The sequence below is a fragment of the Pollicipes pollicipes genome, unplaced genomic scaffold, assembly GCF_011947565.3.
Source record: "Pollicipes pollicipes isolate AB1234 unplaced genomic scaffold, Ppol_2.1 Scaffold_2555;HRSCAF=2994_pilon_pilon_pilon, whole genome shotgun sequence".
Classification (NCBI taxonomy): domain Eukaryota; kingdom Metazoa; phylum Arthropoda; class Thecostraca; order Pollicipedomorpha; family Pollicipedidae; genus Pollicipes; species Pollicipes pollicipes.
The window spans coordinates 17,680,547-17,918,727 of record NW_023596136.1 but is presented as its reverse complement, the minus strand read 5'-3'; the positions used below and the strand labels follow the sequence as shown (position 1 = coordinate 17,918,727).

The following is a 238,181-nucleotide window of genomic DNA, read 5'->3' as shown; positions in this document are numbered from 1 at the left end:
ACTGCGTTGGTTTGGGTCCCATGGGGGCCCCAATCGTCTTCACAAACACCTGAGCGCTAAGCGCTGTCGACAACCGCATCGATCTCAGGCTGCTGGGGCCCTGGCGTGGCATATCGAGCGGTCAGTGGGACGGACCAATCCGTTGGCTGATATGCGAGAACTAGAACTATCGGCCAGGCTCGAGGCGCTACTTGTATACGCCAGACAGACGGTAGTCAGGCAGCCCAGGCCCCAGACATACACACCATGCCAGGCTGTGGCGCTGCCTGTATATGCCAGATAGATGGTGGCCAGGCGGCCTAGACGCTGGACGTACACATCAGGCCGGCGACAAGTCCCTGACACGGCCGGTGTCTGTGTCCTACTGATTTGTCGGCTTTGCGCTCACGCCCGACTAGGCAAGACAGCAATGAGGGAGTGTCACGAAAAACGCCGTTCTGGCGCAGTAAGTCCGAACGTTTAAATAAACTGATATAAATGACACAGTATTGCCAAACACTCGTTTGCAGCAATGATCACATAGGCTATGAGCAAATGCGGTGTTTATCGTTCAGACAAAACAATTTTGACTAAGGCATGCCAGTTTGGTTTCAAATCGGATAGAAAGAAAACGAGCAGATCTTCACACTGAAGTCGCCATCGCTTCCCACAATGTCGGTGAAAAAATATAAGCCACGAAACACTCGTAATTAAACCGAACACTGGTGGTTGGCTTTCTTTTTCTAACCCATAACATCAAAAGAGTGCTCCACATTTGCATGCGGTTTTGGATTGAAAAAGCCATCTTGAACATCATTTGGCGCAGTTCACAGCTCTACCCTTCTCAATACACCCGTCAGTTTTTGAACTACATGCCCGCGAACACGTGCAGACATTTTGAGGAGGACCTTTCAAGGCCACCCACTCATCCATGACACCATAAAAACGTCATTCAAATCCCGCTATTGCAAAGGCCGTGCGGCGATCAAGGCCAAAAAATGTCGTTGTCGTGTCGTCCATATCTGGCCTTCGTGAGCACAAATTACCATGCACGGCCGTCAATTGGCTCTCAATCAATATTGCGCAAGGTATGGAGACGTAATCAAACAAGTAGGTATTCAGGAGCATTTTAACTTTTGTTTCTCTCAGAAGACGTTGTGAGCAGTCTTTTCCACTTAAAAAAAAAAAAATACCACTAGTACAAGTGAGCTTATTTCATCACGCCTGATGCTTGCTTCAATATCCTCAAATGTGGAACATGCCCTTTGAAGGCAATTTCCCTTTAACAAAAAACAAACATTGAAAACATTCCCTTTGGTGGAACGTTTCACAATTGAAGATGTTGAAGCAGGCATCAGATATGGAAAATGAGTTCACTTGTAACCATTGGTACGCTTTTTAGTGGAAAGGCTATACAACCCCCATTCTCGTTTTAGTTAAATGTGCTCCACAATGCGCCGTGGTCCGATTTGCGCCATCATATCTCGCACAACATTGATTGGAAGCCATTGGCGGCCGTTACATCTGGAAACCGCGCTCACGAACGCCCAGATGTAAACGCCTCGACAATTATATATTTTATTTTTGGCCTTGATCGCCGCATGGTTTGTGGAATGGTAGGATTTGAATGACGTTATTGTAACATCATGGGATGCCAAGGTGACCTTGAAATATTTTCTCGATGTACCCTTCCCATTTTCGTGGGCATGTAGCTGAGAAACTAGAGGGGCTCCGGTATTAAGAAGGAAGGGATCGTGAACAGCACCGAAGGGTCTTCAAGTTGGGCCGTTTCTTTTAGATATGGAATGGAATGGAAATTTTAGATATGGAATAAATGCGTAGGAGGGGCGTAGGTTTTCTCTTTAACTTGAGCTCAAGCCCCCCCCCCCCTTAACTTCCTCAAGAGAGTAAGCCAAAGTCTGTGAGAAAGCCGTTCTATTGGGAGATTTTTGTAGATGGGTTGTCTCCTTTTTCATTGCTCAGCCGCCTCCCCCCCCCCCAACTCATTTCGCGAAACTACGCCCCTGTTGCGTTGTGCTTAGTTTGTGTAACATTTGCGTGGAAAAACAATGGTCCATAACATTCCATTGTTTCCGTAGAAAGTTGGATAGGATCGTGCCGAGCCGGCAGGTGGAGTAGCAGTAGAGGACATGTTGAAATTTTGCCACAGATATTACCGTTTAACTGGAATTTGACGATCGCATGGTGTGATTAGGCTTTCCAAAACAAGCATTGCATAACCCGAACTCTGATCCCGGAAATTCATGCGATCAAAATATTGGGATTTATTTTCTGAACAAAGTTAGTTAAGATATTGCAAACATTTCCGTAAACCTATGACTTCATTAAGCACAAATAAGTCCCTGTGCCGAATACAACCAAGTAAAAAGTTACACTGTGTTTAGCATAATGACTATGTTTCTTATCCTTCCAGGGGATGTTAATGCCGGCTAAGGATCGTGTGCTAATGAAACGTGTTGGCCCAGTTATTGCTCACTAGATTAGGTCGGAAAGGCGACGTCATCTCACTCTGCATTGTAGAATATCAATCCGTGGATCGTCACCATTCGGCCTTCATTTTGTCGTTCAGCGCCTGGCGTTGCCGCTCCCGTCCGCACATACCAAAGCGACGCCTGCCCCCCGCTGCCCCAGTGGTCGGCTGTGCCCTGGCCCGCACCCATCGCCGTGGCCAGACTCGGGGTGGGTGGACTTCCCTGGGTAAACACGCCAGCCGTTTGCGAGTCTATGTGTCCAGCGGCTGACCACTGTCCCGTTCTGTTTGCCCGAGGGCTCGTTCGCGCACGACGCTGTGTGCGACGTCAATAACTGAGGAGTGTCGGACGCCAGTCTGTGTCGAACAGGCGCGTCTCGCTCGCTTACTGCCTCTGAGGGGTGTCTCCCCATGAGTGGTGTTGCAAATCAGACCTTTGAAGAGGTGCTGCCCCTCCCCCTCGCGTACACACCCGAAGTGCCTTCTCGCCACTTTACAGCATGGACATCAAAGTTAAAACGGATATTTCACATCCGAATAGACTGAGGCAAACGTTATATTTTGTGAATAAATCTCGCTTTTAACTATTGATCGGGTCTAGGCAACACAGTTTCACCCTGTTGGTAAATAAGCCCTTCATTACGTCATCGTTTGATTACGTCGCGGAACGTTTGTATGACGTCAGAGTCGCTGCCAGATAACCTTGTCGGAGTGACTACTGTAGTGGACGGGCTGACTCCCATGAAGTACTTTATCTGCCGAGGAGTGGTGCGCGTACTGGTGCGTGTTTGCTTAACTCATATCGTTTGGTGCCCGTGTTTCGGCCCTTCCTTGTGGTGTTCCTATATATTTGTTCGTGTTTTTTTCATTTTGTACCTGCATTCACAAGCTCGGTTATGACGCTATTTTTAAGGTATCCACTCTTACTTCGCCCATAACTGCTACTGCTGCCCGAATTCCTCCATTATATAGCACAAAACGTAATCCGTGCTTAAACTTGCGCTCAAGTCATCAAAATGACCGAAGGTCAACTGATGACCGCTGGATGACACGAACTGTGCTGACGTACACCGTGCACGAATAATTCGATGAACATATTTGTTCTTGGCCCAGAGCACTGCATAATCAATGAGGTGGCGATATCTGTGTAGTGTTTGTATCTCGTCATGAATGTCTGGCTGACTTTAAAATGGTCTGCACGAAAAGGCTTGCACAAGTTCGCGGGCGTCAAGCTAAGAATCAAGGGGGCTTTAAGCCGTTAAAAAGGCATGATTGTGAGCTGCACTGAATGATCTTCAAACCTTTTATCTCAGTTCAAAGCCCCATATAAGTGAAGAACACTCCCCTTCGGGGAAATGATCCATATTTCGATACATTGAAACAATGTTCAGAACGCCAACAAACGCGAGGTATGAATGACTCGACACATGTATTTTTTCTTGGCCTTCATCGCCGGATGGCCTACGGAATGGCAGCATTTCAATGACGTTATCAGGGGGATCGTGAATGCCTGGGTGCCCTTGAAATAGTCTTCCTGAAAATTTGCGCGTCTTCATGAGCCTGTAGCTCCGAAACCAGAGAGATTTGAGTCTCAAGAAGGGGAGGGCTGTGCACCGCTTTGAATGACCTTCAAGATGGCTATTTCAGCTCAAAATCCTATACAATTGTGGAACATCCTCTTTAGTAGGAATGCTAAACATGTGAGGATATTCAAGTAAACATCATATATGATGAAATCAGCTTACTTTTGTCTATTGGGATATATTTGAGTGGAAAGGGCTCCTCTAGGCAACACAATTCCTCTGTTTAGCAAATATGCCCTTCAAAACGTCATTGTCTGATTTCCTCATCGTACCATGCACAACATTTGATGAGGGCCAATTGGCGGCCGATATGTCCTGAAATTGTGTTCGCGAACGCCAGATATGACCGACTCGACAATTATCTTTGTCTTAACCTTGATAGACGTTTACGTGCGGCGTGCGTGCGGCGTCACTACGCATGTAGCGACACTCAGTTGAGTTGTCGGGACGCATTAAGTTAGTGTTCACATCGCCGAGACAAAAGACACGCCTCCCAGTGCCAGCAGCCGCTCTTAGGTGGTCATGTATCTCAGCAAGGCCTCCTGATGTCGGCCGAAACGGAGGTGGACATCGCCCACGGTGGCCGAGAGCTGCCCCACTGCCACTTAGCGACGCCCACGACGACTCACATGCCGCACTGGCGTTGGAGACGGGTAACACGCTGCAGTTCAAGTGTTCGCGGCGCAAGATTGCAGCACCACCACCACGGCTGGCGACGGCAGGGCGATCCCGGCAGCGCCGGGTGGGCCAAAACATCTGCACTTCATGGGTGTGGCCTCTTAGTGTCTTGGTAACGGTCTGCGCACCAGCCCGTCTCTGCTCCGTGCAGCGCGGGGTTGTGCAGTTTCTGCCGTGGCTCCATATGGAAGCGCTTTGACAAATTAAGCAGTGCTGACCCGGATATCGGGGAGGGAGATGCAGCAAACATAGGCAGCTAATCTCCAGTTCAAGGAAGCTGGCATCTCTGTTTGACTGGGCTTAACCTTTATCCAAGGCCTTTTGACAAGACAGCGATAATAGCCTTGCTCCTCAGAGAGAAAAAAAAACAGGAGAGTGGAGATATAGATACTTATTTTATATTTCTCCAAGGAATAAGGCTATTACTGCTGCCTTATCTGCGTGGGTAATATTCCTCGCAAATGCACTTAACGACTTCGTTAAGTGCGTTTCGACGCCTATTGGCTTGAAAATGACTGACTACAAAAAAGACTAATTTTGAGATCGCAATAATCATAATAAGTTCATACAGGGGTGCTGAGCTAAGTTTAGTGAGCGATCGACGGGGTGGTAATTGTTGTCCAAGTCCCAAGAATCAGTTTCAGAACCACCAGAGAAGAACCACCTGGCCAAGGACTATGCAAGAGGTAGTTGAGTGCCACTAATACGACATCTTGCCCGCGAAAACTTTGGAGACCAAGACTCGAATGGCTAGTAACGGCATCTGCGCTCGTCGCGTGCCCGTGCGCGATCTGTCAACAGTGCTGGGAGCTGCCGCCAGCCCGAGGGTCTGGAGTCTGCCCACCAGTCCGGGGGAGGGTGCAGCACCGCCTGGCCGTCCGGCAGCTGTGCACGGCTCGCTGTGCACGGCCCTGTCGCGCACCGTTTGCCGCTGTTGCCGGCTCATTGTCGTTGCGGTATGCGGCGGAGTCGCTTGCCTAGTGTCGTGGCGTCCGAATGGTCGATAGTATATATGTACATTGTTTGTTATTGCTGCCTCCTTTAGCACACGAATGGTGAGTGCTGTATGCTACGCTGAATGCTGCGTAACAGGAATTTCCAGCGCTTCTGTTTGGAAATTTCCAGTGCTGCAAAGGAATTTCCAGCGCATCCTGATTTATGCCTGGACATTTCATTTCCACCACCTCTGTACGGTTCCCACGCCATGACTTTCCGACAGTTTTCTGACATACACCTATTTCTCCGGCTTGACGTGCGTCACATTTCGTGACGAGACGTTGTAACATGCCTCTCTGAAATCGGCGTCGGCCGCGTCAACCCTGACTTCTCGGGAGCGCCGCACCGTTGCCGCATCGTCTGCGCATGCGCCGCGTGCTGTGTCGTGTCGAGCGCCAGCTCGGCTGACGACAGCGGTGGAACCGGAGCGCCGCTCATGGGTGCAGCGCGGTGGGCGTTGACTGAGCACCATGGCCGCTCGGATGGTTGCGGCATGGTGGGCGATGGCTGACCACCGTGCCTGCTCTGATGGGTGTAGCCTGCTGGGTGGCGGCAGACCACCGTGCACGCTCTGCCACACCACAAGTCGTGGGTGGCTCCGTGGTAATGCGAGCCTGCGAGATGGGTTCGTTCTGGTCCATTACGACATGTACGAACAGCCACCATGCGTTTGGCGGCCGCGCCTGCCGGCGCGCAGCCCCCCTCCCCACCCCCCGCACGGCGTCCGGCCGTTTTTATTTGCCGTGTTCTCCATAAACAAAGTGCAGACACTTGGGCGCTGACGCCGCTCGGCGCAGCGCTGCGGCCATGTTCACTGGGGATCTGGCGGTGACGGGCCGGCGCTAGTGCTAACTGCGCACGGCGCCCGACATTGGGGCCCGGGGGCGCGGAGCTCATGCCTGCACGGCACGGGCCCACACAGCGACAGCGGCAGCCCGGCCGGAAACGGACGGCGGCGGAATAAACACGCCCGTCTGCGGAGTCCACCGACGGCACTGGAAGCCCTAGCCAATCAGCGCTCGCCGCGCGGTCGCGTACGTTCGTCCGTAGTCGTTAGACACTCGCTGAAACCTTGCCGTGGACTTTTAGCATCAATAACCTTTGAGAAATTCGCACGCACGCATTTCAGGGACACTCCTCCAGCCTCGGCGGGACATTATGGTCCTCTGCACCCCCTTCTGTCCCAACTGCTCACGCCTTTGCTACTGTATGTATCGATTGGTTGTGTAAATGTTGGCGGTAAGAGGAGAGCATTTCATTTCAATGGCGACAACTATTCCTTCTATACCCACATTGACGGGCCGCGATGCTCTTCGCGCTGCGTGAGTACTCCCCGTGTTAAGCCCTGGAGCTGCCTCCGTCATGCCACTTGTAGAAAATTGCAATGACAACACTCTTCGTACAACTTCTTCACCGCAAAGGTGGTAGCCCCTGTAAATGCAAGCCAGCGCGCACAACCCCGTGGCGGTGAACATCTGACCATCAGCGCCAACTGTTACTGCACGACCCTCTCCAAACAGGACACTGAGACTGCCACTGCACACGCCATGTATCACAGAATTCGACGCAATGCGTTCAAAGGATAATACTGCAAAATGACAAAATTTCAACGACCTGCTTCACTCTTTTTTGGAAACCCAGCGACAAATGGGAGGTGGGAGGGAATAGGGCGGTAAAAGCTTTTCTCCACGTTATGTCTTGTTATTAAGCAGTTAAGACATAACCCCTCTCTTTGCCCAGCGTTTTGTGTTATTTCATTGTTTCGAAGATTCAGCAAAAAGGCTCAGTTGCATGTAGGAGGGGGGGGGGGGAGGGAGGGAGCAGTTCATAGGGTTAAGAACTTAAAACAATGTTTTTTTGCTTTAAGAACAAGCAAACTATTTTGTAATCCCAGTGATCTATGGACCGCACACACATGCTTATCATTGCTGGATATGAGAGGCTTATATCATACGCATTTAAAACAACCTCGTGGAAGGGGAAAAACAACTAAATTTCATGGTGTGTGATATGTTCTGCTCGCGCGTGGTGTATTGGAAATGGTTGAGCGTACTGAGCCGCTCATTAGAGAACTGTGGCCCATAATCTAGCTAGACGATCAGGAGGGAAACATCCATTGCCTGGGCTGGATCCCAATTAAAGTGTCAAACAACCGCGGCACGATGGGGAATACGAAAGCAGCCGTCAAGCCTGTTGCGACACGGAGTGGTCCGCGGAAAGGTTGCGTACTGCACACGGTCGTCACTCCCATCTACACTACGGCGTATATGTACATGCCTGTCAGGCATTGCACAACAATGAGGTGGCTCGCGTCTCCTTGTGCTGTGCTGCAGGCGTCTTGTCCTGGTTAAATGTCCTTGCAGTTTCCCGTATATTCCGGCAAGTCAAGACTAGTCAAGACTTCAGCGCACCAATCACTTCCAGGATATCACTATTCCGAGGCAGAATTAAGTGCATTGTTGCAAAACCCATATATCACCTGTGATCTATCTCGGAGTACTTCTGCTTCCTCTTCAGTTTGCTTATCTGTATGCAGTTTTCTGCTTGTTTTTTAGAGTTTCATAATCAATGAAGAGATTCGACTTTTGATGGTATGATCATCTGAATGTGCGCCGTTTACGGCCGGGAACAAGTGCCCGTTTCTCACCTTAAGCTGACCTTGAGCGTAAACTCTTCCATGACGGAATCAACAAATGGTGTATGGACGTGATGCCTGCTTTAATATCTTCAAGTGCGGAACATTCCCTTTAAACACAGGCACGGCTGCTTGATGACGCAGTTCTGCTGGACCATTCTCATACGGTACCTGATTAGCTTTATTGAAACCTACCTTGAAAAACCGGAATTTCGATCATCGTCAAACGCGCTACTTTTTAAACTTATGCTGATAGAAGTGGATCCACAAGATTACATAGTCACTGGATAAAAGACATCAATGAAGCGTTCGCGATATTGACAGAGTCGACGTGTTGAAGTGTGCCTATGGTCGCGGGCGAATTAGGCTAAGCAAAAAAGTATATGCTGAAACACCAAGGCACGTGAATAAAGGGAATGGTTTGAAGCGGCGTTTACATTGCCACGAGAATACATGGACGTATTAACTCATTCGACTTCCCACATCCTACTGCCCAATAGGCCGTCTTATGCTAGGGCGGCTAAGCCTGAAGGTTACGATCACCCATGCCGAGCATCATGTTGGGTAACTACTTATCATGAACATGAGATACCACGAATATTGCACTTACCCCACGAACATCGCCAGAGCACGTCCCAAGGTGGCATTTTTGCGCTCAACCTCCGACAAATACTACGAATGTACAGAGATGTCATGTTCAGGTTTACGTTGTCTTAAAGCTGTTAAAATGCGTTCAAAATGTCATTTCCGCGCTATGCTTCATTCGTGCCAGTTGCCTGTCGGTCTGCCCTGTGCTCTCCTAGCCGCGTGTATTCGCTGCGTGAGTGCGCGCCTCCTTTCGGCTTGACTAGCTGTGTGCCGGACAGCCGTTGGCAGTACCATGCATTGAATGCGAGGACCCGAGAACCTGAATACCTAACATGTCCTAAAGTTCGCACAACGTTCGTGGTGTGTGGTGTTCGTGAGAGGCAATTTTATCACTTAATGTTCGATATAGATCGTCGTAGCTTTCCGACTTAGCCGCCTGCGTCTCGCGTAGCCCTTAGCGCAGGACTGTGTATCGGACGCTAAGATGTGAGTGCTCTGGAGGTTTAATATTGGAGATTCTGAAAGATGTGCTGTCTCCACAGATTTGGACCATTCGTAAAACTCACGTGTCGTCGTTTTTAAATGTAGTTATGCTTAGCCTTGTTCAATGGTGCTCACGAACACAGGTTCCAAATGTTAAATGTTGTCAACATAGCTATTATTCGATTGATAACGTCGGCTAACCTCTCGTTTATTGAAGGTCGAAGTCGAATATTTTCAGATTTATATGTGTCGACTCCCACTGCTGACAAAACCAGATCAAGGTCTTTCTTGCTGATATAAAATAGTTTGTAGCTGTTAACGACGTTGTGTACGTGAACAGAAGTTCAAGATGATCCCGACGGAGTTTCCTTGTTGGTTTTTTTCTCTGTACGAGCAACAATCAATTAACCGTAAAGCGATTGGTATTCATGGACAGCGTACAGTCGCAAATTCATGTTTTTTCTTTGCAAATTTGCGTTTCTCATCCGTTGAAGTGCACCCGGTGAGGAAGAAAAAAAGCTTAAGTGCAACTGGACTGCGAGCGTTATTCACAAGAGCAACTCAGCGCGCTTTCCGATGGACCTTCAATGTCTGCTTCGCATGCTATCCCAAGACTATCAGAAGACGTCCTCAACAGTTTCTGGCTGAGAGCAACGTTAAGACCTCAGCCAGGGACGAAGTGGGCGGAAACGCGCAAAACTCGACAAAAGACGTAAGTGGTAGGTGGTAGGTAAGGTAAGGTGGTAGGTATGTGGTAGGTGGCTCCGAACCCTCATCAGGTCATTATTGAAAATTGCAACCCAAGTTGTCACCAGCTTCAACACCGTGAGGAGAGTTTTTAAAAAAAACGAGATCTTGGACCAACACCATACACAGTATCGGTCGACCAAACACCATCTGAGGTAACAAACTGAAAGTGCTACTTTCGCAAGCTGGTTTTGTCGCGATTGCACATTTGACGCCAACCTCACGCCTGGTTTAGTGACGCCTGGTTTAGTGACGAGGCCCTTTTTCTACCACATGGGAGTGCGAACACCCAACATGTAAGGATGTGAGACAATATCATTCCACAAATGGGTATGAATGTCCTCAGCGCTCCAACAAAAGCACTACCTGGTGCAACCTCTGCTAGAAGGGGATCATCGATCCATTTTCATTCAGGAGCTGGAGTGACTCCATTGTCACCATTAACAAGGAGCTTTACGTGAAGGTGCTCAACCGTTTCAGGACCAGCGTGTGCATGCTATACCTGAACTTCCCAGAACATGATGTGATTCCAGTACGATGGAGCCACATCATAGGCATCCAACATGAGTCTTGAGCGGCGTGGACGACGCTTGGGGGAACGCTTGATCTGCCACAAGGCGCACCGCTCCTGACCGGGTCACTCTTCAGACTCTGCCTCTGGACTTTTTACTGGAGGCTGCCTCAAGAAGCAAGTGTCCCAGGGGTGCCCCAAGAGCTTCCATGAGCATGAGCAGGCGGTGCGCGAGGTCATGAGAATGTTGGCCGACACGAGCGTCGGGGCGGTGGAAGGGACGAAGAAGTGTGCCTATTTGCGGCAAGCAAATGTGGAACACTGCCTTTAAAAGCATCCCAATAGTTATAAATGACAGTATTGATCCTGCGCCCGGCTGGGGAGGGGATATTGACCTCCCCACGGTTTTTCGATCATTACTCAAAAACGCTTGCAGCCACACGAAATTTTCGGTACTTGCTCATCTATCAGTTTGACATGGTTTACGTAGCTGAAATTTTGATCTACCATGATCAGTGACTTAGTTTAGATCAAAGAGGTCAACCAAAGTGTTTAACCGTAAACAAGTTTGACCACACATAACTTTTTGTAGGTTATTTACCGTTGTTCAATCTGGTTGTAGTAGTAGAACATGATGGTACCTACAGTTTGCGATAGTACCTACAGTTCTTAAATTTTATTCCGTTCGGAAAATGCGTGATCATCGACCTGAAGCTAGGCAAATTTTTGCTCTTTTTCGTACATATTGCAAATTCGTACGTCTTTTTGTGTAGATTTGCTGTCGATATGAGGAAAAGGGCACTAACATTCATGCCCAACTATCATATGACCACAGAGCACATGACCTTGGCCCAGACCATTACTAATCTCTGTGGGTACCTTCTAAAGAACACATGCTGTGCTCAAAATACGCAGTTTTATTAGACAATTTTTGATCAGGCGCGAGTGACGTCATGTTTGCCGATGTTTGACAAAAGTGCATAGCCGTGGGCAAATTGACACCGCGACCGAACACAACAACATATTTGACATCTGTGGACGGGAAATGTGAGCCGGTTAGTCCATCACTCATTTACCTTCTCGTTGTGCTGCTTCGATTTTGCACCTTGAAATATTCACATGTCAAATCAGAATATTGAGGGGACGTACACCCGACATTTTTTAAAGGTCTCAAACTCAAAATTATAAAAAAATATCAAACATCGGTGTCCTAGATACGGCTGTGAAGAATGCCTGCAGCAGCCTTAGGCAACTTTCTGTAACAAAGATTGAGTCATGACACGAAATGGATCACAGCGCACATTGCCCGTACCCAGGCGGGCCCGGGCCCGTGGGGGCGGGCGGCGAGGCTCAGATGCTCCACAGCAGCGTATGCTGCCCGTGCCCAGGTGGGCCCGGGCCCGCAGCAGCGGGCGACGAGGCTCAAGTGCTCCACAGCAGCGCATGCTGCCCGTACCCAGGTGGGCCCGGGCCCGCAGCAGCGGGCGACGAGGCTCAGGTGCCCCGCAGCAGCGTATACTGCCCGTGCCCAGGTGGGCCCGGGCCCGTGGCGGCGGGCGGCCAGGCTCAGGTGCCCCGCAGCAGCGCATGCTGCCCGTGCCCAGGCGGGCCCGGGCCCGCGGCGGCGGGCGGCCAGGCTCAGGTGCCCCGCAGCAGCGCATGCTGCCCGTGCCCAGGTGGGCCCGGGCCCGTGGCGGCGGGCGGCGAGGCTCAGGTGCTCCACAGCAGCGCGGTGGCGGGGCGGCGGAAGCCCTTTATCAGTTTCACACGCAAACCGATGACCACGTGACTGGAGGCGGGGTTGAAGAGTATCAGGCTGCGCTGTTGGAATCAATGAACCGTCGAAAACAGCGCGAAAATCGATCCAACCGCTTTATTGCCCACCGAGGTTATCCATCTGACTTTGACATTAGACAATTTATTATCAAGTAACACCTCTTGCTCACTTGTCCGATCCCCGTCTTCACGGCTAAGCTCTTCCTTTTTACGGTAATATGTCCCAAATCTGACGGAAGTAAATAGACCAAAATACTCATAAAGCCCGAGTGTTCAGCTCTTATTTGCCCGGCACGTGCAAATGAGAGCTGATTTGCACGTGATCGTGCATTTGCACGTGACCATAGCTCGAGGCCTGGTGCAACGCCCGCAACGTTTCGTACCTTCGTGTGTAGTGTTTGAGAGTAATGGTTTCACACCATGAGATACACTTCCAAACAAAATGCATTGTGGGAGAGGTCAAAACCCAACCGTACCTAGCCTAGCCTAGCCTAGCCTAGCCTAGCCTAGCCTAGCCTAGCCTAGCCTAGCCTAGCTTAGCCTAGCCTAGCCTAGCCTAGCCTAGCCTAGCCTAGCCTAGCCTAGCTTAGCCTAGCCTAGCCTAGCCTAGCCTAGCCAAGCTTAGCCTAACCAAACCTAACCTAAGCTAACCTAACCTAACCTAACCAAACCTAACCTAACCTAACCTAACCAAACCTAACCTAAGCTAACCTAACCTAACCTAATCTATATTAAAATTTGACCTTGGCTTGTCACCTTAATAAATAATTAAACTCAAGTTTATTGTGTGGTCTGAGGTTGCACACCACGGTGCGGTAGATTGCGACTTGAATTTTTGAATGCGGCCTGGCTGTTTTTGAAATGAGCAGAGGAGGGGGGGGGGGGGGAATTTTCCCTCTCCGGTCAATGGTGTGCTGGTGAATTGCCCGGTCTATGTTGGGTTAAGGATCTGAGCATTTATTGGTTAATGACAGCTTATTCCACAATTTTTCAATGGAAGTGAATACATAACTGAAGGTGAAGGTACTCAAATGAACCTAAGTTGCTGTTGTCTATTTTTTGTAATCCTTCCTGTGGTGGCGATTAATACGGATTCATGTGATTGTTGTTTTCTGGCAATTCGGATCGTACCGGATTGGATTGAGAACTAATGAAAAAATGGATTAGTGGGTGGATTGGTTGGACTAGTCGGATTGAACCGAACTCGATCCTTGAAATTCACTCCGTGAAGTGATCTAGAAGTATGCGTAGTCTAATATAAGTTCACCGCTAAATGTCAGAATGCGCCAGCCGCACTCAGCGCATCACAGCCAAATACGTAACCTGCCTTTTTTGGATTTTTTTGTTTGTGTTTGGATGAGGCTCGCAATCGTTGGTGCGGACTTAAATAGTGATGGACCAAGGCCCTCAGGAGCATATAGCTGATATCTCTCATTGCGTTGTGGGAACAGGCCCGCGTGACTGGCTGAATGGAGAAACATGTGGAGATGGGTGAGGTGAAAGGTATATTGAGTGTTCCTTTTCCATTTAACACTACAAAGTATGTGTTTTAATCGAATACGCAGCAAGACGAGCACGCATATCTATTGCTCTTGTCCTATGCTTTGGAATGCAGAATACTTCCTCTCTTTTTTGGCGCGTACTCTACTTTTCTAGTCGTTTTTTTACGAAACTTTACCTGAGAGCATCCGTAAGGCAACTCTTCTGCCCGCTCAGAGTTGGGCGCGACTGAATGCGCTCCACACAAAAATGCAGGTCATGGTAACCGTGCGAGAATGGGGTCAGTAGGAAAATGTGTTAAAAGTAAACTGTAATTCAACAGCAACCATATTTGCCAGACGTTTTAATGCTCTCAGTGTGCAATGGCCGGACAAGACCTACGCTTCATATTCTCAGCCACGCTCAATGCGGCGCCAGCCGTCCCGCACGTCCCGGTTCGCTCACCCCGACCGCCTCGCGCTGTAATCACACACACGCATACACACGGCGGGGAACCGCCGGCGTTTCCGCTCCGTCCGGCGGGTGCCGGGAGAGTCGTCGGCGACGACGCGCGGCGCCGGTCCGGGGCCGGCGGCCGGCGCCACTCAGCGTCTCGTAAATTCGGCCCGTCCGGGGGAGCCGTCCGGGGACGGCCCGTCCAGCGTCGACCGGGCGACACTGCCCCCGCTGCTCTGCAGTCGTCCTTCTCGTAATGAAACCGTTTGTCAGCCGCCGCCGGCCGCCAACAAACATTGCGGCAATTATCAGCCGGCCACTGCAGAACCCCAGTTGCATGACTAAGCTACGGGCGCGATATTTGGCTTCTGTGTATTGGGTAGTAACATCATCATGATGCGGTCGTTGCGGACAACGGCTCATGTTCGAAATGCATGTCATTTTGTGTGCCAGTTCGCATCCATTTTTATGTTGCATTTTGTGTTGTATGTTGTGAATCATGCTTTCTCTACACCATCGTTACTTTGGATGCTGGAGCGCCCGAAGCTACCAAAATATGATATTTTACGTGCCTGCCATAGGTCACGTGAAAGAGCTCACCTTGAGATTTCCTTGGCGAAGTTGGCAAATAATTTAGGGCTTGTAATTCTGTGCTTCTGTCGTGCTTCCGTTTCAATGAAGGCATGATGCCGAAATAACAACGCACCGATATCTCCATTCTCTTATTTTTTCCGAGCGAGAAGGCTTTTACTACTGTTTTGGTTAGCGAATCTTTTGATTCGTATTCAACTGTCCTTTACAAAAATCAAACCGTGAGACAGCAGAGGTAAAATTAGCACGGAGGCGGTCATCGTTTATGAAACGAAGTAGATATGGGATACCGAGTCAATAACACAGAATACGCAATCGACAAATTTTGGTTAAAGTGTACCTGTTGTCTGGCTGTGCGTGGACCGTTGATGTCGCATAAGGCACCCATTCATGTGGATTACAAAATATACCATTGCAAATTTGGTGGACCACGCATAGCAACGAACACAAACAGTTCATTTTGCAATGCGCAATATGCGATTTTCTTTCCTTGAAATACCATTTAGTAAGCATTCTTTTAGCTTTTAGAGCCGTCCCGACGGATATGAGCGCGTGTTCCCCTGCTGTGACTAATCGATGTGAGGTCCATTCTGTAGTCTTCAGCCGGATGTGCAATGCCGTGTCTATAATGTCTGTAACCTCGGAACTACTGAGGTGGTCCAGAGATATTCCAAGACTTCCAGGTTCCGGTTCGGATGACCCCGCAGACAGCCCCCCCCCCCCCCCCAGCGGGCTTTGTCGGCCCATTACCCGCACTGGCACTAAGGCCCTGCTGGTTAACGTGCCGACTAACTAGAGCCGAGGCAAGTGAGTGCCGCAGAGATGAGACAATGCAGCGCCGGGTAACATTGAGGGACCGACATGGGACGGCTCCGAGATTGCGCCAAATGACAGGCTCAGCGGCAGGACCCACAGACTGCGGCGCAGGCTCAGCGGCAGGACCCACAGACTGCAGCGCAGGCTCAACGGCGGGACCCACAGACTGCAGCGCAGGCTCAACGGCAGGACCCGCAGACTGCAGCGCAGGCTCAGCGGCAGGACCCGCAGACTGCAGCGCAGGCTCAGCAGCAGGACCCGCAGACTGCAGCGCAGGCTCAGCGGCAGGACCCACAGACTGCAGCGCAGGCTCAGCGGCAGGACCCACAGACTGCAGCGCAGGCTCAACGGCGGAACCCACAGACTGCAGCGCAGGCTCAGCGGCAGGACCCACAGACTGCAGCGCAAGAGCTAGCAGCGGCGTTTATTAAGGCAGCACGCGGTACACGCCGTGTTAAATCGCGGCGGTGGGTGAACGTGAACTTCTGACGAGCGCCATAAAAGCATCGCATGGCAGGGAACGCTTATCTGCAGTTAGAAAGGACGTGGTGAGAAGAGTGCGAGCTAGCAACTGCGAATACAAAATGATTGTTTTGTTGCCCCGCAATTTTACTCAAACTGCCATAAGGCTCAATGTAGCTGAAAGGGATTGTACGGCCTTCCCTCCTTCTGCACTTCTTTCAGTCTTTCAGCTGTAGAGAGACGAGAACACAACTGAAGCCACGTTTTTGCTCAGGAAAACGAATCACTGCGGGGAGGATTGCAACCAATGGAAAACTCAACCTTGCAGATGACGTGAAAACAGAACCTGCGTATTTCGCCAACCTTGCTGTTATGCCGACAGTTGTACACGACTTTAATTTCCCATTTGTTATAGTTTAGTTAGAGCCAATTGATCTTCGTTAGAACCACGTCTAGATCCCGGACTCCAACATGAGGCCGATTACCACGTGGAGTAGAACAGCATTTGCCCACTGGCTGCATGTTTAAACAAGACAACCGAGCGGGTCGGTCCGCCTCGGCCATGTCTGACTGCCGCCGTGACTTTATTTAGGAGAGATCATTCCCAAACTTGCTACAAGCGCTTTGCCAGTCGACGCCTTCGTTAACGGTTTACGGTCGGGCCAAACGGGCGAGCTGTCGGCACGTCTCGGCTCCGAACAGCCACTGTCTGATCAAGGCCTTGCACGAGCCCACACTTCCATCGGCCATCTTCCCAGTCGGGCTAGTTTTTTCCCAAAGTCATACTAGTTTTCGTGGCAAATGGCTTACAGGTGCTAGTGCTCACATTTTATCGCGTTCTTATGGAAGGTTAAGCTTCAAATAAATGTAAAAGGCGGTGCTTGTCAGAATAAGTGAAAAGGTGCTTAGGGGATAGGTAGAAGTCAACGATTGCTGGAGGCCAATCAACCGAATGATCTTGTGTGACGTTCAAATTTCTAAAAATAAGTGCAGCGTGCACAAATTGGTAGTGATTTGTTGTAAAATGTCGTTAATCAAATGTTGAATATATACTCAAGACGTTTATAGAGTGCAGTTTGTCGCCGTAATTACACCGAGTCAAGACACCCATAAAAAACCTTTCAGAAACTGGCGATTCGAACGCTGTCGTTGAAAGGCAGCTTGTGGTGACGCCACTGGGTGCGGTCGTGGGTTAAAAGTCACTCAGGCTTTATTTTATGTGATTCCGAATACACTGTAAATAACAAAATGGACGAGATTCTTTAGATGGGAACAGCCTGCATGTAGTTTTCTATCAAGTTATTAGGATACCGATTGAGTACGTTGCAGCCACGTGTAAGCATTACGTGAAAAACAACATTGTAACTGCCAAGGATCGATGGATTCTTACCAAAGTTTTAACATGTCACTCGTCACCATTCCGGAAAATATCTGTGAACAGTCATCTAGAATAAGGACCATGATGATCGCTCAACTTTCGTGCAGTATGCGAAACCTTTATTGATCACTTAGTGGTCCAAAGTTACCAAATTAGCACTCACTGAATCCTCCTAATGTGACCGCGACGATCACAAGCAGGCAGTTAGCTTACGTTTACCCTAAAAGCGTTTAAGCCAAAAATCCCTCCCCCACCCTCTGTTGTCGGTTTTTGTCACACTGGCCGCAGCCGTCCGTCTTCCGCTCCCCCTCCCTTCGCCGCTATGTCTATCGCTGCACGACAGCCGAATCCGCATTGTGCACGGCGCGGTCAGCGGCAGCGGCAGCTGCAGCTGCAAAAACAGGGCTGACATTTGGAGTGAGGCGGAGCCAGCCGCCGGCGGAGGGGGAGGCGGCTGAGCGACAGGCGGCCGCTGACTGGCGTGCCCTGTTTCAGCCGACATGAGGCCAACGCCAGACCGGCTACCGCTCGCCAGCCTGCTGCTCCTGCTCGTGACGTCACTTCCCGGTGAGCGCTGACGTCGCGGGCTGCTCGCCCCGTTCGCCGGTGGTGGACGCCGTCGTGATGTGGGCTGGACTGTAGCTGCGGCGGCGGCGATTGACGCTGGGCGGTGCTGGCGGTCGCTTTGTCGCGACCCGTAAGAGCGAGTTGCGGGAAGGGAAGGAGAACAAATCAGGGGCCGCGGGGGAAGCCAACCGCCCACAAGAACGTTGTCAATTTTCTGCTATCCTCCAAATGATCACACTGCCCCGGTGAGCGGCACTGAACACCGTGCAGATTGCCTTCCCCGACATTTAATTCTGCAGCCTGGTGCGCCGGCTCATGCACCGCGAACGCCGTCGCTGTCCGTTGTTCTCCACTCAGGAGATCGATGTGCCGCTCCATTAAAACAGACGTAGAAGTTACGGCGGGCTCCGGCGAGTCCCAATGGCCTGTGTCCCCGAGCGCGTCGGCACGACGTCCGCCTGGTCTAGCAAAGTGCCGTGTGCGGGCGGCGGATCGGCAGGGTGCTAAGCCGCGTGCCAGAACGTGCTCGCTGGCGGCCGGGGCCACCCGCCGGGTGGCCTCGGCTGATCGCTGGCCAACCCTCCCGCTCAGATGCGCTCTCATTACCGCCGGCGTATTGCGGTGAGCTGGTCGTCGTCGTCGGCGGCGGCAGCGACTGCAGTGCGCCACAAGTCGGCTGCCCACCGACTGAGCCGATGACATATCGACGCAGCCGGTGCCGTGTCACCCTCGGGGTGCGGTCGCCGCGGGGCGGCGCCGTGTACTAATCACGTGCCATTACGCGCCGGCTGGCACAGCCTGCCCAGCACTGGATGGGCGGCCGCGGCCTCGGTCCCGTCGTAGACACGGCCGAGTTTCGGCGGCGTTTTTCATTAAGCAGCCGTCTGAAAACATATCGCAAGTCAAACAGCACGGCGGCTGCGGGCTGGGCGGGCCGGCGCACCGCCGGCCGGCATCCGACGGCTGCGGTTCTTCCGCCTCCGGTCGACCGCGTCCGTCATCGTGTCAAAACATCGGGGCGGCGAGACGGCGAGGCGGCCCGGGTGAAAATCGCCGGTCCGTTTTTCTGAGCGCACCACTCGTCATTTCGCCATCATTATGCAGCGGCCTGCCAGACGAACGAGGCCCGCATGCATGACGCGTGATTTATTCTGCGCAGAAATGGTCGCTGGGGGTGGTTAACGTGCAGCGCTCGTCCCCTGACGGATTCATTTTCCGTCTGATACGAGAGGACTTGCGGAGGATTAATTCGGGCTCATTGGACTCAGGTGGAGTGCGTGTTGGGTGGCAAAAATCGCCATCTTAGAGAGGACTGGCTTGAGGGGTGTCGTGGCCATTTTGTCACGCAGCGGGGCTCTGAGTCATTACTGCGTTGTGAAAAGCACATGACGCGTTTTGCCAACCAGTGGCTGCAGGAACAGTGCGTCTGGGCGTTGGCGCCTTCAGCAGCTGTGTGACTATTCTGTTTTCTTTTTACTTTTCCATTTACCCTACTGAAATATCGCCTAGATACGAGGTAAGCAAATGTGTAAGACGTGTTTCATTTCCTCAGGTATACAGGTCTGTAGTGACTGGGTAGGCCAAAGAGGCTGTCAGCACCGGCATAACGTGTCGAAGCAGATAGACGTTGCGGTTGTATACTACATGTCAAAGTGCCGGAACACTCAAGACGCAAGGCCAGTTGTGCGCTACAATATTGACAAAACGCACTTTGAGAGTTGGACAGTTTTCCACAGATGCGTTTGGACCTGACCTCTTGTGCAACACGAATTGTTCCATGTATACTCTTAGAGTAAGTAAACAAGGATGGCAACGGCTGCAAATAACCAACCGTTGAGAATAAGGTGCATGAATAAAAGGAAACAGTTCATTTCAGCCATAGGCATTGCCCGTACCGTACACCGTGCAAAAGGCCGTACAAAATACCATAGATTGCAATGCCTCGCTATGCTTTGTTTGTCATGCTCCATTAAAAGGAGTGTTCCACATTTGTATGTTTTTTAACTGAAATAGCTAGCTTGAAGATCATTCGGTGCAGTTTACAGCCTGGTCCTTCTTAAACACTCGGTTGGGGGGGGGGGGGTAAATTGATCTCCCAAATTTTCTAGACAGATTTCCTAAGGATACGGCCTAGCCACGTAAAACTTGGCATAGCTGTAGAGAGTTGAATAGCAGATCTTTTTATGTTAGAAATAGGTGTACCTTGTAAGTTCACTGATCTTTGGCAGCTCAAAGTCAGGCCATAGCAGTCAGCAAGGAAATCGTTCGATATAATGCAACAACAGAGCTTTAGAGGAAGCCATACATGTCTGAAATTGTTGGGATTGCCCCCGACCGACAACCGTGACTAGCATCGCATCCCGTTGATGGTCAAACTAAACTAATGCGGCATACACCGGACGGCGCCGATGTGCAGCGGGGGCCGGCAGTCGCCCTCAAATTAATGGTTGCGACCCTTTCACGCCGTTTTTCGTGTAAACAGAGCGAAGGTCCCCGTATCGCACGGTGCGCTCCTAAAAACCTCTGCAGGTCACGTGCGAGGCGTTTTTGTGGGGCGTGTCCTCGACGTCGCTGCGGTTGGGCGGGCGGGCGGCCGACTCCATTGTCCCACATGTCATGTGGCTTCGGACGTTTGCTGCGTCGGGAGCCAGACGGTGACACGTGACATCGGGTGACAGCACACCTGTGATCGCCAGCTAATAATTATACGGCTCCGCCGTTGAAGGCTCTCGTTGATCTCGCCAATGCCACCCCTCCCCCAGCCCACTTCGCCTCCACTTCTGCCCCTCCCCTTCCCCAGCCGTTTGAACGCCAGGGTCACAGGGAGAACCAGTGCCGCGTGGGTGTTGACGGACTAAGATTCATCGTTTGAAAACAGTCGGTTGTAGCGCCAGGCGATAGCCTCTCGAGACCGAGAACACGTGCCGGGTATGTGAAGGCTCGCCGTATTTTTCCGTTTGACAACAGGATGGTGCCATGCTTATAAATTGGAGCATTTTTAGTTTGCTATAGGCATGATATAATTGCAGCGTCTCAATCCACGCCGGTTTTTGCATCCACTGAGATTCTGCCTCGCTTGTTGATTGCCAGGTGGCAAATGGCCTGCAGAACATCGGTCAGCAATGACTCCTCTATACCTTTGTTACATTTCGCAATAATGCTCGTGAGTCTGGTTAAGGTTGGGACACTGTAATGGCAAAGCCGAAACTCGCTGAACTGGGGAAAAGCATGTCTTTTTGATGAACGTATTCCACATTTGAAGATATTGAGGCAAGCATCAGATATGATGGAATGAGCTCACTTCCACTTTTGGTATTCTGTCAGGCGCAAAAAGTGCTTTAAATGGAATGTCCCACATTTGTAGATATTAAAGCAAGCATGATATCTGATGAAATAATCTCACTTATAGCTATTGGCATACTTCTAAGCGGAAAAGGTTGCTGTAGACAACACAATTTCTCTACTAAAATTGGTAATCAATACGTCATCGTTTGATGGCGTCATGGAACGTTAGCATGGTGTTGAGGTGCTGCCAAACTATCCGTGCGAACGTGCCACGTTTGCGCTCACTTATAGTACTTCAAACTTATCGTGAGATTGCAGCACGGTGCTGAAGGTGTTCACTCAGCCAGATATTGTGGTGTGCTCATGTTTTAGCACTCTCACATGGTTTTCTTGCATGTTTTTTCATAAGTTTAAGAAGTGGTTTGTATTAAAATGTTCGATTATGGCGCTTTTCTCAAGTCTTTCGATTACAGGTCTTATTTCCGTAACAAACTGCAATCATCTCCAGCTTTTTTTGTTTTGTAGCGCAAAACGCGATTTGTGGCTAAACTTGCACAGCTTGTTTAGTATTGATGGAGAGCCAATTGACGCCCAGAGTATTTGGGAATCGTACTCGCGAGTGCTAGATCTGAACGGCTCAATGATAATATACTTCCTGGCCTTGGACGGCGCATGGGCGATGGTGTGACATGATTTGAATGACGTCGCCATGGCGTCATGCATGCCTGCATGACCTGGAAATGGTATGCACATCTTTGCGGGCGTGCAGTTCAGAAACTTGCTTGCTTTGGGTCTTAGGAAGGTCAGGACAGTGCACTGGACCAAATTATCTTGCAAATGGCTATTTCAGCTTAAAACCCCACGCAAATGTTCAACTCTGTCTCAAAATAGGGCTGTTACAAATAGGGAGTGATATATGTCGTCGAATTATTCGTGCCGGACATACCTCAGCACGATTTATGACACCATTGAACTTCGTTTGGTCCTCTATCAATGGTATGCGCCCAGTGCAAGTTCCGAACACCAATCGCCTTTTTTCTACATAATACAGGAGGAAGTCGGACAGCGGTGCGAGTTAAGACAGAAATAAGACTGATAATTGAATAACTTAACAAAGGCACCACAGCTGAGCCTGAGAATGCACGTAACCGATATGAAATCACTAGCTGATATGCAAGAAAACCGCCGGAAAGGGCCAAAACACGCGCATATAACGGTGTATGAGTTGTGGAAACACCGCACCGAATTGGCATACCTCTCAATAAGCTGGAGAATTACAAGGAACTCAGCCCGTTCACCACATTGGCAACTTTGCACAGTCAGTTTAAGTGACACAAACGTGATACAGATGTTCCATAACACAATCAAGCTATGACGAATGAAGGAGCTTAATACTAAATAGCCAACTGTGCTGTCTAGAACAGTCTTTTGCACAATAGTTGCAAGTAAGCTTAGCTCGTCACATCTGACGCTTGCCCCAATATCTACAAGTATGTAATATTTCCTGTAATGCAGTCAGCTGACGCCAAAGCTGGTTGGTTGCGCGGTCGCACCTACGGGTTTTGCGGTACTTCGTCAGACTGGTCGTAGATGGTATCTATCTTCCAGGTGCGGGAATTGAAGGCAACTGGACGGGCTACTGGCCACCGCCTGATTCCAATCTGATGCTGTACCGTTAGGCCCCGGAGCTTGGCGGTGCAGCCGCCACTGGAGCCTTTCCCCGGCTGCTACTGCGCATAGCTCGCGGTGCCCAGTATTTGTTTATACGGCCCTTCCAGACGGCACGCATATTGCGGGCCTCCTCGCCGCGGAGAGCGGACCGAGGAGCGCTGATTCAGCCCAGACGAGGCTGTTAAGTGTAAGACAGCGGGCGTCCGTCAGCCGGCCTCTGCACTCGCTCATCTCACAGCTCGGCCGCGCGGGCTGCGGGAGGTCCGAGAGCGAGCTGGGCGTCCAAGTTTGGAAGACACTGGCTGCTCAAGTAAAGGGGCAGACGCCCTGAGAAATGTGACTTTAGGTTTATGCGATATTCGATGGACGTGATAAGTCCACTTTGCTGCTCCGGGCGTCCCCGCACGGTGCAGCCGTATGTCCTATGGATCGCAAACGCAGTTTAAGCTCCTAGTTGTCAGTACCACCTAATTAGATATACAGCGTGCGATGCCTCTGACACGAATTTCGCAAACAGATCGTTGATGTAGAAGGACACCATTTCGACCAGCCTGTTTTTATTGAACCTTAGCTTGCAGGATGTTATCTATCCGTTCCACAGCATTGGTTACAGATGGTGGAGGCTGGCCGGCTGACGTGAATCTAGCAAGGCTGGCGAAGGAGTAACTATTGTCCCGAAAGCTAGGGTTCAATTCAAGCATGTTTGTCATCTGTGCTTAAAACAAAACATCATTGCGCGCAATCTTACACCCAGTTCAATCGTGTTTTCAAACACAATCAGATCAGTAGTTGTTTTGTTTTGTTCAATTGTTTTGCAGTTACCGATGCATCCGGTTGCTTATTACTCTGATTTTTTTACTTCGCTGTTGGGCCTTAATGCTAAGTCTTCCTCAAAACGTGGTGGCTTGCTTGACGTATGGCCTTAGCGCGGCGAGTGCATGGGTTATTTGCATTTTGTTGGGTACAAATTTACCGTGCACAAAATACACCAACTGCATTTTCTTTTTGTCATTGCTTTCCCTGACATGTCGTTTAGCTCGAGGTCCATGAGATCGGCCGCTTGGAAAATCTACGAAACGCCTCGTGATTGTAGCTCTCCGCATGTATGCGACGACATTTCCCGTGCGTAGCGTCACAAATGTCACGCCGCGCCCTGTGACGTCAGAGGTCAGCTGACACGCCATTGTTCCGTCGTGGGCGGTGCCGAGGGTCTGCCATTGCTGACAGGTGCCAGATGGTCGGCACCGGCCGGCGAAACGGCCGTAAATCAAAGAGCCACTAGCTGTCCATAATACGCAGGGTCGCATGCCGGCCGGCAAGCTCCCGTCAGCGTAATTTTACGTTCAGCATTTTAGCACCAGCGTATGAACTATCTGGATTTGGTCTACTCTGACCATCCTGGGAGGAGATTCACGCCAAAGCACACCGACGGCAGCACATATTCGAGTTTGCAGCGTTGACAGTCAAAGTCCGGCGGAGTGTGTCTGATGTCGGCCCTCTGGAGCGCCGATCTGTTGACCTTCGTCATCTGTTTATTTCTGCGGCGTCGATGTTCTGCGCCGGACCGGCGGACCAGCACGGCACAGTAAACACGCGGCCCTACTGGACAGACCCAAGGGCTGGCTGCAGGACTAGACCGTACAGACCCAAGAGCTGGCTGCAGGGCCAGACTGGACAGACCCAAGAGCTGGCTGCCTGGCCAGACTGGACAGACCCATGAGTTGGCTGCAGGGCCAGACTGAACAGACCCAAGAGCTGGCTGCATAGCCAGACTGGACAGACCCAAGAGCTGGCTGCATGGCCAGACTGGACAGACCCAAGATCTGGCTGCAGGACCGGATCTGACAGACCCAAGAGCTTGCTGCAGGGCCGGGCAGTGGCAGCTGTCCAAGGCCGGGCCTGACAGACCCAAGAGCTGGCTGCAGGACCGGACAGTGGCAGCTCTGCCCAGTGAACAGTAATCAGTAGCAGCCGGGTCCTGCCGCTCTACGGGACACCTGCTCACGCCACGTGATGCGCGATCGCCGCGCCGTCTTGAGGGGCCGCTCAAACTGTGCCAGGTCTGTTTATAGGAGCCGACAGGGCCGCAGATCGAGACGTGTGAGCTCACCCTGCAGCATGGCGCACCCAGCGACTTTGGACGCCACGGATGGGTATGGCCGTGCTGTCACGAGTGCTTTTGGTACAGCAAACATATCAGTAGTGAACAACGAACACGTTATCCTCGCCACGCCCCCGGAGAGCGGGGAGGGGAGGGGAGGGGGAAACAGTAAAGGCCATTTCTGCGACTCCATGGCAGCGGTGGCCTGCAGTGATTGAACCAATGACCACCAGTACAACTATATACCTGAACTGAGTCTTCCTAAGTATTTTTACTTTTTATCTAGAGTTCCAAAATTTTGACTGCCTGGACTTCTGGGATCATAGCCGACGTAAGTAGGGTTTGTTCGGCGAGCTCTGGCCCCACCATCCAGTCGTGAAATTGCTGGTCAGCGGTATAAGTTTGTGGAAAAGTTTGACGCGTCGCAATGTTAGATACGGTCTTCCCCGCCCCTGACCCGGTCTAATATTGAGCGGCCGGTGCCGCCGGCCGCAGGCCAACACCAGCCGGGGAAAATAGCGAGCACCCAAACGACTCGATTCGACCATCCTTCACCATCCCGGCACGATGGGGTGGGAAGGAGGCTCTCTAACAGACTGAACTACGATGGCGACGTTATTGTAAAAAAACCATGTATCACAATGCATAGCTCATTCAGTTAGCTGCTACGCTCTGGTCGAGCTCATGAGTCTTAACTCGCTGCCCGCGAGCCAGAATAACGCCCATATATCCTAGCCTGCATATATAAACGGGCCCAGAATGTCTTGTGTCCTTCTCAAATCACAAAATCAGCCGAGCTGTACACAGTGAGGACACTGCAGACAAGGTGAAAAATGCTAAATAAATTGTCTCCAGTTTTGTTTAGTGGACTACCGTAGTATGGCCAGGCTGGTGTCGGACAAATCGCATCATCACTGTGTTTCGTGGCATTCGCCTATCCAATTCTGCTGAAATTATGGCCCTCCAGTCCAGCAGCATAACTCAGCTAACAACCCAGGCGTGTGCTTACCTCTCATTTTAGGTGAAATGATATCGGAGGCTGATACGTCCGAGGAGTGACACAATGAAGCAGCCATCGCGTCCAGGTAAATAGATGAGCTCACCGATTTTAACTTTCGGTACCTCACTCTTGACTGAACACACAATGCCAGTGGAAGTACTTTGCCTGTTTTTGGGCTTCAAGGCATATCTTTTCGGCTCCTTGCATGTGGCAAGGAGCCGACAAGCATATTCCGATCAGGGCCTACTTGTTGACGCTACCTGGATGGGCATCCTTCTTGTCTTACACATAATTTAGTTATATCGCGATTTCTCGTAAAAAAACAGTTGGGTGATTCGTCCGGTTGAAAACGCACACTGTACCTCATGCGCCTCTATTAAAGGGCCGCTGTGATTCGTCGGGCCCAAAAACACACGTCTATCGTTAAAGGTCCGATGCTGTACAAGCTTTTTCGCACCCATTGGAAGCAACTATCTTGGCCATTGGCATTCCAAGAGGATTAAATGAATAATAACGAACACGTACAAATCTGAAAATTTGACCATGGTAATGCTTGGATAGCACCAAACTTTGTAACGCCTTACCGTACGAGTATTATTTGTGAGTGTTAAACAGAATAATGGTGTGAGTATCCACAGATTGCAAAGAATATATATATATATATATATATATATATATATATATATATAGATAGATAGATATATCCTTCAGCAGTTGGCAGTTTCATCAGCCGTATTATCGTATTAATCCAAGACAAGCCATTTATTGTGGCATTTCTTGTTCCTGCTGGGAGCTTTCGAGGATCACTAGTTATTCACGGCCTAATTATATGACCGCGCTCGAGCCATGACGGCCAATCCCTCGGCGTCCGGAAACTTAGGCCTGCGTTTAACGATTCTGGACAGCCGCCAGTTAAAGGCCAATTAGATATGGACACTGTGGCTTTGTGTTGCAAATTCTGTCAGCAGTTGAACAGTTTGCTTAATAAGCCGTGCGTCGTCGTGCCACGTGCCAGTCTTGGCTGTGATGGGGCAGTCGTACTGCCATCAGTCCCTGTCGACAGCGCTGTCCGACCGCCGTCAACCGGCGACGACCAGCCGCCAGGGCAGCGCGCCTCCCCTCCCCGTGACGAAGCGGTCGACTTACCCAGTGACGAAACCCCAACAGTACCGACGTGATTTAAGGGATGCCCTTCTAAGATGCGTAGCTGTGAAGTAGTGTGACCCAGGACCGAGCTCAGCGATCCGAGTTCTTGTTGGAATGATGAACCAAGACGTTAAAACAAGATGGCGTTAAGACATGACTTCATGCAGTTATGAAGCCAGGTCAAGTTGAATGGTTTCTCGGATGCAGCTGAGTTAGTTACCAGTTTGGTCCCTCGGCCTCAGTCTAGCCGCCGTTGTACCGTGGCCAGCCCGAGAGCCGCACCAGTCGGACAGTGCTGGCCTCTGTCGGATGTGGAGGCAGAGACCGCGGCCGAAGGCGGCGGACGACTGCTGACAGCACGGCGGACGGTACCAGCGGGCCGTTCGTGCCCCTCGGCCGCCGGCGTGGGTGCCGACCGACCGGCTCTCCAGCGCCGCGCCGGCGGCTGAGCGCGCTCGAGACCGGCGACGTGTCGTCGAGCCACTGTAATGAGGGCCCGCGGGGCAGAGCCGCGGGCGTGTCCCGCGGCCTGATACGCTGTGACCTATGTCACCCGACGGCACCGCCTGAGAGCGACACGAGCGTGCTTGGCTCGGGCGCAACAGCACTGTGTTGTGGAGTGAGAACCCCGACGGGAGCAGTGCTGACAGAGCGACTCAGGCGCCAGCATTTGAAACAAGTCAAAACAAAGAGGTGGCATGGTCTTTTTCGGTTGTTCATCGCTTTGAAAAGAAATAACGATTGAATTATCGACCGGCGTTTGCCGCGACAAATCGCCGTGGCGACGGCCGGTGGCCGGCCTAGTGCGGTCGGATCCATACCAGAGCCCGGGGCTGGGCCTGTGTGATGATGTGGCGTTCGATGAGTCGGCATGGGATGGAGCTGGGATGACGTCACCGCTGAGGACTGAAGCGGGGGCACGTAGCGTCAACAATTACATCGCTTGTTTTATATCGGTTCGTAAAGCTACCTTTTAAGTATTGGCGTTTCAGATGCTATAAAACGAAAAGCAAGACACAAGGTTAGGTTGAATAGGATGGGTGCTTTCAGTACAGAATCATCCTTTCAACTGCGCTGGGGCTGCAATCTCATAGTACCGAGAACACAGCTTAGTGTGAAGCATGGTGGCCCATGTTAGTTGTATCAACAGATTGCTCTCAGCTCGTCAACATTTACAACACGCAAAAATGCAACCGATGCAAAATGCAACACAGCGGACAATGACTGGTTTCCGGCATCGACAGTTATATTTGTCTTTTGCATCTCTGTATGAGCTGTAACTTGTGTTGTAAGCTACTTTGGTGATGGCCGATTCCTCGTAGTGTGGTTGCAAGGACACATTTTTCTCGTGAAGGGACCACGCACACTTCGTCTTTCTCGGCTCTCGGCCTCGTCGGACAAAAAACGCTTTTGGGATGTTGATGCGAGCAAGTGAAATATATGCTCATGGACATGTGTGTATGTGCCATTATGGTAACGAGGGCAAATCGCATTAGCTGCAGCCTCTTTTTGTTGAACAGTGAAATGCATTGTCCTCACCCACCCAAACACGTTAGGATGTGCCGGGTGAACAATGCCACTGCGCGCCTTCGTTTTTGAACGGTGCACTCAAATATCCCCACCGTGAAATACTCTGTAAACAAAAAAATATGCACGGCACACAGGACTATTGGAAATGTGCTGGCGTTGAGTAGTGCCACCCTAGCAGGTGTTTTAGGAGCACTGACAAAGTGCACTTTGAAAAAGGACCCAAAGCCACAGTATGGCGTCATTCTTTGAGCTCTTGTGACAATGCCCTCGTATTTGTATGTCTGGTTCTCAAAATAAGCTCGCCATATTTTCGGAGAATTTATTAGGCAAGGATTTTGACCAAACAATGCACTGCAAACATAGCATAATGCACGGGCTGGACAAATCATGACAAATGAAACGTCCTATTTTCATAGCGGTGAGCAGGAAGTCCAATATTTGTTCCGTCGGAGTGACTACTTGAGCTAGAAATCGGAACCATTCGGAAGGATTTTGAGACAACTGGTTTTACCAATCACGTCGGACGCATCTGTTATAGCAATATGTGGAAAGTATAACAAAGTAGCGTACTCCCTTTAAAGCACAATGGTGGCTCATTGTCTATCTGCAGCTTTTGCACGCATAACCTCGTCCAACAGTGGGCCTGGCAGACCCTCCCTCTCCTGAGGTTTGCCGTGAACTTTTCAACCGTCAGGCATGCCATGCATACGTTTTCAGTAGCTGACCTCACGACATTTGTACTCGTTCTGTCTAATGTTCAGCGCCGTTGTCGCAGTAAGTCGTAACCGATGACCCACTTATGTAGACCATGGCAGTCAGGCTTCTCGGAAAGTGGACAATACAGTTTACTTGCTGCCAGCTGAGATAACACATTTGTATTCTTTACAAATTCAACCGATTTCGATGTCAGTGATGCCAAGCCTGATTGTATCTGAGGGCATGCGGCCAGGCCATTAAAGGTCAAAAGGGTCAAGCATGTTCGATCGTTCTTATGTACGGGATATTTCGCACCTGCTCTGGCAAAAATGTTGTGTTATAATCGACCATATTAATGCATTTCGGGAAAAAACATCGTGAAGAACCAATGGGAGCATGAAGAAGAACGTGAAGAACCAATGGAAGCCGTAGCCTAGTGTTTGTTTTTGTTTTTGTTAAGGAACTAATGAGAACCAGGAACCCGTATGTTGTGTTTGCGAAAGAATCCGCGACGATCAAGAGCCAGCCGTCGTCATTGAGGCTTTACGACGAACTCAGCTGCCGAGGCTATATGGCGCCGTATGCTTCACCCTGGCAGGAATGGCGGGCACCACCAGGAATCGAGCCCCGTAACTCTGGTTTCCCAGACATGCACTGGTTAGCGCAGAGGCGTTAACAACCAATAGTCACAGCCCGGTGTTTGCAAAACAGTCAAAAAGATCCAGGAACCCCAGGCTCGTGTTTATGAAAGCAACAACCGATACCAGCATCCAGAGCCTTGCTTTCATCAGGGGAAGTAGGCACCAGGATCGCCCCGTTGCCCCCTCCCCTCACCCACTTAATACAAGTGACGCCTCTGCATGACACCACCTAATGAGGGTTTCCAGAACAACAAGCTACAAGGTAGTCAAACGACAACTATTCGTATGACGAAAGTCAAAAGCAATAAAACGGTAGTGTAAAATTGAAAATGTCAAGAGATCCAGAAGGACAAAACGCTACATGGCAAAATTAAACAGAATAGACCTCAACTACAGAAAGTGATGCCGGCAAAAGACAAAAGTGATAGAAGTCACACGGATACGTGAAAAAGGGAAAAGTAAAAAGGATGCAAGTCAAAGCCAGAAAAAATATCTTGGCATGAAGTGAACAGAAATGGGAGTCAAATGGGAAAATGGAATAGGCCATCAGTCAAAACAAACAAGTCCTGGCCAGAGGCCATGGATTTCAATACAGCTTACAAATGTACTAAGAGTTCTTCATCAGCTACATGTCCACGAAGGCGGGGGAAGGGGCTGGGGATAAGCCCCCCGTCTCGCTCAGCCAGTGGGATCCAGCCAATTGGCGCCCTTGTGACTGCGCGCAGGGCGTACAGGTGTGCTCGATATAAGTCGGGTGGGCCCTCTGCGCGATGTTAGATGTCCTGACGCAGGACCCATTGTCATCGCATGATGCCTATCCAGCTATATGCTTTGATAACTACTTAGCGTGGTTCTCGAGTTTGCGAGAAGTTTGAGCTCGCCTCTTTAATGGCGCTATAGGGTCTGGGCAGGCAAACCGAACCCCATTTTGCGGAATCATGGTGGGCAGTGAAAACGTTTTGATGAGATCGCAATGAGGTTTTAATTTTTTAAGATTAGTTTTGTTAAACGTGGTTTGACGTGTTTGAAAATATTACCGAGCTGGGACATCATAAACGTAAAAAAGATAATATTCCAATCAGCTCGCTTGGTTCGCACGGATTGCGTGCCAGTCCCCTTACCTCTGAGCCCAGGTGCCATTGTGTTCGCCCAGTCCACTGGAGCCAAGCAAGCTGCTTGAGATACAGTTGCACTACTTTTTAGATTATCAGCCAGGTTGGACAAAATTAAGGTCATTTTTGATTCTAGGACGATCAGTGACAAAGTTCTAAATGCAAAACCGGGGATATCGGTAACTAGCGGATATCGAATTTTGAAATGATGGGACTGGGGCAGGAAAAAGAAAAGTGCACTTGGGGCAGTATGTCATACTGGGTGCGATGCTGGATTCGGGTCAGGTGATTTGTACACTTGAGCTTTATTTTGTTTTAGTGCTGCGATATGCCGCACGCGTTGCTGTTAAACCGATTCAAGAATATGAACAAACTATGTACGTGCTTAAGAGACGCGCGCGGCGAGAGTTAGTTGTCATATGACATAGTAACATTCAGCAGACATGTATTAAAATCGTATCGAAGTTGTGAGTGTATTACATGTGCCCTTTGTGATCGGTTTGTATTATTTATATGTGACTGAAATGTAAAACCGGTCATCTGTTCTTCTTTCGGTTCCTCGGAGGTATGCATACGTCAGATTGCATGTGGAGTTTTAGGTTTTCCTCAAAGCGTATCTGGATCTGTCGTCATAAATACAATTGTCTGACCAAGACTGATGAAAGGATATAGATGATCCTGAGAGTCCCCGTTGAATACAAACAGGCTGGTTGAAATATTTCTTTCTTACATAAACGTAGAGTTTGTTTATTATTTGTTGCTGAACAGACAGACGCCCAGAACAAACAGAAGTCCAAGCTTGCAAGCAAATGGGACAACGAGGCTTCTTGGCCGGGCGAAGGACGTGGGATCCCGGAACCTGATTTATTTTGAACCATCTTAACGGTTTGTTTAGCTGACTCCGCAGTTTCCTTGCATTTTCTGGGCTTGTATGTCATTGGCTCTTTTAAACTTTGACTTCCCTGTCCTTTGTCCTTTTGACTTACGGCTTATTTGACTTGTTATGTTTGAACTCGGTTATTTTGATTATTTATTCCTCTTGTTTTGATGGTTTTGACTTAATATTTTTATCCATGTACATCTCATGCACACTCATACGCATTCTTAATATTTTCAGTCACGCACACATTCATGCACATTCATGCACTTGGCATCTTCCCCTTTGACTTTCGTCCAATTTGATCATTTGCTTATTTAGCTCTCTTCCCGCTTGACTGTTAATTTTTTGACATCTTGCCAGTTGACTTTCATCTCTTTTGAATTTTTGCCATATGGCTCTTTCACATGTTGACCTAAATCCTTTGAATTCTTGGCTTTTGCGTCTTTGCCCGGTCACCTAACGGCAGCCGGCTGCCTTTGAAAATAGGGATGACCTTCGCAACGGCAGACGCTCGCACCCACTGCCTATCGGGGCACGTCTGTACTCGACTATAGCTTCCGTGTTCTACGCCTGTCGGCCACCGTTCGGCCACCGTGGCCGCTGATGACGTCCGACAGCGGTCGGGCGCTCAGCGGGCGACTGGGACGAGACATGCACGTGGTCCGCATTCCGCGACGGCACGGCGCACGGGCGTCACTGTCTCCGGTGGTCTCTGTATGCGATGACTGCAAGCCGACTGGGCGGCGCTGGTCACTGCCAGGCACGTTCTGCGAGGCCATTTTTGTCCGCTCTTCCCTGAAAATGGTGACAACATGCACGTTTTGGGGCGCCGCCGTCTGCCTGCACGCTCTGCTTGGTGCCACTGTTGCGACTCTAGGTGCGGCGGTGCACGATCTGCCGGCAGGAACACGTTGACCGATACCTTTCAGACACCCCTCCAGACTGGTTTCGGGCTGAGTTGGGCTCCCGCGGCCCTGCGCGTCTGGGGGCTGGCTCTGCTGACGGGTTTGGCAGCCGCCTGTCGGAACGTTTACGGGGCGAGGAAAGGTTACAGCCGTTGGGTGTGATGAGATGTGCTTCTGTGATGAGCTCCTTTCCGTCGGTGGCGGTGCAAGTCAGCAGATAAGACGCACTATTGTAGTGTGATGGATCAACGCCTGTCTGCGACAGCGCGAGAGAGATCGCGGAGCAAGAGTGAGTAGGGGATTTCCGAGCCTCGGAGGTGGGTGCTGCAGATGGGGGCGCGACTACGGGCACTGCGACAAGTTTTGACTTTTATTTGGCCTGCAGTGTGTATGTCAGATGTTCACAAAAGTTACAACCTGGCATGGAACTATAAGAAGGTGCAGACGGGCTGAATACTATTTTAATCCTATCGAAAGAATTAAAGAAAGGAGGGCGGTGAAGAGTAAGTAAAATTGTATAACGGGAGAAAAGCATGAAGGACGGGGACGGGACGATGCGGAGACGGGGTGACTGGTTATGAGATAGCGAAGATAATAAGTACACGGTGAACTGCCAGTCATGACAGACACCTGTCATATGCGGACAGACGGTAACAGGGCCGGATTGTGCTAGCGCTCGGTGCGGGTGCCGGTGAAACATGCGGTACCAACACAGGCCAGTCTGTCGGGCTCTGCGCCAGCGCCAGCGCCAGCGGTGCCGGGTGACGACCACCGACGGCCCGGCCTCCTTGCCCCCCATACAGTTTGGCTCGCTGGCACCGCGGCGTGCCGGCTGCGGCGCTAATCGAGGACCACCGGGTTATCGAGAACATTCGGCTGCCGGAGTGGCGTGCCTCAACACCCGGCCGCCGGAGTGGCTAGCGTGCCTCAACACCTGGCCGTCGGACTGGCTAGCGTGCCTTAACACCCGGCCGCCGGAGTGGCTAGCGTGCCTTAACACGCGGCCGCCGGGGTGGCTAGCGTGCCTTAACACCCGGCCGCCGGAGTGGCTAGCGTGCCTTAACACCCGGCCGCCGGAGTGGCTAGCGTGCCTTAACACCCGGCCGCCGGAGTGGCTAGCGTGCCTCAACACCCGGCCGCCGGAGTGGCTAGCGTGCCTTAACACGCGGCCGCCGGAGTGGCTAGCGTGCCTTAACACGCGGCCGCCGGAGTGGCGTATCTCGCTCTGTTTGTAACATAACGAAATGCTCGAGGTCCGGTGTGGAAACCCGCCCTGACAGAATGTATCATTTTGTGCAGCCTGCACGTACGGTGCAGATGCTTTGCCTCCAATGTTGCAGCGAAACCGACGAAAACATTGTGTGATGGCGTTTATCCTGCTTCCAGCCGGCGTGACATTGGTGCTGAATGACGTCACGGCGCCGTCGTACATCGTGCGGGGCCACTCGGGCCACCTGCGCTGCGACTATGACGCTGCCGGCCGGCCTATCTACGCAGTCAAGTGGTACAAGGACCAGGTGGAGTTCTATCGATACAAGCCGGACGCCCCCGAGCCGATCGCCACGTTCGCCTCCAAAGGATTCGTCGTCAATGTGAGGCGGTGTTGATGCAGACGTACTGTTCAGAGGGCGATTGCATCACTGCGGCGGCTGTCAAAAGTGATATATGATGCCATAAATAGGGACAACATTCATCTGGTAACTGCAGAAAATCAAATTAAGGCCAGCGCATTGGCGGCACGTAGACGGAGGCATATGCTCCGCGCAGACCTGAACCGACTGTAGCTTATTTACCAATCAACCCCTGGCAAACGCGACGTAAAGCATGCGGGGTTTTGAGAAGGGGAGGAGGATGAGGGGGGGGGGGGCACGTAAGAATTGGTGTTAGCTCCGAATACAATTTAATCAAGCTGCTCAAATAGAATGATCATATGCCAAACATTCCTAGGCCCTCATCAAAACCATCGAGCGCCTGATGACGGCCCGACAAAGCGAGCGTTGGAAACGCTGTTTGTAGTTGAACACCATTGACGAGGATAGTATGAGTAATTTTTCCCTACGAATGAACAGCACGTCTCAAACATTCCGTAAAGGCGTGGTAAGTACCGGATGAGAGAAGAAACCCATTGCAGGCGCGTAGCTCATGAATCCGTTACCTTATAAGTCATAATGAGTTCAGAGCTCTTGCTATGAGATGCTATGAGATGTTGTGAGAGGTGTTATGCAGTGAGAGTTATGGTATGAGTGATAGCTACGAATATCAACATTCATTACACTGGGAGCCAAGGCAGGGCTTCTGATTCAACCATGCTGCAGTGTTAACTTAGGTTCAATGAGTATCGACAGCAATCTTAAAAATTAAGACACGTGAATATAGAAAATGTTCCAAATGCATGCAGACACTGCTTCTTAACATCAACATCAAGCAGTTATCCGAGATCCCACATCCAAACACGGATGAAAGCGTGAATGATTTACTATAGGAGAAATGCCGGAGCTCAGCATCCCTCCCTATCTCACCCTCATCCCACTCCACACTCAGAAGTCGTACTAAACTGCCGTTAAGACTTCAAAGCATCTTATCTGAGCGAATATAACATTTCCTTTTCGAGGTTGCCGGGCGCGTGCTCTAACACGCGCTTGGGTAGTGGTCAATTTGACCCCTCCCCGAAGGTTTTTCCGGAGTGATTTCCGAACAACGCGGCTTAGCTGCGCCAAATTGTGTACAGCTGTAGACAACTGAATAATGGATCGTTTGGTACCAAACATTTTGATCTACATTGTGAGATTGCTGACCTACTGTAAGTCAAAGTCAGGACGTGGGTTCAGGAAGACATTTTCTAGGGAATCGTCCAATCTGATGCAACAGCGAAGTGTTAGGCTAAGCCATACATCTCTGAGATAGCTTCTTAGGCAACATAACAACTGAATTAAAAAATGACTTGACCTAGGGTCAAGTATGAAAGTCAAACCAAAACAATAACCAGTCTTTTTCATTGATCTCGAACTTGCTGCATGAGGTAGTTTATGGTGCTCATTTTTAGTTTGTTGATGACAGGAACCGCATCTGAACTATTCTGACCTACATTGACCGAGGTCGGCATCTCATTTTTTGACCATACTTCCTGGAGCAATCGTTGACGCTTATTCAGATGCAAAGTAGTCTTGCATAATTTTGGAAATCATGACTTTGATGACTTAGTTTGATTCAAAGATAAAAAAGTCATTGACCTTAGATGAGCGGCAGTCATCTTTTGCATAGAACAGGCATCAAGGCTTACGGTGATTGCATAAAAAGGTCTAGAGACACTTCAGGCAACAACGTAGATTTCAACTTTTTCACTTTTTTGACCCAAAGACCATAACCCAGGAAACTTGAATATTGACAGAAGTGAATTCATTTACGGGTTAACACACCCTGTGGATGTGGCGCCTCCAGCTCTATTATTTGTTTTACCTCCAAACCAACTTGACCCCAACCGTTCGAACAAACGGTATTCTACCGGCTCCCGGGAGCGTGTTTAGATATTCTATCAACTATGTCGATTAAACGATTTTCCGGCTAGAAAGGCTTAGGCAATTTTACACACGTGAGCTTTGAAAGTAGGTAACGTAATATTATTAACGAGATCATGACCCATGGCCTGCCGCGGGCCATTAAATACGACATACGGTTTCAATCCCTAAGGTCCTACCTTTACGTAAAAATCAATGTCAACCTAACTATGGTATTGCGAATAAGTCGGTATGTAAACGTCACGCTTTACAATGCCATCCAACTTTCACAATGAACAATGGATCACCGGATCCAACTTTGTCCGCGGTTAAGCAGGGTACTGAAGACCTTACAGTTCGGTGATGGCCAGCTCCCCTGACGCAGCAGAGACCCCACTCGCCAGAGTGTTTGCAGCACGATCTGATGTCAATGGAGAGGTGCCATGCGGTCGCTTCACGCGGACCAGGCGCTACACTCCTCGGTCCCGTGACCCTTGGAGGCATTTAAACATGGCAGCATCGATTTCGTTTACAGCTGCCATTGTAGTTGCTGGGTCTTCTTAATGGCGACTGAAAAATGACAAATCAACAGCCTGTGGTAGGGATATCTACTCGGTACATGGCTGTCTTTCTGCGCTAACCGTCAAGCCTTGAAGAAAAAAACAATTTACTGTCACCTGGTCCTGCACAATAAACTGGTGGGGTAAAGTTTACCCAACTCAACAGTTATATCTGTCGACTAGCCTAATGAGAAAGTACAGGTTATCAGCTCCACCAAAAACCGACAGGATTGCATTCATAGAACCATAACAAAGGAGGGAAATAGTCCGATCATTTCTCAGGTTGGATCGCAGCCACACAAAACAATGAACAAAGAAAACCCCGGTCAGCATAATTTATTGAGTGTTAAATGGTAGCAAGCAAAGCAATATGCAAATATGCAGATGAGTTATAATTCATAATATAATTTTATCCCCTCTGGTCCTTTTGAGGGGCATGCCTGTCATCAGTCGGCCGTAGACGAAACAGATAATGATGGCTGCATTGGCAGACACAACTGCTTCATGAACAGTTTAAATGCCTTGGAGCAGGCGCCGTCTTCGGAATCAGGGATGTTTCATTGATTGTACCTGATAAGATTCTGCATAGCCGAAGGCAACTGAAAATCATCGCGCCTTAAAATAAGTGCACAAAGTAGTCACCGAAAGTGAACGATGGAGCTAAACGGGCACCTTCGAACTTAAAGTGAAGCGTCCATAGTACATGGAATACGCCATGAGACGCACAACGCCCGCCCTCATAGCTTGACTACCGGCCCCGCTGGAGGACACCGGTGCTCAGCCCGATTTGGTGCCACCACAGGGACAGTCTCCGACCGGCGACACACGACTGATGGGACTCCGGACTGGCGCCTCGTCACCAGACACGTCACCCCAGGGACAGCCCCGGCCGTGCGAGGGGCCGGACATTACCTGGTTTTGCTCGCGGACCGCTCATGGATAGCATCCAGTAATGTAGCGTTGCAACGGGGCGCTCACTGTTGGTAACATCGAATCTAACTTGTGCACCGTTTCAGAATAACGTTTTCATTATATTTTTATAAACCTGACGGCAAACGATACATTTTGCTCTTGTTCATCCCGGTTTTCGTGCGTTTTATATTTGGTACCAAATTATGTCCCTGTCTAATGAGGCTAGTGTGGAAAGATCTTATCTTTCTTTGCCATGTCAATTCGGTCATATGCTATGCCAGTTTGCAAGTGTTGGGAAATCTTCAAAGTATAACACTTGAATCTGGGCGATAAATTGACTGCAACACCCGGCAGCCATTTAAGGTGGCAAACAAAATCGTTAAGTTGAAATTTTCTTCCATCCAGCAGCAGAGAGTGCGGGTCCATGACTCGAAGTCTGACTGGACCGCCATCGCCAGCAGTACTCCTCAAAGAAAGATTCTGGGACCAATCAGGTTCATTATTTTGTCAACGGCTTACCGGCAGTGCGAGGCGCGGTCCAGATGTTCACGGATGATACTCTTGGTGACCTGTGGTGCTCCAAGGCCCTGACCGCACGGATGATACTTGGTGAACTGTGGTGCTCCAAGGCCCTGGCCGCACGGATGATACTTGGTGAACTGTGGTGCTCCAAGGCCCTGACCGCACGGATAATACTTGGTGAACTGTGGTGCTCCAAGGCCCTGGCCGCCTTTCTTCTCACGGTTGCTCTCATTAAGGGCACCCATGCGTAAAGTAGTGCACATCATCACTTACAATCCGCGACTGACGTACTTTCGTTAAAGGCGTCGATGTCGCAGTCGTGCCCTCTGAAAAATACGCTGGAATTTTCGTGGATGCTCATGCAGGCTCATGCTCCACGTGAAGACAGCGGAGGGGTTTCTAAGGCCAATCAGATGCTGGCAGCCGTGGGACCGTCATTCGCCGACATTGACGTTTTCACACCGCCACTGTTGTATTCCCGCCCTGACGCAACTTTTCGAGGGCATGCCATCATCACCTGGTGTCCGTTGGGCAGACTGGATCAGGAGCGGCTGGAACGGGTTCAATGACGAGCTGCGCGTCTTAGAGAAGTAAGGCACGGGCACATCCTGGGAGGCTCAGACTCCTCCAACTGCCTTCGATGTACTACCGATGTCGCAAGGGAAACATGATTGCAGTGTTCCAGATGTTTCACAGAAGCCTATCTTTGCCGGTGGGCGAGTTCTTGACAAGACACGACCCGAAGGTGACATGACGACACCAATGTAAGCTGAGAAGTCCCCAAGCCAGGACCTTCGTCCTTCGAAACTCACTAAGCTTCTGGGTCGTAAATGATTGGAACGCTCTTCCACCGGCAATGCTGCCGTCATCCGCAGTTGAACAGTTTAAAACTAGGCTCGACTCACGCTGGGCCAACATCATGCACACCAGCTCACACTGACCACACGTTAAGATGACGTTGATTGGATAACTGGACGGGATAACAAAAAAGGGTGGTATTCGCAGCCTTAGTGCCCTTTTAATTCCCGTTTCTCACCGTTCGACAATTTAGGTAAGCTGATAAGTGATAGTTAAGAGCTTGTAGGGAAACTGAAAAGTAAACCCGATAGTTTTGGATCTGCAGTTTACATATGATTTCTGAACTCACCTCATCTTGCCGCATGTTGCCAACGAGTGTCCTGGCAAGCGTGCAGTCAGTATTTGTACTCGTCAACGCATGTTGATTTGGTTTCTCAGCTGCGCACAACGCACACGCACGACGGTACCCACAATGTTTACACCACCGGCCGTGTGAATGCAACGGTGGTGCGGCCCCGACAAACACTTTGCCAGAATTTGAGTACTTCTGGGAGACCGGCCCGAGCCCAGCAAGATCTCACTCACAATCTGCAGAGGCATTCGCGGAAAAATCGCACTACATACCCACCTGTGCACAAGTTTGGTTCTACCTGGGCAATACCATGCTTCATTCAAGATACTGAGATACTGAGAACAAGAGACTGATACTGAGACAAGAGACAAGAGACTGGGTCCTGGCAGGGCACGGGCCGAGCTGCGCTGCTGCAAGATCTACCCAGCTGAGACTCTGATAAATTGCTGGTTGGGGGGGGGGGGGGAGGGGGATGGCACAGCCAGAGTATTGATAAGGTGGGGGTTGAGACACAGGGTTCACAAAGGGTCCCGTTCTGGTGAAGGCCCCCCCCAAAAAAAAAAATCGCCGGATCCTGATTCCACCTGTCCACCTGATTCTGAGGAGCACGATCTTCTTCGTTTTATTTTACTCTATATCTTCCTTTACTGAAACAGAAGCCAGAAGGCACCAAAAATGCAATTCTGTTCGCGTTTTGAAGTCAATAAATTGCAAGTACCTGGTGCTAAATGGTTGCATGGAGTGCGTTACTGCGGCTTTTCATTTCTCAATGACTCAGTTAACTTTTTCTAAGCCGATAGCACTCAGGGGCTGCCCCGTTTTTTCCTGAGCTGTACAGAGCTTCTTGAACAGAGATGACGGTGAACGTCATTTGCTAGTCAAAATGGGGCCATAAAGTTGCATTAAAATGGCCAACCCGTGTTCATCTTGGAATGATCAGCCTTTGTTCAGAGCTTAGTGGTAGAATAATTTTGTAGCAATTTTGAACGTAGATGACCGTAAACGTAGATTGGAAATCAAAATCGGCCCATCACGTTGTATTGGAATGACCAACACATCTTCGTCCGGCAATGTTCAACCTTTGTTCAGAGTTTACTACCATAAAACAGCGTAGCGAGTAACGCCCCACTTTTCGAAAACATCATATCCTTATCCCGAACCGCGGCCATCCCATGCATTAAAGGGGTGTCGTGTTTCAGAAATGGGGCCTCCAGAGTATAGACGGTGCCTCCTAAACCAAAGCAGAGACTTGCTCGTTTGTAACCTGCCAGAACTAGAAGGGGGCCTACCGGAACCAGCATTGGCCACCTTGTTCCTAAAAGTGGCCTCAGGAGCTAGAAAACGACTCTCTTGATGCAGCAGATGGTCTTCTGAGCTCGATTTATTACTCCCTAGCTGAGCTATGAGCGTCCTTAGCTGAGTTATAGGGGCCCCTTGATCTGAACTTTGGTGCTCTATGTATAGCCACAATGCCTCTAGTTTAGAAAAAGAGCCTTCCAAAAAAATTAGCGGCAGGCAAAAACATAACCTTGATGAGTTGCCCCCTGCCTACCGGCAGGGGGCAACTGCCCCATTTACCCTCCCCCTTACTGCGCTGCCTCTGGACAGCATTCGCTTCTTCACGCATGCCACCTCCGTATTTAATACGTTTACAATATGTGTGCCAATTTTGCGTTTACAGCAGAAGTTGCCTAGGAGCACAGCGAGCAAGCTCGTCTAGTTGATAACTTCGTGGCACATTTTTGCCGGTGATGACGTTTTGAGATCTACAGGATCTAGAACGACTGCGGGTTGTATGGACAAGTGAGCGAAGCTGTGATACTTAAAAACACACAGTTGCCCTTTCATTTAATAAATAATTAATGTTGAATATAAGGCATAGTTTTGTATCGAACACAAGTGCAGTATGCAGCTGTGGTTATATTCATGACCTCCTTATCTACTCATAAATAAGTCATGTCAAGCTTCGAAGATTTTGGATGGTTATCATTGTTTTTTTGTGAGATGTTTGCTTAAAGATGTGTATTTTGTGCACCCTGGTTTAATATTGTGTCATCTCTGCCATGGTATTCTCCTGTCACTGGGGCCCTTGCTATAAAAATATACTGTGATGTTTTCGTGATTTTATTGTACTAAGCAGTACACTCGGATTTTTGGAAGGTTTTAAAGGTTAGGAACTAGCAAACAGTGCATTATGTAACATTCTAAGGTGTTGCAGCGCTTTTGCAGTGAAATGCATGGCAATTATGACACGGAACTTAAGATGACCTCGTTGCAATAATTAGGTACGTGATTTTCGTTAAGTAAGTTTAATTTTTGATGAATTTTCGGTCACAGACCTTGCTTACAAAACCAGAGGTTAAAATATGAATGGTTTGAAATATTTAAATTTTTTACTCTGTGAGCAAGGTCGGTGACAGAAAATTCATCAAAAATTCAACTTGATTAACGAATATCACGCGTGTAATGATTTAAGGAGGTCATCTTAATTCCCCTATAATACATTATTTTGGATATTGAAATTGATGAACTGCAAAAGCCCCCAACTGGCGCTGGTGGGTTCAAAAGTTATGTCTCTTTTCCTGGACAAACCGTTCTGTCCAAATTCTACTATGCAAATAATTATTGAAGCATGCGCATCGGGTGTGGGACTTCCCCCACCTAGTGCACTTATGTGGAGGATGGCCTGCTGCATGTAAACACATTTTGTGCGCTGGATGCTGATGATAATACTGAACCCCGTTAAGGTGCTATGTTTCCAGCGTTTCAACCAACCGTTACTCTCTGGGCTTACCGCATCTTTCTCCACAATCTTTCCAAGCCAACAAATCTCATATCGTTCATCAATAAGCCCAATAATTTAAAGAGAATGGTTATAGGAAAGTCTTCTGATGCTTTTTGTGTCATGATGGTCGGTGTGTGGTTGGCTGAACGAGTATGAGTCTACGAGCTGAACAAGCTGAATGAGTCTACCGTCTCTCCTGTCTTCCGGACATAACATACACATTCGTATACATTACGATGAACACCATATATCACGCTGCTTGCTTAACACCCAGCCCTTCTATCATACGTACACCACATGCATAGACAAATTCTTCAGAATAAGTAACACTTGTTTGACTACTTACAGGACGTGTTTGACAGCCAGACCCTGATGTCTTATCAAAGGGACAGGGCAACTGGGTCAATGGGTGCAAGGATCAGCCGGCAAACTCAAAATGAAAAATCTAATGAACGGTCGGGTTATGAACCGACGGATTTATGGCAAGACCGCGTCGTCTGTGGGTGGATTAATCAGGGACATGCTTTGGTTAGGGGACCTTCAAATACCGTAGATGTTTAATTGGACGGTTGGATGTAAAACAAGAAACGTGACATATGGTGCACATTGCATTGCATTGCGTGGTCGGGGAGACGGGAAAATACTTTATGTACTTGTTCGCCAAACCACTTATCGGCACCGAGACAGACAAAGCACCGGTTGAATTATTCTGTGTCAATCCACTTTAACTCACAAAGGCGCTCGCTGAACGATTGGCTTGGACAGAGCATGGAGCAAAGATGTAGTGTGTAGGAGGTTCAGAGTGCAAAGGGGGGTTGATGTGCTGGGAACATCGTATCTGCAAGGGGAACTCAACGTAAAAACCAAAACATGTTGCATGCAATGTGTCTAGGAAGTGCTGTGGGTAAAGCTGTCTCACACCCAATGCATATGTGTCGATTATGATTTTAAGGTAAGAAATGGAAAGCATTGGATCTCCCGACCGTCGCAGACTCGAAAAGAGCTGAAACGTCTCGTTGCAGGAGGTCCACACACACACACGTACGCATGCACACACACACACACACACACACACACACACACACACACACACACACACACACACACACACACACACACACACACACACACACACACACACACACACACACACACACACACACACACACACACACACACACACACACACACACACACACACACACACACACACACACACCACACACACACACACACGCACGCACGCACGCACGCACGCACGCACGCACGCACGCACGCACGCACGCACGCACGCACGCACGCACGCACGCACGCACGCACGCACGCACGCACGCACGCACGCACGCACGCACGCACGTTACATTGCCGGAAAAATGATCATACGTTGGTATCAGTATGCTGTCTCTACAAGCCTCCGGAACGTAACTCACATTTAGAGACCTTTGAGCACTGGCTATTCTTTCTTTAGCCACAGAAGCAGCATGGGGCTAGACTGGGATGAGAACCGTACTCGTCATCGTAGATGTCACATCAGACTGACGAATTAGCTAACGACATTTGCCAATGATATGCCTGCAGATACTTCGAAGTAGATTGTGCAGCTTTGTGGCTGTGCAAGTGTACACAGGTTTCCCTATGGCCCGCTGCATATCGGCCACCATAGCTCTGATTAAAAGGCTGGATGGAAAGATAGAAACTATGCTCTTCGCCATTGCCATCGACAAGTGATGTTAGAAACAGTGGGTTTCAATGGCTGCTTTGGGGGTATGCCGACGTGTTAAGCCCTCAGGTCTGGCTATCCGGGCCAGCCGACGAGCACTCCCACCGAGCCGATGACGAGCCCTGATCTCCGCTGGTCGTCGCAGCGTATTGACCTGGCGGCCGACTGGTGTACGGTGGCCGACCACGGTGGCCACCAGGGCCGACTGGTGTACGGTGGCCGACCACGGTGGCCACGAGGGCCGACTGCTGACGGATTAGGCACAGTAATGAGCCTGACTACCGCTGCTTCTCCGGGGTCGTTAGACGTAAACCGGCTCTTAAGCTCGGATGTCCACCCGAGCAGCCAGTTTTCGCGTGGCGGCAAAACAACGGCGCAGTTCGGACCCGATACCATGGAAACAGACAGATGCTGATCCGAGAACGGTCGTCGTCAGCGTTTGACATAAGTACGGGGTCGCTGATCAGGGATGTCGCTAACGTACATGAGTCTCAGGTAGTCATTGGAAGCAATATGCTACATCTAAACATCACTTTGTTTGTCGTGTCTTTTATTAATCCGTTCGAGAATTTATAATTAGTTCCGTTTTGCAGCATAACTGAACTTATTTCCGTTAAGCCGAATCACAAAGAAAGCGTGAAAACATAATGCAATATCCCTACCTTGGACGTGTCATTCAGATGCTTACTAGATAAAAATGGAGCTCGGTTTGGTCGAGTTCAAACTTGTTTGGATCTGATCGGCAGGTCTGAGATTCCTAGAATGTGATGTTACCCGAACATACTGCCCTCCTTGTTATAAAAGCTAACTTCACGGCCCCAAAATTTTGAGTGATGGGTCTCTGGCCACTAGCTATCTATAGCCACTCGGGGGCCGGGCGGTGTCACTGGCACGTCAGTCAGATCCCAGGCGTGAGAGTGACATGTGAGGCAGCGGGCAATATCTCGAAATTTTACTGTGAAGCGAGGGGTATTTTGCAAATTTTGCGCACTACCCAGCGGCATCGGTTGAATGCTCCCCGCATGTACTAAGAACCCACTCGCTCAAAATCAAATGTCAACAGAGTTCAGAACTTTTCCATCATAACAACGACAATTTGGAATTCCGACTTTTTAGGACTGACCAAAGTGTCAGTGTGTCAGTACGACTGACCAAAATGGAGGGTGGGGAGCAGAGGCAAGAGGTCGGAGTCAAGTGCCTGGCAGTTCACTCCGCAGGTGGCGTTCCAATACTTGTCTAAAAGATGGCACAGGAGGTCGCTGTAAGTCAGACGGCGTTTCACTATATCAAGAAGCCGACCGCAAACAAAGACTCGCTTCCCCATCTCGGTTCTGGACCAGGGTACTAGCAAGTCACCATCCCCTGTCTGGTGGTTTTCCATCGAGCCGTTTCAGTGCGCAACTCACTGGTGACATTCTGAGGTTCCCCGTCCGGCACACTTACGACAGCGGTACGTCTGGCACATCAGTCAACGTCCCACCTTCGGGCACCCCATTTTTCTAAGTAAGTTTAATTGGAGGTCAAATTTGTAAATTTTGTCTGAAAATAACCTCGGTTGTTAAGTTAATTTTGCTTTGTATCCTGGACATGTCTTTACGTGCACAGTTACCGTACGCATGGATACAGTAACGGACCTGCGATGGAGTCAAGACGTCCACTCATGTGGTAGTAGCGCGGGGGAAGGGAGTGCTTCAGATGAGATCGAGCGTTTGAAAGTAAGCCGCAAAACGAATAAGTGTCAATGTTGTGAGAGCTGAGTTTGATTAGTATTTTGCAGTGTCTATCACATCTAAGCGCTTTCTGAGTTTAAGGGGACACGACAATGATGTTTCTCCATGGTCATTGCAGACAGGCTATGGTCGGAAATGGAGGTAAGTGCGGTATCCGTCAGGTGACGAGGATGTAAGCCAAGTAGGGATGCGGAAAAGTAGGTGGTGATGGGAAAGGTGGCCGTCAAGCTGCCCGTGCAAAACACGCTGGACAATTTTGGTTATTGCAGTGACCCTGGAGATGGCACGGTAGTTACAAGGTACGGAGTGATCTCTGGATTTAAAGATAAAAAACTAGGAGCCGTTTCCGGGACATGGGCACAGGGAGAGATAGGCTGGATTGACTAGGTGGATAAGTACCGTTCACAGAGTGCGGTTATATGTGCCGTGAGCTGCCATCAATCGGTGATAGTGAGTGCTAGCATAATTTATGTACCTTGTTGTCTATGTGAATCAAATTTCGCTTGGGGAGGGGGCAAGTCAAAGGCTCCCGATGTTGTTCATCACTGACATGAGAACACTGCATTGCATTTCAGGACTTTAGGTCACATGTAAAAGCCACACATGGCTAGAGCATTCCGATCGGTCGTGATACCGTTCCTGCTGGACGATCTCCAATGATACACAACTTGTATGTGCCGCAAGTTAAAAATGCAAAAGACACCCACGCCTTCTGAGCAAACAAAACGACTCTTACATCTAAACAAAATATGATTGATTACGTGTGCTGCCGTTCGCGGACAAGCCAACTGATTAGATAGCTTCAACTGAGACAATAAACCCCTGTGAGATATTGCGTGAATCAACATTGTAATCCACCCACACACTGGTCACCGCCGCGGTGCAGGAGCGGGGAGACAGAAGTTATATTTTTGAATACCACTGGCAAAATACCGTGAGCTGTCACATGTCTCGTTATGCTATTGCCCGCAACGGAAGGGAATTAAAAATGATGTTCTAGACGAGCGTGCCATCAATGCATGCATCGACACGGAGGCAGTTAAAAACTATTTTTTTACCATGCATGTTGACTGCAGTGCATAGAAAGACTTTGACATTGCTTTGGTTAGCAGGCTGAGAGACGATATGTAAAAAGTATCAGATGTTACAGCATTTAAGTGTGTAAGCGCCTCGTGCGCCGTGAGCTCCTCTGGTGTCTGATGTGATGACAGGTTTCTCCTATATCAATTTTCTCAAAATGCAAGGGTTGGGTTAACGGCGCTCGTTCATGGGTGGGTACAAGGGGCCTACGGGGACTGTACCGCCCTCCCCCGCCTCTGGTGGTCTGGGGACCCCTCGGCCGGGCCGAAGAGTCGGCCGAGGGGTCCCCAAAATTCCGGTCAGGATAAGGCGGTATTTGGGCCTCTGAAGCATTGACAGCAGTATTGACGAGCATTGACAGGGCCATCTAAAGCCCTGTCAACGGGGGCCCCAAAACTGAATAAGGTCCCCGTGCCCGGCAAGGGTCCACCAGCCAAACAGGGCTGGAGCAGCACTCAGAATGTCAGATAGAGACTCCTCAGACGTCGTTCTTGGGGGCCCCTGAAGCATTAAGGACCCCTTTGTTCTTTAGGGAGCCTCAGTACTGAACAGAAGATCCCCTGTACCGAACAGGGGGTCTCTACACTGAACAGGGGCTTCTTGCAAGCCAGGAGGAACCCATTAGCCGATCGGGAGAACAGCCATAGTCAGCGAATTTGTCATGGCAACCTCTGTTGCATCACAAAGAGACCCTCAGACAATAGCATACAGTGTCGGTTAAGGGCCTCGGGTTCGGACAGGGGCTCTTGCCAGTCAGAACCCAATTCGTGGAACAAGGGCAGGGCAAGGCCTAGATTGATAGTCAAGCAGCCTTCCCGTCGTTGGTCATCTTCCTTGAGACATCAAGGTCCCACTGTAGGCCAAAGGGGTCCGGTACTGGTAAGGGGAGCTCCAATGCTGGTCAAGCATCCCGCATTAGCCCGAGGCCCACCTAGCTCAGTGAGGACAGGGCCGTGGCCGTCGTATACCAGTCATACGATCTGCTCGGCATCACTCAGGGCCGGGGCCCCTGAAACAATGAGAAGGTCACTCTCCCGGTCCGGGGTCTTTTGATGCCGAACAAATGGGCCTCTGGCACTGAGCAAGGGCTCGTGCAAGCAAGGAGGCCCATTAACCAAACTAGGGTAGCCCAGGGTTCCAGAATGAAAGTCGGCCAGCTTTATCACCCTGGGCCTCCTGAGACGGTGATGGGTGCGACTACCAGCAATCAAGGGCCCATGGAAGTGATCCTAAACAAGGACCACCGGGTCGGAACGAGAGGTTCGTGGCCTGCGGATGCGGTCAGGTAGTGCTATTGGTGAGGAAGTTCAAGGCTCGGATTTCGGGATGCAGGCACCATGCCGGCTATGGGAGCCTGACTGAAGACGTGCACTGTCATGTGATGGATCCCTTTAATATGATAGCTTTGTTATAAGGGACACGGTACTGCCAGATTCGCTCCATTGCCTTGACCAGAACGTATCGCCACTTTCATCCCCTCTCGTCGACGCTGTTTTGCACGAGGATGTGGTCGATGTGGGTGGGACCTGCGCTCGGCAGGTTTATATAATATATTTATTGCATGTCAGTTGGTGAGTGAAATCCGTCGCTCAGTGAAAATGCCCACCAGGCGCGGCGCACACTGTGCATACTCAAGCACCTAACCTGCCAGAGGCACAGGCGGGTGGCACATGCCTCCCAAGGTTCCGAGGGGCCCTTCATGCCCCTCGGACCCACTCGAAGATATTGGAGCAAGCATCAGATGTAATTGAACGGACTCAATTATAAATATTGGTGAGTTTAAAGTGTGAAAAGACTGCACTGGACAACATTCTACCCTCATTTTGGTAAATATGTCCCTCAGCACCCCATGGCTGGATTACGTCATTGTATCGTGCACAACATTGATTGAGAGCCGATTGACAGTCGTTACATCGGGACATCGGAGTTACATTACAACTATGCTCCTGAACGCCGGATATGAACGACTCAAAAATTATATTATTCTTTGCATTGATCGTCGCCTAGCCAATGAATTGACAGCATTTAATGACGTCATGATGACGTCATTGGTGCCCTAGTGACCTTGAAATAGTCTCCCGAAATATTCTGCACATTTGACGGGTGTGTAGTTCAGAGGTAAGAGGGGTTTAAGTCTTAAGGTAGATGGGGCTTTGAACTAGGCCGAATGGTCTTCGAGACTGCCATTTTAGTTCAACACCCCACAAAGATACGAAACTCTCACTTTAAGGGGCCCATTTGGAAATGACTGTCCGGAAGTCGTATTACGGTTCCCAGCAGAGCCGGTGAAGGGCCAACTGCCGTGGCGTAGGCCCGCGTGATCAGTCGGAGCGTCAGGGAGAGGAGAGACATGTGATTCATCCCTCCGAGAGCGTGATCAGTCGGAGCGTCAGGGAGAGGAGAGACATGTGATTCATCCCTCCGAAAGCGTGATCAGTCGGAGCGTCAGGGAGAGGAGAGACATATGACTCATCCCTCCGAGAACCTCGTATTCGACGAGGTGGCCTCGACTTCTGCTCTGCCAGAATGACAGCCACTAGGGACCCAAGCTGGGACCGAAAGAGCTGTAGCTCCTGGCCGAGAAAGGTGATGGCATCCACAGGAACCACATTTTATCTTTGTAATCTTGAGGTTTTCTCTGAATGGATTAGCCCTTACAGCAGCACGAACAACAGAGTTCGGCACCGTTCGGCACCGCGAACCCTTGGTGCCAAGAGTTCGCGGTGCCGAACGGTCTGATCCGTTCTGAGCATTGCGTTCCAGTGGTACAGCGGGTAAGCTGCACGTCTGAGAAATCATAGATACGGGGTGGGGTTCGTTGTGCCCTCCCTTCTCGCCAGAATAAGAGGTGGGCGACACCAAAAAGCCTCAGCAGTTGAGTGCGTCGTAAAGCCTCAATAACACATGTTCTGAGTGTGTCAGTTAATGTAAAAGTTAAAGAGGCGAAACGTACGGCCCAGACTATCTTCCGCGCGGATGAATAGATGTCATCAACCGCAAAGCGTGCTTCTTTCCGATGAATGGCTAAACAACGTTTTAGGGTACCTGGTAAATTTAATCTACCAGAAATTGTTGTCCGTGCACTTGAAATGTCTGGTAAACGGAAACATATTGATGAAAAAAACGGCTGATACCGTTTGATAGAAATCTTTTTTTTCAATCCTGCGTATACAGTTGAAATTCACTATATGACTAGACACACTCTCCTGAAGCAACAAGCCTCAAGACCGTTCCACGCATACGGCTGTTAAGACAATTCTCACCTGGTTGCTGTGATTCAGACAATGCAGCAGAATGGTTCCACTTAATGGGGCATGCCACCTTTTTGTACTTTCTATTTATTGTTGGATCAGACACGTTCGATTTGATCAAAAATGCCGATTTTTCGAAATCCTTCCGAACAACTCAGGGCTTTGATTTGAAGCAGCCGACCCTGCAGGACGAATCCCATTTGACTCCCTGCCCACCACTATGGAAGGAGCACATTTCATTTATCTTGTTTTTCAAAGCTGTGTCCTTTTTGCCACGGTTACAGTTACTAATTCGTATAAGTGTATATGTAGTAGACACTATAAAAGTTTAGACACTGTTTAAACAACAAAGATATGCGAACGTGAAGATCTTATCCCGCAAATTCAACGAAACGTTATACTATGGTTTTGGTTTCTCCCCAATGGCGTTTACCCCAGCCGCCCTTTTCGAAACGCATTTTGACTTTGGGAACAGGAGTTTCACATAGCCTAGAGTGATGCACTGGTACACACTCCAACTAATGTGGTTCTCGGTAACAGACCCTTACCACTCGCTGGGCCAATCGCAAACATTGTTTTAATCGCACCAATAGACGTGTGCACGTTATCGTTGTGGCGACTCGGGTCGCGACAACTGCAGGGAAGAAGCGCTGTGCCGTTACAAAGCATTAACAGCGTAATTTGGACTCGAAAATTAACAAAATCGATGTCCTTACCATATCTTGACGGTGCTGCAGTGACACTACCCAGTGTTATTATTAAACGTAATTGGTTCCGAAGTTTCAATGGGGAATGCTTTTGAAATGTGCCTCAAAGGTGTGACACCCCTTTAAAGTGCAATGTTCTGATCTGCTGGCCGCCTGTATTTCAGGTGGCCCGGTCCAACGAGCACGACCTTTACCTGTCGCAAGTGGACCTGGACGCCGCCGGCTGGTACAAGTGTGAGGTGACATCGGGCGCTCCCCTGTTCTGGACCGTGGAGAAGCGCAAGAAGGTCCAGGTCGTCGGTGAGAGAGCCGGTGGCATTGCGGACGGGGCCATGAGGTCCGTCATACGTGGGAACCAAACTGGAGTGTGTGGAACGACACTATGCCCCAGCGTTGCCCGTTGAATGGCCAGTTCACACGCCGTTGATGGTCCACCTTCCCCGTCGCATGTTTCTGACACATCATCGACCGCCTTTACAATCCCCACCACAGTCTGACAGCCACCGTCGTCGGCCGGCCCCGGGCAGGGCCTCCACGCGGCAGTCGTGACCTCTCCCGGCGGCAGCAGCGTCTTCCGCGAACAGATATGGCATGGGGCGGAGCTCGTGCTGCGCGGTCTGGCACGGCAGCATTGCACCGGGAAACATTATCACGGCCGTAGCTGTTCTGCACAGTAGGGCCAAGCGGCACGCTATGCGCATTGATGAGCGGATTTCTCCTTTTCAGCGGAATGTTTTTCGGGGTGGCGGGGGGGGGGGGGGGGGGCTGCGGGACTATGCCATGGTTTCTTTCAGACGTAGACCACACCAGTTGTTCCTTTGACACACAGCCTCTGTTAAGCCGAATTTACGAGACTTTAGAGAACCGTGGTCTGTTGGTAGATATTTGAATCAAGCATGTGCTAAGATCCGAAAATGATCCGAGGATCGGACCCCTAGGTTCGGGTTCGAAATCTTTTGACGCCCTGGATATTATATGAAGGTTCGTCGAAAGACCTAAGACTTAGATCTTTTTAAAATTTTGCAGCAGGATTTCGTGTGATCTTGTATTTTTGAACATTTTGTTCTGGAAGATCTATTGAGATCTCAGAACTAACTCAATCATATCAATCATATACATCATAACATCGCACGCTTGTGCGTGTTGAAGAAAGAGTGCAATCGCCTTTGCGTCCGTCCACGGCACGGTGATCTGGCGATTCAAATAACTGCTGTCGCTGAATGCGGCGGGACTGTTCAAAGTGCGCGGTGCGTAAGGTGTCGCTTTCCGGTCCAAAATACGCATTATGAGACCGGGACCTCCGCAAGATTGCTCCATGTCAAAAAACTGACCTCCCTTCAATATTCAAGACTGCCAAAATCAGCAGAAACGTGAAACGCGTAGATGCATATAAAATATGGATACATGTGCCAAACACTTCATCGCTTTGGTCATAAAAATGTCATGTTACACACTGGGTTCGGTTTGAATATTTTTGTGAGGGACGCAGCCTCGTTGTTGAGTTGCCGCCCCCCCCCCCCCCTCCAATATTGGCTTGGGGCCGCCCAATGTTTTTGGCCAGACTGACACAAAAGTTAACCATCACACAAGACTGTCTTCTTTGAGCATCGTTTGCTGGCCATGAATACAAGGACGAATCCAGAAATTTCGCCGGAAGTTTGGTACAGCTCTGTTAATAAAACCTGCATTGGTACATATGGGCAAGTCACATTGTAACAGGTTATTGCAGCTAGTCTACAGGGAGGTACGTTACTGGACAAGTGATGATTCTCAACCGGGCTACCGCCTTGTCGCTCATACATCTCGGGGTATGAAAAGTTTGTAATGCAGTCCCGAAAGCCAAGGAAAGGCCATCACTTGCCAACTTTTTTACATGCTTGTATACCCGTCCCACTTCACGAGTGCAAGTGGTTTTGCATGTAATGCACAAGTTGTTGCACGTGGGACAATAACGGGATGGACGACCGCCAGCCACCCAGACCACTTGTACAATGGTGTATTCATATTTGCTATATTTGGAGCAGTTTCGGTGGTCTTGCACCGGTCTTGCCGGGAGGTCCGTCGTTGCGCTTGGGGCAACCATCGCTTGGCAGCCGCCAGCCGCCCAGACCGCTCGCACCATGCCTCGGTGGTTGTTTTTCAGACCCGCGTTTACAAGTGGAGTATAGACTGGAAGGCGGCAGGTTTTCTATCACCTGAGCACTTATTCTACGCTGTTTGCTATTTAGCTTTTTACATTGATGGCGTGCCTTTCCTACTCAGTGTTCTTCATTAACGGCATTCCCGCCCTACTCTAGGGCACCTTGTTGTCCCTTCGCTGGCCGGGGGGCCGGCCGGCGAAGTTATGTTATGAGCTGCGACATATTAGGTACAATAAAGTATTAGGTATTTCAATATCTTAGGGGTCTGTTATGAAACATGAGGCGTTTCGATACCTTAGGTGCTATGAAGCATTATAGGTTTTGATTCATTAGAGGTGACTATACATTTGTGTTGCAAACATGAGAGCAACCGATACTGACCCACTTTCAAATTGACAGCGCAAATTGCGTTACACAGTTTTGCGTACGTTTAGCTCAGAAATAACAGGGTTATAATTCTTCAAGACGGTACGGCTATGAACTGCAGTGCATTGTCACGAATATGGATATCTCAGTCCAAAAATCTCATACGAAATTGGAATAGTCCAATGAGCGATTTCGTAACACGCGTAAGGTGCTTTAAGCATGAACTTTTATGTCGATAACAAAACGGCCGATTAGTGCTCACTTTCAACTGTGTTCGTGGTACATGCCACTGCAGCAGTAACGACCCTATATACAGTACATCATGCACTCAATCCAATATTCCATACCTATGATCGATATAGCCGCAACACGTGCCTTTACAAATTAACCAGGTATGTATGACGTCATTACAATATCACGCGAATTCCCCCGCCCCTCCCCTCCCCCCCATCTCTTTGGCTGTATCGTGTTCATGGCTAAGAAAATATGGTCGCTGGGATATTTGTGATTGCAGTGATTCAGCACCAAGTGCACCAGCGACAGAAGGCTGATAAAAGCTGATCGGATTGACTGATGGTCAGATGGCGTTGGTGCGAGCATGTCTCGATCACAAATCGCGTTTTTGTGATACATAGCTCAGACATTGAACAACTATTAGTTATTACAGAGATGAGGCTGAAAATCGAATACACGAATTAGTCACACCGTCCGTACCATGGCATCTGGACAAAGCCAGTCTGGCAACAGCTGTGACGTAATAAAAACGTTCCATGACATGAGTTGACGATGACGTGTTGAAGAAAATATTTAATGAATATTGTAATCATGGCATTAAGAGCAGTCTTTTGGACTTCTAAACTTACCAATAGCTTAAAGTAAGATGAAGTTTGATACAGGTGAGCTTATCCATTACATCTGACGCTTGCCTCGCTATCTCAAATGTGGAACAGTCCCTTTAAACCATGAGGGTCAATGGCAATGTCAGTAATTGATAATGTATGCTTAATGCTTTGGTCTTGTAGCATGTACTATCCAACAGTATACGGCAAGCCATCATTTCATGACAGAAGAGAGGCGTCACGTGCCAATGCACAGTCCAGCTTCGCACACAAGCGAAGCGAAATCAATAAGAAGTGATTTTCGAAGTTGTTTGGCCAAGTCTAATCGATTTGTCAGTAGACAGGCCACGGAGGCAGAAAGTTTTGCAGCATGGCATGAATTGAGCTATCCGTCACATCTACAGCAGTAGTTGAGTAATGGTTCATGAATCCCCGAGATGTCTGCGCTGCCACGTGATTTGATCAGGCCGGCTCCGGCTGAGCGTCATCGAGGCACTTGGGCCTTACAGCCAGCACGCGGCGCGTGGCGTCGGCCGGTCCGCTCCATCTGGCGATACCATCTGCAGCGCGGCCGGCCGGAGGGCGGGCCCGCACATTACCGGCTGGGAGACAAAGCCCGCCGGGTTTACAGGCTTCTGACCCGAGGGAGGGGAGCTGCGGCGGTGGCCGTGGCGCAGCCCCCCCCCCCCCCCCTCCCCCGCTCGCCGCACCGCCCCCCCCCCCTCCCCCTCCCCCCTCCGCCCGCTCGCCCGCCTCCCGCCTCGCCGGTCGCCGGGCGGGCGTTATTGCGGATTAGCGATTTGTGACGGGGTTGTCGACGATCGGGCGGAGGCAGGGAGGAGTAATCGCACCCCCACCGGCGTGGATTGGAGAAACGATGACTCGAGACGTTCAGATGTGGCCGACTTCGGCTTCGGCTCAGGGCGAACGCCTCGGATCCGAGCTGGAGGCGTTTGAAGCCCAGCTGCTGACCGTTGCGAAATGGAGCGGAGCCAGGGAACGAGCGAGACGTTCACTGTCTGAGGTGGCGCAGACGCATGAGCGTGAGACTACAGGAAGAAGTAGGAGAACGGTAGAAACACGAGTGATGTAGGAACCTTCGAAGAGTGGGACTGAGGTAACGGACCGATTATGATCTGCTCGATTAGGATTGTGTTTTATATATAATCACTCTAACCAATTACGACTATCGATCGCGCCCCGCCACGCATCACTGCAGGCAACATTCTATGTACATCCGGGGTTAGAAGTCAGCTGCTCTCAGCTGAACACCTCCCCGCCGTTGATCTTTAGCTTGGCGAAATTATATTTAATTTACACATTGGTATTTATACGACAATCATTACATTTATATTACTGCAAAATGATAGTTACCGCGATGTTTACACGCCCGTCGTCTTTGGCAGGATTCTGCGCATTTCAAAATGAGTTGTGTTCATCAGTTATGTGCAGGGTAGTCTCCTCAATCCTTAAAGTCCCTAAAAATGGGATGTCTGCTTTTCCAAAAAGAGGGGTAACCTGACGCTGGATGGTGCGTTTGTCCCTTTCCTGTTGATGGGAACGCCCCCCCCCCCCCCCCCACCGACTACGCCCGAAATCGATTGCCCTCTTGACGTGGGCGGCCTGCGGGTAGTTTGAATTTAGACCGGAAGGGGTAATCTGACTGTGACCCCTCGTCTTGGTGTGTTTACATGGCTGAAGCGGGCTTACACTGCTAATAGCCGGTAGTCCGCACTTGGTAAGCTCGAATCAAGGAACAGATTATGGGCATATAATGCGCCCTTACGACAAATCGATGCGTTGGTGCAGCGTTGGTACTTCGCAGATGATAGCTGGAGAGGGTCAGGATTTGTGTGGAGATCGTGGTATGAAGACGGAAGATTGATTATATTATGTTGCATAACTGCAAGTTTATATATATATATATATATATATATATATATATATATATATATATGTGTGTGTGTGTGTGTGTGTATAATAGTGCATTACATTGGTAAGAGCCCGCTGCATTTCAGCCGTGAGAGCCCCTCCTCCTTATTAGTCTAAACAGACGTCATACATTGGGCGCCCCACAACATTCGCTCGAAGGACACACATCCACTGGCGCCCACATCACTCCACTCATTATTGGTTCACAAACGGGTAGCCTCCCCCCCCCCCCTTGCCATCACCCGCCCTGTCGAGCCCTTGGCATTATAATTGTCACGTTTGCGCTAGCCCTCGTCGAGCCAAATTAAATTCCAGTTAACCCATTTGAATTATCAGTGAAGCCACGTCGTCAGCGCATCATCGGGTCAATTTGTTGTCGGCCTTGCAACCGACGCGGCTACTGGGCTAGCCACAGGGGTGCAAAACTTGGGCGATGACTCGTTCATTCCCCAGCCTACCTCCTCCAGGGCGACGACCCTCCATGCAAACCGAATTCGCTCGCGCTTCGTCTACGGCGTGGGGCCCACCACTCCTTCGGCCGCGCTCGCCGCTTGCAGCTTCCCACTGCTTTGCACACGCCTTCGGCTGCGTCCCGCCCAGTAGGGGAATGTCGCCTCGGACGCTTATGCGCCCTCGCCTTCGGCTGCGTCCCGCCCAGTAGGGGAATGTCGCCTCGGACGCTTATGCGCCCCCGCCTTCGGCTGCGTCCCGCCCAGTAGGGGAATGGCGCCTCGGACGCTTATGCGCCCTCGCCTTCGGCTGCGTCCCGCCCAGTAGGGGAATGGCGCCCCGGACGCTTATGCGCCCCCGCCTTCGGCCTGCCGGAATGAGCTTTGCAAGGGACCGCCCCCACGGTGCGTCCCTCAGAGGCCTGGAGGTAGATAGCGCACCTGGTGTCACGTGGTTAAGCGCCTCGGCAGACAGCGAGCGCCCGGCATGACCTTCGCTTGCACCTTATGATCTCCATGACCAGCGTACTCTCGAACCTCGGTCTAAATGACCTGTCCCACGGTTTAGTCCGACGTCGCCCTTGCTACGAGTGTCGATGGCGTGATCTCCATCTGTGCCGAGCATTCCGCCGCCAGGGGCTTATAATGCCTGACGTACACCACGTCCGAAGGGAACGGGCTATGTCCTGATCTTCCTGAGGCGTGCTACACCAACGGATAGACCCGGCTACCGCAGTGAATAACCCTGCATGTCGTGCGGTCCGAATTAGCATACAACCTACGCCTCTTCATGCCGCCATGTCTGAGGTCGAGTGAATGACAACCGAACGAGTTGACCGTCTCCTGGCCCCAAAATTAAAGCATTGTGCCATCAAGTCGCGATACTTATCAAACATTCATTTGTAAAGAGTACGACTTGAGATGGTCTGGTTCCTCCTTGAGCCGTATTGCTCGAGCTTATCACCCCTCACGGCCACTATCGTTCCTGTGTGACTCGGCCCTTGCAAAAAAGAGCATGACGTGAATCTTTAAAAGTCCGTCAGTTCTGTTGAAGTTTTGCGGGCTGGATCGAGCAACGAATTAATAAAAGGTAGAGGAAGCATGCTCGTAAGGAAACTACGCACCCGCACGCTGGACTGGGGCCAGTTGAGAGTTCAGAGAGTTTTGCCTTTCTTTGTGAAAGAAACGGATCAGAAAACGAAAAAACTAACGGACGAACAAACAGACAGACCATCTACCCAAAGAAACCCGAGTGTCTGCGCAAACAGCCCTGACGTCACGCCCGACCGCCATGCAGGGCCGGCTAGGGCCATAGTGGTCCAAAGTAGACCCCTATGACTGTCTGAAACGGCTAATTCGAGATAGCCTCGGCATAGGCGAATGAACGAGCCATCGCGGCGTCACCCGCGTGACCAGCCTCGGCCACCAGATCCACCCTCACAGCGCTTGGCTACTCGCATTCTGCTAGCACCATTCACGCCCTGTATTCTCGTAAGTGGACCGTGGGGACCTCGCCAGCTAGCCCATGACTGTCGACTCGTCGACCCCTCGGGCGCCGTTGCGTTTCCGTCCGAGACTGGCCGAAACAGGAGGTACTGGGACGCCGTTGTGGGCGCGATTGCCCTGCCGCAGTCTCGAACAAATCACTTCTCTCCTCACTTTAATGCTTAACGATTAAAACGCAGCTCATCACCTATGTTAACAAAGTCATTCACATACAGTCACCACTTCAGCCAGCGCGCCTGACCTCCGTGCCCTGCCCTCACAAGGCCGCAACCCCACGCGGGCCCAACGCCGCCCGAAGCCCCGTGACGCGTCACTCAACCCCTCGCCCATCCTGAATTATGGAATCGCAGGACCGCCGAGTCGCAGCACCGGGTCGGGAGGGTCGCATGGCCCGTGCCCCAGGTTATGCCAGGTTATGCCCCGTGCCATTTCCCCAGGTGACACCAGGGGGAAGAGGTTGCTGTGGCCCGTGCCCGCCCGTTATGGAGGGGTCAAGGGACAGTCTCGAGCCGCGCAGCCAGAGTTACACAAACTCCCCGAACTGTTCCCTAAAAGACATTGGCAAATGGCCATCTGTGTCATCATTATTTGTGTCATTCAAAACAATACTCAAATGATAAGCGCTTGTCATGTATGAAAGCAATTGTTTTCGTGCGTCTCGCGCCTCTTTTCTCATCTCTTTTTTAAAGAGGAACCGTTTACAACGTGGGCGTGTATTTTAGCGGTCTAATTATCTAAACGCCAAATGCAACTGCAACAAAGAAGCTCAGAACGACTCGATATAACGGGTGCGCTCTCTTCGAAGTGTTAACACCAATGCTACACCATAACCACAGTTATATGTGTGCGTATCCATCATTATAGCTTTTCCCAATTCAATCCGTGATCTTAAATAACCAAATGGCGTTGACACAGCGGAATAAAACAATGCGTTCTAAGTCTATGGTATCATCGAACGCATTGTGCATTCTAAATCGTATATTTTATCGCCATTGCTAACTGGCTCTGTTAACGGAACATAGCGAACACAGCGAACATGACGGAACATAGCGAACATATTCGGGACATGACGAATTTTATTAGAACCATACGCCACGTTCATTGCCGATGGCACAAGTTATTCGGCGGCAAAACATCTGTTCATGTGCTCATAACAAACAAGGCAACACGAAGTGCCCAACCAAGCCGCTCAGCAGCGACAGATGGCGCCGCCCGGCGCCTATGTCTGAAATAATGTCAGTGTGTGAGTAGTAATGCTTAATAAACAAACAAAGCAATTATATATTACTGAAATATGACAAATATATAAGAAAATAATTGGTAATTCATGACTCACCAGCAGTTGATCACATTCCAGAGCGTCACCTGCCACCAACTCCAAAACCAGTGTTCAGTAGGACCACGGTTCCACCACTATGTTCAGACCTCTGTTGCCGTTTACAGTTGCGAAGTTTACCTTGAAACTTGCAACCTTTACAGCCACATCGTGCGTGCCTCCGTGATGGAGCGAACATCCTCCATCGCACCCGGTGATAGAATTTCAATTTGTTTTACTATCGATAAAGGTGAAGCGACGCACTACACAACACAGCACAACACTGACATCCCGCGGCAAGCTTGTGGTATGGCGAGCCCCAAAACATTTTGCTATGCTGGCTGGTAAGGTTTTCAAACGTTTTGTGCGCTGCGTTTGAAACACGTCCGCCAAATTTGTTACATCGCTTCCTCCACGCTGTCTACGGTCAGTCTGTCACGCTTCGTTCACCCTCAACTGCTTTAAAGCATTGAACATATAGAAGTATGTGTCTCGAACATCTCATGGAGCGGACAGAAGAACGCTGTTACTGCTATACCACTCACTTATACGTTCGAAACTTGACCATGGCTGTTTTATTTATGACCGCGCGCCGAGTTCCTCCAAACGTTTATTAGACACCGTGCACCATACCGCATTACGCATTGCGACGGGAGCATTCAGAACGTCGCCAGTTGCTAGCCTTACCGTGGAAGTTAATGAACCGGCGTTGGCACTGAGAAGGGAAATGCTTGGCATGCGGTATTTTCCAAGCTGGCTCAATTTCCCAACGATCCGACTCAGCGAGCAATCTTTTCACGTGATGTGGAAAGCAAGTTCCAAAGTAGCGGAAGGCCGTCCATTTGGTGTCCATATGAATAAGCGGTTCCGGGAAAGCGACATAAGTTGGCGTGGTGTGCTAAGGTCGCGTCCCGTATTAGTGCCTCCATAAGAACTAATTCACCAGAAGTGGATGCATCCCTTTCATTCACCAGCAAACAGGGAGCGATCCCATGCGACCTGAGATCGAAGGCTCTGGAGCACATCGGGTCGTACATAGGTTTTCAAACCACATATAATGATGGGAAGTAGGCGTTGGTGCTGCATTTGTGAATAATCAAGCCACCCGGTCCTTTTCTTTACCGAAACACGCCTCAGTTTACACATCCGAGCTCGTTGCAATCAGCAAAGCCCTATGCTTCATCGAAGTTGGTGAGAGCAACTCACACGTGATCTTATCCGATTCTTTGAGCAGCCTGTTGGCACTAACAGCATTTAACCCACCTTGTCCCATTATACAGGATATTTTAGTTCGCCTGACAGCGCTTGATCTTGCTGGTAAAACTGTCGTCTTATGCTGGATACCGAGTTATGTGGGTATCGCAGGTTACGAGCATGCTGACGCGGCCGCAAAACGGGCAGCGCGTGCACCTTGCACCCGTTCTTTACCCTTGCCGGCAAGGGACTTGTACCCTGCAGTCGCAACCTTTGTGAAGGGGAAATGGCAACGCTGCTGGGACGCCATTGTAAACAATAAGTTAAAGGTGATCAAGCCACAACTGGGTCCATGGTCTTCAAGCTCACGCAAGTTGAGACGCGAAGAAGTAACCCTCAGCAGATTACGAATTGGCCACACGCACGCAACACATAGCTACCTTTTGTGCGGTGGGGAACGCCCTAAATGTCCTCGCTGTGATGCGCCACTTACGGTTCGCCACGTTATTCACTCTTGCCCCACAGTTAAGAGAAGACCGGGCACTTTACTTCGGACGAGATGCGTCAGGTCTTACCTTTTCAGACCTTATTGGTGACGATTCCCGCATGCTTGGCACCGGACAGCTGTTTTCATTTTTGAGAAACGTAGGATTCACAGCCATTTATACACCACGGTAAGCACTTAGCTGTTATGGGCGCAAAATGACCCTAGAAGTCGACGCGCCCTAAAACCCCAATCATCATCATCATCGTTCACCCTGTCTTGAAAGCCGATGTAAATGTAATGGGGCTGTCTCGTGCAAGTGGCTTGGAGGAAACCCGAGGACGGCTACATCCATGACACAACCAATCAGTTGACAGCTGATACTCAACAGTGCAATAGGTTGCCGCTACTAGATTAAATTGCAGGCTTTTTTACTCGCTGTGAGCGATTTTTATTCTAAATTTATTAAATATCTCTTTTGTGGTGATAAGTTAAACTTAAACGTTGTCTGAACAGGAGACCATTCAACGAGCTCTTCTGTCGCCTACATTGTTGGGAAGTAGGCGGGTTTGTGCACCCCTGTGTACAGCCGGCCGTGGCTCGGTCTGGATGGCGATGATAGCCTGTGTGCTCACAGTATGCGTGATGCGAGCCGTCGTGCCCGGACTGATGACCTTGTATCATGTTTTATTGTCTTGCAATCTCTGAAAACTGGGTTGGCTAGCCCTCGTTTTCTGCATGATCAAATCATGTGACCGAGATGTCCGCTGCACTCACTACGTTGCCTGGCCTGCCTGCCCTAATTCCAAGGGATCGGATCCCACCGTGCCCTTGGACCAGGACTCGAGCGTCGCGTCGCCCGCCATGGCGCAAGGCCGGTCCGCTCTCTTCCTGCCGCGCCCCGGTCGGGCCCTGCGCGTTCCCCCTGGCCCAGTTCTCTCGTGGCGCGGCGTTCCTGACACCAGCTGGGGTGACGCCGACACCGGCGGGGCACAGTTCTCGCGCATGAGTGTTGTGGCTGCGTGGCTGTTTTCCGCCGGTGGTCTGGCGTCACGCGTCCATGACTGACGTCCGTCCGGCCGACGGCAGGTGTTTCTGTGGACACGTGGGTCCGATTCGGGAAAAGGGGTCGCCGTCATGGCGAATGTAAGAAGGCGCCGTTGATTTGTTGTGCCTGGGCAGAGATCGCGCGCCGCTTCATCCCGCCGATTTGGTCTTCAGCAGGCGCTTTCTCTTGTTGGGGGCCGATCGACTGAAGCGTCTGGCGGATCTACATTTGATTCCAGACTCCGCTCGGTCTGTTAGGTTTATATGGTTCCGCGCCGGGGTTTCTAGAGCCGGTAGCCGGCTTTTTGCCGTCCCATCCCCCGCCTTGAAACTCCACCGCAGTTCAGGTAGTGTGGAAAATGAAAAGCGTCGAAATGTGTGCCTACACCACAGGCTCATGTGTGCGCACCATTTATGATCTTTAACAAGCTAGTATGTTGCCAAAGTTTGCCGAAATATGCACACATTGATTGTCGACTTATATTTGGGAAGTTGTTATAGCTCGTTATGATTCCACATGCCTGTAATGGTACCTTGATCTTACCAGCGTCGGCAGATGCAATGATTGCTGGCATTGCCACGAGACTGCTGTCCTGTTTTACCTTTGCTTGCGTTGCATTTGCGGTGCGGGTTTGAGTTATAATCAGTCCTCCCCTACACAAGTAGATGTGCCGATCTCTTGACCTCTGTGATCACCCTGCTGGCTTTTCCGACTCCATGAGGTCCTCTAACCTCTCTTCTTTGTCCCCAGCCGGCGGGCTTTTCCGTTTCCTCTGTAGCAAATCCTTAAACCCCTTCATGTTTGCCACCAGACCTGCCGACTTCCTCATCTGTAGAAATATGTGCTGACTGCTGCTGCAGTGCATCTGGTGTTATTCTCCTTCAGCCAACAAACTCGGCATTTTCCCGCCTTTATAAAAGACACGTCTGCGTCGGCTTCGCAGCAGACCTGCCAGTAGTTCAACCTCTGTGGTAAAACTGACGATGGTTCATCACTTTGCAGACCTGTCGTAAGTTTTGTCACTGTAAAAGACCCACCAGGTGTCCGCCTGCATACCAGACCTACCAGTTATACCGCAAATACATATATTAAACCTGTCAATCGTTCTGCCTCTGCTTGCAGATATGCCGGATGACTTGCCCTCCATCAAAGGCCACGAGTCCAGCTACAGGGTTGGTGACGTGATGAAACTCAATTGTTCGTCATACCGCTCGTACCCGCCTGTCAAGCTGCACTGGTACGTCAACGAGGAGCCGGTAAGCAGAGTACGTATTCCTCTCGACCGGATCAGTTGGTTCTGGTTTGGTTCACGTTGTGAGACGTCGGCGTGGAAAAAGTCGGAGATAAATTCGGAAGATTGTGGGACTAACCCAGATAGGTTCGGAAAACTTCGTTCGTCTCCTGGTATGTCATTGTAAAGCCGTCACTAAAACACATCGGGCCTCACTCGTTTCGCTTCTAGCCTAGTCTTACAATTTGCAGCCTTCGTTTGGGCGGAACAATATCATTCCACCACTTTGAAAAGTATCGGTATTGTGATACCATAGTGAAAATTTGCTTTTGCAGGGCTTAAAACGGTCACTTAGTCCGTGCTCAGTGCAATAGCAGCCCTCTCCAGTTAGTTGTTGCTACGTTCTGCGTAGCTCAGGCCAAAAAAACGGGCTACGGTAATTGGTTACGGTAAGCGCGCTCAGCTGCAGCGAATTTCGCGCGCAAGTGATGAACATTCGTCCGGGCTCTTCGTTTGGAAGTCGAGAGTAAGCGCGCTGCGCTCTCGCTCGGATGTCTGGGTTTGTGCCGAGCGCCGTTGCCTCGTGTCACGCCGGTGTGCTGCTGTTTCCGCGACTCGGGCGGCCAGACAGACAGCCACCAGCAGCGTCCGTCGGAAGGCGAAGGAGCGCGTCTCACAACGTCCTTTTCGTCGTGGGAATGAAGTGGTGTTTACGGCCTACGTTCTCTTCCTCTGAGTTTCTTGTCTTTTAATTATTTTAGGTCGTGTTTTGCATGTCGGTGTTATTCATCAAATCGGTCGTCATGTTATTAGCATGATGATTCCATTATTGGTGTCGGCTCATTGTCGCGGTGTACGCATGATGTTCATCCGGTTTTAAAACCTGTGTGCGTGTGTGTGTGTGTGATCCACTGCCAAGCCAGTTGGGGCGGATCCACGTTTGATATGCAGTTATAGGGAAGGCTCCTTCGTGGGACTCAACAATGTTTACATCTGTACGCTGACAGCATGCATGCCACCAAGTGAAATGTATCATGCAGCTACAGCTCATGATCGCAAGCATCAGAAGAACATCCTGTTTACATCAGCCACTCAAGCACGGCAGGCATCCTGGCTCACCAGATAGAGCAGCCTGTTCACATTTTCAATCCAGTGCATGTTATCTTGGTCGTTTTTTGCTGTCCGTTCTCAAAAATGAGGAGCGGTATGACGTTGGAGAACGCCCGCGCAAGCCCACTTTAAGGTTTTGTCATGTTCAAATCATGGCTTGTGCTTTGCATCACTGCTTTCGTAAGGTTAATGCCTTGCTCTCATATTTCGAGTATTGTGTTCGTTTGTAGAACCGTGAAGTGGCTCAAAACCATGAATTCTGCAAAATCAATAGCGTTGTTTCACTCAGGCCTGCTCCAAATTAGCTCAGTTTCTTCTGTCGCGAATTTCCCTCGTTCAGGGCCGACGTAGGTATACAAATGATTTATCTCGTGTTGTAGAAATACCTTAGTGGCAAGTTACAGCCAACATCTTTTTTCAGACGTATCTTGCGAATGCACCCAGAAGTATCCAACTGATGCCGCTATCCTCTTCGAAGTTTAGAATGCCTATACTGATAGATATTGTCTAGAAATTGAATTAGAAGCTGCGAAATGCCTGCCCAAAGTTCCCAATCCAAATATCTCGTTCCGTTGAAGGAAGACCTATTTATTTGTTTTTATAGTGAGCACTGTTTGATTTCAGCATTTCCATCTTGAAACCCAATCCGCCGATGCCGAAAAATTGCTTCGTCACAATATGCATCAGCTCTTACCACAATGACTGTGGTTGGTCACGAGGGGGTGTAGGTGTGGAATGGGGAGTGGAGATGCAAGTTCATCACTACGTTTGTGCCTTCATTCTGCCTCTTCATTTGTCCGATGTGGGGCAGCTGGGCAAATATAGGGCAAATGTAATCTATTTTACTATGTCTGCACATACTTAAGGCACCAAGGTTAATTTAAAAACATCATATCACGCAATTTTGATGTCAGAATTGCCAACTCACTCTTTCTCAACTCAACAAACTCTTGATGATGCAATGTCAAATGATTTCAGGGTGATCTTAACCTCAAAGTGGTATATAGAACAGCGCCCATAATGACCTCCTCCCTTCTTAGAAGTCACGCCCACGCGCATTTTCACCAATGAGCTAAACCCAGGGGTATCACTTCTCTCGAATGCTGAATCAATAGGCATGGCTTTGGGCTTTGGTTGACCAAACATAAACTGCTTATGGATTGTAAGGGGTGCAATATTTGCATTCCGTTTCTTGTTCGGATCTAGGGAGGTTGGTGGGGGTGGCACCGACAGTCAGTTCAAGCGAAAGGCGTTCACCTCAAGGCTCTCTGAAGAATTGATATCTATGCTTGTTGGAAAAGTCGGTTATCACGCGACATCTTGCGGACATTTTTGAGATTGAGTACGCAAACCCTCGCCATCAGAGAGAGGGTCGATGAGACCCCCTCACGTTTCCTGAGGGTACCTCTCCGACACGTGCAGTCGCGCTCAAAATTGTGATACGTCCTGGGACGTCAATTGCGTGTATTTTGATACAAAAAGCATCCCTAGCGTTTCTGGATTCTGCGAAGCGACGGTTTCTGGGAACAATGCGCGGTAACCCACGGCCCACGCGGGCGGCGGGTGTGCGGTAACCCACGGCCCACGCGGGCGGCGGGTGTGCGGTAATCCACGGCCCACGCGGGCGGCGGGTGTGTGGTAACCCACGGCCCACGCGGGCGGCGGGTGGCAGCCGACCATTGGAATCGATCTGGTGCGCGCACGGTCCGCGGTCCGAACTTGGTCCGACCGCGGACCGGGCGCGGCGGACCGACGTCATTAAAGCGAGGAACCCTTCATCATAAACCCATGCTCAGAGCACAAAATGCACACCATTACACCGAAAATCAAACGAGGAACATGCCAGTTAGGTGTTGTGTCACTGCGAGGCATGGTCCTTTACATATGGGTACGTGAAGCCAAGAAAAGTCCAAGTTCAGGAAATTTGACCTCTGAATTGGTCTTTTGACACCGAATCAAACCATAGATTAATAGAATGCTGGCCTCCGAAAATAACCTGCCTGAAAATGATGATATTGTATGAAAATATCTCTGCATCACTGCACTATCGTCCACATGGACTGACCTATCGCAAATAATTAGTAGGTCATTTGTGCGAACGATCGTGACACGCTTCCGATTCCTTTGGTATCCCTCTTTTTGCTGAGTTTGCTAGATGCAGTAACATGGCAGCTTTGGTCTCAATAAGGACAAAGTGGGAGGTAAATGCCACGTTGGAGTCTCTCTCTTCGTTTTCCTGTTCTGGAAATGCCCAGGCTGCAGGTCGGGGTGGACTTAATGACCCCCGAGGTCACGGGAAGACAGCACAGCTAATGTGCTTATTGGAGTACATGAACCATAGCCCCCCGCCGGTAGCAGCCACACCAAACGAAGTGGGTAACGGGGAAAGTACCAATACAATGCTCATCGGCACAGCTGTCCGGCTGCACACGATGTCTTTGTGTTATTTATTTGCGACGTCTGAGGTCAGACTAGGTCGGTGATGTCATGCATGCTTTTTTAGTTATATTTTGCGCATATTTTTGTTAAGTTCATCGGAAAAAGGTGATTCTACTTTTTTTATTTTCGGTCGGGAAAATTCGGCTTATATGCATTCCACCTTTGAGAGAACAGGGTCAAAGCTTTTTTAGGCCAAATATTTTCTCTTCTTGGCATATGTTGACCGCACGTTGTGACGATGCGATAAGCGAAATTTGGCGCAATGTGACAAACCACTTCAGATAATTGGTATATGAATGCTCTGTGGAAGACCTACCCCAGGTGAAATCAGGTCACGTAGTCTTACAGTGTATTGTTTTATTAATCATAACGAATATGCTATGCAATGAAGAGCAGGAGCCATCAGTGCACTCAAACCGTACTAGACATGTCTTGAAATTGCAATCACAGGCATGGCGGGGCAGCTTAGATGCTGCATGCAGAGACAAATCATTCAAGGTCATGAACTGGCTTGCATACATATGCTTCAGTTTACTCCAGCGCGCATTTTGTGTGCATGCATGACGCTGTCCCCTCAGTCTCACACAGCAGACATCAGACATGGTTCTGCGCCATGCCGTCTAATGAGCGGCCGTACCAACCCGGGGGCCGGCGCGTCGGCCGGCGCGCCTCTCAGCTGGGCGAGTGAGCGCGGCGAGGTCGGCAGACGCGCCGTGTCTGTCGTCGCGCCACTACTACCCGTGCACGGGAATGCATCGGCGGACGAACCGTGCACGACTGGCTGCACAGGTTGACTGATGAGGGGGCGCTGTAAACCGTTTAGTGAAAGCGTCAGTCACTCACCGGTGCCTATTAGGGTTTGGGCGCTTCTTCAGGTTCCCAGTACTGCTGCTCGATCGCCACAAATGAAATGGTAGCAGTTGAGAGATGCTGGTACCTTGGCGCGTGCGACACGCGCCGTCACAGGTCGGGTTCAAAGACGGATGGCGGATGTGAATAGACGGATGCCAGGATGAGCGACAAAGAGGCTTGGTTGTACCGAATACGGCACACATGCGCATAATAAATTCCATTATCTTTGAATACAGATGGAGGCTCACCGTTGCTCACTGTAGGAACTCTGATCCATTTCAGTGCATATGGCAAGCTCGCCTTTGCTGATGTTGAAGTTATGATGGATAGGAAATATTACATTCAGAGGCAGGTGGTGCGTGTGGACACGTCAATTCTGCGACTCGAACCATACCTCTGTGAGTGAGGCAAGTTCGCGACTACATCCATACCTTAAGGAGATAAAAGTGACAACAACTTTAAGATGGCGGACTGATTGGGCACGGGAAGACGCCTGCCGTCTTGCATCCAACAAAACGAAAATCATCTCACTCCTGCCATCTCTGCGGGGTGCTTATGTTCAGATTTGTTCAACAGGACATATACGATCGGGGAATACCCATGCAACTTAAAGCGCCCCCGTGCAAACTAAATTAAACGCATGCCCAATTAAACGCATTCGCGTAGAAATAAAATGGCAAACAAAACATCGTGGCCACGAGAAGCACAGCTCCGAACTAGGGCCAGTCGCGGGTATTTCAGCGGCTTCGGCTTTCCTTCGCCACAGCCGACACACCGCTCCTAAGTTCAGGACGATACATGCTTAACTTATCATGGATACATTAGGAAGACTGGAGACACTATGACTTACGGGCCCAGGAAGGTCAACTTACCTTGTTAAATGGAAATTGTGTGAGGCACCAAAAAAAAGCGAACATCTTAAACTTTGTTGCATAGGCTCTTTGTTGTCCATTCCCTCCAAGACGCAGCTCCTGACTCGGCTTCCCTGCTCTCCCTCACCTAGCGTTTTTGAGGTACAAGGGAATTTTTGGAGGAGCTTTACGACTAGTCCGCTGGATTGTACATAAACTGAGGTAGTCTGCATGCATTTAGGAGATTTCGTGATTTGCAAACTAAATTCACTTATCAGCCTGTGAGCGTGATAGAATAGTGGGCCAAGTCGTGAGGCAGTCCTGCCGCGAGCGCTTATTCTGCGACAATCAATGCAGTGAATTTGCGTAGCCTAACCTGGTTTACCTCGTTATTGTCCGAATATAAATGTGTTTCAATATTTGCTAACGTTGCCTGAAGCGTGTCTGGCGATAACATGCGGCGAAGACCAATGGCATCTTAATGCTGAGTTGTGCGTCAATAAGCAAAGGAAGGAAGACAAATTCGGCATGAGGGACTAGATGAAGTTTTCGTGTGTCTGTGCCATAACGCATAATAGGTACAACTCGTTTTCCGTGTTGGATTAATTGTGACTAAGGTGCATCATGTTATGTACATGATGTACATGTACATGTTAAGGTGACATCATGCATCTTTTTCGTGGGGTGACATAAAATCCACCGCATCGGTCTCACAGCTTGGTGTAACGGGGCTTCACTGAACAGAGCTGACCTTATCCATTGCTTTGACGAGTGCTGAATGTGCATGTAACAAGGTATCCGTTCCGGCTTCATTATCTGAAGCTGGATGCCTGTGATCTGGTGAAGCGGTGTGGCTGGACATCAGACAGGCAGCAGGTCTCGCCTGGCAGCGGACAGGCAGCGGGTCTCCCATGGCAGCAGACAGGCAGCAGGTCTCGCCTGGCAGCAGACAGGCAGCAGGTCTCCCCTGGCGGTAGGGCTCCCCTGGCAGCAGACAGGCAGTAGGGCTCCCCTGGCAGCAGACAAGCAGTAGGGCTCCCCTGGCAGCAGCCAGACAGCAGGTCTCGCCTGGCAGCAGACAGGCAGCAGGTCTCCCCTGGCAGCAGACAGGCGGCAGGTCCCGCCTGGCAGCAGGCAGGCAGCAGGTCTCCCCTGGCAGCAGACAGGCAGCAGGTCTCCCCTGTCAGCAGACAGGCAGCAGGTCTCCCCTGGCAGTAGGGCTCCCCTGGCAGCAGACAGGCAGTAGGGCTCCCCTGGCAGCAGACAGGCAGCAGGTCCCGCCTGGCAGCAGACAGGCAGCAGGTCTCCCCTGGTAGCAGACAGGCAGCAGGTCTCCCCTGGCAGCAGACAGGCAGCAGGTCTCCCCTGGCAGTAGGGCTCCCCTGTCAGCAGACAGGCAGCAGGTCCCGCCTGGCAGAAGGGCTCCCCTGGCAGCAGACAGGCAGTAGGGCTCCCCTGTCAGCAGACAGGCAGCAGGTCCCGCCTGGCAGAAGGGCTCCCCTGGCAGCAGACAGGCAGTAGGGCTCCCCTGGCAGCAGACAGGCAGCAGGTCTCCCCTGGCAGCAGACAGGCAGCAGGTCTCCCCTGGCAGTAGGGCTCCCCTGTCAGCAGACAGGCAGCAGGTCCCGCCTGGCAGAAGGGCTCCCCCGGCAGCAGACAGGCAGTAGGGCTCCCCTGGCAGCAGACAGGCAGCAGGTCTCCCCTGGCAGCAGGTCTCCCCTGGCAGCAGACAGGCAGCGGGTCTCCCCTGGCAGCAGTCTGCTCCGCCTGGCCTGGCGTTCCCCCACCAGTGCCAGAGCCTCACGAACCGTGCTTGTGACGAGGGCAGTTGTGGGCTGTTCATTTCCTCTACTGTAGAGCCGCGCAGACCGCACATAACATGGCGTTTTCCTCCGAGCCATGGTGTGAATTCCTGAACACCTTGTGCAATCCCTGCACCATCTGCGCCTATGACTGCTGCTATGTGACTCATAGAACAAGTACTCGTGCAGTAGACAACTGTGTGAAACAGTACATGCTAGAAACTATTGGCTTGGCGTGTGAGAAATATGTACTGCACCGTTTCAACGACAATTTCAATAACATAATCCGTTTTTGCATGTTTCCATGATAGGTCACGCGAATTACTTGTTTGTATGTGGAGCGTATGTGGTGTGTGTGGTGCTTGGTTTCTGGTTGAACACAGCTTCTGCCTGCAGAGCAAACAGTTGTGGGATAAAGCTAATGATGTGCCGGAAGACATGATGGTTTCTCGACGATTAATCAGGCACTGAGGATGTAGGGAAGCAGTGTGAGCAGCCTGGGAATATCACTTACAACGCAGGTAGAACTTGGTCTCAACGCAGGGTTTTACAGAAAAGAGAAGGCAGCAGAAAAACTTAAAATAGGTGGATGCGAGCGGAAGAAATTGCTGGCCTCAACCGAGAGGATCGCTTACACCGCTTCTCAGGGCTGGTAAAAGTGCACCTTTTATCGCCGATCAAATTCCCTACAGGCATAGTAGGGACTTTGTAGCAGCCGGTAGCGTAACACAATGTCATGCTGCATAAGATGACAAAGGAGCCCATGTCCAGTAACGCAATCACACTTCGGAATGATTTGACGTAATACAAAATCCTCTCTCATCGCCGCAATCTTCAAAATCATGCTCACACAGCCGAAACACTCATTTATGGGATTTTATTGAAGTAACGTCAGGGTAACTGCTGTCTGTAAGAATGGAGGCACCGGCCGTACATTACGGGGCAGCTATTCATCAGGACTTTGCACTTCCCTGCAGCACTGCCACATCGCCACGACCGGGTGCGGTCACCTAACACCCTGCCTTTTCCTGACAAAAGTAGTCCACCTGAATCCTTTTGGGATCTTTGTAGTGGACTTCGATAGGATGTCATAGGAAGCCGACCCTGCACATCAGATGTAAGCATGTAAAAGCTTCTGACCAATGTGTGGGAGACACGTGTGTTCGCCTCCCAATGCAACCATGCGTTGTGACCTTAACATGGCAGTTAGTTGACAACTGGCCAGGGAGACTAGCATGCAACCAGGGTCTGTGTGAGGAAATTGCATTTTAGGTTGTCATTTCGTACATAATTGTCCGTTGAACTATGATTTGTTATTGTTTGAAACTGACGTAAGTAAATAATAACTGCAGAATTAACTTTTTAACTTACCTCGATGTTAAACGTGACGTAACGAAGCCTTAACGTCACTTGTCTTAACAGTAGCTCGTTTTGCAGATTGCAATAACTATGAATTTGACTGTGGCAAGCAACGACATATGCTCCCTTCACGTTTCTTGCTTGACCATACACTGGACTCAGCATCCCCCCCTCCCTCACAAAATACCAACTACCACACAAGTCGCGACCTGTCCGCGGTGCGGTGTTACCGAACGACTCAAGTGTTTGAGAACCTTCCAGCCGACCGATCAAGAAGAACCTGCATTTCCCACGCACAGGACGGCAAGCAGGCTGACGTGAATGAAATCGGCACGAACAGCCGAACAGCCGATCGATTAACACGCGCCCGGATGGCCGGCTAGATATCCTTCGCTCGGGTGGGGGTCAATTTAACCCCCTGAGATCTCAAGAACTAAGAAAGCTAGAGGCACCAAATTTGCAGGATGTTTTGACCTGTACGTGAACTCACTGAGGTCAAAGTTTGAGCTTCCTAAGGTGTGACCTTCAGGTCAAATAAGGTCAAACAATGTCAAATTCTAGGTTGGTCACGAAAGTGCCCCCAGAACCTAGGAAACTGTTTGTAAGCAAAAAATAAAAGCCCATTTGAGGGCAGTGACCTTGTTTTACCTTTTCAAGGTCATGGTGACCAAAATTATACAAGACTGCTCTGAGTTTTGCATTTGAATAGGCGACAAAGATTACGCTAGGCAGCATGCTCATAAAACAAAAAGTCGACTCAGGTCAGCTTAAGTCAATGACCTTTTCTGACCTCTAAAAAGTCAATGGAGGTCATAATGTGGTTTCTGCTGTCAATAAATTCAAAATGAGCACTACGAACTATCCCATACAGCAAACCCTGGTTGCCACCTCGGTCTGACCTTCATACCTGACCTTAGGTCAACGTAATTTGCTCATTCAAGGCTGTTAGTGCCTAAGAAAGCATATCGAGATGTATGGCTTCGTCAGACATTCCGTTATTGTATCAGATTGGACGATTCCCTAGAAATTGCCTTCGCTGAAAGCATGGCCTGACTTTGAACTGCTATAGGTCAGCGACCTTACAAGATACGTCTAAATTTTTGATGTCAAACGATTTGCTATTCAATTGTCAACAGCTATGCAAAATCTGGCGGGGCTACGCCGCGACGCTCGGAAACTATTTTGGAAAATTAAACCTTTGGGGGGTCAATCTGACCCCCACCCGAGCGCGTGTTAACGCAGCCGATCGCAGAAATCAAGTTAGCCCCAATGGGGGAACCCAGCTGCGCATAAGAGCGAATGCTGTGCTGCTATGCTTTGTTTTTATCCCGATATACGCGGTACAATTTGAAGATTTTGTGTACATATGGACACTCTTCTTCATGTATTGTTGTTCTTTTGACCCCATTATAATCCTGATGTCCCAGGAGACTTGCTCATTTCGCAAGTCTGTCGCATAACCACACCAATATACTTGTGACTATAATCGTATAGGGTCTCCTCGCATCTGTGCATATTAACGAGCGTACATAAATAAATGGAAGAAAACCAACGGGTAACATGCGTCACTGATATAAACCAGCCCTACTCAGAAAGACGAAACATCATGTCCCTGGCACTGATTCACACTACATCGGTTGTGACAGCCCCTTGCATCGGCCTCAAATTCCCAGCATGCGGGTATAACAATGATCTGTTAGTTTTTTTCGTCCACTGGCTTTGGAGCTCTGCCGTCTTATCCAGGGTCCATTGTCGACACTATTTTCGGCTGCTAGAGACCACCATTCGAGGCGCCCATTCCAGTCGGCTCCTTTGCATCGCAGAGTAAGAAAAGCAGCCCCTTACAGTTGGCGAATGCTGCTATACCATCTATTATTGCAATAATGGCGTTCCACTGTATACCGTAGGGTAAGAGATGGCGTCATAACCATAGGCGCCACCCTCAAATATAAGGGCGAAGCACCATACCCTGGCGGACACAGGTGAAACTACTGTGTGGACATTGTGAACTGGGACCATTACGAATTGCGGACATAATGGACTTGGGACATTATGAACTGTTGGAATTATGAAACGACCCGTACCGCAGTGACACAAAGCCAGCGTAAACTCTGTGGTGGCTGGGTGGGCATCACCGACAGCTTTCCTGCAATCACTGGAAGTTATTCTAGAATTACAGATACGCTTTCGCCAGCCTCTATGCTTTATGCACTGCGTGGAGGTTCGCTGTGTCGCCACTTACCGTTTTGGAGTTAGTATAAGCGTGGTACGAAGCCGCCCTCCATTTTGGAGGGTGTATGTCCGGCGGTAATCGCCCTCTATTTTGAAGGGTTATACGCGTGGCCTTTTCATAATGTGTTTTTCGCCCAAAGCATCAAAGGTTCATCTTAGGTCTTAAAAACGCGAGTGGGTTTACAAAAGCGGACCCTAAAGCCGCTGAAACTGATAAAACCGTTTCTAGACCATACCCTGGATTGGCTTTTCGTCCGCTGAAACCATGCTTTACGTAGCCGATTGCCAGAAAAACTCGCATGACAGTACCAAGTCAGATGCGTGACGTGGAACGCGCTCGCGCGCCAGTTTGCCCTCGCTGGACGAAGTCATCTGTGGCGCGCACTCCTCAGTTGAATAGCACACCGCGCAGTACATTAATTCCGCCTGAACTAACATCGTGAAAGGCGCTGACGTCGGCCTATGACGTGAGGCGATCTGTTTATATGGGCGCGAGCTTGCCCCGGACCCCCGCCAGCGGCCATTGCTCCAACCCAACCGCTGTTGAGCTCGGCTGGTCGGTTGGTGGTCGGTTGGTTGGTGGTTGAGCGTTGCGTGGATGGGGTGTTGGTGTACGCTGGCGCGGGCTGGCGGTGTGCGGCAGAGCGTGACGACGCTCGCCGCTGGTGACACCAGGTCATGGACTGTCAGGCAGGACGTGACAGGATAGGGCGGGATACGGCCGCAGCCCCACGCCGGCTATGATCCACTGGTTGTGTATTTTCCTCAAACGTGGAACACGCCCCGCGATACGCGCGGACATACATGCGAAGGTTTGAACTGCAAACCCCTTGGTCTCAGAAATTTTAGACCTATCGTACATCATGTCTCTCGAGGTCTCGCCGAACACATGTGGGACTCATCGACGTGGAGTATCGAATATCTGATCCCTCGCCTTCTTATTCTGTGGTATCGAAATATTTCGCGACACAGGTCAGCGTGGATCATTTTCGCCCGGTTGGCCCTCACCCAGGCGTGATTTTCAGCACATCGAAGTCATGAGTCACCACTGGTATTGACAATGCCAGAGGTGTAATAATGTCTAAGAAAACGCGACGTGGTGGGGGACAGAACTGTAGCCATCAAACTGGAATTTGAAGAACAATCTCACTTAAGAATGGGATTTTGAATGGATGACGTAGAAATGTGCATTGCACGGATAAAAGTAAAGGGACTAAGATCCGATTTGGAAAAAAAAGAGTAAACCGTCTCCGGAAGCGCAGCCAGGATTTTCAGAACGTGGCGCCCGGGGCTCGGTGAAAGCGCATCACGCGGATTTGTAAAGTTCTGTCAGGAGCCATCTATGATGAAAACGAAAAACAGACCGAAATTGGGGGAAGGAGCAAGGCCTGAATCAGGTGCCCCTCCCCTCTCGGCTTGGTCCTCGCTTGGCCATCTCTGCTTCCAAATGAATACGCTCAAACCAATGTCAAAAGATGAAGACGCTCATACCAATGTGAAAGAAGTGGTTCACAAATAAAAGATGTCTGCGAAACCCAAACTCAATTCAAACTAACAGTCTTATTGTTGGGGGAACCAGAGTTATTTGTCCCTTTGAAAGATTAGTCGGCCTAGATATATGTATAGCTGTGCATAGCACCTCAAGTTTCCGAATCATACTGGAACCTGCGCATAAGACATGGGGAGCTTGGGAAAAATAATTCCGTAAACTCTTAACAATCCCTTCTTTGTTTGCCAGGGCCACTCGGCATTTCTTCTAGCCAAATCGGTAGAGATTTTTCTCAACTACAGCAGACTTGCAGATGTGTCATAATTTCGGTATCATGAGCTCTTACGCTGCAGTCAACGAAACTTCATTATATTAGGAGGTACTGATTGAAAAATAATGTCAAGCAATTACTTGGACACAAAATGGCTTCTTGGCGCCTCAACACACTGGTCATGACCAGCAATGGTTTGAATAAAGTACTTCGCTGCATAAATAAATACACGAATAGTGGATCGATTAGCCGGACCGGAAAATTGAAACAACACATGAATCTGATGGGATCGAATTCCAAAATTAGTGGAGCCAAATGCATTGGATGGATTAAGAACCATTCCAATTGCACAAAATATGCCGACTGGATTGACACGGTCTCAATGCGGCAACCGAGAAAGCGCTTGAATCCTATAAAAAGTTGGTTTTTAGTATGTGTTTTAGAAATGCATGATACCGGATGATGTAAATATGCCTGAGTAGAATCTTACTCACTTCGCTCAAACGAAAAAGAAAACTTACAGACACTCAGATTGGCTGCTAACTGGCAGATACAGCAGTTTGTTGACTGCCATGGCGCCATAACCTTTAACACAGGTACTGGGGAAAAGAGTTACTGATTGTCAGCACTGTATCCGAAACACATGGCGAAGATGCTGTTACCAAGTGGATCGGAACTGTCCGGTGGCCGCCGGCAAACCAGCCGACGGATGGGCGGGCGAGACGCGTGTGACGTTCATGTCGCGGGCATTCCGTGCCGGCCGTAGCTGTCGCGGCGGCCGGACTCGGCGCGTAGGCTTATGACACGGGCCCTCGGCGCTGACCTCGGCGGTACGTCGTGTGACCCGGACAGAGGCCGACTAATGAGCATGTGCCAACCAGCTGGGCGAGCGTACGACTGGTCTGTGCGGCCGATGGCCGATAAAAGTGTCCAGCTGTGGACCGGGTGGGGTTATCTCGTCCCTGCCCACCCCGTAACCGGGCCAATGATAACGGCTGGTGACTTATGAATCCTCTCCTTCCGTTCCGGTGGCCATGCGGTGGTTGGGGGGGGGGGGGGACTTCCCATACGCTGTTTTGAGCACAGGTCAAAAACGAAAAGGACAGGAAGACCAAATTTTCAGTATCTGTTCATCTGTCAATCATAGGTTTTTACGTTTCAGGTTTTTCAAAATATGCGTGGTCAGTGACCTGAAGGCAGGCCATTTTTTTCCTATTTTTCGAAAATACTCCAAATTTGTACCCATTGTTGTATGCATTTGGTGTTTGTATCAAAGGGAAAGAGGACTAACTCACATGCACAACCATCGTATGACCTCAGAGGGATGATCTTGGTGCAGGTTATGAGCTATTTCTTTGGGTGTCTTCTGCAAGATGCACACTGAGCTCAAGATAGGCAGTTTTGTTATATATTTTGAATGCAAAATGTGAATACTTCACTAAAAACATGTTGCGATACCATTCTAACACATAATAAGATCATAATAGGCCACGTGCGAACGTGAAAGGCCATATGATGTCATCCAAGGTCAGTGGTATATGTCGTCAGTAGCCGAAAGGCTAGATGAACGAGTGCGACGCGTGTAACCACCTATTTATGGTGTTTGTGAAACTGATGACGCACAATTTCAGGTGCCAACGTACCTGTTGTCAGTTTGTTACAAATACGTGCTACCAGATCCTCTTATGTAACCATTGTGAAGCTAGACACCTGTTCTTAGCAAAACATCACTGGTACTTATTTAAAGTCGGTGACATTTTGGGATCTCTAGGAGGTCATGGTGATCAAAATCATACGAGACTGCTCAGATTTTTTGCACTTTAATGAACGCCAATGATAACACTAGGCAGTATGTTCCTAGAAACGAAATATTGGCCTGGGTCATTTTAGGTCAGTTACCCATCCTGCCGTTTATAAAGACCATAGAAGATAAAATACGACTCATTTCATCAGTAAATTGCAAATAAGTAGCAGAAATTACTCAATACAGCACGCTCTAGAAAATAGAACTGAGCTGCCCTTCACCTTGGTTGACCTTTAGACGCGACCTTAACTCAATATGATTTGTTAATTCAATTGTTGTACTGTCTGAGAAACTGTCTCAAAGATGCATTGCTCCGTCTAATGCTCCATTATTGCTTCAGATTGAAAGATTTCCTTCAAATTTTTTTCGCTGCATCCATGACCCGGCTTTGATCTGCCGTAGCTCAGCAACCTTACGAGGCGCATCTAAACTTGTTGATACCAAAAGATTTGCTATTGAATAATCTACAGCTATGCAAATTTAGCGCACTTACCCCGCGCCATTCGGAATCAATCCGGAAAAACCTTCAGGACGGGGGAAAATTTCCCCCCCCCCCCCACTCCCACCCGAGTGCGTGATAGCGCTTATTTCTGTGCGCTGATTACCCGTCTTGACGTGTTTAAGGGACTGTCCTGCGTTTTAGTATAATGCAGGAAGCATCAAATATGATAAACTAAGTTCACGTATAGTTATTGGTACACGTTGAAGTGTGGAAGACTTTTCTTGATGGCACGATTCCTCTGTTTAGTAATGATGCTCCTCAATGCGTCATTGTTTGACAATGTTATCATGTTTTGCACAAAATCGATCGAGAGCCAATTGAGGGTTGTTATATCTAGAAATGGTGCTCGCGGATGCCAGATTTGAACGGCCCGACCGCCATACTTTTCTGGGCATTGACCGCCGCATGACAAATGAAATGACAGGATTTGAATGACAATATTATGGCGTCTTGGATACCTCGGTAACTGAAAAGTCTCCCTCAAAATAATCCGCACATCTTTGCGAGTGTTTAGCCAAGAAATTACAGAGGTTTAGGTATTGAGGGCAGGGCTGTGAAATGCACCGAATGACCTTCAAGATAGCAATTTCGGTTGAAAACCCCACACATATCTGGAACACTCCCTTTGGCATGAGTTTTAACTGCATCTACCCGAACGACCATTTTTGGGTATATCATGAGCTCTGGTGACGGCACATTTGACTTAAAATAAAAATCTGATACGCATTCTTCATGGTTTTACGACATCTTCACAGCGGTATCGTTGCTATTCCTGTACGGCATGTGCAAGCCTTTTATCTACACATTTATACAGCAACTGCATATGCGGAACAGTCTTAACCCGGGATTTGTTGACCCCTGCTTAATGTTAGTGATGACGTCATCAGTCAACTCTTCCCGGCTTGGCCAAACTGGGCTGAGCACTGTCAAGATTATAGAAGCGACTTTAGCTTTATATAAGGGACTGAAAGATTATCATTATGTGTGCGACACGTATAAAACGATTTACCAATTGAAATGCGCCACTCGTGCTGATAACATGATACCGTATTCAACATTTACATTGAAGACTGATGATGACTACAGGTTTTACTGGAAAAATGTTGCAACGTGCTGTCAGTGTTCGCAGCGGTGGCAACGTTTTCTGCGTGTTGTCGGTGTCCGTAGCGGCGCCACCGTTTTTGGGGTCATTGTTTGTAATACGTTACACAAGAACATTTCCCCTGCCTTCTCCCTACTCCTTCCATGCCCTCCCCCACCAAGCGTCACTCCGGACCGGCGTCACACGGAGACAGGTCTGCCGCTTCGGCAAAGTTTTGTTCACATATTGCTACCTTGCCAGCTGCTCTAATCCCAAATTTAAGAGGCGTGGTTGCACACGAGAGGACTTTTATGTTCTTTCCGTCCAAGATTTAGTTTCACAGAAAAGGTTGGGGTAGAGAGGGGTGGGCTGAGCCGTGAAAGATAGCTAAACCTACCCGAAAACAACAACCAAACTCCCGGAATAATCCTAAAGTACGCCAGAAGGCGAATTTCTCCCGCGATTTGGCTCATTTTCTTTTTAGAGCTGGGGCTTCAGGCTGGACCCCCAGTTTTCCAAGTGAATAGGAAACGGCACCCTACTTACAACTTAAGTGTGGCGGCTGGGCACGGGAAAATGAACAGCCCACTTTCACAGCTTGGTGGCGATGGAGGCAAAGTAAAGAATTTACCGAGTTGTGCGAAAATGAATGTAAAAGTTGTCCAGTGGTTGTGTGGTGAGCTGCTGCTGGCGGTCCGGGTGGTGACAACCCCTAAACCGCGACGTTACTCTCACTCGTTCGGTCTGCTGCAACAGCTGACGGCTCAAGAATGCGCTGCAGGAGTCTGACTGAAATGCATATATTGACAGGGCCATGATGTTCGCTGAGGTCAGTAAAAAGGCTTTGCTGTGTTCCAGAACAATCTGGTTCTGGCGCACCACGGATCAAAATGGTCTAACACAGCGGGCTGGCTATATTGGTGTATGTACCTATTGGTCTATGTATCCCTGGCGCAATAGACGAGGTAAACGCGCTAATTAATATGCAAGCGAATGGTGTGTTGATGTACTGACCAGAACATCAGTTAGGACCAGAACATGCGGGACACGTTTGCTAACGCACTCGCCCCGTGGTTGCAGGTCGCCTGGACGTCTGTGGAGAGCTGGACGAACCCAGAGCCGTTCAGCATGAGCACAACCTTTTCCCGACTAACGCACACCGTGTCACCAGATGACTTTAACGACGGTCTGATGCGCGTCCGGTGAGTAGAGGCTCTAAAAAAGGCACCCCTGCGCCGTCGGGAGCCTCCTCTCCTACCAGGCGGCGCCTGGTGGCGCAGGCTTAAACAAGGCACCCCTGCGCTGTCGGGAGCCTCCTCTCCTACCAGGCGGTGCCTGGTGGTGTAGGCCTTAACAAGGCACCCCTGCGCCGTCGGGAGCCTCCTCTCCTACCAGGCGGTGCCTGGTGATGTAGGCTTAAACAAGGCACCCTTGCGCCGTCATTATTGTGAACTTCTCCCCTTTATATATATTGCATATGTTAATATTTTTGTCGTGCCATACATGTTTGGTGTGGAGCTTTGTATTGGACTGGTTTTTAGTCAGAGTCCGTAATTTAATGACAAAAAATCGTGTGTTTGTCGAAGTTCTGGAATGATCGTGAGAACTAGTCCACATTTTACGAGCACCAGTCTTTTGTGTGTTTTTTTTACCATGTGTGACGTTACTTCCGGATGATCTCCAAATGCACTTAAACGCCTGTTGGGCGCAATGCGGGCGCAATTGAGCCACGCTGTGCGTACGCACGGACCTCAGATGTGTTTATGGAATGGTCGGTATTGATGTGCAGATGATCCGGCAGACCCGCAGGTCCAAGTGGACCATTAGGCCGGCACTGGCGCGGTATGCCGCAGCTGCCATCCGCCTCATTAGCGGGCCACTCGTGGTATATAGCGCTCGTTTTCTGTCGCATTACCGGAAACCGCCGGCAGACGGAATGGCCTACGCCTATTGATTCCCATTGTGCGCACTGTGGGTGGCAAAGGGGCCGGTGTGAATGAGGCGTGAATGGTGCACTGATGAAGCCAATGAAGATGACGCTGTCGCACCATATGATTTTGCAGTATGTTGGGTTGAGCAGTGCGTCAAATGCGTCACTAGTGGTGATATCAGGTGCGACCGATTTATAAGGAATGGCCAAAAACCGACACTAATGTGCATGTGAGACTGTGTCTCAAAAATGGCAGGTTTGTCTCTGATGCCAAAAATTTGTTCTGTCCACCTACTTCCTTCATTGTTTTTGTTTTTGATATCCTCAAACATGGTTTGAATGTCAAATATAAAAAGCTTCATGGAATTTGTATTGAACAAAGCTAGCAAAAGGTTCTGGTTTCCAACCTCATCACCAAGGAAAGGCAGAACCATGGGTTACTTATTGAACACGCATTGTAAGTTTTTTGTCAACATTTTACGTATATTCGAGCAATATGATGTTTTTCCCCGAGTTAAAGAAGTGCACCGAACGCTCTTACCACACAAAAGAGAAATAGAATAGAGCTTGTTGGATGGAGTACTGGCAGTGTTCACTGGATAACATTTAGATTAAATAGATAGAGTATGGAACTGCTTTTGTGAACGATATAATTCAAGATCCAAGACTAGCGAGATGCACAGCACATGCATTTCGATGAACAGAAGTTACCACCTACTTCTGTGCAGCCAATAAACGAAGAGCATGACATGCGCGCTTCCTCTGCGGCACCCTGGGGATTCCTCTGACGTCATCCGACCTTTACTGCATCTGCTGCCACCGACCGTAGTTTATGCCAGTCAGGGCCAAAAAATCAGCGCGTAAAGCGATTCGGACGCTCCCCGCCACCAGTGGGCGTATCGGAATGTAAGTGCCCTAAACAACTGGCTGTTAGGGCATATTACGGAAGAGAAGGGAGTGGAAATGTCAGTTTTCATCTTTGTCGCAAACTTCCGCATTTAAAAAAAGAATTGGTATCTCCGGAATATCGAAACAGCATATCTACGATGAAAAGCAACCACGCCCGCATGAACGCAAGAGCTATTTCATGTTGCATGTTGCATGTTGCATCTGACCTGTATTTGGGTAGGACGAGCATACAACTTCAGCGATTAAAAATGGTAAAATAATCGACTAACTTTGCAATGCTTGGGAAAAAACTATGCGCGCCCAATTTCAGCACAGAAAATCATAACTGACTTACTGAGTAGAGTGGAATGTGACATGCATCTAAATATTTGGTTCCGGTCAACTATATTACATGACCGTCCGTGCGGGTGTGAAATTGCTATGCTACCGAGTATTGTGTTAAATAAAAGAATGCAGTGAAGGATGTCAGTGTGGTTGTCTACTCACCCTTTCCACTTAGGAGTCAGGCAAAATCTAAACATGAAAATGGCGCATCCGATTTTGTCACGCTTCTGTCGGTTTGTTATTCTGGAGGTGTCAATGTTTGCTCTCAAATGGAAAGCTTGCCCAGAAAAATAGCAATTTATATTTTCTTTCCCTCCTTAGCTCGTGGCAAAAACTCGTTGGTTAGAACTCGTCTGTATTGATATTCATTTTCTGGTTGCGGGGAGGGTTCGTGTCGCTTAACGTGCCTATCACTTGGCCCTGACTGGCATGAACTGCGGCCAGTAGCAACGTGAACGGTAAACCTCAGGTGGCGTCGAATGATTTTACACTCAGGGTAGGACGGGCAGTGCCGAACGTTGTGGCACGTTAAATGGCCACCGTAAAACTCTATCCCTGATCCGAAGTATTTTGATTTTTTGACTAGCAATGTTACTTTACACGCGCTCGGGTGGCGGGGTCAAATTGACCTCTCTGAAGACTTTCCAGAATAATTCCCGAACAGCGCGGCGAAGCCGCGCCAAACCTTGCATAGCTGTAGACAATTAAAACGCGGATCTTTTATGTAAAATATTAGACGTACCTTGTAATGTCGCTTATTTATAGCAGGTCAGGCTATGGCTGTCAACAAAGGGCATTTGTGGGGAATCGTTCTATGTGATGCAGTAACGGAGTGCTAGACGAAGCCAGATGTATCTGAGATAGTTTATCAGGTAACAAGCAAAAAATTCGTGTTCTTGAAAAGGTTCTGGTGCTCATTTGGAATTAGGTAATGACAAGGAACGAGAATGATATGTTCCGTGGACGTTTTTAAGGCAGATCAATGACCTAAAATGACCCAGATCAACGTTTTGTTTTTAGGAAAATACCGCATGGCGTAATCACTAACACGTATTGCAATGACAAAATAGGGGTAATCTCCTAGGCATTTGGTCACCTCAACCTCATGAAGATAAGATATGGTCAATGACCTCACTGACCATTTGTTTAGAATATGTATTTAGCTTCACGGCGGTTGCATGGGGAAGTGCGGGGAACTTGAGACAACAATTTTGAGTTCGACCTTGTTTGACCTTATTTGACAACAAACTTATCGCCTTGAAACCTCACATTTTGACCCAAGTGAATTCACACACAGGCCAATCTACCCTGTGAATTTGGCATCTCTAGCTATCTTGATTTTTGACTTCACAGGGTGTTCAACCTGCCCCCCCCCCCCCCCCCACAAACCTGAGCGAAGCGTATTCAGCCGGCCATCCGGGTGCGTATTAGATCAGATTGTATAAGCCTTATGCACATTTATACTATAAGGTGTCTCTTAGCCATTGCATAGACCGGTAGCAAGGCATGTTTTACAAAGTGTATGGACCCATGCCGTCATGGCCTGTCAGCTCTGTTAGGTTGTGTAGTTAAAAAGCTTCATAATACCCTGCAGATGTAATTTTATCAAATTTATTAGAAATATGATTATCCGTCCAATTGTCACCAACATCTTTGAATGGTTAGCTGTAGAATATTATGAAATCTAAAAGGCAGAACATTGCGGCCCATTTTAGTCCTATTCTGCCGCATCCGAACATTGATCTTACCTTTCGCTAAGCCTGTATTTTCTTTGAAAATTTAGGATCTTTGCCAGGAATACGGATTTCAGACTGTGAGGTTAGTATTCAAGAGAGGATTGCTAGCAGGTAGTTCTTTCAAACAGTCAGGCTGCTTCGAACAGAACTGCTGACTGCTGTTTTTTTGCAGCAGTTCAGAATATTAAGATAAAAGTTTTCAAAGACGAATAGTACGATGTGCAGGGGTGTGACATATTTGTTTTTGGTGAGAAAATAAAGAAACTTGAAGGAGGATTGACGCTGGTTTTCATGAGCATACTTCTGCTTAGCCGGGCCGGATTGCATTGAGAAATTTCGAGAGTCGTGGCTTCTAGAGAATCGCGCCGGACTGAACCGCCCTCAAAAGGCTCAGTCCGTGGAGTGCTTTAACTGACAGCCCCAAGCCTTGATCAAGTGGTCGGGGTGCTCAGTAATGACCAAATGTTTGGAACATGATGTTTACTTGACCTTTGTACTTTCTTTGGACTCATTCATTTATTATGCGGTACCATGTCCGTTAACTGTGCTGCTTACAAAGTTGATACTTGTTTATTTACATGCCATCTGTTCAGCACTGTTTTCAAGTCGTTGGGGTTGTACGGCGCCATGCTGCTTGTAGTCGGATATGTGGCAGGTTGACGTTTTAGTGGTACTACAAATGTGTATCGATCAAGGCATGTATGTAAAAGCCCTATCACCTGCTCAACTGTAAATAAGAAGTTTGTTTCCCATCATTACGATAAGATCGATTAAAAACATATCATTCTCAAACTGCAAACCTTTGATACATTTTCTGCCAGTTATTACTATCTATTGCCATCTTTTAAGGACGTGTCTTTAATCCATGTAATAACATTGTTTTTCCCGCTGGCAAACACTCGTAACACCATTTTCGATGCCTAAAGCTAAACGGAGACCGCTGGCAATCGAAGAGGTCGATATAGTTTTCGAGGCCCTAGGTAAGTGGCATGTGGTTTGAACGAGCCGTCAAGTGCCGTCCGGTGCCGTTGGGCGGACCAAGACGTCTGTTTTACCCAAAAAAGGCATGTTCACGCTCCTTAAGCCCCCCCCCCCCCCCAATGAGCCTGCTACATCAACACTTACTGAAAGTGTATGATCCCAAGCGCGCTTCAGCTGATGCCGCATAATTTCTCACAGCATACGACTTTTTGGCGACGTCACAACAATCTAGAGCAGCCGTGTCCAGTGACACACCGTCTTCCGGAGTTGCTGTGTAAAGTGTCCTGTTGCCTTGGCCTGACCCAGTTGATGTGCCCCCAGGTGCACGGCCAGTATGAACGGCACCGACTACTGGGAGTCGGCCGAGATCGCTGTGTCCCGCGTCGGCCGCCGCCAGCTCTACAGCCCGCAGACGGCGTCCTCGGCCCGGCCCAGTAAGGCTCTCCCCGGGCCGCGCGGGTGCGGGCGAGCCCCCCCCCCCCCCCCCTCCCCCCGGATACATTCTCTACACGCGTTCATAGTGAAAGAGAGAAATTCTAGTGATCGCGATCACGGGATGCGGATATGCTCTTATCGCAAACCAATTGGATGCCCATGCTCATTTTGCCTACTGCGTACGTTATCGAACATATACCCATTGATAATTTGGATGCATCGTTAATTGTCACTGCACGCCAACTCACTAGTCGAGCCCATGCCACCATCTGAGATCAGAACTAAAATTCGTGTACAGGGTTATCTCGTGCTCCAATCGCGTCTCTGAAGCGTTGAGACCTCTGCACCCCGCCGTTTACCGTTATTGATGTCAGAAAAGACGTAGTGATGAAAATGGATTAAATGAAACGATAATAACCACAATCATGACATATTTTATTCCATCAGAAAACAAAAATCATGTAGGCAATAAAATACTCTGACTGCCAATATCAAGACAAGTTGAATGATTGCATCGTTATGGGATAACTGTGCTTTCATAGTACAAAAAGCACATTTCCTAAGTTGTTGACACCTGCGATTTGTTAAAAAGCTCAAATCTTCGTTCAATTATGCATTGAAAGAATGTTGGAATCATTGTTGGAACGCTGATAGCGTTCCGGTTGTCAGCCTTCTCTCCCCCATGCCCAACGACATCGGTCTTCTCAGCTGTGACGTACTGGGCGACATGAGCTTGGCACGGATGGACGGTCCGATGTGCGCACTAGTTATAAAGAGTTCATGCTTTGCAAAAGGTAGTTTGTGCTAACCCATTGGGCCTGAAGGGTAAAATGATCAATAAAGGGCTGAAAACTGTCATCAAAAGGCTTATTGTTGGCCACTGTTTGCTTCTGGAGCTTCTACTTCGCCGGCAAGCTAGGCACATGGTGCAGGAAGCAGTTTCAAGAGGAGGATTCTGAGGCCATACATCTGTCGAATGCTAACACTGACCGAACCGGTCCGTCTCGGTCAGGTCCAGCGAGCCCGCTCCCACAGTAGGGCATGTTAAACGTGCAGGATCCGCCACAGCCGGGGCCCAGGCACAGCTTCCTTCGGCCGTTTTTCAAATACACAGGAGCCTCCTCAGCAGCCATATGCAAAACTGTATCTTCACCATCGTCCACGCAATTGCGAACAACAACAGTTGTGTTTACAGTTGTGCATACCACGAGACTGCCTGTTGTTCATCTGTAGCCATCTGTGCCCTGTCAGTCGGCCGAATTTTTCGCGCTCTTTTCATCATGTGTTTCGTGGCGCTAAACATGGCGCAGCCAGTCTTGAGTGTGTGTGGGGGGGGGGGGAGGCAGGGTTGACAAAGGGTCTCTGATTATGAAATCCCTCCCCCCCCCAAATTGCCGGATACGGCCCACATAACTTTTAGGGGGACGCGAGTTATCTGTATTGCTTTCATTATTACTTTCTTTAACTACAGCAGAAGCCAGAAACTATTGAAAGTTGCAATTGTTAATATTTTAAATCAATACCCCGAAGGAATCCCTTGTTAAATGGCTGCACGAAAAAGAACCATCGGCACCATTTGTTTTGCAGTGGTTCTTTGTACTTTTGCTGGACCGATAGCACCCACAGAATTTGCCAAAATGTTTTTGGGTTCCACAAAGATATTGCGGACTGCGTGATAGCATTTTGTAGATGGAAATGGGCTAACACATTCTCATTAACATGGTCAACCCTTAGTCGTCTGAAAATGTTCAACACTCACTCAGAATTGATGAATGAAAACAAATAATGTAAAGTAGGTTTCAACCTGCGCGCTCACGAGTCTTTCAAACAAAAACCCCGACGCCCGACATTACGGTCTCCATGGGCAGTGCGGCATCGACCCTGGGACCAACACGAGGCGCCGGCCAACGGGTGGACGAAAATTGTGACGCATCTGAAATAAGTGCCTTTTAACGCTTGGGCATGTTCATTGGTATGTTTAGCAGGTGGCCTGAGCGTATTATTCACTTGTGGTATTTTTGGACTGATAAAAAGAGCGGATTAGCATTGACATTACCACGAACTGTTGCTGGAATCTGTCTTTGAAACTGGAAGAACATATAAATATTCTGTATTTTCGTGTTACTGTTGCTGTTAATCTGTTCAAAAGACAATCTGAAAATGTCTCAGGTGATAAACACATCCAAGTCCTACCGTTGAACGGTACGGCTTGCTTTTGAATGATTTACGGAAGTTTTATTTCACGGCGGTCACTCTTGCGTGCCGGGGCCCGAGAGCAGAACGCTAGGGGGCGCATCGTTCCAGGCGAAGCGCGGAAGGCCCATTCCGTCCCAATGCGGGGTGTCTACTGGCTGCTATTCTGGCGACATGGGGACGCTGTTCTCTGGTGGATCCGAAAGCCCATAGGGGGATACGTCATACTCGAGTTCCATCCATGACGCGGGAGACGCTCTGACCCGTGCAGTGGCCCGGGATCGACGCAGAGGTCTACATTACCTCAAACCAGATTATTTATCGCTGGAGGGAGTCCGGTATTTAGCATGGAAACTCCAGTTCGGTTCAGCGGACCTTTGGCTGAAAAGGAATGGACCCCCCCCCCCTCCCCGTTAGGTACCGGTGACCTTTACTGACACATTCGCCTTTTCATTGCTCGATGGTGGACTCCCCTCATAAGTTTTGATATGCCCTGTCGCCGTTTGGGCACCCCGGCCAACGCAAGAGGCCCACTGGCATTCGGAGTCCTGTCCATGTTCAGCAAATGTTCCCTTGCCGAAATCAGGGGGCTCCTTGCCGACTTCTTGCCGACGTTGGGCACCGTGGGCTCCTGATCGACATAGGGACCCCACATTATTTCAGGGGCCTGACCAATGCACATTACAGGCCCCGATCTTGTCCCACCTCGGGAAATGTGCCCCAGGTCTCAGACCGACACGGGGCTGACTGTTTGTGTAGTTTGTGTTCGTGTGCAAGAAGCCCTTTAACTGAAAATTGAAGTTGTAGCCCTTCCGGTCAAAGTCCGTGTTGTGGTCCACAACCAGCATTTCGGGCCCTTCGGCCTTTCAATCGGACCCTTGACGGTTACCCTCGAACACTTTCCCGACCGCCTCAGGGCCACTTGGCAGCACAGGGGCCTCCTGCAAAGCACCATGGGCCCCTGACCGAACACGGAGCCCCTCATTGACTCAGGAGCTCCGACCAATGTAAATCGCGGGCCCCAGTCTTGTCCCTGCTTGGGCAATGGGTCCTCAGACCCAGACGGACATGGAGCCGACTGCTCGGTGCTGGTAGTGCCTGACCGACTTAGAGGCCCTCATTGATTAGAGGGGCTCCCAATCGGCGCAAAGGGACCTTTGACCGGGATTCGAGTACCCAGGAATATCTGCCAGGGTCTTTAACACAGACCCGGGCCGGCCGTTCCGGCCCTTAATCGTCGCTTCCGGGGGACATCAAGGGGAGGAGGAGGTGCAAGCTCCCTCTGCCTCCGCCACTGGCGCCAAAGCTGGATACAGTTGTATGGATTTGTATGGGAACAGTGTAAGAATCTGCACTTTGAATATGCATTATGTTGGGGGCGATTAAACTTACCTACAAGTTCCGTCATCAGTTTTTTACTATAATTAAATGTCCCCGTGTGTTTCCTCGTTGTTTCCCCGAGGTCTTTTTGTTTTTGCCGACTCTCTCTTTCGCAAAACAGTTTGATATTACGTAGAGAGCAACACATTCAGCAAGACACTCTTTCACCATGCGTATGCTTCATACAAATTATGCAATATGTGTGCGGCCTGTAGTTGTACATGTATTAGATTCTATCAGCAGCATTTCTGAACATGTTTATGCTTAGATTTGGTGAGAAACCGATGACGTTCTCATTACTTGCGTCGCGCAAATTAACTAGAACTTCAACGAAGAAACAGAACAAAAATACGTGATGACGTAGTACAATCTTCAGCAAATCTCGGGTTTAGTGAACAGTTCTTCATAAAAATCACTTATGGCAGGCGAATGCAAACCAGCTGCCAGCTCACCTGTGTGGACTGACACATGACAGCCACGATGACAGCGATGACAGGCATGATGACATTCATGTTTTTATTGATGACCAGATTGTTTGGATGTCTTCGGGTGAACTAAGCTGTTGTGTGGACGATGGTGAAGGTCCGTCTTCATGAATGGCCGCTGAAGAGGCTCCTAGTTGTTGAGAAGTCCACCGAACGGAGTTGAGCCTGGGCCCCGGCTGTAACGGATCTTGTCTGTTTGACCTGCCCGGTTGTGGGAGCAAGCTCGATGGAGCTGACCGAGACAGGTCCGGTTTGGTCAGAGTCCGAATGAGGCAGATCTATTGCCTCGAAATCCCTCTTCGGAACTCACTTTCTGCATCCTCTGCATAGCTTCCCACTGACTGGTATTAGTCCTAGAAGCAGGCAGTAGCCAACAATGAACATGTTGGTGACAGGTCGCGGCATCGGCGCTGTAGCTGCCGGGAGCACCGGCGCTGCCTGGGTCAGCCGGCAGCGAGCAGGGGGGCGCAAGGGGCCGACTAGTTACAATTACAGTCGCAGTTACAGTTACGATCGGCCGGGGATGCCGCGCCGCACCGACCGCTTTCTGAGCGCAAAATATGCTATGGTGGCGGAGTTATCGTCGTTTACTTAGCACATTTCCTTTGTTACGCCATGTCCAGATGCCATCATGGCGGAAAACGGCTGGGTACTGAGGTTAAAAAACGCCAGAATTATGACCGGAGCTCAACATAGTCCTGCAGACCAAATTTTGTCCAGGGTTGAGATAGTGGTATGTAAAGTTGCAGTTTTATTAGTTGGGTTGGCGTGGAATGATCGTAAAACGAAGTTAACATCCGGTGAATTGTACATTACCCGATCCAAAGTGACGATGTTATGTCATAAAACCTCACCACTTAGCGGGAAATCGTTAGTGTTTATGAGCTATGTCTTCGTTCGGGGTCCCTAGATCCGGTGATAGATTATTGGAAAGGGCATGCAGCCGCTACTAGGCGGCGAAATTCCGTTAAAAAATCATCCCATTCTTAATATGTGCAATTTCATTACGTTGATGCCGGACTGCTCAGTGGCGACAAGTGATCTTTTCAAGTACATTAAATAACTTCCGAACCTTTACAGACATACTCGCCGAATGTCCAAAGCGTGATAGATAATTACTGTGCCATATTCTGAAAGGTAAAGTTTAAAGCATTTGGTCAGATTACTTAGTTGTGAGCCCATTAACAAAGGCGCTCACGGCAAGTTTTGTACTTGCCTGCAGAAAAAGCCCCCTGTCTGGTTTTAGATTGTTCGGCGCGATCGACGCTGACTGTATGTGTGAGCCAGTGTCAGTCGCACTGTACTGGTCAAACTAGGTCACCAGCAGAGGTGGCATGAGGTTAAGTCAGGTATGGAATAAAACGGACGTTTTTCTTAGCAAACCAGTATGTAAAACACGCGCTCCCGTGGTTGTCAATTTGAACCCTCACCCCCCCCCCCCCCGACGTTTTTTTCGAAATGGTTTCCGAACGGCGCGGCGTAGCAACGTCAAGTTTTGCATAGCTTTAGACCAATGAATAGTAGATCGCTCGGTATCAAGCATTTAGTTGCACGTCGTCAGGTTGCCGACCTACGGCAGGTCGCAGCCAGGTTATGGGTTCGGCGAAGACAATTTCTAGGGAATCGTTTCATATGAGGCAACAACGGAACGTTACACAACGCCAGACATCCCTGAGATAGTTTCTTAGATTTAACACGTTGCATTAACAAAGGGCCAAGTATGAAGCTAAGACCAAGGTCATAACCGACTCGTCTTATTGCACCAGTTTGTTGTACGGGGAGTTTCTGGTGCTCATTTTTAGTTTGTTTACAGAAACTGCATGCTACGTCTTCAATGAATTGCTTCAGGGTCGTAATGGGTTACTGACTCAGGTCAGCCTTTTGTTTTTAGGGACATGCCGTCTAGCGTAATCTTTGACGCTTGTTCAACCACAAAACTCAAAGCAATTGATCGTGGTCACTATGACCTCAATAGGTCAAAAAAGGTCACCGACCTTACATGAACACAAGTGGGCTTTTGAAGAACAAGTATGTAGGTTCTGGGACGGCTTATGATGCCAATCTGCATTTTGACCTTGTTCGGCCTTATTTTTCCCAACGGTCATGACCAAAGAACGTCCGATTTTGACACAAGTGAGCTCACCTACAGGCCAGTACACCCTGTGAGTTTGATATTTCTATGTCGATAAAGTGGCCCTACACATATGAAAATATATAGTACCTCAGCAAACACTAAAACTGAGATTGAACAAGCGAAACGACTTCAAGTGTTGAATTGGATGCGCATGTTCCCTCTCCACGCCAGTATAAACGCAAAACACTCCCACGCATCACGGATGTTCAAAAGTTTCATAACGCGGTGAAGCGAACCACTTCCATATCCCGAACATGAGGCTGGTGTGACGAAATCGGTATGGAAGTAACACAGATTTGGGGAATAGGACTCAGTGTTGCACCTGACCGTTCCTCCTGTAAAACATTTGCTTCCACCCACGCTATTGGCCAGCGCAAAGCAAAATCGCGCTATTTTGGACTAGAAAAGCTGATCCTGCTGTATAAAATGGCTGCGTCGCATGGACATCCTGCGCTGCTTCAGGTGTACACATAGAAGCTCATGTCGCTCCGCTTTGGCGATCAGGAGACCTGACGTATCTGTCATCACTGGAACCGGCCTTTGCCCGTCCTGAGTGTGGACAGGGGGTCGTTACATGTTAAGCGGGGTGGTTTGATGCCCTCATGCGGGGTGGTTTGTGGCTCTGAGATCCGGTCCACTCAGATGTTCTGTCAGTGGAGATTTCTGTCACCAGTATGCCTCACAGTCGAATAACTGCTGATACCCGTTGGCATCGAAAGTGAAAGCTGGTGGAGTTAACTCTCTTATTTAAATTCCTCATCTTCCTCAATCACTTACTGATCCCTTACTCAACACCGACAGCTACAGCCGGCCAGTTCTGAGGTCAGCAGCTGCAGCTGCCGTCATCTCGGTAACGTCGCTACAGGTGGACTGCAGTGGACGACAGGCAGCTCACGCCATGCTCCCGCTGCCGATTCGCGTAGTGACCCCGTGAACGACCTCAATACAGTTGTCACATCATCGAGCTCCCGGAACCCCTGAGCAGCTGCCAACTGATGCTGACAACAGCTGCAAATTAAACTCGCTTGCATGCGGCTGGTGAATGAACCAATAAACAGGTTTCTTGTCGACCTGCTGAAACAGGCGGCAGATGCTGCCAATGCGTTCAGGGTTAAGCGCAGTGTCATCACACCATAGAGTGGGGCCTGGGAGTGGCTCTGCCTACCAGTAAACAAACGGAATGGGTATGCATGAGTGACTGCTAGCAGCTCACACTGCTAGTAACTGGCTCTGTTAGCAATTAACACGTAACTGATCTCTGTCGCCCTCCGTTTAGTGTGATCATACATCGACTGGTTCGACCCAGTCAGCCACGACAGCAACCTTTGTCTTTCTCCGTTTGCTGCACTCTCCATCCGTTTACATCGGACGGAAGCGGGATGGTGCGGTCCTCGTCTAGTCCTAAACCGTAGTTTTTGAACAGCCAAGACGTTTTTATGTTCACGATAAAACATTGAGGAGATTTCGAGACGAGTAGGACGATACGTTGTCACACAACAGTCATATTTGGTGTGCTCTACCACTGCATGAGTGCATAAGGTATAATGCTGTCATTTTGCAAACTTCGGGTGTCTTCTGCGGTCGGTGATCAAAACGACACCGTAGCGTGATGTTTCCCATGGCCATGTTATATGAGCCTGCTGCATTATGGAGCGGATGAAATGAGCTGGCTATAGGTTATTCTTGCTGATCTCATACTGCAGTCTAGCGCAATGTTCAAAACTACCCTTATCACGTCTTTAAGCTGAATTCACTTCTTTCCGCCAGGTGGCGGGATGTTGCGTATGCGTAACGCGTAAGGACAACCCTAGAAGGGATGTTCCACATTTGAAGATATTAAGGGCAAAAGGGCAAGAACCTAGTTGAGAACATGGAGGATTGATGAATTCAGACAAAGCCTGGAGTTGACATACTTAGGACACGACGAAGGTTACACAAGCTGTCATTTTGTCACACACTGATTAGTACAAAACACCAACAACCTTACGATTTGACAGACACGTCTCCATACACGCACCACTCACACTGACAGTACACTCAGAAACTCTACAACCCTCAAGGCCAGAACATCTTTTCAACGATAATTCATGCTAAATACCACGTGCATATTGACCAAACTACCCGTAGCACTTCGCGCATTACGCACAGAATTGAAAAATTCCGTAGCAGATCTGTTGGGTACCAGAAAACCTCCTCCATATTTCCCATGAGAATCAAAATTCGGAAATGTCTACCACACCCGAATAAGGACCAGCTGCATCCCTCTTAACGCGCTCCTCGTCCAGGTTCAAAAGCCTCCCGTTGCTTAGTGTCTGTTGTCACATGTCTGAGACAGTTCATCATTTTGTCCCATTTTGACCACTTTCTCGACACCCGGGACGCCAGCTCATGCGGAAGGTTGTGCAAATATTAAACCTCTGTTTCAATCCATTTGCAAGCACCGACAGCACACACGCGTCATTTACCGGATGATATAAACGGGGATGACCAGGTGGTCGCGGCGTGCTTCCAGGGTTGCATCATTTAAGTGTTAAAACTATGGCATGAGGCGTAGACAGTAGCGGTGGCGGCGTCTTGTGCTATCGCGGTGGATCGTTATTAGAATGCCATGACCGGCAGCTGTTTTCCGTTCTTTTTTCTGTTCTCAGCTTGCTGTCCTCGCTTCTTTCTGCTTCTTTTGGGAGATGTGCCCAGATTTAAGTATCATGATTTGTACACCAATTCTTTGTTTACATTTATGTTACCGTACCATTTATAATATTTTGAAAGTTAGATAAAACACAGCAAACAAACGTATAGAAAATCATTCATGCCCAATGCTGGGAGAATAAGGTTGATATGCCTAGTGTTCTTCAGGTTTAAGTGCGAAGAATATTAAGTTCGTAACAACACAAGTTGCGCATGGAAAGGTAACTACAGACAGTGATGACATGGCGGAATGTTCGTCGGGGAAAAGTTCGTAGCAAAAATGTTCGTACCCATCAAGGTCCGCGTGGAAAAGATCCTTAACGACTGCTCGGACGGAAATGTTAGTTCATGCGACAAGGGCACATAAGTAATGGTTCGTACTTCGATATGAGATGTGAGTACACAAAGTTTGTGCGCAAATGCTCGTCAGGAATATAGTTCGTATGAACAATCTCGTTTGGCAAAGCACCTAATCAAAAGGTGGGATGCAGAGGTATCCTGCAAGTTGGAATGCAGGCCTGCATGCTTGATGGCTGGCGTCGGATGAATAACCGCTGTGCGGGCCAATACATACCATAAATCAGAGAGAGGGGGATGACGGTAAACGTTGAAAGTATCACTTTCAAACTTTTCGCCGGCAAGAGCTAAACATAGCTGACATGACGTCATGCCTTAGGTCATCCCCGGAAACCAGGTTTCAGCAAAATTTGAGAGCTGAGGGTGAATCCGGTGTTCTGGTGGTCAATATGTCCTGGAACGCTCTCCATAGAAGCATCATCCACCATCCAGAAGTTAATTCTGGTCATGCATCGACTTATGCTTATGCTTAGACTTATGCTTATGCTTATGCTTAAATCCCTAGGCTGCCAAGAGCTTTTGTGCATGCACTTTTGTTAAACCAACCTCATATGTGATGAACGTTTGCGTACGCTGCTATTACTTTCCAAGACCATATAAGTTACAGGAGAATAAAGCGAAAAGTAGTAAGAAACGTCTATAGAATCAAACTACACTAATGCGGAGGGGGGCAAAACGTGGGTGGTTGTTGATAATCGAACGTATAGTTTAACTGTTAAATGTGGCGTAATGTAGGCGCATTAGGGGCGTGCCAAAATTATGGTCTTAACTCGCAACAGCTGTGAGAAACATTTGCAATGTTTAGTAGTGCCTGACAAAAGTCCCTTACAATTTGCAAGCTCGTTCAGATCTGTTTGGTGCAAGAAATAACCATGCTCTCTGACCGTCGTACTTCACATACGTTTATTACACGTGTGTGCCAAAGGCTTTCAGGAGACGTTGTGGCCCGGTAATATGTAAATATGCAGATTCCTACTGAAGTCCGACTTGCCTCTAGTCCTTTGCTTTATGATATATAAAATGTATTGATCAACAGCCAGAAGCACTACGAGGCACCTACATTGTTTTTTGTAAGTCCTTAGAACGGGTATGTACGGGATTCCTTACTGGAGCATCGATGCTGTGAGTTTTTTAGGTAAAATATACCTAAAACATTATTTGTGCTTCCTTCGTTCGGCACTCTAAACGTATCAACTAAGCATTTGTCCATTGGCGAGATGTGCAGAGAATAGCGGGTCATGCACGGTGACCGCGATGTACTAGTCATGCCAGTAACAGACGTTGTTGGGAATGTCTCTCCGCATCCCACGTATCGGGACACGCGCACGCTCGTAATGTGATAGCCGTGCCCAATATCATTGGAAGACCTGCTTTCCAGGCATCGAAATGCGCACACGCCCAAACACCCCCACACAGGGCTGGCAAAGTTAAGTCTGAAGAGGTTGTGGCGGCGACTGTACCGAGCTGTAGTACTCGAGCACCCGCAGCCGAGCAGTCCAGCCCACAATATGACATCGATTCGGGTTTAATTTCGCTGATTGGATGGTAAGGTTGAAGTCGGTGCCATTCCGTTGCAATGGTCATAATTGATTGGAACGCGGTCATCCAGCCATCTGTTGTAACAGTGCGGCAGACATGTGCAGCCTTGCTAAAACGTGGACACATCGTATATCATGGCATCGGGCCGTCTGCCCGGCTGTCGGTTTAAAACGATGCTCTAATATGGACCCACTTAGCGCCGATTCTCTTGCCCGGGTAACGTACGATCGCCAGGGCCTCGAAATATCTACATTCTCGATGAGCCCGTGTGCTACCGGGTCCCTTTCGTTATGCAAAACGCGACACTTTGAATTTATGAGATGGGCCGAGGCGGTATTAAGCCGCCCATAGGCTGGAAAATGCCTTGCCCGTTATCATAACATTAAATGGGTGATGTGAAAGTTGCAGACCGAATGCCGGATGTCTAATCCGCGGTAAGGGCTGATTAATATTGACGTAATTCTGAAGGCGTACCGTTTGGCCTTGGGTGACTCGGCGAAATGGCGTGGCAGGCCAGCCGAGGCTATCTTTAAGTTGGAAGATGGATGCCGTCAGTGCTCCAGTGTTTCTGGGCATCCCAATTGCGCGAAGGAACGCAGGATTTATCTGTATAGCTGATCCTTGTCGTTCGGCCATTTGGTGGTGGAGACGGTCTTTCTGTGGTCTTGTAGTTGTGACTAGCGGACGAGTACGCGGCCCATGCTAGGCGGCCCTGCTGCCATCTCTCTGTGGTCTTGTAGTTATGACTAGCGGACGACTATGCGGGCCATGCTAGGCAGCCTTGCTGCCATCTCTCTGTGGTCTTGTAGTTGTGACTAGCGGACGAGTCCGCGGCCCATGCTAGGCGGCCCTGCTGCCATCTCTCTGTGGTCTTGTAGTTGTGACTAGCGGACGAGTCCGCAGGCCTTGCTAGGTGGCCCTGCTGCCATCTCTCTGCGGTCTTGTAGTTATGACTAGCGGACGAGTCCGCGGGCCTTGCTAGGCAGTCCTGCTGCCATCATGCACTCTTGACGCGAAGGAGTGGTTGCATTTCACCTTCGCCATGCTATTTTGCATTACGTCTGGTACGGGAAAACTCAACTAGATTGAGGTCGTCTGGAAGCAACTGCCTTTGGTTGAGGTTTGCTGGGAGCTTACGAGGCGTGCGGAACTTGGCATTTGTACTGCTGGTGCAGCTGCTGCGCTCCGCTACGGCGACTGACTTGCGTCCCCACTTATCACCAAAGCGGAGTCTGCAGCGCCAGGCGCCCAATCCGCTTCTCCCAGGCCCTCGTTACGCGGCCTGTGAAAGCAAATGGTACGTGCGCTGGACAGATATGGTCCTGCACCGAGCACGCGTGGATCACGGCTCGTGGGTCCCGGCCTGCCTCTGTGCAGCCGACTGTGGGGTGAGACTAGAGCAATGTTACGATGGTCCGCGCCTGGCCACAAGCACGCCGGCCAGAAGGCGGTCTGGTACCGGAACGGACTGCCATCACGTCACGTGCTGTCTTGCCATACATAATTACGCTTGGCGTAATGTCCCAGGAGTGCGGCCACTTTCGCCGATGATGTCTCTTATGAATCGATAATTGCTGTCATTTGACCGAAGACAGCTCCTGTCTGCACTGCGTGGAAGAGACCGTTGCCCAGCTATGTGTCGAAATTCTGTGCCAGGAAATGCAATGTGTTCGATTCTGTTCGCTTTTTGCGGCATTCAGATGTGACCGCTGATGCTGCCGCCGCACCACGCGTCCGAGTGTGCGAGCTCCGCGTCTGTGTGCACCTGACGTCGCTTCGGCCACAAAAAGTTCGATGCACGCATCTGAGCCCGTGTGGGGTGTGTCTCGGTTACAGGACGGCGGCTGAGCCTAGCGCAGACGTTGCACATCCTGCTGGCCGTGTTCGTGATGCTCCTGGCGTGACGCTGAGACGCCGGCGGCCGCGCCCTGCAGCGCTGCCCGGGGCACGCGCCGGCCTCCGCCTTCACGTAGTCCGGAGGGCGACCGCGGCCGTCCGCTCACGGCCCCCTACCCTGATGGACGGTGGCCTGGCGCAGCTTGTGACGGTGCCTGGGCCAGAAAATTGGAGCTGTCACGCATCGGCGGCACCGGCGACCCACACCCGGCAAAAACCGTCCGGCGGCGGCGGCGACGGTGGCGGCGGCAATGGTAGTGGCCCAGGCGTGTACTCCTTCCTGCAGGAGGCGTCTGCGTGACCGGCCCGACGGCCTCCGGTGGCTTTCGACGGCTTCCGGTGTCTGCCAGCGGCGGTCTGCGTTGCCAGTCCGCCGGCTGGGTGTGCCGGGGGCCGGCTGGTCGCCACCTGCACGCCGACTGGCTGCCACAACCCCGGCTGACAACGAGGCCAACGTTCGTATTGAGTCCACAGACTGCTCTCAGTGCCACACGTAACTGGACGTCGTTTTCGATGGTAGCTCTGGGTTTGCCGACTTGGCACGCCGTTGTCGGTTTTGCGCTCACTTGTTCGCTGTGCAGTGACGGGATAGCTCGCAGGCTAGCGGCGAGGCGGAGTCGAGTGCTCGGAGGGCTGGTCGAATGTGAGGCCAGCTCTGGTTTCTGTTATTGTGTTGCGCTATGGGTGCGAATCGCGAGATGTTCGGCCCGGGCTCCGAAAGATGTTCGGCCCGGGGTCCGAGAGATGTCCGGTCACATGGTCGGAGAGATGTCCGGCCCGGGTCCGAGAGATGTCCGGCTACAGGGCCTTTTATCCAGTGGTGTGGTCCGTCTCGTCTGGTGAACTGCCACACGAGATCTTCATGAGAGCATGGTGACGTTATAATACATTGTTTCCATATCATTGTTTCCATATTACAAACTGACGGAGTTTGGGCAGACGTTTGATTATGAGATGTCCTGTACATGATAAGATATGCATGACGGTACATTTACTCGACGCACATCACCGGGCGAGAGAGAGCAGCCCGCATCAAGTCCGCCAACGTAAGTCATGCCCGGCACGGGCAGTCCCTCGCGCAGAGGACATTGCTGAACATTCTCAGATCACCCGACAATGATCATGAATGATCACTCCACATACGGAAGTTGTCCCACGGGGGTCATGCTACATGCTATGGTCCTCGCTGATATTTTTCTGACGCTGAAGAATTTCGTGAAGAAGTTCTGCACGCTGATCTTATTACTGAGACGAAAGTACTGCGACGAATGTGCATGAACCAGCTCGCAATCTGCTTGGCGTTATGTGCAGTGCATGGTGAGGAGCACGGTCTGGTTGTTTTAGTCATCCCAGATTCGAAACAGCTGCCGTGATGCGTGTTTCCGATTCCAAATTTAGGCTCAATCCTGAACGCTACACTATCCTGCTATTTATAGTCTGAGCGGCCGAAATTCCGTTTTACAAACTTTTCATGCGAACGACGGATACGTCCATTTTGCTCGTAGAGCCAAACAGGGCGTAATAAACGGTGATCGGAGCGGCAGTCATCGCCTTGAGAGAACATTGTGTTAGAGACGCTCAAGCATGGCAGACTTCAAGCGCGCGCGACCTCGGATGCATGCCATCACTTACTGTGGAAGGTTACAGCACATTTAGGAGTACACCTTTTCTGCAAACAGATTTTCCATATTCTTTGAAAGCTTATATTCACTTCTCACATGATGGCTAAAAAGCCACGCAATTCTGCTCGTAGGATTGTGGGGCATTTCGGTATTCTTCGTGTTGTATCCATTGATTCTTTCAATTCGCTTCCATCGACCAAATATTTAAAGTGCCCCAGTTTAACAAATATGGGTAATTATTGCTGATAATCTTCCAGGCCGAGGGCCAATCTCTGATAATTTACAAATCTTGGTGAACACGGGATAATTTTCAGACCTTGATCATGACAGGGTAGCATTTCTTCACTATGCCTAGCCATGACCACTTGCTAGGTGGGGACTTTACACTAGTTAGAAATATGGCAGCAATGGCACAGATTTTACGACTAGCCCACAGTCCCATGTTAAAATACCCCTTCTCAGGCCCACGGCTTTTTAGATATTGAATATGTGTGTGCATACAAAGTACACAGAAATGAACCTCGAACAATTTTTGTCCCATCTCTGGGGTCAAAACTTTGCGGCGTGCCACTCTTTTTCGAGCTATTAGGCAAAGCATAGACCAAATGCACACGCTGCGATGTCCTGTCGTGGGGTCAAATCCCGTTGCAGCCAACACTTTTTAGCAGAACTGAGATAGAAAACGGAGCGAATACGGTCACTGACTGACCATGGAAATAATGAGTATGAACGAACATGTGATGACCACTAAATACATATGCATATATATATATATATATATATATATATATATGTATTGTTATATGTAGGAGGTTAATTGTCTTCTATGTAAGTCTTGTTAAAGACCTTCGTGTAAGTGCTTTTAGTAAGCTTTTTCTGCACTTGCTCTAGTCTTGTATTACACTTGTTTCCTCATCATCGAGATAAAAAGCGACTCGCCTATGTTTGGTATCGATTGGTTGGTCTGACGTTTCGGAATCATTACTGCATTTTCCATTTCGAAAGGTGTACACATACAGCATACAAGCGACGAATATATAATTACGTGTTACAGTTAAGTGTAGCAAGAAGGTATAATCGCGTTGAGTTCGGTTGTCAAAGTGCACAGAGCCCAGATTAGTTGACTGACATTTTGAAAGCATAGTAATTCAAGTGGTGGAAAACGCGCTGAAAAGGAATATCTACCATATATACTGATGGTAACAATCGTCCCTAAAGGGATAAAGGGTGATTGAAGCTTTGGTTGGCTTGTTCAGTTCCGGTGACAATGTTTCGATCGGGACGGCCTCTGCAACATAAAGCTTCCTCCTGTTTGGTGATGTCATGGTGCTGGTGCCTCTGGTCAGAACGTTTCGGGTGATGTCCCGGCCATGCTCTTTTCTCGTTTGCTCTGTTGAAGTAACGTCAACCAAGTTCATCGTCAACCGCCTTGAAACTGTGGTGGTAGCGACACCAACGCAGTTTGATTGCTTTAGGAGTCTGCAATCTCCGATGCCACAACGAAACTGGTAAACTACATTGGCTCGTTTCAAGGGGTCAGATTTGGCCGTGAGGTTATTTCCCATGATGTATTTGAGTGTCCTTTCTGTTTTTGTAGTAGATGGTGAGCGTTATTTCGTCGTCCTGGCTGACTGGCTTGACGTTGGATATTGTTTTCTCGAGGATACGCTCGCATGTGTTATAGCTATAAGACATTTCATGTGGATGGAGCAGATATGATTTGGTTCATGTTTGATGGCGTCAGTTGTTGTCTGTTATCGTGCCATAAAGCTGCTGATCTGATGGTCGATGGCACTGCTGGAGTAGCCATTATTTACAACAACTTGTTTGATGCGCTGCAGTTCTCTGCGTAGCTGCGTAGCTGCGTCCAATCAGCGCAGAGTTTGAAGACTCTTTAGAGGCCGGCGCGCACTACAGGGATCTTGTCCCGGTCGGGGCACTGGCTTGTGGCCCTGAGCCATCGTCCAGCATCTGTTGGCTTTTGTGCATCTCTCTCACAAATCGTTGTTGGTCAGCAGTGAAGTATATGTCTAAAAATGGAATCCGGTTAGTGACGCTTAGTGACGCTAGATGCTGGACGATGCTTCTGTGACACAAGCGGTTGCCGCGACCGGCGCCAGATCAGTGCAATGCGCTCCTACCTGTGAAGAGCCTTCAAACTACATATACTTGGACTAACTATATTTGGACGCAAGTAAGCAGTAAGCTGTAGCGCATCAAACAAGGCCTCGTAAATAATGGCTACACCAACATAGCCATCGATCATGAGATTAGTGGCTTTCCGTCACGATACCAGACAAAAACTGACGCCATCAAACATCAACCAAATCAAATCACACTGTTCTATCAGAATGAATTAGCCGATAGTTACAAGAGAGACGACTGTTTCCACAAGAAAATAATATATGACGTCTCGCCCTTCATGCAGGACGACAAGAAAGCGCTCACCATCCACTTCAACAGAGGAAGGTCATCATCATAATGAGAACTAACCTCACGGCCAAACCTCACGACTCGAAACAAGCCAACAGAGTGTACCAGGTTCGGTGTGACATAGGATATTGCAGAACTAAACTGCGCTGGTGTCACTTTCGCTACACTCTAAAGGCAGTTGACGATGCACTTGGCTGACGGTACTCCAAAAGAGCACATGAGAAAAGAACACGACTTGAACATCATCCAGGACAACCCCACCAGAAACAGCAGCACCATAACATCATCATCAAACAGGAAGAAACTTCATGTTCTGGAGGCTGTCACGATCAAAACATCGTGACCGGAACTGAACAAGCAAGCCAACCCCTCAGTCACACTTCACTTTGTTTAGGGACAACCGTTGCCATCAGTACAGATGGTCTATATCTTGCCTTTCAGTGCGTGTTTTAACACTTGAATTCTTGCTCTCTCAAAAGTGCTAACCACCTTATTTAGACTCTGTACAAGTTGACGATGGATCTGAACATGGTTTTACCTAATTGTTGTACCTAGCTCTAACGCACCATCATATATTCGTCGCTTGTGTGTTATCTGTTTTCACCTTAAAAATGAAACATGTAATACAAATTCCGCAACGTCTTGCCTACCAATAGATGCCGAACATTGGCGAGTTACTTTTTAGTCTCAATGATGAAGAACCAGCCATAACAAGAAAACTAGAGGAAGTGCATAAAGGCTCATTAAATGCACCTACGCCAAGGTCTTCAGCAGCACATATATATATATATATATATATATATATATATATATATATGTATCTATCTATCTATCTATCTATCTATCTATATATATATATATATATATATATATATATATATATATATATATATATATATATATATATGGAAAGCCTTAAGATGCAGCCGTTGTACTGTAAAACGTGCTGCATGTCATGTCAAAAATATACATTATATATCTCTACATCCATAAAATATTCCTGGCAGGTGCAATGCAGCCACCGGGCTACAGACAGGAACCTGTGGTAGAGGGTGCATAGCTTATTGTGTCTGACGTATGGAGCCATCACGACGGTGGCCGTCCAAGCCGGCCGCGTCCAGCACGTCCGGAGGTAGGACCCGCACAGTGCTATGTTAAGCTGGGATGCTGGTGGACACTGCTGTGCGGGGCTGGCAGTGCCGCCTCGGGACCAGCACAGCAGCGAGGGCGCGGTGACATTGAGATCGCCTGCCGTCCATTACCCCTCCGGCCGTCCCCTTGGTGCCGTCTTAGACAACATTGGGCAGTCCGCATTCAGGAACCGGCGGTCACTCCAGCAGAGGCGACCGTACGGCTCTTCAAGGGAGTGGGACCGGCGTAAACGGATCGCCACCGCGACGCCGGTGCGATCTCTTTTTGCAAAGTTGAAGTCCTGGTCGTCAGCCGATGTGCCGGCCTAAAGTTGGGACAGCGAACATGCTGGCCTGCCATGGCGCTGTCGAACTGCATGACGCATCGACTCGATTCGTGCGTCGCACAAGTTTGCAGCAAGCTGTCACTGCGGCACGAATGCAGGGCGCTGTGTCCGTCAGGGTGTCCGAGCAGCAAAGGCGGCGACTATCTGTCGTCGATCCGCGGTCAGATAGCGTGTCGCGACCACAGCCGATCATCTTGAATTCTGAAGAATATATAATTCCAACCACTGCCCCTGCCGATAGTCTCAGGGGACAGGTGGCAGCTTCCCTCCCCAAGTTAAGACCCGCATCACCACAGGTGAACTAAGACTACACCCCTGCTTGGAAAGCAACCGTGCTTGGAAGTAGGACGGCATTCACTCTAACGACCAGCGCCGTGACGGCGAGATGGTACTCCACAGTTGTCCTGAGATGTACAGATCTGAACATATCTCTCATTATGAGCGCCGTGACGGCGAGCTGGTACTCCACAGTTGTCCTGAGATGTACAGATCTGAACATATCTCTCATTATGAGCGCCGTGACGGCGAGCTGGTACTCCACAGTTGTCCTGAGATGTACAGATCTGAACATATCTCTCATTATGAGCGCCGTGACGGCGAGCTGGTACTCCACAGTTGTCCTGAGATGTAAAGATCTGAACATATCTCTCATTTATCTGAAAGACTTCCCTGAGTGCTCTGAAAGTCCTAAAAGACATAAAACACCTGGCAAACATGTGGCGCATGTGACCATGCTCACTAACAGCATTTGTAGAAGTGTTTTTGGCATGAGAAACAATTACCATGAGCTACACTGAAAGCATGAGCCCCAAAAGCAAGCTTTGACATCAGAAACGCTGCACAACAAATAATTGGCAGCTGAGTATACAACTCACATTTTCCTATTTCTTACTAAGCCCCGTAATTTATTACTTATACTTCCATCCATTGATCCCTGAGTGGGACAGGAACACCTAAACAGCTGGAGTGGAATGGGCAGTTAAGAAAAAGCACACACCATTGTCAGAAACATACTCAGCATTGGCTCTTCAAGAGAATGCTAGCGCCGAATAAACCTTAGACTACCCTGGACCATACCCCATACCCCAGCTATGTACATTCTTGTAAAAAATGTAGCATGAGTTGTTGATACAATATTTCTGTACCACTGTCTTCCACTCAACATTTACTGCATTTGTTGCCAAGCAATTGTTTTGTTTTAACTTATGTTATGATGTGTAACAAATGGATTGTTTTAGATTGGTGTACAGCTGAACATTAAGAAAATTGCTACGTTTCATCAAAACTTTAGTTTTTTACAACTGCTACAGTGCTGGAATCATCCCCAGGAAAGGCGACCATTCTATTCTGTCATAATGATATTGTTAGTTCTGCATCCTGAACCATATTATCGTTTGAGCATAAGGTTTGACATACATCTCGAAGATTGCGTAAGTGTTGAGTGTATTTGCAAGGAGTGCTATGCATATAGATTGACAATACTATTAGTGTTTTCCTCGTATAATAACCAGGAGATACGAGAGATAAATGTATTAATATTTCGGTTGCGTGCCTTGATTAAAACGAACATCAACGGTAAATTGGAATTGCCTGCCGATCCCGCGATATTTTTCAGGTTTTTTAACAGCGAGCCACAGTTCTAACAAGTCACCTACGCTCAGGAGATTAAAAAGAAGTGCTTTATTTCGCTGTCCAACTACAAATTTCAGGTACGATACAAACTATTGCACCCATTAACTACACCGTCTTCTGCTGACATTGGGAGCATTTACCAAGCACAGGTCGTTGTGCAATACAATATTTGGACTGCATGCTAATGCATAGGGCAATTACATTTTGAAATGTGGTTCTGCCCCGCCCCCAATGTTGGCATGCGCCAGTAATTAATGGTTCGTCCTTCTCATATTGTTGCTGGAATATTACAAAATCTAAAGTAAAAGGCAAGTGTAACCAACGATCACCCACTGTGAGCATCTTTGATGTGCAATGGGTGGACTATTGGTAAATTAAACAAACGTACAAAATAAAAATACTGTTTGGTCAAAATTAAGTGTTCGAAAATTCGGTTAGATACACATGCTGGGTGGAGGTTGAGTACTAGGTGGGCGGGCCCTAAGCGCAGCTCATCAATAATTTATACACCTTGATACTTGTGATCTGAAAAGCACAGCATCTTGCAATTTAAAGCACGCCAAGTACGTTGTTCAGCGCATTTTCGACGAACATTGTACAGATATGTAAGAGATATAGGAGGGTAGTAATGCCTTATTCCTTGTAAAAACTAGGATAATGGAGAAATAGATGCGTTGATATTTCGGCAACATGCTTTTATCGAAACGAATAGCAGAGGCCTTCCGTCTGCTATTCGTTTTGACAAAAGCATATTGCCAAACTATCAAAGCATCTTTATCTCTATTCTCCCGGTTTTGTTACCAGGCATGAGGATGTTATCTCTGTGTTGCTATGTTATATTTGTGTCTACCGTGTTATCTATAGGTCAAGTATCCAAAAATACCTATGCCAGAAAACTCAGTCAACTTTTGATATCAGATGGCCCGCCCTAAACAATGCACGATGATACATTCCTTCAGTTAATTACCCTAAAAGCCGTGTGCCTAATGCAACATCGCAAGAAACATTTCCGTTATTCTTTATTGCTGATTGGTTCACAATTAAGGGATCTGGTGTGATAAGGAAACTGCGCTGAATTGATTTAAATGCTGCGTGGCCTGTTTTGCAAGCGGTAACACCCCTAGACAATGTTGTGATGTTATCCCGAGATAGGTTCTTAGCTGCAACATTAAAGGAAGGGTTTCACAGTTGAAGATATTGAAGCAAGCATTAGGTATAATGAAACAAGCTTGCTTGTAACTATTGGTATGCCTTTCAAGTGGAAAAACTGCTGCAAGGAGCACAATGCTCTGTTTAGTAAATATATTGCTGAATGCGTCATGCTTTGATGACGTCATCGCGCCTTGCACAACAATGATTGAGAGCTAATCGACAGCCATTTTATCTGGAAATCGCGCTCACGAATGTCAGATATGAACGCCTCGACAGTTACGTTTTTCTTAGCCTTTATCGCAGCATGGCTTTTGGAATGGCAGTATTTAAATGACGCTTTTATGGGGTCATAAAGGCCAGTTACTTTGAAATACTGTACGCGATATACCTTTCCCCATTTTCGTGGGCGTATAGCTCAGAAACTAGAGGGGCTTTGATGTTAAGAAAGCAGGATTGAGGGCAGCACTGAAACGTCTTCAAGATGGCTATTTCAGTACAAAATCCCATATAAATGTGAAACACTCCCTTGAATATACCACAGAATACCTCAACCAGCCATTTAGTATGCAGCACTCAACAGCCGGCAGCCTACGCTACACTGTTCATAACTGCCTCGCTGCGTCTTTACTATTCGCATCATCACGACCTAAGTCCCTAAGACTTCTTTTCGTGGGTATCTGCAAAATACAACGTTTACGGATGGAAACCCCCGAAGTGTCCAAAAGCTCAAGATAGCTACTTTAGTGTTCTTGGGTGTCACCTTGCTATCAGTGTCACTTTGAAGAGAGTGTCACAGAGTTTTGTCCTCAGGATGAATGTTTGCCTAGCACGTGGCGGCTGACACACCAACCACGTCATGAAGGGTATTCGAAGGCGCTTATCTTCATACCGCGACAGTTGTGCTGTTTGTTATTCTAATGCACATGGTAAAGATATGAGTTATAAACACAATGGCAATGTCTTAAGCGTCCTGGTCACAAAAGTGGTCTTATTTGGCTCAGCGTCACGTGCTGCGTGAGTACAGAGTTCCCACTACGCTCACACTTTTGAGACACCCAGTACTTACTTGCTGTATTCGGAGGATGAATCGGCTTTACTTGATTCTCTACACAGAAGGGACTGTCCAGGAGCGTGATACACATGCTATCTATCACGGGCATATGTGGGGATTCAAGGTAGGGATGAGGGTGGGCAAGGGGCTGCCCCCTCCCCCCTCATACAACACTTTTGAAAGTAGGGGCCAGTCAGCGATGCTAATCTGCGGCCATCTTTAGAGATTTAATGTGTATCAAGCGTACTTTGTACTACCTTTAACACGCATGCCGATTTACCTAATTAACCACCCGTCTTCCTCAAACCGCACTGGACAAAACTGCTTCATGCAGTAAATAACAGTATATTTTCCTACCATGTACGGCGAACGGATATAGTTGGGTCCAAGCTTCAGGCTACTATTATACCGAAAGCATCCATTTTGTCGTTTGATATAGCCTTGGATGTTCTGCCTGTCTACTTAGTCCCGTCAACATGGATTCACAGAGTAGTCTGGAAGCAGCAGTGGTCCAGAAGTAGTAATAGTCTAGTTATAGAAGTGTTGTAGTTGTAGCCGAGCATATCAGGTAAAACTAAAGTTGTATATAATCCCGGTGTTTTGTGTAGCTTTCGGAACTTACCGCTATCATGCTATAAGCTGAAAATTTTCGGCATTACTTAAAATGACACGAGATAGTAGTCATTTTGGGTAAGCAACATTGCAACACTCTTTGACTGATGTCATTTTTATGCAAGTTGGAAACTCTAGAAAAGCGCTGTAGGTCTCCGCGAAGCCATGAATAAACTGGGTACAAATTATGTTGTGTGACTATTGCATGTTGATTGTTTAATTGAATCGTTAGCACTATTCCCTGTGATTTTTCGCTCTAAAGGTTATCACCAACCACACCAACTCCTTATGCGTCAGCCATGAGGTACCCAATCGTTTCAAACGTACAATTTTTTTAGCGTGAGTCTTCACGAGAATGCTGGCACGTTCGAAAAAAAATCGACTGCAACGTCCAGGCTAACAGTGACGATCAGCAATCAAAGAGATGGCAATTCCTGAGCGGTTCTGGTTTAAGGGACAGGACACTTGGTGCGCTTGTCGGGTAGGGTAGGTACAAACCAGTGCAACACCATGCGCCGTAGCTGTCACGCAGCACGTCATGCCTTCTTCTAGAGGCACGATTCGGCGCCCTGTACCAACAAGTAAGCTGTGACAAACGGCGAAGTTTACTAGACCCATACTAGCAGCCTTTTAAGAAGGAGTTTATCTCCTTTCATCGTTGAATGCTGCTTGTTTTTAGTGTGGTGTTTTTTTGAATGTTTTTACTGATCCACACAAATGTGGATCAGTGTTTTTTTCGAACATGCATTAGTATTTTACTTTTCAGATTAGTCTAAAGGGTTTGTCGAGACATCCGCTTGAGATCTCCACTTAACACCTTTCGCCAGGCAATCTTGCCTCAAACCGTCCAGGGCACTTTTGACGCCTCATCAAACGCATGGACAAGGCCGCGCCGTACGATCGCGGACCCCCTGCCGCCTCCCACCAACTGGCATTCAGCTATCTCCAAAATGTACTAAGTGAATTGAGAGCGGACAAATCCTTGCCCCCCCCCCCCCCCCCCACCCCCCACCCCCCCCCCCTGCTGCCGGGCTTGCCTCCCAGGTAAAGTTTCCTAAATATGCTCTAAGTCTCCCCCCCCCACACTTTTAGAAACGTTTCTTACGCTTATGTGGGCTCTAATTTCTCATTGATAAGATGTGTTCTCGTACATATTACAGCATATAATAAATCTGATGGGAGAAGCACAATAGATGCAAGGAATAAGATAGGACGACAGCTGTCCGGCAGCATGTGAAAGCCGCCATCTTGGTGCAGCCGTTGGACCGTGTACGCGAGTTACATGGTAAGTTGGAGGGTCTGTATTTGGTGTTGGCGGCAAGCATTTCGTTGTTTCGTGGTTTTCATTGGATATATGGCGCGGCAGCCTGGTCGCTAAAAGTCAAAGATATGCCAAGTTGGCCATGTATTTATGTTTTTTCGTCGTATTGTAGTTCAGATAGTGGTGATAGTGCCGGCCAATGGCGCCAATTAGGCCGCATGCTTCCCTTTCACGGAACCCTTTATGGTCAAGTCAGTGTCAGTGCTCCCAAGGTTTTTTATATTTGATGACCTCTTCCAACCTCTTAACTGAGCTGTTGGACTTCTTTTTTTGGCTTTATCAGCTGGGTACCTTTTCATGCTTGTACATTAGGGATAAAGTAATTACTAACTTGTGTTGCAATAGCTTCCTGCCTGGTTCTTGGATAGTGCATTTCTTTAAGGGGCATGCCATCTATCATTATAACTACCTGCTGCTTTGTATCTGTATCAAACAATGCATTAAATTCTCTGTCAAAATTGTGGTATTGTTATCTGTTTTATTCATAATGTAGGCACAGTGCGTTTGTTGCTGTGCGAAAATCGCAGTAGCAATACTGGCGGTTGAACAGTTCCCTAATAAACTATGGCAAGTGCATTTAAGTTCTGGCCATATCTGTCTGTCAGAAGCTTAAAGTGGGTACATATTTGTACACAAGTTTTATCATGGTGTGCATTTGATAGTTGAAATGTGCGTAGCTCATGGGCATAACTAAGTATTTTATCTTTGAAAGCTGGATATTTTTGGTTATTTTTTATGCATTAGCATGATTGGCAGAAGAGAACAGTCATTAACCAGTGAAATCCAAATGTCCAAAGTTTTAACCTTGACAGCTACCTTTTACCACCTAGATAAGCTAGAATTATGCATATCATGCATCTCTTATGAACTGTCAAGAGAAGTCGTCCACATCTCAGCATACAGTTATGAATCATCTTTATCTTATGGTTATGGCTGGAATTAGAAATTGATGAAATGATGGAAATGTTTCCAACGATATGACAATCAAAGGTAGACTGATTTAATATGCTCTCGGATGGGGGAGGTTCAATGTGATCCCACCCCCTGAACGTTTTTACAGAATGCATACCAAACGATGTGACATAGCCGTACCAAATTTTGCATAGCTGTAGACAATTAAATTGTGGATCGTTTGGCATAAAATATTTAGACGTGCCTTGTATTGTCGCTGGCCTATGGCAGGTCAAAGTCAGGCCATAGATTCAGAGAATAAAATTGCTAAGCAATCGTTCAATCTGATGCAACAGCGGAGCGTTTGATGAAGCCTAACGTTGTCTCAGAAACATTCTCCGAGATAGTTTCTTAAGCAGCTATTAGGCAACAAATCAGTAGCTGAATTAACGAATTGCTTTGAACTAGGATCAAAAACCAAAATCAGTCAAGGTCAAAACTAACCTGTTTTATCACCATCGAGTTCGTTGCATTGAATGCTTTCTGGTGCCCATTTTTGATTTTTTGGTGACAGGAACAGCATGTACATCCTGCATGGACTTTTTAATGGTCAGAATAGGTCACTGTCTTAAATGACGCAGGTAAGCATCTTGTTTTTAAGAACTTACTACGAAGTGTGATCCTTGACGTTTATTCAAATGAAAAACTCAAATCGGGCTCCTGTGATTTTTGCAGCATGACGTTCGAAAGGTTGAACAAGATCATTGACGTTAAATGAGCACGGGTGACCTTTTGCTTAGGACAGGTATCTAGTTTCATGATGTTGCATGAGAAGGTATGGGGCTCTTTGAACACCAATTTGGAGTTTGAGCCCGTCTGATGTTATTTGACCTGAAGGTCATGGCCTAGGAGCCTCAAATTTGACAAGTGAGTGGACGTAAGCACCCTGTGAATTTGGTGTCCCTAGCTTTCTTTGTTTCTGATATCTCAGCAGGGTGCCAAATTTATCACCTCCCCGCCCGAGCAAAGAGTATTCAACCGGCCATCCGGGCGCGTGTTTAAGAAAAGACATGGTACATACAAAAAATAAACAATTTGCAGGAAGCAATTTGCACGCTTAAAGTGTGCGGTAAGCTCTTTGAGTTATTCACTGCCAGTAGTAGCCAACATTGTCAATATGGTGTTTTTGCGATGTTTTGTCCTCTCTACTCCCCCTACCTTCACACTGCCTAGAACCCACTGCACTGGTGGCACAGTCTATGGTTTAATCTCAACCTTTCAAGGAAATGAATTTCTTAGGCAAGGCTCACGATAAGAGGACTTGTTGCTTGCAGCACTGCCCGTTAAGCGTTCTATGAGGTTTTCAAAAATTGTATGGAGTTTTGAACCGAAATGTCCATCTTATAGATCATCAGTACATTTCACAGACCTGGCCTTCTTTGGACCTAAATTTTTCTAGTTTCTGAGCTACACGCCCGCGAAGATGTACAGAGTATTTCGGGAAGGTTATTCCAAGGCCCCTCAGGTATGCCTAACGCTATGCCATTGAAATCCTGCCATTCCATCGGACATGCCGCGATCAAGGCACAAAACATTTACTTGCGTCGTTCATATCTGGCGTTCGTGAGCACGGTTTCCAGATATAACGGCCGTCAATGGGCTCTCAATCAATGTTGTGCAAGGTTTGATGACGTAGTGAGGAGCATATTTACTAAGCAGAGAAGCTGTGCTGTCTAGGGCAGTCTTTTCCATTAAAAGCATGCCAATCAATAATCATAAGTGGGCTTATTTTAGAAAAGCCCATGCATGCTTTAAATTTTTCAAATGTGGCGCATTCTCCTTATGGCTACCTGACACGTGGTTAATACCCATATATTTCTCAGGCCACACGCAGAAAGGCCGGTTCAACATGGTGTTGGTGTGTGGCAACCATTCGAGAGTTTTTTGGGGCATTAAAGTGGGAGGCAATAAAAAGCACTACATACCGCAATGTCAGAACGCCGAGGTAGGCGCCAGCCATAGAACTGAAATGTTGCCATACGGATACTATCTTTTAGCGCGAGCTTAGCCTTGATAGAACCTCGGTATACAAACTAAGCGCTCGGCGGAAGCGTTTATTTGTTGTTAATAATCATCATGCAGTGCAATGACTTGTCGCATGAGGCTAGTACATACTATTTATTGATTAACTGCCACTCGCTTTATCCGGCCAAGAAACTAATATTTGGAAGAAGGAATACCGTGCGTAGTTCTACAGGCACGTCCAATATTCCTGCCACGTCATTCTGGGTCTGTCGTGTGCTTGTCACTTTTCTAGCACATGTTCACCATATTCCCCTCCTTCACATAAATAGCTGGTGGTCCCTCGATGTTTCTGTTGCTTCTTCTCTATTTTATTTAGCTACCCCTCTGTTATTTCAACTACAAGGCACTTGATCCTTAGATTAAAGCGCTACTTGCGAACCAGAAGACAACGCCGTCGACACAGCTGTACTTGCTATCCAGATGAAGCTCCTTTCCCTCCACACCGTATCGACTAGGCTGAACTGAATTTCCTGGTAGTGCAGTATTGTGCTTGGTGCATTTATTCATGCCCAAACCATTTTCAGTCCATGCTTGTAGACGACTACGAGCTTGGCGACGGGTCACAGCGTTGCAGGACAGAGCCAGGCGACGCCTTCAAACATTTCGCCCTGCACTTCGCGAGACGCTCCACCATTTTTACACCTGCCATCAGCGCCGCGGTAAATGTTTTACTGCTGCTTAGAGACGAGCTTGTCTGACGCTGCGCCGGTCCCGTAGCTTGCGCCCGAACCGTCAGGCAGGCCCGTCCCCAGCGGTGATGAGGCTGTTTTACTGCTGAAGCTTGTGGAGAGGATCGTTCGACCGGCGATTAACGCCCGGCGCGACAGGGGTGTGAATTGGGACGAAGCGGGTCGTGCCGTCGGCGACAGGACATCGCGGGCGGTTAGTGTCGTATGGATGCAACTTTGACGATGTAAGTAATGATGATGACGCCGAGTAGGCGTGCACTGCTGTCCAAAAATTTCGGGTTTACCGGCCCGCTATTTACGGAGCTGCTAACCGAAATGGTTCTCAGCTTCAGGTCTGTTCGATAAAATGGTGCAACCATCTAATTACAAAGCTGCTAACCAAGACGGTTCTCAGCTTCGGGTCTGTTCGATAAGATGGTGGAAACATCTCGAGGTTTGTCGCTGCACCGTGAAAACAAATTGTTTTGTGGGCATCTTGCTAAACCACTGCGCACTAACTGTCGTGGGACATCACCCCACCCAGCCAATACAGTTGCAACTTGCTGAGAGCCGGCACTACCAGGACTTACCAGGAAAGAAACCGGACATCAAGAGCAGGGTGGCTGGCAAAGTATAATGAATCACGTTTACCGAAAAGTTTGCCGCGAGCCAAAGTAGTAATCAAATTTTAGGCGACGCATACCTATGGATAAGACATGCCATAGTACAAACCCCTCAGGCATAGATGATTATGTCGTTTATTTGGGTCAACCAGAGACAGATAAATGACGTCGGCATAAGAGTCCTTACGGCGCGTCTCATTAGTAATGTCAGTTGGTGTACAAAATTGGATAGACCGAACACCGATGCCTAACTATTTCATGTTCAGTAACTCACAAAACGCCTTTAGATCACTTTGCTGGACAGCCCAGTTTGCAATGATATATTGCCCACCTATCTGTATCACACATTTTAAAGGCTGTGAATGATTTCTGCCACCCTATTTAGAGAACAGATCTTACATGGCTCACTGGGGCATGAATGATGCACCAGGCTTACATCGCACCGACGCATTTCTACAATCAACGAAGAATATTTTTATGAGCAATTGGTTCATTGCCTACAGCTAGATATGGTGGTATCACGTGGCTAAACGTGGCACCTGCCCACTAGCCACTGCACAACTACGCATGTCTCCTGTGGCCAAGCGAGCTTAGCATGTTGGCAATATCAATAAAAATGTTAAGAAATGAGCAGTTAACATCCCTAGACACATATGTTCAGGTGTATATTTTGTTTATGTTTCTGCAACATGGCCAAAGCCATTAAGCTGATACAGTGATATACTACAGTATACAACCAAATATTACAGCTACAGTCAAATACTAACTTACAGAATTATTACCGCTATTCATTCTTAACGCACGCAACGATCTGCGGGCAATAATGGGGTAGTCATTTCAAAAGTGATTTAAGCCATCTACTCAGCACGTGCTCAAACCATTCGCTCAGACGTGTCAGATCTTGTCAGGGAAGTGACAGCTGCGGTAAACAACAGCGGCCATTTGAAGGAAATGCTCCACATTTGCAGACATTGAAGAGAGCGACAGACATGATGAATTAGGCTCGCTTATAACTATAAGTATAATTCTTAGTGGAAAAGACTGCTCTAGACAACACGAGCTCTCTATGCATTAAATGTTCTTCTCAATAGGTTATTGCCTGATTGCGACATCGAACTTCGCAAAACACTGATTGGGTCAGTTAACGGTCGTTATAGCTGGAAATCGTGCTCACGAATGTCAAATATGAGCGTTCCGACTGACCACGCCGACCTATTTTTCTCGGCCTTGATCACCGCACGGCGAATGGAATGACACGATTTTGATGACCTTATTATGGCGCCATGGATGCCTGGGTAATCTTGAAATACTCTGCACGAAATAGTCTGCATAATTTGGCGGGCGTATAGCTCAGAAAGTAAAGAGCCTTAGGTTTTAAAGGGAGTGCTCCGCGTTTGTATGGGGGTTTGAACTGAAATGACCATATAAAGGACCTTCTGATGCCGGGCACGGCCCTGCCCTTTTGAACACCTATAGCCGTCCGGCTCATGAGCGTAAAGGCCGCAAAGATATGAAGGGCAATTTGGGAGAGATTTTGAAGGTTGCCTTCGCATTTATGACGTCATAATAACGTCATTCATATCGAGCCATTTTATAAGCCATGCCGTGATCAAGGTCAAGAAAAATATAATGGTCGGGTCATTCATATCTGGCGTCCGTGGGTACGATTTCCAAATACAACGGCCGCCAACTGTGTCTGATCGGTGTTGTGCAAGGTACGATGAGAAAATTGTGTTGTCTTGAGCAGTCTGATGTGCGTAAAGTATAACGATAGTTAAAGGTGAGCTGGTATCGTCATATCTGATGCTTAGTTCAATATGTCAATATTTATTAATTACCTATTTGCAAAATATGTCAATATTCAACATGTCAATAATTCAATAATCCTACCCAACCTAACAAATGTGAAACATTCCATTTGAAGGGAGCGTTCCACATTTGCATGGCGTTTTTATCTGAGGCACACATCTTGAAGATCTTTCGGTGCTGCTCACAATCGTACCCTTCTTTAGACCTAAGCCGCTCTAATTTACTAGCTACACACCCGCGAAAACGGGGAAGGTGTATGGGGGAGGGTATTTGAACGTTATCTTGGCACTCATGGCGCCATAATACCCTCATTTAAATCCTGCCATTCCAAAAGTCATGTGGCGATCAAGGCCAAGAAAAATATGATTGTCAATGCGTTCACATCTGGTGTGCGCGAGAGCGATTTTCAGATGTAAAGACCGTCAATGGGCTCTAAATAGATGTTGTGCTAGGTGTGGTGATATGCTACATGAGTACCAGCCGTCAAACGTGACTAAATTGCAGCCTTGCTATCATTCAAGATAAAAATTAGGCCATGTTTGATATAAGCAGCGAACATTGTTATTCTGACGACCAGTACTGGGCATTGGCCAAAGTCATACACCTTGCACCTTATCCAGACATTGGCTACAATTGACATCAAACAATTATCAATGAGGTTGTATGCATGATGCAGAGGTCAGCAGGAATGATAGTGCTTTTCTGATGTACGCATTGGCACTATCAACATATGTTGCTCCCCATTTCTGCTTCTGTTCATTTGCCGCTGCAGGTGAAGAGCTTTGAATGCATAGAATAAGCAATATCGAAAGTTGGAAACATTAACATTTAGCACATGATGATTACATTACAGAAAAAAAACAACAACAGGTGATCGCATCAGTCATGATGCAGGAAAGCATATCAGATGAGGTGTTACCTTCACCACATCTAGATTTGCACGCAAACATTTCACTATAGTTGACATGACATGAAAATTTCCAGAAAGCATGACACTCCAGCACCGATAATTGTAGATGTACAAAATCTGCTAATATCCTGCAAATCACGAGCCTGCGAGAACATCACGGTAGAAACGCTTTGGAAATGAGGTCAAGAGAACATCTATCGGAACGTTAGGTAATGGGTAAGTAGCTTAGCATCATCAGCAGCAATAAGTGTCCACGCAGTCACTGGCGACCATGCGAGCCTGCCTTCATCGTCTTAGTATGTAGGTATTTAACTTGGTATTCTTGCATAATTCATCTTACCTGAAACCCCTGCAAAGAATTTGGGGAAATAACTGGAATAAAAAATAGTTCATTGGCTTCAATGTTTTGTTATAAAAATGAACTTAATTAGGATTGCAAAGTCTGCTGATAGACAATACAGATGTCGCTTGACATAGTCTGCGCATGTGCCGATAATGAACAAATATGTGTACATTACTGTGATAGTGTCAGACAGGTAACCCAGGTCAATGGAAAAATGCACAAGTATTTTTATTTGTTTGTCCGATATCAAGTTTTGTTATTAATATACTTATAATACAATACATATAACACAACTATCTTATTCTGTATTGTCCGATATCAAACAGTGTGGCCCGTTTCATACACGTGGTATAAAAAGAGCGAGTCCCACACCTAATTAGGTTACCTTACCATTATTTCTAAAAGTAGCAGTAACCACGCATACCAGCTTTGCTTTCACGGGCCAAATGGGCCAAGCTGAGACCTGCAGTGAGTTCCTTACCATTGACCAGCAACAGTGGTGTTCCATAAAAGCGACACACAAGTGAAGCCAAAATTCCTGCAAAGTCAACGCCTAGAAAATATCAAAACAGCATTCACATGCGTGCTTGGCAAAGCATTCTTTGAAGAACAGCCAAATGCAGCATAATCTTCGAGAAGCATGTATCCTTTACTGGCAAATAACAAATAATTTGCAAACCATTAGAAATCACCTCAACGCACTGGTGACAACCCAAAACCATAAGCAAATTAGGGGGAAGTTTTGGCCGTGGAACGCGATGCGACATTCTCCGACATGCAGCGGGGGACATCATACTGAACCTGTTGCTGAGACCTATCTGGTGGAGAAAACTGGTAAGTACATGACGTTCCATTCCGAGGAAATGGGCTAGGAACAGGCGCCACGTCCGAGCGCCACTTCCGCGGACAATGCTTTTAAACAAGTGGGTTCTGATAGCTGAAGTGGCGCGAAGTGCTCACTCCTTGTAGTTGGGGGGTGTACTCCAGGAATTTCATACAAGCATGTAGGAGGTGCGCTTTCCACAGAGTACTTCACGAATTGAGCTTGTATAGCTTGTTTCAGTCACGCCTGGCTCCCTAGAATCCGGCGCGCATTCCAAACCGCTGTTTTCAACCAAAAACGCAAAAGCATCATTTGGTTTCCCTGTAGGAATTGAATCAGGACGCGACGCCTGCCTCCAAGTGTAAGCCGCACAAGGACAGCACCCTTAAACGGCTCGAGATGTTTCAGGCGGTTACTAAGACGACACTTTCCTTTCTACTTATCAAAATCTGGGGGAAAGTTCGTCGTGTACATGGTATGTTCATTCTAATTCTGCCCGTTCAATCAAATGGGAAGGGTGTGATTAGCACAGTTGTTCGGCGAAAAGGTTCGTGAGTTTCAATGCAAATTTGAAGTAACCGTGGACTTGTAAATCCTGTCACTCAATTGCATTTGCATCCAGGGTGTGCGTTTTTCGGTTCGTGGCATTCATTGCTGGCATCTCCGCCGGATAAGCGAAGTCGACGTGATTTACCATTGGTGTGAATCGTTTTCTGAGCGAAATGCGCGTCATTCCTTGCTTTTTACGTGAGATGCGATCATTAATGCATCACTTCAACGAGAACTGAGTCACGCATCTTGAAAAAGTTACGCTTTCATCATTCCGCTGTTTCGTAAGGTGCGGCCATTTTGCAGAATATCTGTGTTGCGCATGGTCGTTAACTTCACTACTCAATGTCAAATCCTGATGATTTGTCCCATGCCCTTGTGCTTCCCATTATATGCATCAGTGTATATTCTAACGATGCACAATGCTTCAAGCATGGCTTTTTTGCCATCACAACGTCCCAAATCGCGCGAACCACCGACAAAAAGCATGTCAAAAAAGCTGCGACTCCCCAACGCTGCTGACAGCCGTCTCCGTTCGAAAACCCTCACGGCAAAGCTTGAAAAGAAAGGCAGAGAAAGCGAGCGCTATCAATATGTCGTAGCCAGTGCATTTCAAGTCAATGAGTCGTCATGAACCACCAATGCTGACCTGTGGTACGTCGTAGTAAAGTATGCTGCTGCGCTTGCCTTTCGCTGTTCTTTGACATCTTATCAGCTAAACTTAACACATGATTTGACTGATCGTGTAAAGCTGTCCTAAGGTGAGTAATGCGGTATGCTAATCGTAAAAGCCGATGTTATCCGGAAAGATTAACCCGTTCTGCGCTAAGTGTATCTGTATGTGCCTTACACACTCCGGTTCAGCTGCTCTAAGCGACGGGAATCTTGCTTCTACGCATTCCACCTGCAAGGGTCTATCCCGTCAGGCATGGTTTGTTGGCATTTAACCCGCGCTGAAAAAGTTGACACTTTACTTATGCTATGGTATATTCCGGCTATGGTTGACTCCATGTGACCACAGCCACTTTTAGGTCATCTAAGAGGTTTCCGCTTGCTTCGCCGCGCGCCGGGGTGACACTGCTGGCGTCGGTAGCTTCGCCGCCGACGATCTAACGTCCACGCGGGGCTTAGCAGTATAACGTAGATCTCAATTAACACAGGCATGTGACCAAACTCTTCTTCGGGATGGGGTGGGGCGGCGGGCGGGGGGCAAAGATTACGTTTTCTTCGAGCTCCTGCGCATTTTGACCACTGTAAAATGACCTACTCTCTGGTGTAAACACCGCGTCACTTTGGGGGGGGGGGGGGAGGTGATGGCTCCCTCCCTTGGCTACGTACATAAGATAGCATCTTTCAGCTGTTTAACATTCACGGACCACTCCTTCCCATTGGCCATGTACTGATCTTCCACACGCTATATTCATTGATGTTCGAGCTCTGAGACACGCATTCGTCAGCTTGGCTCTCGCATAGCCTGCTTCCCTGACATATTCGTAATCCGTCTTCCTACTTAATGTAAAACACGCCTTCCTCCCTCGCGCACTGTGACAGCATCAGTGCATGCATTTGCGTCGTATCGGTATCGGCGTCGTTGGCGATATCGGTATTTTTTATTCTCCCTACATACTACGAACACAATGGTTTTATTGAAGTGCGGTTTCATTTTGTTTGGCTATATATAAACATACTTTATCTTCGAATCCGCAACTCCGGTGCTGGTGATGTTAGACTGCGGATCATGCACCACCTTGGGGGTGAACTTTGGTTGTTTATCATGGGCATATGTATCTTCGAGGTGATGAAGATGCTACGCAATCATTGTTTGGTCTTTACAGGAACCGGAACAAGAAGCGTTGCGCAGGTTATGGTCTGAGAGCGACCTGCAAAGGAAAGGCGCACAACCACTCAAAAGAGACTGCAGCAGTTCTAAAGTACAGGCGTATCGGGAAGTCAGTAAAGGGGAGGCTGCTTGACCTGTCCACCGACCAGCTCTTGAGACACTCAAGGTGCAGCTTCAGCAAAGGGGAGGCTGCTTGACCTGTCCACCCACCAGCTCTTGAGGCACGCAAGGTGCAGCTTCAGCAAAGGGAGGCTGCTTGACCTGTCCACCCACCAGCTCTTGAGACACTCAAGGTGCAGCTTCAGCAAAGGGGAGGCTGCTTGACCTGTCCACCCACCAGCTTTTGATAAACTCAAGATGCAGCCCCAGGACGACCATGGGAGTGACTATCCCTTTGGGGCGGCCGATCGCCCCGTCGTGCTTGACATACGATTCGTGTACAGGCTAGTTAGTGCAAGGCATCACGAACATCGGCAGGGTTTTCTAGTAAAAAATCTGGGATGCAAAATGCTTTCGTTAATCCGTTCTTGTCACGTAACTTAACAGTCCGAAGATAAATTTTCTGGAATGTCGGAGATGCGGCTGCATCACATAAAACAACGACTTACGTTGCAACGACTGCCAACAGCGTGATTACATAAAACAAGCGACGTTCCAGTTGAGATTACAATGGCATATGGGCCTTTGGCTATGATGTACAACTGTTTCCTGTCTATGGTTTGCCAGGGGTGGAGCTGAATGTTTAGGGTAACGAGATGATAATTGCACATGTATAATCTTGCATATCACCACCTGTCAGTGAGCTGGCTCATCGATTGAAGTAACTGTTCCAAGCATGACATGGGCATACTAAGTGATCTCTGATAGCGCTGTTCTGACAGGCTTGTGATGTCATGAATTCATCCGAAAACGCTATTGACTTGGCTGCAGCATTATGCGATACACATCAAGATAACCGGTTGTCTCAGATTGTTTCCAGTAGGTGTGTATAATTAACATGCTTGAAGGACATGTTCCACATTTGAAGACATTGAAGCAAACATCAGATATGATAAAACAAGCTCACGTTTATCTATTAGTATATTGCTAAGTGGAAAAGACCGTTCTAGACAGCACAATTTTCTGCTTGGTAAAAGTACTCTTCATTTTGTTATGGTTTGTTTACGTCGTCGTAGCTTGCAAAAGATTGATTGAGAGCCGATTAAAAGCCTTTATATCTGGAAATCGCGCTCACGAACGCCGGATATGGAGGCCTCGACAGTTCTAATTGTCCCGGCCTTGATCACCGCATGGCTTATGGAACGGCAGGATTTGAATGACGGTATTATGACATCATTAATGCCAATGTGACTTCGAAATACTCTCCCCGATATACATTTTCCTATTTTCGGGGACGTATAGCTCAGAAACTAGAGGGACTTGGGTCTTGAGACAGGTAAGAATGTGAACAGCGTTGAAAGGTCTTCAACGTGGCTATTTCAGTTCAAATCTCCATATAAATGTGGAACGCTCCCCTTTGTATTACATACCGTCTGCGTCCCTAACTAACTGGCCTGCGTTGGGACACGCGCAGTACGATATCGTTTCAGGCGTACTTGTGGTCGACAGTGTACTTATTATTCTTAAAGTTCTGGTGTACTTCGATCTCCAACTCAAATGCACCATTGTATGGCAACATTCCCGCAACTAGCTCGTCACCCTGCTTTGTTTTTCGCTGTTGGCTAGGTGGTAACTAATCACGGAACCATTCTCATGCGTCCTACATCTCCACCTACGCCTGGTTCGCACCGTATTGGACGACTGCATGCAACAGATAACGGCAAATATACCTGCTAAAAAGCGTTGCTGCATTAGACGACGCATGCGAATAAGCACACAACGAATCACGTAAATTGCATTCCGTCGTCGGGTAGTCGAAATATCTACTCAGCTCGCCATGATCGAGTTCATGCCAGCCCTCTGTTCCCAGGCTGTACTACACCATGTTCCCTTCTCAGTTTGGCAGAGCATTCAGAGAGCAGGTGATTGCGGAACTGGAGAAGATTGCTGGCGGTCATGCGCTGAGCGTCCTTTCGACGTCGGAAGCGGGGGACATTGTCGCACGAGGCCTCGAAACTCTCCTGGGCATGCTCGCCAGCGGTAGGTGTAATCATGTCCCCCGATGGGTTCGCTGACTCGTCACGTGCCGATCAGGACAGATGATGTGTCGACATTGCCTGTACCAATACTGATGTCATGCACACACCATATGATGTTTGTGCAGCGTGGGGTGGACGAGCCTGGAACGAGCGCGACATTTGCCAATTTCTGCCGTGTCGATCATTTATGACACCAATTATTGCCTCAGACACCTTAGACAACCAATAGTAAGGGTTTTGATTATTGCGGTACCGAGTTAGCCTTTCTTTGCGGGCTTAACGGCGGCTATCACACAGGTGTGATGTTTGTGCGCTAGTTCATAAGTACTTTTGGGAGCAAATTGTCGACAAATTAAATTGAGCATGCGCTCAAGCCGGTGGTACGTGTAAAGGAATCCAACTGAACACACCACCGACCAGATTCTGGTTTTCAGACTGAGACCCACGCCTTCTAGGACATTCAGCCATACTTTGGATCACTGTGAATAGCACCTTCCACCTTGACGTGTCGTGTGAGTCCTGGGTTTTCACATCCCTCGACTGCACAGGTAACGTGGCTCTGACGCGGTAGAGACTGGTCGATGATGCCACGCGGCTTGGAATTGATTTTCGAAGCTTATTTACTCCCAGCGCCTCTTTGAATTGCGCTGACATCAGCCTCGCTTCGGAGATGCCCGAGCGTCCCTTTTCACAGTGCCTGTCAGCTCTGCATTCCGCTCTCGTCGTGCATGACACGGCACAGATCGAGTAAAGTTTTGTTTTCCACAGATGTGTCTGGCGGCTGTAGCTGCCGCAGTCCGGCTGTCATCCACACCGACGACTCACGGAATGAACGGAGCGCCCTGGCCAGAGCCTGGCCTGAAACCCGGCTGCTGCTGTGCCCTTTCCAGGCTCCACAGGCACCCTGGCGGTGGCTTTTTGATGCGGTGCATGACATCGACCACCTGGCATGTGAAGTATTTTATCCCAACGCTGCAAGTGCTACTGTAGCGCTGAAGCTCTGCATCTCTCGTAACTTGTTATTCATACCTTATAGCCCAAAAGGCTGCTGTAGGCGGCAACATTTCCCTGTTTAGTACATATGTTTCTCAATACGTCATTGTTTGGTCACGTCATCGTATCTTACACAACATTGATTGCGGGCCAATTGGTGGCTGTTATTTCTAGAAATCGTGCACGCGAACGCCAGACTTCAACGAATTAATGGTCTCCTGGGAATAGTCTGCATGTCTTCGCGGGGGTGTAGCTCACAAAATGGAACGGGTTAGGTCTGAAGAAGGGAAGGGCTGTGAACTGCACCGAATTATTTTCAAAATGGCTCTTTCAATTCAAAACCCCATACAAATGTGGAACACTCCATTTAAAAGACTCATTGGCGGTGTCTTGCCCATCGAACGGTCACATTTCGACGTCGCTAAAGAGAAATGACTATCATTTGGGCACATTTGATGTTTTAAAGAGATAGTGTACGGAATGGCGAGTGAATTGCTCGTAAATACAGTCAATAAATCGGTGCACTCGATGACGTAAATGTTGCTGCAATGCTGGCGGTAGTTTCGACGACGGCGTGTTGAACGTGTCACCGGCGTACCAAATACCGACATTCCCGACTTACCCCACCACTGCTGACGCAACCGTGCGTCACACAAACTTGTACCGGCCACGCGAAATGTAAACAGTACGTCGGTCAGCTTTTTAAAGTTAAATTCACATCTTTACCGGAGACTGGCTCCTCCACCGGAGTTGTGGATAAAACGAGAAAAAAAAACACTTCGAAAACGGGCAAATCCATCTCGACCCCTCCTCAGCGCGTGACTCATCGCAAATGTTGCACATTGCGATTCTTTGTCCAACCGCCTATTAAACGGTGCCAACTTCTTGCTGCCCTGGCTGCTCCATACCGACCTGTCGTCACAGCTAAGAAGGACTGGCCGCCGGCTTTGGCGCTGGTCACATTTCCTGACTACCCATGCAAAACGAACGGACCTAAAGCCGCCCACGCCAGAGCCCTGGACTGCAAAGGCTCGAAAGTTAACTGTGGAAACCGCCTTGTGCACCAGTGCATCCTGTGCAACTTGCAGGCACGCGTCTCACATCGCTAGCCTTGCAGACGTGTGAAAAGACAACAGACGCCTCACGCAGAGCATGCAGACAGGTGAGACCCGTCGGCCTTTGCCCAACGACCGATTTCACGACGGATAGCCTTTCGAACGGTTTACACATAGCCCAGGCACATAACATGGCCACCATGTGACAAAGCGACGCGCTTTCTCTTTCAATGTTTGTGTGATGCACTGTTCAACAATCCAGAGGCGTAGTTATGAAAGATAAACTGGTGGGGCCAAACGGGGATCATGGCTTAAGTTAGCCTAAAGCGCTACCGAAAGCCGGATCTTCCATAATCTGGCCCGCCTTTCGGCCCGGGGCCCAACCAACTAAATGAGAAGTTACTCCACTGGAACAATTCTTCCCCATAACACAGCGCATCACGGAGTGCTTACAGCTTTGCCTTTGATTTCAGAACCTTTGCCTAGTCGCACTGAAGGACATTTTTGTCGAGGTCAGACGTTCTTGAGCACGCATGACTACCTAAAAAATTAACGCGAACTCCCCTTGCACGCGTACCCCTTGGTAGCTTGCGCCATCGCAACCATGCCTGCTTGTCCGAATTGCCGTAGCTGGGTGGGCAGCCTCATTCCGCCTGTCCTCCATCACACACCCTCCTCAAAACGACGGAACAAACACAGCATCTGAAATGATAAAATAAAGACCAAACACAACATGAGGTAGGCCTGTCGATTTACTACTCTGAGTCATTATCTGTACTCCAAGTGACGGACGCCTCACAATGACGCCTGACGCCTGCCGAGGCAGTCAGGCGCCCGTCACCGGCAATGCTCGGGGCAAGACAGGGGAGCCACTGGCGTCGGAGCGAGGTAGCAGAGCGACTTGGTGTCGGGGCGAGGTAGCAGAGCGACTTGGTGTCGGGGCGAGGTAGGAGGGCGGCTGGTGGCGGGGCGAGGTGGGAGAGCGACTGGTGTCGGGGCGGGTGGCACGGGAGGCACAGACGTCGGAGCAACAGGCGTTGCACAACAGCAAGTCCACAGCGTCTTCGCCGAGTGGTCGATATCACCGCGGGAGCCGCCGATTCGGCCTGAGGATATGGCCGCCTCTCAGTTTGATCGAGCATATGCGCCTGGAGCCGACACCGACGATCAGTCCAGTCAGATCCCACCGGCGAGTGGAGGCGTTGGCACTGATGTCCAAGGGACGGAGTGGGCGTGCCGCAGCGTTATCGCGGGGAATGCGCGATGGTGTGCCGGAAAGAATACTCCAGGGAATGTCCGAACAAGATTTGCGCTCCGTCGGCTAGGAGAATGATGCACTGTTCCGGAAGTGCGATGGAGAAATCATCGTTGTTCAGGCCCAGGTCTGTTGTATGTAGTCAGGACCAGGCGTTTCGCGGGTTTAACAGCGCTCTTTGCGTGGTCATTTGACCTAGGGCGCCAGGGTTGTTGATATTTCGTGACAAGTGCTCCAACGTTGAAAGAACCGACGTACCGTGCAGGATGTGAACTGCCAGCTGCCGGCCGTTCTCAGCGGAACGGACACTGTAGGGTCTGAGAAGTTAAAGCGTAAGATGTGAGCGAGATGTTCTACTGATACTGAATTACGATGACACGAAGTGTCAAGAGGCCACCCAGACTATTCACTGACCGTGTAAAATTGTCAAGACCATCTGCTGTGGCCCTTGGTCGTTGTGATATCCGACCTGTATTTCTTTTTGTTTTGTCTCGTCTCTACCATTTCGAGGTTTTTGCTGCCCATGTTCAGCTTATGGGTTTAAAAAACGAACATGCTTGCATGTGTTACGCGGCAAACACGGGTAGCAATGCAACCAAAATCGGCACAGCACTAGCTATGCCAGGCAATTTGAACGACCTGATTCTCTTAGATAGCGGTTACGTCGTTCGGATCGGCATTCGGGCAAAGTTACGCGACAAAAAAAGCACACAAAAAGACACAGGCATTAACCTAACCAACACGGTTTTTATTCTGACATTGAAAACGAAATACAACGACGCACGTCAAGACACTTTGACAGTAAACTAAGACAAGACATCCTACCAACCCGTCAAACTGTGTTACCAAAATCAAAGGACATCTGCCCACAAACAAGGCGAAAAAGCTATATGGGAAATTATCTCTAGATATGTTCAAGACCACAAAATAGACATCGTCATATATTTTCGTGACAAGAAAATATCTAACTCTCTTATGAGAAACAGTCCTGGCAAACCCAACAAACTAAAATGCATCAATGTAGTGTATGAATTTAATTGCAATATCGAAGGCTGCAAACTTCGTTCCATACACTACATTGATGTGACCACGACACTCTCAAGACGCCAGACAATGCATTTACGTGACGGCGCACCTCTGGACCACATGCGACACGAACACGACGTGATATTGACACAACAACTGACAGAAAACAGTGACATATTACGGATGTGCAATGACAGAAGACGCCTTCAAATTTGGAAAAGCATATTCATTAGCGAACTCTCTCCGGCCCTAAACAGACAAACTCTTGCACAACTCTTGAACTATTAGGTGGTGGGCGGTGAGCACAATTGATGTGATTGTGGCAATATTGTTCTCATTGAGTCTTTTTAGTGTTCTCGTTATGAGTGTTTCTTATATGTATCAAAGAGAAGGTAGGACCCTGTTTTACTTTAACTTGTCATGCTTGATTTGTGTTCTCCGTACCAAAAGATGTTTTCCAATAGAAGTGCACAATTTTTTTCCTTTAAAACTCGAAACTTATTTTTTGTGCCACTCAGCCTTCTCCGAGGATGAGACATGATCTTGAAAAGTTAGAATGTAAGGAGCCATGAATATATGAGTAATTTTGTGCGAACCATCTTTAACACGCGCCCGGGTGGCCGGCTAGGTATCCTTCGCTTGGGTGGGATGGGGGTCAATTGGATTCCCCTGAGATCTCGGGAAATAAGAGAGCTAGAGACATCAAATTTACAAGGTTTATTGATCTGCACGTGAACTCACTTAGGTCAAAGTTTGAGCTTCCTAGATTATGACATTCAGGTCAAATAAGGTCAAACAAGGTGATGTTCCAGATTGGTCTCAAAATTGCCCCCAGAACCTAGCAACTGTTTCTAGGCAAAGATCACAAGCCCATTTGAGGCCAATGACCTTGTTTGACCTTTTGAAGGTTATGGCGACCAAAATCATACAAGACTGCTCCGAGTTTTGCATTTGAATAAGCGAGAAAGATTACGCAAGGCTGTATGGTCCTAAAACAAAGTGTCGGCGCGGGTCATCTTAGATCAATGACTTGTTCTGACCTCTAAGAAGTCAATGAAAGATGCATAATGCGGTTCCCGCTGTCAATATATTCGAACTTGCTTGAACACACCCAGGTCAAAACCAACCTGTTTTGTTACTCTGGGGCTTGCTGTATGGGATAGTTTCTGGTGCTCATTTCGAGTTGATTGATAGCAGGAACTGCATTATACATCTTCCGTAGACTTCTTGGATGTCAAAATAGATCATTGACCTAAAATGACCCAGGTCAACATTTTGTTTTAGGAGCATACCGCCTAGCGTAATCTTTGTCGCTTAGTCAAATGCAAAACTTAAAGCAATCTTGTATTTCTTTGGTCACCTTGACCTTCAAAAGGTCAAACGAGGTCACTGACCTTGAATGAGAATGTGAGATTTTGCTTAGAAACGATTGTCTAGGTTCTGAGGGCACTTTGGAGACCAACCCGTAACTTGACCTTGTTTGACTTTTTGACCCAAAGATCATGACCTAGGAACCTGAAACTTTGACCTAAGTGAGTTCACGTGCAGATCAATAAACCTTGTAAATTTAATGTATCTAGCTTTCTTAGTTCTTGAGACCTCAGGGGGGTCAAATTGACACCCACCCGAGCGAAGAGTATCTAGCCGGCTACTCGGGCATGTGTTAACATCTTAAAAACATCTGCCTTTCCTTTATTTTGTTCTGTCACCAGCGCAGATTTTCGGCCCAGTTACCTACCATTTAAACCTAAATGTCAAAGAACGTTGTGTTACTGCATTGCTCACCTAACCTTGTGAGCCTGCTAGGCTTAACGCTGAATTTAGAATTTGAGTTTTCTTGGCATGATGAATGTTTCAACGCTCTTCAGTTTCCAAAAGACTGAACGCGTGACATCAATTTTCGACATTTTTAACTCACCATCCACATTAGGTGAGGGGTTTGGTGGAAAAATATCTTCAGCCCAAAGCCGACGAAACTGCACGTGTGTAACATGCAGACCATGTGCGTTGCAATGTACCGGATGCAATGCATCCTTGAAATAGAAATACGATACAGATATACCACAAGATACCAGTCAATAATATACTTACAGAAGGGCGGACGCAGAGGGGACAGCAATAATGGCAAAACGGTCGTAGTAATGGACAACCACGGCGTCATGATGTCCGCATCGAGGCACACAGAGTCGCCCTGGATCATTGGTGTCTAGATCAACTGATCGCAGCACGATGTAGTCGAGAAGGCGTCAGCTGTCTTCGACGGACCAGAACCACGCGTCCCAAAAACGCGCTCACCAGTGCCAGGAAGCGAATCGGTACGTGTAGCCTGATCGGCCCCCGCCCCCTCCCCTTCCATCGGTGCGCAACGGTGAGGAGCTAATTCGGTCGGCTCGAAAATCAGCCGGTTGGCTACTGCCGGTGAAATGGGTACAGATTAATTGGACATTGACGATACTTCTTTTAAGGTACTTTGATCAACACCTAACTAAATTTAAGAACTCACTGCGGTATCTTTTCAAAAACATTTCATTATTTCAGATGGTGATCGAACGTCGTTTCTTACGGCACATGCTCAACGGATGTAATAGCCTGCATTCATTGCTGCCTATAATTAATTATCCATACAACCGTTGAAATTTGCGCCGAGTTTTTCATGATAGCATGCATATACATGATAATAGTTGCGAAGCATTTTAGTTTGATTTACCCCATTAGAAGTATGGCCTGGCAGTGCGCCAAGACCCTGGGCGCTATGGCATAGCTGACCCAACCTAAGCAAAGTTTCGGGACACCTGTCAAACTAATAGCGGTTTGACATTAAGGTGTACAGATATGTTCAGAATTCTTACGAATCAGCTTAAAACTGGTACCCTAATAACCTTAAGCCTACGCATTTCAAAACTTGAAAAGATAAGGTAGGAAATATGAAACAACACAAAACAACATAGTTTAAAGTTCAAGGTAAAACAGAGCGAACCGTTTTGATGGAGCTCAAAGTGTGCAGTCGCAGACTAGCACCCACACTTTTAAAAACCTCAAGCTTGGGGTATATAATATCTCGCCAAGTTTTGTATGTCCGACTAAGCTTTTCGTAGTTTCAAATGCATGGGCCAAGTTTCTATCAACCTCCCAGTTTTTGGCCAAATCGTGATAGCCGAAATATCTATCGAACGTTTCATAAATTAATATTTTTCTAGCTTGACAACTGTAGTTTTGGGGCTAAAAGTATTGGTGAGGACCAAGATTCCGTCAATATCTTGACTAGCGATTAGCCTTTTAGGTCTAGTTAGTTGGTATTATCACTCGCACTGGAATGGGCGGCGAGGGTGTGGGGTCGACGCGACCACCCCGCCATGGAAGTCGCACAAACGTATCAGTTGTTTCATTCTGAGCATATTCGTATGTAGTTTGGTGTGTTCTGAGCATAACTTTATAACGTAGATGTCCGTTAATGTAACAGCTGACGTCCCCACCGCCATGATCGGCGGCTTTGCCGGTTGCTGCCCGTCGCCCGAAGATTGTCGCGCAATGTTTACAAAAAGGCCACTTTTCAGAAGCCAGATGCTATGGACATATTTTGATGTCCAAACACAGGTAATGCATACCCCGACTGACATAAAAAACTTGGGCACGATTGCGAAACGTGTCGCAAAGACATCCTCAAATAACTTTAGGGAGGGAGAAGGCGCATCGACGGTATTATCCACCTCATCGACCCTCTTATGAGGGGAAACTTAATTAGTTTGATAGCAAATGGAAGGAAAAGCATGCATAAGCCATAGCAATGCATCTGCCTGGATATCAGCACCCGCTTCAGCGCCTCAGTTGCTCCAGGGGGCCATTGTCGCCACTGGAAATGCTTCGTTTCGCGTTGTTCATGTTGGGCTTGCGGGCAGGGAGTAAATCTGGGCCCTTCACAGCTGGAGTAGTTGAAACTTCAAGCTGCCTTCAGAGCCCTGTTGCGGTAAAATGCTTCAAAAGAAACCCCTGGCTCATAAAATCTTGAACAGGCACGGCAGGTAGGCACGAAATCATGCCGCACTGCGGGTCTCGGCCGATTTCATTAAGAAATATTAATGAGGCGATAGCCGTTGTATTCTCGTTTCGCGGTGCACCGCGACACGATACTGCGCAGGAAATCATTAGCAATGCGAATCCGCCAAACATAACACTTTTGGCGTCTTAAACTTCATTCCAGCTTATACCGCGCCACAAGTTTGTTGAGATCCGTAACGATGACAACGACATCACAGGATTTTGTAGAGGCATCGAATTTAGCACTGCTGGAATGTTAGGCATTAATATAAATATCTACTAAATTGCTCCAGTTGATTTTCGTTACATATGTAAGTAGTAAAGTTAGTCAAGATCTTACAGCAAACACTTCGTTCTTGGACTATTTTATATGAATTTTATAGGAGGCCGTATTATGGATAAAGCTGCATTAGCCCAGCGGTCTAGCTAATAAGACGTCATATCCAGTAGAAAATCTCATCTCCCACGAGTACGTCACTGGTTGCCAGGTTCACATATCCTACTTTTGATAATTCTCCGATAAGTCGTCGTGGCGAAATATCGTAGCGGACGCAGCCTCTGGCGGTCCATATAAGTTAGACCGTGGCTGAATCATTCTAAAACGCTTCAGCAATGACACAAAACTAGACCAGCGTTAAAAAATAAATCAATTGTGCAATCAAAACATGCAGAATGCAGCAAAAGCAGAAAGTGCTCCCACGAACATGAGTGCGGAGCTCTAAAAGTTTGACGAGCTCGGTTGGCTACCCTCAACGGAACATTACATCGCAGTTTACGCTTTCTTTGTTCCTTTTACCTGTGACAAAACGATAAGAAACTTTTATGATTTTGAGGTCATACTTTATTATTTTACTTGTATTTACTCAATCTCCAGAAGACTGAGAGGGAGGGCAAACTCACGGCTGAGGAGTCAGTTTGGGCTGTGGGGGGGGGGGGGGGATGGCAAAAGCTGACAACCTAAAAGAAGATAAAATGGCATCCGTGATATAGATAACCTAAATGCTGCCAGCCGAAGACTTAATACGAGTCTTGTTGTTCTTCATGTGGGGCATCTTAAAAAAGTTTTACACTTGTGGCCTTGCACGGTCGTATTCAGCAGTATTAAGTTAAATCTATCCGGACTGGGACATAATTTTTACGAAAGTTTTTACAGACCTGACGCCTCCCCGACACGAGAAAATATATTTGCCCGAGCTGGCTCTGTTTTGACTGCGAGCTGGCCCTGTTTTAACTTCAAGCTGGCCCCATTTTGATTTTAAGCTCATCCTGTTGCAACCCTAGTCAGGGCATATTTTGCGCTTTATTTGACAATCTTAGAATATTTATACTTTGAAAAATATCCATTGTTAGATAAAATGGCCTGATTATACACATTGCGGTGGTGAGAAGATGAAATATATTTGAAGATTTGGGGGTGGTCGTGTGTCACTGCATGTGTTTGTGTGACATTTTTCATAGACACCCAATATTACTCTCGTAGTATTTTACTAAATGGCATCTTATAATCTGATATCAAACACATATGATATTTGCATTGTGTTTGTGACATGTGCGTGTGCTTATCATCATAGTGTACGCTGTGCGTGTGTATTCTGTGCCTGACGGTGCTACCGTTGTTAGCTGTGAAACCCGTCTCATCAGTAAGAGGTTATAGGAGGTAAGAGGTCATAAGAGGTTATATATAAGTCTTCTTATATGCAAGGGAAGTGTATATGCATGCATAAGTGAGCATAAATGTATATATGTATATATAAATGTATGTATAAGTATTCATATATTGTCATATGCAAGAAAATGCACATTTATGCAGTTTCTTGTGTGTTTGCTTGATCGTTCGAATTGAACCCTTCAATGTATTCGGTACGTCATAAATCAGCTCACTGATGGTCATCTAAATTAGTTTCAGCTAGCTAACGTTTCAAGGACGTTCGTTCCCCATTCTCAAAGCAATGTAGAAAGTCGGGAGGAAAACACTCGAATATGGCGAAATACGACACATGCGGTACGAGACATGACCAAAGATGGAACCTTAAGTTAACAGATTATTCATCCGAATATCAGATCGAATTACAAAACACATTTAAACACGCGTGCATCACTTTTCCAACCGCTTTGACTCCATGGCAAGTTTAAGGCATTGAATCACCCCACTATCATTAGGTGACTGAACAGGCCCAAAGACATGCATGACCTAAACGGTTTGTTTAAATCTGTTATTCTTTCTCTGATGAGGATGGTTTTGAAAACTTGCAAACGATGTTTGTTTGGACATTATTTTAGTTTTTGTTGTGGGGTTTGCGCATATGCGGGTCTGACGTTCCCTTCTGCAGGTGCATTATCACGCGTCGTGATAGAGATGTCATAGTCATCCCAGTATAGGTCGAGTGGCGGAGTCGAGAGTCTCCGTGGGGACACTAAAATTCATGCACTATATTGGTGCGCTTTAGTTGGTTTGGGCCTGCGTCCGGGCTGTTTTTCATTACAAGGCTGCTAGTTGTCCTGCTCTTGTGATAGATGTTAAGTCGTATTTCAGTGGTGTCATCAATAGGTGTAATTGACATATTTTCAGTCGGTGAATTACGCCGTTGGAAAAACCGCTGTTAAGAAACGATTGCTTACGCCTTTCAAGTTCGTGGAGCGTGCTGGACCACCTGGAGCGATATTTTAGAGCTCGTCATAAGAACGAACGCATAACGGCGGTGCGGTACCGCTCTGAGAATCTGCCAGCCGCGTTCATACATTTACCAACATCGGTACGTTTACGGCGCACTTTCGTCACAAAAGATCCGTTACTCGCATTCACATCGATGTCAAGAAGTGGCAAACGGCTGTCGACAGTCAGCTGCGAATTGTAGCGCCGATTGTCACTGCATAGCGGCTTGTAGCTGGCGAAGGCTCAACTGTAGCTGGGGAAGGCTTGTCTCTGGCATCAACAAAGATGCCATCGGCATATCTGCAATATATATACATATATATATATATATATATATATATATATATATATATATATATATATATATATATATATACATATATATATATATACACATATGTGTGTGCATATATATATATATATATATATATATATATATACGTATATACGTGTGTGTGTTTGTGTGTGTGTAATGCACACAATTTCTAATGTTTCCAATAAGAAACGTCATAGTTCATGATAATAGTTTCCCCAACAGAGCGCCTCACACGATTAGGCGCCAGCCAGTCATTCTCAGAGGACGGCATCTTAGGCAGACCAGATGAACAGTGTAAATTCAATTTTACCCGACGATGGCGAGGGTAACTCGTCTGCTGCACGGCGCTAACAAAAATGCATTGAATTTTTGACAAGGTCTCACGACAGACGTGGGAGCACTAAACACACAGGTGGCCTTCTGGCGCGGCAATTGCAACGTACCGATGCGCCACAGCTGTATCGTAATAAAGCGCACGAGATGTACTCGGCCTGCCAGCCGTGCGGCGTGCTGCACTGTTTCATCCCGCGTTATGGTCCCACTGAGACTGGCGGAAAAATTCTCGCGGCGGCCCGCCGGGAGCGCTTTGTGCAGGCCAGCCGCCGGCCGGCCGGCGGGCAGTCCATCATCTGCGACGGTTCTGGCGCAGCTACGACACCCGTGCCACAGGTGAGACAGCGGCGGCTCGGCGACGGCCAATGGCCTCGGGTGTCAAGCGTAACCGGACATGCGCCGCCCGCCTGCGCGGCTGGCCCGCCGGCCCAGGTGCGGCCGGCCGGCTACCGCCCATTTGGTGGGTGGGCCGGCCACTTGGTCGCCAGATAAGGATGTACGTTACGGAGCGATGTGTCGCCCCAGATGCTTTTGACGACGCCCAGTGTTTTGCTGGTGGCTTATCTCATACATGTGTCGGTCTTAAGTGTCCTATGCTCGCTTCATGACAGGCGCATTGTCGACTGTTATGTACTGTTTTAACACGCGCACGGGTGGTCGGTTGAATTTGACTGCACTGAACGTGGGAGAAAGCGAGGGGGGCAGTTCTTGCAGAGGGAGGCATATCGCACTACACAAAACGAAGTGCACAATAATCGTGGACAGGATCAGGCCTGTATGTAAACACACTTGTGGTATGCTTTTCGGTCATGAGGTCGTGACATTTGGGTCGAAAGAGTAAAACAAGGTGAAACTCGAGATCGGTGTCGGGGATGCCCCAGACAACATAGCATCACACAACCAGCTTCAGCCTAGATAGTTTTGTCTTAAAAAGGTCACTCTGGGTCATATCATGTCAGCGAGCTTATTTGGCCTTTGGAAAATCAGAATATCCACAAACTTTATGTGATTACATCGCAGTCAAGTTCCACAACAAAAATTTATGGAGCTTTGGCCTCCATGAGTCGATACACCAAGATGCTTTGAAGTTCTGCTCAGCCTATCGCCAGACACGACAAGATAGGTCTTACGATGACCGCCACCAAGCACGCTCGGTCTGAGTCTGGGCGATACACCAAGCACGCTCGGTCTGAGTCTGGGCGATACACCAAGCACGCTCGGTCTGAGTCTGGGCGATACACCAAGCACGCTCGGTCTGAGTCTGGGCGATTTACCAAGCACGCTCGGTCTGAGTCTGGGCGATACACCAAGCACGCTCGGTCTGAGTCTGGGCGATACACCAAGCACGCTCGGTCTGAGTCTGGGCGATTTACCAAGCACGCTCGGTCTGAGTCTGGGCGATTCACCAAGCACGCTCGGTCTGAGTCTGGGCGATTTACCAAGCACGCTCGGTCTGAGTCTGGGCGATACACCAAGCACGCTCGGTCTGAGTCTGGGCGACACACCAAGCACGCTCGGTCTGAGTCTGGGCGATACACCAAGCACGCTCGGTCTGAGTCTGGGCGATACACCAAGCACGCTCGGTCTGAGTCTGGGCGATACACCAAGCACGCTCGGTCTGAGTCTGGGCGACACACCAAGCACGCTCGGTCTGAGTCTGGGCGATACACCAAGCACGCTCGGTCTCAGTCTGGGCGCAGCGCGCAGGGTGCATGCCTACGCCAGTGCCTGGACGCGGGCATGGTACAGCCAATGCCTGGACGCGGGCATGGTACTCTTAGCGGGCATGGTACCCAAGAACTCCTAACCGCCATGGAAGCACTTGTGAAGCAAGTTTCCCCCTGTTCTTAGTCCTCTCTAACGCTCCAGGGACCAGTTAGCCTGCACATTGGTCGCCACGGCGTGGGGCGCAGCCGACTGACGAGAGGAAGCCGCCGTTCGTCTGTGTTTGCCGGGCCTGGCCACCTTGCACGGGTGACCGGCAGACACCCTCGCCGGGCCATGCAAAGGGTGTTAGTCCGACGGGCGACGCTGGTGGACTGGGCACCGATAAGCGGAGCGGTGCGGTCGCCAAAGGTCGCCGAACTGATGAGTGCTCGATGGCCGCCGAACTGCGGAGAGCCGCTGCCACTGTCGCAGAAAGCAGACTGCAGCCTACTTTCTTCGGCACTTCTTTACTATGGCCCCGGCCGCCTTAAAAAGGGACGGCGAGTATGGAGGGGGCATTCAGTATGTGCCAGGCTATGAACGCCTGAAGAGGCTCTGAGCGGCTAGTGGGATTTTGGACACCTAGAGGAATATCTCAATGATCAGTCCCATTCAGTGGCCGGAGCGACCCCAAAATAGCCAGACGTCCAGCGAGCAGCTAAAAACAACTCTAAGTGCCAAGAAGGGCTCTGAACAGAGAGACGGAGAGGGATGTCAATGACTGGAGGGTTCCTCGGTGGTCAAGATGGCTCCTCGGTAGCTATGCAGGCCCCTGGGCTGCCTGAGAGGCACTGGACCCACAGAAAGCCTTTGGCGTTTAGTGGGCCCTTGGGATGCAGAGTACCTCTGAGCGGACAAGCGGGGACAACGAGCAGTCGGAATGTTCAACGAGCAGCCAAGCTTATTTTTTGACGATGATATGGGTGTAGGAGCAGGGGGGCCAGGGGGGCCATACCCCCCCCCCCCCCACACACACACTTTTCAAGGTGGGGAGCCAGCAGTGTTAACTGCCTTCCCTTTTCAGATTAAGGCTGTGTTCAGCTTACATTTGCGCTAAATTAAACATTCATGTTGAGTTACCTTATGCACCTTCTTCCACAAGATTCGTCTTCTTTTTTCGTTTGCTCTTTGGCCATCGCTTAGTGTCACAGTCGCAGGGCCGACGCGGAGCGGCCTATGGAGACTGCAACGTCAGAAGTCAAGGCTGTTGTTGCTATGACCTGCGAGCGCGCCGTTCAAAACCATATACATAGTTTTTTATCAGTGATGAGTTCTGACTGAATCTTGAACCTTTTAAGACGAATATGGATTAGCCATATTAATGCAAATTTGGGACCCCACTTTATCTACAGTCTACGTCCAGGGAGTCCTTAGTATCTCTGAAGAACACACAAAAACATGGAACTGGAGTCAATTTGAGAATTATTGGACCACCTACGACGATCAGAGATGTTGTTGCGTCAATGAGGGTTCATGTGCTGATCCGGGGCCGACCGCGCGGGTCAGAAGGCCTGCCGTGTCAGGGAGGGGAACAATTTGATACAATGTATTCTTATAATGGCCTCCGGATCGACCAGGAGATCCACTGCCAGCCAGAATGACAGCCAGAAGACCCTTCGCGATTGAACGGAATGGCCCTTCAGCCCCTGACGCGAAACGGCAATGTGCCCTGGTGTTCTACTCAAGGAACCTCTTGCCCAGAAGGAAATAAGGGGCTCATTATTGTTGAGTAAGGTGGAGGTATTATTACTGTTGAATAGAGTAGGTCGAAATAAGTAAAAAAGGTACAAGGTCATCCCATGTTTCCCTGAGAACGTGCATTTTTTCAGAAAGGATTAGTGAAACAAATTACATCAAAGGGTTTGAACATGCTCACCCGTAACCTCGAGAGCAAGGACAGCGATGCCCTGGGTCAGCTTTCGTAAAACCGAACGGCGTCGGCCACTGCAAGTGCCACCAGACGGCAGGCGCCGTGTCAGTCTGTCTTCTGGACGGATCAATAGTTACAGAAACACGAAAAAAGAGATTCTACCTTTACTCTTCCCGTTCCACCACCAGATTTCAGCAGCACTTTGCGGTGCTTGAAGGACCAATTCGTTCGTATCATCAGTCTAAAAATCGCATGCGCGAAATATACGCTTAGGTTGTCTTCTCAATGTAAGATTTGATCTCCTGAAGCGTTCAAATGTACTTATTTCAAGAGCGGCATTATTTTTGCCCATCCGTTGGCCTTAACTCAATATTGGCTGCTAGGCCGACGCCGCACAGTTTACGGAGACTGCAACGCCCGGAGTCAAAGTTTTTATAACTAAGATTTGCGAGTGCACATGCTCAAATTTACGTCACATATCTTGTATCACCAATCGACTGAAGTATTTAGAGGTAACCACTTCAGAAGCATCATCATTTTCGTCCACCAGTGAGTCACGACTAAAAATAAACCACTGGGCTAATGCTCCGCAGACTACAGAGACTGCAACGTCTGGTGTCGATGTTTTTGTTGTTAGATTTGGGAGCGCGCATATTAAACAACCACGTTACATAGATTGTATCACTAATCAATTCTGACTTAATGTTGAACAATTCCAAACAAACATGGCTTGGCCATGCTTGGCCATTAATTGTAGATCCAGTGGCTACACACCGTTGACCACTCGATCTACAATAAATTTTCATCTTCAAGTTTCGATCAGACATATTGATCTATAATCTACCCTCGTTGCGTCCTTAATGTCTAAAGAACCCAGATAAAACATTCTGACAAAGCTTCTGAATTATATCGGTTCAGAAAGAGTTCACTGAACCATTGTAGATTAAAGTCGCTGTGTGATTTAATCCATGCGGTTGTCCGGCGCCCGAGTGGACATATTGACTGTCCAATCAGGGTGACCGCTTAGAGGCAGGATCACTTTATTGACTTCGACGGAGCGGTTATTGACAGAGCGGTCACACTTTATGTACTTCTAAAAACGAACATAATTGATCTCATGATAGCTTCCGATTTCTGTTCTGATTGCAAGGTAAAAATAACGATGAAACGAAGAAAACTGCGTCCCTTGTTAACAAGTAAGCTATATCCGATGATTTTTTAGGGGTCGGGGTTCAGCGTAAGAGAGGCTTTTGTCAACCCCGTGTTCCCCCTTAGCAAGACTCTGGCTACGCCCCCGCCTACACAAAAAATATGTTGTCTACGTTGAAAAATGGTCAATTAGATGTCCTTTGAGCCAATTTATGCTTAAGGCATGCGGCTTCCCCGGATGTTTTTTTCTACGGTGGTGTGGTGTAAGGAAAGATAATTGGGAAAGAATAATATTGTATGTGTCCAACATATGTTTTACACACCATTTATTAGTACTGCTGATCCAGAAATATGCCACAAGGCGGCCGTACGATCAGTTCACAGTCAGTCATGCCTGAGACAGCTGGGCGAGGGCAGTGACCACCGACGGCAGAAGGGAGCAGGGCCCAATACGCAATATATGACACAAAGGCCTTCATTCTGTGGCTTGTTTTTTAAAAAACAATCTCCGGTTTGGGCGTTTCTGTGACTTTATTTTTGGCAGTTTCAAGCTTTCAAATCGTTTTCCGCCTAAAATGGTGCGACAAGTCTTATCTCTTGAAAAACAACTACCGAAATGAAAACGCATGACAAATTTGTCGCACTATGAGCCATCGATTCATTTTCAAAACTCTCACCAACTAATGTCCAGGCCGTATTTTGACATCTCCCTTGTGGAGGCAGAAGCAACTAACAATGACCGAAAATGCCTCCTCGATGACCCAAAATGCCTACCCACCCGTGGAGTTTCGCCTCTCCAGGAAAGACAATGCTGAAATGTTGAAGTGGACGAATAATCTTGGGGAACTGGATAGTCTTATTTCCTGAATGGCATATATGAGCCGAACAGGCAAGATTGTGTACCAATGAGAAACAGCCCTAGATGCATATCTAGCATGGCAGCCATGACATTTGAATAAAGAGCGATAACAACCTCCATCTCTATATCCTACCCCACCTCCCCCCCTCATCGGGCTTGCTTTCCGGAAACGTTTCTAAAGTACTCCTTGAGCTTGTTCCCCCACTTTTTAAAACGTTCTTACGCCTATGGACGGTGAGAGACGGGCCCCTTTGACCGCCTCTGAGCGGTCAAAGGGGCCCGAAGAAGCTGACAAGATTGCTGCGAGTCTAGGCGGCCGTGGGGATGCAGCTAAGTTCTCTAGCGACCAAACGAGCCACCTGGCGGCTTGTAGACTTCATTAGCTAGACAAGGACTTTGGTGGTTAGAAAGGCTTTAGAAGTCCCGGGCAAACCAAAACAAACAAACAAAGAAACAAACGGGTAATTAGTAATGACCGGAGAAGCCTCTGAAGCCTCTGAATATTCAGAGGCAAATGCCACCAGGCAGGGGTGTTTCAATGGCCAGAGGGGCTCCTTAATAAAGTCACTCTCGTGTCAGACGCCATGTAACTTGGAACAGCAAACAGGTTGACTTTATCTACGTGGAATACGACCTACAGCAGATCCACCATGTCTTGAAATATTTCATCTCCACACTGTGCATTTCCACAGCCAGAAAGTTCCAACAACCTGGCTATACGGTGCAATGAGACGCCGGACTTTCAGAAAGTAGTCGTCAGGTGACCCTTCAACGCAAACCACTTCAACACTAACGCCACAGACAACGGCGCTTTCAGCATGACATTCAATTCCATCGTTCCGTTATTTATAGAACAACGTGGCTACTTCCACAACACAACCGATGTTTATACCCCCGTGGTCCTTGCCCATGGCAAACCCTGTTGTTCAAGAAAAACCCGGGGAGCGGGGCTTGCTTTCCAATTCTGTTGCAGGCATCTTCAGTTTATGTCGATTCGCAATGGCCTTGCAACTGTTTTTCGGCAACATGAATGTGATATGGCTTGCTTCAAAATTGAGTTTTCCTTCGAATTTCATTGACCAGAGGTGCGGCAGAGGGCTTCTCTTGAAGTCGGTCTTTGCACGGCCCACAGGCTTTGTGCCTTTAGCCTTTGTCATTACAGTATGATAGAGCGCATGAATGATTTTTATCCAGAGATGCGTAGGGATGCAGTCCTTAGTAGCTATAAGGATCCTCAAGCGAGCGATGCTCCTGGTGGCCATGAAGGGTGTGCTGCACACCCAGAGGGTCCCCTGAGTAGTCAGATGGGACTCTATGAGGATCCAGAGGTGTCTGACTGACATATGAAAACTTTCTGAGCTACTGTTCGGGCAAAACTTCTCAAATTTAGACAGCATAACAGGAGCGCAGCCAAAGAGGAGGGGACCTCCCTTAGACCCGCATTTCTCACCATATGTGTCTCCCAGCAGGCAAGGGCGGCACCACCACTTTTTGATAGGGGAGGACGAGGTCATAAAGCCATCTCACTTGCCTTAAGAAAGATGGATGAGAAATCACGCATTTTTTAAATGGCGTTATCAGAAATGATCAATGCTACGCAAATTCAGCACCTGTCTTACGCCGCACGGAATGGGGACGCAGGGACGAGGATTGGGTTACGGGCTAAGACCACAAGTTTTTGAAAGGGAGCATTGGCCCTGTTGGCGTCGACTGAAAATAAATAATCATGTAAATAAATAATGGCTATCATCCCATTTCCCTTCCAGCGTGGCAGAATGTCGGTTTCCCCATACCGGCAGAGCGATCTTATCGCAGTGTCGTAGCTTCTTCTCAGAACAGTGTATATCATTGAGACCAATTAGCCATTATATCAGATTATACGGTAGCGATTAAAAGCATTACAATGACACACTGGATGGGGATCGCAGAGTTCACACACTCCTTCCAGCTCTGCACCACCATAATTTGTGATACGCTCATAAGCGCAGCCAAACGTTCCCTGGCGTCATGTGTATCAAGAGCGGTTGCTGCATGAGCTGGGTCCACTCTATCCAGGTAAAGGCGATGCACATTACACACTGCTGTTGCGTTGCAAATACGGCTCGGCCACGGCTCTGCTCCATTCTGCTCAATCACGGCTCTGCGTCACCACAAAGCGAAGCAAGTTTTCATTCGCTGTCCCGCACGTTTCAGCTGTGGCTGAATTGGCAGGCAGGATCACAAGAAGACAATAAAGCTTGAGAACTTCAGGGATCGGTTCCCGCGCGTTGTGCCTCGCATTGCGGAGAACAGACTGGAGGGCGGGGATATATTTTTTTCCCTTGGGCGGCGCCACCGGCGGGCGGGGTGGGGGGGGGGGGGGGGGGGAGGAATCCCCCGTCGTCGGATAGAAGGAGCACAGTCCCGCTATTCCAACAGCCTTTGTGCAGGAGGAAATTATTGTTAGCACATATCTTCACAAAGGGGTACCTACAGGAACCCCGGAAACCTGTGGGGGCCTGTAACGGATCCGAACAATCCTGTGTGCCAGAGCGGGTTAACAGGAGGGATCCCGACAACTGTGTAGGACCCTCCATTCAAATAGAAATTACCCAAGACCAAATTTGGAGGACTCTGGACGACCAAGTGTGCCCAAGCAGGTTAACGGGTCGGTCCCAACCAGAGCGCAGGGCCTTAAGTAGTCAGCGCTGGAAGGGCAATTGAAGAGCCCTACACCAGTGTGGAGGGCCCATGAGCACATCGCAGGTGTATAGGTAGGTTAACCGAGAACAACGTGAAGGGCCCCTGGGCAACCGAAATCACTCCGTAATTACGGCAGGTTGGTATATGGAGCCCCCGGCTGTAGCGCTCAAAACGTTTCAGACGAATAGAAGGAATCCGTGGAAGGTGTTCTGGCACGCTAGCAGGAAGGACCCAACAACAGTGCAGGACCCTCCGAGAAAATGCAAAGAAATAAAGTGCAGCGCGGAAGGCTCCTTAACGATCGCGTTGACACTGCAAGTGAGCATATGGGTCCCCTGGAAACAGCATAGGGCCTCTGGACAGCGTAATTAGCCTTAAAATCTCTCAATCATCACCATTTCAGTCAGTGAATAATTATCTTTATCCGCCCGTGAGCACTTCACTTTCGCTTGCCACTGTTAGTCGTCGACTGGAAGCCCAAAGACATCCAATTTTTTGCATTTTGTGTCTACAAACTGCATCTCTTCGGCCAGCTTTGATTCATAAGGGAGCATGACTCCGTGCCCCCCCCCCCCCTGGCTAGAAAGGTAAAAGAAACTTTGAGAAGCATCATGCTAATCTGATACATATTTTTGCGCACTTTTGATGCTTGTGTTTTCCAAAAATATTTGGTAGATGTCATGTAACAAGTCTTTTATGAATAGAGAATTTGTTACTAAGCGTGATATTTTTAACTGCATTTCCATGAGCCCCAGCCGTGACGGTAACGCCGGCGTAGGCATCGCACTTCCTTACGTGGTCTCAGTCAACGGAATCCAGATGACCACCTAAACGATATTGGTATCATCAGACGAACAATATATGTTGCATGCTTTTAGCACATTCATTCAGCTCTATTCACAATGTAATGACGGTAAAAAAAAACGGTTTAAGTCATGCATGACAACAGGTCAGTTGGCTGAACCTGCGGTGCGGCGAGTGTAGTTAAATGCTATAAGTAACGCAATGTCTTTTTTGGCAAAAAAGTGCTGCAAAGGTATCAAAAAAGAGAAGCTTTCTTCTCGTGTTCCCAGCCAATCGCTCCTGGAAACACAAAAATTGGCTAGCCCTATAAATGCGCAGCAAACACAGAAGTGGCATGCGTGAAAATGTAGGTGCTGTCGACATATCAACAAAACAAAATAGAATAAGGGTGGGTCAGGGGGCTCAAAATGGAAGAAACGTCAGGAGGTTTTGAGAATCATGATTTAGGTGACATAGTGAATAAAATTTTTGGCTTTCTTATGCATGAGCGTAATCACATCTTGTAGATCGCGGGGACAAGTAAGCGCGGGAGGGGTGAAACTTGAGTCTGGTGAAGACAATCTGACCTGATGTAACAAAAGTTTAGGATCAAAAGATCTTCCCGCCGTAATACTACGGCGGGAAGATCTCCAGAATTCTAAAAACCTTCAGGTGTCCTACGACCCATAATCTCTAGAATCTTCAGAAGTCTCTAGAACGAGAAAAACACGAAATAGCCCCCCCCCCCCCCTCCCTTCGCCCCCTGAGAAAAAGATTATCCAACAGCTGCCAACTGTTCCGCCGGAACCTTAAATATGCATGTCATCCGTAACGTGACTCGATACTACCTTTGAAAAGTCACACTCAGTGCCTCAACAGCCGTCTGTTGCATCAGACATTTCTGGGATCGCAAGGCGATCCACGCCCTGTGATTGGTTCAGCAGCCCATCGGACAATGTTATGCTCGGTTTCCATTGGTTAATAATCACGTTTTTCCGTGGCGCCTGATCATGGCTCGTTTCTGTTAGGGATAGTGTATAAGGCGAGCCGTTTGTCGCCATGCATACACATGTGCTCCCTGGACCTGAAGACGCAAGGCCCCTGTTGATAATGGACATTGTGGTTTGGTGTTAGTGAATGTGAGGTACTGGCTTATAGAGCTTTTCATCAGATAAGATCTACTTTTGCTCGACTCGCAAGAAGGACTGGCACGAGCGAGGTCGTCACAAATAAAGCTACCAAGCGAGCAGTTCGAAATCTGCTTCCAGTTGACGCCATGTAATCCGCATTCCCAAATACCCGTTTGCGAGTCGTCAGGCTTCGAGTTTTTTCGAAGATTTTCAAAATCGTGACTTAACTCGTCCTCCACCTATACTTGAACGCCTAAGTCAGTATCAAAGTGTATGACAAAGTGTTATTTGTACGTTTGTGTGCTGCTGCTTACTAATAAATATGACCACACCTACTTATACACCTTCTGAGGAAGAGCTTATTGCACAAACACGCTGGAAAAGTGCATGAAATTACGTTTAAAAGGCTTGCAAAACATGTTAAAATATTCCGTGGTGAGAGTTCGTCACCACCTCATGATCGGGCAGAGGATATGCCTAGCATCTTTGCGCAACGGACCGCACTTTTGAATTGTGTCGCCGAACCATAGGTCCCACGGAACAACCAGTGGATATCGACATAGTCCGTAACATGCCTGGTTCTTAAACAGTTGAAAAATTAGCCATGGAAAGGTGACTGGTATGCTTAGTGGTCGCGTGGCCCACTAAACTGGTAGCGTCGGGGAAATCGTAAAAGAATACAGAACAGGAACAAGCGACTCGCGCCTCGAAGATGGGCTTTGTCAGTACAACTAGGAGTTAGCTAGGGGGATTTCCTTCATGCCAGTGCAAATAGCAGTGCAGGAAAAAAAATCACAACAAAATTGAGCAGATACTTACAATGAGAACGAAAGAAGTCAAATAAGTTCAGTGTATGAAGAAGCACTCAGCTGACCAGTGGGAAAGATGGTAATATCGAATCAGGCGCTGTACTTCTTTGCACCAAGTTACAGGTAGTGTGTGACAGTGGGATAGATGGTAATACCGGAGCAGGTCCTATACTTCTATACACCAAGTTACAGGTAGTGTGTGACATTTGGCAGCAAACGAGAGTTATTGTGTGGTCTCAAGTAATTAAAAGATCAGGAAAAGGAAGCTTAAGTTCAAACCATTTCCGTGAGCCCTGACATCGAACGCTGCGTCAGCACGCATGACGTCACACATTCCAGCTGGCAATCGCGCTGACGGCAGATCGATCAGGGCCTTGGTGCAGACGTTGGGCTGTGGAGAACTTGGCATACAACTCTTTCTACAATCTAGACTACTTTCGGTTTGAGTAAGGTAGTCACTTTTTCTGCGCAAGAGCAATTACATCTATAGAATGCTGAATTTGCTGAGGATCGGTTTGGTCACATTGAATTCCCTCAGCAAATTACAGGGCGTTCTCCACATTTGTATGGGGTTTTAACTAAAGTAGCTATTTGCAAGATCATTCAGTGTAGCTCACAGCCCTGCCTTTCCAAAGACCTAAAAGTCTTAAGCTCCTGAGCTATACGTCCACAAAGTGTGCAGACTTTTTCGTGCAGACTATTTCAAGGTCATTCAGGCCTGCATAACGCCATATACACGTCATTCGAGTCCTGCCGCCTCATTGGCCATGCAGCGCTCAAGACTAAAAAGAATATAATCGTCCGGCCGTTCATATCTGGCGTTCGTCAGCAGGATTTCTAGGTAACATGTTCATCAGCTGGCCCTCAACCCATGTCGTGCTGGCCGTGCGGGTCTCAATTACGATTGGTTGTTTGAGAGCTACGACCAGGGCCTTTTCGAACAGAAATGATCATTTCAGGGCTATGAGATGAGGGAAAATGGAAAACGGTCGGGCAGGACTACATGCACCTGCAGAGCCAATCGTCCAGCTTTAGCCCGTGCAGGAAATTTTCAGTGCGCGCTGGGCATCCGGTCGGGGTCTCCCTCACTTGAGAGCCTCTCAGCCCACTCGTGGCTAGCGCATGCAGCCTGCCCCGGACAAGCAGGGCGTCGCGAGGATGCAGGATGAAGCTAGAAAGAGGATACGAGAGTCGGATGCTCAATCACGATTGGTTGTTGGCTGTTTGAAACAGAGCCCTTTCTACCAAGCATGATCATCTCAGGGCTATGGGATAAAGGAGAATTGATAACGGTGGGGCGGAAATGCATGCGCCTGGGAGCCGACCTCCGAGCTTTATCCCGCGCAGGAATCCCTCGGGGTGTCCGCTAGGCGCCCGGTCGGGGTTTCGCTTCACACGGGACCTTCCAGCGCACTCGTGGCTGGCGCATACAGCCTGCCCCAGATGAGCAGGCTGGATATGGATGAGGCCAGAATACAGCATCAAAGGATCGGGTGTTAATTGCGATTCACGTTTTGTGCCACATGATATAAGAAATTGGACAACCCTACCAATTATTTACGGAAACAAAACTTGTAATCAGGTAACTAAAGAATAGCGCCGGGACCGAGCACGTAAATACCAGTGAACAATTCGAGCTTGAGGATGAAGATGCGAGAACACCACGAGATAGGGCCAAAACACGAGCACAGGAATATTTAGTCCAGCACCGCCACCGCCACTCCTCCAGTACCGCCCCGGCCACCTCTCGGGCGATTGAAGTACTACAAGCGGGTGCTAGGGAGGCAATGTCGCACGGTTAGTTTGGTTGCACCACGACATCATACACACGTCCCATGATGCAAGCATGGAACGAGGTATTAAGGAGCATATTGATTAAATAGAGAAATTGTATTGTCAAGAGCCTAGTTTGCCTAGTTTGTGTGCCTACATGTGCCTAGTTTTTTCACTTAAACGTGCATCAGCAGTTAAAAGTGAGCTCATTTCATTGTATCTGATGCTTGCTTCAAAATCTTCAAATGTAAAATATTGCGTTTAAAGGTTTGCTAGGCAAGGTATTTCAAAATAACCCACGCACATCATCTTTGCGGTTCATTCATTCGTTCCTCTTGAGTAGTCTCTACCGGCGATAAAACTTATTTAAAAAGACACGGCATTTCACACGCATAAGCCATGTCACGAAAGTCATTCGCTATCTTGCCTGAGCTGTGCGGAAGCGAAGTAGAGTCCGGCAGCTGGCTGCTGTTGGGGAACTGGATGCATTGATATCCAATTCCTCCAGGCTTAGACATCTGTATTAATGCGCCTGGATGCATCCGGAATGACGCGACACCAACTAAGGTTTAACCACACCTAAACGACACATTATTAGCGCGGGACACGACACAGTTTTATGACGACACATTATTTACAGCTGCGGGCATAGTTTCTGGTGAGTGGACACATGGGCTACTACAACAGATTACAAAACAGGACGTTTCATGCAAATGGTGTGAACGTGACGTCAGCTGATTGTCAGGTCATGTGTCGCACATATAATACACTCGCCCATGGCGTGAGGCTAGGCAGCGACCGGCTCAACCGGACGAGAAATGGCATAATGACGTCACAATTCGAGGATGTGACGCATGGTGACGTCAGTTCCACCCTCTCAGAAAAAGAAACTCTGGAGCTCTGACGCCGTTGACTTCAGGTTGCTGGAAAATGACACAAATAAGCGCTTGACGTGACACCAATCGACACGCCTTTACTCGTGACATGACACCGAGCAATCCTCTTGTCCAACAGATGGCGCCAACTGGCATGTCGTGTCGCGTGACGTGATGTGCGGTGACGGGTCCGCCCATGACGTAAAGCTGCACGAGCCGTTGACGCGGGGCACGGTCATGTGGCGCGGCAGACATGTGCCTAGTTCCCAAGATTTCTTCTTGGAAACCGGTTCTTGGCTCCTGGTTCTGAAACTAGGAAAAAGCCAGGACCAGTGTGGTAACAGGCCGAGAGATCCAGCAGGAACCAGGATCCAGCCTCATATTAAGCCAAGAGACTCAGTAAACGCTAAGATCTGGTCTAATACCAAGCCAAAAGAGCCAAGAAGAACCAAGGCTCTGCATGACATTATGTCGAAATATCTGGCGTGAACCGAGATCTGACCTTACATTATGCCACGAGATCCAGCAAGAATCATTAGCCAGCCTGGACCATGAAGAGATCCAGCAAGAAACAAGATACTGATCAGGATTAAGCTAAGATACAGCAAGAACCAATTTCGTTTCGATCACCTTACCAATGAAACTAAAAAATTATGATCCTATACCGTTAGCCGCGTTTGCAGTGCGCCACAGCGGCAAAAGATGGTGCTGATCGAGGATTGAGAGCGGAGTCAGGTGAACGTTCGACGTATCAGATGAGCGTGGAGCGAAGCCACTCTTTGTGGTAGCAGGAAGAAAGGGCGGAGATAGGAGTAGGAGTGGGGATAGTGGTAGGAATGGGAGTAGGAATAGAGGTAGGGATGGGAGTAGCGGTAGGAACAGGAGTGGGAGTAGGAGTAGGGGTGAAGGTGAGAGCAGCAGCAGGAATTGGAAAAGCGGGCCTATTTCTCTCTCCCTCTCTCTCTCTCTCTCTCTCTCTCTCTCTCTCTCTCTCTCTCTCTCTCTCTCTCTCTCTCTCTCTCTCTCTCTCTCTCTCTCTCTCTCCCTCTCTCTCTCTCTCTCTTTCTCTCTCTCTCTCTCTTTCTCTCTCTCTCTCTCTCTCTCTCTCTCTCTCTCTCTCTCTCTCTCTCTCTCTCTCTCTCTCTCTCTCTCTCTCTCTCTCTCTCTCTCTCTCTCTCTCTCTCTCTCTCTCTCTCTCTCGCGCGCGTGCGCAAGAAAGCTCGCGTGCTCGCGCATGTGTGTGTGCGTGCGTGCGTACGCGCGTGTGTACCTGTGCATGTATGTAAAATATGCAATAGCTGGGTTGTAAATGAGAACTGAAAGCGCTACGACAGGAGAGCCATGAAATAACTTCCACCACTAAATGTATTTCCATATTCATATCCGTCACTCAAGATATAAGGCGACATCAATAACCGCGTAAGCTGCACACGCACGTAATCATACATCACCAGGTGCCGTTTGCAATAGTATGGTAGAATGACCGGACTTGAGAACACCATATAACGCACCATATAAAACAACGAACAACGACTTAATGCAACAATGAGATGATCCGCTCATCTGCAAGCTGACTCATGCGACATACTGACTCTTTCAACCAAATATTTGGCGTTGGCGCGCTCAGAGTTATATACTACCGCCATACTGGTATGACACGTCCCGCGCCGTCGGGCAGATGGCGAGCCGTCAGCGTCGTCCGTGTCACTTCTGAGAACTTAGTCCAGCTACTAGTGATGTCTACTTTCATCGCATTTGGAAAAACTAACTCAAACTTAAAGGTTCAGCTCAAAAAAATACGGTACTTGGCATTTCTTCGTTTACTCAGTAAATATCACAAGAGTATCACATCGATGGGCATGGTGTCTGCTTTCGAAACACTTGGAAAACTAGCATGGCCATGAGGGCCCACTTCCCAGGCAGGAACAAAGCCGAAGCCAGCAAACTAGCATGATCGGGGCCCCACCGTATGCCAGGGTCCCACAGCCACTAACGAAGGCCCAGTGTAGGCAAGAGCCCCGAGTCGGCTGGAGGTAGGGGTCGAAAAGGTCCAGAGAGCCAAGAGGACCCACTGGGCCCGACAATCAAGGGCCCGAAAGGAGGGTCTGTGGGCACGAAGAGGTGGTGGGAGTCTTAATTATGAGCGCAGCCTGCGAGAAGGGCCCTCAAATAACGGTCAGAGCGTCCTTTGCGCCGATTGGGGACGCCCGAGTCGATATAGACCTGTATGTCTGCCAGGCAACAACAGTACCGCGCAGTCGGTGTGGGCCTGAGGGCCCACTTCCCAATCAGCTATAAAAAAAAAACGGGACGAGTGATTTACATACGCTGGTTAAAGGTCTTGTATCAGTCAGGGTTCCACAGCGCCTTATTGTGAGTCCTGTGCTCGCAAGAGCCCCGAGCCGACCAAGGTAAGCTCGATGAGGCCCGAAGAGGGGCCCGGGCGGCCCCCCGGAACCGACGATCAATGGCCTGGTTGGAGAGCATAAGGGCCGGAACGACTGGCTGTAGGTTACATCAATAATCGCGACACTGAAATATCAGTCAGAGGTCCTCTTGAACCGTTTGAGGAATCCCTGAGACAATAAGGATATCTAAGTCGGACAGAGACCACGAACAACGGACAGTCGGCTCCATGTCTGTTTGAGCCCCTGAGACCCGTTTCCGAAGCGAGAACGACGTCTGGGCCCGCGATTTGCAATGCTTGGGGTTCCTAACACAACGAGGGGCTCTTGTGTCGGTCAGGAGCCACAGTGCCTAACGAGGGTCCTGTGACAGCAAGCGGTCCCGAGTAGGGGATGCATTTAACAGAGCCTGAAGATGGACCGTGGGGTCTCTCAAGACCAACTACCAAGGCCCGATTGGAAGGCTTAAGGGTCCGAGGGTCTGATTGCATATCACATCAAGAAGGTCCAAGGTCCAAGGGGCCGTGATCTCAACTGTCAATAAGAGGACCCCCAACGAAAGGGACCCCTGAGGCAAGCGGGACACAACTTTCGGCCCATTTCAACGGTCATGTCGCGTCAATAACGACCATTGACCTTAGCAAACCTTTGACAGCATTGATCACGACGTCCTCCTCAGCAAGCTGGAATGGCGCGAGGTGTCCTCGGAATGATTCCAGGACCACCTGAGCGGTCGGAAGTAGGTGATCAGTGGTGACTCGGTTACCTTATCTCTATCCCACGGGTTGGCCCAGCGATCCCTTTTCGGCCTAATCCTGCCTTTCTTCATCAAAGACCTATCCAGCTTCCTACCCCACGGCCGCCTACTACCCTAGGTCGATGACACCCAACTCGCCGACTCCGCTACTCCGATGTTGTCGGTCTGTCCAACCGGAAAGCCCGTGTCGAGAAGTCAATTCAGTAACTTCAAAACTGGTTTCAGCCCTAAAATGAACCCCGAAATGTCCTCCGCAGCTGTCCCACCTCACCCGTTGTGGGGGCGCTCGGCTGACGCAGCGTTGCGGATTTCGTGCACCGCCGGGACCGGGACTGCCTGTATGTACGCACCGCCGGGACCGGGACTGCCTGTATGTACGCACCGCCGGGACCGGGACTGCCTGTATGTACGCACAGCCGGGACCGGGACTGCCTGTATGTACGCACCGCCGGGACCGGGACTGCCTGTATGTACGCAGAGCACTGCGCGTCCCTGAATCTCTCAGTGCACCGCGTGATCTATTCGTAACGCGCGCCAGCCTTCACAGCGCCGATCTCTATTTCGGGCAGTGCCGGCTCGCTACATCCGCCACGCGTCCGGCTGAGCGCCACCCAGCAACGCTTTCCGTGCCGCGCCGCCGCCGCGTGCAGCCGGCTGCCTGCAATGGCCATCTGCACCCCCTCGCGCCAGGCATTCTTGACTGCTTGAAATCGCTGACCCATTGACTGAAGCTGTGTATCAGACAATGAGTCAGCGATTTAAAGCAGTCAAGAATGCCTGGCACGAGGGGGCGCAAACGGCCGCCGCAGGCAGCTGGTTCCTCTATGCGTACGTGTGCATCTCTGTACTGTGTGTGGGTTCTTTTTCCTTACACTAGGCGCAGAACAACCACCACGTGGATGCGACTGAAATGAAGTAACTGTAACTGTAACTCACACATCGCACCATTCCAGCTTGCTGAGGAGGGTACCGTGATCAAGACTGTCAAAGGGTCTGCTAAGGTCAGTGGTCGTTATCGACGCGACATGGGCGTTGTCGACAGCCCTTGCCAGCCACCCGACAGCGTTTATCAAGACGTCCGTTGAGTGACGTGGACGGTAAGCATATTGTGATGGTGTTAGTACATGACTGTCAAGAAGGTAAAAAGTGAGCTGCGAGCAGACGCCCTTCTCCGTAATTTCTGACAGTACAGAGAGAATAGAAATGGACCGAAAGTTGTTTAGGTCTCGTCGATCGCCCGACTTGAACACCGGGGTGACGCACGTGGTCTTCCAGACGGACGGAAAGGTGCGTGAAAGATAGAAAAGTTGATCAGATGTAGAAGATGAGCTCCGATTGCAGAAAAACACTTTTTCACTGCATAAAGTGATACGCCATCGACACCGACAGCCCTCGATGCGCCCATCTTCCTGATGGCTGCAGAAGGCCCCGGTAGGGTGGCTGGATGCAGGGAGAGCGCCGAGACACAAACACGGTACGGGGACAGCGCGACCGGGGGCCCACCCGTATTACCACGCAGCGCCGCCGCCTCCGCAGCGATGCGGGGGCCAACGGCAGCGAAGTGGGCATTGAGTACGTCTGCCCGGGTGCCCATGTCGTGATCGGGTGTGTCGCGCCCTCTCGTTGGCTGCAGTCCGAACTGCTTGATGCGGCTCCAGAAGTCTCGCCGCCCTGTCAACAGACTGCTGCACGGGTAGGAGCGTCGTGCGAGAGTGATCCGTCCCTCCATTCTGTTACGGCACCGCTAGCATACGCGGCGCGCCTCTGTGGTGCGGTAGCGCTCCCAGACCTCGCGGGCGCAGTCACGCTCCTGCGTAGCTGCGAAGACTTCGGTATCTCCACGTAGCCATGGGCAGCCGGACCTGCGTGCTGTTGCGGTGCTGGTCAGGCAGTGAGCGTCGACCGTAGCCATGGGCGGCCGGACCTGCATGCTGTTACGGTGCTGGTCAGCCAGTGAGCGTCGACCGCAGCCATGGGCAGCCGGACCTGCGTGCTGTTACGGTGCTGGTCAGGCAGTGAGCGTCGACCGCAGCCATGGGCGGCCGGACCTGCGTGCTGTTACGGTGCTGGTCAGGCAGTGAGCGTCGACCGCAGCCATGGGCAGCCGGACCTGCGTGCTGTTACGGTGCTGGTCAGGCAGTGAGCGTCGACCGCAGCCATGGGCAGCCGGACCTGCGTGCTGTTACGGTGCTGGTCAGGCAGTGAGCGTCGACTGTAGCCATGGGCGGCCGGACCTGCGTGCTGTTACGGTGCTGGTCAGGCAGCGAGCGTCGACCGTAGCCATGGGCGGCCGGACCTGCGTGCTGTTACGGTGCTGGTCAGGCAGTGAGCGTCGACCGCAGCCATGGGCAGCCGGACCTGCGTGCTGTTACGGTGCTGGTCAGGCAGTGAGCGTCGACCGCAGCCATGGGCGGCCGGACCTGCGTGCTGTTACGGTGCCGGTCAGCCAGTGAGCGTCGACCGCGACGTTCTGCACTTCCACAAACGCGACTACCGTCAGCGGCGGCGCCAGCGGCGTAGAGCGGCCCCAATCGGCAAGCAGCAGACTCAGGCTGAACTCGCCCCAGTCGGCGCGTTTCCATGGTCAAACGGTGGTAGTGCCTGATCGCCGGCGATCTCTGAGGACGGGGCCGCGCAGTAGCACAGGCGGGGTGGCTCGCCACAGGCTCGGGGAGAACCTCAGCTGAGTCCCGGAGACCGGTCCCGTTGGTGACGATCAGGTCTAGCAGTGTTGGTGTCGGTCGGAGGTGGGTGGGCTTGACGACCAGCTGTTCAACTCATGTCTCTCATGATGATCTGAAAACCGCGTACACCGTGGCCGTTTGAGTTGTGAAGATCTATGTTGCAGTCTCCTAGTGCGAATACGGTTTTCCTGTGGCGACGGAAAACCGTTGCCACGGAAATGCTCTTAAATCTGTTGGGCGGGGGGGGGGGGGGGGAGCGGGACTGAGCCAAAAAGTTGGCCTAACATACCCTTAAACATTGATTTCCTTCCGGATCTCAGCCACTTAAATCGACATCCTTGATGACGAAATTCAAATAAAGAACATATTTGGACGGTTCCAAAATTGTGTGATGTTGAGGAATGCATTTCTCTGAGGCCAATGTGATAGTGATAATGATGATAGTATGATCATATAGCTAGTGATATGTTTAGAACATAGTCAGAGGCGCGGTAACTATCGTAACATGGGGTGGGGTGTGGGGGGGGGGGGCAACTAAAAGTGCAGAAGAGGCCTTCTAAGATTAGATAGTGGGCCCCCTATGAGCCCGAATGGGCCCTCTACATGCCTAAATGGGCCCTATGCAAGCTGTAATTCGCGCTCTCCAGGCCATAATGGGCCCTTCAGTCAATGAGGGACCCTCTCAAGGTCAGAATGGGTCCTCTACAGGCCATAATGGTTCCTTCATAGTCACTTATGGGTTCTCTACAGGTCAAAATGGTTCATCATACGGGCCAGACTAAATCCTCTGCATACCATAGGTCTTACACAGTCAATAACGGGCACTCCGCGGTCAATAATGGGCCCTCCAGTCAACTTTGGGCCCTCCGTATGTCAAAATGGGCCTCTACGGGTCAGAATGGGACCTGTACGGGATAGAATGAGACATCTATGGGCAAGAATGGGCCCTCTTGTTAGGTCAGAATGGGCTCTTCATGGTTCAGCATGGGCCCTCTGCAGGCTTTAATGGGCCTCTCTATGGGTCAGTATGGGCCTTTATAGTCGACAATATGCCCTCTACGTCAGAGTGGGCCTCCTACAGGCCAGAGCGGGTCCGCCGCAAGCCGAAATAATCCCTCTACAGGCAAAAATTGGCCCTCCAGTCAATAATAGATGCTCATCAGGTCAGAATAAGTCCTCTACCAATCAGAATGGACCTTCTAAAGGCCATAACTGGTCCTCTAAAGGTAAGAATGGAGCATCTACAGGCTCAGAATTACCCTTATTTGGTCATGCATCTAAAAAGGTAAAAAATGAGCCCTTGACGGGTCAGAATGGACTTTTACAGACTTACGTAACCCCTTTTAACCTGTCCCTGTGGTGTTTTGCCCTGTCCACTCCCGTCATGCCCTAGCTCCTGTTATGTCCGTGTCCTGTCGCCTCATGTCCTCCATGCCATGTCGTCTACCATGCCATACCATGCCCAGTGACCGCGAAACCTTTCTGGAGAAAGAGGAACAAACGTGATGCGTGCCCCGCTTCCGTATGACGTCACATCGTTGAGGCTAAATGCCGTTGAGAGGACGTTGCTCAGCTGACCTGCCTCGTACGCTTGCCACTGCACCCTCACCTTCACCTTTCCACTGCACCTTCACGAACTCCCTGTCGGCGGTTTTCCGCCCGCGCGCGGAAAGCACCACCGCTGCTAGCCGTGGTGTCGCTTTCCTCGAGCGGCGGGCGGATAGGTGGCGCTGCGGTCGACTGTCGAGGCTCTCCGCCGGCTGACGGCGCGCGTCGCCCGCCGGCTCAGTGACCGCGCACACTCCGAGGAGGGTGCACCGCGTTGTGATGCGCCGGGCAAAGCTGACACTGACTGATTCGGTGGACGTGTGGCGCCTCCGAGGCCCAAATCAGGTACGTTGACTGGTGCAAAAGGGCCCATATAGGACGGATGTGGAAGGAGAGAGGCTTTGCCACATGAAACGGCGGATTCAAGTTGTGTCGCGTATGCAGTTGCCATTTGAGCCACGCACTTTGTTTAGCCGCATTATACCTCATAGCCGTGCGTACTAACCTAACAGCGATGGTCGTGTAGATTTATCAAAGTCTATTGACACTTCCCACCTAAAACAACTGCCGAGAGCGCCACGCGTGCGGACACGGCGTCAGTACGGCAGCAGCTGGACTACCCCAGCTTATTGTTTGGGCACCAATTCGGCAGACCCCCACCCCCGCGTGCTTCAAGGCGTCAACAACAGCAGAAACTTGTATCATTTACGCTGAACCAGTTCTCTGAACAGGCCTGTTTCAGCGCCTGGACATGTCCCACCCGAGCATGGCGCATTAGTAGCAGAATCCGTGTGTGACGTCCGCATGACATCAGCCACACTGTCCGCTCGCGACGGAGTACCGGCAGTGACGCCCGTTCTGTGACCATTCGCAGGCGGGTCCTGGCGTGACCAGCATGCGACAGGAGGCGGCGGAGCGTGCGCGGCCGGCGCGGCCCGTCTCGCTCTCCTCAGCTTCCTCCTCCGACTCCGGCGTGCGCGCCGACCTGAGCGACGCGTCGAGCACCGCGCGCCGCCGCCGCCTGCGCGCCGCGCTGGGCGACTCAGGCTGCCCGGGCCAGGAGCCGGCCTGGGAGGACGACGACTGGGACTCGGCCAGCGACGCGTCCGGCGAGTATGAGCCGCTGCGCGCGCCCACCGGCAGCCAGACGCTGCCGCCGGCGCCACCACCGCCGCCGCCACGTTCGGTGCCCGGCGGCCGGCGCAAGGACCTGGCGCGCCACTTGGGCTTACCGCACACGCTGGGCGGCAGCCTGGCTGAGCTACGCGCCGCAGCCACCGCGCACCGCAAGGACCTGGCGCTCTTCCTGGGGCTTGAGGAGCCAGCCACACCGCGTGTACGCATCTGGCGACGCTGGACCAGCCGACGCCCGCGCGAGCGCCAGCGCACCGTCAACGCGTCGCTGCCCGACCTGGCACGGCTAGGGGAGCGGCGGCGGCAGCGGCGCGTGCACACCACCTGCGCCGGTCACGCCCACCGGCCAGCGCGCCACCGGCTCGCCGCGGCCGCTTCGAGCCGCCATTCGCCGCGTGCAGGAACGCGCGCGGCGAGCGGTGACGCGGCCGGCGCGTGGCGGCGAGGTGGCCGGCCTGGACGAAGACGCCCCCCGGCTGGTGTTCCAGGCGAAGCGGGGTAGCTTCGAGGCGCCGTCCATCTTGTTCTCGGGCGAGCGCTGGCCAGCGGAAGCCCCAGAGCGCGTCTCCTGCGCCTTCTCAGCGCCGGCCAGCGCTCCCGCCGGCAGCACGGCACCTGCGAAACCGCGGCTCCCGACCCCGCCGCCGGCGCCCTCTCCGCCGCCAGTCGAGGAGCCGGAGCCGACAGTCGACAGCCAGGCCGCCGACGAGTCGGCGGAGGAGCCGGGCTACATGACCATGGCGGCGATCCGAGCCGTGATACAGGCGCCACCGCCGCTGCCGCCGCCGCCGCCGCCGTCGTCCGCCGGCGCCGAGTCCGGCTACCTGGAGATGGGCGCCATTCGGCGGCTGATGCGGGACCAGCGGGCCAAGACGGCGGCGGCGGCTGCGGCGCGGCCGCGCCTTGCCTCCGACGACTACATGAACCTGGCCGACCTGCGGCACGCGCTGCAGGGCTTGCGGCGGCCAACCGCCACGGCCATCCCGGAACTCGAGTGAGGCCGCCGCGCTGTGATACCCGCCGGAGACGCGAGCTTCTGTTCAAAGAAGAGCCGGAAGCCGCCGGCCACCGTCGTGATAGCGGACGGCATGGGCCGGCGGGCGCCCACCGGGCTGAGTCGGGGTGCGGCGGAACTGCTGATTGTTGGCGTGCCGTCCAGCGTCTGTGTCGCCGGGTATCTCGGGTCAGAGGACGCGCGCGCACCGCCCCAGCCTCCCGCTCCGCCAGCGCGGACGCACTGTGCGGCAGTGACAAGCCGGTGCTGTAAATCGTGTATTAAACCGTCTGTTAGCGGGTGTGACACACAGCCCTCGTTGCTCACTAGATCCTAAGCAGGCCGACAGGTCATCAGCGCCGTCGTCAAATGCCAACCGCGTCAATCGCGTAAAACTAGTCAAAATGTCGCGCGCACCCAATAAGCCCAGATATACATATATCACACCAAACAATGGCCTAGCAACGACTTCGCATCAACGAACCACGCGCGCGACCCCAGGTACACGACGCCAACAACGGCACAGGGGCAGCCAGCGTCGACAACGCTCCACCGTTTGGCACTGCTCACAGCTGCACCCCAGGTGCCGACCGAGAAGGGACCGAGCGACACAGCGCGCGCTGCCGCCCTCCTGCAGCAGAAACGGCAGCGCGCGCGCGTGTGTGGTAGGGGGATGGGGATTCGACGTTGCCCGCTCACGTCTGGAACGGCGCCTGCACCACCCGCTTCGCCTCCTGCTGATGCACGCGTCCGGTGCCGGTGGCCGGCGCGCAGAGCACCTCTCTGCCGCAATACTGCAGCTGCAACAGAGCGGCACCAGCCGGTCACCAGCCAAGCTCACACACGACCGGCACAGCCGGCGGCCGCAGAACGGGCCATGAACGGCGGATTGAGCCTATCACAGGAAAAACCAATACGGTACTAATACTAAAAGTGACCAAAAACGGAACGGATGCTGTCTTCACAAGAGGCAGTTTTACTCGTACGCGCAACGACTGAGGCGGTGTGCCCACAGCGGTGCACGTCGACCCGGCCGCCGCACGCGCCCAGTCGGCACGCGCCTGCTGACCCCGGTGTCCAATCCCAGTCACGGCTGGCAGGCGCCGCGCGCCACTCCAGCGACGCTCTGCACGCCCGTTTCCTAAACACGATCGGGTCGCTTGCACAGCAGTAACCCAAACACGGGGCGGCGCGTCGCCGCGGCGGCCGGCCGAGCGTCGCCGCCACACCAGGAAAGCGGGGCGCCCGGGCCGGTCGGCGCGCCGGGCTGGCGGGCGACGGGGACGCGGCTTCCGACACGTGGCCGCTCCGCGCTCCGCTGACGCCAGCGGTTGTGCCGCCGCTCTCCTGCCGGCTGGACCGGGCCGCCTCCCGGCGCGGCCGACGGCGAGTCACGCTGGCGGCGGTCGGTCCCGGACCGCGATCAGCTCACCTTGGTGGCGGCCAGGTTGTAGAACCTCGGCCGGACGAATGTCCAGGCGCCCTGGTTGCGATGCTCCTCCTGGCTCCATATGAACTCTGCAACACGGGTGTACGGGGCGTGAACGTGGGGTTTGCGGGCGGTGGCTAAGCAGTCCCGGCAGTCGATGGATCATTCCGCAACGCGGGCGTCACGGGCGTCGATAATCGATCCCTGAATCACCGGCGAGCCTGGAGTGCGGCTCATGCGGTTCACCATACCGCGGAGGGACACGGCGCGGCCGTCGCTCAAGGCCATCCCATGCGGCCTTAGTAGCCGCCAGCCCGCCCCAGGCTCGGCCTCATGGTGACTATGGTGCTTGGCACCGTCGGGTCTAGACACAGCGTCGGTGATCGTCACTGACAAGCGTGAAAGGCATGTCACCGTCCATGGGACCATCCACATCCCAACTCTACGCTAAGGGCCTGACAGCGTCCCTGTCCGATAGCAACCTCTGCAGGCACCGCAATACCCAGGTCTCAACCTCACGCTAGCGGGGTCCGCCCCACTCCACCACATGTTCACTACCGGAGCAGGCGACCCTGTCCCAGTACAGCGGCGTCCAGACCAGCTGCCGCTCCGATACCGCTGGAGAGGAGGGAGGTGGAAAATCCTCGGCACGTGACAACAGCCCCAGATCTGGACCGACAGACCAGCATGCGGGCGAACGGTTGGATAAGCACGATGTCATGCGTGACATTTCTCGCAACCTCGCATCTGTCTGACCTTCGGTGAAATCTTCCGGACCACGCCCGGGAGGACCTGGCCGCTCCAGGCCGGTCAGGTGGAGCAGGCTCGCAGCGCTGGCAGATAACGTAACAGTGCCCGGCCGCACAACTGCCACCGGGCTTGAACAAGCTGCGCAGTATTAATCTCCACACATGTTACGCAATATTACGGCACCCGGCCGCGAACGCCGCACTCCAGTCTGTCTTGTCGGATCGCTCACTGTGCGCCAGTGCGCGATCTGACATTCCGGCGCCCCGGACACCGCGTCGCCCTCGGAGGGGAAGCAGCCCGGTCCGCGCTCTGCCCAGGCGTGCGACGCCAGACGTCGCCGAATCGGCCGCAGCCCTACCGCCAGCCGTAGCGTGGCGTGACTGATGATCATCGAGCTCCAGGCATGGACTCCGGCGTCACAAAACGCACAATCTTAACCACCGTCACACACTTGCATTGGGCTCGGCCGATGCTAACACAAGGGAAAGGCAGCGCTCATGCAAAAGCGCGTCAGCATTCAACTCGACGTGAGGCTGGACACAACAAAAAAACGGATTCCACCAGGGGTGTAGTTTTCCTATTGAGTTGTGAGACTTCAGCCTCCCCCACCTAGGGCTTCAGTCCCGAACTTTGGAAAAGTGGGCTAAATCTGGGGAGTAATCTGCTTACTGGGGTATGCTGGATCATTTTTCGCTGTCTAGCCCCCCCCCCCCCCTCCACACACACACACACACACACTCATCTTGTAAAACTAGGCCCCTGGGTTCCAACCTGTCATCGGAGAATCATACGGGATTCGGGGCGAGCCCTGGGTATGTGTGACGAGTCCCAGGGATGAGGGACGAACCCTAGTGATCCGAAACGACCCTCAAGGATCCGGGTTGAGCCCTGTGGATCCGGGGCGAACCCTGCGGATCCGTAACGAACCCTAGGGATCCGGGACAAGCTACTGGGATTCGGTAAGAACACCGGAAATCAGGGACGAACCGAAGAATCTGGGAAGAGTCCTGTGGAATCAGCCTAAGCTCTGGAGCGAATCCAAGAAGAGTCCTCCGGAGCCGCGCACGCGTCCGACTGTAGTCTCACATTATACGCCGTCCGCTACGCACACGCACGCGCAAACAACGGGTCGTGGTAGCGGACCTAACAAAACCCAACCCAACGTGTGTCCAAGTGTTCGGGAATGGCAGCCAGATTGGTTAAGAGACAAAATGATTTCACAAAGAGAAACAAACACTGTCGAGCGCAAGCGATAGCCGCTACCGAAGTGCCCAGCGCAAGCGATAGCCGCTAACGAACTGCCGAGCGCAAGCGATAGCCGCTACCGAACTGCGCGCTGCGTCGCTGCCGATTTCAATCACCATCGCGGTCGACAGCACGGAAGGGCGGGGTACAGTTAGCATGCCATTCGAACAGCGATGATGCCTGATTTCACACAACGAATAAAGCCTGAACTTCAACAATCGCTGCTGACTGAAGACAACAATGGGCACCTACCTGAGCAATAACCGATCGGCACATTGAAAAGGAGCTCGGAGCGAATGAAAAACTTAGAAACGACTAAAGTGGCCTATAAACGACCAAACCCGACCTCAAAACGATTAAAACGACCTAAAAAGGCACCATGTGAAGTGCAGTGAGGTTAGTATCGCGTGATCGCCATTAACATGTCAGACACTGCCGGTGAGTATGCCCAGTATGACACAATGCATCCAGCTGTTCTTAGATGGAGAAGACATTTACAGTTTATGACCATAAAACAATCTCATAACGTGGTTCCCAACAAGTCATCACACAAGCTGCGTTTCTTCCCCGTTTACTAGTTCTGCTGAGAGTAGCGTAACACATCGCCATGTGGAGTTGGTGAGAGGCGCTGCAACACCGGGATGTCACGCCCCACATGCATGCCACGCGCCGGTGGCGGGGCCGGCCGGCGGTGTCGCCGGCGCGGCGACGCGGTACGTCAGCGGACGGTGACGGACGCCTCCGGCCGGCGGCGGCGGCTGGTCAGCCGACGCCGCTGACACAGCCGTGGGGAGGGAGCCGTGGGCGGGCGGGCGGCCAGCCGCTCTGGGTGACGCCGCTCGCGCAGAAGGGTCAAAGGTCGCCCGCCTGACCGCCAAACTGAGCCCTGGCGGACGGCCGTGACGTGACGGACAGGCCGACGTGACGGCCGGGACGCGGCGAGCCGCAGTCTGACGGCTGGCAGGCTCAGTGCGCAATAGGCGGCTATAAAGTCGAGACAATGACTCGAGCGCTCCATAAACTGCTCTTCGTGGGCATTGTGCGGCCTCTGAACGGCGGCTGGTGGGGAGCTCGGAACCGGACGCGGCCGGGCGTCCTAACCTGCCACTGCGCTAGCCTCAGGGCTGAGCGTGCCCCGCCTAAAGCTGGGGACATCAGCCCCAACATGCCCGAGTCCTATTACATCCACCGAGAAAGTAGCCAAGGTCAGCCACTCGACCCAATTTTACCGCACGCTCTTTATCGACCGCTGTAGATCAGTGCTGTTTCAGCAAAAGATAGCCGCATTTTATCAGGGGTGCACCGTTACCCTTGTACAACGATAGCGTGCGCGATATTCGTACATCAATGCTTTTCCTGCAACATTGGCATGAGTCCAGTTAGCACCGGCGAGTAAAATACTGCGTGGTAAGCACGCGACGCAGATTATGGATTTATCTTCTACGACTCCTTCGATGGCATACACCAGTCTAGCCGAGCCCCAACCGTCACCATTATACCTCAACATGCGAGTGATAAACACACACCAGTGGATCGCCGAACCGTCACCGACGTGCCAACTGAAACCTCTGAAGCGTTACCGACGTGACAACTGCAACTCCTGAAGCTTTACCGACGTGCCAACTGAAACCTCTGAAGCGCTACCGACGTGACAACTGCAACTTCTGAAGCGTTACCAACGCGACAACTGCAACTTCTGAAGCTTTACCGATGTCACAACTGAAACTTCTGAAGCTCTATCGACGTGGCAACTGAAACCTCTGAAGCGTTACCGACGTGACTATTGCAACTTCTGAAGCTTTACCGACATGAAAACTGAAACTTCTAAAGCTTTACCGATGTGACAACTGAAACTTCTGAAGCTCTATCGACGTGACAACTGGAACTTCTTAAGCTCTATCGACGTGACAACTGGAACTTCTGAAGCTCTATCGACGTGACAACTGAAACTTCTGAAGCTTTATCGACATGACGACTGAACCTTTTGGAGCTTGATAAAACAAGGCCTAAGTAGCCGACGCGCTTCAAAATACCAATAATAAACTTTGGTCAAAAAGGACGGCGCGGGTGCCACACGACTTCGGTAGTCGGATCGCCCCCCCCCCTCTCGCCGCAAAAAAATCCGGAGGGGCCAGGCCGCCATGCACCAACACCCCATAACAGTGGACACTGCGCGGTACGCCGCCGTGCAGGTGTCCATCCAAAACACGTGACCGAGACCAAGGCGCAACAAACAGGACACCGGGATGGCAGCGCGGGCGCCGCGGCCGACGGCGCCCTTTCCCGTGGCGTCCGTGACGCCGTCGCCCAACTGACAGCACGCGCGGCCGTCCCGGATCCCCAGCTGATGGGAACGGGGGAGGGAGCGGGCGCCGGCTCGCCGGTCAGGCCCACCGGTCCGGCCGGGTTAATGTCAGCCGGTCGCTCTCGCGACGTACTGGCCGCCACCCCAGCCCAGCAGCGCCATCAGCAGGCTTCGACGCCGGCAAAGGTGGCCGGCCGCTGCGGTGTGGCGAACGCCACACCCGTACGGCTTAAAAATATTCAGCTGTTGGGCGACTTCGATGACACAGTAAGAAGCACGCAGGCACGGGCTTGCTGACTAATAGGCGCTGCTGGGGAAAAACAGCCTACGCGCAGAAGGTTGCCGGTGACTCCATTTATGCTAGTCGTTTTTTTTCCTCCAGTAATACCACTTAGGTAGGGTGTCAGCGGCTCCTGATCCTCAACTTGCGGCATCTAAATGAACCCACGGAGAAATATGCGCTGTACGTTATAATGGTAAATGCAAACAAACAGTTTCATGCCATGGCCTCAAAATGGAAGCCTCTGTCAAGCAACCTAGCCATGGGCCGTCCTCGATCGCTGCCGTCGGGCAACCCACAGGAGCACCGGGTGGTGGAGACAATGGGTCCGCCCGCTCACGCAACAGATACCCCGTCATAGGCGCACGCGAGGCGTTCATCGCCGCACACGTGGTGATCGAACCGCCCCTTGGGAGGGTTGCTGTTTGGCCGCTGCGAGCTTCAGCGGGTGGCTGAAACTTCTCCGAACCGGCTCCTCTCCTCCCGTCTTGACTCACGCCCTCCCCCCCCCCCGCGCACTCCTCGGCCTCTCCTCCCGCTCTGGCCCACGCGCCCTCGGCGCCGGTACCCCGGCGCACTCCTCGGCCTCTCCTCCCGCCTTGATTAACGTCCCCTCCGCCGGCATCCCGGCGCACTCCCCGGCCCCTCCTCCCGCCTTGATTAACGTCCCCTTCGCCGGCACCCCGGCGTACTCCCGCACGCTCCGCCGACGCCTCCGATTCGGCCCAAGCGGCACGCTCCCTCGGCGCCGGACCACACTGCCGCCCGGGCGCGGGCCACCAGCGCGGTCCGCGAGCGTCCGAGACGACCGAGCGGCCGTGGGGGCCACGCAGGAGTCTGCCACCCATGCCCGGCGGCGGCGCGATGACACCAAACGGTGACCCAGGGAGGTCACGGGGTACCGCAACGGTAAGCGCACCAGCGAATTAACGGAGGGTCCAAAACGGTGGAGGCGAAAAGGAAGACTTGCAAAACATACAACTTTTAGTTATCTTTTAGATTGTTTGGCGCAGTGCAAATGCAAGGCATATCAATCAGGTAGCCATGATGCAGGCGCTAGCGACGTCGCAATATTGAGTTTTGAAACAAAAAGTCATGTTTTGGAATGTTTCAAAACTCTTAATATTGTAAGGACAATGTTGCAAGGGCAGGGAACAGAGCGAATGACCGACACTTTTTCCATTACTCGCCAGTATTAAAATCATGCCGATGCAAACGAAGCCTTACAAACAGCAGAAATGATTTAGGGGTACGCTTGTCACTGCTCACAGTCGGCCCGGCTGCACTTGTCGCTACTCACTGTTGGCTTGACTGTACGTGTCGCTACTCACTGTCGGTCTGGCTGTACTTGTTACTGTCGGCCCGGCTGTACTTGTCGTTGCTCACAGTCGGCCCGACTGTACTTGTTACTGTCGGCCCGGCTGTACTTGTCGTTACTCACTGTCGGCCCGACTGTACTTGTTACTTACTATCGGCCCGGCTGTACTTGTCGTTACTCACTGTCAGCCTGACTAACTGTACTAGTTACTTACTGTCGGCCCGGCTGTACTTGTCGCGAATGTCGTTCAGCTGTTGCGTCGGAAACGGCGTGAGCTGCTCTAGGCGGACCAGCGCCACGTCCTGCCGGCCGGCCGCCGCCCGCTCCGCCGCCAGCGCGTAGTAGTGCTTGCCCGAGCAGAACACGAGCGTGCGCACTTGGGTCGCGCTCACCTCCGCGTCATCTGCGAACAGAACGGCGTCAGGCGAGCCACCCCCGGGCACAATGCCGCCCGCTGCCGGACAGGCCGGAGCGGCTTTTGCAGATGTCGGGCGGTGAAACAGTGACGGGTAAGTCACCATCATCACATGACAACGAGGAGTAAGAAAAGAGAGACAGCGGTGTTCGGGGAAACGCCTAAGCTGACTTCATGTGTCCACCCTTGCCGGACAGTCACAGCCGATGGAACGGCCAGCACACAGGAAGCATCGCGTTGGTGATCGCTCGCAGGGGGCATCGGGCTGGTGATCGCTCACAGGGAGCATCGGGTTGGTGATCGCTCACAGGGATCATCGGGCTAGTGATCGCTCACAGGGATCATCGGGCTGGTGATCGCTCGCAGGGAGCATCGGGCTGGTAATCGCTCACAGGGAGCATCGGGCTGGTGATCGCTCACAGAGAGCATCGGGCTGGTGATCGCTCACAGGGAGCATCGGGCTAATGATCGCTCACAGCACAGCCGCGGCCATCTGGAGCCGGGTTGGGGCGCCGCACCCACGCCACGCCCGTGACAAGGCGTTGACACATATAGTAATGTCCGACGGCAGTGTCGTGGAATGCAAGACCCGAGTTCAAGGCACGCGGGCGTCAGAGCATTGCAGACCCGGACCAATAATTCGTGCATCGGGTTTCGGTTGATAAACACCGTCATTTTTCGGTGTATAACTGTCGCGTCATTCCGTCTCCGGCACCAATGAACCCGTCTGGCAGAAGCGCGCGACAGTGTCGCTTCTAGGGGAGACCTTTGGGCGGTCTCGATCGCCTCATCAATGACGTCGCAGTAACCATCACGATCCAGCGGACAAGTTCCTGTTGATCGCTGGGAGGTCAACAGAGATTTTACCAGAAAGTATAGTGTGACTAAATTAATGTCCAATCATGAGTGGGCGTCACATGCCCTCGCCTTTGTCGTGCACAATACCAACGACAGTATTCGGGCCAAATAAAAATGCGGCCTAATTCGCCCAAGTAATCCAGGAAAGTGACGATACTTTCTACGATCGCATCCATCAATGACACCCATTTTAAGCCCGACACATCCAAAACCCCACCAACGCCTGAAACACCCGAGGCTGGGCCCACGTCGCCGGTCACCGGTGGCGCCACTCTCTCGTTCATCGGGCAGCACGACAGCAGTCGCCCTCCCCACGCTCCCAACCGCCACCCACCCCCACCCAGTGAGTCGACTTCAGAGGACCACGCTGCCCCCACCTGACCGGAAGCGGGACAGATGCGCCGGGGACATTCCACCGCGATGATTCTGGCTGGCCGGAGGCGGTGGGCGGCGAGCTTCTGGCGGCCGGCCGGCCCTCCGGGCGCCGCCTCTCCCTCCGGCCCCGCCCGGCGCCGCCTCTCCCGCCGGCCCCGCCCGGCGTCGTGTCCCTCCCCCCCCCCCCCCGCCGGCCCGCCGGCATCAGACCGGCTGGTATGTGAGCAGCCGCGGCTCGGCCTCCGGGTCCACTGATGCACGCCGCCACGCAAGCCAACCCTCGGTCACTGAATCACATCTGTGTTTGCGCTATTTACGAGAGGGGCATTCATTTGCTGCTGAATATCTCCTCTTCCTACTTACATTTTTGTCTTCAATAGACTTCATTTCCAAGCGGTCTCACGTTTCGTTTTCATTCTAACTTCAGGAAAAAGTAGACAATCACAACACTAAGTACATCCAACTGAAAGCAAGTAACAGAACAGGGCCAAGAAATGTGCAAAAAGTAGGGGGAGGGGAGGGAGTAGAGTAAACCCAGTATGTGATGGGGGCTCTGCTCCTATGCCCACACAACACAACATCGTACGCAGTCAATGAGTCAATTAACGTTGCCCAAGGGCGATACTGAGCACACAGCATGCATGCCTCACGCGGGATATTCGTCAAGCCCTTGGTCCACCTTCGCGTGAAAAACGAGACACTGGGTTCACGGCGTCTCGGACAAAAGTGTCTGCCCCTTCAGGGCCTTCGGACTACAGCTTCCGGTCCATTCCACACCCAGTGAGGTCATCACAGAGACAGCCCTGCGGGCGTCAGCTGTGGCGCCGCTCGTCTGGCAGCATCAGACCCCCTTCCCCCCCCCCCCACCGGCTGCGCAGTAGCGTCCCGCCGACGTCACGCGCCGCTCCATGGCTGGCGTGACGTCACCTGGCGAGCGGCCGCCAACACCCATGACGGGCCATACTGGGCTGGGGGCGGCAGACGTCGCGCCGTCACCAGCAGCCAGCGCCGCCGGCCGGGCAGCGCGCGGCGCGCTGACCGCCCGCGGCCGGCGCCGGCGGCGGCTCCAACGCACACCCGCACGCCGCTGGCGCGCGCCCCGGCGGCGCTGACGTCAGCATGGCACGTGAGCCACCGGCGCCGATGCGTCGGCGCTGACGAACCGCGGCACGGTGCCGGACAGTGGAGACGAGCGGCCGGCGGACGGGCGGGGCACTACCGCCCCGGCAGGACGGCCGTGCCCTGCGAGGCATCAGCAGCGATCCGATGTGGATCGATTTGGAGATGTGAGCATGACGGAAACATGCTTTTTAAACAATATGCGCACTAGCATATGCCGATGAATCTGAACGTGCATCGCGTTTGTAGTTATACCAACATTCAAGCCCTTGTGGTGGCATGCTCCCCGGCCTCTTCTGAAGACGAACGTGCAAACGTCTTGCAGAATATCCTGCTATGAGCAATGTCATGTGGCTAATCCTACCAAAAATACAGTTTTTACCTACACCCCTTTCACGTTCAACTGTAGTGACACGCACCACATTTACACGACGTGGCCTCTGGTCAAAACTTTCATGGGCAACAAAAAGATATGACTTATGAAGGCGAAGCGCTTACGCGACATTGCTCCGTCACGACACAATTACTACAAACGAGGCTTGCACGCAATGTTAACCCCATTTATATGACAGAAAGGTGCCAGACTCCAGCCAGAGGCCGAACATAGACCGCATTGGTTAACGAGCCGGTATCGTCTTCACCCACACGTCAAATCGTTAGACTCTGCTAAAATTCCGATTTTACATATCAGGGCAATGCAAAGGCCGCGCCAACATCCGACAACGCGCCGTTTAAAAAAAAAAAACTGTGAGGAGCTTCTCCGTTCTGCACGCCCCACTGAGTGTCCCTCGATGCCGTCCTCCGCTGGGCTCGTCTCCGTGTGGGGCCTGTTGCCTTAAACATGCGTGCGGAAATGTCCGTGCGGCTTGCCAGAGGTGCCCGGGTGGGGGGGGGGGGGGGGGGGGGTAGGGCGAGGAGCAGCTGACGAAGACTAGCCGCAAACACAACTGACGCGCAGGGAAATGTTAAGCTCGATAAGCACAAAGCGATTCAACAGCTGTCTCAACAGCACTTATTACATTTTTGCATTGCCTGCTCCACTTTTTCTTGCAGCATTAAGGTAATGTTAAATGGAGTGTTCCAAATTTGTATGGGGTCTTGAGCTGAAGTAGCCATTGAATCGGTGCGGTTTACGGCCCTGTCCCTCTAAAAGGGTATGTTTCACATTAGAAGATACTGAAGCAAGCATCAGATACGATGAAGTAGGCTCATTTACAGCTAATTGCGTACCTTTATGTGGAAAAGACTACTTTGGACAACACAAAATCTCTGGTTAGTAAATATGCTCACCCATACGCCATCATTTGATTGCGTAGTGAAACGTTTGTATGACAGCACTCACTTGTAGTTCTTCAGTCCCCTGAGTGGTGGCCCGAGGCGGTGCTGGATGTGTGCTAAACCAAATATGGTTCAATATTCGTGCTTTAACCATTTCTCGTAGTGTTCTTGCATATTTATCCGTAAGTTTAACGTCTTACTTGCATTCATATACTCATTTCTAGCGCTATTATTAAGTTGTTCAACTACAAGCCCGATTCCTAAATAGCCAATAAAAATGGACAGTTCTTGTATTATGTGGCAAACCGTCATTCGCACCGGAATCTTGTAGGGCTTGCACAACATTGGTTGAGAAATAGTTGACTTCTGTTATATCTGAAAAGCGTTCCCACGAAAACCGGTCCCGGACGACCCGAGTTATATTTTTGTTGACCTTGAGCGCCGTACGGCCAGTGCAATGGCAGGTTTTAAATGATGTTCTTATCGCATCATGAATGTCTGGGGGAACTTCAATAGTCTGCACGAAATAGTCTGCACATGTTCGCGGGAATGTAGCTCTGAAACCCGAGGGTTTTAGGTCTTAAGAAGGGCAGGTCTGGGAAATACACCGAATGATCTTCAAGATGGCTACTGCAATCGAAACCCCCATACAAATGTGGGACACTCCCTTTAAGAAATAAAAACCTCTAGTTTCTGAGCCACCGACCCGCAAGGAAATGCAGACTTTTCCGTGCAGACTATTTCAAGGCCATTCAGGCATGCCTCATGTCACAGCAACATCATTCATATCCTGCCATCCCATAAACCGTGCGGCGTTCCAGGCCAGGAACAAGATCATCGTCGAGCCGCTCAGATCTAGGGTCCGTGAGCACACTTTCCAAACATAGAATACATCAAAGGGCCTTCAATCAATAATGAGGAATCAGTTCAGATTTCAATGACAATGACACGTTTCGTGCTAGCATAAGAAGTTGGACACGGTTGCTAGTTAGTACGGATATAAGACTTGTAATAGAATAACTTGACTAGCGTTACAACCGAGTTTGTGAACACAAGTCAACCTCTTAAACTCACGGACAAATACAAAAGAACATCATGAGAAAGAGCCAAAACACGAACATATAACAGTATTTCGCTCAGCGAACGCTCCCAGGACTGCCACCGCCATCTACTGATGACTTTGAAGCAATACAAGGGAATGCTAGGTTGGCAGCTTCGCACGGTTAGTTTGGCAGCACCTCAACGTCATACGAACGTTCCAAGACACAATCAAACAACGGCATACGAAGGAACAAATTTACTGAAAAGCAAATATTCCGTTGTCTAGATGAGCCTTTTACACTGAAAAGCATACCCATAGTTATGGGTGAGCTAATTTCATCATATTTGAAGCTTGCTTCGTTATCTTCAAATGTTTCACATTCTCTTTTGGAAGAAAAACTGCTACATACCCAGGCACGGCTGTGATTTGCGATCCAATCGGAGCCACTGCATAACAGCATTAATGTTTTTTAAACTTATGCAAAACAAACTCTTACATAAGACCGCCTCAGACATATCCTACGCAATAATCCGGCAACCCGACATAAGTGGTACGGGCCGAACTTCAAAAGGACAGAGCTCACGCACCAAACTCCTACACGGCTCGACTGAGGGCAAGACTGCCGCAGAACGCCAATGGCAAGCAGTAAAACTGCAGCGGACACAACTCCTACTGTACAAATATCCAGGCGTTTCTACCATAAAGGTCAATGGAAACACGAAACAAACAAATCGTCGGTCAAAACGGCCATGATCTATGATCCAGCGTAACTCGCATTCTGGCTGTGATGACGTCACGCGATCCGCGCATTAATGAGGCACCGCGTGGCGTACTGCCGTCACATCATCCCAAATATCGCGACCCATGCTCCAAGCACACACACACACACTGTACCTATGAGCCGGGTTGCTCACGTTGAGCTTTATGTGCTTAACCACAGCCACGCCCTCTGCCGCAGCGCTGTACCGCTCTGGCTGCCGCCCCCCCCCCCCCCTCCCCCCTCCAGGGGGCCGGGATGCACCGGCAGCGTCAGTGCTATCAGCGTCAGTGCCCACATCCGCGCCTCGGGGGGTGTCACCGCAAACAGCGCACTAACCGACGGCCGGTCAGGACGGCGGCGCTCGCCCGGCTCTAGAGATAGGGTTCGGCCGGTCGCTTCGAGCCAAGGCACCAGCCACCTTTTACCGCACAATGTCGTGTGGTATGTGATCTGTTAAAGAGCGTTAACGAAAGAAGACGCATAAAAGTTCACCCAGGATAACCTATGTTTTCGAGCAGCGGGCATCTGGCCGCAAACGCACGTGACTCCCGAACTCGCCTACTGTACAGGCACAATCAAGAAGACTCCGATTAACATGGAGGTGCGAGATCAGCATTTCCGTTTCTTGATCCAGGGTTGATATGAACAAAGTACAAAACTGGGGACAGCAGTGTTGAGAAGATGCATAAGAATATTTCCAGAGCCACAAGGGCATACTATATTGAAAATTAGGTTTCATTGAACGAACTGACATGTTGTACTGAGAACAAGCCAAATTCTTAATGAGCATCGTCGTAGCATGAACCAGCCACGGGACGCCAGCAAACCAGTTTGAGGTAGCAATAGACACCCCAGCACTCCCCATACGGACTCTCGTACCCCATACTCCCAGTACTCAGTACATACGGACGCAGTCCACTCGTAAAACAGAATTAATCTCACGTTTTTAGTGTACGCACCCTGTCAACCTTGGTAAAACTGGGCACAAGGTTGAGAAGCATCGCACTAACATCAAGCAACAATCAGTGTATTTCGTTTTGGTCACTCACTGATATCCTCAAGCAATGAAGGAGCACCAACTGGAGTGAAACCATGTTGTGCTGCACGTAAAGCAGACATTGGATTGGTTGAGATTTAAAAAAGTCGAGGTTATCCGGACCAAGTTTTTGACAACAGGTCTCCAAAGGTCTCGATGCCTCGAAAGCAACCACAAATTTTGGCCTTACGGAGATGTTCTGTGATTTGCGCATTTGATAAGCCGGCGTGCCTTGGCCACATGCCACTTTAAATACCACAAACGGTACAACAAAGTGCACAGTGTGACAGGTACGACTTCCACACACCCAATGGCTGCCGACGTGTTGCCATATCTCAGGCCTCATCTTTCACCAGTTATTGGCGACAGCATACCTCAGGACACCGACTGTTTTCAATGTTACTTTCACTCTCCGAAGCCAGCAGATTTTGCATGCCAACATACACTTAATACGCAAATTTAGCCGAAGCCTTCGGATACCCGGGCATCGCAGGGGTTCGACTGGGCCCGCACGAGCATACGCCCCTTCCCATCAAGGATTATTTACCAATAATACAATTTGAAACCATAAGATACCGCATAACATAAGGGACCACATATAAAAAACACAGAACATGAGCAAATATTTCTGGTGGTTGCCCATAGCTCGAGCCAGACCACCAATGCTGCAGCGGTTCACAGCCAGTACTCGCACGGGTAACCGGCCGTCTTTTTGCACGCCTTGCTGTCGAGCCCGCCACTCTTCGGCAGCATGACGCAGTCCTCCACGTCGCCGTGAAACCGGTGCGTCCCGGGCGTCATCCAGGCTGGCTTGATGACCACCGACGCGTCGCCGAAGCGTCCCGGTACACCTGCTGCTCGGCCCCATCATTGGTTCCCAGCCACTGGTGGCTGGGCAGCGGGAGGGCGTCCAGGAACGCCACCTGTTTGTCGGTGGTCGGGAAGGCCGGCACCGAGTGTGGGTCATCAGCGCTGCACAGCTCCACCAGCACGCTTCCGGTCGCCTCCGCCTTCCGGTCGTGCACGCCGTGCGCCACGCGGCCGCCCAGTAGCGGCACATGGCCGGAAGGGTAGATGATGATGATGATTTGGGCTTTGGGGCGCACCCACTACTTTGGTCATATGGCACCGCCGGAAGGGTAGGGCGGCTGGTGGAGAGGTTCGCCGCCGCCGGTCAGCGGGTTGAGCGGCGAGTGGAGTGGCCAGACGGCACTCGGCCGTCATCAGCTCTAGGCTCCACTTGAGACAGACGGGCCGGCGCATGCGGCCGGCGGTACACATCGGTGCCGAGGCGGCCCGCGGGCGAGCCACCGGCGGGCGCGCGTGCGCCACATCCCGCGCCACGTACAGCGCCTGCTGCTCAGCCAGCGCACCGGTGCCGGGGAGGCCCGCGGGCGAGCCAGCGATGCGCGCGCGTGCGCCACATCCCGCGCCACGTGCAGCGCCCGCTGCTCGCCCAGCGCACCGGTGCCAGGGAGGCCCGCGGGCGAGCCAGCGATACGCGCGCGTGCGCCACATCCCGCGCCACGTACAGCGCCTGCTGCTCGGCCAGCGCACCGGTACCGGGGAGGCCCGCGGGCGAGCCAGCGATGCGCGCGCGTGCGCCACGTCCCGCGCCACGTGCAGCGCCCGCTGCTCAGCCAGCGCACCGGTGCCGGGGAGGCCCGCGGGCGAGCCAGCGATGCGCGCGCGTGCGCCACGTCCCGCGCCACGTACGGCGCGTGCTGCTCAGCCAGCGCACCGGTGCCGAGGACGTCCGCGGGCGAGCCAGCCATGCGCGCGCGTGCGCCACGTCCCGCGCCACGTACGGCGCCCGCTGCTCGGCCAGCGCACCGGTGCCGAGGACGTCCGCGGGCGAGCCAGCGGTGCGCGCGTGCGCCACGTCCCGCGCCACGTGCAGAGCCCGCTGCTCGGCCAGCGCACCGGCGCCGAGGACGTCCGCGGGCGAGCCAGCGGTGCGCGCGTGCGCCACGTCTCGCGTCACGTACGGCGCCCGTTGTATGGCCAGCGCGCCGCCGCAGCTCATCATAAGCAGGGAGCGCCACATCTCGTCGCGCAAAGGGTAACGCGACTACTCCGCACGCGCGCCGCCTGTCTACGGCTGTATGGAAACCAACGAGAAGGCAGCGCAACATGGCTGCGCACAAAAATTGTATTGGGGTCGATGCCGAATTCAAGTACCACCAGAAACCAAGGGTTTGAACGATCCAAAAACAAGCTATTACAGCCAATAACAAGTATGAACGTCGAAATGAAGCCATGCTTGCCATACTATCCATTCGCAACCTGATGAATACGAAAGTGGAAAAGAGGGAGCTGATTCCGTTCTTGAACTAAATCACTAAATGTACCACGCCCATCGCGACTCATCACCGACAACTCATCAAGATGTGTTTGGCTAAATTGTGAAAAGAACGGTCCAAGACATTATTGGCCTTGAAATCAGCACTTTTGTAAAACATGACTAAAAGGAAATACATTTAAAGCCATTGAAGCAAGCATCAGATATAATGAAATAAGATCAGAATTAAGATGATATCCGTTCGACCATATTATTGATATTTGAGCTTTTTGATTCAGTGAGCAAGGTCAGTGACCGAAAATTCATGAAAAACATACACCTTACTTAACGAAACTCACGCATGTAATTATTGCAGATCATCGGGATTCCCTTCAATACTTATCATGCCTTACATTTCACAAGCACTGCACCATCTTAGAGAAATAAGGTTCCATAACCATTGGTATACTTTTAATTGGAAAAGACTGCTCTAGACAGCATAATTTATTTATTTAATAAATATGCTCCTTAGTACGGCATTGCCGAGGTCAGACAAAACTATGCTGACTGTGTCATCGTACCTAGCACACAAAGCATTGGGAGACAGTTGACGACCGTTATATCTGGAAAGCGTGAACGCGAGATGCGTAAGGGAATATTACGTTGCAACTGGCTGTGTGATTCATCAGTGTTCATTCAGGGATCTTGCCCAAAACAACTATGGTAATTTCTGGAAAAAAGCCGTTGACGAGGGTTCAAATGGTTTGATACCGCACCATGCAGTACGCCACAAAACCACGCCAGTAAACCAAACACCGCACCTGAAAGGCTGACAATAACGTCTGCACTTCTCAGCGCCGTCAACAGCTCTCCAGCCCTCCACCGGGCCCCAGCCCGGACCACGCCATCTCACTGCACCACAGTCGTGCCTCTGTGACCCCATACCACCCGCCCCGGCGTGCCTGGGCGGCGCAGCCGGCCCCCGAGCAGCACCTCTTCCCTGCCGGGCCCGCCCCAGCCGGGCTGCGGGCTCCGACACGGCGGACGTGGTCGGGCCGGGAGCTGACATCCGCGTAAAACACCGCCCCGGGAGCGGACGTCTCCGGACACCCGCCTATCGCCGACCGCCGAAACCGGCTTCCGCCGGCGTCGTCACGCCGCTCTCGGACACGCCGCGCCGGCGGCCGCTGCGGTCGAGGGGGCGATTGGGGTAGGGGGAGAGGGACCGGCGGCGTGCGTGCCACGTGGAACTGAACACGACTGAAGTACAGATCCATTGGTGTGGTGCTTCCGCGTCCGCGTGCTTTAATGTACCTAATCGCACCCAATGCAGGTTGTGAAGACGCTTGCCAGTGGCCCTCTCAGCTGTCACAGGCATATGTATCGCGGGTTGTCTGTGCGTGAGACTCACTCGCTCGCAGGGTGCACGTGAGGCGCACTCTCTCACCTATCACGGGCTGCCACTGTGTGCCGGGTGCCATGTCTGCCAGCGAGCTGACGGCGGCCGGGTAGCGCGTGTCTGGGTGTCTGTGCGTGAGACTCGCTCGCAGGGTGAACGTGAGGCGCACTCTCTCACCTATCACGGGCTGCCACTGTGTGCCGGGTGCCATGTCTGCCAGCGAGCTGACGGCGGCCGGGTAGCGCAGCAGCATCTTAGGTCCCACCACCACCAGCGGCTTGCGGAAGTCGCGCACCATCTGCCTGCGCAGCGCATGGAAGTACTGCGCCGGCGTGGTCGGGTTGATGATGTGCAGGTTCACATTGTCGCCTGTCCGGAGAGAGCGGCGGTTAGAGTCGGCGAACGGGTCTTGCAGAGCGAGCGCACGGCTTTCCCGCCCGCTCGGAAGGACGCGGCTTCCGCAGGAGACGTTACAACTCCGAGAAGTCTGGCGCTGCGTGATAGCGGCGGGGTCTCGCCTTCCTCCACAGATAGCCATGCTGAAGTCTCAGGCATGCGAACCGAGGGCGTAATCTCTTAGCGCTGGATATGCAGCAAAAAAAAAAACACCTCACTTGCGAAAGCTGAACACGTGAGCCGGTGAACAACTCCCCGGAACATATCGGGAGTGAGGGCCTAACTTCGGCTTTGCGCACCGTCAACAAACCCATCATGAACGTGGGCGTGAGTACCACATAGGCGCCTGACCCGGAGCGCTGAACCCGCCCGCGACCACCGGGCCACACCGACCGCCGCTGACACCAGGCCGCTGGTGAAAGCCTCACCGTCGACGGCGTCCTCCCTGGAGTCGGTGAGCTGGAGGAAGCGCTCCATGCGACAGCTTGAGTGCTCCGGTCCCGTGCCGTCCATCCCGTGCGGCAGCACCAGCGTCAGCGCCGTCTGGTACAGCCACTTGGCTGGGGAGAGAGGCTTGGCTCAACGCCAGCAGGGGCGGACCGGTGTGTCGAAGTCGGGTCCAGCCCAGAGCGGTGCTCACGCCGGGCCCAGAGCGACGTTCGGTCCGGCCCAGAGTGGCGTCCGGTCCAGCCCAGAGAGACGTCCTGTCCAGCCCAGAGAGACGTTCCGTCCGGCCCAGAGCAATGTCCCGTCCGGCCCAGAGCGACGTCCGATTCAGCCCAGAGCGACGTCCGGTTCGGCCCAGAGTGGCGTCCGGCCCAGCCTAAAGCGACGTCCCGTCCGGCCCAGAGCGACGTCCGGTCCAGCCCAGACCGGCGCTCGCGTCGGCTCAGGGCGATCGCGGGGTCAACACAGTTAGCACGGTCAGCACGGTCAGCACGGTCAGCACGGTCAGCAGTCAGCACGGTCAGCAGTCAGCACGGCCAGCACAGTCAGTACGGTTAGTACGGTCAGCACGGCCTGCACGGTCAGCACGGTCAGCAAGATCAGCACGGCGTGCTGTCCGTGAGCTGACCGTGCCTCAACACTGGCGCATCGCAACGAGTCATTCGAAGCGGGGCTAGGATCAGCAGACGGCGCTGGCCCCGGTCAGTTCCGTGAAAGTCGTGGTGTATGTGGCTTACTTCACTTATTACTTAACGGGGAGGCGAGGCAGATAGTGACAACTTTTTGGGTAGGCCATGTAAGAATTGGAAAGAATCAGTTCGATCTTCGACGCACCTCACATATAAACAGGTTTCATCCGTTACAGTTGACTTGATAACAGCCTTGTTCTGTTCCATGGATGCTAAATGCTACATTTAGCAATCAGTATGCTACAAGCTCCCACAATCGGAGCTTGGGAAGCACGCCTCAGCAGCGATCGGTCAAGCCAAGGTGACCTACTCAGTACTCTGCGGGAGCGGATAATGACGCAGGCTCTTGACATCAGTGACAGCATTCGTGTATTGCAGGCCTGTAATGCTCGTGTACTACGGGTGGGCTTTAGGAAACACCTACGTATGGTTTCCAATCGCATGTGTCATTGCCTGCTAACCATGACTGTACCCGAATACAGTCAGATTTGGGTTGGTCCTGCAATCGAGCCCGACACATATCGGACCCAAAAACAGGTCTGCCCAGTACCCCAAGTCCCACGCACCCGGACTCAAACACAGGTCTGCTCAGTACACCGAGTCCGACGCACCCGGACTCAAACACAGGTCTGCTCAGTACACCGAGTCCGACGCATCCCGGACTAAAGCACGGGTCCGCCCAGTATGCCGAGTCCGAGGCATCCCAGACTGACACATCCCGGACTAAAAACACAGGTCCGCCCAGCACGCCGAATTCGAGGCATCTGGACTCAAACACAGGTCTGCTCAGTACACCGAATACACCGAGTTCGATGCATCCCGAACTCACAGGCCCACCCAGCACGCCGAGTCCGACATATCTGGACCCAAACAGGTCTGCCGGCACACTGAGTCCAACGCATCCCGGACTCAGACACAGACCTGCCCTGCCCCATGTTGTTTCAATGATAGCGCAGTGTCTTGCGCGTCGCCAGGATAGTACGAGGGAAACGCTCCTTGTTGGCAGCTGAGGCGTGATGGTGCGAAAGATATACTCCCACTAAACAATGTCACAATGCATGAATTGAACTGTGGACTGTAGCAGCCCACGAAAAGGCCTCTTCGGCGAATTTGCGATTATTACCAGGACAAGTTGCAAGCGGACGAACACTACGTCAGGGGAAACGAACTCAGAAATAGTCAGCCCTGGCATTATAGTCAGCCCTGGCATTATAAATAGTCAGCCCTGGCATTATATCGCGTCCGGCAGGGCTGCAACGCTAAACACACATGGCAGCCGATGAGCCTATACTCCATACTATGCAGGCAACAGTCAAAACAGCGGTCATTTTCTGACTGCTGCCACGTCCTGGGCGCAGACAACAGACGCATGCACGGCGCACGTACACGACATGCCAGCACACTGCCGCCGTCGCAGCAGGGACCGGAGGGGCATATCATGTCTGAGCTGGCTGCTGAAGCCTGCGCCTCCCACGTGACCGTTGGACTAGGGCCGGGCGGCGACGCCACGTGAGCGCGGGCACCGGTGTCGCGCGGCCGGCCGAGGACAATGGGGGGCTCGGCACGCGCGCGGTCACGACCAGCACAAGAACACCACCCCCGCCCACCTGGCCCAACAATGCACTGCGCCTCGTCAGGGCTGTTGTTTAATGACAAGGCGAGCTATTGACTCTTCGTCACGCCCTAGCCACGGTGCAGGAATTTCGCCGCTCTGGGATGGATGTGTTTCAGCTATACAGCGTTGATCACAACAGATGGACACCTTGCTCTATCGTTCAATGCCACGGCTGATAAAAAGCTATTGCAGCTTGGCTGATCATAGTACTTAAGCATCACATAATGGTATTCTGATATGTTCAAAATACCTTTGTGCCACCGAATTCTTAACACGAGCTCGGGTGGGTGTCAAATTGACATCCTCGAAGGTTTTTTTTCCGAATTTTCCAAATTTTGGATGGCTGTACACAATTGAATGACGGATGGTCTGGCGTCAAACATTTAGATGTTCCTAGTAAGGTCGTTGCTCTATGTCAGGTCAGAGTCAGGCCACGGTTTCAGCGAAGGCAATTTATAGGGAATCGTTCAATCTGATCCAACAACGGAGTTTTAGACAAAGCCATACATCTCTGAGATGCTTTCATACGCAATACAACAATTGAATGAACAAACTACATCGACCTAGGGTCAGGTATGAAGGTCAGATCAAGGTTAAAACCAACGTGTTCCTTGCTCTCGGGCTTGCTATATAAGGTAGTTCCTGGTGCTCATTTTGAATTTACTGGGAACAGGAACCGCATTATACATCTTCCATGGACTTCTCAGATGTCAGAACATGTCATTGACCTAAAATGACCGATGTCAACATCGTTTTTTAACATACTGCTTAGCGTAATCTTTGTCGCTTATCCAAATGCAAAACTCAAAGCAGTCTGGTATGACTTCGGTCACCACGACCTTCAAAGGTCAAACAAGGTCACTGACATGAGCGTGTGACATTTGCTTAGAACAGTTATATAGATTAAAGGACACCAACCTGGAGTTTAACCTTGTTTGACCTTATTTGACCCGAAGGTCATAACCTGAGTCTCAAACTTTGACCTAAGTGAGTTCACGTACAGGTCAACATACTCTGTGAATTTGATGTCTCTAGCTCTCTTAGTTCCTGAAATCTCAGAGGGTCAAATTGACCACCGAGCAGAGCATCCAACCGGCCATCCGGGCGCGTGTTAAGACGAAATTAGTTTTCGGACCGCTAACTTCACTTGTATGGACCATTCAACATGGGTGTAACTACTAGAGAGCTGCGGGGGGGGGGGGCGGTGGCAACCTGAATCATGCATATCCCATAAATTATATATTATATTATTATGTATTTTAACACAAAACAACCGAGGAGTCCATTGAAAGTCATCAAAAATTGCATCCATTCTCTGAATTGGTTCGATTGTCATGACATAAAATCCAAAGCGTGGAGAGGGACAATCAAATCTCCGAGCGTTGCCTTGGCGTGAAATTTGGTGTGGAGCAAGCATGATGGTTATGGATCCAAGGAAATTATGGTGTTGACGTTGAATAATGTCCATAGCTTATGTAAACCTGATGTGCAGGCAAGCCGGGCCTACTGCACTGAAGCGCGTCGCTCGGTGGGCGGACCCCATATCAATTTCTTTCCTGACAGCATAAATAAACAACCAAAACAGATTGAACTGCAGCCGCTATCATAGCCCTCGAACCCAAACACCCTCGGCGTACAACAGCCAACCGCACACGATACACACACGATCACCGGACCTCCGATGCATCCGATCTCGCCTGGTGCCACGGACCGGACTCGCATAGCTGTTGACACGCCATTGGCGTCCCACACAAGGCGTCCATTTGGCGTCGTCACAGAAGGAAGACGGCCACCAACAACGGCCCGAGGCTGCCGAGAAGCGGAGGCGGACAGAGCCGGTTTACGCCGGTTCGCCGCCCGTGTCCGGGCGTCGGGCCGGGCGCAATGTGCGACTGATCAGCGCGGTCCGGTATTCGTGCCGCAGGTGCCACACGTGCCAACCACACGTGCCGCGGGGTGACAGGCATATCAGCGACTGCCCCCCTCCCCCGCCTCGGGCCGCGGCGGAGACCGGTCTCCGCACCGCCGGCGCGTCTCGCTCCGCTCCGCCGGCAGCTCCTACCTTCGCCGGAGGTGATCATCGTGTCGATGGGGATCTGGGCACCGTTGAAGAAGTCTCCGAACTGCGCCTCCCATATGCAGAGCCGGTGCGGCGACTCAACGCTGACGCCGTACTCGAACGCCAGCATGGCCTCCTCGGTGAGCGCGCTGTTCACCACCTATCGGCCGGGTCAAACGGATCACATGCGGCTCAGCCAGGCGCCACGCCGCGCGCGCAACATGCCCAGAGTTTACACGCCGTGACGCAAACTTGTGCCGTCACTGGTGGCTGAGAACCTGCGCAAGCGCGCCGACAGGGTGGTACGTCTGAAATGCGAGTGGAACACTGTCTGAATATTCGTGCGCGCACGAGTCGCAGCAGAACGAGAGCACACACATTGCGAAACGCTGCACCTGACAATAACATAACAGTTAGGTAGAAGTCGTTGGAGCAACAGGCGGTTGGGCACAGTAGGGACCTCGAGTTGCAGACCGTCAGGCTATCAAACAATGTCATGAACTTGATATTTCAGCTTTCTTTCTAGAGCCATCAGTTCAGACAGCGCGACAGGTTGTTACCACGAACGCGCTGGCTAGGGTACGCTGGCATGACCAAGTACACCTAGAACGGGCGCTACGTAAGGCAGTCGCATCGTCAGGAGGTACCTTCACCCTCAAATACGGTCCAATGGGTCCCACAATAAGCGCCTGGGCCTCAGGCGCCCACCGAACGCGTGGTCCCGCCGCGGCGCACCGCACCGACCTCTAAGAAGGTCGTCTGCTGCTCAGTCAGACTGTTGAGCGGCACGTGCACGTGGTCTGTCTTCTGATCCACCAGCATGACGTGCCGCTGCGAGAACGTACCGCGGCCCACGTCCTGGCCGCACAGGCGCACGTGGTTCCCTGCCGACACGTGCACGTGCGGCTTGTGAGACGCTCTATGGCCCACAGACGGCATTAGCAGCGCTAGGCGACGGAGCAGGGAACTCGTGGGAAGAGTGCGGTGCTTGCTGGTCACTGGCCAGGCTGTATACGCACCGAAGCCTGCACAACGTGGCACCTGCGGACGGATGTCCTTCCCATCCAGGCCAGGCAGGCAAACTTTGATCGGTCTCTAACAGCCACCGCCACAGAGCAAAAATCCGGCGAATCGAACGTGGTAAGGTATTGTGGTTGGCACTCGTGGGTCCGAGGCTTTACATTCCGCAGATATCCGCTTCTGCAGATGACAGTCGTGGAAGATTTGGACACACTTCGACGACTCTGGCCGCATCGAGTTTCCGGAAAGTACTGCAACAGGGCCAGCATTTCCGGACCTGCGTCTGATGCGGTTTCCGCCATCATCGCTCCAAATAAGCTCTGATCTTCACGGATATCTGGAGTAAGATGGTTTGCCAAAAGCATTCCTGCAGTCACAACTGATTCATAGCCTAAAGGATTTCCGAAACTATTATGCAACGACGACGTAAACTTTTCCAAGGAACTCAGCCGCGCAGCACAGCACATCAAAGCCAGAGCCTTGTCGGGTGCGTCATTCCCTTTCGTAGCAGCGAACACAGCGGGCCTAGCAGGGCACGGAACTCACCCTCATACAGCAGCGAGCCTAGAGCCAGAGCCTCGCAGGTGGCCCAGTCGAGCCCCTCTCCGGCGCGCAGCCGGTCCCGACGCGCCTTGACGAAAGACTTCTGCAGGTGAGGGTGCAGACTCTGCCGGTGCGTCCCAGTTACGGGTCAGGTGGCCGGGTCACAAGTCACGACAATCAGAGGTCAGGTCACAGACCGGCTGAGCTGAGAGGTCACAATACATGGAAGTCACGGGCCCAAAAAAGGGTCGCGGTCAAAATCAAGATGCACCCGAACAGGGCGGTGGTGTCACGGCAACGAGCAAATCTCATAATTTCCCAGAGATCTCCTCTGGAGATGAGCAGCCAGTGATGCTTGGCTGGGGCAATGTGCGGATAGTTGCTGCGGATACGCTGGGACGGCTAATAATCGCAAAATATAGTATGCAAAACGATTCTGGTGATGCTGATTGCAAATACGTACACGACGCGAGTGGCCGGCGTGGGAGCTGTCGCTTAGGAACAATCCCGTCTATGCTTCAACCACACGACGTAACGAGGCCCCACCTGGCTTTGAACCGATCCACACCAAATGTCCAGACCTAGCAGTTCAGGGGGGGGGGGGGGCCGCCACCCCACCACACGGCCCGAGCGGCCACTGGCCGTTGGCTGAGGCGACTCACGAAAGTGGTGGGCCACTCGACGCTCCTGCCGCCGATGTACTTGAGCAGCTGCACGTCGACGCCCGTATCCCAGCTGGTGAGCGCGGCCGGCGCCTGGCGCAGGCCCGACCACAGGCCCTCCAGGTGGTTCGCCTGGCAGGGGTGCGACGGGTCACACCGGGGTTCACCAGATGTGGTGTCCCCTTACCTATAAGGGTCGCATGCCCTCCCAGCCATTCGACCGCGGGGGTGCGGGCTGCGGCGCGTTAGTAATGGGACAGATGCGGTTGTAATGTGCTTCCCATTGAAGCGTTTATCAGCGGCGAGCACGTGAACCGAGAAGTTCAAATGATCGGCAGACCAGTTCGGCACAGTTGGCACCTGTTAGATGACGATGCTAGTCGTAATGGGCAGCGAACGCAGCTACCGAGCAATCGTACGAATGACGCCAAATAGCAATGCTGTACACGGCAATCGTGCCGTGGGCAGAGGGGAATTGAGGCATCTTTCGGCAAGCTTCTGAGAAACAATGCCAGGACTGACAAACATGTCTGCTTTTCATCAGCTAAAACAACACAATATCAACTTGAAGGTGCAATTAAATCGCGAGCCATATTCAGCTTCCAACGTTTCATCGTTTCCTGTTGTCATTTTGGTGAAACACAGGCACAACGCACGGCTACGACGGCGGGCCAGGTCACTCACCTTGGGCACGTGCGTGTCGACCTCGGCGAGCTCCTCGTTGAGCCAGTTGTAGCGCTTGGTTTGAATGTCTTCCACGTCCTTCAGCGTCATCAGGCCATCCTCCATCAACGAGTCGACGTAGCGGTCCGGCACGCTCCTGGGAAGGCGGCATCGCATCACTGACGGCGATAATACCCTCCATAGTCCGGCCGCTGCTGGGGAGGTAGCACCGCATCAGTGACGGCGATAATACCCTCCATAGTCCGGCCGCTGCTCGATAATACCCTCCATAGTCCGGCCGCTGCTGGGGAGGCGGCACCGCATCAGTGACGGCGATAATACCCTCCATAGTCCGGCCGCTGCTGGGGAGGTAGCACCGCATCAGTGACGGCGATAATACCCTCCATAGTCCGGCCGCTGCTGGGGAGGTGGCAGCGTATCAGTGACGGCGATAATACTCTCCATAGTCCGGCCGCTGCTGGGGAGGCGGCACCGCATCAGTGACGGCGATAATACTCTCCATAGTCCGGCCGCTGCTGGGGAGGCGGCACAGCATCAGTGACGGCGATAATACTCTCCATAGTCCGGCCGCTGCTGGGGAGGTGGCAGCGCATCAGTGACGGCGATAATACCCTCCATAGTCCGGCCGCTGCTGGGGAGGTGGCAGCGTATCAGTGACGGCGATAATACCCTCCATGGTCCGGCCGCTGCTGGGGAGGCGGCAGCGCATTAGTGATGGCTTCACAGTCTGGCCGCTGCCTCGGCCAGCAGCGCTGATGTGCGTGGATGAGGCTGCGAACCGTGGACCGGGTCAAACACGGAACAAAACGCGCGACGGCCACTGAGCGGACAGCCTGATGCAAATGGTTATATTTGACAGGTCTCAGTCATAAGCAAGACAGCTTTCAATAGAGCGGATTGTTCGTTCTGAGGGCGGTTCGCGTTGCTTTCCTTAGTCATTGACATCTCGCATGATCCGCTTACACGTTTTCTTCGCAAACATGGCCTAATAAAAAACAAGCACACAATGATGTTATGTAACAAAAGATAAACATTGCGAATGGGTTTCGAAATATATGTAACTTGGGACGCTTCGAACAACTTTCAGCACCTAAAAAAATGTTGCCATTTTAATGCATTCAAGCCGTTCTCCGCAACCACTCCACCTACCACTGTCTATCAGGCCTCAGTACGCGATATACATCAAGGAAGAGCTGAAAACGTTTTAGGGAACACTATTTCTGCGCTATTTCTCCAGCATCTCAACGTAAGCTGTCCGTCCCGGTGGCTCAGTTGGTTAGAGCGCCTGCCTCCCGATTCACCCACCCGTGGCGGAGTGGGTTCGAGTCGCTTTAGGCGCTCGCTATTTGCCCTTGACAGGTATGGCCTGCGGCCGGTGGCAGCGGTCGCACTAAAGGTCAGTTGACGTCAGAGGGCAGGACGGACCGTGCCGAGCATTGCGGCACGTTAAGCTTTCGCCACTAAATTCTGCCGTTGCCTGGAATTGCGCGATCGGATGGTAAGGGTCAGGGCTCACACAGCAAGCACTGCTTAGCGTGAGCGCTGATCCCAGAAATGCATCCATTCAAAGGGTTCGGATCAAATTTCTTTTTTAAAAAGCTAAGAACACGTCACGCATCACGCCTCCTGAACATAGCTTCCCACAACGTCCGACACCACAGCCCTCGGCGCGTCCGAGCCCCAGCCGTCACGCGGCAGTCACCGCGGCACCCCTCGCCTCGCGCCCGACCCGGGCACGGTCTGGCGGCGCGGCGGCGTCCCCACTCACACGCGGGTGTGGATGTTGCGGTACATGGCCGGGTTGGTGAGCGTGGGGTCGTCCAGCTCGTTGTGTCCCCAGCGGCGGAAGCAGACCAGGTCGACAAACACGTCACGGCGGAAGCGTTGCCGGTACTCGAACGCCATCCGGCAGGCACGCACCACCTCCTGGCAGGTCAGAGGTCACGGCTTCAGTGGCCCGCGGTCAGGAGGTGACGCGTCAGAGGGGCTGGCAAGCCAAGCAGAGTTCTGTGCCGTATATCGCAGGTGATACAGTTCTGAGGTCTTGGGTCCGTCATCGGAGGTCCCCATTGGGGTGGTCGGGAGTAAGAGGAGCGTGTCGAGGGGCACTGGCCTGAGGTCACGAGCAGATGGGACAGAACAGGTCACGGGCAGGAGGGGGTCGGTCACTTCTAACTGGCTAGAGGCGGGAGGCTCCAGACGCAGCCGGCACTTCTGAATACGCAAAGGTGGATGTCATGGCACGTCCCCAACGTGCCGTTCTGATCAAAATAAGACGGGTGCAACGGCCTTCTAGGAAAGGCTGTTAAGGGTCAATGCACGTGCAAGTGTCGATGCTCTGATCCTGCGACTGGCGAGCCACTGATTATCGATGAGCCCCGCGCAGCGTTCATGCAGATTCATTGAGAGCACCGGCATTCTACACACCAGGTTCCGGCACCTCCCGCGCTCACAGCTGCCAGCTTCAACGTGCACTTTGGATATTGTGGACCATTTAGCCTAAACAAAACAGCGGTGGGAGGGGCCAGTCCGCCTTTTTTAACGTTGGAATTCCTACGACATCAATTTGAGCTACACCCAACAGAAAGCTATTTTCCGTGATGTTTTACCACACGTACAATAGCTCAAATTCAAATGGCATGTGCAATCATTTCATTCCTAATAACAAATGACACAGCTTCAGGAGGTCTCCGATATTACGTAGATTGCTAAGTGCATTTGCGGGAAACATCGTGCATGTAGATAAGCCATCAGTAATAGCCTCATTCCTCGTGAAAAACCGGGAGAATGGTGAGATAGGTACGTTAGCATTTCGGCAACATATCTCAGACATACTAAGTCTTTGACCCATAAATTGCTCACCTCTGGGTAATCACCATTGACGCGGATCACTGGAGCGTCAACCAGCTTAGCAATGTCCGTGCAGTACGTAGATGACCTCCCCCTGGCCTCCGGAGTGGTATAGCCCAGCTGGTTGTTGATGGCCAAATGGATGGAGCCACCTATCCTGGTGTGGGGGAGATCAGAGATAGCCAGAGGCCTCCTGAATGATTCCCTGAGCGGACATGGCAGCGTCCCCGTGGATCTGAAACAGCCGTCAATGGAGCGCCCATTACCAAATGTGCACACACCCTTTAGTGCCTGATAAGCACAACAAATAATTCGTGTTCAGAACGTCAGTAATCCACTCGCACTGCAAGAATAAACCGGCAAGGCCGTCAAGCAAATGGTCCCTTATTGAATATTATGCCCTTATCCCAAGACAGATCTGCTACCATGGATACACGCACAATACCAGTTCAGTGTAAAAACGGAAAACATGAGACTCCTTGCAGGCAGGAGACATGTTTTACTGGACATGACAGGCTTTGGTGTGTCCAGATGGAGATAAAGACAGCGTGGTCCGATCATACGCACGAAATGCCCTCAAACATTGGGGACATGGCAGCTCATACGTCAGGAGCTCGACAGAATCAGACACGTTCTTGCCAATAGCAAGTACAGTCTCGCTGATGTAGACGACCAGATCCACCGGCAGCTTCACAAACGCTTCCATCCCACGATCAACAAACACGTGACCAACTAGTAAGCACTGACGTTCAACTGCATTACCAGAGCAGGATGTCAGCTGCATGCAAGGCTGAAGAGAAAGCTCTTCGCGATACTTCAGCAGGAATCTGCCTCCCAGGAAATCCCAAAACATCAGGCTCTGACCACAAAAGTCTCGGCATATCAAAACTAATAATGAAACCAGCCGCCCTCAAATAACTCCCCACTAGAGATGACCAACGCCGTCTACTAGTTCAAATGTCCCATCGGCGACTGGGCGCGTCGACCAAGCTCGTACAACGGTCATACTGCGACCACACCATCAATACAGACGATGATACGCCTCTAGGACCGTGCGCCAAGGCGGTATGTGACGTTAGCTCATGGAACGACATTATTTCTAAAGGAATTGGTAGAAAATGCCACCATACTGGCTAAGCGCACAAAAAAGCGAAACTGACAGTACTGGAGCTTGCTTAGGTCCGGGACAAATATCCCGCAGCCAACCGGCAGATGAATACGCTGGACGACCTGTGGTCGTGGGATGAACAGCCTCCGGCACCTAAAAATATGCTGCAAAATGGGGGGGGGGGGGGGGGCGACAAAGCTGGGTTAAGACTCTGCCAGTGTCCGTCATGATCCGAGGCACCGGCTAGCGGTACATGTGTGACAGCGGCTATTTCATAAAACAAAATGACCTATTTTGAGCACGGCAAATGCACGAATATAGCTTTGAACCAACTCGAGCGCAAATGTTTTGTATATTGTTGTCATGCGTTATTGTGTCTATGTTGTCTGATGTTCCTGGCACGACCAATGAAACGCTGCAAAGTAAAACAGGCACCCTTTCTGAACAGTTTTTTCTGATGATGGGAAACGATTCATTCGGAGAACTGGATCATTATCTGAGAAGAAACTCGAGGTCGGATGTTATCATTTCCAATGAAGCGCTATGAGTAAACATATCACATGAATGAGCCATATGGCTCCCCGCACCACCCTCTACCTGACCGGTCCGGCGCTCGCGGCGTCGTCCGACACATTGACCTGGACGCAGAGGGAGCGGTCGCCGGCGGCGCCGCCCGACACACTGACCTGGGCGCAGAGGGAGCGGTCGCCGGCGGCGCCGCCCAACACACTGACCTGGACGCAGAGGGAGCGGTCGCCGGCGGCGCCGCCCGACACACTGACCTGGACGCACAGGGAGCGGTCGCCGGCGGCGTCGCCCGACACACTGACCTGGACGCAGAGGGAGCGGTCGCCGGCGGCGCCGCCCGACACACTGACCTGGACGCACAGGGAGCGGTCGCCGGCGGCGTCGCCCGACACACTGACCTGGACGCAGAGGGAGCGGTCGCCGGCGGCGTCGCCCGACACACTGACCTGGACGCAGAGGCAGCGGTCGCCGGCGGCGCCGCCCGACACACTGACCTGGAGGCAGAGGGAGCGGTCGCCGGCGGCGTCGCCCGGGTGGCTCGAGTAGTCGCCTTCGCCGGCGGTCTGCTCGCGACCACGGACGCGGCCCATCGCCACCGGGTTCACCGCCTGAGGACGGACCAGTCGACGCTGGGGCTGAGTCGGGCCGGGGCGGACGGACGCCAGGCGGCGGAGCGGGACGCGCGGTCACGCCAGCAAGGCGCGGCACGACGGGGTCGGCGCCGCCGGCAGGGGCATCTCACACAGACTGAGGGTCGGCGCCGCCGGCAGGGGCATCTCACACAGACTGAGGGTCGGCCGCCGGCAGGGTATCTCACACAGACTGAGGGTCGGCCCCGCCGGCAGGGCATCTCACACAGACTGAGGGTCGGCGCCGCTGGCAGGGGCATCTCACACAGACTGAGGGTCGGCGCCGCCGGCAGGGGCATCTCACACAGACTGAGGGTCGGCCCCGCCGGCAGGGCATCTCACACAGACTGAGGGTCGGCGCCGCCGGCAGGGGCATCTCACACAGACTGAGGGTCGGCCCCGCCGGCAGGGGCATCTCACACAGACTGAGGGTCGGCGCCGCCGGCAGGGGCATCTCACACAGACTGAGGGTCGGCCCCGCCGGCAGGGCATCTCACACAGACTGAGGGTCGGCGCCGCCGGCAGGGGCATCTCACACAGACTGAGGGTCGGCCCCGCCGCAGGGGCATCACACAGACTGAGGGTCGGCGCCGCCGGCAGGGCATCTCACACAGACTGAGGGTCGGCCCTGACAGCAGGGGCCATCTCACACGGCACTGAGGGGTCCAGCCGCCCCCGGCAGGGGCATCTCACCACAGACTGAGGGTCGGCCCCGACAGCAGGGGCATCTCACACAGACTGAGGGGCGGCCCCGCCGCAGGGGCATCTCACATCAGACTGAGGGTCGGGCCCTGACATGCAGGGGCATCTCACACAGACTGAGGGTCGGCCCCGACGGCAGGGGCATCTCACACAAACTGAGGGTCGGCCCCGACGGCAGGGCCTGCGCGGAGACCAAGTGGATCTACGAGACGTCCCCGCCGCCGGCGGTGTTCCGGGGCGCTGTGCGGAGGCCGCGGCCCACACCGGTGAGACCCCTCCGATGAGAATAAACAGCGGCAGTCTATACCGGTGAGAACCTTCGGGAGAGAATACACAGCGGGAGACGCGCTGGCCAGCCGACTGACCTCGAGGTGGGAGGGGTTCGACAGCAGCACGGCGTGGATCGTCTTGCCCTCGATCTCCAGATCCACGTTCCTGTCTGGGGGACACGCGGTGCCCGTGACAGTCGCGAGTTGGTAGCACGTACAACAGATCCACCCCACATCCAATCCACGCTTCAAGCGAAAGGCATGCAGAACACAGAGCACAAAAGTCGGATAATGTATCCCACCTTTTGATAAAGGTGCTGGCACTTGCGCGCACTGACAAGGGCAAGTATCTTACACTGGTGCTAATGATGCGCATTGGCTGGTCATGCCCACGTGTTTCAGGGTAGGTACAAACAGACTGGGGTGCTGTTCAAGTGGCTTGTGGTTCAAGTGGCTGGGGTGCTGTTCAAGTGGCTTCAACGACCATGGCTTGGATCAGCACTGATGCCGGTAATCGGCGTCTGTACACAGCAGCCATCAGCATCACGGAAGTGCTGCATAGGGACTGCACGGGAATGCACGGGAACTGCAGCTTTACGAAGCCGAAGTTCACTCCATTCCCATGCCTGAAAGTGACATCATTGACTTATTCTGAAAACGAATGCGTCACGGGACAATAGTCGGTTATTTACCAGACCACAGGTTTTCACGCCTGTCCAAAAACAAGCCTCAAGCCAGCAAAAAACTTCCGGATGTGGGGGGGGGGGGGGGGGGAGAGAGATACCGCCCGCTGGTGCTCGAGCGCACGGCTTCCACCGCCTGCGTGAGCCGCCGCCGACGTCGCCACTCACTGAGGTGAGAGAGCACGTCACCGATGCCCTGGACGCCATCCGGGAACTCGCACATGCCGCGCATCTTCTGGAACATCTGGACGGGCGGGTACTGCAGCAGGTCGGTGAGCAGGTTGAGTCGGCCGCGGTGCGCCATGCCCATCACAACCTCCCTCAGGTCAGCTGCCGGGAGACGCGGCAGTGACGACAGGAGGGTCGGGTCCTCACCGCCCACCACACCGGCCACACGCGTCCGCCACTCACGCCCGCCGCGCAGAGACCGGGGCAGCGATCGCAAGCACTCAAGTCGGCACAAGCACGAAGTACAAAATTGTGATGCATTGCAGTGAACCGATGCATTTCAGCGAAGTAAATGACAACGGAGTATCTGCAATGCATTTCGTGGCCGATGAATTCGAACCGGCAATCACATCTTGGTGTCCGCTTAACATACGCTCTACGCGGGATGACGGAAAATGGTGGCAACGAGTGCTTGCGAGATTGCTTCGCTAAGCGACCGCGCGTCGCGGACAATTTGTTTGCATTATTTTGGGGTGCAATCAACACCATTCATAAGAATCGCAGACAGATCCAAATTATGGCTGCCAGGATGCCTAGAGGGAGCCGGGTGTGGTGAGCTGACTATCAGGGACGTTCAAACCTTGCTCTTTAGATGCTCGCTGAGGTTGGAGCATTGGCACATATTCCAAAGGTTCAAGAAAACCGCACTTGCTACCACTGCAAATGCCAGATCTCCCTAATTACGTCAATTCCGCTTGTCAATGCTGCAATGCTTTTGTGTTGCCGGACTCCAAAACTAAGCGACTCCAAAACACACCCTGCGAAGCCCATGTGGGTGCTGCTTTGCCGTAGCAGTGAGCTTCGCTGAAAATGTACTGCGTTTCGTGGGTCCTCTTGCAGTACCCGTTGCAAATTATTTCTCACTTGATATGTGTGGTTTCTTTGGCTTTCCACAAAGCAAGGAGTTCGGGTAATGTCTTTGACCGTCACTATGGCTCATCTTTCTCGCCACGATTGAAAAAATGAATGAATGAATGACGACTGCCGGACGCCGGCAACACACGGCGCGTACGCGTTTAGTAAATTTGCTTAAAGCACTGGCCGCCGATGACTGGGCGATCAACCGGTGGATTTTGACGACGCGAAAATGTGGAGTTGCGACTGCTTAGGTAAAACTGATGTCTGGGCGCAACAGTGGCCATGACAAATAGATGGGCGGTTATTACGGACAATGAATCGGTGCATGCCGTGATGATAATGTCGCCAAGACTTTGAGTACAGTTTCGGCAACAGCGTGCTGTATTCTGCACCCTTGATCGTAATGCCGACATTTCCCGCTTGCCTGATGCTTATCGGCGCATCCGAGCGTCGCCCATGTTCGTGTTGGACGGATGAACTGCAGACGGTACGCCTGTCGACGCTCTGAAATTCGATTCGCGCCTCCACCCGCTCTGGCTGCCGAGCTATGGTATAAAACGTGAAAACCCGTAAAAGCCGGGTAAATCCATCTCGGCCGCTGCTATGCACGTGGCTCATGGCGTGTAGGACCACACGTCTGCAATCATGCGATGCCTCGTCCAATTATCAACCTAAGCGTGTCAATTTCTTGTCGCTCCAACCCCCGATTGCCGAGATGTGACCACAATTCTGAACGGCTGCTCGTCGGCTTTGTCGCGGGCCACATTTCAGGCCATCCGCGCCGAACCGATGGGCCAAAAACGGTCCTTCTGACACGTGCCGCGCCCGAACCTCAGACCGTCACAACAAAGCATCACAAGTGGGAATACAGGTCAAACAAGATCATGTCATGATGTCATTACCCAGCAGCATACAAGACAATTTGTGAGATAGATCATTACATTTTTGTTTTCAACACGGTATACATGCTATTCTCTGTCGAAACCCCAGTACCTGCCAGATGCCAGCAAACCATTATAGCCAGAATCAGACTTGTGAATGTCAACCACGGAGCAATACCAACAATGATAGACACGGACGCAATGTGCACAAAACAGTTGGTACACATGACGCAATATGCACAAAAGAGTTAGTACACATGACATTAGCATGCGCAGCAGGTGCCACTGCGAGCTGGCCTGGCCCGGGCGGGTTGTTTGCACATGTCCCCTGACGCGGCAGTCCTCGGACCATCGTAATACCACGAACCAGACGGCAATGACGCGCAACAAGACACGACGGCAGCGGCCAGAGCCGCACACCGCCAAAGGTGGGACGCATGCGCACTAGCGGCGGGTGCGCCACGTGGATGGAACAGGGCGACCAAACGGCACGCGCCAGCAGGAGGGGTAAGGGGGGGGGAGAGGGCCGGCAAGACAGACCGCAGCACCACCCACAGCCCAGGCGGCTAGAGGCAGTCAACTGCTATCAGTGCGTGTGACGCGGATACAATCGCGGCCAGGCAGCCAACGTAGCGCATAAACGCGAGGGCTGCCCAGAGGCGAGGGAGACAGCTGTGACCGCGAACAACACTACAGCTGACACGGACCTGCTCAGTAGCGTTGGCGGACTGGGTAGTGTTGGCGGACTGGTGTAGTTGGATAGAAAATGTATCCACAGGTCAGTTGGTCATTGGGACTTCTGGGGCATTCCAGCTATGACGTCACATAGCGTGCAATGTAATCACAGGGAGGGGGAGCTAAGGACGCCACTGACACCCGCTGCCAACGCCGCCGCAGCGCTGGCGGCCGGGGTTGGCAGACTGCAGTGAACGGGCGGGGTAAGAAGCGGAAGGTGGCGACACGGCAGGCGACACTAGCGCCGTACGCACCCCTGGCGGCCAGCATCAGCAGCTCGGCGAGGAAGGCGCCGGTGGCCTCCGCGCCCTCTCCGCCGTACCGTTTGACGGTGGCGAACTTCACCGCCAGGAACTTGTCGAGCACCTGCGAGTGTAGCAGCGTCTCGGCTAGCCGGAGTCGCTCCTCTGGAGCCAGCTGCTCCGAGCTGGCCCACTCCAAACGCTCGGCCAGCCACTCCTGCTCCTCTGCACTCTGGGGGAGGCCACCAGGAGGTCCTCAGTCGCTGAGGGTACGGCCAGGCCCGGACGCTTCCAACAGGCATTATAGCATGTCACTGCTAACCACTTGCAGCGTGTTTGACAGCATTTCAGGACTTCGCAAAGCTCATGCACTTCCTTTCAACCTAGGCCCATGCACTTCCTCTCAACCTAGGTCCATGCACTTCCTCTCAACCTAGGTCCATGCACTTCCTCTCAACCTAGGTACATGACATACTCGCACCAACAACGTCCTCCTTCTCGTGAGTTTATTACTGTTTTCCACATCTAAGTCTGATTGCTTCGCACTGTACCCTCTCCCCTTTCCTTGGGCGTCCCGTCTCCACATCGCCCGCCCGCCGCCGGCCTCCTCACCGAGACGTGTGCGAACTGGGCCGAGAGCCGGCCGCAGTAGACAGTACGCAGGAGGTCCACCAGCTGACCGACGGTGGTGACGTCAGCGCAGCCGGTCACCAGGCCGGCAGGCGAGACGGGGTCCGACTCGGCCAGGCAGAACAGGCCCAGGTCCAGCTCTGGCAGCCACCTGCCGACGCCGCGCGGCAAGGGCGCGTGTCACCAGGCCGCGGAAGGCTCATCCCCATGCGTGGGATCGTTTGGAAGACATGTCGCATGGTGGTTAGTGCATTCAGACCAACGGACCTATGTACCGTATTATCTCACCGCATATCGACCGCAAGCGCGGTGTGCTGATCTCTCCACTTTGTCCCTCATTCAGCACTCTGTTAACGAGGTTGATAAAACACTTCTCCGGAATCCGCCGACTGCAGCTGATTGGCCAGCCGATGACCGGCCGACTGGCGTCGGCCTGTCATCATCTTACAACCTCCGGCCGGACGGTCGCAAGGAGACACCAGTGGCAGTCAAAACCAAGAGCGCGACAGCCGCCGGCGCCGGGCCGACGCGGTGACTGACTTGACTTCTCGGGGCGCCAGCGGGTTATAGTCGGCCACCTTGTGGCCGTGGCTGCGGTAGGCCTCCACCAGCCGGTACACGGCCGCCTGCTGTGCTCTTGACTGCAATGTCTCCGTGGACACTGCAAACAGGAAAAAAAAACAAAAAGTCTCAGGGCAAGCACAGGGACCATGCCACAGTTACTTACATGCTACTGATGGTGATAGTGCTACAATGAGATGTTGCAGCAGTTTCGATGTTTTATGCCCACTGGACTGTCCAGCATTGTCACAATACCCACTATGCATGAGTATGCGTGGTATAGGTGGCACCACTTGACCAGTCTTGTGCACAGCCCATATTATGATGCAACAGGTGATGTAACACTACCTTGGAATCTGCTTGCTTTGGGGGGCTTGTAGCCATAGACACCATCATTGGCATGGTAATGGCGATTCTGTGTAGCTGCCTGTTTCACTGGCAGCAGCTGCTGCTGTCTGACTGGCTGCCAAGTCTGCAGGAGCTGTTGCCGACCAGTCAGTTGCCACTGCACACACCTTGCACAGCTGATGGTGTGCCATATCTTGTGCATTGTCTGCAGAAAACCGGTAGCATCAAATACAGTATCAACTGGTCACAACCCACAAAATCCCAGGAAAACATTTCTTCTGTCAAAGCTTGCAACCAATGATCAATGAGCAACATAATGTCTGAATCTTGTGCATCATCTTCAGGTATCAAAATATCCTATATTTTTGAAAGAGCCACCCATGCTGCTCAACATATAATCCACACATGCCACAGACTCTAGAGGTCAAATGATGCACACATCACTTTCAAGTAAACACAGCATTTCCACCACAATTGCAAACCACCATAAAATATTCAGGGTACAAAATTCCTGCCTCAGGACAGGAGTCAAGAGAAGGACAAACTATCAAGCATGAAAATTAATGAGGCATGTAACAGATTTGTTCCATGCTGATACTTGCTTTTGGCTTATATGAGCATAATAAAATATTAACATGATAATATTTCACCAAATATTGTAACTAAACCAATCCAATCTGGATAATATAACAGTTGCCCAATCCCATCACACATATATAAAGACTGCAAAAATGTGTCAGATGCACAGTATATTGCTGATTTCATAGTCCAGTGGCACTGATCATTGCTCTTTGTAATGTTCTGGAAGTGCAAATGGCATAAATAGATATGCATGCATTAACTATTGAACACTGTTTTGTGATAATAAGTTATCATATAGTTATAAATAAAGTCTCCATTTCTGTCTCAAATGATTACAACTAAGAGAACAAATGACTGGTTACACATAACTGCCAAGCCAGTAGCTTATCCAATTACAAGCTAGCATGAAACATAAATTTGGAGATGAAAAGTACATGAATTAAGTGAATGTAGACCTGAATATGGCATTCTGTACTGCACTCAGCCCAGCATGCATACTTTCAGAAACAGGTTTAAATAGATTTAACAAATTCTGAAATACATATAAATCATGCAAAGCATTGCTAGTCATTTTATAATACAACACTACTTAGAACTTAATCATAACTGATCAGATCAGGCAAGGATATCAAAATTGCACATCTAAATAATCACAGCGGGAGCCATGCATGTCCTCTCCTACCTACTTTCTCCTAGCCAACGGAAACTAAAAAGTGTAATGACCCATCAGATCAGTCAAAACTACCAAAATTGCATGCTTCAATCCTTAGAACAGGAGCAAGAGTGCTACATGCCCAGACATAACCAATGTCAACTAAAAACTTCAGATAAATCTTAAATTTCTTGCTTATAGATAAGACTGTAGTAACAGCCTGATTCCTCATGGGAAAAACAGGAGAATAAGATAGAGATGTGTTGATATTTCAGCACCCTGCCTTTATTTAAACAGAAAGCAGAAGCACATAAATGATTTACCACTGCTATTTAAGGAACAGGGCTACTACTACTATCCGACCTATATGCACAATGTTCCCTCATAAATGCACTTTACAACTTGCACTTTATTGCTTGTTGCACCAGCCCCAAACTGAACATGTACAAAATGAATCATCTAGCTGGTTTGGTTGACAACCAGCACAAACTGATAAAATGTATTACTGTTGTTGAAATGGTCAGTGTAAATTCCAGCTACTGTTTGACCTGAACTGATGACTAGAATAGTCAGGACACCTTGGCTACTGGTGTAAATTACCTATCAGTAGGAACAAGGAAAAAGTGCCTGCACCTGACAGGCACAATGTGGCTGCAATATTCGTCATTATTAGGATAAAATTACATGTCAAGTATGCTTGAGTTAAGATAACAAGATAACCAGAAATTAATTTGTCTAGCGGGAACCCGTCCTACCTAGTGCCACCGTGATACGCAATGCACATATAACGGAGAGGAACGCACAGCCGGTTCGAGGCCAGCCTGAACGCGAAGCAGGGAAACCTAGGATTTCACTTGGCAAAACAACGTGACGTTTCGAGGGAGTAAGGACCGGCACAAGTGGGCGGCAGCTGAAAAAACAGGTGACAAATATGGCGCATTTGTTTCAAAAACAAGGAAGCGACACAACTAATCTGTTAAAAGGACGTAAATCACACTAGCAAGAGTGTCGACTTGTATTGCTTTAGCGTGAGCCACTGACTTCCCCACATGTCCAATTTGTCACAAACAGCGAATTCGTTCCCCCCAACCTTCTGGAGTTTAATGCAATTAAGAAATAGGAAATGAGTTCACAAAATGAGATCGATTTGAAGGAAAGTTTCTCTCAGTTGTTTCAAAGGTAAGAGGAACACAGCAATTGAAAACTGCGACGTCATGTGTAGTAAAGTGCGGCTGACTGAACTAGTCTAACTTTTAAAGCTCCTCGCTCGTTCCGTGCTTCTTAAAGTATTATCTGTTTTCCTGCATGCTGCGCGCTTTTAGCGATGATATTGAAATATGTTGTTGACTCGTATCTAGCTTCGTGCTGTTGCCTAAGGCATTACTCAGCGATGTTTCAAGTCCTACAGACTGCAGCAGGTCACATTATTTTATGATGACGTCTTATCTGAAGATGAAAACAAACCAGTCCATTGTTAGCACCCCAAAAAGTGTTCACGTTCTCAGCCGTCTACGTTTGGATGAAGCTTTCAAGTATGCCGACCTTCACTTCAACGTTATTATTCGGCGGAGCAGTTACGAAAACCTGGTGATAGGCACCAGCCGAGTAAATTGATAGCGCAGGGACATCAGTTTTTGTGAATTTTGGGGGGATGAACGGAAGGCCTGACAAACCGCCCCTACCCCATTTTTGCTCATCGGATTTAGCCCAGTTCATCTTCATGAAAGGCAAAATATGCTTTTTAAGTTGTGTATAGTTTATGAAAGGACTTTAATTTAAGCAGCATAGTGTTCAGTGAATACTATAGTCGCGTGATTTGTCCAGATTTGCATGCCTGGACGTACTTTGGATACCGATCTGAAGTCTGACTTTATTTGGTTCGGCGTTCAGTAGGTATTTTAATCTAGTCTACCTCAAAATTTCACACAACCTATCTCATACACAGGCCTTTCTACCCTGTAAATTGAGTGTCTCTGGTTCTCTTGTTTTTTATCTCAGTGGTCAAACTGACCTCCCTATGGGCGCGTCGCAATCAAACAGTCATCCGTGCGCGTTTTAAATTGTGCGTTTGAGGTGCGCGTAAATGTCCATGAAATGAATGTATGTCCGTATTTCGTAGGATATTTTAATCTCATGCAGGCCAGCTCTCCCCCAGCATTACAAAGAAATAACAGATCATTCTACAAAATAAGCTCCACTTAGATACGTACGGCTGGGCATTATTTAATGCCAAAACTTTCTGTTGCGCACGACAATGCACTTCTCATTTGCCGTCTGAAAGCTTCATTTGCGCCGAAATCTGTGAATTCCCTGGAAATCGCAATTGAATGCAGCTAAACATTTGAAAATACAATGACAAAAGTAGTCTTAATGAAACTATAATTTCCTGTCTTTTTGCCCGTAAAAAGTGTCGGGCAAGTGTAAGCGTAAAGATGTATAACAACAGTACACACGTGTTTGTTAATGGTGGCATGCATCAATCCGAGTTCAACCGTCCATGGCCAATTTCTAGGTCACAGGTGATATCTTTCGGAGAAAAGTTAGTGAAGTGGCAGCTAACATGCCCTGCCTTTCAACGAACCCTTTAGCTACACCCCGCAAAATGCTGGAAAAAAAAGAACTATACTGCCGCGAAGACACACCAATCGACATTGCGGAAGCCCAACTCTGGTAGAGCTGAGATGAACTGAAGTTATGCTAACCACATCAGTAATGTGGGGAAACGCGTGGTGGAGCGTTCATCTTGCAAGGCAAGCATTCGTATCTGGCTCGCTGAAGAGGGCCATTTGGCTGCTGGCGTGACAGCGTCAGCATGATCACAGGGCGCCGAGAGTCGTGTAATTGTATGACGCGGTTAAGTCTCTTTCGTGCAATTTCGACAAGGGCCCGAGTCAGAATGGGTCCACTAAACATTTATTATAATGATGGGAGGTTAGTTCGGAGTGCAACAATTACTTGTTTTTAGCAGCTCATGCGATTCAAAATCTGTCCCTACAAAACTTGTGCTTTCTGTTTTGTGACCCATTTTATAGCGGAACCTATATTTTCAAGTACCGATCCCACACCAAAAATAGTTTTCTGCAACCCGACTCTATTTTGTCATGAGATCATACAGCAAAGAAAGTCAGATTTCAAGCAAAACACAATGCTAGCTTCGTAGCCTTCCACGGGTAGCAGACAAATTGATGTTCGGCATGAAAGTCTCCAGGAAACCAGTGAATCAGAGGCGTCTATATCGTGTTCAGTTTGCGGGAATAAGCATTTGAAGTTATGTTTGACGGGCAAAGAAGCATGTGACATATGAAAGGTTTGACCCCACTATTCAAAATCACCCATTATTTGAGGAAATAATTTGAGACTGCGGAGCTCAAGTTGCCCGGCTGCATCCTCCATGCCGACGCCACCACGCAGTAAGACCAAAAAAGATAGTCTTTGTGTGACAGTCATCTCTGAGCTACGCTCTATGCAGCATTCCTGCCAAAAACAATAGGGGCCGAGCCAACATCGAGGGGCGACCCAAGATTAGGGGGGTGGGGGCAGCACCCACAAAAGCATATAAATCAGCACCCGCGATTCAAGATTAGAGTCCATGCATAGCAGGTTGGCTGTGTGTGCCTGCTCCAGCTTCCTGTCGCAGCAAAACTTCATTTTAATGACAGCACTTTGTGGAAAACGCTTAACGGGCGTTAATACTCGGCACATTCCGCCCTGCCTTTTGACCTCCCTGACATTGAACGCGATATACCACCGGCCGCAGCCTATTCAAGTCAGGGGTCAAATAGCGAGCGCACATAGGCGCAGCCAAGGGAGGATGTCGAGACCATTCCCCACCCCAACCACGACCCATGCTGAGGCCCTGCCTCACCACCCCCTCCCCTCCCTCTAAGGTCAGTATTGTTTAGCACAAAAGATGGCTCCTGACAATAAAAAGAAACATGGTAATTTTTCAGTGAGCTCCCGTCCTGCTTAGATTATTTTGGATGTGCCCCCGCGAACGCGTATAACAATTTGATCCCACGCCATCCCTCCGCTGCCTGGGCGGGTTGTGGTCGCCAGGAGCTGATACCGATTTAACAGTGCAAACTACTAATGGAATGCACACCACATCACCAAAGTTTTAAAAAACATAACAAGTATTTGCTTTTTCAACCCTGCTGGGTGGGTTTTATTGGTTATTTTTTGCGTTTGATACGGGCGACTGATGAGCTTTATTTGAGCGATATGTGGCCCATTGGATAATTTTGACTCTAGCCGATAAAACGACAGCCCAGATGGCGAGCTTTTCTTTTAGTTCTCCTGCTGCTGCTTTAAGGCCGACCCGAGTAGTGCTGGCCCTCTTTGATCAGTTGACACTTAACCTTTTTGTGTCAGTCCTGCCAGACGCATTGCGTGACTGTACCCCGCGCCGCTCCGCTGGGAGGGCTGCAGAGGTATGAGATGTCAACAAATTCGATGCGAGGCACTTAACAGCACATACGTGATTTATCACTCTTCCGGTTCGGTGCTGCGGTGACTCATTCCTCGTCCCCTCGACCCAATTTCAGCTCGTTTCACGGTGCCGGGAGCATAACTGCCAAACTAATTGCGCCCTCCTCCCGGGGGCATTCGCTCCAAACGGGCCCGGCGCACAGGCCGAGTTTGACGCTCAAAGTGAAGATGTATTCACCAAAAGACCCAGTAGTCTAGGCTGCAGTGGAAGTGCTGTGTGTTGTTCGGCCGCTCTGGTATGATCTGCACAGGCGGCTTATGGCGTGTATTTTTAGGATAACGGCTCGAACATGTTCCATTTAGCATGTCGACTTCGGCAAATGAATGGTATCGCTGTAACGACTGACAATGACAAGAGGACATGTAATGCTTACCTACCTGCCGCACGTACTACTTGAGCCATGCAGTGTACGCGCGTATCCTCTGTGTGCTGCACTATGATTGAACTCGTGGTCTCAACATTAGACAGCAGTCGCTTAATAGTAAATGGTATCATAACGCTCACCATACGTGGTCAACGCATCCCAGACCCATTCTCTTGAAGTCGGCTGCTGATCGTGACCGCTATCACATAATCAGCATAATCATGATCATCACATTACTTTGAATATGGCCAATGCCGTCAAAACGTGCATCACCACGCAGGCGGGAAAAGCAGGCGTACCTCACCTGTCAACTGATGACGCGCAGCCGTACTCCTGGAGCAGACTAGACCCGCGTCGATCCCACGAAGGGTATGCCCGTCGATGACATGGATGAGAGCGCACGATTACATTGCTGCAAATTCAAGACGAAAATAACTGCCTGATGGAAGTATGTGACTTTCGATAAAATCTTGGTGAAGTGGAGATACAGTTCTCCACGTGAAATAGACCACAAGATCCACCTTCCTTCCACGCCGTCGTTCTAGCAAGGTCCAAAAGCTGATTAATTCGACATACAAGAGCATGATGTCTGACTGGTCAGCTTAGCACAGTAATTTCAGCCATTTTGGTGCATGCGCACTGGATCAGGTTTCAATCACAAATCAAATCTTGCCTTCCGCCGCTCTCGATGACCTAAAAAATGCATTTTTGTCCGTCCAGACGGTCACCACATGCGTCTTCCAGCCGAACCTGTCGATCGATGAGGCATTTTAGCCGGCGCCGAGGGCCAGAGTCGGTCATTATCGTGGCAGAGTGCCGGCGGCGGAACAAAATAACGCGGCCTCCTCCGCGCCGCGCCGCAGACCGGTCCGCGCGGACAAAGCTCCGCTACTTGGCGGCCCGCTGACGGCCCATTGACGGCCCATTGACGGTCTGCCCGCCACTCACGAGTCCCGGCGCGGTGCGGACACAATCTCGGCCGGTGACTGACTGCGACAGCAGTGGTCAGCCGGACGCTCAGCTGACCACCCTCCGCCGATTCATGTCGGTGCTGCTGGGAGAGAAGGTCAGTAGAGTCGCCCCGCGCGTGCATCCGAGCAGTACAAAATGATATTGGAATTGCTAGGCGCCGAATGCTTCTATGCCACCATACTTATTGCTAGTTGTAAACGTGTCAGTCTCGTCCTAAAAGCAGTAGCGCCATGGACCAGCACGGAGTGATGCCGTCCGAGCTCTACTGAAGGAAGTAGCTGTCGCCTCGCCTCCACACTACACCGTAGCGAGGTGGGGACGCCTGCCGGACGCATAAAGGGGCTTTGATCTGCCTTGGGAGTGATCCACGAGAGTGCGAGGCCCGAAGTATGATCACATCACGCCGAGACGGAAGGAAAGGAAATGGCGCCATCTGGTTCGCGTTGCACAGGAGTGCAGTTGTTGAGTGCACGTTGTACTCAGGAGTGCACGTTGCACAGTCGCACATCGTGCTGAAACCGTCTAGACGAGTGACTCCGCCGGCGGAGTGCTGTTGTCATCGCTCCAGTACTACTAAGCATTTAATGCGTTAATGGGTGATTGCTTTCCACTGTGTACGAATACCGACTTCATGCATTTCCTCATGGTCGTCGCAGTTGTGACAGCGCCAGATGAAAAAGACGGGATGCTTGCATATGTACTATCAGCAGATGTTTCCTGCGCCTTCCCTGTGAAAACGGGTTCCTTTTTCTGTTCGGGTTCCTGGCATTGAAACAACACTGTCGCGGTGCATTCCTAGGCTATTTTCCCGTCCCAGCATGTTAGAGCTAGAACGCTGCACCAGAAAATGGCATGACCTGTCAAAAAGACCAGCGCTTCCCGTCTCCCATCGAGCGGCGCAAGCTGGCATGTGTGGAGCGTAGACCATCAGACCCTTGACCGACGTTTCGAGGCGTGTCCTTAAGGTCACAGCGCCGCCGGCTCTGATGACCTGCACCCGGAGGCCACCGGACCGCACAACACCGGTGCGCCTAGGCTCGGCGGGCCAACAGCGCCGCCGGCTCTGATGACCTGCAGCTGGAGGTCACCGGACCGTAAAGCGCCGGTGGGCCTAGGCTCGACGGGTCAACAGCGCCGCCGGCTCTGATGACCTGCACCCGGAGGTCACCAGACCGCACAACACCGGTGCGTCTAGGCTCGGTGTGCCAACAGCGCCGAAACGGCGCGGCGCGGTGCTGCAGCGGCTGAAACAATACTGCAATTATGTGACGCAGCGAGTGGTTGATGTCAGATGGCCGGTGCTTCCTGCAAGCAACGGAGGGTGATGGCCCCCAAGCGATGGCGAGTTTACAGGTGTTGGAAGAGAGTATGTCTTCGCGCTTCTCAATACGGCATCCGATTTAATGTTCATGCGTGGCGTTACGTATAACCACTGTTAGTAGAGGCGCTCGAACACCAAACAAAACGATACCTCACTACTATAGACTCATCAGCAGAGCTCTGTCTTTCGATGGCGCCAAGGCACGAATGCACACGAACAACACGGCACTCAGGTGTTCCGTCTTTATTTCTCACAGGCTTTCGCATTCACAACAATGAGACTCATCTGTGGGATGACGAAACACAAATGCCGACAAACCTCCTAGCCAAGTATAACACAGTTTGGCGCCGAGTTTTCCAGGCCCGCAGAAACCATTTGCATACAGAGCCGGCGACTTCCCGCTTCACCTCAATCCAGCGACTCTTCACACCACAACGAAATCAGACAGCAAGAGAGTTCAGCAGAAGACTAACAAAGCCAGCCGGGGAAATTTGGTGCCGCACCGCTCCAAGCGCATAAACAAACAAACTTTGGTATGTGTAAACATATCAAGACGCCTTGCGCCCTAGTTTAATACAAACGTGTTTTTTCCTTATTTACGTGGTCATATTGCAATGGAGGGAAAAAGCAACCCGTTGAAGCCAACTGGGATGGATGAAGGGTGGTAGATATTGCATTCTTGAATTACCTATCACACAATGACTACGATGCTCGGTAAAGAAATCCGCGGCTGCAATAAGCATGTTATATCAAGACGTTTGACGCACAAACCTAGAAAAATATCTTAGATAAAGATGAATACATTGATTCTACAATCAAACAATCACAATGGTCTGCTTTTCAGCTTCATATCGTTTACCAGCATTGCTTGCTGAAGCTGGTGGTGTGACGCTCATCTCCGCACACGACGATACATCTGCACGCACGTGCTCCGACGAGGATCACCCCTGCGCATCGCAGCACACGACGGTAAATCTGCACGCACGTGCTCCGACGAGGATCACCCCTGCGCATCGCGGCACATCACGATAGCCTGTGTGTACTGTCAGAGCATCCCAGCGCGAGGCAGTCTCTTTGGCTACAGACTAGTCTTATCACATTGACAGATCCGAACCGTTGCCACAGTCACTCCGCTCATTCGGAGCTCCGTTCAAAGACTCTTCATACCTGACCCACATGTACAGGTGTTCCGGCACTGGCCGCGTCGTGTTCCGTCTGTAGTCCTGGAGCAGGCGAGCGTCGCTGCCTACCTCGGCGGCGGCACGTCTGCCCGCCGCCGCGCCACCATGCGCTGCTGCTAGCGACCGGCGGCTAGGGTCCAGCACAGCCGGCGCCGGCGCCGACCAGACACCAGCGATGAATGCATTACTCTCCGCGCGACCCGACCCCCGCGCGGTCCGTACCGGTACGCTGCGCCGAGCGGTGGCACTGGCGGCGGCGACGGCGGCGACGGCGACGGCGGCGACGGCGGCGGCGGCGGCGGCGGCGGCGGTGAACTTTGGCGGACATCGGCCAGCACACGACGGGAGCGGCGGCTCAGTCGGGGGTCCTCTCCAGCTGGGGACGTGGTTCGGTCGAATGCCCGCTCCAGCAGGGGACGTGGCTCAGTCGCGCACTCTCCCTATCAAAGGACGCAGCTCAGTCGGACGCCCTCTCCAGCCGGAGTCGACTCACTCCAGCACCTTCTCTAGCAAGGGACGTGGTTGGGTCGAGCGCCCTCTCCAGCTGGGGACGTGGCTCAGTCGGGCGCTCTTTCTAGCTGGGGACGTGGCTCGGTCGGGGGCGCTCTCCAGCCGTCTCCAGTCGGATATATTCGGTTTACATTCACCGGGCGAGGATGAGGCTCACCACGAATATCACCCAGCGGGCGACCTCCTGGCAGAGGGCGCAGCTCGAGTCTGGAACACGAGTCGCTGTTGTGAGAGCAGCGTACGGCGGATCACGAGCGCGGCGCTGTACACTGGATCGTCACCGAGCGGTGCTCAAAAACAGCTACTTATTAGACTCCGCTCAATGGAAAGCCGGAATATTGTATAATGCAAAGGCTAAACCCAAAGCAGTGGTGGTGAAAGCCGGTGGTGCGGGAGGCCTGCATATCACGTTTGAGCAAATCAAAATTACCACCTTCGCGTTGCATGTAAATTAAACGCTGTGGAAGTGGAGTTTGACGCATCGCCTCGGGACATCACAGTCATGCGCCCACGGCATTGTGTTCACAGTCGAAAAAAAACATGTAGATACTGCCGCGTTATATGTATTTTTGAGAAGGAATTGTTTTGATCACTGGTGGGTGGTAAAAAATTTAAAAACCTGTTAGAAGGATAATAGGAAGCATGCATGCTATGGACATGACTGCAAATGACCGCAAAAGAATGCTCACTTCCATTTGCAAGCACCTATTCCTTGTCACGCTTCGCCTGAATAGCAGGTCCAATAATAAGGGCAGCACATTTACCGGGAACAGAAAGTGTGTCACGACCATCAGCCACAACATACAAAGCCCCACCAACACGATGCATTCAAACGGCCCCACAACGCGTGCGCGCTCGACATCGGCATTGAGTCATAATGAGCGCCGCTCCCACTTAATGCCGCTTTACCTCACACTGCTGGGTATCGCGTTGGGCTTCAAATGGGATGGCTGGAAGCGAAGGCCAACCACTAAACGCAAGCTTTAACTGGGTGGCGTTTTCGCTCCACCCTCGTGCCAACCAAAAACTCCACCCGCACTCGATGCTCGCATACTATACCCTACCGCGCACGCATCGCGGTGATGGTAATGGCAATGGCGGTAATAATGCTCCGTTACGTCACCGAATACCGCATGGAAGGCTTCCGGTCATGATATCACGGATCCATTCGCGACGCAGGCGATTTGGAGCGGCCCACGCCACGGCTCAGCCCGGTCGTCGCCGTCGACTGGACATGGACGTCGTGGGACCCCGACCCGAACCAGCTATAACCGCTCCCCCCCTCCCCCCCTCCCCCAGACACCGGAGATTCGTTATCAACGCCGCCACGCCACCGGATAGACGCATCAGAAAATGTGACAGCCGCATGCCCCACTTATCCCATTAGCGTGTGCAGACACGCGCCTGGCAGGACCCCGACGATCGCCAGATACGGCAGGGGCGGGCTGACAAACAGCTGTCCGACCCGAGACCAGTACACCACGGCCATGGGCATGTACAAGGTGACACGATACTCCACTCATGCGGGTTAGTGACCCCGGCTTACTGGTCAAGGTAGTGAGAACTGAAACTGATGACTGGCTGCTCTCGAGCCCTTCAGAGGGCCTTTGCATGACAGACTTTTAAGAATTAGTTGCTGCATTCCAGCAGCCCAGACAGGGAAAAGCAGGCGCTGTGAAGCCGGCATCCGGGTGATGGATTATACGCCAACGACGTCACGGTCGATGCAGAGGAAAACTGGTCATGTCTTTATAAGCAAGGTACGCGCTTCTGCTTGTGTAACTGCTATCGCTTTATCGCTCCCACAGGAAGGCATGAAACCACGTCAACTAAATTCAACGTGTCATGAATCAGACGGGTTCTTTTTCCCACAGCCTGTTCAGGAACGTCGCTTGTACGAATATGATGACGTATGTAAAACGCGATGTAATAAGGCGACGCGTAATCTCGGACAATTTATTACCTAAAGCCGTCCATTAAGTTAACGATCGCATGAACATTCAGTGCTAAAGAGACGTGCGTTATGGCCGCCATCAAATCAAAGCGGACCCACTCCTACATATCGGAAACCGAGCTAAGACCGATCACGCAAAGTTTCCGAACAACAGCCATCAGCACAGCAGTGCGGTCATTGGGGCGCCATTGCACGACGTTGTCGCGAGAAAAGAGATTGATTCGCCCCGACGTCTGAGGCGTTATCGGCGCAATAAAACCAACTACGAAACGTCGCCGTTACAAATCACAGTAGATGGGGTGAAATTGCACCCGTGGAGCTGCCGCTCGAGACAAAGACGTCGCCTGCAGCCACCCATCACCAGACCCCGGTAGGGGAGTGACTCTACTGTCGCCCCCGCCGCCCCTCAGACACCCCGTGGTCCCCGCAACAGCCCACGCGACACATCTGCATCCGAGCCGGCGGCCAAATCACTCCCTGGCGCCTCCTCGGCGAAAAAACTGCCGCCATTCCATTCCTCGTCCGCTCGACAAACGCGTCGTTGCGGCGTTCGAACCGGACGACAACAAAAACAGGCGGCCCAGCACGCCGTCCACGTCTGTCATATCCCCGAGGAGAGCCGGCCCCGCCGACCGGCCGGTCGGGAGACGTCAGCCGGAATGGGTCGCGCCGTGGGAGCGAACGCGGCGCGGATGCGACGGACACGCCGCCGGTCGGCTCACCCACACGTGCGATGGCTGACGGCCGGTACGCGACTCGTGATAGGCTGGGACACGGGCTGCGCGCCGGCTGCCAGAATCTAGAGCGACGGGGTTAGGACGCGTGGATCTGCTGAGGCGGCGTAGGATGAGGTTTTAAGGCAGCTGTTTGGAGGGAGGCTGCTTTCAGTTTCGATTTGGTCAGCCAGCACAGCCGTCACTGGCCATCAGGTACAAATATGTGAACAACATTTATAAGCAAGTTTTTTGTTTTCAATTAATAATCATGGGGCCCGTATGAGTTAAGTCTCTGAATACAAGTACCGGTGAAAGCTCATCAGATTCTCCACAGTCCTACACAACCTCCTACAATTATGAGAGCTGCCCCATCGACGCTCATGGGATTCATGGGTGATTTAGTATTCGAAACCAAAACTTTGAAGCATCTCACCCAACGCAGGAGCGACGTGGATGCAGGGACACTTCATGACGATGGTAAGACCAACCCAACATTCCCACTGCCACCACCTGAGACGCGCATGGGCGGCTGTAGCGGCCACAGGACACGTACTGTGGCGGGCGGAGGAAGCGCCGTCCACGACGCGCGAGACTTCCGGCGGCCGTGCGGCCACGGCGCTGAGCTCGCGGCTTCGCCAGTACAGCGGCCGCGCCAGGTCCGCCAGCTGGGAGACGCACTTGAGCTGCATCGTGCCGCGCTGGAAGTGGTGCGGCCGCGCGCGGAACTGCAGGCCCACCGTCGCCGTCTGCAGGCCCTCCTCGTCGATGGTGGGCGGCCAGAGCCTCAGGTGCGACAGGGCCGCCTGCCGCGAGCACACACCGGGCATGCGCGGTGAGACGCCGCCGCCGCCGCCGCCGGCAGAGCCGGCTTGCCATACGGCGGCAGCGCGCAAATGGACGGTCGGGTAGCTGGTGAGCCGAGCGTGCACGTCCGTTACGCGACTACGTGCAGCTTCAGACCGGGGTGTACTATCCACTGTTTTGTGCGGTTCTTTTTACGGTACTCTGTGTGCAGCTCACCGTAACCTTTGCAGCCATAGCAGCGCTGAGTGACGGTTCAAACGTCACCAAACTGTCATCGCCACCAGCTAGTGTCGCACCACCAGAGTTGTTCGCTCCCACCTGTTCGTGGTTGATGTACCACATGAGCTGCGCGGCCGGCTGGCTCCTGTGCGAGGTGCAGTTGACCTTGACCTGATCGCCGAGCGCGTACCGGGACCGGCCGCCCGTGATGATCGGCCCCTCGGACGGCAGCACTGCAGCGGGCCGACCAACGGCGGCTAGTCAGGCTCAGGGCGCTCAGTTCGGTGACTGACCGTGGTGTCAGTGGGATGTACAACGGTCATGGCTACCGTGCCTTCATAATGCATTTCACTTTAGTTTAGTTTATCACCATCTTTTCACTTGGTTGCAACCACAAATCAGTTATCGGCAATTCACTGCAGTGATTATTTTACGTGACGAACCATTGGTAACATTTGTCGATTAGAAGGTGATGATGGCAACGCGATGGGACCTGGTTCGTGTCCGTTACTCAGCAAGGAAAACGCCAGCAAGAAACGCCGGTAAACGACCCTCGGCCCGGATAAACATTTGGCGGAAAAAACAAGGTCGAGACTTCATCGGAGCTGGCATTCGTGTCCAGGAGAGATAAGAAGCAGTGCTTGTTAGCAGACGTTTCTAGCAGCCCAGAATTACGTTAAACTGGGCTCCGCGGCGTGTAAATATTGCAAAGGAGTGGCCCAGCCAAGAGGTCCAATGTTTTTGCTATTTCGACCAGCGGAGAAGCGTTCTTCGGTCCCACAGAGATCGTCTCGGCTGCAGACGCCACGGAGCCTTTTTCCGTCGCCACTTCCAAAGCCAGTCAGTGCAAGCAGCCAGATTTAATCGAACGCAGGGAAAGCCATTTATTGAAACGACAAAAGCAAACATTCCAATGTCGCCACCATTAGCCATTTCAAAGGACCGGAAGGAAGCCGGGGCTGGGAAGTGTCTGCGGCCCGCCGGGCTGGGAAGTGTGCGCGGCCCGCCGGGCTGTTTGCGGTCTGCGGACTCACCCACGATGTGGATGTCTCCCTTGCCCTGCTGGGTGGCGAAGTTGGGCGCCTCGGTGGAGACCTCGCACATGTAGCGACCCGCGTACCGCAGCGTTGTGTCACCCAGAAGCACGTGCGTCGCGTTCGACTGGTCCAACTGTAACGGCGCCGAGCAGGGTTAAAGACCAGCGCGTGGTAAGGATGAACGTGTAGCTCTGCGGTGGGATTGGACTGCACGCGGGAAATGTTATTGTAAGAAAACACTGCAAAACATACTGCCTGCTGATGAGTATTTATGCACGGTTTATTAACATTGCGAAAGAAATGAACTGGTTCCATTGCAAATTATGATACTTATTTTCAATTCTTCAATTAACGCTCTACATGTGCCGAAATAATCTTTATACTTGGAATTTGTTCAGAGATCTTATAAGTGAAACTGTTAAAATATGTGTTCGTCAGACGTTAGCTTGTTCATCGGGCGTTGTTCCGTTCTGAGCGCCTGTGCAAGCCAATGAAGACAACACACAACTTACATCCACCCGAATGCCAGTCTGTGGAAAATTCTTCTTGCGCAGCCGGGTGGAGGGCTCGTAGCGGTAGAACTCCTTGCCGTCCTTGTACCACTTGATGGAGTACAGCTCCTTGCCCTCCAAGTCGTACAGACAGGCCAGATAGGCGTCCTCCCCTCTCCGGATGTTGCGCGGAATGATCACCTCATACAGCTGCAGACAGTGAGCCACTGAAACAAACCCCATCACGTTAGTGGCGGCGCACTGAATTCTAACCGATGTCTATCGCATGTCTGACAGCCGTCCATAAGCACACAAACGCTTAAGAAGTAACACAATATGAGCCAAACACACAATTCTGTTGATGTTCCAAGAGGGGGTGGGGGAGGAGGATAGTGAGGCTACATTGAAGGAACGGCCATTGAATTGGTTAAGCACGCTGGCACTGCTGAACATGCAGACGTTTTATAACATGTAAGGCACTGTCCGTACTCGCTTCAGGTTTATTACGGGGCCACCCAGTTGTTATTTTGCCAGATTTACAAGCTGTCAGAGCTTCCCACAAAGCAATTTCGCCAACCCAGTTCTCAGCTATCTGGCTGGCAGAGTCCGAAGGAACGTGGTGTTTTCGCCTATACGGGATCACCATTACTCTTAACACAATTAACTTCAGCTGCAGCGTGGCTTAGCGGGCCTCGCACGCCTACGCCCCATCTAAGTTCACATATTTTTGCAAAGGGAATATTTGTTTCCTGGGCATCAACACTTTCTAAATCTGCAATTACAGCACCAGCTATGCTCTAGACTTCAGCGTTTCGAGACCTAGTCTTTCAGATCCTTCTGATGACCTCGCCGCGCGACAGGCAGACCCGCGTGCAGCTTCGCTGCCTTCTACGGTCGTGTGGGAACCATGTGCACCAGCTCACTTCCTGGCCCGGCCGGGGGCGTCGGAATGGCGGTGGCTCCGCTGGCCGGCCAGACGGCGGCCGCCGCCGAAACCGCCGAGTGCCAGCGGGCAGGAGCCTGCCGACCAGCCGAGCTGGTGGCCGACGATGTGGAACACCCGAACACATCCCGAGGCCGCGATGTGGAACACCCAAGCACATCCCGAAGCCGCGATGCGTGGAGCAGTTTCCCGTGCGTTCGTGCCACTGGCTTCGATCCGCCGGCCGTGGTACTGGATCTCTCGGCCACAAGCATGCGTGAGGTTCGGCGAACGGGCAATGGAAGGCCATGACTTTGACCCGGGACGAAACACCGTGACCTATTAAGCTGACGTGATGACATACGAACTCAGCGTTCGTGGGGCTTTAAACATGTCTGACGGATGCATACGGCCGCGCTGCCGAGCGGCCGGTCGAGGGTATTGGAACGAAAATGAGCTCGGCACGACATCGCCTCATCAACTAAAAGGCACACGTGGTCATGTGCACACGGTAAATCACATGCTTGACGTGCCACGCACCACGCATTCTCATGGGAACGCAGCGCTAGATAACCCGATCAAAGTCAACTCTTGCCAGGAGACACGACACGCGATAGTCGGCGTGTCCAGCTCTGCACCTGGCCAGGTGGCCACGCCTCTCGCCCCCCACCGTGGCCGGAGTGCCACCTGGCCAGAGCGGGGCGGCGCACCGCAGCGTGGCGTGGCGCGGCGCGGCTCACACGGCCACGCGCGACGCTGTCACGGTCAGGGGTGCACCTGGCCGGCGGTGCGCTGGTGCATGCTGCGGTGTCACGGCCCGGCTCCCACTCATACTACGCCCGCCCCCCCCCCCCCCCCCCCTGCCTGCCCCGCCCCGGTCCTTGCACCGGCGGCGGCGGTTCGGCCTGCTCTGACGGCGGCGGTTCGGTCTGCTCTGGCGGCGGAGGTTCGGTCTTCTTTGGCGGCGGCGGTTCGGTCTGCTCTGGCGGCGACGGTTCGGCTTTTTTGCGGCGGCGGTTCGGTTCTGGCGGCGGAGGTTCGGCCATCTCTGGCGGCGGCTGTTCAGTTGTCTGGCGGCGGAGGTCGGCTCTGGCGGCGGAGTTCGGCCATCTCTGGCGGCGGCTGGCGGTTGTCTGCTTGCGGCGGAGTTTCGGCCATCTCTGGGGCGGCGGAGGTTTCGGCGGCGATCTCTGGCTGCGGAGGTTCGGCCATCTCTGGCGGCGGGTTCGGTCTGCTTGGCGCGGAGGTTCGGCCATCTCTGGCGGCGGCGGTTCGTCTGCTCTGGCGGCGGAGGTTTCGGGCCATCTCTGCGGCGGAGGTTCGGTCTGTCTGGCGGCGGACGGTTCGGCTGCTCTGGCGGCGGTTCGTTGTTCGGAGTCTCTCTCTGGCGGCGGAGGTTTCGCCATCTCTGGCGGCGGCGGTTCGGTCTGCTCTGGCGGCGGAGGTTCGTCTGCTCTGGCGGCGGAGGTTCGGCCATCTCTGCGGCGGCGGTTTCGGTCGCTGCTCTGGCGGCGGAGGTTCGGCCATCTCTGGCGGCGGCGGTTCGGTCTGCTCTGGCGGCGGAGGTTCGGCCATCTCTGGCGGCGGAGGTTCGGTCTGCTCTGGCGGCGGAGGTTCGGCCATCTCTGGCGGCGGAGGTTCGGCCATCTCTGGCGGCGGAGGTTCGGTCTGCTCTGGCGGCGGAGGTTCGGCCATCTCTGGCGGCGGCGGTTCGGTCTGCTCTGGCGGCGGAGGTTCGGCCATCTCTGGCGGCGGAGGTTCGGCCATCTCTGGCGGCAGCAGGGACCGATCCGATCCCATCACCGGCCGCCATCAGCGTCGCCGCCCGGCCCAGCCAGGTGGGCGCCTGTTTGTGTCACGGTCCGGTGCCGGCGGCCCGCGCACGCGAGCCACGCCGCCGGGCTGGAAAGGCCGATGGCGCCTGAGCCATGCCGCGCGTGGAGCGCCGCGCTCAGCACAGCGGCTGGGAGCGCGTGTTGAGGGTTCTACTGGAATACCAATGAACTTATGGTTCGTCTTGGTAAAGTCGTGACTCGGGTGGTGTTTGCAGAAATACTCGGTAATAAAATTCTATTGGATTTGGTTCAGAGTGCAGCAGTTTTCCCGTATATTCCCGTCAGACGTCGGGCTCAGAGTACCTACAGCCATGTTTTTCGGTCAGTGGCTGCGCACCAGTCAGTAATAGAGGGCAGGTGCCTACAAGAGGAAAATGTTCATTTGCCTGTGACCACTTTAACGAAAAGGCACGGGGAATTTTCTAAATGTTCTAATTTCGCCTGTTTGACGTCCACCAACTTAATTTTATAAGTGCCGCGTCGAAAGCGCGCTTAATCTGTCAGTTTTAGACACCAAGCGTTTCCTCACATTAGAACCAAGCCGACAAAGAAGACTGGATCATTCCTGGATCAGAAGAGGATGGGATAAAGTTAAACCTCAACCAATGCCATTAAACTGTAGCGTAACGCCTACCAAAGGGACACCACACAAAGCTAAGGTCATGTGCCAGCCTACACCACAAGGCTCCTTTCTGTGTGTCCATGTGCTCCACTTCTGCGCCGCACAACCAGAGTAGTATGGCCTTCACGGGTCGGGAGGGCGGATGTCACGCCTCCAGAACGACCTCTCGCGTCTGCGCCATTGTCACGGGCGACATGCTAATCCTGCCCTTCCGTTGCGCGGTTGGCGGCCTCTACAGCCGTGAGCGAGCCCGCGCGTGGCCGCCGCTTCAATGGCCCGTGGGATCCCGCCGGGCGCAAATATAGCACGTACGCCAGGCTAAACGCGGCGCCGCTCCAAATTCGAGGTGTTGATTGAATCGCATGAGAATCCCGCACCATCCGTCAAGAGCAGGCCATTCATCAAACTCTCGGGCCCGCCGACCGCAGCAGCAATGAGCCTCGATGCTGCCCTGGAGGAGCGGGCACAAAACAACGCCGTCCATCTTACGAGGCGGTTCAGGCCTGGATCGCAGAGGCACAAGAGCACGGTCCGAATTAATTCAAGCGCGGGTGACAGTCTAGTTGCTGCTCTAGGCTCTAAATCGTATGCAACGAGCTCTCGGATGCTTTGCACGTAGTCCGGCTAGGTTTTGTAGCTGTTTGATAATGCTCTAGATATAACATACCTATTTTAGCATTCTTAGGCCCCCGCCATACCATACGGCCCATCGTGGAGCGAGGCTGTGCAGATACCAGAATAGCCGCAGCAATGATACTCCTGAACGTAATCCGACGCTAACCGCTGGAAAATGATGCTAAGAACTGAAGGAGCGTAAGCATCGGTATGTGGCTGCAGGTCTAACGTATATCACTGTTGCAGCCTGAACACCGCTTTAGTCTCTTACGAGGATCAGCTATACCTCCGAACGCAAGGTCCAGTGCTCCCTGTCCACTGAGCAGCCGCCCCCGACAGCGATCACCTGTCCTCAGACATCTGTCGCATCGCGGACCCCAGCAGCAGCGGCTGCCGCCGGATGCACGTGGCCCACGAGCCGGAAGAACGGTCACGCCGTGTTTCACGCGCCACGGCCGGCCGCGGCGGTCGGCGGGACGGCGCGAGCACTGCGGGCCGGTCAGCCGCCGGGCGCCGCCGCGATGGAGACTTCAACGCCGCGCGCCGGCCGAGCCGGGGCGGAATTTCGCCCTGGGCACCGGCAGCGTTGATGAATGGATGGCGCGCAGTAACCATGATCGATGGAGTCGGAATACGTCAACAGGCCGCTAACGGAATCCTGCCATTAGCCGTCACGACCCGCAGATTTGAGGTGATAAACCCACGCGCATGAGCCGGCCCGCACCACCAACAAATACAGTAATTGGTCGCTCGGTCTCGCGGCGGCCGAGCTCCATGATCAGGCCGACGCGGGCATTCCGTCTGCGTGTGGATGCCAGCACGTGATGCTGCACTTGGATCAGCGGCGCAAATCAGGATTTCTCCCAGGGGAGAGCCAGATAGGGTCGTGGGGAACCCAATCAGTTCAGCCAAGGGGCCCTCTTCGTCGCTCTATGATGATTGTGTTTTTAGTTGGATGATCTTATCTAGGCTCCGGATCCCATTTTGATGTCTTGGGGACCAGATTATATGTTTTAAAGTCCCTCCAAGCTTGTCAAAGTGTGAAAAAGCACTGGAGTCCCCCCCCCCCCGGAGATGGCATGTCTACAAAATATCCCCTCTTAGCTACGCCGCTGACTGTTTTGGGCAGTTAGCGCTGATGTTTTTTTAATTCACACTAACACCCCTGGAAGCACCGGAGACATTTCAGAGAATGAACTTTGGCTCCGGCTCAGGAATGATTGAATGACTTCCACGAGCAAAATATTCCAGCCTGCTTGCACCGCCCAGTCACCACGTCTTCAATCCCCATCAACTCAAATATCGCCCAGAAATCGGGCACTGGTGACTACAGCGTAACCAGTAGCATACAGTAAAATACACAAAAAATGCCTACATACCTGACTTTCACTCATTGCAAACTTCGAGCATGCGCATGCCCGCCCGGAGGAGCAGCCACTCCTGTAAGCTTCGAGCAAACCCGCACTTTCCCGGAGCAGCAGCCACTCCTGTAAGCTCCGAGCAAACCCGCACTCTCCCGGAGGAGCAGCCACTCCTGAAAGTTTCGAACAAACCCGCGCTTTCCCGGAGCAGCGGCCATTCCTGCAAGCTTCGAGCAAACCCGCACTTTACCGGAGCAGCAGCCACTCCTGCAAGCTTCGAGCAAACCCGCACTTTCCCGGAAGAGCAGCCACTCCTGAAAGCTTCGAGCAAACCCGCACTTTCCCGGAGCAGTAGCCACTCCTGCAAGCTTCGAGCAAACCCGCACTTTCCCGGAGGAGCAGCCACTCCTGCAGAGTTCCAGCAAACCCACACTCCCCCGGAAGAGCAGCTAATCCGGCAAAGTTCGAGCATACCCGTACTCCCCCGGAGGAGCGACCACTCCTGAAAGCTTCGAGCAAACCCGCACTTTCCCAGAGGAGCAGCCACTCCTGCCTGCTCCCTCGTTTGCGTGTAATCGGCACTCATCCAGCATAAGTTATTTCATCCAATCGTCCTAATTACGCAGGTCAGGTTTAATTACTCGAAATATGTCTGGAATGCACTTACGATTTCTGCCAACTTGTGTTATCCAGAAGGTGCACGGCAAGTTATGAATTTTGCTTTGAACGTCATGTCGCCCAGGACAGAGTCAATGACTTGTTGACGCCTGCGACAATATCTATATGGACGGTTCAGTGTCTTGCGAATGCGACCACCGCCTCTATCTGTTCAGACACGATTGGTTACCCATTCGAAATGAGCACGCCATTCATTTGCCGTTTTTCTCGCTTGATTTTGACGGCATAGGCAGGACCGTGACCGGCACAGTCTTTCAATGTTAACGAATACACGCATTGATTAAGTACTCCACTGATTGCTGAAGAGAAATTGATAGATTGGCGGACTGGAGGAAAACGAATCGGTAAACGCCAATCCAGGTGTAAAAATCGTCCAATTATGTGACTGGGACCAGCTCCAGTCCGCAGCGTCAACCAACGACGGTGTTTCAACAAGATGGTCCCGAAAGCCGTAGTCGTGTACCAAGACAACGGAACCCCTTCAGCCCAATCAATGACTTACCCTCCACAAGGAAGAGGAGTAAAGCAGCCGAATGCAACACCCAGGCTGTGGAGCACATTCTCGGCGGCAGGTGCGAGCGCCAATCCACCACCACGCCGCTGCAAACCCAACTGATCCGCGAGCACAAAGGTCACGCCACTCGTCAGCTGACCGCGTGCCGGGTCAGCGAAGGTCACGCGGCCGTGTCGTGATTGGTGAACGCCTTGGCGGGCACATGTCCATACGCGCGGTCCCCGCGAACGGCAGACGCGGCCGCTCCACCCACCGCTGCTGCCGAAGCCGACTGGCCCGCCGCTGCCGCCGCCCGCCAGCTGGAAGGCAGGGCGCATGCGCGGAGGACACGCGCGGAACGAGAAGTGACCGATTGAGGGGGTCCACCTGTCGGAGTCGCGTCGGGGTCCAGGGACAGCTGGGCTCCCGGCAAGGCCCAATTACCCGCCGGTGGAGAGGGACAATTGCATTAGCAGCTGCTCTTGCATTAATGGGAGGCGTTCCCCACGCTGCAGTAACCATTGTTCTGGGCATCATTCACGGTGCGATAATGTTGTCCTACAGTAAGCAGCTGCTGGTGTGAATTGGTCATGGAAGTTGGCATTGGACTGGGATCCAACGATTTAGGCGGGAGGTGGATAAAGCAGAACAGGGCTCACCTGAGCTTATCCCCTGACATGAAAACAAACAATGTCAAGCTTCCATTCACAGTTAGCCACATATATCCTATTCAAGTATACTTACAGCCCAGATCCATCAGTGGTCCTACAATACTCTTCATTTCTCCACCCTGAGATTAGCACGGAATAATTAATGCAATGTTTCCAGTATAGGCGATTGGGCAGGTGGCTTTATCTGAAAACGTTACATTCCTTCAATCATTCCCAAAGTTTATCGGTGCAGCGGTGCTCAACCACCTCCTATCAATAAAGCATGGCATCCAGTGATCCGACAACGCGACCGCTCAGTCGGCTTGCCTCTGCCTCCTCCGCGGCGCGGCCCGAAAGCTCGACGCCGTCGTGCGGGGCGAGGGGCGCCGTAATGGTGTCGGAGCCGATCGACCGGCTGTGGACGATCTCTCAGCTCTGAGACAGCCGCTGGAGACAGCTCAGCCTGGCGTCGCAGGCTGGCGGCTTACTACCTGCGGGCTGTCCGGCGACCAGGCGGGGGGTGGTGGGTCGTATCGCTCGGGCGCGCACCGAGAGCCCTCCGACAAACACCCGCGGCTTTCAGCCAAGCTTATTCCATATACTGGAGCCAAAAGGACCAGCTCCACACAAATTTCTTACCCTAGAAAGTTCTACATGTTTTTCCTGGTCCTTCATTGCGACATGCTCTTGATATGCTCTTGATACGCTCTTGATATGTGTAAGCAATGTCTTCACGCCGGAACCCTCCCTGTGACAAATCGGTGCATGCCAACAGCGAGTAAGCCGGAGGGCTGGGGATTCCGCAATTCAGCCCTTTTGCGATTGGATGTAGATTGAATAGGTTAAAGTGGATATGCTTGGGAGCTCAGGAATGGAGTTTTGTTGGTTGACGCATGCGATGGACATAGTCATTTGCCTGTGAAGCACTCTCAAGAGAATAATTGTGAGGCGCACAAATCATCGATTCCAAAAGTTTTGCAATAGTCCACGAATGCAAGAAGTGGAGAGACGATATTGGCAAATCAAAAACAACAAACGATAGATATACGAGACATAATCTGAGAATCAAAGAGGCGGCGAATCACCACAAAAGTAGCTCACAAAGCAAACGAAGATGGACGGCATCGAACGGCTCAAGGCGTTCTCCCCTTCGACCGCCTCAGCTGCTCCAAAGGCGGTCTGCAATTACTCTGATCCGCTGCGTGGCTGCAGGGAGTCTGGCCAGACCGAAGCGAGACAAAGGGACATATTTCAGCGGGGCAATCCGTGCCGGGCGGCTCCAGCGCTCGCGCCGCTCGTTCTCCCCTCGTCGCCCAGCCGAATTAGAATTTGGAATCGATGCCACCGAACCCGGCCGGTGGTGCTCCGAGCTGCTCTGGGGCTGCTGCGGGGGTGCCGACGACGCAGAAGCAAGACGACAGGGTAGGCAAGAGGCAGCACTGGCTGGTGCCTGGAGCGGTAGCGCGTGCGTATGTGAAGTGGTTGGATATTTAGACTCTCCGGTGGAAGGCGAGACGGCTTGCAGCGGATTGTGATCGCAAAACTGCGCATGACAATGCTGGTGATGACGGGGAGCGTATCCGTATGGTGTTTCAATGTTTCGTGCGATACGGTCGTCTGTCATGCCAACGTATAGAGCTCACGTCTTTCCTCGCAGTGTGGCATTAGCCTTTTGCACATGACTTGAAGGGACCGTGGCTGTCAAAGATACCAGGCTTGGCCTTGACTTGGCCAATGCAAGTCACTGGCAGACCAGCTCTGTGCATGGTTTTCATCAGTGTTGATAGAGGTTGCATTTGTTGTTACCCACGAGCCATTAATAATAGCAAGCAATAATAAAGCCCATTCGTACTCTGAGAGCCTTCACAGTCGTAAATGCAAACGCGAAATATGTTATCGATCTATCAGAGGAAATGCGACTGACGAATGAAATTACGTAAAGCTGGTGTGCTTCGCCTTGTGGAAAGGCTGTGCACTTAAATATCTGTCACCTTAACATATAGCTACCTTCTGTTTTTAGTGTAAGGCCTATGTACGATGCGTCACAGGATGGCATTCATCTGTTCATGGTGATTCATCTGTCCATGGTGGCCTCGCCTCAGCACAGTTCGCTGATCTGGGGCCTCAAACATCCACACGTCTCGCGGCCCAGCACCATTGCCGTCTGGCTACGTTGATTTTTGGTGGGTCAAAAGCCATTCCTTTTTAGTTGACCAGCGAGTTAAGACGCGCCGTCTGGGATAAGTATTTAGCTTTCCACGGTGGGACGCGACCCAAATACTTTGCATAAGTGGTCCGCCTTGCTGCTGTTTCCGTAACGCCGATGAAAATATATTCCTGTGCCGCCCACTTGGCTCTATAAGCTGCGGCAAACACAGCTATTTTCCATGGCAGGTATCCTGTCTTTGTGTCTGCGTTTAGCAGGCTGTTATTAACGGAAATTTAGCGTGTGCCGCGGCACATCAGTGTGACGGATGGACCCAGGGGAAGCGGACCGCCACCACCCGCCACAAGCGGACCGCTACCACCCGCCACAAGCGGACCGCCACCACCCGCCACAAGCGGACCGCCACCACCCGCCACAAGCGGACCGCCACCACCCGCCACAAGCGGACTGCCACCACCCGCCACAAGTGGACCGCCACCACCCGCCACAAGCGGACCGCCACCACCCTGGCACTCTGCGGCGGACCGCCACCACCCGCCGCAAGCGGACCGCCACCACCCGCCACAAGTGGACCGCCACCACCCGCCACAAGCGGACCGCCACCACCCGCCACAAGCGGACCGCCACCACCCGCCACAGCGGACCGCCACCACCCGCCACAAGCGGACCGCCACCACCCGCCACAAGAAGACCGCCACCACCCGCCACAAGTGGACCGCCACCACCCGCCACAAGCGGACCGCCACCACCCGCCACAAGCGGACCGCCACCACCCGCCACAAGAAGACCGCCACCACCCGCCACAAGTGGACCGCCACCACCCGCCACAAGCGGACCGCCACCACCCTGGCACTCTGCACGTGACGCTATTGTTTTCGAGACGGGTCTTGCCGGGAGGGAGCATGCATGTACACCACTCGTATTTAGTCGCTGGGATGGCAAATCGGTGGTGAAGGGGCGACGGTTCGTCCTGCGAGACGCGCGGCGCTCTGGACGTGGTGATTTTGGACTATCACGCCTTAGTATGCAGGTTAAATATCTGATGCGTTGAACAACACATGAGTTTATGAACTTGTTATGTACTTGTGACTTATGTTATGTAGTTATGTACTTGTGAACTACACAAGTACATGAACTACACAGTTCGTTTCAAATGTCCAGACAAAATCAACTGCTAGTTGAAATTAACATATTCCTAGCATACCAACATACACACGGGGCCCATTGCATCGAGTACAGAACATGAGCTGTAGGACAGTGTTTTGGATGTGGTCGATGTTGACTTCAACGCGATACAGAATTATGAGATTAAACTAATACTTAAAGCTGGGTCATGACGAATTTATGAAAATGTTTGCTGTCAAACATTAGACGTGCTTTTTCGTGCCTTATTAATTTCTTAACGACATTGTCCCAGCTGGCTGGTGCACACCAGACACATCGTGAGGTCTCAGAGATCATCGTGCTTGATGCAACTGGTTTACAGATCCTTCGCCAACACCCCACAAATGGTCAGCAGATCAGCGGTCATCGCGCCGTGTCCATTGTAGGTTGCACATCCGATCATCAGCTGTTTAACATACCTCTTTCCACTCTATGTAAAGCACGTCGTGAGCATTTCATGGTCCACACCACAAGCGACCTGTTTACTAGGTTCTCGCATCAGATGTCCGGGACATGGACACCCAAATTTGCCGCCATCTGGCACGCGTGTCACTACTATCGACCTCTCGGTCTGTGCACCAGCATCGGCCGGGCCGGTGGCTGGGGCGCCATGACGCCGCCGTCGCCCTGGCCCAGCGCGGCCGGTGGCCGGGGCGCCATGACGCCGCCGTCGCCCTGACCCAGCGCGGCCGGTGGCCGGGCGCCATGACGCGCCGCCGTCGTCTGGCCCAGCGCGGACGGTGGCCGGGCCCCATGACGCCGCCGTCTCCCTGGCCCACGCGGCCGGTGGTTGGCGCGCCATGACGCCGCCGTCGCCCTGACCAGCGCGGCCGGTGGCCGGGGCGCCATGACGCCGCCGTCCCCTGGCCGCGCGGACGTGGCCGGGGCCCCATGACGCCGCCGTCGCCGCGGCCCAGCGCGGCCGGTGGCCGGGGCGCCATGACGCCGCCGTCGCCCTGACCCAGCGCGGCCGGTGGCCGGGGCTCATGACGCCGCCGTCCCCTGACCACGCGCGGCCGGTGGCCGGCCCATGACGCCGCCGTCGTCCTGGCCCAGCGCGGACGGTTGGCGGGGCCCCATGACGCCGCCGTCGCCCTGGCCCAGCGCGGCCGGGGTTGGCGCGCCATGACGCCGCCGTCGCCCTGGCCCAGCGCGGCCGGTGGCTGGCGCCCATGACGCCGCCGTCGCCCTGGCCCAGCGCGGCCGGTGGCCGGGGCGCCATGACGCCGCCGTCGCCCTGACCCCAGCGCGGCCGGTGGCCCGGGCGCCATGACGCCGCCGTCGTCTGGCCCAGCGCGGACGGTGGCCGGGGCCCCATGACGCCGCCGTCCCCTGGCCCAGCGCGGCCGGGTTGGCGCGCCATGACGCCGCCGTCGCCCTGACCCAGCGCGGCGGTGGCCGGGGCGCCATGACGCCGCCGTCGCCCTGGCCCAGCGCGGACGGTGGCCGGGGCCCATGACGCCGCCGTCGCCCTGGCCCAGCGCGGCCGGTGGCCGGGGCGCCATGACGCCGCCGTCGCCCTGACCCAGCGCGGCCGGTGGCCGGGGCGCCATGACGCCGCCGTCGCCCTGACCCAGCGCGGCCGGTGGCCGGGGCGCCATGACGCCGCCGTCGTCCTGGCCCAGCGCGGCGGTGGCCGGGGCCCCATGACGCCGCCGTCGCCCTGGCCCAGCGCGGCCGGTGGTTGGCGCGCCATGACGCCGCCGTCGCCCTGGCCCACGCGGCCGGTGGCGGCGCGCCATGACGCCGCCGTCGCCGGCCCAGCGCGGCCGGTGGCCGGGGCGCCATGACGCCGCCGTCGCCCTGGCCCGCGCGGCCGGTGGCCGGGGCGCCATGACGCCGCCGTCGCCCTGGCCCAGCGCGGCCGGTGGCTGGCGCGCCATGACGGATGGCCCTGCCCCGCTGAAGCCGCCCGGTCGGCCGCCGGCGCTGAAGGGTGGACGGGGCAGCTGCCAATGTCAAGCGGGGACAGAGGCGATCAGTGATTCAGCCGGGGAGCCACGAGAGGGTGACCGGTGACTCACCGCGCCGGCGGCAGGCGGCGGCTCGCCACGCTCCGGCGCCCACGCAAACGGCATCGTCGTGTACGAGCTGTGCAAAACAGACTGTCCGGGTCTCTTGCTGGCCTTGAAGTGGCAACTCTACGCCTTCACAGCTCGCACATCGAAGGAAATCGGGGACGCTTGAAAAAAACGGCAAGAACTTCGAGCGCGAGGCGTGTAAACAGAATTTAAATGCAAGTGAACAAGCAAGTTGCCCTGACACGGTTAACTTCGGCCTAATGCAATTTGCATTTAATTTCCTTGGCGAAACAATGGAGGAGCAGCATTTCCACTCATCGTCAATAAATGTGCCAAAATACAACAGGAAACGCCCTCAGCGGCGTTCAGGTTTTTCAGGCAATACACAGGTCTGGGTATTTGGCAGACTTTGGACCCAATCTTTGCCAGCTGTGGGGTTTCAATATCCGTAGCTTATGTCACCTCAGCGCTTAATTATATGCTTGGGTAGCAAACACCATATGGCGTCCTGCATTCGCAGATAAATGGATGGGAGAGAGAAAATTTGGAGTTGTGTGCGTACTTGGGGAGAGTGAGTGAATCGGAGAAAGAGTGGTAGGAGTGATAGGGGGGAGGAAGAACGAAATACTTTGAGACATGCTTTGTTTGGTTGCAATGCAGAAACATTCGATCTGAGTGGTGAACTGTTTGAAATGCCTTTTGCTTGCTGGCCCGGTTCAGGTAAGTCTTTCCCTGGCATAGAAGGCAGCTTTGGTTGTACCCAAACGCGTGGGGCTAGCAGTGTCTTCGACGTCGCGTCATTTTGCTGCGGTCACAACTGGCGCGCTTAAACGGAAAACAAGCCACGATGCATTAATTAATCAGCGGCAGCATAAGATACCTGTGATCGTGAGAGTTCCCTTGCCTCAGAAACTAGCCTGTCCCGCCATGCGACCTCAGCAAACAAGGATGTTGAGCTGCCACGACAGTCGTTATCTCCATTCCAAAAGAGTGGGCCGATGCGGCGGGCCGATGATCATCCAGCCGATGCAGCGTCTGCTCTGGCCCTGTGGCCGGGTCGTCCGGTCAGGGGTCACCCGAACAGCGACCCGGCGCTGCGTGCCCATTACAGCCGCTGGCCAGCAGCCAATTAAAATTAATCCCGTCTGCCGCACCAGTCCGGCCCCGATTGCGCACGTCTACGGCTGATGCGCCCTCAGCCTCATTTGGCCTCCTCACGCCGGGCGGAAAATCGGCCGCGCGAGATGATTTGGGGGCCCGAAATAACGGGAGGGGCGCGCGCCGGGCGACCATCGATCTCCCGGTACTGGGACCGGCCCGGTGTCGACAGCTTTCGCGCTGGCTCCCCCGCCTCCCGACAGCGCCGGCCCATCCATCCCCATTAAAGCGGGCCCCGGCTCCATTAATGAGCAGGCCGACCTCAGTGCGGTCGATCTCGTCAGTCAGTTGTTAACCCTCTCCCCCTCCCCCGCTCGGCGCGAGGTATCGATACTCGGTGGCAGCGCATGCTAGCTGGGCACCCGGCGATTATCCGGCGGCTATTTGTTTCGATCGCTGGGGAGGCCTGGTTGCGTGTTTTGATCGGCGCATTCGCGGCGAATTGGGCGCAATGTTGCAGATTGCTAGCGGTCAAATGAGAGGCGAGTTGGTGAGCACGTGCGTGTTGTCCGTAAGACTTTTGACGGAGGTGGCTGGTTCAGGGAGATGCTAATACAGGAAACGTTTCAAACTAAAGTTGTTTCTACCAGCATGGTCAGTGACATTTTTCTAATGCCGTTGTTCCACACTATACCAAATTCACAGAAATTGGACGAAGCTATTTATAGCGATGTGCTTGGGCTCCCAACTCACGTAGGTAGGGGCATCACTCACGTTTGTCACTGCTAAACCAGTCGACAGGATACAAATCTATCTCAATTTTACGGCGACCTCCGGTTTTTAAATCGGTTATACTCGTTTTAATGGCTCTGTAATGGTAACGATCTCAAGGACAACGGAAGTCTAACCTGAGATTAATGCCAACGGTCCGACACTAGCTAGTTGTTGTGGAGTACGTAAGCCGCTTACGTGTCAAATCTAACAAACAATTAATGTGACGGGAGTGGCGCCCATCCAAGCAGCGATCTAAACCGATTAGTCAGTCGAACAAGAGCTCATGTCTCCCTGCCCCCCCCCCCCTTGCCCTACACGTCGAGTCCCGTGGGCCCCCTCCGCAAATCTGCACCCCTGCATTCATCACGCTGCGGGGTCCGAGGCCTGCATGGAGGACGAATGGACGGGAAATTGGGCGGGGATACGGCCACTAATTTGACGATCGGTCAGACTGCCGTGGGCAGGCGTGAGCCGCACCCCGGGTGTGCACTGTGCGCTTCTGCTGAGCCAGACGATTGGTGCGGTGTGTCGCCGAGTAAGCCTCTCATCATCGTCACGACAACTGCGTATCATGGCGGGAGGCCTGCTAGAGCTAAGGGGCTTACTCGGAGCCTCGTAGATATCACCGTTTGATTTTATCTGATCAAGCGGTAGCTGTATGGTTGCCTCGCGTCATGGAAAACCGACCAGTGCTTTAAAACAAGACAGACTTCCAACTCAAGAGATCGCTGGCCCAGGAGTCAAAATATATCATGAATCAATTAACGTCAAAAAGTGTGGACTTCAAACAGATGCACGACCTTGAGCTCAGAGTTCATGCACTCTGAAGCGAGTTTGTTGATTGGTCCCTAAACTAAGCACATAGTCCATAAATCCAGTACCGAGAATATAATTTTACGTCCCGTCTTTTGGGAAAGCAGGACTGCGAGTGGTTTCCTCCGTTCAGCACAATACCACAACATGATGTTTTGTGACAAGCTAGCCTTCTTTGGCCATCTTTGGTCAGGTGCCATGGCTGACCAAAGTAGATGGGTAACGCTTCTAGAAATCCCGCATTCGGTGGCTTGTGTTCAAACTCGAACCAGTCGGCCAATGGTCATGCAATCCTTCATGCACTCTGAGCCCCTGATTATCGACACAAACAGGTTACAGCTGTCTCCACTCATTATAATCACCGCCGTGTTGGTAAAAAGAGAATGACAAGCACGCGGCTGGCCTGAACCATTGCAGCCGAAGCGGGACCGACCCGTGAGAACAGCTCTAGAGGCATACCACGTGGCCGTGCCACTTCGGGAACCGTGCCGCGGCCGCGCATGTGAACTGGACTGGTCGCGGAAGCGTGGAATACGCCGCTGTGAACCGTACAGGCCAGGGAAGCGTGGAATACGCCACGCCGCACACGAGCCCGGCGGCCGGAAACGCTCCGCTTCCGGCGCGAATTGGAACAAGTAATTGCGGGAGGCTGGCGCTGTGTTGCACGGATTTGGGGGTTGCATGGGATTCGGCCTCTGGATGTGTAATTTGTGGATGAGCGCCAAGGGAATTGCCAGCACTTCAGTGCACAAATGGCGTGAATGCGGAAATCGGCTGGGCTGTGCCGCAGACGATGGTCACGAAACTATACTGAACTCCCCGCAACTGCCAGACAGCTAGGTCTTGGTGGTGAATAGGTGATCGACCTACCCACACTGCAGTCACATTTCCGTCTCGTCCCTCGAAAGATCGTCAGTTTGGTCCAGCGATCGTTCATGTGACTGAGGAGTTTCGCGTAAGTCATGAGTTTGAGATCAATGCTCGACAGTGGCTTTGCCTACATCGGGACATATCTGGCACGAGATCTGGCGCCACATTCCCCAGATCATGGGCATCGTCGCTGTCTGGCCATGCACGGGACAAAAGTTCAGCTAGTTGTGCGGAATTGCAAGTAACTGGGTCGCTCTAGATTTCTAGGAAGTTTACAATAACACTAAAAATCACACTCAAGACGCGCTTATCCTTGCTGATTCTGTAATGTGAAGAAGTAATCTTCAGTTGCGCTTAAACCAGCCTCCATTCCAGCTGTTAGCCGACATCTTACTACAAAATTTCATCAGCATGGAACAAAGCACAGACATCGACGAAGATTCCCATATTGTCAGCCACAGAACACAAAGCGTGGACGAAAATAGCACGATGTGTAGCTGCTCAATCAGATTTTAAGGCATGAGCGAAGAGGCATCTTAAAAATGCAGGAACAAACACAATTGTAGTCAGGGAGGGAAGCACGATTGCTCTGTGCATCACCAAAGGGCTAAAAAAAACTCACGCAAAGTGGGCGACGAGGTCGACTAGCTAACACTAGCTCCCCACCGCCAAGACACGTGACTGCGTCCCTAATGCTATGACAAGGAAGAAGCAACTAGGTGTGCCGGTCGACGCGAAGCGTCGTATTATGTCATTGACTGATGACGAGCTTTTTAAAGCGACATATCAGCCAAAAAAAGTTATTGATGCTGCCCAGAGATGTGCCAGTGCCGCCATATATAAGCTGAAGCAATGGGTAGCCCAATCGGGAGCTGAATCGGCTCATTCATTATTCCGAAAGCGCATTCTGCTTGGATAACCCACGAGCTAATTGGCTAGCAGACACCCAGGTTCGCCCGAAGACATGCCAGCGTTCACAGGGGCGATGCCAGACCGGAGCTGACCTAACAGGGGTGGCACCAGGGCTGACCTAACAGGGGCGATACCAGGGCTGACCTAACAGGGGCGATGCTAGGGCTGAACTGGCAGGGGCGATGCTAGGGCTGACCTGACAGGGACGATGCCAGGGCTAGCGTAACCTGACAAGGGCGATGCCAGACCACAGCGTCAACACGCTCTTCCTGCGATACGCCGCCTTTGGTGTGCCGTGCGCCGCTCGAAATATGCGCCTGGTTGGCGACGCACAAACAAACAGACACCAGCCGCCAACGAGCCTGGTGGCGTGAGGCATCTGCAGTGCGCCTGTGTGTCGCCCGCGTCTGCGGTAATCGGTCGTCGTTAACGGCGCTACGGTTCAATCACGGCGGACAAGGGGAGGAGCTGGCTCGCCTCCACTGGCACGCGGGGACGCCCGCTGCCGCGCCGGCCCTGCTGTGGCCGGCAGCGGGCACGGCGAGCGCCGCCGGGTGCTGGCGGAGGTCACCACACGGGACAGCGGTGTTGACGAATACTCGCCGATGCTCTGATTGACTCGCATCGTTATGCGCAGTTACCGACACGCCGGCAACGGCCACTCCAAAATAACTCGTGGTCGGACAGCTGGCAAAAGACTGTTTTCATCGAGGCAGAAGTGTGGTGTGACGTGCATGTAAACCGTCTCCAGTCACAGACCTGTTTCTTTTTTCACAGGCCGCATTTTTCACATTACTTATATTACGGCATCATTTTCACCAACCACACCAGTCCTTAGCCGAGACCGTTCTGCCAGCCAGCGGCCCGTATCCCCCAGCCTCGGCGAGGTCACGCGACCTTTAGGTCACGACCCTGAGGCATCGCTTCCTGCTGCACCGCTCGTCGAGCCGGAACCGGGAAGAGGGCGGCTTCATAACACGAATCTACGCTCCTACGAGGGTATGGTTACTGGTTAATATGAATGGCAAAAGCCATTGTCATGTCATGTCACCCCATGTCACCCACACCCCATGTCATGCCATTTCCAAGCAATCTTCATCCTCTCTTTAAAGGCGCATCAAAAGACACCAACGACATGGCGTTAGATAGACGGCATCCGATCGACACGGCCGGCGTGGCGTGTGCTGGCGCTGGCGGCACACCACAGGCCTCTCCGCCCAGCTGTCGTCCCCCGGCCTGTCACCTGCCGCTGACGCTGCCACTGGCGCCCGGCGCACCGCTACTCCACCGCCGGCGGCCAATAAACAAACGCTGCTCTTCAGCGCACATCGCCTGTTGATCTTGCGGCCGGCGGACCATCTGGCGGCACGAGGGCCCATTGACGACGGCTCAGCGGCGATAGCGTCGTCGTTCAGAGAGAGAGGGCGAGAGAGGGAGAGAGAGGGTGCAGAGAAGTCGAGGGACAGCGGGCAGCGGTGCGGCGCGTCTGGAGCTGCTCGGGGGCTGAGGAGCTGCGTGTCGGACCGGACGACACAGAGAGGATGTGACGGAGAAAGAGGGAAGAAAGGAATGCAAAGCAGATGGTCGTGGAGGAGGAGGGACTTGAACGAAGATAAGCAGAGGATACGAAATTGTACGGAGGGATTGAGAGCATGAGAGGAGGGAAGATATAGGGAAATGGAGATAGCTGGTAACCGTAAAAGGTGGATGAACAGGGGAGAGAGAGAAAGCGAAAGAGGGAGAGAAAGAGAGAAAAGGTCGAGAAAGAGGGAGAGAGAGGGATATAGTGAGAGAGAGAGAGAGAGAGAGAGAGAGAGAGAGAGAGAGAGAGAGAGAGAGAGGAGAGAGAAGAAGAGAGAGAGAGAGAGGAGCTAGAGATAGAGAGAGAGAGAGAGAGAGAGAGAGAGAGAGAGAGAGAGATAAGAGAGAGAGAGAGAAGAGCGAGAGAGATCGAAGAGAGAGAGAGAGAGAAGGAGAGGGATAGGGAGATAAGAGTGAGAAAGAGAGCCAAATGGGCTATAATATTGGCGTCTCTGGTCTGCCCGGATGCTAGCTTATATGTAGGAATAATCCGGGCGCAGCCAAAAGTGCCAAGAAGCTAGCTTCAAGGGAGAGCGGACGCCAGCCTCCCCAGTGGTAATGATAATGATTGGCGCTGTGCGTCCCACCGACCGCTAGGGGCGCTTCGAGACGGGATGCCTTTGTTCGGGGCCATGTGGGATGCGGTAGTGGCGTGGCAGGAGCTCGAACGCAGGACCGACAGGCCCTGAGCCGAGTTTGTTTACCACCATACAACCACCACTCCCTGCCCAGTGGTTGTTGCACCCATGGGACGTAGCAAAAATGTCAGGAGGATTAAGACATAGATGCAGCGCAGACGAAGAGGGTGACAGTGAATTAAGAAGTGGAATGTTTTGCCTTCGAGTCGAAAAGTTAAAGTTCGCAGAGGATGGGAATCAGGTGAAGGGTCTTGACGCCAGAGTTTCCTCTCCGAATCAGAGACGCGCCGGCTTCAAACGCAAAGTTGTGTGTCAATTACGTGGGTAATTTTGACCAATGTCTGGGGACGAGACCTCATCTCCTGCCTAGCTTCAGATGCCGACCAACTTGTAACAAACTACCGGCACCCCCACTACCAGGGCCAGGTGGCAAATCCAGGCGGCGAAGTTGGTAATGACTCGACGCGCAGACAACAAATAAGGCCTCTGAGGAGGCGGGGCGCGGCAGCAGAAGTCTCCACAGCGCAGCGAAGAAGCAAATCAGACTGTGCCCGTGACTTACATTAAAGTGCGTGGGTTGGCATGCTTCGCAACTTTAGATAAGTGCATGGCTTATGGTGTTTATTCGTTACATGGCAGCGGAGCTTTTGCACAGGGTAAGATCTTATTTATCTAATCACTGACAAGTAACAATTCAAATTATGTCGATCGCCTTGTGACAGAATGAAATGTGGGCCATATGGACATCACAGGGAGTGTTACGAATTTACGAACAAAAGCACATTCATTAAGCCACAGAAGCCGATAACTCTTGTGTATGGTTAACCCTAGACCTCACTGTATCCCAAGTCCGGGCCCGGACCTACAGGGCGCCATTGGCAACACTCACTGACGCCCTGCGCAGCTGTGCGACTTGAAACTGATAATCGTTACGGCTGTTGGTTAAATGTGCTCTTCGTCTCAAGATGGAAGTCCTCTCGGTGATCGGTGCGCGTGGTGGCGCCAATCATTCCGTTATGTCCCAGCTCATGCTCATGACAAGACCTATCCCGTAAAGCTACTCTGCTCTGCTCCACATTTGTATGGGGTTTTGAACCAAAATAGTTATTCAACGATCACTCGGTGCAGTTCATAGCCATACCCACCTTAAGACCTTGAACCCCGTAGTTTCTGAGCTACGCGCCCGCGAAGATGTGCAGACGATTTGAAGGGCATTCAGGCATGCAAGACGCTATAGCAACGCCATTCAGATTCTGCCACGACACTAGCCGCTCAGCGTCCAAGGCTTGGAAGAATGCTATCGTCGAGCCGTTCAGATCTGGCGTCCGTGAGCACGATTCCCAAGGAAAGTGGACGTCAGTTGTCTCTCAACCAGTGTTAAGCAAGTTGTGCGAGCTTCGATCAGGAATCGTGTTTTGAGCTTTATTATGTAAGAAATTGGACACAACTACTTGTAATTACGGAAATAAGACGTGTAATCAAACGTCTTACGAATAACACCTTACCGAACATTTGAATGCAAGCAAGCTTCTCAACTTCACTGAAAAATACGCTAGAACACCACGAGAGAGGGTCAAAATACAAAACCATAACGATGGCTGCCTCAACGAACACTTTCATTGCTATACTGTAATTGCTCAGTGAGTATGGAGCACTGCGAGAGAGTGCGAGGATGACAATGAGCGCAACTGGTTTGGCGGCACTTCTAACGTCATATCAACGTTCCATGACGTAATCAAATAATGACTCGTTGAGGGGCACGGTTACTAGATACCACAATCATGTCGTCTAGAACAGTCTTTTTCACTTAAACATATACAAATATATTAAACGTATTTTTATTTCATCGTATCTGGTGCTTGCTTCGGTGTTTTCAAATGCGCAACAGTTTTTTTAACACAGGGGCGGTGCGGCTGGGGGGGGGGGGCAAGAGTATGCTTTGCCCCCTCCCATTTTTAGAGGCTATTTTTCTCAAACTAAAGGCATTGTAAGTCGGGATCAGAAGACCCTTTGCCACATTAAGAGAAACGCTTTCTGGATCATAAGGTCACCTTCATAGATAAGGAAGGCAATGCTTTGGATTAAGAGACCGAATGTCATGTTCAGAAAGTGTCTTTGTTGGTTCGGGAGGCTCCCGTTACAAACTAGGATGTCTCTATCCTGGGTCAGGAGCCACCATGCATATTCAGGAGGCCCCATGCATCAGATGGCTGCGGTTCCGGTCGTGAATCAAAAGCCTTCTGTTCAAGATTAGGAGTCCCTTCTATGCTTTCATGCATCATATGCTTCCATTGATGTCCTTTCTATCATCTTCTAGGCATGCATCGCTAAGAAAAGAAAAAAGAGCGTTTTTGTTTGGCTTTGTAGGCCTTTCTCAGGCTCTCGACGTGTTTTCATCATCGCCCCATCTTCGTTTTTTTGTGTGTGTCCTGTAACCCACTGAGTCGAATCAAACATTAAGCCATAATTTGGAACAATTCGTAGGAAATGTATGACGTGATATGACATTGGAAGGCGCTGTTCTGGAACAGGATGCCCCGTTTTGGGTTAGGTAGACGCTTTGTTGGATAATTCAAAGGCCCCCCCCCCCCCACACTCACTTTTTAACTGTCAGCACTTAGTCACTTGTACATGATACACATCATAGTTTGGAAAGGAGGCACACGCTCTCAGCGCCCCTCCCCATAGAAACACGCTGCAGCCAGTTCAACTCCTACCCCCAGCTCAAAATCCGTGGCGCCGTCCCTGCTTAAGCGTGCTTAGCACAATATAGCATTACCCGAACATCTTGCATCTCCTGCGGAAAACATCAAAAGAGCAGCATCAATTTGCGGCCCTTCTGGAGGAGGAGCGCGGGCTAGACGCGACTGAGGCACAGAATGAATAGCGCATCGCGGAAACCATTTCGGATGGAGCGTTGTGGTGATACGACCCGAGCCAAAAGACACGGCGTCGTGCGCGGCACCAACGGCACAGCATCACTATGCCGAATAGCGGACGGCGCACTCCCTTCCCTACTTATTCATCCACTTCAAATTACCGATGACACCATTACCACCATAGAACGCACTGAATAGTCTCCCGACCGGCTACGGGCCATGAGAGTCTATTCAGCCCGCTAGTATGGCAACCTCCGTGCTTTTGGGGAGACGCTTTAATAAAGTCAATGGGCGCCGCGCGGCTATCTGACCGGCCACCACAGGCTCCACACGCTAAGCCTTAAAGCACCGCCATCGAAGCGTATTACCGCTTATCGACCTTGCCCGGTTCCGGGAAACGCTGAGGAAAAAGGACGATCTGGTGGCGAGTGGTTGTGAAAGTTAGAATCCTTAGACCACAACACGGAGCTTGCGTACCCCACAGTGTAACTGCTCGAGGCTTCGTACTACCGCAGCATGGTCGACCGGAAGCGGTCCGGCTTCGACTAATATATCTGCCTGTAATGGCGGCGGCCGCACGCACTCCCTAATCGACCCGCCACTCATGCGTCCGGCGCTCGGCGCGCCTCAGGTTACCTCGAGCGGGACTGCCGGCGGGACGGGGTCACACCGGACGGGTCACACAGGCGCCGCCGGCCGGGTGACGCGCCCGACGGCTCCTCTATCTCCCTCTCTCCCTCTCCCCAGACAGATGCCCGCTAAGCACGGACTCCACGGCCAGGGGGTGGTGCAGTGACGGCCCCAGTCATCCCAGATGGTTATTGTGGTGCGTTATTGCTCTGTATGCCCCTTCTGTCCGTTAGGTCGGCAATTGCCAAGCGTGTGTCCTCAGTTTTTGGCTGACATCTGCGTTCACACATTGTAGTACACGCGTCCGGCATGTCTAAAGAGCTGCCGACAGACGTGCTAACGTTCTTTATTGTAATGATAGATTAACATTGCGATGATGCACGATCTGTATTTGCCGACGGTCACCAGCCGACTGACTTTCTCACGTGCACGGCCCAGCTGACCAGCGCGGCAGCTGAGTAACACAACACCCGCCGTCCGGTATCTGTCACTGGGTGCATGGGTCGGCCGGCCACGCCGACCAAGCCGGCCCAGCGAGCAGCGGCAGGAAAGTCATCCACTACTGTCAGCGGACTCACAGTTACTACATTTAGCTCCCGTGTTCGGCATTCACCACACAATGTCCTCCCGCCGAGCCAGCGAGCCTGTCTGGACATCGTAATCAGCCAGCGACAAAAGGCCGATTGGCACGCGTTTCACAGCCGGCAGCGCTGTCCGTGTCGCACGCTTCCGGTCACGTTTTAGGGATTGTTCGCGGCCGGAAATGGACACGCTCTGTCTCTCCGAAGCCCCCTGTCATCCCGCCACGCCCCGACCCCGCAGTGAACCCATCAAAGATTGGTGTCTGTGCATGATACGGCAGAGTAAAGTGCCAGCACCCAACATAGGCGAGCAGTGGTTGGGATGTTCTGCACCTGCGGATCTCAAAACGAGAAATGCAAGGATCGTTGCATTTTACCGAATGCAACACACCGTAATGAAGGAATCCTCCACCATGGCCTGTTGAAGTTAAGCTGAGCGACCGCCACAGTAAACTCTCGCCATAGCTAACAACCCATATAAGTGCATGCATGGTCGACGCCATGTTGCGACTGCTCAGGACTGACCGTCGGACTCAGTCCCAGTCGTTCGGTCTCAACGGTGCCAAGCGGCGTGAAAACACGGAGCGCACAGACAAGCCACGCGGCATTACATCGGCGATGGGGATTCAAACGCGCAAGGACTGCATCACAGAACAGCCAGTCTGCTCAGATTAAAATTGGTCAGGTTCCGCATCCAACATTCGTCACACGCTATAGAGTACCATGAGTCAATTGGCAAAAGAGGTATTCCTAAGCCTTGCCATTTCCTACCTCCATGCCTCGCCTATTCTACAGCGCTTTCCTCCTCTGTCACATCACTACAGTATACAAGTGTCCTCTGCGTCAGGAAACGAAGGCGTTTATCCAGGACGGGATCACCTGTCTCGCTTTTGGGCGAGCGCACCCCCAGTGTGGCCGACGCCAAACCCGAATCATCTACATCGCTCTAAGGCGAATGCACCCTCGAGGCGGCCGACGCCAAACCCGGTCTAATTACTGCACGGTGGAGGAAGCAGCCGATCAGCCCCTCCCCCCCCCCCCCCCTCCGGCTCACCCCGACAATGCCTCCCAGCAGGAGGGCGGTGTAATTGAGCCTGAAATTGACGGCCATCACGTGACTTTGCGAGCAGACGCCGCAGGAAAGCAGAGCCTTTTTAGCTTCCACCAGCTGCAGCGGCAAAGACCAACAGAACACCGACAGAATGAGTGCAGCAACCGACAGAATAAGCGGAGCACCCAGAATGAGCGGAGCACCCGACAGAATGAGCGGAGCAACCGACAGAATGAGCGGAGCAACCGACAGAACGAGCGGAGTATCGGACAGAATGAGCGGAGTACCCGACAGAATGAGCGGAGTACGCAACAGAATGGGCGAAACAAGCTCCGCTCGTGACATACTCGCGGTGCTGCCACGACTCCGAGACATCACCAAGGAATCAATCAAGCGACACCGTCACAGAATCAAGCGACATCACCACGAAATCGAGCGACACCATCACGAAATCAAGAAACATTATCACAGAATCAAGCGACATTACCACAAAATCAATCAACATCACCATGAAAACAAGAAACATCACCACGAAATCAAGCGACATCACCACGAAATCAAGCGACATCACCACGAAATCAAGCGACATCACCATGAAATCAAGCGACACCACCACGAGATCAAGCGACACCATCATGGAATCAAACATCACCACGGAGTAATCACACAGCAACGGTTACGTCCGTAACGGATACGATTGGCCATCACACGCACGGCCGTCCTGTTCAGCTCATCGCCACTTTGGGCCTTGCAGTCATCCGCCGCCGGCCGGCTCGTAACAAGGCCTCCCCGCTGTCCCTACTCTGACACATGCGAATGTTTCGAGCGGCTAATTTCGTTGACTTCGTAACGCCACGCCGAGCGAATGTACTGCGGTAACAACACACGCTATGCGCAATATATGCAACCTTGTAAGCTGACCTATAAGCAAACTTGCCAAACACATCTGGGCGGATCAAGAACTTTTGTAAGTGGAGACTACCATGATTTCGTTTCCGGACCACACTGCTCTGGGCTGGAAGCACGTCCCACGCTCGCCCAATGGAGCACGGATCAGCGGCGCCGTTTATTGGGCCACTTTAGAACAACACCGCAGGTTCCTTTACATATGCGTTTTTACCCGTGAACCTTCTAGATCTGATTGCTCGAGGCTGGTCTCTAAGTAGAGTGGGGAACAGACTCTACGCACTCGTTTGCACCTGCAGATCAAACCCTGAAGATTTGTGGAGCCTACAATTTTTACCATTTGTCTATCATGTCAGATCCCTAAAGCGAGAAAACGACGCTTGCTGAGCACCCGTAAAACAGTGTGTTCACGGACCGTCATTGATGAATTGTATCCATTGCAATATTCGAAGAGAACCAGCCCCATTCGCAGAACAATGAAACAAGCTGTTCCCAGTTTGCTTGTGTTAACCAATCCTTGCATGACATTGGTAACTCGTTTCCTCCGCAGCAGTGCGGGGCGATGTACAAAGCCAATCGGACATAACGGCACTAACAGCACCCGCTTGCGTTTGCCTACCATTCATCTGCTTACGGTCAGCCTCAAATATCTATGAGTTTCTACCTGGAAGCAACAACGTACAAACGTAGCCAACCATAACACAAGCAACGAACGACTCCTGTAACGACCGGAAGGACGAAAAGTCAGGAGTCCGCGCCACGACGCGTGCCGTACCACCTCCGGCATAAACGCGTCAGCCACGCCCCATCCGCAGGAGCTCGGCCCTCAGCACGCGGCACTCGCGCCTCATCTCGTGCGCGTCTCGCCACTGAGGCTGACCCTTGTCGTGGTCCGCCAACGCTCCGTACACTTCGTCATTAAACGCGAAATCGCCCGGCTTGCGCGGCAGCACGTGAACGTGCACGTGCTGGATGGTCTGGCCGGCGGCCGGACCATCCTGCACGCAGATGGTGGCCGAGCTGGCCTCGTGCACGTGCTCCACCAGCCGCTGCACCAGCTGGCTGACCTGGAACAGGTCAGCCACTTCGGCCGGCGTCAGCTGACCCAGACGCGGCACGTCACGCTGTGGTGACACGAGCATGTGACCCGGCACGACGCACTTTTTGTTCACGAATGCGTAAGAGAGTTCAGTGCGGTAAACCACCATGTCGCCATCTATCGTCACCTGGCCGAACCTAAACTTCTCTTCGCTGCCGGGGAAGACGGTGGTGGCGCTAAAGATGGCCGACGCTGCCTCCGTCGGCAGCCGCGGGACGGGCACCAGGTCCGGATACAGATCGTTGCGGCGATGCGAAACCACCGGCATGGCGGCGCGCACGCGTGCCACCTCCGCCGCAGAGATGTCACCGTACACGACACAGTTGGCCTTCTCTCCAGCGTCCGCGAGCACGCGGCCCCACGGGTCAACGATGAGCGCGTGACCGTACGAGCTCCGTCGGACGTTGTGCTGGCCCACCTGCGCCGCCGCCACCACGTGACACTGCGTCTCGATGGCGCGCGCGCGCAGCAGCGGCTCCCAGTGCGCGTGACCCGTGGCTTTCGTGAACACGGATGGGTACGAGAGCAGCTCGGCGCCCTGCCGCCGCATCAGCTGGCTGTGCTCGGCGAAGCGCAGGTCGTAGCAGATGAGCAGCGCCAGCCGGCCGGCTGGCGTCGGCGCCGGCGCCTCTAGCGCGCCGCCAGGGGCCACGTACTGCGACTCGCGCAGCGGCGCCGTGCCGACCACGTCCACGTCAAAGAGGTGCGCCTTGCTGTAGCTGGCGGCGATCTCACCGTCCGCCGAAACCAGCAGGTGTGTGTTGAGGCAGCGGCCGGCCGCCGTCCGCTCGTGCACGCCGCCTAGCGAAAGCCAGACGCCGAGCCGGCGCGCCAGATCCTGGTACGCGACGACTGTGGTGCCATCGCGCGGCTCAGCCAGCGCCAGCGTCTGCTCGCGGCTCTCGCCGATGAAGTCGCACGCCTCGGGAAGGAAGACGAGACGCGCGCCGCCACCTGCTGCCTCCTCCACCAGCCGCGAGCACAGCTGCAGGTTAGCAGCCTTGTCGGCCGTGCAGGTGACCTGCAGCGCCGCCACGCGGCAGGCATCGGAAGCCGTAGCCATGGGCCGCACGGCGATCGTTCTCAGTGGTGCCAGCAGTCGCGTCAGCATAGGTCAGTCCTCGTACGGCCTGTGACAATGGCATCAGAAGCTAGTCAACATGATGACAGACATTCCCAGGACCTTATGACAATCAACTACAAGTGTGACTAGCAACCACAGAATTCAACAGCACATCATAAGAACAGAGATAGAAAGGTCAAAACATGACTATTGAAGAATTGCACATGAAAGAATGCTGCTCATTTTCAACAATGGTGTTGCTCAAGCATGGCTCAGAATTAGCTCTATTTTGAAATACATCCAAGGCAAAAAATTGCATCCCACCCCAAAAGCTGCTACCTTGAGTGTAAGACCAAATGGTCTACCAGGATGACCCAAGCTCCCTAGCATATTTCCAACTGACCTTTTTAAAGTCCGCACATAAAAACTTGTTCACAAAAACAAATTGTGTCACTGTTTTGCTGAGCATAATGCACCTTAGATATAGGTCAGACTAGTGGTACCAGCTCACATTACTTGCCACATGCCACATGGCTGTAAGCTAAAGATACATCACTTTTGAACATGAACACTTCACACATGGCAAATTAGTAACAATAAATCAATGGTGGAGGTGATCACTGCAGTATTATGAATACTGATCATGACATGAATAGAGAAGGAATAGAATGTGTCTGACATGAGACATGAGAAGGAATAGCATGTGTCTACAGCTTGAATTCATTTTCCCTGCATTCAACAGTTGCCTGCCAACTGTTGAGGGACATGACAAAAAAGCCATTGGGTGAATACAAGCATATAATGATATCAATACCCACAGCACACCCATTTCCACTACAAGCACAATATTTCTACAAATGCCATCAGACTTGCATATCTGACTAACCTAACTTAACTTCCCCACCCTATCCCCTTCAGCCCAGTGCCCCACTGGCATCCATGTTCCATGCCATATAAATGTACCATAATAAGAAATTTTGTTTAGTCGCAATATTCTCATTTTGCTTTTCATTCCCCACCCAAAGAC

The 238,181-nt window shown here is 51.4% G+C and overlaps 5 protein-coding genes and 1 long non-coding RNA gene across 8 annotated transcripts; 3 read left to right on the top strand and 3 right to left on the bottom strand.

Moving 5' to 3' along the window:
- The first annotated feature begins 18,119 nt into the window (after positions 1-18,119).
- Positions 18,120-99,281, top strand: LOC119103870 (uncharacterized). 3 transcript variants are annotated; one of them, XM_037227556.1, is made up of 7 exons: positions 18,120-18,216; positions 34,570-34,775; positions 51,259-51,394; positions 63,491-63,624; positions 80,472-80,593; positions 85,593-85,705; positions 98,319-99,281. In XM_037227556.1, exons 1-7 carry the CDS (start codon positions 18,150-18,152, stop codon positions 98,384-98,386), a joined length of 846 nt encoding a protein of 281 aa, XP_037083451.1. In that variant the 5' UTR covers positions 18,120-18,149; the 3' UTR covers positions 98,387-99,281. The 3 variants fall into 3 exon arrangements, with proteins under 3 accessions (XP_037083451.1, XP_037083444.1, XP_037083459.1); XM_037227549.1 differs by having other exon boundaries at positions 18,121-18,216; positions 63,491-63,633; XM_037227564.1 differs by lacking the exon at positions 98,319-99,281 and adding an exon at positions 92,700-97,231 and having other exon boundaries at positions 18,121-18,216; positions 63,491-63,633.
- Positions 99,282-108,807: 9,526 nt separating this feature from the next.
- LOC119111949 (uncharacterized) lies at positions 108,808-123,857 on the top strand. Its single transcript, XR_005095649.1, has 4 exons — positions 108,808-108,938; positions 109,518-109,642; positions 122,217-122,358; positions 123,126-123,857. It is a non-coding gene; the product is annotated as an uncharacterized LOC119111949 (long non-coding RNA).
- Positions 123,858-155,320: 31,463 nt separating this feature from the next.
- LOC119103177 (hepatoma-derived growth factor-related protein 2) lies at positions 155,321-157,317 on the top strand. Its single transcript, XM_037226627.1, has 2 exons — positions 155,321-155,399; positions 155,929-157,317. Exons 1-2 carry the CDS (start codon positions 155,334-155,336, stop codon positions 156,688-156,690), a joined length of 828 nt encoding a protein of 275 aa, XP_037082522.1. The 5' UTR covers positions 155,321-155,333; the 3' UTR covers positions 156,691-157,317.
- A 130-nt stretch (positions 157,318-157,447) lies between these two features.
- On the bottom strand, positions 157,448-196,557 carry LOC119103165 (putative 2-oxoglutarate dehydrogenase E1 component DHKTD1, mitochondrial). Its single transcript, XM_037226618.1, is given in 21 exon segments — positions 157,448-157,982; positions 158,615-158,700; positions 164,724-164,912; positions 175,250-175,441; positions 175,897-176,028; positions 180,282-180,438; positions 181,023-181,162; positions 181,845-181,965; positions 182,504-182,635; positions 183,188-183,323; positions 184,956-185,113; positions 186,050-186,223; positions 186,225-186,272; positions 188,168-188,281; positions 189,370-189,443; positions 190,125-190,286; positions 192,913-193,132; positions 193,513-193,681; positions 194,071-194,191; positions 194,440-194,644; positions 196,477-196,557. Coding segments are annotated over 20 exon segments (2,832 nt in total). The 5' UTR covers positions 194,642-194,644; positions 196,477-196,557; the 3' UTR covers positions 157,448-157,877.
- A 7,721-nt stretch (positions 196,558-204,278) lies between these two features.
- Positions 204,279-216,535, bottom strand: LOC119112340 (uncharacterized). Its single transcript, XM_037236481.1, has 6 exons — positions 216,267-216,535; positions 209,753-209,958; positions 209,238-209,373; positions 208,303-208,436; positions 207,734-207,983; positions 204,279-204,717 (listed from the first exon to the last, which is right to left on the bottom strand). The coding sequence occupies exons 1-6, from the start codon at positions 216,322-216,324 to the stop codon at positions 204,644-204,646; spliced, it is 858 nt and encodes a 285-aa protein (XP_037092376.1). The 5' UTR covers positions 216,325-216,535; the 3' UTR covers positions 204,279-204,643.
- Positions 216,536-235,139: 18,604 nt separating this feature from the next.
- LOC119112729 (nitrilase and fragile histidine triad fusion protein NitFhit) lies at positions 235,140-237,694 on the bottom strand. Its single transcript, XM_037237007.1, has 2 exons — positions 237,558-237,694; positions 235,140-237,221 (listed from the first exon to the last, which is right to left on the bottom strand). Exon 2 carries the CDS (start codon positions 237,200-237,202, stop codon positions 235,787-235,789), a length of 1,416 nt encoding a protein of 471 aa, XP_037092902.1. The 5' UTR covers positions 237,203-237,221; positions 237,558-237,694; the 3' UTR covers positions 235,140-235,786.
- Positions 237,695-238,181: the final 487 nt, after the last annotated feature.

What these genes read in the sequence shown, in the direction of transcription:
- LOC119103870 (XM_037227549.1), top strand. Translation starts at nt 18,150, where the DNA reads ATGAGGCCAACGCCAGACCGGCTACCGCTCGCCAGCCTGCTGCTCCTG. An exon ending in ACGAGGAGCCGGTAAGCAGA is followed by an intron (nt 63,634 to 80,471) that starts GTACGTATTCCT and finishes CCGTGGTTGCAG; the next exon opens with GTCGCCTGGACGTCTGTGGA. An exon ending in GACGGTCTGATGCGCGTCCG is followed by an intron (nt 80,594 to 85,592) that starts GTGAGTAGAGGC and finishes ATGTGCCCCCAG; the next exon opens with GTGCACGGCCAGTATGAACG.
- LOC119103177 (XM_037226627.1), top strand. Translation starts at nt 155,334, where the DNA reads ATGCGCCGGGCAAAGCTGACACTGACTGATTCGGTGGACGTGTGGCGC. An exon ending in GCCTCCGAGGCCCAAATCAG is followed by an intron (nt 155,400 to 155,928) that starts GTACGTTGACTG and finishes GACCATTCGCAG; the next exon opens with GCGGGTCCTGGCGTGACCAG.
- LOC119112340 (XM_037236481.1), bottom strand. Translation starts at nt 216,324, where the DNA reads ATGTGCTCCACAGCCTGGGTGTTGCATTCGGCTGCTTTACTCCTCTTC. An exon ending in GGGAGACATCCACATCGTGG is followed by an intron (nt 208,437 to 209,237) that starts GTGAGTCCGCAG and finishes GGCCCGCTGCAG; the next exon opens with TGCTGCCGTCCGAGGGGCCG. An exon ending in CGCTTCCTCCGCCCGCCACA is followed by an intron (nt 204,718 to 207,733) that starts GTACGTGTCCTG and finishes CTCGTGTTCCAG; the next exon opens with ACTCGAGCTGCGCCCTCTGC.
- LOC119112729 (XM_037237007.1), bottom strand. Translation starts at nt 237,202, where the DNA reads ATGCTGACGCGACTGCTGGCACCACTGAGAACGATCGCCGTGCGGCCC.